The following is a 276,217-nucleotide window of genomic DNA, read 5'->3' on the forward strand; positions in this document are numbered from 1 at the left end:
AAAGGAAGCTTAGGGGGAATCTTTTTGCTCTCTACAACGGCCTGAGAGGAGTGTGCAGCCAGGTGGGTGTCAAGCTCTGCTAAGGAACAAGCAACAGGACAATAGGAAACAGCCTCAAGTGGCACCAGGGGAAGTTTAGTTTGGATACTAGGGGAAATTTCTTCATGTTAAGGGCTGTCAAGCACTGGAGCAGGCTGCCCAGGGCCGTGGTGGCATAACCATTCCTGGAGCTATTTAAAGACCTGTACTTGCGGCACTCGGGGACATGGTTTAGTGTGGACTTGGCAGTGGGTTAACGGTTGGACTCGATCTTATTTTCCAGCCTAAATGATTCCATGTTTCTAGGAGAACCAGATAATCCAGCCTTCTAAAACACCCTCTAAAACGTTAAAACTAATTTCCATTAAGCACTTTGTCACCTCTGAAACATGACTGTGTCTCACAAAATGTACAGATTGGAGCAGTCTTTACAGATCATTGTATCCCAACTCTGCTCCTGGAAGTGGTGAATGACTTTTTTTTATTCCTATATTTGCAGTTCTACTTCAAAGCTATTAAATCAATAGGATGGCCACTATTTACATGAAGGTTTATCTCCCATTTTAACTGACACCCCCATCAGTATTTCTTACTTCAATATTGCTTTTTCCCAACTATCTCTTTACCAAGACTAGTTCTGAAAAAAACCCCAGCAAAATATTAAAAGGCTGATAAAAACAAAAATATTTAAGTACTACAGAAGGCCTTATTATAGATGCATAGGTAAAAATCTTGCATACAGTCAGGTGCTTGGAGCTGTAGCTATTCTGGATATCCTCCAATTTTTCTTCACAAAAATTCGAATATGTTTGCCACAATTAACCTTAAAACTTTAAATCAGTGTGATAAAGCAGAAACATATGAATTTGCATTAAATACATTCTTCTTTCCATTCTCTCTCACCCACTTAGCTTAAAAGGTTGTTCCACCACTTGATATTCCAGTGCACAATGCCATTCTCTCTCCCCTCCTGCTTTTATCCATTTGCACACTATAGTTCACACTATGAGGCTCTGTGCTACAACAGTCTTGGCCTGAAATAGACTTTAAAGGCATCCCAGTACCTACTGTTCTTTTTGAACATTTTTTGAGCTTCTGAAAAATCAGTTAATGTAAAGCATGACAGTGAAATCATGGTTTGCTCCACGTTCTCATGGTTCAGGCTGTCAATGCTGTTCTCAAAGTTCTTGCATATTTTAGCACTTGTGTCTCCTTCACCATCACAGAAAGAACAGCTCATGAAGAGCTTCAGCAGGCGAGAGTCCAGCAAAATGCCAAAATGGAATGGAGCAATAATCCTACCAGACATCATAGCTGGTATTTACACCATAATACATAAAGAGTCTTGAAAGTTTCTTAGTTATTTAAACCAAAATTAATACTACAGGAACTTAACAGACAAGTTTTCTTCTTTTTCAGACAGCTTCTCAGATCACAAAATTGTACCATCTACCTACTGACACTGTGTAGGGCTGCCCAGTATCATAGAAATACCAAAATATTTGCATTAAGGTCATAATCAATTGGAATAAAGGTTATTATTTTATTCTTTCAGCACTTTCATTTAAATTCCTCTAAGCTTGTGAGTATGAAAGTGTACACACACAGCCTCAAGCTCCTGCTTCCATCTTCACTGCAGCACAGCTGGATCACAGCATTTTGCTAAGACATCCCATCAGTCTCCTTAACCATGCAAAAAAAGACTCCACTGCTTCCTAGCAAGATTTGAGACCAGCACACCATCTTCTTCCATGTCTTTGCTTTGACACTGGAACCACATTTCCCGCTCTTGCAGCACTGCTCCTCTGAGCTTTCCCATTTATTTCTCCAGCCTTTCCCCTGCTATATTCTGGTGAATTCTTTCTGCTCTCCCACTCTCCGCAGAAATTAAAGCACTGTGCAAGGCTTTGCCCTCTCTGCGCTTTTTACTCCAGGCCAATTCTTTGATAGATGACACCAGGCATATGCAAGGTGAGAGAACTTATCTCCTAAAAAGGGATGGAATGTAGTCAGTTAATATCCTTACCTTCTCTTTTGCTTTCAAGACAAGACAACTGATTCTGGGTTTTCACCCCAAAACTGACAGTCTTCTTTCCCCAGTTCTTCTAATGTGACCTAGATAGCTTCTCTGTAGGTTTGCCTCAATGTCATTCTCTATCACAAAACTACTAAAGCTAACAGTAAGTTGAAGAAGATGCAAGACAGACTGGGTATTGAAACATTAGGGTAGTGTTCCCTTGCTCCTTCCAAGAAGGAAAGGAAGCTTTCCACATTCTGCAGACATGAAGACAGCTTGATCTTCTCCGTGGTTTTGTGACGGAATAGAAGAAAAAATAATTTCACTGTCAAAATCACTAGGGAAAAAAACCCACATAATCTGTCTGGAGGTTTTCAAGAACTTGGAAAGTTGGCATTAACTTCTGGCTAAAAGATGTACTGTGAGACAGAGAAAAAAAGAAATAAAAAACCAGTAATTGCAACATTACTGGGTTCTTAGAAGAATCTATCAGGCACATGTTTGTGCCATTCTTAGTGTTCAGTGTAATCACCCATCATGGAAACTGATGTCCCAACTAAGACTAAATCACAGAAAACCATTAACGCAAAAAGTCAATCTACAGAATCATGAATAAAACTGCACTTGCCAAATGCTCCAACAACGTGCGAAGATACATGCCCTTTTACTGTTCATTGTGAACCCTGACATTGCTCTAAAGCTATCAGCATTGTAATAAATCTACATTTTTCATTTTTAATCTACATTTTTCCTACAACAGTTTAACAACTTAGTTATATTTCTGTAATGTAGCTCCACTATAAAATTAGTCCTATTCAAAGCATTTTTTCTAGCTTTTACCAATTATATTCTCACTAAGGATGATTTTTTCCTATCTTATCTTTTTAGCACACAATTCTTTTAAGTTCAAGCTTAATAACTGGTTTCATCCAGACCACACCATAAAACTTCTAAAAAGCAATTATGCCGGATAATTTGCTTCTGATTCTTTGGTACCATTGAAACTTAGAAAAAACAAGTACGTTATCTGTTAACAATTCTTTGCTTAGCCTGTATTACAGGTAAAGTAGTATTTCCCATGTTATGAGAGCTCCAAGTGTGTGTGAGTTAAACAAACACCATGATCATGTCTGACCACACTGACAATGAAATCATCAAACAGATAAAATACCAACAAATTTTTTATGTCTAAACTCAGCCAGAGAGCCATCAACCACTCTCTTAGTGTAGCCATACAATTACAGCACAAAACAACATTAGAAACATGCACATAAAGTAAATGCACAGCCCTCATCCTGAAACAAAGGAACAAACCTAAGCATCTGTTTCATAGACACTCAGGACCCCAAATTTCAATTTGTTTCTAAATGTTCCTTGGTCTAAAGTATTTTTTCAATGTCCTCTCTCCTACACAGCAAATGAATCCACAACAATAGCTGTTTATAACACCCATTTTATTTTTCAGCCAGAAATACAATTTAATTGGGTATTTCAATAAACAGTGGTGTTTATTCCTTAAACAAAACCCCTATCTCTTTGGCATCTCACCTTATCTGTTTTTTAAACTAAAGACTATTATATAGGAAGACTTTACTTTCAAGATCATTGTTCAATACATTAAATTTACACTGGTGTAGTTACCTCTCAAAAATACACATTGGTTTTTCTGTAGTTTCTAATAAACCTAAAAAAAGATAACCAAACCACAAAATGCTCACTAGTGGCCTGCCTTCAGCACATGCACTAATTAGTGCCTTCTATTCATTCTGAGTGATAAACAAACAAGAAAATCTTAGCTCTATCAGAAACAACAGATCAAATAATTTATGTTTCAAAGCAATATGAGATTATTTTTAATTTCTGCAGAGGACGTCAGCCAAAATCAAGTTACACACTGCTTCATGAAAAGAATGCACTTCAAAAAAAAGGAATTATGAAAACTATTTTTCATTTTTAAACTGAAGTTACCAAAATGTTTTCAGTACATCCAGGAATACAGCTGACAAAACTGCACCTGATGTCATGTTTGCATAAAAATTTACTAAGTAACAAAGGTAAGCCAGTGTATTATTCTGCTAAAAAATCCAAGATCATCTCTTCAAAATGCTGATACAGAAATATTTCACTTGCACTCTTGTAAAAAAAAAATTTGCCCTCCAAGGGCTCAAGGGATCAATGCTTCAAGTCAACAGAATTTCCAAAGCTATGCTTAAGTTGACACCTTCTGCTACTATATATGAAATGGAAATAATAAATTAAAATCAAATACATTAGTGACATATCAGTGCAGACATTCCAGTTTCTGTCTTAAGTCAATGTAAAAATAAAATCTAACAAAAAAAAAAAAGGAAGTAATCTTTACTCCCTGAAAAATTTGTTTTAAATAACCCAAATACTTATTCTGAACATGTTTTATAGAATAGAAAGGACAAAGCAATTACTTCCATGCAGAAACTAAAAAAAATAATTTGATAGAATTCAAGTAGCAAAGGTTTCCTTTAAGAACAAATCTCACCCACATCACCAGGACAAGTGCAGTCTGAAAATGTATTAATTGGATTGTTTAAATAGCAAGTGATTTATCCAGTCAAGCTCACTTTCCAGTCCATGTTGTAAGAAAAACCCACACATTTTACAACTGCAACGGAAAGTAAATCCTAAAAACTTCCTTAACTTGAGTACTTATCCAAGAGCAGTTTCTAACATCAAGCCAAAATTAGCAACAACCAAGCGGACATCACCAATTTTTCAGTGTTAAATTACTGTAAATACTAGATCTAACTGTACAAAAAAAAATCCCAAAAATCGAAAGCTTTTTTTTTTGTTAGAATGTGTCCAAAGAAATATCCACTAGTTGCAGTCAAATATGCATCAGAAGCTCCTTGCTCAGGAAAGACTTCTCCCTCCAAGTATCTTTGATACACTGCATTGCCAAGACTCTATTCAAATAAACTACTTTCTGATAACACTGAGCTGATGCAACCACCTACAATGTGGACATTCATGAACACAGTACAACAGCGGGTTTTTGCAGCAACAGAGAAATATCAGAAATCATTTCTAAATTTGAGATTATAGCTCATGTGCTATTCCTTGCAAACATACGATCCCCTCTAAGAGTAAGGTGTTGGAGCTGGTATTGTAGCACTTCTGTGTCAGCAGGTTCCTTGATGCTCATTTTGTCTAAATTGAGGTAGTCAAGTGATTTTGAATGAGCCCTTTTACCTTTCAAAAGGCAGAGAGGCAGGGGACCATGAAGTGCCTTGTAAGGTTCATATGGTAAAGCTTTATTGCATTTATCCCCTGAGCTGGGCATCCGTCTCCTCCTCCTTCCATTTACTGCTGGGATCTCATATGGCTGGTAGTACCTACTTCTAGTCTTGTACAAACGCGAGGAACGCGGAAGTCCTGAATCAAGCTGTTTGGAGCGCAAGTTCGGACCAGATTCTCCTTTATTCTCTTCACCTCCCGCACACTTGTGGGCTAATTTTAGCAGCTCCTCTCCAGTTGTGAAGCCAACCAGGTAGTTAGAATCCATGTGAAGGATCTGATATCCCGCAACTGTCCGTCTCATTGGTGAGCAGGGGGTGCTGGAGCAGCGGGGCTTTTCTGCTTCCATCCTTCCTGCAGAACTCACCTCTGCGAGAGGCACAGGAAGGGTGGAGAGGGTGCTTCTGGACTCTCCATTCACGTCAACTTCCATTTTATACACAGTGCTTTGCTCCTAAAAATAAAACAAAGCTTGATCAGAAAACAGAGCCTTTATGCTGAGAGAGGACCACAGAAATGGGATTTTGTATCAACCAGAAATTTTGACCACTACTTCCCTATTCAGCCTTGTCTTAGCTCTGCAGAGTGTCCTGTAACAGAACTATCACCAACATCTGTCTTTCAAAATTATAATGAGTGGGTTTTTTTAATAAACGATCCCGTAAAGACAGTGGTATTCTTAATACGTAAAACATACTTAAATACTATCATACACAAAAATAGAGCATCTCTCCAGCTCATTTTTTCAGCCTCTAGGTCCATTTGATTCCTTTTAGTCCCTCACCTTTTGGAGCACGTATATCCATTAGCAGATCCATAGCAACTTCTCCAATATTTGCCTCCCAACTTTCTCGCATGTACTTTGTCTATTGACAATGATCTTACTAAACAAAACTTCCAAAAAACGCGCATAACAGCTACCACATCATTCAGGCACGACCATGGACCACACCTGATCTCCTGAGTGTACTGAAATGCTTCTATCTTCCCTATGGGTGGACAGCTTGCTTTAGGTTCAAGGAATGGTATCCTGGCTGTTCCACATCCGTCTGTATAGGTCATCAGCAATCCTCCCCCACTCTCCAAGAAAATTCACCTATCATCTTATTCAAAATCAACCAAACACACACTCTTTCATTCCAATAGGATTCTAATGTATTTCTACCAAAGTACACTGTGTTTAGTGAATATAGCATTAGATTTTATAAGCGTCTTAAGAATAAGTAATATTTATATGGTTTTTTCCTATTTCTCTTGGAAACAGACTATTTTACCCTTCCCTCACAGCTGTGGCAAATACATTGTTTGGTATTGTTTGGCCTTTACAGACACAAGTGCTCACCACAAGCTATTACCGTCTCTAACAGAGAAAGATATAGCCACCATCACAGCAAGGATACACCAGTACATGCCAGAACACCGGGAAACCACCTTTTCATTTCTATTTGCAGCATCATCTGAACCATTTCAGTGACACAGCTACTTCACAAAACAGAAAGGTCACATTTGTTTCCAAATCCATGCTTTCCTCATTATCAGACTCACCTTTGGTCTAAATTGTAGCTAGTGGCTCTCTAGTCAATATAGTTCACAAAAAAATTCAGCATAGCTATGTCATGTTTAAAAGGCAACAAGAGTTAACGAAGAAAGTTAGCATCTAAGTGATAAGCAGAAACAATTCTGAAATTCATTAAACATGACCATAAACTACATTCAAAAGCTCAGTAATATTTCACAAATAAGACTGACTTAAAACATGCTACCAAGAGCCATTTTGAGGCTTAGAAGGTCACAGGCCAAGTAGCAAAGACACAACAAACATGGAAATACTTTATTCCATTTTCTGCAATTAGATACCCCCCAAAATCCCATTAAGACCAATATACATTAATTTGTTTTACAATAAGAGAGGAAGCTGTGTGCAAATATCACTTGCAAAAGAAGATACTCCTTCACTCAGAATGTAACATCAAATGGGTTTAAGGGTTTCTATGCTCAATGGGCTAAGTCTATGTTGTGATAAATGTTTCACAGAGTACTAAATCATTTGACAAAGCTCCTTCATCTTCTATAGTTTACCAGTAAACTTTCATGTGATTTTTTACCTCTTGAGGGAATCTCGTTGGTATTTCTCCTTTGCATCTACCCAGAGCCAAAGAACCTTGGTTTAACCCTGGATTTAAGTGACTGGGGTGTGATGTTCCTATTTCTACTTCCTTGCTTCATCTCCAATAAACCTGCTGCTCCCTATGCTAGTTAACTAGGAGTAAACAGAATGCCCACAGTTCCGCTGAAGAGGATTTGCCATTAACTTCTACTATGGAGAGACTATTACTAATGTTCCTTTAGTCTTAAGCGGTCTCCTTTCATTCTCACAGTCGTGGTGTACTCAGGATCCTTCATTACCAGTTTTGTGTACCCTAACTTGTACAGATACACTTCATCCAGTGCGCTTTTAAGCACTTTGGAGTTGGACTAGATGGTCTGGAGTTGGACTAAATGATCTCCAGACATCCCTTCCAACCCTAACAATTCTGTGATTCTGTGAATCAAACAATAAAGCAGTTAAAGCTAAATAAAGAACTGAAATACTGAAGCAAACCAGCCATCAAAATTTTTCACTGCAGAAAGTCCACATAAAACTCAATAATGCTTCCCATTATATTTAATAGAATTCAACATAGATTTATGGAATCAATTACCACTTTTCGAATAGCAAAAGCAGTTGTTTCTTACTTTAAAACCATATCAAGCAGTGAAACAATAAATTTGATGAGGCTTCAGCTGCTGAGAAAAAAATATTAACGACAATTTCTTAATTTAGAACTATGCACCATCAGGAACTATGATTACTGGGGGCACAGGACACAAAAATTCTGCATTATAACTTTCAGCTACCCTGTGATTTTAGCCAAGAAACCTAAGTATTTATCTGTTCTTGCTCTTAATTCTCAAGTTTTACCCTGCACTTTGGAAATCTCTCCTAGAACCTTCCAGAAAGACTCAATTTGTTCTGTTACAAGAAACTGAAATGATGCTGGAAAATTAAATACACTACATGTACTGTAAGGTTGGAAATTCATCATATTACCTACTCACATATAAACAGCAAAACAAACAAACAAAAATCCAAAAACAAGCCGAAAACAAATCACTTGCCACAGCAGTATGTGCCCTGAAGAAAGGGAAGGAGGAAGAGTTTGTGTACCTGGAAGTAACACAAAGGTTCTTCTCAGAACACATTTACAAGTAATTTATTTCTGTTTGAAACATGGGTGTGTGCTCTGGTAACCAAAAACAACCAGCTTGGAAAAGTAACCAAGCAGAAGGGAAGGTGTCAGCAGTTCACTGCAGAATAATTACCCTCACTGTAAACCAGTACAGAGGAAAATCAGAGCAGAAAGCCTTCACACCAGCAAGCTCCAGCCTGGCACTTCAGCCTGAAACTGCAGAACTCCCATTCTGTGCTGCAATGTGAAGAACAGTATTAAAAAGAAGAAATCTGTCAGCTATTTGAAAGCAACAGCAGCATCAGAAGCTGGTGCCACAAACATCAAAAGCTCAAGGGAGCAGCACTGCTAGCTGGTGACAGGAATGACTGGCCAGCTCCACAGGCAAAGGTCCAAAACTCAGCATGTATGTGTTCAGCTGTTCTTTCCCAAGACTTTTAATGCCAGTTATCCAAGCTGCCATATGGCTTCAACATGATTTGTATCCTTATCTGAGAAAAAGCCCAAAAAAGACAGAAAGGCATTATTTAGAAGACTTCTGTCTTCTAAAAGAAAATATAAAAGAAAATAATTTGAGTGAGTGTAGGTACCATCACCTACAAATACGTACTTAAAACTTTTTGATGGTATTTTTAGGACATTTCTATGGTTATGAAGCATTTGAAAACTCCTATTATGTTCACTGCTGTTTAGTAGTATAAACTCATCAGTAATTCCCAGCATCAACTGTAATATTGGAAAAAGCAGTACTTCGGTTTAAAAAGATTATTTCTTCAGATCACAGCTGGCTTATCTTCTTGCCTCTCAAACAAAATGACAGAGTGATGCCAATTCAAGGCAATTTATAAATAAAGATTATTACTGAATCTAAGCAAGGAGACTAGGAACAAGATGCCATATCCTTTTCTGCTGGTAGACATAATTTAAAAATACAGAAAATAACTGGAAATAGCAGTTACCAAGAGAATTCATTTAACTACCAGAATGGCCTCCAGAATAGAATTAATTTCAATGAGATTTTACAAGATTTTATCAATTCTCTTTGTATATTTAAAGCAGGCTCTGCATACAAATTAACCTGACCCAATCCAGACAAATCCTGAGAAAATTGTCTAAAACACAGAGCAGAAGAATAACAAAGATAAATACTAGCTTAGCTACTAAAAATCACTGCATGACCTCAAAGAATACATTAATATGCTTGGGATAGCTCTTTGAGCGTAAAACCATCAAAATATCCACATTTTGCAAATACAAAGGCTTTCTGATAATTGAATCTTTCACGAAGTTGTCAGATTCCATTCATATCCTTCTTGTAACATGGGACAAAAGAAAAACAGATATGCATGACACACTAGTGCCTGATATCACAATACATGCACTGTACATCATTTATTGTTGGAATGACTTCTCACCATACGTCTCACTGCCCTCAAAATCTTGAGTTTGGGATTTTTTTCCCTGATCACATGTTATTTCTTCTGTTACATATATTAGTTGCTGTCTTTCTGAAGAGATAAATGTGAGTTACAAAATATGAAGTTTAATTAGTCAGTATTTAAAGACAAAGAATAATGAAGAAGGATTTTCCTTGATACTCCTACACTTTTTAGAAAGTCCATATTATTTAGGAACCACTGTAAGCTACTCTCAACAAATCAACTGGTTCTCTGTAATTTGGCATTTATATTGTTACTTATCTCCTCAGCTAGAATCTGAACTGATTTGACAACATTCCTTTTCTTTTTCTTTTATGTTAAGTATTATGTTTCTGCCCATCCAGTAAATGCTTTTTTTCTTAAGAACTGATTTTTCCCCTTAGATGCCAAGCCTGTAGGCAACACTATTAGTTAAGAATCACAAAGATATGTCTTCTCATTGATAAAATGATCATCATTGCAAGAAGGAAAGGCAGAATGGAGATGGCAATGGTGATCAGTAAGAGAGTCAAACACATTGAATACAGATATCAAACCAGTTTTGACACTTTCCCTTCTCTGTGCTGCCATTAGTTGATATACACAATGCACTTAAAAAGAGAAAAACGTATGTCTGTTAAACATCAGGAGTAAGTGAAATTGCACATTATGCATGAAGACAACACACTTTTAATTATTTCAACTGTCTCTTTGTGAAGGGGAAAAAGATAAGGTCTACATCTTTCCCCTTGCAGCCTGAAGGGAAAACAATTTTTTCTGTTCCTTAGAAGAAAATCCATACTACTCTAAACTAAAGAGAATGGAGGTAATATGAAATTGTTGCACCATGTAAAACAACATTCAGATGGAGTAGCACAGATTCACTTCCTCAAAATTACATGCAAGGAAATGAAATTATGCATACGACACACACTATAATCCTACAGCCCTTTCAGAAAACAGATGAATTGACATTACCGAATTAATAAAGCCAGTGCAGTAACTTCAGAATGTAAAGTAAAACAAAAGCCCTCAAAACAACTAGTACAGGGGGTGTGTAGTGGGGGGGTGTTCTTGTCAACAGGTAAAATATTAAGCCATTTGGCTATCTAGTATACCAGGCAATAAATACCACGTGGTTTACATAAAACTAGGATTTACAAAATGTTATTTTTAAAAAACATTATTATATCAATTTCTACCAATATGCTCCTACTCCAAATAGCAATAACCAGTTTTTAAATTATTTTTATTAATGCAGTTTTAAACAGAAAACTATTATAATCCAAGAAACTGCCTTTTAAAATTGAAGACAGTCACAAGTGCACTACTGAGGAACTACAACTGGCAACACAAGTGACTAGCCCAGACCAGATCAGCATGACAGAGCATACAATTTGCAAAGAAAAGAGACAGATGGAATGTCAAGAGTCTGACCAGACTAATGAATTTTGTATGAGCAGACTCAGCAAGCAGGAAAAGTGAAAGAAAATGGTGGGAAAGGCCATTTAATTCTAGCATCTCTCTGCCAAGCAATACTAGATAGAAGTGTTAAATAGATGATAACTTTTCTGAAATAGTTCGTCTTCCACATGGACAATGTGACTCCCTTGCTAGATGGAATCACAGATGAACACTTCCCCTTCACTCTCTCAGTAAAATGATGCTCCTGGACAGCATAAAGGTGGTTGTTTACTATCCTGACTCATCCAAATATGAAACAGTGATACACATGCAAAGAAGCTGGTGCATATTGTAAAACAAATGTTTTTTATTCTTTATTGGATTAGTGAGTAAAATAATGTTTCCCTTATAATTCCATTTTTACTTCTCTGTAACTTTGATCTTCTATCTTTTCACCACCTACCATTTTCAAAGTTCTCCTTATTTTCAGGCTAGCCCACTTGGGAAGACACCCAACAACCTGACTTGTCAACAAAAAACTAAACAACCTTTTTAAAATGATAGAAACAAACAAAAGTAGACTGCTTAAAGTATTACAGGCTTCACTGAATAAATACTGATTTATTTGATTAAAAAAAACAAAGTTCTAATTGGACTATGGGTCTCCATTGGTTTTTTGTTAGAGAAGAAATTCATGTTGGGTACTATTCTATACTGCCAAGTCTGTCAGTGCAGCTCTGGAGACATTATTTGGAAATTATCAGTCTAAACAATGTAGCATGTTGACTACGAACAGCTATTCTAAAAAAGATACTTTAAAACAGAGCTACTCAAACATATTGTGAAAAACATGTTTAATCAGTCCAATTTAGTTTTTTCACTTCTTTTTAATGGAAGTGAATTAATTTCACTTTTAATGCACAGGGAATTTAAGCGACTAGTTCTTTATCTTAACTTGCTACAATCTGCAGCAGATGTTTAGATATTCATTGGAAAGGTTTCACATTCACTTCTACCATCCACACTGCTAAAGGTCACTTCCTCAAGCTCACTAGTCATGTATGTGAAAGCTTTAAAGTTTTGTTGTCTGCCTACTTCTCAAATGCTCCTTCCCTTGCTTAAATGCTGCTTAAAAACACCTGCTTAAATATAACGCAAGTATGTAATAAAAACTAATAAAAGCCCAACAGCATATGTGGTTACAGTAAATTTCTATTAAACTTACAACTAGTGCCAACAGGAATCTTCCTCCGAGAGCACTCTGTTCCGACTCATCTGACTTTGCCATAATATACTACATTTGCATATGATTATACATGCCTAGTGGCCAAGCGACCAACGTAAGGCTGGTCAAAGAAGGGATTATGCAGAAAACTACACTATGATGTCAGTACTCTCACACGAGAGCTTAATTTCAGTGATTGCACTGCCACTGCCTCATTTCCCTCTGCTTCAAGGCCACTGTGAGAACCACCCTCTTCTATCTTCATTATCCTAACAAATGCTCTTCCTCAAGCAGGAAGAAAAAACAACTGAAGCAAGCACACATTCCAGTCAGACCGAATATGGTTCAAAATACACCAACAGCAGGAGGGTGGTGGGAGGAGCAGCTTTCTGACATTGATTCATTTCTGCATGCAGCTATGCAGGCACACATGTATGACATCCTGGCCCAATCCAGAGAACACACTTAGAAAGGCATGTTCATAGCAAACATCTGTTAATGTTCATCATTTAGTATTTTCTTTATAATAGATATATACATGCATTTAAGCTAGGTAAAATTCCTATATAAAACAGCATATAAATAACATATACAGAGAAATAAGATCTGAGATTATTTTCCTATATTCGGCAGACCACTCAAAGCAGCACTACAACTGCTCACTCTCCCAGTAAAAGTACAGAGACAGATTTGGCAAAACATACCTGCTGATGAAGCAAAGCAGATCAGCAAGTTTCACGTAAAGTAACACTTTAGTGCACCTTAGACAGCACAAGGACAGTCAGTGAGCACCACAGGCCACAGCATGAATATTTAAACAGAGCTCTGATATTCTTGTCTGCTCTTTACAAAGCAAAATCTATTACACAGAAGGCTGTGAACTAGTGCACTTTGTCACTGTCAGACTCAACAGTCAGATTATATTCAAGTTTATCACTTGCCGTAGAGTATGGGGGCTTTAAGTTGCAGTTGAGGGGATGGTTATGCCCACTAATACATATATACATTAACACTAGATACCGCTGCTACCAGGTAAATTCGGGCCTTTCCCACCGCTTACACCGTTACCCATCGTGGGGCAAGGGGAGCGCACTGGAGCAGCCTCAGCGCAGGCCTGAGGCCCTGCACGGCAACTCCCGGCTTGCCTGCACACGGGTATCGCCACCGGCGTCCTGCCCTCCTTCCAGGGCTGCCGGGCAGATCCTGCCGGGCTCCTCGCTGCCGGCTCAGCCCCGCCGCACTCGGGGCCGGGCTCCTGGGCCCGCGGGGCCGCAGCTCGCACCACGGGACCCGGTGCTGCCCGGGCACGGCACGCATGGCCCTCAGTGCGCGGGCCCCAGCGGCGCCACCACCCGCGGGAGGCCCGATCCACTCCGTGCGGATCCCCGGGCCTCCCCGCCAGGCCCTGCGGGCGGCCACACCGCCCAACACACCGCCCCCGCCCTACGGCCCCTCCCTGGGCCCACCCGCGCACCCCGCTCCGGGAGCCGAGGGCAGGGCCAGGCGCCACGGGCCGGCGCTCATGGCCGCCCGCTCCTACCTGCGGCCCGGCGCGGTGGGCCCGCGCGGCAGCGGCTGCCAGGGGCGGCGTGCGGGGCGCTCCGGTTCCCCGGGCTGAGGGCGGAGCGTGGTGCTGGCTCCGTGCGGTGCATCCCGGCCGTTCCCTCAGCTCCGCCTCCCTCCCCAGCCGGAGCCTCGGTGTCTCCGACCAGCCCCACCTGTCCTGAGCTTGGTTTAGTAAGCGTTAGTCCCGGATGCCATTTCCCGTCGTACGCAGCTGTACAAATGCATCAAGTAGCCATCTCTTGGCGACTTACTCCTCACTGGAATACCGCCCACCTCTGAGGTATTTCCACACAGCCTACAAAGTTTGAACGCTGACAAGATAACAAACCTTTAGTTAATGGGTTTTGCCAACCAGTGAGATCGTTTCCCTATTGCAGTTTGCTGCTGAAGCAAAGATGCTATTACTGCAGCGAACCTTGCAAACAATTGCTTAACTTGGCTTCTTCAAGTAAAATAAAAAGGGAAGGGGAAGAAAAAGTGTGATGTCATAGTCGTGTTTTCCCCCCTTAATAATAGGGGGTCTACCACACAGCTGTTAAGCTCCTAGGGGTGGACTTGAGCTAGGTTTTGTTTCTGAAACTGGCTTTTTAAAGACACATTCTTAAACACACAGCTAAAGTTTATTAACGTTATTGGGAAGGCATATTCTGTTTTCCCAGTAGTCCCAATGGTGCTGCCAAGGTTACAGGTGATCTGGTCTTGAATTGCACGGAAGGGTGTGGGCATTCCATGTGCGCCCAGACTAACCACTGTGCACCCAAATGCTCCTTGAATTTGGTTTTCTTGGAAATTCTCAGCTAGAACAAACAGCAGGGAAATAAACCCCAAAATTTTATAAGGAATTTTAATTGCAGATTCTGCAAGTCCTTAAGAGTCATTGGGTTTGCCAGATCACAAAAGTATTCTAAGAACTAAATTATAAATTTAGTACGGAGCATGGAGAATATATCTGGTCAGGCAGCAGTGTAAGAAAAGGAGCCTGGAAGGGCACTATGATGCCGTATGTTGTTTACAGTACAAAAACTCCTTTGGTTCATGTTGACACCTGCAATACTAGCCTGAGTGGGGAATCCCATCTTCCTGTGTTGTCCTGAGGTGTAACTGAGGCTGTAAGATCTTGTGGGTTAGTGTATCACAACTTTCTCCCCATGAACTTCCCCCAACAACTTCCTGTTCTTGCTGTCAACTGAATTTTCAGAGTCTGAAATGGAGTTCCAAGCGGGAGAGGGCAGGCTGCAGTGGTGATTGACTTCAGGGGACAACAGGTGCTTGAGGGTGATTATAATGTGTTCTGACTGTGTAACTGTTTAAAGGAACACAAGTTTTACAGATTAGAAGTCCTATCCCATCATGTGTTCCCCTCCTCTCTCCAGATATTTTAATATTTAATTAGCTGCGGTATTTAATAACATTTATCATACTGAGAGAATTTAGATGATGCAAAACTTTTAAATTCCCAAGTACCAAAAGAAAGGCAGACCCTGAAAACTCCTAAAAGTAGCATTCAAATTCCTCACCAAATAATTGAAAATAAACCTACAGTTTCCTAAATCCCCATAATTTTCAAAGTTCTGCATTTTCAATGCAATCAGCAATGTTATTAAGATTTCCCCAGGACTAACTACTGTATTTAATTTCTTTCTTGCAATGTTTAACAAGGCATCCAAGATTTTACATGGAAAACAAAGAAAGATGCTTTAGAGAACTTGGGCTTTGTTTCCCACATAAGATCTCACATAACACTTTTTAATGCTTCTGCAACACAGAGCAAGAGACCATTACAAGCCCTTTTCTCTGCATCATCCTGGCCAGAACATGAAGTACCAACATCTTAGAGTATCTGTGCTCATTACTAGCTTTCCACATCAGTGACAGTCAATTAGAATGACAATACAAGACAATTTAGAAAAGTAAACACAATATTAAAGGTAAAAGACAAAGAAAATGGCTCAATGTCTCCTCTTGAAGCTCTTCCTGATTTATTATCCTTAGATTGCTTTTATCAAAAGGCTTATTTCTCTTGTTATTCCTATTTTCGTTTGTACATTGGAAACTGCTATAGTGTTTTGAGCATTAGTGAAGTTATTAAACAGCTGAAAGCTGAGCAATTTAGAGAATATTTACTCTGTGTGTTTCTTTGGTTCTCTGTACATGCATTTAATTCCATAGCCTAATGAGACCCACATTTTTATTAAATACTTTCCCTTATGAAGGATTCTAGCCATTATTTTGAAAATCTGATTTTTGCTGGAAATCCATAACCCCATTCAGGATTAAAAAAAAGGTACTAATTTGCGAGGGGGCAGGGAAGAGAAAAACAGCTCTGAGGAGGGTATGGCTGATGAGGCAGAATAACATTATACTGGACAAAAAAAAGTGACTATTTTTACATTAAGGGAAATTTTATTAAAGAAATATTACCTATTGCCATATAACTTGCAACTTTTGCTGTATAAACTCAAAAGTTTAGTCATATCTTAAAGGACTATTTGGCTAAGTTAAAAAAATTACAGTGAAAATTTACTTAAAACCTAAACAAAATTTCTTAAGCACATCATTTAATATAATCTAATCTTAATTTTAAAAAAAGATTAAAAAATAATTTTACTAAGTGTGAAAATCATCCCTTGATTTACTTATTGGGCCAAATTCACTTTTTTCCTCCTAATTAAGCTGATTTCAGCCAGAATAATGGCTACTTAAGCAAGGCTGAATTTTGTCCAGTGGACACAAGCACAGGAAAGAATATGAAAAAAGTGGTGGGTTTAGAGTTTTGTGCATTTTGCACATCTTCAGTTAGTACCAGCTCTGATTCAGAGCAGCTGGAAGCAATAAACAGAACGATTCAACAAGAAGAGACACACTGTCCTACACCAGGAAATCTAAAAGTTACTGGGAAAGGGAAGTGAAATTTTGGACCAGTCTTTTAACAAAATCTGCACTTAATGTGCACAAGTTTAGGAAGAGGCTCAGAGAGTACTTGCCAATGTTGCTGTAGGTCTGTTAATTGAACCTAAGTAAGTTTATCAATGTCCAACTGTACATTGTTAAGGAGCAAGAGAAGTGATGAAGAAAAGCCCATGCCCCGGCTGCTTACAGAGTTGGTGCAGTCTCCATCCTTCAAGGCTCTCAAACCCAAACTGGATTAAGTGATCTCGTCTGGTCTCACAGATGACCCTGATTTAAGCAAGACATTGGACTACAGTCCTCCTGAGGCCCTTTCCAGCCTGAGTTACTATGTGTTCCTATGTATTCCTATGATCCTTGTTTATCCTTATTGCTTGTGGATTGAATGCACAGCCTATGTTGAGGTTAAAACACATGGCAATTAATAATGAAATAGAAATAGAAATGGAAATAGAAATAGAATAGTTCAGTTGGAGGTGACTTACAATGATCACCTAGTTTAACTGCCTGACCACTTCAGGGCTGCCCATTATAAAGGACATTATCCAGACGCCTGTTTTTAACTCACTGATAGGCGCAGGGTATCAACCACCCCTCTAGAAAGCCTGTGCCAGGGTTTGACCACCCTCTCAGAAAAGAAATGCTTCCTAATGTCCAGTCTGAACCTCCCCTGATGCAGCTTTCAACCATTCCCATGCACCCTGTTGCTGGATTGCAGGGAGAGGAGCCCAGCACCTCCTTTCCCACATTCCCTTCTCTGGGAGCTGTACCAGAGCGATGAGATGTTGCCTGCCTCTCAGCCTCCTTCTGTCCAAACTAATCAAACCCCCACTACCTCACAGGACAGACCTTCCAGCCCTTCAATCTGCTCAGTTTTCTTCCCCTGGATGCATTCAGGTGCCTTAGCATCATTCTTTGTGTGGCCCAGCACTGCACCACAGTTTTAGTCAGTACTTAATTATTCATAACTGGTATTGAAGTTAGAAAAGGCAGCAATGTCCAGGCTTTTGCTTTTTCCATTCTATTTCAAATACAATGTCATTTCAGCCTTCTGAATTCTTTTGGTTTGGTTTTCTCCTTTGTTTTCCTTTCTCTTTTTCAGTATTTGAAATTCTACATGTTCTGTGCAAGTGCTCTTTAAAAATGGCTACAGACTCTTAGTTAAGATTCATAAATAGTTCAAAGTATTTTCCAGAGTAGCCTTTTAAAATAATTTATGGAAGTTTTACATATAACATTTTAAGTCTAAATATATTCCCTGCCATCATCCAAAAGAGAAATGTAAAAGCTGTCAGGAATCTGAAGACATATTAGACAGGAAGTCTGAATGGACTTAGATTTTAAACGATTCACAAAACTTTTAGTATTTGTATTAGTATACAACAAATAATAATCTTATTAAATAAAGGAGCAGTTATTCCTTCTTCTGGAGAGATGAAACAGGACAGGAGATTTAGTAAGACAGGTGCAGCCAGACCAAATAAGCTTTGCTGGAAGCAAAGATACTGCCATTATATTAGAAGGATTCTGGATCTGGTGAAAAATGCATGCCACCCAGTTACCTTGTTTTCCCTTGTCAGTGAATTTTATGTCTTTGACTGAACAGGATGGTGATCTGTAAGTTCTAATTTTTAGAACTCTGGATTTGAAGTCTATTTCTGTATACTACTTTCATACATTGTGTGGCACAGTGACAACTTTTAAATTCAGTCTATTTTTATTTTTTTTTAGCAAGTCCACTTTAGAACTGTTTTGGTATCAATGCAGAACTTAAGCTTGCTGTTAAGGTCTTTTCCACACTAGCTTCTACCTTCTATGATATGGATATTCTCTGTATTTCGTGCATTCTCCTCCTCCTAGGCCCGCATTTTGATGTCATTCACACACTTATACATTCCCTTTATATATAGATAAAATATTGCCCTTTTTTTAAATTCAACATCTGTTTTTTACAGTAATACACTCTGGACTGCTTTGTGGTTACACCAGTTTCAATATTTCAGAGCACATGATGGTTGTTTTTAAGGGCTAAGTGAGGGATTAGTATTTGAAAATACTCAATGAAATTTGTCCTTTTACAAAAGCAAGCAAAATGGAAACCACTACTTAGAAAGAAAAATAAAAGAAACATGAACAACTACTACATAGTACACTTCTTTTCTTAAACTGCTTCTGCAGAATTGACTTTTTGAAAAAGTTTCTGCTATTTTCTCTCTAGCAAGTTACTTACAGGTCTGTCAAAAATATAATTGCTGTAAACTGATGAAGAAAAATTGCAGGAAAAATAAAGGAATATCATGCTTCCATCTGTGTTAGATGACAGAAAGTAGTGTTAAATTGCTACATTCTGCCACTTGTCTATTGCACTGAAACAGCTTTTAAAAATCTTTTGTTACATCTCTTCTGCTATCTTCCTTTGAGCTGTTTTTGGCGCTATTGTTCAATGTATGATCATTATTTTTGATATATTTTTATACAATAATATGTAAAATTATTTCTTGTATGCATACCTCCATAGGCTTATTTATATGGATTCCTACAAATTGAACTTTGGAAGCACACCTGCTTTCCCTTAACAACTTCTATGTGCTTGGGTAATTACATAACTGAAATTTATTTATTATAAAGAAAAATAAAACAAGATTTAAATTAATTTTAGGAGTTTTCACAAATATTTTGTGGTTTGGTCTCTTTGGTAATGATGCTTCATTTCTGAAGAAATGCTAAACTAAAGTATTTAAACTACATTGCAGGGTGATAATATTTTGGGAGTTACAGTCATATTCAAGCAATGATTTTCTGTAACCATGTTCTTGGACCTCTGTCGAATCTGGCTGGAATAGGATGCACAGTTCAAAAAGTTTAATGTGAGAGACTGGTACTGTATAAAGAAACTGAATTAAAAATAGGTTCAAATCTGTAGAGTCCATGTTGTGCCCTATGGTCAAGGTCTCAATAGGAAGACAAAGAGCACTCACAGTTGTTCTGTATTTGACGTTACCATTCTGGAACATGATGAAGCACTGCAGAACATCTTTCTGAGGAGTGATTTCAGTATAAAATGATACTGTCATTTCTTATGCCATATCCTTTCCATCAAGAGAAATTCTGGCTAATTTGTAAATTAATGGCTTATATGTAAATTGTTTTCTATTGAGATTACTTTCTCACTATACTTCACAGTGCTTTAAAAAGAAAACAATAGAGAGAAGTTGCCAGCAAACTTGATTTTATTTAGAAGCACATAAAAAAAGTTATGCCACAGCTTTGGTTGACTGGAATGATACATATACCTAAATTTTTACAGGTTTGTTTGTTTTTAATGGTAAACAAGTGTACATTCAGTTGTGTGCAAGACCAACATTGTCAGTAACACAATTACACTACAGAAAATGAAATGCTTGAAGTATATAGCTGTGAAACCCTTCATATTTTTGGTATTTAACCAGCATTGTTAGAAATAGTCTGCTGAAGCCATTTCATGTATGGTAAACACTGAAAAGAGACCCTGTGGCAAAGTGAATGTAATCATAGTTGCACTGGCTCTGGAGACAAATAAGAGCCCTACTTAAAACATTCTACTCATAAGCTATGTCTTCTACAGCTTAAACATGAAAGGAATTACCTAACTTGTAGTTATGAAGTCCATTCTTACTACTCAGCCACTTGAACTTAAAGAAGTAGTCAATATTTTCATACATTCAGGATAATTATAATCCAGTAATTTTTCATGCCACAGAAAAAAATTACAAGAATTGCTTAGACTGGATGATTATTCTATATAACCCCATAACTCCATGTTCCACTGATTTACAAATGCTTCTTACATATAGTATAAAAGGCTTAATTTTTTTTTTTTTTTTTTTTTTTTGAGTTGCTGTTAACTACCTAGATTGGAAGGAGGGAGGTATGAAAATTCCCAGGCCATGATGAATCCTGAGTATTTTGCAACAGTACAGTTCTGGTAGTCCATAGTCTCTGTCTCTGTGCTGAAGGGATCACAATAAAGCATAGATGGGATATTTACAATTTTTAGAATAAACCTACTAGCAGACCAGCTGTAACCATTTCTCTTTCTACAAAACCTGCTTTTTAATATCACCTTTTTGTAGAAACATATGGCAAGGAAAAATAAAACTGCCTTTTTTAGTAAACAAAAGAAGGTTTTGATAAAAACATATAAAAGACAGTTTTATTTGCTGGATGATATACAGGTACCCGTATACAAGCATGTATACTGAACAATAAGAGAAGGTAGATTTGAATGTTACAGGTCTGATGTAAATACAGAAAAAAAAAAAAAAAAAAAAAGAGTAGTCAAAAGTGCTGATACATTAACTCACTCCATCATGCCTAATTATTGCAGCATATATGATATAAAATAATTAAAATGCAGAAAATATCTGCTTATCTCCAAACCAGGCAAAAGAGATCTCTTTGGAAATGTAATTAAATTTAAAAAAAAAGTCAAAGATGCATTTTACATTTCACCACACAGAAGAAATTCATAGGGAGATTGTAAACTCCTGAAAATAGAAGTTTATGATGACAACAAAAGATGCCTTCATTACAGTGACATCAACAGAGCCACCGTAACACATACCATTTTCTTTTTGTACAGGTTTACAGTAGATATTTGAAGACACAGAAAAGGTTCATGTGCAGCTTTTCCATTAGAAGGTGTGCAGTTAATCAAACTGATAAGTATATTTCCTGAAATGTTTTAGAAAATGAGAAAAAAACATTTGACCTAAATACTGTAAATACTGGTTAACCACATATAAACTAAAGTCTTAAATGCACTATGAACTGCAGACATGAATGGCTTTTGAAAGCTCAGTAATTTGCTTGAATGCACACTAAAGAACTGTATAAGAAGTTGTTTCCAGTTTTGTCCGATCATTTTGTCTCAGAAGGAGTTTTACCACCAAGTTCTGCCTCTAGTGAGGCCTCTTCAAGAGATGGTTTAATATTAGATTCATTAACAGGAGATCCAGGGGTAGCTGTACAGGTAGAGAGAAAAAAAGTATTACATTTTACACTTAAGAATATCCATGCTAAAAAGCATCAAAGGCAAGAAAAATACATGTTACCTACCACAGAAACAAGTAAGCTACACTATCCAATGAAATCAGAAATCCAAGTGAAATTTGTTCTCTAAACAGCACACCCACCCAAAAGCAGACAGTGTAGCTGGTCAACAGTTCAGACTGAGCACACTAATGACTGACTGCATCATCTTGTTATTAGCAGCTTTAGTCAGAACCTGGTCACAGAGCTCCAGGTGTTCAGAAAACATCTTAGAAATTCTGCCATTTAAATGAATAAATTTACTTTGTCTTCCTTGGAGATAGCTGTCATACTTCAACGCAAAATCTCATGAACTTCACACCACAGAAAAATGAAACAATTCAGAGGATAAGTAACTATTAACACAGTTTTACTGCTAAAGCTATTTATGCAATGCTGTTGAGTTCTTGCTGACACACTAAATGATTCCACTTATGTAGGGAATGTTAAGAAATAGCTGCCCTATAAAGTAATGTAATATGTAAGGAAGAATTATAGTGCTGGAAATAATCAAGTTACTCTGCCTCTGACAGAATTTACTTACATAAGGCTGGTTTCTCTACTGCTAGCCTTTCAGGCAAAGTTTCAAGTGGAGTTGGTTGAATTTTTGCAGGGGTGTACGTATTTAAAGAAATTTTTCTTCCTGGAAGAGGCATCGTGTAAGTTGGAGAAGCTGAAATGGTAGGGGAAAAAAATTAATAATAAAAATTCTCTCACCTGAGCCAAACATCAGAAACAGTAGCCACAGGACTGTGTATACATCCAGCAAAATACCACATTTATACAGCTGGCTGCACAGCTACCAATTTTTGACTTACAACATGAAAAAATCTCTTTTTTACCTCAGAAAGGAACACAATAAGTTCATGCTGTTAAGGTAGAATTTCAGTAATAGCTGCCTTGCCAGAAGACTGAAAAAAGCATTAGTGCTACTTCTCACAGGTTATGAAGATTGTACCTGAATAGGCCTTGGGTCCAACACATGTTTAAAAAGTGCACACAATGCATTAATCTCTAGAAAACCTTCAAACAGTACAGGAAAGCAGAAGAGCCAAACATCTACAACTTTAATTGTATCAGGTCTCATTTCCAACCACTCCTTGGTAGAAAAGTGATAACTATATGCTAGGAGTATGACAGGCTTTTTTTTTTTTTCAGTATTTCTTAATCTTGTGTACTCTCAATTCTGAACTGATTTTGAAGACACACGAACTCCCTAAACAGTATAAAAAGGAATTTTAAGTAGCTGACAATTTTCATATACTTGTAAGCCTCCTTGCGCTCTTTTTCAGTAACATCCATTTTCTTAAACTGCTTGTATTCCTTCTCAAATATAGATATTGAGATATCTGTATTTATCAAATTAGCTGCTGATTAAAATCTAAACTGTATAAGATAATGGGGGAATAAAGGAGAAATCCTGTAAGAGAAACCAGGCAAAAATCTTAACAGGTAGGTAACTGTTGTATGAGTACTTACAAGTTTTCTTATCAAGCACGAGTCTTTAGACACTTCCTTAAGAAGAATTATTTTCAATCACCTGACACATTATTTATAAGCATCCTACTATATGGTAAATCTGACCTAACTGAAACCATTTCCAAAGACACAGCAATAGAATCACAAAGGGAAATCATTTTCCCAGACACACGCACATGGATAGAGCTCAGCTGTATTTCCTTTTAACATCACCTAAACTTTAAACATGCAGCACAAACTGCTAAAAAGCTAAGTAACCACAAAGCATTCTACAGGTGAAACCACAAGTAATACTGAAAGTCAAGTGTAAATACAATACTATTCTGCCAAGGTTACTGCCAGTAGAACAGTATAGTATAATGATGGGAATACTGCATGCTCCCTGAAGAGCATTACCTGTAATTCAGCTGACAGTGTGGACAGTACAGAGAAGTCAAAATAAAGGAAATAAACCAATTATGATTTCATTAAATCCTTAGTTTACTACTCCAGCCAACAGAGGCATTACTTCAATGAATTAGAAGTGTCTATACCCACAACAAGATAGTGCAAAATGTAAAATCATGGTTTATGTATGTTTTCATTTTTTTAAAAAGCAGTATCTTAAGTTTACTTGTTAGCTGCAAAACACTGCAAAGATTAGCTAGACAATAGTTAAGAATTTAAAATTAACATAATTACAAACTAAAACCAGTACATGTCTCCTGTAGATTTTCCCTTGATGGAGCAGCAACAGAAGCAAGAAATTCATCCACCTGCTTCAGAGACAAGGAATTGTGTAGGGTTTCCAAAGGGCAAATAGAAGGCACCATGGAATACAGTTCAAAACCTAAAAGAAAAAATAATAAAGAGATTTTCAAACATAAGATAGGATTTAAACTTTTGCATTAATGCATGATAAAAAGTGCTTATTTTACATTAGCACGTGCAGGCATAGGACTCTTGAAATCAAGCAAATTAAGTATTATAGGAGTTGGAACAAGATGGGCCAATTTCCAGCACATACTAAGCTAAAGATACTATGTAACATACCACAGGATACAAATCCCATGTACACAAGAAGTACATGTGCACATATAATTATTCAAACATTAAAACTGTGCTCTACTCCCAAATCAGCTCATGAAAGATAATTTCCCTTTAGGACAAGCTTAGCAGATCACTAAAAAAAGTAATTTAAAAAGTTAGGAAAAGGTAGTATTTCTCCTATTCATTCTCATACCTGGCACAAGACTAAATAGATAACTCATTCATGCAAGAAAATAGGATAGCTATTTTGTTAGCAGACAAGAGCTAAAAATGCTATATCTTCCAAGAAATAAATTTGCAGAATTCATGTTCTATCATCTTCAGTTTTCTGTGAAAACAAACTGTTGCCTTTAATATCAAAGGAAAACCACTGTTAGCATTTTTATACCTTGAGGTTACATGGCTCTACTTTCTAAGACAGATATACACCTACCTTTATGCATTTAAAAACAGTATTAAAAGACTAGAAAATTCATATAATAGGTAAGTAAAGCGACCAAAAATCTAAAAATTTATTGGACTTTGCTTTTATGTGTTAGTATTGATCATACACTAACCATGCATATCCATATTACTAACAGACTAAAAAGCATTCCAACATCTTGGCCAAAAAAAGATTACAGTTCTCTAAAGTGATGCAAGTTTGATAACTCAATAAACAGCTTTTTATCCAATTGCACTTCAAAAGAGGAAAATATGTCCATTAGTGTCTTCAACACAGAGTGGTAACATTAAAACTTTGCAATTCAATACTGTAAATGTCTTCTAAGACAATTAAATGAAGAAGCAATAGTGAATGAAATAATGCTTAGAATTTCAGTTCAAGGTACATTTATTAGAGATATTAGCATTATGAGTGTGAACTGTTCTTTCCCATAAAATAATAAGCAACAATATTCCTGTGATATCCAATGTTGCCCATTCCCCATTAATACTTTGCATAAAGAAGAAATTCAACAAGATTCAACCCCCAAATATCTGTAGTTATTCTTAGATCCACCTTGGCCATACTCAAATTTCAGGGACCATTGCAACAAATAAACAACCAACTGAAGTGTACTTATGTCAGCTTAGATTATAAACAAAATGTTGCATTTCACGGAAACTTAGGGTTTGTGTACAAAAGAAACACCATGATATAGTTAATTTCTGTTCTATAAAGTCAGTAGCTAAGCTTCAGTGTAAGCACTAAGATGCTTGGCATACATATTAATATCCTAAATAACTATATGCATGCATGTAAAGCGCAAACCCTTTCGTTGCATTACAGTAAAATGTAAGATTTCTCTTTACCCTGACAGAAAAGTCACTATCACTTGAATGACAATTGATTTTTCTAATTTTGCAACTAATGAAGTGGGACAATGTCAGGTTAACTTTTTAGTAGCTATTATTGTTATAGTGCATGTGACAGAGAACCAGAAAGAAATTCCAAAATGCACCCATGCCCTTAAAAAAAAATTAAAAAAAGCAGGAAGAGAGGAGAAATAAAATTTTCTTGTCTTAGGAATTCCCCTCTAAATGTTTTTGTTAAGTTTTGACAATTCTGCTGTCAACTAGTCACATCCCAGCAGGGATGTGACTACAGGTCGCTGTAGTAACTTTACATCTAAGGCATATGGCTTAAAACATTACCTGGAAATCTATGTGTAGTGTTTTATTTGCGTATTTTACAACAAATATAGTATGATATGAGAAATAAATTTAAAATTTTATGAAGAAGCCCGACAGTATCCCTTTAAGAAGGCAATTTCTGTACACTAACAGCCTTTGATCTTTGTATTTACTCTTAAAGCATCAAAAGGCAAGACAATGAAAGGGTTAACGCAGCATCTCAAAAAGCCACCCTGCTTAGATTCAAAAGCTGTAGAGACATACCACTGGAGCCTAGAAATTCCACAGAGGAAATGGACCAGCACCTAAAGAGGTGTGGGTGTTCTGCAGGGGCCCAGAAAATAAGGTAAAGCTTTCAGAAGATACTTGTTTCACCATGTTCCTTGAACTAAAGATGGGGGGGTAGTCTGAAATGAGTTAAGAGGGTGTGGTAACAACATAAAAGTAAGAAAAAAACAGCGTGAAAGGGACAAGGATAATCAAAATGATAGTCCAGAGGACGGACGAAACAACACCAATATGAAGTTATGTTAGTAGAGAACCCTTGGAAACCTGCAATATACTTAGGGCTCGTAAGAGCTCATACTGCATGCATTAATCTTGTCAAAGATATGTGGTAAAACTGCTGCATTAAATGAATCAGAACAATCAATGTGATCAATAAAAGCTACTTAGAATTTTTTTTTTTTAAAGAATGCAGTCACAAAAAAGTAATGCTAAATGGAACAGAAAGTAATCATATTGTTAGCCACAGATTCTCAAATGCAGTTATTACTTTCTGACCTTGTGTGTTTTGGAAATACTGTTTAGTCTGAGTCTGAAGATAAAAAATGGACTCCTCACTTTTCTATTTGAAATGGGACATTAGAATTGGTCTTTTAGATCAAACACCGTCTTACTGGTATAAATTCAGCCTTAGTATAGTTTTCCTTCAAGAAGCACTACAGTGCAAAAAAGTCATTACAGGTTCAAAATGAAGATAACAAAAGACAATTATGGTTCTAAGCAAAACCAAACAAAACCTCAGTCTTTTTATTTTAAACTTTGTTTCTAAGCAAATATATTTTAAATCTAACATGAAAACACTGATGATTTCCACTGCAATTTCACTATCACTGTCACTGAACTCAGCCAGAAGTCATGTACATTTTTAAACTGCAGTTAAGAAATCTGGAAAAGCTATGTTAAGGTCCGGTGGGAACTGAAGACTGGGTCCACTTTTCATGAACTGGCTGTGACTGGGGCCTATTTAATCATGTAGAAAAGGAGGCACAAAATATTTTGCTGAGGAAGAAAAAGACATACCTCTGTCCTGTGTGTTAAACGAGAATTTTTGCAAACTGAAGACAGTTAACTCTCACTCTTGAAGCTCAAGAGATCAATGCTGCTCAAGAAGTCACAGCTCTCTTGCTGTGATTTTAAGTGCAATATTTAAGTAATTTGCACATCTGATGAACAGAGAAGTATGATAAGGTAAGTAAATTTTTGTCCCATGAAAAATACAGCAATTTAGCAGGAACAGAACCAAAGCTTCTGCTTCAGTTTTGTAATTTAGCTTCACTTCAAGAAGACAGTCATAAACTCCAGCTCTCAATTCTGTGATTTATTTTAGAATGTGCAGGCTCAGAGAATCAGCTCAGCAGGAGAAAGACAAAGAAGAAGCAGCAGGTGTCAAGAAGTGTGTGTCTAGTAAGATCAGATTTCTTTGTCTATCTTGCACCATACAGTGTGATCACACAAGAACTTGTGGAGAATAATTTATTAGAGAGATCAGGATTAACAGCAGCACTTAATTTTTTTTTCATGGATTTTTCTAAGGAATGAATTTTCATGTTGTATTTACACTAATGAATGGTAAAGAAAAGATTTAAGATATCTAATGACTACAAATATATTTGGAATTGTGCTTGAAATTAGGAACGACAGACAGCTGGATGATACTGTACACCCCGTATTTGAAATAAAAATAAAAGGGATGAAGCAAGGAACCTTTTGTTTTTGATTTTGTTTTTAAAATAAAAGCAAAACATACCATTGGTTGGGTGTCGAGCAAATGAGATAGAAAACCTTTTAACAGCAGAACCGCGTGTGGTGTCTGAGAAAGAGAAAAACAGGTACCTGAAATTTGTAACAGCTACCAAAAGAGGGAGATTTTAAAATAGGAAAGGAAGAAGAAAGGAAAAAAGAAAAGATGAGACGGTATTAGAAGTGAGTGGCATGCAGAAGGGACCAAGGAAACGGGCTAAAATCTAAATAGATGTTAAAAAGAAGAAAATTTGGATTGTTGATAACTACAAGATGTGTAATGAAGTCTATGAAAACAAGCAGAATGAGCTGGTGATTCTGGCATACAACGTTATTCAGGTTAGATTTGAACACTGAGTAGTGAAGTGGGGGGAGAAAACAGCGTGAATACTGTTTCACCTCAGAGTTATAAAAAGTGTGTTTTGGCATTTTTACATTCTGAAATCTAGTGAGAGAGTTTCTTCTCTATCCCAGATTATTCAAAACTGAAAATCTCCTGCTCCTTTGTAATCCAAACCCCATAAAAAAAAAAGATCAGGAATCCTAAAATTTTCACCATCAGTATTTAACTTATTAGTTTGTAATTTCTTTCATTCCTTGTATATGCTCCAAATAATTTATTTATTTAGCAATTAGCAGTGATAAAAAACAGAATTTAAAATGATTAAAGAATTTAAAAACAAAATTTCCAGTTTGCTTATAAAATGCACTTGCTAGAATCTCCTAGCACACATTACAAATCTGTGAGCTGATGTTCAATTCAAGACAAACAAGAATTAACTATGCTATTACGTTAAACACAAGCAAGCTATGGGCAATAAAGAAGCAATAGAAACTCATAAAATTAATACTAAGGCCAAAGATTCTAGGATTCCATTAAAATCTTTAGAAGTTCAATGTGGCACATGGGTTGTGCGTGCATGTGCGAGAGTGTGCACATACCATCTATGAAGCCAGAAGAAGTCAGCTTTTTACGATGCGTACGAGCATAATCCTGTAGGTTAGGTGCACTTGAAGAACCCCCGAGCACTGAGGTGCTAAACAGGCCCGCACAGTGAGACCCTGATGGGAGTTAGAGAAAATACATACAACAACCAGGTGTTCGTCCATTCACATTGGGGATGCATGCAGCATGCAAGCACATGGCTCTTACCACACAAAAGGCAGCTTTTGGCAGTGCCTTGGACAGGTTCACAATATGCTTGTAATGTCAGAGTGGGACTTGTAGGCTGAAACTATCATAATTTATTGTGCTTCTACTCATGAAACAGCACACTCTGCTATATGTGCAAAGAGAGGATTGGCTTTAACAAACTGAGTTCTTGTCCTGTTTTCATTTTTGGTAAAAAAAAGTTACCAGTTAGCATCAATGTAAACATAAACAAAACAACAAAACAAAATGAACATCATGATGATGATGACGATAATGATTGACGATGATGATGATGATGTGAAAGTTGTGTGTTTTAAAACCTGTATTCCTGAAACAAATATAAACTGGAAAAATACTGCTCATTGCTTTCATCCAAATCAACCTTTGAGATGACAGGCTGCAATGACATACTCATGCATTTCCACTGACTTAGCATGGGAATATTTCTCTTCTAAACCCAAAAAATTTCACCCAAATTGGAAATAACTCTGTTCATATTTCAGCTACCATTACTGACAATGTTACAAATTGAATTTACCTACAAGTTTCATCAAGTTTAACTTGACTTCCTTTCCTGAGAAGACTTTTGCACAGCTCCATGCAAGTGACAGTTCTTTGTTACAACTCATACATTCCTGCCACTAGAATGGGTGTTTAAACACATCACTGAAAGCCACAGACAAAAATACAAAAATAACTTTTGTAATCACCAACCATAAATGAAACTTACATACAACAATGAACAAAATGGAAAAAAGTTGCAATTTTTTCATTTTATTGGTTGAAAGGAGAAGTGGTTTTTCACTTGGAACTTATCTTTTACATTTTAGATAAGTAGCAGCAGATTTTTTTTTAAACCAGCAATACTTCCTTTCATTACTTGTAACGATCCAGTGAGAGGAAACATTACTAGCACATGTGACCAATCACAGCCAAAATAAATTGGTGCCTGGTCTGTGGCAAAAGCCTTTCACACCAAATATAATGCCTTAATCTACACACAAAAATACATCAACTTCCACAAGCCATATTGTGTCACACAAAAAGAAAATTCATTTAAATTTAGCAAGCATGTAATAAAAACCAGGACTTCAATAAACAAGAGCACCTGATGTATGCATTTTACTAAGGGAAAAAATAATAGGAAGAAAAGTATCACAGAAAGATTAGACATACAAAAAGTACGTATCTTTGCAAATAAAGGAAAAGCTACTTCTAAGTTTATGCATATACGTTATGCATTTTTTACACTTAATTTTTCCCAGGAAAAGACATATAGAAAAAAGAAAGCAATATTGATTTACAGTAGTGCATGATTTCATTTTTTGCATGTAAGTCATATGTATGCCTGTTTTAATAAAGCAACAGAAAAGCACCACTTGAATTAAGAGAATTTGAAAGAAGTCTTTGAATTATAGTATGATACATTCTAATGCTGAAAAGAAGAAATTAATTTTAGGAGAGGGAATATGTGCAAAACCCCTGACACTATCAAGAAACTTGGAAGTTTGTTCCCCATCCCCCTCCCCTGAGTAAAACATCTTCATTTTCATCAATTGCCCACAGTGGGAAACAGAAATTTTCAAGAACTGTTTCCATAGAAGGCCGTTTTAATCCAAAAGATTCTTGCAAAATCCAAAAGCTCAATCAGAAACTTCAGTATCTTAAAAATCTACTTTATGTTAAGAACAATCCTGTGTACCTATTGTGAGCAGTACAGAATCAGTAGTATGAACAGTCTCAAACAATTTGCTCTTTTCAGTTATAATTTATTTTAAGATTTTGCTGTAAAAAAATTGTCCAGTCCATGGGCAGACACTCAGCATATGTTATTAATACCAAGTACTATTGGGTCCTGTTAACAAAAAAAGCTATTCAAACAATATAGAACTATAGAGAACAGCAGGCAGATGAAAAGCTGGTAACATCAAACAAAATTTCAACAGTAGGCACATACCTAGACCACTCTGCTTTTGCTCCAGAATAGTTCTTGGTGTTCGTAAGTTACTATTGCTTTCTGATAGGACCTGGATATAAGAAACAGAAAAATAAGGGAAAGTAGAACAGCAGCATGAAAGATCCATCTAACTTGATACAGCAGCCTGTTTCAGACAGACACATGTTAATAAGCTGTATGATAAGTGTTAGTAAAAATATGTAAAGGAAACATGAAAGATCATGCAATATCCCCTTCTGAAGGGAGTCCATTTCACATATGAGTTCCTTGCAATGAAGTGGTGCAAAGCAAGCATTCAGAATGAGAAAGGACACACACCAAGACTGATATGAGAACAAACATTTGAGACATTTTATTTCATTTTACCAAATGCACTTTCCTAAACTGCGCCTGTATTGAAAAAAGGAGGGGAGGGAAGGAAAGACAGACAAGCTATTGAGGACACCATACGATCACTGACCATGCACAGGCTCAATCAGTATAATCTTCAGATGCTCGCAGCCTTTGCTGATATAAACTTTTCCAATGTAAATAGTTCTAGAATTTTCCATAATAAATTAAGAAAATTTTCAAAGAAAAAGGATATGGTTACAGAACACCATCCATTGTCCTACATGTACATAATATCTTGACATTCTGAACAGCTTTAGATCTCCACTGGTACTTCCAAAACATGTACTGTTTTTTTTCTCCCTGCCTTCCCCTCACCCCCCCCATCACGAGGAACAATCTTCAAAATATTGTACTAGTCAATGGATGATGTACTGTGTTGGGAGTTTCAGATATCTCTGGATACAGATGGCAAGAATTATTAGTGCTAGAGTTTTTTCCCTGCAATAGTTAATACCAGGCCACTGAAAATATGATATATTATGCAAAACAAGTTTTGAATAGCAACATGAAGTACCAAATAAATTATTTTAAATGGTATTGGTTGCAATTATTAATTTTTTTTTCAATTTACCTACCACCAAATTAAGCAATGCTGGTTTTAAAGTCTGAAAGGACAACTAAACCAAAGCATAATTCTCTTTCATTAGGCTGTAAACTAAGTATTTTTTACTGTGGTAACATTTGCAATTCCTATGAAGAAACCAAATTTTTATGAAAGTATGTAACACATTCAGTGGAAAAACATGCACTTGCTCTTTTTCCCCCGAACATTCTTGGCAAGTAAGTTCAAGAAGTAGAAGATATTGCTTGAAATACAATCCGTAACAAGGGATTAGATGTCCTTAAAGACAGTTGTTGCTTGGAATGCATAAAATGTTTAATGAAGTAAAGTTTAAAAACCTGTTGCCATGAGCCAAAAATACTGGATGTGAAAGCCAGTGATTTAGGGGAGACAGGGGAAGAAGTGATTTGTTCCCCTGATCTGCGTCTTCGACGCCCAGTACCCACACCACTGGTGTAATGCAGCCAGGTACCAATACACTCTGGGCTAGACACACTCAGGGGGCTCTCTTCCTGGAAGTGAGAAAGGGGGCAAAAAACAGCAAAGCATGCAAAGTTAGATTCAACAGAGCCAAATGAACAGAAAAGAAAAAAAACCCAATCTGCTTGCACCCTTTTATATACTACTTTTGAAACTATTAAACAGTGAATAGAGAATAATAATAATAATAATACAATATTAGAAAGTTATCAGTTTCAGTTTCATCTTTTTATTCAACTATATCTTTTACTACAACACTTCAATCAAATTTCTGGCAGACTAATTATTAGATATGAGAGAAAATTATTTGTTATCAATAATTGATTCATAACTTTAGGAATTTTCTAGAAGTTGGAAACAGAACTTCTGCTACCTTTGACATACTGTTTAATAGTTTTTCCCCTCTTAAGTACATTAAACTTTCCTATTTATTACTGAATAGTTTCTACTTCTAGTCTATAAGCTTATCTGAAAGCTTCTCATTTTTAAAATTGCCTTTGAGACTTTACAGCTGACTCACTAGTAACAGCACCAACCTGACTGGTAGTAGTTTTCCAGACTTAAAAATGTCCTAAAAATTATCTGATGCTGGACACCTTATTAGGACTTCACGGGAGGACAGTGTCAGGCTAAGCACCCCCCATGTCTACATCATTATGTATCATTAGCAATTAAATTTTTTTGTAATACAGAGTTTGCCTTCCAATGTCAATGAGTAAAACATTCTTGTTTTACTATTATAACTCAGTTTTTTTTTCTTTTTATGACTCAATCACAGTTGCATTCCTTCTGTAAATATTGCTGACTATAACCCAGATTAAAACTTCCATATAATCTCACACCTGACAGTGTCCTTTCAAATTAACGGACATAGGTGAAGAGAGAATTGCCTTACAGGAGGAAAAAAAAGAAAAAAAAAGAAATTAAAAAAAAAGGGGAAAAAAAGGGAAAAAGAAAAAAAAAAAGAAAAAAGTTCAAGGCAGTTGCAGTTTAAGTTGCAGTGACTTTTTTTTAAATGCTCCAAAATACTGTTTAAATATTCCAAATACTGGTTTTGCAGATTTCAGTAGGCCAGATGAAACTTCCAATTTTACTTTTAAGAAAAAATGTTTTACAGTATGTATTTTCTCGAAATTGGCTACTTCCTTCCAGCAAATAAGCAAACTCTGAATGCTGAAACACATTCCATCTCAACATATATTATCTGCACAGTAAAAATTTGGCAATTTGTGCTACTGACATCTTGTGAAAATTACTTCAATATAAATTATGAAAATGGTTGAAAGTCTGAAGTAATAGACTATTAAGTTGTGCACAGGTGAACTCATACTAGGAGGGGAATTTGCATGATCATAGCGAAAACACCTTTTAAAAAAAAAATTGATGTGAGCATTTGTTTATGAAAAAACTTGGAAATAGAATAGAAAATGTAAGACATTAACATTTATTATGTCTGTTAATTTATGGAAGTCATGTGAAGTTATACAGATATCCTTACAGAAGGGAATCATGCATCTTTTTCTCTCCATACTGCCAATAATCACGTGATTTGCAAATCTATAATACTTTTATTGCATACAGACAACTCATTCCCAACACAAACATGAAAGGAAAAGCTTTTGGTGTGAATCTTCATTTCTGATGGTTTTAAGCAACTGAAAATGAGGCAGTAAGAAGCTGTTAGTCTGCTTCTAGCATGAATATCACAGAAGTGCCACTATGCACCATCTGAAATTTGCCACTCAATGATCCCAATGGTATCAGTGATACAGCTGTGCATCTCCCCACCTCTGTGACATTAAGCCATATCTGTGAAGCACACCTAGATGTCATGACGTTCAAGACAGCAAACTAGATTGTTCAAGATCTTACCTAAAGAATTCATGAAAAACAAACCCCAGCCACTTAAAAAAAAAAAGCTTCTACTTTTATCATCTTACCTTCAAAAGCTTGACAAGTGGAGTCATGTGAAAGCAAATACAGCAGAAGATGTCTCAACTCCTGTACCTCCCCTACCACCCCAATCCCTCTGTTCCCCTTCAGCATGATCACCCTGAAAGTTTATTCAATTCCTAGTAGTAGCTGTCTTGTAAGGATGAATACAAAAGCAATGTATATTAGTTTGGAGATGCAGGTTTGGACCGAAAGAGTCTTCATTTTCAAATATCAACTTTTCTAAAATAGCTTTAAAAAATTAAGTAAGTCTTATCACAGAATAGTAATTAATTAAAAAAAATTCCTTCAGACAAATCATTGCCATGGAGGATTTCCCACTGAGTAAGGGCGAACCTTCTGTGAGCCATATCATACTGGTTCTGTGTAATCAAAAGCAGAATTCCATTTGGTTTTGTTTTCTTAAAAGTATGCAAAAGCTAGTATCTTCGACAGAAATTATTTGGAACACAAACACTTACTTCAACAGAACCAATCTTCCTGGATCTTGGAAGGGGTGACTTTCTGTGTATGTGAATTGGGTCTGATACCATTGGCTTGAACATCAGTACTGATCGATCAGTTTCATCTCTTTTAGGAGCATGTGCCTCCTCATCACTATCATTTCTATGAGAGGTTTTCTTCGAGCCTTCATTCTATAGAAAATAAATTCATGTTCAATAGATCTGCACACCTTCAAACATGGAGACAGAAGTGGCTCTTGAATACATATTCTAAGTAAAGATAAAACAAGCTGATTTTAAAAATACATATTACTGAACAAATTACTCTAGACTTTAATAATCTAGATGTGTTCCTTCCTTCTTTTTCTATTTATAAGAATTCCAGCCAAGCTTTGTTTCCACTCCTTTCCCAAAAAGCAGTGGTAACTCCATGGACCTGACCATACACATCTTTGAAAATATAAATCCTTCCTCAACAATCTGTATTCATAAACATGCCAAATTACTTTCTTAAATATGTCTTCCAGTTGCCAGTTGCCATGTGACACTATGATGTTGCTATCACTTTTCATAGAGTGAGTATTTTGCACTTGTAAAAAAATTTTAGCAAAGACTTAGAACATCCAAATTATCTGTGTCCTTTAATTACCTCAGTGCCCATTCAAAATGGAAAATATTTGGACTGCTTATACATTACTTTTCTAAAAATAAAAAAAAAAAAAAAAAATCACACTTGTATTTATGTCCACTTGCTTATGTCCATATTAAAAAAAACCCTACATTTTGCTTTAAAGAAAGGCATAATTATTACCTCTCTGGAAGCAGGTCTGTATCCATATCCAGCTGGTAAATTTTTATCTTCCTCACAGCCTTTAGCTCCTGGACTAAAGTGCAGCTCTACATGAAAACGTTCTTCTGAAGAAAGTTCCTAAATGAAAATATTGAAATAGGTTTATACTTTATTACATAGCTCAGCACTACTCATTTCTGAAGATATTTATGCATTTCAAATACCTTGTTTGGATCCTCATAAAGCATGATAACAATCTGTGTCATGTAATTGAGTTCATTGACCACATTTAAGTAATCCATAGCTCGTTTCCATTGTTCATCTTTTGATTCCTTATGGAAAAAAAAAATCAACAAGTAAAACCCAGCTATTTTCTTTATAAAGACTGATAATTTCACCTTTTCCCTATTTACACATATTTAAATTCACAGCAGAAGTGCAAAGCTTATCATGGCTAAGGAAAATGTAGAGGTACAACCAAAAAAACCATTATAAACCTCCATGAGTGACTTAAAATTGGTCATCAAATGACTGAAAAGTGAAGATTAGACCCTTTCATTTTTATTTCAGTGTGTCGTTCACATTTTTTCACCAATGATGATATGTAGACAGAGGCCTTGTTTTCAATTCTCCTGATGTGAACTGCTAATTTTGCAATAAATTCATGTCAGCTAGTATATTGAGAAAAATGTTTTTAGATATCACACTAACAGAAAGATCAGTCAAACAGTAAATGAAGCTTTCCAATATATAGAGGAGATACAACCATCACATCCCAAACTACTTAAATGAATAGTCATCTTTTTCGTGCTGTAGGATAGAAACCATTTAGTAATCCACCTTAAAGAAAAATTAAAAGTTTATCAGACTAAAACTCGGGAATATACTTGTTGTAGAGTGTCACAGAGATTTAAAAATGCTTTTGCCATCACTGAGTTTAGTCATCCTTTACCAGATACAAGTATGTCAATACAACACTTTAAAAAGTAGTATACTAGTCAAGCTCTATCTTACAAGGAGATAGCTAGGGTTCGTGGTGCTGCATTTATGTTCTCAAAGAGCTCAGTTTAAGTAATTTCTGAATCTGCAGACCACTGCAGTCTTTTTCAGTGTCAAAGACAATCAGATGGAGAATAATGCACCACATTTTTAGTATTCTACAATTAGTATTCTTAGGAAATTAAGACAAATCACTGTACAGGAGGAACTCTGCACTACATGAACAGTCTTGAAATTATGTAGGGACATCTTGGCAATATGTCAATGGTTAAAAATAATGTCAGTCCAGAAAATTCAAGAGAAGCCTGAATGATAACTTGAAGGTAAAAGAGTTGGAAGAATTATTGGTGACAACGGAAGACAAAAAAAAAGTATCTGCCCTTTCCACATCTATTTCTGATTCTAACACATACAGCCAATGGAATACAGCACTACTTTGAGGGAAATCATCATGCCCTTTAATTTGAATTATGTGCAATTTGAAATATGTTTCTGCATAAGTAATAGGATATCACATGTTTGAAAAAAAAAAGAAAAATTTCAAAGTCACTTAAGCTTTCAGTTGATAAAATCATAGGAAGACTGAGGTTCCTCTCAAAATATCAGAGCTTCAACAGGGAAACTTACATCACATAAGGCACCATAACGAAGGGTGGATAACAGGGAGTGGACATGACTCTCACTGGTGAAATACAGCCGGGTACGAACATGGCGCTCTGGGGACATAACACCCCTGGAGTAGCTTAGAAGAAAGAAAAATGTCATTAGACCTGATGTATCCCTCTTTTCAAAATAGCAGTTAAAAAATCAGTAAATTATACTTTCTAATTTCTATGAGCTAAAAAGATACTTCAAGTATGAAAACTACAGAATACTTCTAATTTTTATGGGAATTAGTGTAACCATGTAAGAAAGTAACTGTCTTACAGAGGGTGAAGCTTATTTACAGTGTCATCATCTTGAGTTCTCTGAAGGTCAGAACGAATTTTTCTGACTAGGGGAGTGCAGTAACCTTTCGCAATCTCCAATTTCTCAGCTTTAGAAATACCATATTCCTGTGTAAAGATAAATTAACTTTTAAAATTCAGTTAAAGATTAAAATGCTTTCTAATTCAAAGCTTCTATATTAAAGCAAATGAGTAATCTATTAGTTTTTCCTGGCTGCAAAGCATTTTGTTTAACATTTTTACTACATATGATAACTGACGTAGCTTCAACTAACAAGCAGTTTGCCTTTTTGCTGTTTGATACAGAGAAACAGTTTGTCATCCACTAGTTAAACCATAAAAGTGGATTTACCTTCTGGTGTGATAAAGGTCTTTTTCTTCACCAAAAATTCCAGGGAGTCATTCCTCCTTCCTATCACCATCTCCACCTCCTATCTTGCCCCCGACAAAGCTTTTTATTTTTTTTTTTTTTTACAATCAATAAAGAGACATATTTAATATGTCTGTCTTAGTTTGGGGTAAACTAACCCAGAGAAGATCTTCTGTTTACCTCAAAGAATAACACAAATGGTATTTATGTACAACTAGGAAATGCTATATATTATAGTATCATCAATATTTAAAAACATGTTCTTTCAGAAGCTTCATTCTGTGCTGCCCATGCTATGAAAGTGCTCTCCCAGTTAGAATGAGTCTTCTTGCTACCTTAGAGAACAACATAAGCATTCTTCCTTTCCATTATGTAGGCTATCAAGTTTTCTTTGCTTTTCTTCCTTCAGTATGTGTTCTCAGTTTTACCTGCTCTTCTCTAACTTTCTGTTCAAAATTTCGGCTTAACAGACCCACAAAACACAATGCATACTAAGTATCTTTACTATTTTTGTCCTTCTTCTCAAGGAGTTTGAGAGCCATGGAGAGGAAGAACTTCCCTCACGCACTGCACACAATATGGGTAAATACCTCTCTGTTACTACAGTGCTCTCTAAGTGCAGGGACACTTAGGGAAAACTTTAGTCTGTTCTGTCCTGTTATCACAAATCAATTTCATGTCCTGCCACCTACAAGATTTTAGAGCTAATCCAAGTTTAAAAGCCTGCAGAGAATGTAAGTTTAACTTGTCCCCTTCTGGCCTGAAATTCTATGGAATTTAATGTCTACATTCATATAATGGAGTGTTAGCATTTTGAAAAAGCAGCAAGGTCTTTTTTAATTAAAATTGTTTAAAATTAGGTAAATGACATAGATTAGGATTTACAGTGTCATTTACAAAGAGCCCAAAAATGAAATTTCTTGAAGCAGGAGAAATTTAAAGCAATTTCAGAATACAGTGTTATTCACAAAGGCTGCACTTAAATCCATGACGAATCGTAGGGACAAACTGCTTTATTTTAATACACTGCTCTAAAGGAAGGAGGTATGCTCACACCTTAAATTTCTAAGAAAAGTTCACTGTGAACACAACTTAATTAATTATGAATTGAACTTTTCTTAAAAAATGCCAGGCAGTTTGCTACTGGAAATAAGACAATGTTAAAGGCTTCTATTTCTGCAAAATGGAGGAGCTTCAATGGAAAATACAGAGTAGACATTTGCACAAAAAGTCTGACAAAACATTTATTCTACACTTTTTTTAATAACTGAAAATGCTTACCTGGGGAATAACAATGTCAGCTAAAGCCTTTGAAAGCCTGTATAATTCCATTGTGTTTTCTAATTTTAAGGAGCCATTGTGCTGTACATCATATTTTATACAGTCATAAATATCAGGAATTTTGCTAATATCATATCTTCCATTTTTTGTTTTGAAGTCTTTTTCCAACTTGGCCCACCTGCGCAACATCAGTTCTAGTGTTTCACTGTGGTACAGCTGAATATCTGGATAGACATATATCTCTTTTAAGTAATTAAGGTCATTCAAGTAACAAAAGGGCATTTCCATTACATGGTAGCAACAACTGAATTACCAAAAGATTGAATAAGAAAACTGCATTATTATTTAAGAAGAAGAACAGCTGGACATAAGGTTAACTTTAGTGCTGAAAGCATCACAGCTTCATAGCTACACTATGACAGTAAAAAACATTGCTGCAGAAATGCACCACTGGCGCTTAAATATAAGATGTACCTATATAACTTAGCCTTAGTACCATCTACTTTTCCTATTACTTCTGTGGAATGCCAAGTTTCAAACAACTAAGACAAGAATTTCTGCAAACAGAAATGGAGGCCTGAATTTCTGAACACCAGAGAGCCCTCATCTGCAATATGACCACGTTCCTCCTGCTTTTTACTTTAAGACTAGGCATATGAAATCAGACTGTGAAAATCCTTAATCCATTATTGGCTGACTAATGTTCTGCTAAAAGTGAGGTAAGTGAAGAAAAGTTATGTTACAATTCTCTTTCACATATGTTAACTAGAGAAATAAAATACAAGTACAAAAATGTTTCAGTACCTGCAGACTTTGGGTCTTCCATTCTCTGCCTGATCTGAGAAGTCAAGCTCTGGATTAAGTAATAGACCTTGTCACATGTCTTTACAGGATTTTTAATAACCTGCATTGATTTTATCAGTGAGATGCTTCCAGATGGAGTAAGCTGAAATTTGAGATAAACACAAAATTAACTGAATAGACTAGATTTGAAAGATCTGGTGAGATAAGATGGAACATGTCAAAGATTCCAAGGATTGGAGAGAAAGCACTCAAGCAGGTTGCTATAAATTTTTAAAATAATTTCTCAATATCTATTCCCTTTGAGGCATTAAGAAAATACATCAGAAGATAGTACCATTTACTAGAGATTCAAAGGTACTTAGAAATTCACAGGGCAACTAATTCTATACAGGAAATGTGAGTTACTACAATTCATAAAACCACTTCTTTTATTCCAAGACAGGAAAATCAGAAAGACGTTTAAAACTCTGTATATACTTAGCAAGCTTCCATAACTTCCTTTCAAGTAACTTCCGTATTCAAAAGCTTACAAAAATTGTTAGAAATGTTGCCATTAAGCTACGTCTCACAAAATATTTTTTGCTCTATAGAACAACTAGATTTGCCATAATAACTGACACCTTAAAAACAGTTTGCCTACTCCTGTCTTAGGTTTTTGTTTCTAGAGGACTGCACGACATTAACACAAAAAGAAACCCTTTAAATGCACACATATCAAGAACATATAAGATGTTCTTCAGAACTGAATTAATTATAGAAATGGTAAAAGCTCCAAACTACTAACATCAAGTTGAGTGTCACTAAAATAACAGTCAATGTATGTGTGAGGCTTAGCCTCATTTTTTCTGAAAAGTCTGCAGAATCCAAAGTGACCAATGATATTAAATAGTAATTTATATACAAAACACACACTTACTTGCACTTTTCTCAGTTTCCTGAAATGGACAGACTAATTTGGATATGAAAAACTTTTGCCCTCTACCTAAGAATAAGGAGCTCCTATATCCCTATTATGACAAAGTAGATCAGAAAATTGATTTATTTGTACATAATAGGGAGGGAGGCAAAGGAATAAACCCCATACAGTTTTCCCAAATCACAAGTAAATTTTAAAAATTGCACAAATAAATGAACCCCTCAAAAGGTTTTATTGCTTTATAATCCCAAAGGTTAATTACTTTCAGTGATTGAAGAGTACTCTATTAGTTCCAGCCACATTTCAAATCTGTGTGGCTATATCAAATATATATATCAAACATCAATAAATCTTTGCATTTTCCAATTACTGATGAATCCACTGCTAGCAGTGGTTTCCATGATCCTTTATTTGTTTAAATGAATCCAGACGGAGTATATACATGCAGGGTATATTATTCTTCATTAATTTGCTCTCAATACTTTTTCAAAAATAGCAGTTTAAACTTAAACTTCATTTGAGGACTTGTATTTAGTTGTTATAAAAGACAGAGTAAGGGCAATTGAAAGAGAAAGAAGTTTTTTACTATAACAAACAATACATTTAAAACCAGGAGCAATGACATGTTCTGTACTAAGTTGACATAAACTGTATTACTACGCACTAATTTAGCATGTTAATGAGATATTACATTTCACTGATTAGAAAATATTCTACTTGTTTTCAGTATCTTAGTACCCTATGTCAGGAAAAAAAAACCCAAAGAGACCTTGGGGCACATTAAATATTGAAACAACTCCAGTAGGTAGGCAAACATTTTGTTACACCACATATTGTCAAAGTAAAGATTACAAAAATTGTAAACAATATAACTTCACTTCTTGAATAATTAAAATATTTTTAATGGAACAGTGTAAAAGGTTTACAAATGAGATCCGCTGCTACTCCTTCTTCAAAGTTTGTAGCTATTCCAATTACCCAAATCACAGGGCAAAATACCTACAGCCACAATTGGTATAGCCATCTTTGCAATTCAAACTATTTGCAAGTACCCAAATAATTTTCCACAACGGATACATAGTATCACTGCTCATTACTTTTACCCAGGAATTTTCATGACTATTTACTTTATTTCACAGGAAACTAATCATATGCTAACCTTATCATAGTCATCAGCAGTAAATTCTCTGTCTCTCTGGAGAATTTCATGGAGTCTTGCTTTAACACGATGTTGACAGCTGCTTAAAGAATCACTGTCACTGTCCAAAAGACCATTCATATTAGCACTTTTTACCATCTGGACAAGAATAGGAGTCAGCTCTCCCTCCAAGGCCAGCAGTCCCTGAAACAAACAATGCAATTATTCAGGCAAACAGTTAAAGATGGGTATATGAGTATCTTTAAAAAACTACCCAAAACACGAGTTTAAATTCAAGATGGTATCACTTGGCTATGGCTTAGATAAACAGGGACACAATGCATGTATTTACAGAGAAATGGCCCCCTCGACACTGCTAGTGGGCAGGACTGATGCAGATGGCGCAACAGTGATAACATGTCACAGAAAATGCTCCCCAGCACCAGCTGTTCAGGTCTTGGACTTTAGGGAGCACAAGTGCCTCCTCCCTGAGGCTGGAAACAACAACTGCCTGACTTGTGGGTGACCGTGCTTTTGCTCAAGGATTTGAGTTACTGGAGAGGAGCTATGGGATGAGTTAGCAAACAAAACAGCATCTGGCAGGACAAACAGGAGATAGGTAGAGTCTTACAGAGTCTCTACAGAGGCAAAATCCCAAGCCACATGAGTCACAACATAATCAAAGGCCTTGAACAAGAGGTGAATGGACAATTCCAAAATGAAGGGGGATGGAAACTTTTGTAGCTTTTCTGGCAATGGAAGGGCTCTGAAATAAGGAAGGTAAGGGTATGGTGTCTCTTCAAGCCTGCTGACCAAGAAGAAAGCAGGTCAGCTGGCTAAAATATTACTGTACAAACACATGCAGCATGGGAACAAACAGGAGCAACAGGAAGTCTGAAGACTTGTAGAGCTTTAGGTTAATTCAGAGATATGGCAGAATAATTCACACAAATGGATTTTTGCTGTAACTAGATATAGGACCTCATGGATGTCAGGTAGACAAGGACATATCATGGTAGGCCTCAGCTACAGACCACACAAATTAGCACGGGAAATGGATGAAACCTTCTTAACACAAAGGAAGAAAGCCTCCTTACTGTAGGCCCTGTTTCCAGGGGTGCTCTTGGCCCTGGATACCTCCAAAGCAATATTGCAGGGCACATGCAATCAAGAATTCTGGAAAACATCCAGGACAACTCCTCAATACTGGTTACTGGTGAACTATTGAGCGTATGTATTGGCCTGGAACTGTTACTCAGAAGTGTCAGGAACGTAAAGGTCTTGGTAATTGAAATCTGATGTTGTAACTGATCCATGGAGCAGTGAACAAGACAAATCCTTGCATTAGAGCCCAGGGCTTCAAATGAGCAGACTTCAGCTTGTTTGTGGAATTCTGTGGAGGAGAGCCTTGCAGGACAAAGGTGCCTCGGACAGGGCTGTTTAATTAAAACCTGTCTTCATCTGCTCAAAGAACTTCACATGCTTGGCACATTAACTGCATACATTTTCACACTAAACTACTCTTTGAAAACACCTTTTTCTAATAAACTGTAAATCTCTCCCAGTCTTCGAAAGAAAAAACAAACTTGACAACATCATCATTCTAAAACTGAAAATACCATTCCACATCGTACCTTTGCAAAAGCTGCTGCAGTCATCTGAACTCGTCCCTCATCAGAAGCGTAGATTTTGAGATCATGTCGGTAAGTGCTATGTAATCTCAGTAAACCACATCCAGGAAATCCAGCATAATCTCCTACCAAACACATGTTTTGCTCAAGCTCTCATTTTGAACTTGATTATCTTCGAAAGTTATTTATGACACTCAAATGACTGTTTTGAAAATGATTATTATGATTTTCTTTTTACCTTGTCCACCTGGATACATACACCTGAAAGCTCTTCCAAGCTCCTCTGCTTGAACCCTGCCTGCAGGGGTCAATTCTCCTCCCCATTTTAAAACCAGAAGCAGGGATGGCTCATTTCTTCTATTATCTAATTGTACACAGAGAGAGGAGTTTAGTAGTGAAGTATATTGTATATTTTTTTTCCAAAATGAAGAAAAAATATTTGGTCTATGAAAAGATCATTATGGACTGTGAATAGCATTCTAACATTAAGGAAATATTAATCTGGAGAACCAAATGGGCATTTTAAACAGAGAAAACTGAAGCAAGTAAACTATGAAGAGAATATAAGTGAAAAATATTTAGCATGAATCTGAAGCAAAATGTAAACCAAGACAGAAAAATTAAAATAAATCGAATGCTAAACACCCTACAGTTTATAAACATTTTAAATATAGTAATTGTTGAGTCAGATTTTCTTATACTGGCTCAAAAAAACACTTTGGTGAATCACTGAAGTTTCATTAAATGTTCCTTTTCAGTTGCAAAAGAGCAAGGTTAGAATTTTTAGTAGAATTCACTTGAGAGTTTTTACATGTACAATTCAGCAGATTAAGAGACTGTATCTGCTAACAATATCAACATTATTTCAAAACAAAATATTCCTTCTTCTTAACATTAAGACATGCTACACCACTAGTCCATGACTACTTGTATACACATGATATTAAATGATTAGGTACAAAAGTAATACAGTACCTTCTTCTTCACTAGAAGTCTTAGGGCAGCCATGAGGAAGATATGTTAACTGAACTTTGCGATTTATGCCTGAAAAATGCCCATACCTGAAGTAGGAACAGGGAAAAGTGAGAGAGAAAGAGGGAGAGAAACATCTTAAATATTTTCCTCCAAAACTGCTAAGATCCTGTAGCAGGTGTAAGAAATCTCTGCTGGTCAATGATTTGTTCATTTGACCACCATTTATTGAAGCAGTGCTTAGAATAAACATTAACTCAACAAGCACAGAGTTAGCAGAAATAACAACTATGCTATAATGAAACATCATAAAATACTATCTAATTCAATTTTTTTACAACACTGGAGAAAAGTTTTTTTTGCATAAAACTGGAAAAAAACCCAGAACAACAACAAGCAGTATATGCAGATGGCACAAGTAATTAATCTATTCAGATCCAAAACTACAGTGGCTATCAGTATCCAGAAACTGGCCTGACAGTCTAGATGGCTAATGTTTTTAAGCCTATTAAGTTCTCAAGCAAAATTCTGTATTCAAAACTGTTATCAGAGTTTCAATAATAATTGTATGTTCCCCAATATTTTTTTAATTAAGAACACCTATTACCATTGCACATTCTAAGATCCCAGATCTTTAACAAACCTTGAAGACTTATTTTTTTTCTCTTGTTCTGCTTGTTTGGGGTTTCAAAGGTTTTTTTTTAATTACTAATTATTTCAGGTTTAGTTTGCAAAGACTTTTTTATTTTCAATCCTTGAAGTTTCCTTTGAGTAGACAAGTACACATGGTGACTTGCTGGCTCCACCAGACTTCATTATGTCTCAGTGTAAGAAGTAAACCCAGCATACAAATGCTTTCATTTTAAAAACATGCAAGAAGACAAAATTTGATATCAACAAAAGTAATTTTCTCATGTTGAAAGTATACTGAGACCCTAGATACAGCAATAAGTTAAATTAAAAAGTCAAGGAGGAAAAAACAAAGTGATGGCCCATTTCAAACACAACATCTTTCTCTTCAAAAACTTTGTGTTTGAATTATTGTATTATTACATATTTGATAAGATTGCAATCCAAGCAGTAACTGGTGAAATAGGTCAAAACAGAAGATACAACTTCATTGCCATGAAGCCTGAAAGTTAGACACTCACATTTCTAGCACAGTCTTTAGCTGTTCAAGCTTTGCTTTACTTTCTTCAATTTCAGAATCATTGTTTTGCCCAAGTTCTACAAGGAGCTGCCTTGCTATATCAAGCACTTCCTAAAGAAAGGAAACAGGATTTACTTAAATAAATAGATTTCTACTTACAAAGTGTTATAGCAAAAAAATAAAGACAAACTTGCCTGCAACTGCTTTGGTTTTTTCAGTTTCAGTTTTCCAGATTTATATCCATCACATTTTTCAAAGAGATCAAAAAACCTTTAAGAGAAAGATTTGTGATTAACAAATTAAATTAATAAATTAAATTACTAATACCTGAACAGGTGGCTCTTAAAGTGATCTAAAATTGGTACCTTTACACTATTTGAAAGTCAGGTTAAAACCTGCACTAGAGAGGTCAAACCAAGTTTTATTCAAATCCAATCTCCCCAGAAAGTCTTCAATGCATTAGAGAAATAAGAGCACTGAAAATGCCCTCTTACTGACTTGATAAGTTTAAAAAAAAAATAGGGGATATTCTATATATTTGAATGATACAATATTTTAATATGCAGTTATGTCAGTTCTTAATCTTCAAGAATGATCCTGAACAGAAGTAGGGATCAAAAATACCAAGTGAGCAGTCCTACACTTCTTCAGCACATTCTGAATGCAAGAATCTAGTCCCAATGAAATGAAATCCCTCTACTGAAATGGCACCTAATTCCAGGTCACTTATGTGAGTAATTCTGTGAATGCTAACATAAAGATGGCATCTACCAGAAATTCAGAGTCGATAAACTTTGACAAAAATAAATAACAAAAGTCATACAACATGTCTTGCATACAAGAATAAAAAGCAAAAAACAGAAGTCACGGTCTAATGGAGAACCACAAATATTCTCTGCTGCATTATTGTTCATAAAGATATTTATAGATACAAACGCATTTTGAATGAGATTAAACAGGACTGTTGACAAGGCACAGCCTATGTTGAAAGAAATCTGCAAAAGTAAGTTGACAGTCCTGCTAGAAAAGCAGTACATACTTGTTAATTAACTGCAGTATCAGTTAGATTTAGAAGAAAACAAAACAAAAAGCAACTTGCAATTGCGCAATTGGTCAATTCATTGCTTGTTTAGCCTCAAAAATCCTAAACTCTAAAATAGGGAAAATAATTTTTACCAAGATTCTACTTACCTCTGATGTTTTACTTCCATTTTCATTTTTTGCTTTGGTGTTCGATCCCCATGACGTATTACAGCTATAACACATCTAAGCTCCATCCTGAAATTCCAAGAATTGTATTTCACAAGTCTGCACATGAGGGTCTTTTATTTAATGTTAAACCAACCACAATCAAGACAACTGACAAAATTGTAGTCATCTGACATAACTACAGAAGTGATGGAAGCATATGCAAGAGTACAAGGTTAACTGAAAATGATGTAAGGTATAAAATATAAATACTGAGTTTAAGCCTTAGGTAACTACAGAATAACTATTTTAAGTAGTTTTTAAAACAACGATTTTGAGGATCATTAAATGAGAGAGCATGTTTATTAGAAGCGCATATTAAGTCGGTGCTGGAACAATGATTAGCAGTGGAAGCTATGCATAAAAGATGCTACACTTGAAAATCTGCTGTTCTATACTCAGCTTGACTAAGGGTGAGAAACTCTGACTGCTGGCATAGCAATTGTGATTCCTTCCTTGTTTTCAGCACACAAAACATGTATTCATAGGCCAAAGTGGGTACACCTTGTAAAGAGGAAAAAAAGATTCACACAAAAGTTACATTGGGAGTTTGCACAATTCAGGTGTAGCTGCTATATTCTTACATTGTTCCAGAGGTGGTTGGCACAATAGGAATGTCTTCAGCTTCCAAAGGAATTGACCATGGTATTTGAAACTGCGGAGCAAGTTCTCTCATTATGATATTTCTAAAACAGAGGTTAAAAAGAAGAAAAAAAATCAAGTTAGTTTAAAGTCTCGCATATACAGCACATGCAAACTCCAAACCAAACACATTATATCCATACGTATTTATTAATGCAGTTCTGGAGTACCAGCAGCCATGAATGTCTAGATATATATTTTTCTTTTAATTGCATAATAAAGACCACTTAACGATTTAAAGCTATTACAACTGCTACAGAGACATTAGACTAGCAGCTCTGTATTTGTAACAAACTTCAGCTTTTCAGCTTCAGTTCCTGAAAGAATTCCTTGGATATTATTTAGTCTTGTTCATTTCTACATGCAGACAATTGGCTTCATTGCTTAACTAAAAGTGCCTGAGAATTGCCAAGCCATTCTCATCAAAGATTAACTGCTGTCTTTTACCAGTAGCTTCTCAAACATTTCTGCGATAAAGCTAGAAAAATAGGTACAATCTCTGGTCATAACTAAAAATTGACAACACAGTCTCCACCTGAAGAAGGCTGGTACATCTATGTTCTCTTTCACAAACATTTCATCAAAATACATTGAATTTCAGATTAATACCTACATAGGCAGCAGTAACATGGAGGAAAAAAATTGTCCATCTTAAAGTAGAATAAGCCAAAATATAATTGCTAAAAAACTTGAAAAATCCTTCACGTAATAAGATTCCAGACCATCAGATGATGCAAATAGTCATGCTGTATCTCATTAGTGCTGTAATCTTACTGCAAAGCCTGTCAAAATGGGCTCAGCCTACTTTGATGGTAACGCTTCCTTGGCATAGAATTCTGTACCCAATTCTACATGATCCCTTATTGTACCTTTTTTGCCTCTGGTGGCAGAGACAAGATGCTATGACAGAAGACACCTTTCTTCTATTTCAGTTTGGTTTTACAAGTACGAAATCCAAAAATATACAAGTATACACCAGCTTCAGATCAAGAGCAATGTACAGTAATTTGGACATAATTAACAGCAGCAATCAAAACCATCCAGTGGTGCTTCACTACTTGAAAAAAATCTCAACTACCTTTAACAACTTAACCTTGCTTTCAAAATACTTATTCAGTTGGCTTTAGGCACTTTTAAACACTCAGATGTTTGGGATGATTTCAGGAATAAGGAATTTAGTTAGAATTTATTTATCGACTTAAATTCTCTTTAATAATTTTTATTGTTTACTTCAATGACTTTCAATGTGACACTTAATTTTTAATAAATATTTAATTAATAATTAATATGAATAAGAAATCTGTAGTACATAAACGACAGTGCTATACAATGAAGTTAATAAGCAAATCTCATTAAATAAATCAGAAAACTCTTACCCCAGTATCTTAGCACAGTCATCATAGTATTTCATGGAGTTTTTCACAAAACTGAAGCCATTCACATCACAGACATAGGACTGTCCATTAGCACGTAGCAAATCAAAGCCACAGACTGTTTGCTGGTTTTAAGAATAAAAGTTCAAGAGACTTAGGATGTTTTAACAGAGTATTCATCCAAAAACATGGCAAAAACATGACACATTTTACCCTTAAGTACATTTTGTCAGTTCCACATTAAGTTCACCCACATCACGCAAACATCTTCCTATTTTTAACTTTTTATCCCCAACTTGATTTTATCCTTCCTGGGTATCCCTAGCAGTGTTAGTATTGAAGGTCAAGTTCACCTGAGCACAAACTTCAAGATTTATGGAAATGATGGGCCTACGAAGTCTGCTTTCTGCCAGTGGTTTCCCACTATGTATGGTTTTTAAGTATGGCAGGCAAGAAATTAGAAAAAAAAACCCTGAAAAACCATTTTTGTTGAAATTTTACAAGAGAGTTTTGACAGTGACATACTACTGACATCATTAGTAGGGGATACTAGAAACTATTTCAGCAGATTACTTTTTAAGATCTCAAAGCCCACTTTGCTGATAGAGGCTCACACCATACAGGCTCCAGAACGCCATCACAGTCACACACAGGTAAGCAGGTAGACTGAAAGCCTTTTATAAAACAGGTGAAAGGAGGGTAAGAGACTGAATGAAGTTCTGAACAAAGGAATCTTTATAACAACACAACAAATCTTAAAATTATACAAAAATGGAAACTATCAAACATTTCAAGTAAGTACCTAATTACATCACTACCAAATTAACAATTAATTTGTACCTGATGAAAGTACTAGGTAATACAAGTTACAAAAATTTTACTGAAACTGTGTTTTGCTAACATAGAAACCACTACCAAAATGTGTGAAAATATTGTACATAGAACAGACACACTGTGAGCTAGCAAAGTACAATAATAACATGCAAATTCAGGAAACTAATGCAACACAAGGAACTTATCCAGAATTTTTCAATATATTAAAGGAAGAATCCTTCTTGATTAAAAATGATGTGGATATGGAAGCTGAACTTTTCACCTTCCTTTCTACAGCAATTACCACTGCTGGCTCTATGCATTAAAACACTAGGGAAGTTTCATGTAACAAACAATTAATTAACACTAAATGTTTGATCAGATAGGAAAGCAATCAGCTTACCTTAAAGGCAAGGCATACTTTCCAAGCAATTAGCTTCTCTCTTGCATTCAGGATGACTGGGTATCTCACTTCTTTTCCTTCGCTATCTCGTTCTACTTTGCCATCCAGAGCTGGAGACTTCCGGGCCTCAGCATGAGCATAGTCTGGACCTACTGTGTACACCTGTATTGAAAAACAGCAGCTCTTGACTCGTGTAATTAAATTATGTTATATAAATTTGCAAAATGTATACATGTAACTCAAATGTGATAACAACATCAAAAGATATTAGCTGTTTTCAGCATTGAAAAGGTCACATTGAAGTATCTTCGTCAGTGGCGTTCTCTGCCTTCAGAGAACACACATCATTTATTAACAGCCTAGGATAAAACAAGAAAAACAGTAATTATAAAACTCAATGAATAAAAATTAATTTCTCAGTTATGATGGTACAGAGATGTAAATGTTTTCTTCTCCAAAACCTCTGCAGAACCTGGAAAACAGGTTAATTTGAGGATTATTTCAGTTTACTTACTATGGAAATCTTGCTGCAGGACTAAGTGATTCTCTTAATTAAAAAAATATTTTTACATTTTGTACAGGACTAAACAAAGCAAAGATCTGCCCAGCTTTAAGATGACAAGGCAAGAGCTTGAGAGAACAATTGTGTTATCTCTCTACTGCAGTTTTGATGCTCACTGGAAAGTTTGGGGCATATGCTAGAAGTGACTTGTCAGCAGCTCTCAAAAATAGTTTCTTTAACTAAAAAACAAGCTCCAAGCATTGATAAAAAAAGTATTCAACTAAAGCAGATGACTGCCAATACTGCCAATTTAGTGAATTCAGGTAAGATGATGAGTTTAGTGAAACTGCCTAATATAAAGCTAATAGTCTTGTTAAGAAAATCCATTATTTATTTGGGGTGTTAAAAGCCCACTGCTGCTTGATGACTACACTACAACTAGTCAAAAAAGTCACTACCCTTCAAGCCACATGCATCTCTTCATGTTGCAAGAAAATTTTTGGAAAGTTTGCAAAGCTCTTACACAAACACCTGTAAACACAAATTAACCTGCTGCACAGTGTTACATAGAATAACCTACAGAAGACAAAACCAGGGCATTTGTCTGAGAACATGAACACAGTATTCCCGGTGTACTACCAAGTGATACCAAGAAGTGGACTGCAATTATTAAAAGGGCTTTTTGGATTAGACCTCACACTCTCTATACTGGCACTTTTTTGTCTAAATATGGTGATCTCTTATGCATATAGTAAAACATTGGTTTCACATGTTTTGAAATGTGCTTAAAATAGCCAGAATGAACACAAAGGGTAAGAAAGTAATCTTCATGCATGGCTGGCTTAGCAACCTCTTTGCTATTGCTCTGTTTTAGCGCTCTCTTATGGTACCTAATCTTTACCTCAATTAAGAAATTAAATGAATGAAAGACTGACAATTATTACAGACATGGGCAATGAAGGTTATTTTCTTTGACTCCATAAAATTTTAGCAAATTACTTTTATTTATTAATTAACATACTAAGACCTATTTAAATTAGATTTCTTTGTAACCTTTAACCTTCAGATCTAGGCAGCATCTGTTAGCACGGGAAAGTAGATGGTGCTCTGGCACTAATACAATACAAAAAAAGAAAAACAGTATGTTGGGTAACAAGCCTCCAGCACTTGATTCTAACAATGCAAGCACAGCTGCTCTACATTACAAGTACTATGTTTAGCTAGAATCAGAATTACATTCTTTACTTATGAACTGTATTAAAATTTAATTAAAGTTGATCCTTGACAAAGATATTCTATTCTTTTTAAAACTCAAAAGCTCTTTGAGCACTTGATTAGTCTAAACACAAATAAGAATGCACAGCTGTCATACCTTCACGTCAGTTCCATCTGTAGGCATAAACTCCTCATAAATATAGGAGCCTGTTTTTCTCACACTGCTTTCAGGAGAATAAACACTGCTTCTGCTGCCAATCTGAAAGACATATCTTTCTATTAAAAAACTCATAGGCTACTTGCTTGAGAAACTTTAAAACTACCTGAATTAGTACACTTTTACTGAGAAAACACTTCCTGTACCAAATGAAGTAAACTTTTGACCACTGCTTAAAGAGTTTTTAAGATTCTAAAAGTGCATTGATAGTGTATACTAAGAATCTGCAGTAGCCGACAGCTTTCTACTGCAAGAAACATAGATCTTCATTCAATCTGCATGTTCTCCTCAAATTAATTTTTATGATCAGCCACTTTTCCTAGGCAAGCAGGATTTGACAGAACTATTCTGCAATCCTGTTAAGACACCTACAGCTTTTCAGTAGCTTTAATACCATAATCTCACCTTCCGAAAGAGCCTCTGGCTTCCACCCCCAGCAGATGTTGGATAATAAATGTAAACATTGTGATCCTCAGCACTAACTGGCTTTTCTACAAAGGGCTTCTGGAAAATTTCTCCATTCACTTCCACGTGATCTTCTCCTTCAATCAAGTTGCATTCTGAAGAAACAGTGGAAGGAATAGAGCTGTAATGGTATACTAATGGAATGCAACTATTAAGAGATCTGCATTAATTTTTCATGTTGAAATAGTAGTATTAATAATATTATTAATAAGATGTATTACATGTTTGTTTCTCCGATTTATTACTGACTGCACAAAGAACTGATGATCACATGCAGTGTATGTTTGCTGTACCATGTCTATTTTATGTTATTTTAATACTGTGTTCCAGAATTTCTGTTGATTCCCTTGGTGTCAGACAGGAAATTGTCTCCTGCAGGTGTACAAGCTGCATAAGGTGGTATATTTTGGAAATGTTTTGAAGAGAGGGTAGTGCTGTTTGTCTTTTTTTTTCAGTGCCTTTCTCTGAAATATCAGGGAGCTGGCAGTGGACATGGTGTGGTGCCAGATGCCACAGCACGTTCTGCAGGGTTAGAACTGTCTCACACTGTGTGATGCATGCACCCTGCACAGAACATTAGGTCCTCTGGTTCCAGCAATCAGGAATCTGGTATTCAATACTGGTTAACTGCAAGCAGCAGCTTTTATTTCACTTTTGAAGCATAAATGTGTCATTTTTTCCCTAGACCACACGGACACTTTAATGCAAAGTTCTCTTGACCAGTCATTGCAATCTCGTACTGCTGCCTGAAGTCTTCATTTTAGTAGAAAAAGCTCAGTTTGTTCCCAGGCACACAAAAAGTTAATTCCAATTTATATTCAGAGTGCATCATTTGCAGATACATCTAGATTAGATTTCCAATACATGGCTCCTTATATTCAGAAGGGGAAGTATACAATAGCCTAACTTGTTTCTGTCAGTATTACTTTCCTAAGGAAAATTATTAATAAATGTGGTTAATATAACATCCTGAATGCTGCTCTTGGTGACATAGCAGAATCTCAGTTTGAGTAAGGAGGCCTTTTTGTGCGAACTGACAGCTGGCCTGCCTCAGCTCACAAACACCAACCGTGCCACAAACAACTCATACCCGTGAGAATCTTAGTGCGGACAACTCGTACCCACGAAAATCTTAGCACGGACAGAAGCAAGAGGCAAAACAATGAGCAAAACAACAAGAAGGAATCTAGACCTGTAAGAGGGAGGCTGTTTTCTGCCACAGATGTGTGCTAGGAATAACTGGCCAATAGTGTTCTAAAACAACAGGCTGGGAGCCAACAGCCACATGGTGCAAATGTTAGAAAATAGTACAAAAGTGACTTCGTAGCAATAAACTTCCCTTCTACCTTCCTTTCTGCTTGGCCTAGAACTGTGTCTTTGCATGTGGTGCCCGTCTCAACAGCGACACCTTTATATTCTAGTTGTTCTATGATGTCTGTAAGATGTATGGTGTCAGAATCACACTTCTCAGTTGTATCCTTATACTGTCTTGGGTGGGATGAAGTTCATTTTCTTCACAGCAGCTGGTATGGTGCTATGTTTTGAACTTGTGACAAAAATGTCTCCATGTTTTTGTTAATGTTGAACAAAACAGTCTCAACCCCTTTTCTTTTTCACACACTGCTCCCCACAGCCAGTAGGGGTCAATCAACAAATTTACTTTGAATGCTGGTGAAGAAATCAAACTGCATAAGTTAATTGTCTAGCCAGTGAAATTTAGTTTTCCACTATATACATATTGTTCGCCAGTGGAAACAAAGAGATGCTAATGGTTGATAGTTTATCTCTGTTCTTTTTACCTTGGGGATTGTTTGGATCACGGTTCAGAACTGCATAGCGAGGAAGTAAAATGCCTTCAGCTTTAAGAATACCATAGACTTCTCTTCTAGAAGAACAAATATTGCACAGTGAGCCAGCAAATCCTGCTAATATTTGCATTTTACAGTCCATGAGTAAAGGAGGAGAAAAAAAACCACAATTTTTTTTTCAAATCACACAGGGTAAGGTTACATATAAAACACTCTACTTACTACTATAACACTTTAAAGCTCACTGACACAGCTGCACCTTTGCAGTGATCTCTTCAACATCAATAAAAATGCACTTTGCAATGCCAGCCCTTTCCTCTCTGGCAGAGCAACAGACATTTGTACAGAACAACTGTCTTCTTAAAGGGGATTTTCAACCATTTATGTTAAATTTCATACAGAGCAGTAACTGAAGGCATCCAAAATAGTAAGCCTGCTCAATATTCAGCCTGTTCAGAAGGCTCCAGTGTTTATATGTTTTGCTCACTGTTGTTTTATTAATGTTTGCTATGCATGACCTCAGGTCTGAAAAAATTCACTTTCAATAACCACATGACCTTTGAGTATGAACAACTTCTGTTAAGTATCATCTTTACAGAAAAAAATACTGTAAATCACATGAATTCTACAATTATAGGAGTTAGTACAGCTGCTACATATACCTATCTTATAGGTATTTTAAGAGTTTAAACTTTTTTATTTGCTAAGCTTTAGAAAAATGCATCACGAAATTTCTAACTTGGTAAATCTTCAGACATGTCAATATAAAAGCAGCAAAAGAAAAAAAACACACCTGAAGACACATCCCAGAAAACCATGCATACATTAATAAAGTGTAACATTCACTGTAATTTTATTTAAACTACTGTACCATCATGGAATCACAGGATGGCTGGAATTTGAAGAGATGTTAAAAGTCATCTAGTTCCAAACCCTCTGCCATGGGCAGGGACAACACACTGGAACTGCTGCTATGCAATAACAAGTTTTCATAGTCTCTGACAAAAATGGCTTGTTTTAAAGTTGTTAATGTTATTTACCTGTCTTGTATGTGATACTGCATATTCAAGTCATTGATTATGAATGGATTCCTGAGTTTTGCATAGGCTACTGCTTTGTCCAGTGGAAACCCTAAAATGTTTATTAAGACAAACAAATTAAAATTACATGACACATTACCAGTAAACAGTTTGGAACCTTTGTATTAGATCACTATTTCCGCTGACTTCAAAAGTATTTACCAGTAGAACAGCTCTTTTTAAACCACTTGCATTTTAAAAGTCAGTTTTATTATATTAAAGAAGACAAATTAATCACTTCCTAGGAAAATCCAATAAAACTGCAAGACCAAAAACCTAAAAGGACCTTGAAAGAATTTAAATAATTTTGATATCACAAGTACTTACGGTATTATTAGAACATTTACCTTTAGAGTGAAAAGAAATGAGACAGTCACATAAAGGCCAGTTTTCTACAGGCTCATTCAAAATAACATCCTCTTCAAATATCACCACAGTTATATATTTGAACATGGAGAGGCGTTCAAGAATTTCTTTCATTGGTTTGGACTTTGATTTCTTAGCCATTGAACAAATCCCAACTGCAATTTGTCTTTCTGGTGGCTGGAAAGGAAGCAGGGGGGAAGGGAAAAGTAATTATTATGTTTTCTCAAGACACAACAGGGTTTTAGCAGCACAACAGTACAGCAGGTATTTTCTCTTAAAATACACATGCCAGCTTTAATTTAGTTTTAAATCAGGTAAATTGCTAGTAGATGACAAAATGAAGCATAACAGCACATCACACTGCATACTCACAAAAAATGCCTCCTGAGTGAAACAGTTTAATAACTTTACATTACTTTTTTTGAGTATCATTACCAAAAACAAACAGACAGCACCAAAATCTAAGTCAGGAGTGTAGGAAGAATCTGAACAAAATCATACTTATGGCTTACCCTGAAATTAACTAGTAATTGATTTTTCAATTACGTGATTTTTTTATGTCTAATTAATAGTCACAAGACTTCTCATCACCTAGTATCACACGTGAATTATGAAAAAGAAAACTAGAAAACCAGAAACTACTATTCTAGACTTCTGAACTATTCAGTTCATAAACAGTTTTGCTTTTTTTGTATACTATATATATACTTTCATGTTAAGCCTTCAATAACTTCTTTGTGTCAGTGGTATTTCCAAAGGGAACAGTCAACCTACTCTACTCTTTAAAGGAGACAAACAAAAAACCTACAGAGCAATCCTTTAATTCAACTTCTTGCTTCTTGAAAACATAGCCAAATACCTTCCCTTGCTAAAAGAGACTCACTGAATTGAGCTACCTGGGCTGCTAATTTTGCACTGCTACTCACATTTCCAAGTTACTTTTAATCACGCAAAGTGCTTTAGCAACACTGTCTTGCATTTAAATTTTTTAGACATATTTACAATTAGTGAAAATTTAATATATTCCATAACACAAAATGTTGCAAAAAGAACAACAAACAGTTAAAAAAACTAGATGATAACTCATGCATAATAAAATTAAGAGTTTGTCTTAAACAAACTAAAAATCAGTAAGCACAGTGCTGAAATACAATTCAGAACGCTCTATAAAGGTAATAAACTAAGGTGTAATTTAATATTAACTTAGTATGCACTTTCAATATAACCAGACAAGGAAGGAAAAAAAAAATCAAAAGTTAACTGTGAAGCAGTTGACAACACACAAAAGAAAAATTCCCAGTTTTTTGCTTCCAGCTCTCCAAATGAAAAAACAGAGGCCTATGCCATCATCAAGCTCATTCCTAGAATCCAAACCAAGTCTGCAAAGCAGGCATATCAACCTCAGTTGCCCTGAAACTCCCTAAAATCAAGCACATCTACTTCAAAGTTCAAGGTATACTTAATTTTCAGGTGTCCTTTTCCAAAGATTATTGACTGATCATTATCTGAATATGAACAATTTCTCAATTTAGAACACCATTTCAGTACTAGAATTGTGTGAGCTAATCCCATTTTTGAAAAATAATAAAATATTGAAAAACATTTTGAAAAACATTTTTTGAAAACAATTTTTTGAAAAACAAATTGGAAAATAAGGAAAAATAATGCTAGAGGACAAAGAATAGTAAACAAGAGTCCCTACAGGACTTACAGAGTCATACTCTTCCTCCTCTTCTTCCCCATGGTCATAGAAGTGTTCATAATCTGTAGATCTGGCTGAATCCAGTAATCCTTCTCCATCTTCTCCACCCACGAAGAATCTGGGGGGATCATTCTCTGTTGCATTAACAGACATGGTTACAAGAGCTATAGAAATCTACGTAAAAATTGGAGGCACTCTGGCAGCTGAGATCCTGGGCATGTTTCCCACTGACTCGGGAACACCAAAGTCCCCTGCTCTTTGATGTTGCTTGTGCAGTGTTGCCACTGTGATTGCGTTGTTTACCAGGCACTGTTCAACTGGTATCATCTGCTCATTACTGGTAAGAGTTGTTGCTCCAAGAAACCCACGACACTGCTGCTTCCCTGAGATGGTATGACTTTTTAATCTGCAAGAAATAGACAAACAAAAGAAAAGACACACTTGATAAGGGGAGATAGAAATAAACCCTTCTCATCTAAAAAAAGGGTTTGGAAATCTACATACCTCTGAGCAAAGCATCAGAAATAAAACAGTGCGCACCACACACAGTCGACACTTTTAGAGGTATGTTTAGAGCAGGGGGAACAGTTTCAAAAATTTTATCAAAGTACTGATGCAGAAATTTTAGAAACAGACAGCATAACTCACAGCAGTAAAAGCTGGCAAATGCATTTGTTCCTAATTTAAAAAGGCTAAAGTGGAGAGTATATATTTTACATGAAAAATAAAACAACAAAAATATTCGCCAATATTTTCAATATTTAACTATCCATGTTATCAGCAGTTTTTTTCCACAGAAGTTTTGTGATCAAATGGCAATGGCAAACTAACAGAAGTACTAATGAAAAACATAAAACTACCATTAGAACCGTGAAAAAAAACCTGAGAGTTAAAACCTGACTGAATCTTTTCTATGAAAGCAGAATGTATGTGACAGCTTGCAACAAAGCATTGCTTTATTTTTCACACTGAACAACTAAAAATTATGGAGATGTACACTAGCTCTGCCTTCTGACAAAAGTACTCCTAACCACTAAAGTATCAGTGAACACATACTGTAGCCTTTTAACCTGTCACATGAAAATAAAAAATTTGCAAAATAGCTTGTACACAGAAACAGACTCACAGATCAGGCATCTGTTGTTTTAACTAGGTAACTGACGCTGTGAGGTGTACCTGGTTTTATAAGATTAATTATAATGCATCACTACCACTTAGAAAGTTAACAAGCAGCTACTTGTTTAGAAGCTCATCTGATCCAACGGGTCAGGTTAAGTTGTTTATTTGTCAGGTCATTACGCAAATACCGTTCAACAATGATGTCTCAGCAGAACTGAATTTGTTTTTAAATATCAGTCAAAATTACTTTGGCTGTCCTATGAACTAAGTGAAGCAATAGTAAATTCCCATTGGTGGTCAACCATTCAGCTGCCTTTGATGGGGGATTGTAAACAAAGCAAAAGTTGCCCAGAAAGAATCTGTCCTAATTCAGAGGCCAGGTGTGGGTCAACAATACAGATGTTTCAGACCCAAAAGCTGAAACTGAGGTCTGAGCATAAGAATCCTGGGCTGACAGAAGAGGATTAAAAAGATTTACTTCTTAAACCTATCTGCTGTGTATCTGTTCTCCTTCAATTCTGCTAACAAAAAATTACTTTCCCTTAGACGGTGAAACTGTAGCTGTTTGCCCTTCAAGCAAAAGCCTTACTCATCTGGCTACCACAAGAGTTAGAAATTGGGTGTTGACATAAATCAATCCTTTTTATAACATGGTAAAGAAAGAGAGCTTTCCAAATCCTATTTCTAGCAAGCTTCAGAAAGGCAGAGAATATTTCTGATATGTACTGGCAGCTAACCCAGAATTTTGTAAAGGTATTAAAACCAAAGAAGACCCTCCAAAAAACCTCTGATAAAGCCTAAAAATGAAGTTCCTCTTGTATCACCTTCCCTCCCACTACCCAAAATCTGTACATTGAAACCAGTCTAAATAGCTTTTTAAAACCTATGATTTTCTCATAAAGAAGGAAGAACAATGACTTGAAACAAATAAATGGAAGGTCTTAAAATACAATTTTTATGCCTTCTTTCCTCAACCTATTCCTGTAGTACCCTTTGTGAGAGCAGAAGTTATGAAGTTTGTGTACAATTGATGACTGGTTATTTCATGGGGATCTCTGGCACTAACCAAGTCTCTCTAGCCCAAAAGGATTGCTTTTCAAAGTAAAACCCACACAAATAGACTGAAGGGAAAGAGCAATGTATTTGTCTACAAATGACACAAAGATATAATCTGACATACTTAATTCCCCAACAGACCTATCTGAAAACTCCACGTTCTGCTACTTTCTGCATTCAACAATCTGGAGACTGTTGGTGTTATGAGTGGCAAGTACACTTGCAGTGGAGCTTCACTTGTGGAAAACAGACTTTGAGCAGCCACATAGTTTGCTTGGAATTACCAGATTATTTTCTTCAAGATTAATGCTGTTCACTCCATTGCAGGCAAATGAATAACTAGATTGCCACTCCATGCTTCTGCCACTAGGCTCCAGAGCTTTCATACGGTTAGTAAATGTAACACCAAAGGCAATGGATCAAGAAAGGATACTGAGTTTTTTCAGGCTTATGAACTACTGCATGAACTCACTGATTTACATTTAAACTGGCATTCTGACTGCTAATGGTTGTCAGCTTATCTCCCTGGCAGCAGATGCTGTAAGCTACTGTCATTCCCATAAATTTGTGTCAGGATATATTTAATAAATTATCTATTTTTTAGAATCAGTGCTTTCAGAGATGGGAATTAAAATTCTTTCCCTCCAAATATTACAATAAAAATTGAGATATGATTCTTTCTTGTGGTGTGTGAAATAAAAATAAACAAAAAAATGGGACAAGCAAAGAGAAATATCAAGTGACTGCCAACTACAGTGAACAACTTACACAAGTCTCCCAAAAACCTTCTACAGTTATCCAACACCAAAAATGCAGTAAGACCACACTTCAGTAAACATATGGTTCTCTAGCTGTACTTCAAAGAGAAATAATAAATGGCAGAGCACAAAGATGGAGCTGTCTTCCTGCTCCAGAAGTACTATCAGTGCTGACGGGAGAAAATTCTTGTACACGATGCCCTATGCAGAATTCCATCTTACTTGCCCCTTGAGCATGGAAGAGTTTTCCCAGCACCATTTTTCTGTACTAAGAAGAGAGCAGCAGCAGAAATGTAAGGGGCAGAGAAACTTATGTTAGATCTTCTTGCACTTGGCGCATGAGCATAAGCCTCATTAGACAGTGCGAGAAGCAAGTTAATGGAATTTGGCTTTAGCATGGTGTTACATGGTTTGATATTCAATATTACAATGTTGGTTTTGAAAAATGTTAGAAGATAGTACATGTTATAGAATGGTTAATGTTGTTGCAATAGCCCAGTTGTAAAGTTGGCTTTGACCAAAAATTGTGGTTCTGTTGTAATGTGGGTTTTATGAGTTTGCATTGGACGAACTGCTGCTGGCCAAAACTCTCAAGGCGCAACCATGCAAGATGTAGGATTTAATCCAATGAGGACCCCAATACCACAGTGACGAAACTGCGCCAGCACCAAAAGGAGTGGTTCAGGGCAGGACTATGTAAAACCAAAAATAAATATGCATAAAGCTGATGCCACCCCAAGGGTATAAAAGGTGGGGCCACCATATTTTCGGCGTGCCTCTAGCATTTGGTTATGCACTCAGCGCGGTCCCTTTTGCTTTGTGAAATTTTTTTTTGTTCTCAATTAAATTTTTATACCTCATTCCCACTTGGGGTCTGGCTCCTTTATAACAACAGTGAATATTAGAAAATTATGTACTCATCTCAACCATGAACCACTGCACTGTAAGCAAGACAAACCCCAAAGTTTTGCGTAGGAATATACACTGACCTATTTCCAAAGAGACAGAACATCCACACAACCATCTCCTACCACGCAGTGACCTTTCCAGGTAAAATTAACTAGACTATGTTCTGTTTAAACCTCACATGTTACGCAAGGCTTCTCTTTCACACAACTAAATGTGTGGCCTGTCTACAACATGACATGTCTTGGCCAAAAGTGCAAACATCCCCCCCTGCCCTGCCAAAAGGATAAAACAACATTCCAAAAATATAAAATCAGAGATTTTGGTAGCCTGCACCCTGCACACCAGGTTCGATTTATACTTCCTGGTGCACTACTTCTAATAGAACATTTCCCACTTTTCTCCACATTTTCACAAGGATATTCTAAAGGAATTCCAAAGTATATTCTGAAAAAATAAGCCAAAACCTAGTCCTCACTGTGTTAAAAGATTTACAGTTTTTCTGTCCCCATTCTACGTGTTTCAGCAGCTCAGGAATCCAGCCCCAGTGTTTCCTATATTTAGTTGGACCATAAAGATTAGTATTCCAGTAACTGTTAGCAACAAATCAGCTCAACACAGCAGTAGTGGTCTGAGCAATCATAAAAAAGGAGTTCAAAGTTTTAACATTTTGAATGCTAATAAGAACATATACAACTCCTGTACAAACAGAAGGATTTCACCACATTTTCTTCTGTCTCTGCAGCCATCAGGAAAATATACACTTTCTATACTGCACTAATGGAAACTAATGGAACAAAACTATAGGAAAACTGCTTCTTATGTGTTATCTCAAGAAAAAAGACAACACATCATCATTAAATAGTTATCACACATTTCTAAATTAACAACCACCCAGGAAAACAACTTCTCAAAATGCTATTACATCAAAACAGTGACTTTACATTGTGGAATTTATCAAACAAATAACAAAGAATTGTAAGTCGTGCTCATCTGTCACATGATTCTGTATATATATATACACATAATAGTAACAAAACAGACCACTCCACGGCACTCTACCCCCAGTGCTCCTTTTAAAGTTTCAGTTTTTACTGCTGCTGGCATATTCCAACTGCATCCCTCATCAGCTTTCATCAATTTAAATTATGTCCTTAAAACTCAAATAATGTTTACAGCAATTTTTCAGGTAGTCTCAAGTGAGTTGATGAAAGGTTTTCAACACCTTCCTGCTAGAACCACTATAGCTAATATTTTCATTAAGAGTAGCAAAAATGTTTGCCTGACTCCTGCTGAGGTATTTCACCTGTTTTAAAATTCAAATTCTTCAATGTGATTTATGGTGTAAAACACTGCCAAAGACAGCCAGTTTGTTGGGCTGCTGCTGATGCAGAAGTATGAGGAGGGAACTAGGTAGGAGCAGAGGACAGACAGGAAGAATACAGGACCAGTGGAGGCCAGGAGCTGACAGTACCGAGCACTGCAATCCCAAGACCTCTCCATGCATATGTGACACCTTTCTACAGCTGATTCCAAAAAAGTCATCAATACTTCATAATTAAATGTGAGACATTAGAACTACTAACAAGCCCATATTCAAGAATAGCATTTCTTCAGGTCTGACAAATGACCAGGAAGAGAGAAGAGACAGGACAGACAATAGGCAGAAAGGAGAAGGGATGTCAAACACAGAAGCTGCTGAAGACATCAGTAAACCATATGTGACTTGTTTATTGCTGTACCTTACACAGCAAGAGATATATATTCTCTACAATTTAGAACTGGACAGAATTTAAACACAACATTTATACTGTGTCATGTAATCAATAACAACAAAAAAAACCATTTACATACAGATGTTGTTCTGTTCTACCACACATCCTGTGAGATGCTGAGCAGTAGCTGTCAGCTCATTACCAATATGGACTAAACCTAAAAAAAATGTGTTGAGCAGCTCTATCCCAGTATCTCGCAGCCACGAAGAATGTTATAGTTACTGCCTGGTAACACTTTTACACATTAACAAAACCCCAAACCCAAACTACCTAAACAAACAAACCAACCAAATCCCAACAAAAAAAACCCCACAAAGAAACAAATCAAACAATAATTACAGAAAATACAAAGGAATATAAGGGTTTCAAACAAGTACTGGAATTTATAAGGTCCAAGTATACTACATGAAAACAAGAAAAGCCTTCGATTCTCTTCATCATATACGAACTTCAACAGCCTTAAGAAGCTCATCATCACATTCAGTAACTCAGCTGTGCTCAGTAACATTAAGCAAGAAACTCCACTGATGTGCAACAGAACAGACAAGAAATAGGCTAAAGAAGGGTAACAAGAAAGATTATTATAAAGACTACCTCACACAGCTTTACAAGAACTTAATCACCTGCTACGCTCTTGCATCAAACAAACACCAGGCTCTAGATTTCACAATATGCTAACAACTTCCCTAATCATGACAATAATCTCCCAGAACAGAAGATGAAAAGTAGCCTTTATTTGTTGCTTTTAGCCAGACACCTGATTCTGCCTACAAGTCAAGAACAGCTCTCAGACTGCCACATGAAAAGCCATAACCTATGCAAATGACAACTGTGAACATGTTAAGTTCTTTCTGTCTGTGGGAATACTGCAAGCATTTTTTACAATGTTCCAGAGATATTACTATGTAGTAGTTTATGTATTACTCCACTAGAAAAATTACAGAAGCTCCCATTCCAAAACAGAGTACCCACCTTTCAGTTTGACTGTACTGAAACATGCTAAAACCATCTTTAGAATGGAGTCTTCCTTGCCAGCTAAGTGCCTGCATTGGGGGTACCTGGTAAGGCTTTGGCAGTGAGTGGGCTGCATGGGTGGCTTCTGTGAGAGACAGCAGAAGCTGCCCCCCATGTCAGACAGAGCCAGTTCCAGTCAGCTCCAAGAGGGACCTGCTGCTGCCCAAAGCTGAGATCCTCAGCCACGCTGGTGGTGCCTCTGCTGTAAGGTATTTAGGAAACGGTAAAGAACACTGCACAGCAGCTGAGAGGGCTAAGAATAACTGAAACAACTCTGCAGATCCCGAAGTCATTGAGAAAGGACATGTAGTAAGTGCTTCAGACACCAGAGATTCCTCTATAGGCCACTGTAAAGCAGGCTGTGCCCCTGTAGGCCCATAGAGGTCCACAGTGGAGCAGAGATTCACCTGCAGCCCAGGGGGAACTCCACACTGGAGCAGGTGGATGTACCCCTAAGGAAGATGTAGCCCACAGAGAGTCTGTGCTGGAACACCTGGCAAGAGCTGGGGCCCATGGAGAGGACACATGGACAAGAATGCTGTTCCAGGCTGGAGCCCTGCTTTACACAGGGGATCATATTCAGTGCTCAAGTGTTTTTTTTATAGACAAATAAATTCATATATTAGGAAAGTTAGGTAAAAAATGTGTCACTGTATAACAAAGAATCACAGAACGGTTTGGGTTGCAAGTGACCTCAAAGATCATCTGGTTCCAACTCCTCTGCCATGGGCAGGGAACTTTCCACTAGACCAGGTTGCTCCAAGCATGATCCAACCTGGCCTTGAAGATGTCCAGGGAGGGGTCATTCACTTCTCTGGACAACCTGTGCCAGTGCCTCACCACCCTCTCAGTAAAGGATTTCTGCCTAATATCTAATCCAAATCTATCCTTCTTAATTTTAAAGTCATTCCTCTGGTCTTATCACTACAGGCTTTGTAAATAGTCCCTCTCCACTTTCTTGTAGTCAGTGTCCCTTTAGTTACTGGAAGGTGCTCATGGAAGACCACTAAATTTGTCAAATTTGCCTTAGTGAAGTCACACTGGCTGTCATACATCACCACCCTATCTTCCAAGTGGCCCAGGAGGATTCGCTCCAGGAGTTTGCTTAGTAAGCACCCTGGTGATCAATGAATGTGTTCTCTAGGAAAAAAATACTGCACTGTTACTCACACTCCATCTTCCAGTAACATATAAACACAGATGCTTTTACCTGCGCACTTTTCAGCTTGGTGGTTAGGCCATGCTTCTGATAAACAGAAAACAGGGAGTTGAAACCTCTGAGACAGGAGAGAACAGAGACAGCTGTTGTCCTGTTCCATTCAACTGTTCTCACCACTAGGCTACCAGAATCCAACTTCACTTTCCCCATCCACTACTCTGTAGGCTTTTGTTGGGGTTTTTTTTGGTTTTTTAAGGTGGCCTCTAGATTGCTTTTCACAGGCGACGGTTTGCTGATCAGCATTCCAAGCAAAAGACAGCTCCTCGGTCTGCCAAATCTTACCAGTCAGACACTTCCAAGCACCCACTCTCAAGCATGACGAATCCAGAAATACCATCTTACTGGCATTTCCTACTGGAAACAACTCTGTGCAATGCTATTTATAGGGCACCTGACATTCCTCAAAATTCTGTACAGCTAGGCTAGCTGACAAGCTGCAGTTGCCTGAATCTTCTTCTGGAGACCCGTATTATTTTCCAAGAGTAATGGATGTTTGCACCAAAGTACTGTTTGTACCAAAAGTAATATTCAGTCTGACCCTCTGTATTTACATATCTCAGAGGACAGAAAACTGAGCAGAGTTGTGTCATGCCACATGAGCCAGCAGTCTGTTAAGAGGCCAGCTTTGCAACAAGGAAATACATGCCTTCTAGGTTGTTAATGAGTAAGATTTTCAGTCTTAAAGCATAACTGTTACAGTTTTGAAACAGTAATTACTTGGTTTATTTCCCTCTGTCTGCTTTCTCTCCCAGTAATTATATAGTTAGGTGAAGTATTTCCAGTAATTTAGAATTACGAAACCTAAAGTGAAATAACTTTTCAATGGGTCTTTTCCTGACCAAGTTCTTAGCTTGCAGAACTTATTTCCCATTAACAGTTCATCAGCAGGAGAGTGACTTCAGCACATGCAAAACTCCTTGAGTTTTATCTCCAAGCACTGCAGGACCACACGGCATACTTCAGCTCTCTGGCTAAAACTGCAAAATAAACCATTATTATCCTTTAACAGAAGTGTTAAAACAGCCTCAGAAGTCTAGAAAAACCCGTCTGGTAAATATAATTCTCTTACCTTCCCAATATAAAGGCAGCATTATTTTAAACTGGCAAACTAACTGACATCTGGCATGTGATTTAAGTGTCCCCTGCACAGCCACTGAACAGATAATCTTCACATTCATTAACCTCCAAGTTCCTTTCTAAACCAAACCCTGTCAAAGACATCTCATAAAATCATTTATATTTGTGACAAGTTCGAATGTTTCAGGAAAGGCTGGCTTCCAAAATTTTAAACATCCCACTCACAGATGTCAAAACAGCTTCTCCAGATTCTCACAAAATACTTTACTTCAACTTGTCGAGATGAGAGGTTTTGAAAAAATATCTGCATCCAAGTTGATTTGAATCAGCCTCTGGAGGCCCGATCTGTTCTAACCACAACTGCCAGAAGGCTGAAACTTTCTCCCACAGAAAGAATCAGACAACCAAGACAAGCTAACCAGTAAAAAAAAATCGAATTTCTCACATATTGAACTGTAAGAGGCATATTACATGACCACATACAACAAAAAAGTTTTACATAGCAAGAATAGTTTTGTCACTTATAGTATCAAAACTTGTTCACCAAGACAAAGATGGATTCAGTAAGAATTTTGATACTCCAAGGAAAAATCATCAACAAGCAGGTACCAAGACGATACAAAAGGGATGCAGAAAAGATGGAAGGATAGCAAGTTAAACAGATAGAGGGAAACAGTGTTGAAAAAGACACACACAACAATGCAGAAACACTGTTACAAACATCTGTAAAGGTACACCAGATAGAACTAGTCTGTACCAGAAAAAAACCACTTATTTCCTTGTGGTTATGATGCTGATCAACCCCAATCTTCTTGTTTGTGGCTAACTATAGCCAACTACTACATGGAAACAACAGAAGTACCAAACCCCCAGCATTTTCAAAGCTAACCAATACACTGTGAAGTTCCCACTTTCTGGAAAACACCAAGAAAACAAAGATAAATGTTACACAGACACTCACTCTATAAATCTCCCTCATCTCTGTTCCCGACATGTAATCAATTCTCAGCTTTGCGGCTGCTGTTGCTTTTTTTAAATGCTGGCTGTAATCAAGAAAGAGAAATCTCCCTTGCCCCAGATTATTTTATAATGAATTTATCATCGGTTTTGGGATGTTAACAGAGTGTTCCAAGTGCAGAGTTTCAGGAGATGCTCTATCAATCACCTTCTTCGCCATCCCCGTGGAGGCACACACCGCCCTTCACCCTGAGCCCCTCTGTGCCAAAACGCTTCACCTGACACTGACAGCACTGAGCGCACACTGCAACCCCACACACGCGGTGCGCGGCACTGCCGGTACTCCAGACAAACCCTGTCCAAGAGCAGAACGACACAGAGACAAAGCGCTGGCCGCGCACATGTGCCGTGCCCGCCGCAGCTCCCGCAGCAGCCTTGGGCGTGCCCGAGGGACAGGCGGGGGAGCCCGCGGGGCCATGCCCACCCCGCCTCCGGGGCCGCTGCCCGCCGCACCGCCTGCCCGCCCCATCGCGGCTTCTCACGGGAACTCCCACTCGCCTCAGCCACCGTGCTGCCTACCCGCGTCCCGGTCGAGCCGGACGCTGCGCGTTCCCAGGAATGGGAAGGAGGAAAAGGCAGAAAACGCAAGAAGCAGCCGCCGCCTCACCTGCCCGCGGCGGCCCCGCGGTCCCCTCAGGAGGCGGTGCCGGCGCTGCCCCGCCCCTCCCCTCCCTCCCGCCACTTCCGGGGGCGCCACAAAAGTCTCGGGGCGCCGCCGGGGCCGTCGCTGTGGCTGGCCCGGCCGGGAAGTGGCGGCCCCCGCGACAGGCCGTGCCGGTACCTCTGCCGGAGCAGGTGCGTGCCCGCGGCTCGGCGGCTGTGCGCAGCTGTGCCCGCCGAGCCGAGAGGGCGGCGGGGGGCGGTGGCGGCGGGCAGCAAAAACGTCGCGTCGGCGTCGCTTCGCGCATGCGCGGGGCTCGGCTGTCCGGGCACCGGGAGATGGCCGCCTGAGGCGGGCGCTCCCGGCATGCCGTGCGTGGGCGCGGTGCCTGCTGGGGTGTGTAGTGCCGGGGCGGCAGGCAGGATGTGGGGCGAGGCGAAGCGTTGGCGCCTTCCCGGGCGGAATCGGTGCTGGGAGCTCCGCAGGGCTGCTGCGGCCCGCGGCTTCGCCTGCCCACCCACTCGGCCCTATTGACACCTGCCCCAGCCCACTGTCGTGCTTGAAAATACAGGGAGGGATGTAGGCGAGTCTGTCAGTCTGATGCACACGTTTTTGGAAGCACCTTGCTTGGAAAAGCGATGTTTTGAAGCTGTGTACTGGAGGGAGCCTACAAGAGAGCTGGAGAGGGACTTCGTACGAGCGCATGTACTTGTAGGACAGAGGGTAATGGATTCAAAGGAACAGGGCTAGTTTAGATCAGACATTAGGAAGAAATTCGCTAGTGAGAGGATGATGAGGTCCTTGCACAGGTTGCCCAGAGAAGCTGCGGCTGTCCCATCCCTGAAAGCGTTCGAGCCCAAGTGGATTTGGGGCTCTGAGCAACCTGGTCTAGTGGAAAGTGTCCCTGACCATGGCAGGGGGTTTGGGAGTTGATGATCTTTAAAGTCTCCCAACCCAAACCATTCTGACTCTGTGATTCAGGGCTCCATGGGCTATTCCTGTTTCTTGTAGGAATTGCAGCCAGAGGTCGGGGAATTGGTCAAATTCCCCTATTCAAAAGAACAGTGTTACAGTCAGGATTGTGTTTGTGTGTGGGAAAAAATGAGCATAAAATGATGAAATGGGTAAGTTTTAGCAGGTGTGACTGTTTTGCTTGAGACACTTAAGCCGAAGGACCTCTGGTTGTATGGAAGTTTCATTCCCTTTACCAAAATACTTCCTAGCAAATACATTTCCAGCTTCAAAGGTACTACAAAATGTGTAACTGATTTTATATCTTTGATTTTTAGACTTTCAGATGCATTTTGGGTATTGACATAGTGTATTTCTTATCTGAATAGATAAGAAAACCAGAAGATTTTATAAATTGCTCTTTTCAGGGCTGCTTTGTTTTACTTTTTTTTAGGACTAGGCCAAACAAAGTAAGTCATGTAGTGGGGAAAAAGATTAGTAGGGATACAAGAAACTAAATATCCAGGAAGGAAACTTCTATTAGGCAGCAATCCAGCAGACTGTTGAAGCACATAACAGTTTGCTGGGTCAGGATCCTACTAAATTAGTGTATGTGGGTGTTACATAGCACATTCTTTCTTCACTGGCTTACCTAAGCTCTTCAAAATTCTTATAACAGAAACTGCTATTGCAGGAATGTCGATAGGGTGTCTCCTCAGCTGAAGTGTGTGCTGTGGTCCTGCCAAGAAGTATCTTGTTGCTGTGCTACTTAATTTTATTAAAATTGGCAGTTTTGGGCTCCATGGAGAATATTTACTGTTTCAGGCAAGTTTCAAAAGTACTGGAAGAATAAAGATTGTTCTGTAACGTCTTCTCTTCCCATGTGTGAAAGTCTGTGTCACACCAAAACAGTCCATCATCTGTGTGGTTAAGTGAAAGGTTTTACCTGGCTGGTTTTGACTTCAGGTAACTTAAGTGCATGGCTGGCCTTCAGGAAACCCCTGAGTGAAACTTGAATGTGTGCTCGTGGCAGATGGGATATTTTAATTGCCCTTCACCAGTGGTCTTTTATTGTCAGAAATACCAGTTAATTTCTTTTAGACAACAGAAACATAAATTTATTTCATGGTAGCCTCACCTATCTTACTGCCTTTAGTTATCCAATTTACCAACTCAGTGGGTTGGTTTAGCATGTGCTGTCAGATTTACAGGAAAATTTACAGGAAACTGCTGTGTCAGAACAGTCCTGCGTTGTGGCTCCTCTCCTTCCCAGTTCTGAAACACCCTCTTTCTTCACAGGCAGGATCATAGTGTTGAAAAGTGCATCTGTGCTAGTTCTCTCAGGTATGAAATTTTTTTAAAACACTAACACTGTATGACAAGAGGCTTGGCTGGTTTTGAAAACCAGCTCTAGGTTGTACAAAATTAAGTATTCGGTGAGGCAAAAGTCTTGTCACATTTTGAATGGGAAGTTCCTGGCATCATTTGCCATTGATAACAGAGCAGTGCTTAGCTCAGGGTTCAGGTTCCATAAATAACGTATGGCATTTTATTTTCTGGGAGGAAAGGAGGAGATAAGAGCAGGCATGATCACTTTTAAGAACTCTTTATCTCTTATCCACCACCAGCATAATAAAGGTGGGTGAGAATTTATAAATTGAAAAACAGACGTCTTACACATTTTGTTTTCAAATTGCAGCACCATATAATGACATGACATGCATTCCATAGTGACTGGATACTGTCACTTCCCCATAATTATATGCCACTTAGCACATATGGCAGACAAAGTAGTTACTCTTTTTAGCAAGCTATGTGTTGTCGCAGTCTGGCATTAGAACAGTGGCAGGATAAGGAAATATTTACTTACTGCTGTGGATAACCAGCATTCATTATGAAATTGTGACATTTGAGACCCCAAGCTTGATCCTGCTCCTGTAGACATAAATGAGAGCAGGCTCAAACTGCTGTTTCATCTACATCTTCATTGCTGGTGGCACAGATTTGGAAAAAAAACCACTCAAATCATGTAGAGCTTACATCAATAATCCTGTCTGTGAATATTTTTGATTTTCATTATTACTTAATTGTTTTGATGCTATTCCTGCTAAAACCAAACATATTCTGTATCAGTGGCCCATTTTACTAATGACATTTTTGCTTATTAATGTGATCAGGGAAGTCAGCCCATGTCAAGGAATGAATTGTTCCCTCGCATGCAGAGTCTGGTTTGGAACTTGAGAATCTAATTGTCAGATTAATTAGTGAACAAAATACATTTCCATCTATTTCTCTCTGGGAAGTTGTTTTTTTCCTATTTGTCTATGTGAGTTTTTTCAACTAAGGTGGATTTTTGGACATATCAAATCTCCAGCACACCTGAATTTGAGAAGAATGAGAAGAGCAGTTTCTTTCTCTCTGATTGCACTTCCTTCTCCTGTCCAATGAGTATAGTAGAAGTCCCCATTGTGTGAAAATTTTTAAATATAGTTTGACGAAACCAATTCTGCTTACAGCAAAATTAGTGTTTCAAGCAGTTTCCTTGTTCCTAAAATTGATGGTGGATTATACAGTGGATGGCATAAGCTCTTCTTAGAGGCTACATTACCAGGATGCATGTGAGCTACAAAGAAGTCAGTAAAAGCTTGAAAATGTTCTTCTCGGACAATTTATCTAAAATTCTTTGTGTTTTATTCAGATTGGCAATGGTTCGTAGTGGAAAAAGTGGTGGGCTCCACCTGAAGCAGATTGCATTCTACAAGCAAACAGGGGAATATCATCCCACAACCTTATCAAGTGAAAGAAGTGGAATCAGGAGAGCAGCCAAAAATTTTGTTTTCAAAGGTAAAAATTTTCTCTCAAATTACTCTGAAAATAGATATTAAGGTGAAGATTTGCTAATACGAAAAAACAGGATCTTGCTCTGCAGCATTCTGTGATTTTAATAGACATGCTTGATGAGACAAATGCTCTGCAAATTCCTGGTTAATATATAACAAGATGTTTGTAGAAATAGAAGCTTGATCTGCTTTAGTCCATTCAGAACAGGTTTATTTAGCTATATAGAAGCCAAACCTTGTTTTATGTACTGCAGAAATATGTAGTCATATAATTGAAAGGGTTACAGAAAGGGAAATGCAGCTATATACAAGGAATGATCCATCCTGTCTTGGGGGATGACTGGGCAGGAGTGCAAGGACAACTTTGCCATCAGTCACCTGAGAGCCTGCTTCCCTATGTCTTTGCAACCCTGGGAGATGTTATGAGCCTTTATGAACCTCTATAGTCTGCTGTGCTGTCTCAATCCCATCAAAACTGCCAATTTTGTGTAGAGAGAAGGCAGGGAGGAGCTAAAGCTATGACTCTCAGTGTCAGGTTGCTGGCAGGTACCCAAAAACTTCACAAACAACAGTCTCAACACTCCTGCCTCCTGTTTCCAACCCCAGTGTTAGTTTCAGGCTTCCTGTGGGAATGCTGTTTGCATTCTGACTTGCCCTTGTAACTCCTCCCATCCAGATTAATAAACATGGCTGAACTAATGGCTCTTTGGAGGACATAACTGAAATGTTTGTAAACCAAAAGCTATCTTTACACCAAAGTAAACTTATTGTAATAAATTCTGTTCTGAGTCATGCTCAGTAGTTTAGTAAACTAAACAGAAGAAAAAGCACTTGCTTATAATTTTCTGATACTTTTCTTCTTTCAGAAAACAAGTTGTTCTATGTTGGAAAAGACAGAAAACAAATGCGCCTGGTAATTGTTTCAGATGAAGAGAAGAAAAAGGTCCTTGAGAAATGCCACAAAAATGCTGCTGGCTCTCATCATGGAATATCAAGGACACTGACTTTAGTGGAGTCTAATTACTACTGGACTTCTGTAACAAATGATGTCAAGCAGTGGGTATGGCATCCTAGCTACAGGATACTTTTTTATGTAGTCTGTTACAAATGTTTGGTAATCCTATGAACTTTGGTACAAGTACCTCGGCTGTTTCATGAGGAGGAAACATGCGCTTGCAATCAGACTGCAACTGGTCATCTTGGCAATGCATGGTGTTTCTTTTTACTTTTTTACTACTTTTTACTGTTTCACTACTGACTTTCACACTGCTGTACCCTATGCAGCAGAGGAAAGCCATATTCTCTTTTAGTGGGCAGGGCACATCTAGCCCTTGAGAGCAATTCCTTGTGCAAGGACTCTCACATATCTTTGTGAGGATACAATGCACCATCACAAGGGTATGTGGCCAGAGTAGCTGCCTGCAGATAAAAATATGAAAATGGTGTCTCTGCATTACAATTAGGTGTGTTCAGGAAATAGTTAAAAAATCACTGCGTGGGCAAGTTCCTCGTCCATCACCCAAAGATACAGGGGCAGGAGCTCCTAGCAGAATTTGATTCTTCAGGAAAATCTATGTAAATGTTCTTTAAGGCCAAATTACTGTTGCTGACAGCTTGCTGCATCACCTGAATACTTTGAGGTCATGTGCAACTGTAACATGAACTGAAAATTAGCCTTTGCATTCAGATTGGACAAAGGGGCTCTCTCCCACAGATTAGGCTGTTATTCATAGAAGATTATGTATACTTCCAGTGTTTTTCAGCCACAGCATACATAGATGAGCCAAAAGGGGAATGATTAGGATTCCCTTTCATTCCCAGCTGCTTCATATGTCTTTTAGTATTTACAGATAGTAATGAATTTTAAAATTTATACTGTGGACTTGAAACAGCACAGTTCTTGTAGAATGGAGAGAATTCAGCTATAGTTCTTTTATATGTCCCTTTCCTGGCTTTCAGTATTGTTTGGTTTTATTTTGGTTTTATGCTGGGTCTGAAAAATCTAAGGGTGAAAAATAGTAAGAAAGGTGATGAAATGAATTCATTTTGCATTACCTGGTCTGACCTGATATACAGAGAAATAGTGGAGATCTATGATTCTGATGGTTGTCTTAAACCTCACCATTGCTTTTTATTGATAACATCTTCCCTGATGTCTTCTCTAGGTGTATGCTTGCCAGCACTGCCAGGCAGTGAAGAGCACAACCACCACAGTGCCCAAAGCACACCCTGTCAAAGCAGAGGACCCATGGACAGCAGTCACTATAGAGCTAATGGGACCTTTCAGTATTACCAAGAGAAGTCACAAATACATCATAATTATGACAGATTTGTTTACAAGATGGACTGTTATCTTGCCATTGCATGACACTTCAGCAGCTGAAATTGCTAAGGCAATCATAAATGTGTTTTTCTTATATGGGCCACCTCAAAAAATGCCTATTGCTCAAGGGAAGGAGCTTGTTTATCAGGTAAGTATTTACATGGCCGGTTAATCTCCTTTTTTTGTGGTGGGTTTTTTTGTTTGTTGTTGTTTTTGTGTGGTTTTGGTGTGGGTATTTTTTTTTTGTTTGTTTTGGGGTTTTTTGGGGGGGGTTGTTTGTTTCTTTTTTGGTTTTTTGGGGTTTTTTTCCCCAGGAAAAAATACGTTCTTCCCTTACGTTAGATTTGAATTTTGGACCATTTTTGAGAAAGGCTTTAGTATTTTTTTTCCTTCAACTGAAAAAGTAAAGCACATACAAAAAATGTCAAACCTATTATTTGCAATTTTAATGTTATGCAATGTTTTCTAGGGCTTTGTTGTGTGTAAAAAGAACAAAGTAAAGTTATTTCCTGGCAGTCATAGTGCAGGTTTTGTCACTCACTTGAACTGGCATGAATTTTCACACTGCAGTCTGCTGTATTTCATTCATCCATATTGCCTAGTATAGCAATAGCTAAGGGTACTTTTGATGTTGGCTTCTAGTGATTATGAAGGACTTATCCCACTTTGTTCTTCTCAGAGATGATGAAATCATCAGACTGTGATATGGAGGTAATGACAGATCAAGTTAAGTGGCAGAAATGTGATAAGAAACAGTCAATTACTGGCTCCTAAGCCGTACCTACTCCTTTAGCTCTCACTCACAGTCCTGGTCTGTTTTGTGCCAATATATATGCAAGACTTTTCCTAGTCACCATTGTATCAGCAAAAGGGGTGGAAAACTGAGGTTTTTTTACTTGAAACGGGATACAGAACAGGGGAAATGCTCACTAATTGTGTTCTTCTTTTGAAGATAAATGAAGAACTGTTTGCACTGTTCGGAATGAAACAAATTGTACTGTCTTATCCTCAGACAGATGATGTAAATGAGAGAATGTCCAAGACAATCAAAACTTTCCTTAACAAATACTGCATCGACCATCCAAATGATTGGGATGAACATTTGTCTGCTATTGCCTATGCTTTTAATTTGACAAATTTGGTATGTGAAGCTTCTCCCTCTTTTGACTGAAGTTCCCTAAACGGTTGCCAAAGCTGTATGCTAAATTTGCTTGCTTTTGGTCCCCATTTAAATAGGAGCCAGATCAAAACACCCCATATTTCCAAATGTTTAACCGTAATCCACATGTTGTTGAGCCCATGAATATATGTGTGGAAGGAGAATACAGTATTTTTGCCAAAATATTTGAAGCAACTAAAAGAGTCAGTCAAGCACTGGAAGAAGAGAAAACATCTGATTGCCAGGTAAATGTTACATATTTGAATTTTGCGAGTAAAAATACTGAGGATAAAGATGGAAAGGTCTGAGGCATAAAGTATAACTCACCTTTTAGAATAATGTGGGTGTTTGTGTTACAGTTTTTAGTTTGTTTCCCTTTGCCTGTGATCCCTTCATTTCAGTGTAACACATCTCATATGCATTTGGAGAGAGTAACTTCAAGAAACCTATAGTCAAAAGTTTACTGCATCTGACTTAGAGGGCAGAAAATAGAAGTTGAAAACCATTGCTTATGGACTGTTTATTTACAAAGATTAAATCAATTTCTTCATCACTCTTCAGTCCCACATAATTATGAACTACACACATCCAAAGCCATTCAATGTCATACTTAAGCACTGTTAACCAATGTTAACAGTGGTATGAACCACTGTTCAATGTACATAACCAATGGTATGAAAATGCATGGTTAGTTTTTGAAAATAAATGTAATTTATATGTATCTTTCTGCAGGCAGATAAAAAATCTTCAGATGAACAAAAAATCAGAAGCAAAATCACAGTCAAAAAGAAGCCAAAACAGTTAAATACCCTTCGACTTAAAGTTGGTCATGAAGTCCTCAGGCAAAGAAGAAATTGGTGGAAAGATGGTCGTTTCCAGTCAGAATGGGTTGGTCCTTGTATTATAGATTACATCACTGATAATGGCTGTGCAATATTAAGAGACTCCACAGGATCCAGGCTGAAAAGACCCATCAAGATGTCTCACCTCAAGCCATACATAAGAGGGTCCAGTGAAAAAGGTGTATATAATTTTTTCTAAATTTGTATTTTTATATATGTAAAAAAGGTTAGGGTTTTTGTTTTTAACTTCTCTGTGAGGTTAGGTTATTAGAAGAAACAATTATTCATTCACCAGTGGGAGTTATGTTAGCACACACAATAATGTAATAGCTGTAGTTTTCAGTAAGGAGAACAGTAAGTGTGAGTGACTATAGTCAAACTATGCAGAGCATGGAACAGAGCTCATGAATCATGTTTAAAGTCTTTTTAAAAATAGCCTCTATTAAAGTCGCTTCTAATCAGTTCTATTTGTACTGGCTGATAGATGTATAAGAAGATGACAGAAGTACAAGCAGGTTGAACTGTGTTCAAGGAGTATTTTCTGATTGTGTTGCTGTTTTGGTGTAGGGAGGATTCACATTACTTTTGTTCATGCAATGGAAACTTTTTTTTTAAACAACATCAGTGTGTCCTCTAAAGCCTTAAAATAGGAAGAGTACATCAGAGAACTGATTTTGGAATAGTTTATTTTAAATTGTCCTATTGAAGACGACAATGTTTCTCTTACCAGAGCAAATAAAATTGTCATGCTCTGTGGTAGGATGGCTAGAAATTACCAAAGATTTGGGTAACCAAATTCTGCCCTTGGTCTTATATATTCAGCATGTCCTTTTGCAAATCAAACAGTGGCAGCTGTTTCTTTTCCGCTCATGCTGTATTTGAGTTACCATAGGCATTTTGAGGAAAATTAAATACTTGGTGTTCAAAAGACTTCTGTCACAGAGCAAGCTGCTTTTTACTTCAGAGTTCTTGAAGAGCAGAATAATTCCCACCCTGTTGCCATGTGTGGTCAAGCTTTGGTTCTTGGAAGTATATAAACTACATTGAGATGGTAATTTCTTTCATCACTTCTTAAAGCTGAGACCTTTTCAAAGCTGAAACTGATTCTGAAATTTCATGTAAGAAGCTGAAATATTTATGTCAGTTGTCAGTGTGGGGTTTCCAGAACCAAGATGCTGATTTCATGTCATGTCTCAAGGCCATGACTTTTTTTGGACAATCACTGTGTACCTTCCAGTTCCTCATTAAATTGCTCATGCATAAGGAGGAAGTCACATGCATATCAAGCATGTAGATAATGTACAGGAATTACAACAATTTTGGCAAATTGTGTCGCTGTATAAAAAGTTGAAAGTAATTGTCTTTGTATCGGAGCCTAATATGTTTACCACTGAATACTGCAGAAGGAGTGCATAAACATTGAATTAATTCCCTTTTTCAGGAAGTGACTGTCTTGGTATTGTCTGGGATAGAGTTTGGTTTATTTCTTTCGTTTTTGTTTGGTTTTTTTTTTACTTAGCTACTTCACTTGCTTTTTAAACATTTTACGGTTTAAAAAAGTCTGTTGTGTGTGGGATTAAGATTTCCCAGTTAGAGCTTGAAGAAACCACATTTCTCTGTGTGCCTCTGTGCACAAAATGAAAGAATCTGCATGAATCTGTTTATTCAAGATGTTAGTTCAGAAGGTGACTGCCAGACATCAAGCTAGTCATTGACTTAGCTAAGAAAAGCTCTAAATGTGGATCATTGCAAGGATTATTTTGTGGATGCAACGAGATGGCAAACATTTGATGCTCAGTGAAATTGGGAAATTCACAATTATCAATCTGCTGTCACTCAAACATTCTTGTCCTCTTTTGGAAATTGTTTTGAAAAGTAAGTAAGCACCTAACTAACATTTTAAGAATGGCTTCAGGGATCTGAACTAATGGCTACTTTCTTTTACAGACAACCACTACTTTCTACAAGGTGCAGTAGTTGTTGACCATGACTATATTGGTTTCTCTGAAAGATCTAATAATTCAAGCCAACCAGACTCTGTTGCTGAACGGGAAATAAATGCCTACAAAAGAGATGTCACGTCTGCTGTACAGATTCTACCTGCAGCCTGCAAAGAACAAGAAGCAACAGATGGCAAACATGAGTCTGAGCTGAGGGAAGATCATTGCTTTGAACCAAACACTGCAAAGCCAGAGCAATGGCCTTCATCTTGTTGGACCCTTCAGACCAAGGTGGAGGATACTTAAGCATAGTCTTCTGTCACATTTCATTGCCAAGCATTTTGGAACTACTGTGGCAGACTGAAAAAAATGTAATGGCTCCAACTTCCTTAGCCCAGTTCACTTTATTACTTTACGATACTGCAGGTATCTATTGGTTAATTTGTCTGAGTGTTAAGGAAAAGCACTAGTAAAAGCACATATTTTGATCATGCATTTAAATTTTAGATTTTTTTTGTAGAATGGCAGTGTGGCCATGCCTTACTGTTATCCTCTCAGGACACGATGCATCATTTCACTGTAATGACTTTTTCCATTTAATCCTGAGATGACCCATGCACACTGTGAGACAAATTTAACCTAAGCAACTTCGTGAAATTTTTCCCTCCACTACAGAGAAGCTCATGTCTTCCTTTTCCTTTTATATAACAGTTTTATATTCTTTCTGGGAAACTGCAACCTCTGGCTTTAACAACTTTTAATTTCTAGTCTAATCCATTTAGAATCTCACAAAACAATAAAACTGTCAAAATCAAATATCAAAATCAAATACATGTAGTGTTCTGTGCATGAAACAATGAAGGCTTCAGCTGTTCCCTGCTCATCAAACATTTGCTAGGGCAGACAATTTTAATATTTCCGGCATGTGAAAAAATCTTGAGAGCATGCAATATTCATTTGTGGTTTTTCCACAAACATCTGGTTCTCCATTAAAGTTTTATCTTCACTGAGCCTGTACGCATTGGGAGATTTCCATGGACAGTGGGCTATGAAAGGTGAAGCACTCCTATTAACTTACCCTCTGATTTCCTTGAGTGAGTTGTTGCTGATCTCTGGACTGCCTGCTGAGAAGACTGTATCTCAAAGTCAGCTGCACAGGAACTTTTTCATGTGGAAAACTGATGAGTGCAAGTCGGTTCTTTTTTTTTTTTAATGGGGGATTGACATGAAGAAATGTAGCAGAAAACTGAATTGAGAAATTCAGCAACTTCTGGTTGATGCTGAGGAAGATTTGCTTATCTTGCTCTCTGAATATGTGTGTTCCCTCTCCTCTCTGCTCCTGAATGTCATGTGACTTGTAACACAGGTGGAGGAAAGTACTATTTATTGAGTACTTTCAGTTAATTCAGTTAATTTCAGGCAATAAGATGTGGTTGTCGAGGTTTATTATATAACTACCTCATACAGACATTCACACATTCAGTACAGTCTGTCTTTGATATCATGAAATGCATCTGTGTGAGAAAAGAGCTCAGCACAACGAGAGAATCCTGTCTCAACCTTCAAATGGAAAAGAATTAATACTCAACTGTTTTGTGACTTTTGAAAATGCAGTCCTACAGATACAGTTTTTCCCCACCAAGACTGTTTCAAAAAGAGGGTACTGGGAAGCAGTACCCTCTTTCTGGATACATTGTGTGTGTGCACACATGGAATAAATATATATTTTTATGTATCATGCTTTTGAAAAAAATATTAGTGTCAGGCATAAAACTGGAGAATAAGGCAGTTGTTTTTAAGACTCATTTCTTCTTTGGCAGGTGCAAAAGAGAACCACCCTCTTTATTTGTCTTCAAGTGGTCAGTTCCTGAATTTTGCACAGTACAGCGGAGTTTTTTTTCTGGGAAGCTCTGGTGTAATGCAAGTACTGTGGAGTTGCTAGAGCTATACTGAAGAGAGAGCAAATGCTGCAGTGAGAGGGCAGCAGGCAAAACAAAAACCATTTAATATACTGCTGATGGTTTAGGCTTCCTGGTAATTTTCATCTACTGTATTAGATCAATGCCTAGGTTATTATGCCTGTAAGCTGCCACTGGTGACTTATCAGTGCACTGAAGTGTGGCCTTATCTGCCTGGGGAGGTTCATTGAAATAAAATACAGGGTTTTCAAACTACTGACATGAAGACCAGTCCCTGGAAACTGGAAACCACCCCCCCTGCCCCCCCCGGAAATGTAAGACACTGCAGCACCACATGGTGCTTGCAGAAGTTCTCACCCCAGCCCCAGTAGTGTGTTTGTGACCACAGTGAGTTGTGACCTGCCCACTTCTGGTTTTTTATCCAGTTAGATAAATATACAAATGTCCTTTGTACTCTTGCTTACTAGCACACAGGTTTTATTTATGCTAGGACAATAGCAAAAGGCTATTTAAAAACAGAACTCTCAGAAATTCTGCTTTCTAATAGAGTTTTTGCTGCCTTGTGGTTTAGAGGGGAGTAACAGAAGGGAAAACAACATGAGAAAGTGCAGATTTCCTCATACTTCCCAGCACAGACCTGTGATCATTTTTCCTTTGTAAAACTAATACCATTACTTACTAGCTCAGAGCTTGATGGAAAACACTATAAAAACAGCTTCTAGTGAAAAGACTGTACTAACACTCAAGACTGTTTTACTGTGGAATGAAAAGCTTTCTTGTCTCTTGTTGGAATACCTTCTGAACTTTTGTGTACCATTTGCCCATTCTGTATTAAGGTGTTCCTGCATTCCAGGTACAGATGTTTTAAAATTGTTTCCTTTTTTTTCCTGAATGTTCCCTGCAGGAGAGTACCAATGAATCATGCTTTTCAGAGCAAGGAGTTACCAAATTTGAGAATACCACATTTGAAAACCAAATAAATGTCTTTTATTCGTTTGCCCATTTGCTTCTGAGTGACATCCCTATCAATGATGTTCTGCAGCAGCCATCTCTAATGATGCTAATGACCTAGCATCAAAATTGTTGCATAGTAGCCTTCTTGGTGTTTTCAGATGGAATTTTTGGGGGACTGCAGGGGAGTGTATACATCCAGTTAACTGAATTGGTTACCTAAAAATAAAACGTGTGAGCTGTAGATTCTCACTAGGTGGTGAACACTCAGCAAGTGTCATTGTGGGCCTAAGAGTATGGCCACGCCCCTGTCAATTCAACAGAAGGAAATGCCATGTTAGGAGTCCCCAGGACCAGACACTGCTTTAGATTAGAAGGCTAAGACTGATGCAAGTAAGCAAGATTTAGCAGTGTCTTCAAGAAATGGGTACTATACTCTTTTGCACCTATTAGAAGAATGCTGACCTGCTGTTTATATCTTGGTAATTAAATGACGTAGAAATTTGCAATGAAAAATAGTGCACAAAAAGCTTTAATTTGAATAGGAAGGCTCTTCCAGACAGAAGTAAACAGACTGTAAACTGAATTTTAAAACACTTGATTCAGGAGCAGTTAATCCTGAGAGGTTCATTCGCCAGTCAGTTCTCCTTTCATCTTGCACATAGATGGAGGGATCTGCAGCAACCTTGCTCCACTGGTAGCAGAAGCAGGTATGCCAATAAGTAAGAAATGTTGTAGGAAATACAGCATTTCCCCTCTGCTAGGCAGTGCTACAGATTGGTAGTGCAGTGACTAGCAGATAACTTGGATACAACCTCCTGTAATTCTGTATTTCCGTGTACAAGTCATTACTCACATGGGTTGAGTCCTTCTCTGGGAGCTTGAGAAGCAGCTCAAAACTCATCAGTGGAGATGGAGCATTCAGAGCTGCAGCTGGTGGCAAGAAGTGATGCCTTGAATATGTAAAGTGATATCTAAATAAGTGGGTTAAAAGGGAAGAAATAAGATTTCACAAATTCAGTACTTAAAATTAGTTTATTATTTTGGGCAACTGATGCCTTTAATCTTCTTATGCCTGGCTTTCCACTTGTATAGAGTGAGTAGCACCATGTCAGATTCCAAACTGCAAAAAATACTCATTACTCCTCCCAAAGCAGGCAGACATAGTGATGAAAGCCCCAATAGAAAAGCCCTTAAGAAAATGAGTTCTGTATTTTATGCAGAGCTCCAGCGATATGCAGTAAATAATACATGTGCTTCCCCGCCAGATTGATTCTGAGTGTTTACCTAGTCAGAGACACGCTCCATCATTCCCACAGATTAAAGAGCAAGAAGGAAGAAAACAGAGCGCATAGTTACGGTGTCACACCGGCAAACATTGGTTTTTTCCCCCCAGTCTTAGCTGTGGTGTGTCGATGTGCAGAGGGAGACGGCCGGGGTTTGATGGGCGCGCCGGCCGCACGGCGGCAGCCTGGAGCCGCGGGACGCGGGGCTCGCCGGAGCTGCTGCCCGGCCCGCCCTCCCGAGGGTTTATGTCCGAAACTGCGCTCGCAGCAGCATTGTCGGCAATTTTTACACAGAATTATCGATAATTACGGGAGCATGAATAGATTTCCAAGAGCCGCGTGACCCGCATCGTGTGAAGGCTGGGTGACTGACCCGTCATGTGAGCCTGAGAACGGAAATACTCTGCTTGTGCATTAGGTGGTTTTATGCCACAGCTTGCAACTGTGGCAAGCTTTCAGTACAGCTTCACACGTTCCAAAGCACTGGGCACCTCTCAGTACTCGATACATCTTGGTTGCTGCGAGCAGGATCTCGCAGGCAAGCGCCTGGAAAAAGGCCATGCCTCCAGTTCTACTTCAGGTCAGTGTGACCTGAAAGCCGACCCAGGGAAACATGGCAGAATTGTGGGATTCAGTCCTTTTTCCTGCAAGTAATCGTCTCCTGAGCAGCAGTTTTGGGATGTGCCATGGCTGAAGGAAGCAGTAACAAACAGAAGGGAGAGGGTATTCAGAGCACTGCCGATTGCAGGAGCCAGGGCAGGGTTCTGCCCTAAAACCCTCACTAATAAGTCACACCTACTTTAGCCGCTTATGGCTGTTGCTATTCTCCATTCTGAAAAAATTCTTCAATTCTAATTAGAAACAGCAGAAAATTTGCGTTTCTCGTATGTCTCAGAAAAATAAAAGTGGTCTGTAGTTAATAATTTCCCTAGTTTGCTGAATTGTTCTGACTATTTTCTAGGAAAAAATTACTCCACTGCATCTTTAAATCAGTACTTTGGCACACTGCCCTAGAAGAAGACTGCCCATACATCATCTGTATACTTTCTAAAAAGCCATACAATTAAATCAGACAGATCTTCACTCACAGGACGTCATGCTTCACATGCATCTTGTTAATAAGAAACATGAGTGGAATGGAGATAATGAAAGAGTAAAATAAAGTGCCTTCATGACCTGTAGTATTTAGAAAAATCTAGTGCTGCTTCCAGATTGACTGCTATGCAGTACCTCTCCAAATACATGTCTAACAAAGCCAGCTGGATGTTCTTTTAGGTTTTTCAGCCACGTCCAGGCACAGCAAGAAGTTTGCAGATTTTGCTTGGATAAGTAGCTATCACTGTAGATTTTAAATCCTCTACACTGTCAGCTCCCACTTTTCTTCTCCCACTTTTCTTCTTCTTCTTCTTAGCTATAACAGATGAAGCTAATTTTTTCACCATTACTGGAAAAGAGTTTAAAGAGTGGTTACAGTGTAAATTTTACTAATAAATTTGATAATTCACATCAGAGAAAAAATATTTTCACATTTAAGAATTAAAAAAACCCCAACAGGTAAAGGCAAATCATAATACTAAAACTTTAGGGTTCACTAGCATCTGTTTTATATAGAAAATACAGTGGCCTATTTTCAGCTCTTAATTTTAATTTACTTGAAAATTTGGTTCTGGTTTTGGGTTTTTTTTTTATTGGTACACTACATGAATTCAAACTATTAACTGTATGATGACATAGTCTTTAAAATTTTAAAGTATGTTCTAATATGCAATTAAATAATGAAATAATGAAGTTGCTTTTGAATTGCTCAGCAGTGATCTGTTCCCCAGTTTGTACTGTTAATACAAACATAGTCTTTCAAACAAGTTTCCATGTGTATTTAAATGGCAAGCTAATAATCACCAAAGCCCTTTTCTCTGTGGCAAAACACATGCTTAAGCCTAATCCATGGTGGCATCACAGACATTACTGACTTAAAGACTCTGATAAAATATAAATAAATCTAGTTTTGGCAAAGAATAAGCTTTTGCAATTTACCATGTTGATCTATAAGTCCTCATTAACTCTAAAGTGCACTGCTTGATTAGAAAACTACTTGATCAAGATGCTTCTGAGGAATCAATTTACACTTAATGATACTTGGTGGCAAGGACAGCTGCTTAATTTGGATTGTAATTTCAGTTAATTGGGACACCTTCAGGTGACGTGAGCAGCAACCTGTGCATTACAGGTCAGTGCATCCTCCTCATGGCACCTTGCAGGTGCCCCAGTCTGTTCTCACTTACAGCAGGTTGACAGCAAGGTGCCAAAAATTACCTGACACCACTTTCCAGTGGATCGCAGCCACCTTCCATCACTCTGAAGGACTTCCCATGGGTCAGACTATTTAAAACAGGGAAGTGCTTAATACAGTACAACCACAGTGGTTAGCTACTTGGTCAGCCTAATTTTAATGAAAATATTCAGCCCCTATGATAGCCAAGATTCTTTCTTCTTAAAAAAGGCTTATAAAAAGATTAATCAACAACACATGGAAGGTAGTACTGTGTCTTTTACATCTTAAAATGTGCAATAACATGTTGTTCATTGAAGCATAGTCTTATCTGGAACAACTGCTGAAACTAATTTAAACACATGCTCTCCAAATCCACTAGCTTAGACTGAATAACCAGTATTCAGCATTTAGTACAATAAATAATATTAGCACATAGAACATGTTAGGATGGAGGATGGTCTGCTGGCTTATTAAAACTAGAACTGTGATTCAGAAAGCTTATGTGTTCCTTTTTACATGAAATTTCTATTGCAGCATGAAGTCCTCTGGAACATTGTTTTTATAAGATGAAGCTTTAATAAGAGATAAAGAACGTTCAGTGCCTTTAAGCAGGTTCAGATGTTCCAGTTCTGCCATTGTACCTGTACAGAATTAGAGCATGAATCTTGAGGTGCTGAAATTTGATTGCTGTTGGAAAATAGTTGGTTGCCTGTCCATGCAGAATGGCTTGGGTTGAAAGTGACCCTAAAGATCCCCTAATCCAGCCCCTCTGCCATGGGAATGGATACTTTCCACTAGACCAGAGGTCAGAGCTCCATCCAACCTGGCCTTGAACACTTCCAGGGATGTGGCATCTACAGATTCTTTGGGTAACCTGTGCCAGGGCCTCATCACCCTCAGAGTAAAGAGTTTCTCCCTAATATCCAATCTAAAGCTCCCTCTTTCAGTTTAAAACCACTGCCCCCTTGTCATGTCACCGCAGTCCTTGGTAAATGTTTCTGTCTTTCTAATAAACACAATTTACGTATTGAGAAAGGCCAAAATGAGATCTTCAGAGAGCCTGAGCAACTCCAACTGTCTCACTCTGTCTTGACAAGAGAGGTACTTCAGCCTCTGATCATCTTTGTGGCCTCCTCTGAACCCACTTCAATAGGTCCACATCCTTCTTATTTTGGGGACCCCAGAGCTGGAAGCAGCACTGCAGATGGGGTCTCACCAGAGCAGAGTAGAGGGGCAGAATCACCTCCCTCATCCTACTTCTCTTTAGGCAGCCCAGGATTATTGTAGAGACCAACCTCTGAACTCCACGGAGCTGAGATTATGACTAATGCACAATTAACTGGTTTTAGCCTGTACTTGCAATTAAACTGTATTTGGCTGATTCCCCCACAGCAAAGCATTGTTTAGAATTGGAGATACAGCTCAAATAAATGAAAGGAGGAAGAGGGAAGCTGCATATTACTTTCACTGAGCTAATACCATGAAAGCAGAGAACACTTAACATCATTTGGACATGAGGTGAGCTAACCAAATGTTAGAAAAATATACCCTTATTGTTTTTGAGAAAAGCCTGTGATCTTTTAGAACTGATGGCATATACACCACCTACGATAGCAGTGCCACCACAGCTTTCTTAATTGCTGTCACTGGAAACTTTGTTGACTAGTGACTTAGCATCTTTGCAGACAGCTTCAGCGGATTCTTCTCAACTAACTGATTTGGTTTTATTCATGTACAAGAGGATCAAGGCCACAGCCAAAAATAATGCTGCCTTGCTTTCAAAAGTGAAAATGAAACAGTCTGTTTTCCTTGTAACAAACATAAAGAAAACAAAAATTTCCAGGAAAGGAAGCAACTCAAGAGCATGCACTAATCAATTTCACATGAAACTGTGCCTGTACTCCAGCATTTCAGAAGGCTACCTTGGAGATTTTGCTACATGTGAGAAAGAAAACCAGCTTATCAAGGATTTTAATTTTGGGTAGTTTTTTATTTTTTCCCCCAGAAAAAGAAGATTTATAAATCTTGCTGGGGGGAGAAATCTTACCTTTTGCTCCACTATCATTACCCTTATGCCCCCATAAAGCAGCTTGCAAAACCACCACAAGGAGCCTAAAGCCTATTTCCCAACCTCAATGCCAGCAGTAGCCTATTACAACACCTGCAATGACGATAATGAAAACAGTTTCATAAAACCCTGCGGCAATTACAGCTGTGTACACTCTGCTCATAATAGCGGTTTTGAAAGGACATTAATTATGCTCTGATCATCAAACTGGACTGATTAGTCATGATGATGTTATACAATGATTCACACTCCAGATGACTCATGCAGAGAGGGTAATTATCCAGCAGGACTTCAGTAAGTCTGCTCTTCAGTGAGAGAGCTCATTACAGGACCAAGAGTTCCTGTTATGAATGAAAAAGGAAGTGAGGAGAAAAAAAGAAAATCAGTATTTCCAATCAGGTAGTATTAGATGCCTACCCTGACTAAGCTGCATATTTAATTTGAGACACAGTTTTCCTCTTAGCTGTGACCATGTGTTTTATTAAGGAAATACCTTGCAGTTTTATCATACAAGTAAAACTCCTCTTTAGATGTTTAAAGTTGACTTTGTACATGTATGCAGGTTATTGGTCTTAAAAAGAAACCAAACCAAACACCCTTGTGACATAGCAAAAATTTTTCCAGCTTCCATACAAAATAGCATTTTTTTTTCTCTGCTGGTAGAACATATTAAAATTTTTACTGTATTATGTGGCCCGTGTAACTTTTACAAAAGTTGTATACAAAAAAATGCAAGCAAAAATTCCAAAGTACACTCCCGACAGCCAATGCTCTGCGAATACTTTATTACACAAATTACATTCAGCTTCTGAAAATAGTGTTCTAACAGTGATACGATCTAAAAATAAGACATTCCAGAAACACATCAAGTTAGGAAGAAGAAAAAAATTAAATAGAGACTTTTTTCTTTCCTTCAATGCAATATAATGTTAGTGATTTAAAAAAATAGAAGACTTAGCAGCTTCATTTTCTTGTGGCACTGTATATTCTCTGTACTGCAACAGGTTAAGGACATTGAAGAGGAAAGGCACAAAACAGAAATTGGCAACTGAATAATTATGGAAAAAATATTTTGATGAAGCAGATAGTAAGACTTATTTACAAGATCCCCATATTTGATGATAAAATACTACTGCTTTAAATCAGTCCTGCAATTAGAAGACTTTGCTTTATTAAGATGTTCACATAAAAACCAACGGCACTGATATGGAATTTCCATACACTCCTCCACTTAAAAAACATAACTAAAACCAAACAAAAATTAAAGGAACCAGTGTACAGCCCCACACAGACTAGAACAGTTTACAATTAAATACACAAAATCTTAAACGTGCTTAAGGGAAAAGGAATCTGACATTCTGGGTTGAACCTTATAATGGAGAACTCAAAGGTTGGTTTCAGGATGACGAAGGTGCTGGTGGGAGTGGAGATGTTGAACACTCTTCCTCGGAATCTGTGCCATCATCTTCATCTTTTTCTTGATCACTTCCTTCAGTGCTGAGTCGGTCAAACCCTTTTCGACTGTAGCCTTTGTGACTTGCAAAGAAGTTCCCAAGGTTAATTCCACCACCACCTTTCCCTGTGGAAAGGAAAGGATTTTCACAAGGTTTGCTTTAACTGTAAGGGAGGAATAGAAATCTACTAATTAAACAGAATAGTGGTGATTACTTTAAGTGTCCTTCCAGAAACTGTTTGTAAAGATTCAGCACATGAGCCACAAAAGCTAAGTGTATATATTATGAAAGAAGAAGGAAATTGATCTTTGAAGTAAAAGTTTCTAACTATGTTTTTTCAGCATCCATCGTTTCATTAAGTCTGCCCAGGCTACTGGTGCTCCTACCCATTTGCCCTTAGTGTCAAAGTGCTTCATTTCATCCACCAGATCCACGATAACTCATTACAGCTGCTGCTCTCCCACTGGTAGTGACTCATCCTCTTTAGCGGGCAGATAATGACAGATGAAAGTTGTAAAACACATTTTCAAAAACTCCTGATCTTTGCCCCTAGTCCTCCCCCTGGGAAAGTTCCATCAAATCTGTTATTCAACATTGTGTTGGTTTTGCTTAGCCCACAACATCAGCAAGGTATCTTTAGCATCTAAGAGAAATTTAACCCCCTCAAAAACTGTTGTGGTAGGACTGAAGAAGTGTCTGAAAGGTTGGGACAAAATGCATCGCTGTGTTCATGTGTTGGTTTTGCTTAGGCCAGTTTTTTGCTAGTGAGTGGGGAGTGGCACAAAGATGGCTCCTGTGTGTTCTGTGTGAAGGTTCTGGAAGTTTTTCATCATGTCCAGTAGAGCCAATCCCTGATGGCTCTGAATTGATGGATGGACATGCTGCTGGCCAAGGCTGGGCCAATTAGAGGTGCTAGTTACACCTCTGTGAAAATATATTTAAGAAAAAATCAAAACAATGTGAGCATGCACTTCTTTTTAGCCATAACAGGTGAGAATACGTGAGTGGAAAACAACATGAAGACACCAAGGTCAGTGGAGAAGGTGGGGGAGGAGGTGCTCCAGGCACCAGAGCTGAAAACCCTCTGCCAGCTGTGGTGAAGACCATGGGGGGAGCAGGTTGTCCCCCTGCAGCCCATGGAGTGCACAGGGGTGCAGAGATCCACCCACAGCCCGTGGGGAGGTGCCCACGCCAGAGGAGCAGGTGGATGCCTGGAGGAAGCTGTGATCCAGTGGGAGTCCCAGTAAAGAGTTAAAGTTGCAAAGGCCTTGCAAGAGAGAGAGAGAGAGGCCTTGCCTTGCTCTGGAGTGGAACAGCCTGGCCTCGGCTCAGAAGTCTGCACCCTGTGGACAAGGACTTGTGTTGCAGCAGATTCAGGTGGGTGTTGCTCGTGAGATTGGACCCACACCAAAGAAATCTGCAGAGGATTGTCTCTGGTCGGAGAGACCCCATGGCTAAGTAGAGGATTCCTCTCCCTGATGGATTTGACCAGAGAAAAAAACCCTTACCCTGCCCTGGCTGTGCTGTTGGTTTGGAAGGAGGGAGGAGGGTGAGCGGAGAAACAGTGTCTTAAGAGGGAGGGGGCTGAGTGAAGAAATGGTATCTTAAGAGCTTATTTTTACTTCTCATTTATTCTCCCACTTCTGTCAGGTTAATAAATCACTTTGCAACTTTAAGTTTTTCAGTCTGTCCTGCCCTTTTTCAGTGTGTCCTCCCACCAGTGTCTTATCTCAACTCATGAGTATGGTGCGTGTGTGTCAGTTTTTTCCTCTCTTCTGCACAACTGTGGCTGGGGAAAGCAGAGAGAGCAGATGTTGCAGGTGCCTGGCATTTGGCCAGGGCCAAACCCCAACAAACATGAATACAGAAAAAACCCCTCCAGTTATGGTTTTTAAAAACATCTTCAGTGACTATACTTACCTCTCAGTCTGCCTAAAATTCTGCCTGAACTAGAACCAAGTTTGTGTTCCCCATCAGCTGAAAAATAAAGTAAATTTCAAAAATAAGCTAAACCCCGTAATGTCCTATGATCAAATAATTACCTGTATTTTCTGATAAAAAGAACAGCCATTCAACAAACCAATCAGCAACTCTAAGAAGCCATTAATGGCAGTACTGCAATAGTCTAGAGTGCTAGCATATTTGATATACCATCTAGCACATTGTGTACACTAACACTTTTGAATACGAAGAGTCAGGAAGCTGCATGCTGAAATCTTCAAATAAAATACATCCAATTCAGTTGCAGAGCCATATTAGATTGCTGAATGGCCTACTCTGACACAGTAGGTCCTGACCAGTGGCAGAACTGTCTGATTTGTCTTCTCCATGTACATTTTCTTATCTGGATGAAAGTATCTTGATAAAACAGTTTTGTGATATAAAATAACAAGTCTTCTGATAAAACATCTATTACCGTCTGCCAATTTGTGAAAAATGTTACTATACAGTACGAATTTAGAACAAATTTACATAACCTGTAGATATCAATTAAAACCTCCAGAGCAATGGATGAAGGTGCATTATGGAAGCATGTCTAACTCACAAACTTGACTAGGTAGAAGAGAACAATAATACATAATCTCTTGTAAGGTTATCTGCTTTCATTTTGCTTATGTCTCTATAATATCCATGGAGTCTTTTGTTCTCAGCAATTTAAAGATCCCATACTAGAAAATCAGAGTATGCTTGGAGTATTAAAATTTCTGAATTCTAGACAATACAACATGAGTATATTCTAGTTGTTTCTGAGACACCAATTTTTGCCTTGACACAAAGTTTTTGATACATGTTCTGAGGAGGTGCTGCCTTGAGATGCAATATTACAGGACAGGTGGCTGTAGATGCTGTGTCCCTGCTGACCCTTAGTTTGCATGCAGCATCACTGCAACTGTTCAGGAGGGCAAAGGCACAGGGAGCTGCTCTCTTCATACCCTCACCCCTCAGTGTTCAGTGATATTTGGAACTGGAATAATAAAAGTCTCTTCTCTAGAACAGTTACTCACAGTTATCTCCATAGACAGTTGTCTTCCTCCACCGAATAAATACTAAAATTGCCAGCAGGACAACAACAGGGATAATAAGAAGAGTTGTAATAAGAACAAAGGAAACTCCAGTGCTGTTGGCCTGTTGGACCAAGTGTTGTTTATCCGTATTCTTTAGAGGGTCTGTCGATTCTGGCTTGTTTTTCAATCTGGCTTCTATAATTGTCTCTGATTCTTTAAAAAGAAAACAATTTCCATATGTAATCCATATTCATCAAGCAACACAGAACAAGGCATTACAGAAAGCAAGAAGCTAGGATATCTTAAGTGCTGAGTAACAAGGAAACAAAAGACAAACTGTTATGGAGACATTTTTGGCTCTTGCTGATGTTATCCCAAATGTAAGGCAGAGAAAGTCTGAATGATACCACTCACTAGCAAAACTCCCTCCACTTTTCTCAAATGGGGAAAGGAGATGTGTCAAACAGAGTTTTGTCCTAAAAAGTACCAACTATTTATAATATAGGAAATTCCCTCAATGATCTATTTTTGAAAATAAGTGTGTGCTGCAATATCAATTAAATATCTCCTGTTGATAAAAATACTTCCACAAGAAATATAGAAAGCCTGCATATGCCACATTATCCTAAACAAAAAGGATGAGTTTAAAGTTCTTTCTAATAAAACTGTGACAAAGGGTTAGATTTTACAGAACTGTTACCTCCCATGAAAGAATTTTGGTTCTATAAATCTGGAGAGCTTTTGAAAACTGCATCCAGTCATTCCTGACTAATTTTTTAACTCTATACCTACAAGGAGAAAAACCATTTCAGGGAAAAACCTTATGATGTTGCACATGTTTTGTGATAACTTTTAATGAGTAAAACTGTGTAGCTGTATGTTCCGAAGTTGAACAGCATGTTATAACAGCTGCATCACAAACACACTCTGAATCAACTCTGGTTTGATTCTGTATCAAAATTAAAATGATGATCTATTCTGAAAGAATAGCAAATGGTTCTGTTTATACTCAACACTAATACAATAATAACAAAATCATTGTTTTCACAAGTACAAGGATAACAATGACACAATGAATACATACTGTCTGTTCAAGTAGCAGTTATAGCTATGGAAAGTTTTCCTACACCATCTTTCCCACTTCTGAGCAAAGCTACAGTTCTGTATATATTTTCCACCACGTCACAGCACTAAAAGTACTAGTAACAGTCTGTCACCAGGAGGCTGTGAGAGCGCAGGCCACTCCTGGCTATGAAAACAGAGTCAGCTGGCTCTTTTGTCCTAGTGGAGTTGAAAGATGTTAATTTCAGTCTACCTACTCTAACCAGTTTTAGACGTTGTTACCTAAAACCTTTTTCTTACCCTGGTGTTACTATTCTCTTTGACATTAGAAGTGCCAGGTAAAGAAAGCCAAAATGCATTTGCAATATCCCTAGATACACAGCAAATGGTAATGTCAACAATTCCCATTTGAGTGCTTCAGGCAGGCTGAGGTACCAACAGACATAAAATAAAAGGGTAACAGTTCTGGCCGTAAGGATTTCACTGTTTCATAATGTTAGCCTTCCTTATTGTACTTTATTCTATATGCTTTCAATTGGCAGTTGGGATATTTTTTCCTTTTTTCCTTTTCCTTTTCCTTTTCCTTTTTTCCTTTTCTCTGCCTGCATATACATGGCTGAAGCAAATACATAAGCTCTGAATTTAACCGAAGAAAACCACTTAAGAACATTTGATAATTTTAAATGTCTATATAAACACTACCATAACCTAGTACTGTTTTTCTGAAAGGGAAACGAGCTACATAACAGAATGCAAATGGTTAAAATTACTTTTGATAAACCTTAATTGCTATTTTACCCCTTTCAATCTCCTCTATGTGTACGATCTCCTTATATTGTCCCTACATGTATTCATTTCCTTTTTTCCTTTTTTTTTAAATTTTCATGAAATCAATTAAATATTAAGTGTAGTAAATCTATGGGAAGAAATGTAAATAGAAAAAATGGTTATTTCTTGCCATATGGTGTGACTGACAAGGCTGTGTACTGAAAGACTAAACAGGAAGATAAACCAATTGCCATTTCAAATAACCCTTTTTTGGTGGTGGAGGGTTGTGGAGTGAGGGGAGGGTGCTGGGGAGTAACTATCACAGTTTTATTTCAGAGCTATTTCTGCATCTAAGGGAGATGCCACAGATACCAATCTGGACCATACCAGATGGTAGCATGGAATTAACCTACTAGTTAAATTTTTATCTTAGCTTCTGTGAAGCGCTTGTCATCACTGAAAATGAAATGTTTAGGTTGGCTGTGAAATAGCATCTACCAGTGTTACAAGCTTCTTTCTAGTGCTTCCTGTATCAACTCACAAAAAACAAAACAGTCAAACTAGTCACCATTTTTCCCTTCAGCTTGGCATAAGCAGCCCTAGTCTATGTGAACATATTGATCCCTTTGTTTTCATTATGAATCAGACTAACCTTTTGTTTCCTGTACCTCAATACCAGCCTTTTTAACTGACCGATGTTCCATTTCTGTAAAACAAAATCATTCTTCAGGACAACTGGTATTTCAGAAAGGCACCCAGTGACATTTCTGGCTAGCTTTCTCAAATGTACAATACAATCCTACAGTAAACATTCCCATCAACACCTGAACTTCACCATGGAGAGTCAATGTAAATCATTCAATAGCTCACAAGGCCATTAAAAAATAAAAAAAGAAAGAGCCTGATTCATGAAAGGAGCTTCCAATAATTGACTTTTATGCCACAGAAAGATTTTATGGGTATGCCTAATGGTTCATGGATTCCTAAAAAAACAAAACTGTTTATTATAGTCAAAATCAAAGTGAATTAAAGGCTGGTTGAATCAGGGTTTCTTAGGTACTACTCTTTTATACTTCAGCAAAAACTAGAAAGAAAATTATATACAAGGACTTCTCTAATCTAACCTGTAATAATTCCATTTTTTTAAATTCTCATGTTTCTTAGAATAGAAGCTGAGCATTGCTCATGCTCAGTTTACTAGATGCAAACTAGACAAAAACATATCCAATAAGAATTACAAATTATCTAGTCCAGTCTCCTGTTACTAAGAGCAGCTGATATCAAATGCCTCAAAGGACAATCCATAAATTACAAACAGACAAATAAGGAATAACTAGCAGTCATTTATAGCAGCAGACTCTTACTGGATGACTAACATCCTGAAGCCTAAGGCTTTATCTCTGTCATACTTTTTTTCATCCCATATAATGGAGCAGTGGATTATATTTTTATTCCTGTAAAACATGGAACCTCTCTCTGAATCCTACTAAATTGATGTCTGACTAATCAGGTCCCTCTCCCTGAAGTCAGGCTTCTTGCCTTGGGGGTTACTAGATAAAAACTGGCAAGTGTTTCCTCTGTATGGAAACAGGACTTCAAATTATACTGGATTAATTTTCTAAAGATAAATACTCCCAATGCTATAAATATAAGTTTTAAGTTGACCTGTGTTTTTACTTCATCCCCTGGGAGTTTTCTGTGATAACCTCACAGAAAGCAGTTGAGTTCTCAGCAAAATAATAAACTGAAATTACTAGAGTAACACTTTTGTTTACACACAGGTACTGACAAGGGATGCATGAGGCAAATACATTTTGATTCCTTCTGTGACAAACTCATATGCTCAAGACTCTTCTTTGACAGAGCACACAGCAATCGTGAAAGATGGTCTTTTAACAAAAACTGAGCAGCAGCACACAACTGCTGCAGGTGAAGCTTGCAGTGCCCTTAAATCACTGTCGTTTTGCCACCAGGCTCTTGTCCGGGGGTACCAGAGGAATGGTACCGACCTGAAGATACAAAACGTGAAGTTATGACATTAAGAACATAAAGAACATACTTTCTGCAGATGCAAACTTCCACACTGCTCTGGCATGAACATCTCCAACAAATACCGTTCTGTCTTCTGAAGCAACAATATCATGTGGCATCTCAAAGCTCTGTGAAGATAAGCAGTCACAGATTACCCTTAAGTGTCTATGCCTTCATGAGGCCTCCTTAACACCTAACTTGAGCCTGGTCATATTCAATCCTTCTTAAGACTGGAAAATGCAGCAGGTAGTGGTATGAAAGCCTAATGTGTGAAAGGAGAGGATTCCATTTCTGCTGAATGTTTGCCTTCTCCAGGGATAACAACATAGAGATTATTCCATGTATTATTGCTAAAAAAATTATATGAACAATATTTCTATTCATATTATTGCTTTCCATTTTATCCTGTGAAATACATATTTTCAAAAATAAAGAATCTTGGTTTGAAGCCCACACATTTAGTTTTTCTTAAAGTTCATATGCAACACTGCTACATTCAGAAAAAATAACTCTCACTTAATATAATTTAAAATTGGATTGCAAATAAAGAGTGTGTGTGTTACCGAGAATTGGGAATATTAACATTCACTCTTTAGCCTAAGACAATATATGGAAACTGTTGGAAAAAAAAGCTACAAAAAAGTATATAAATACTGCATGAAGGACATTTAGTCTTAACTTTCACACTAGTATTCTGTAAAGAGGGATGTAACCGTACAGTTGCATATTATTTCTGCTTAGAAATAAGCTCTATTTTTTGACAAACAACAAATGACTAGCATCTAAATATCTATGAATACTTCAATTATTCTCTGACTTCATTATTCTCTTAACTTAGCTTTTAAGAACTGTACTGACAGCAATAAAGAAAGCTTATCCTGGCGGAAGATATTATGTGTAGGCATCATCTTCAGGGTAGTATAATTTTCAAATATGTACCACAGGTAGAAGCTAAGACCCAAAATTCTAGTGTTTTTATTAAGTTAGTACTATAAACAATTCCTGTTAAATACCTTACATTATAAAACATCTTATTTCCTCCAACAGCCTGATCAAAGTTGGAAAAGTAGAATGTTACCAATGTTTTCATATACATTATTATATGCACCAGGCACCCTGTGCAATACTCCACCTTTCTAAGTGGAATGAAAGTATCAATTATTTCTCCAGTAGAGAAGTTCATCACAAATCCTTGCACTGGTTCTGCTTCTCCAGGATAAGGCATTCCATTAACTGCAAAGAGGAGACCACCTGCAACAACATTAGATTTGCCTTAAGAACCCATACACAGCAAACTGCAGTGAAGATGAACTGTAATAGTTTAGATGAAAAAAGGCTGTCTGAGAGACAGAGAGACAGAAAGGTAAGTCTACAGGAAACTAAACTACAAGAGGAAAGCTAATGAGGTGTAACAGTTAAAACCTTAGCATTCAAGAGATGCACACTTAGTCCAAATGGGAACCAACAAGGCAGTATTTTACAGATTGTTTCAATGTAAAAGAAATGCAAAGGGGAATTTATCAAAAAGGAATTTATTTTAAAAATAATCTGAAGAATGCTTTGCAAAGAATGGTTGACCTGATAGCAGAAAGTTTTTTCAATGCATCAAAAGCAGAAAGTCAGCTGGGGAATAAGTGAGACCACAAAAGGAAAAGGTGTGTAAGGGGGACTCAAGGATTAGGGGCCTACGGCAAAGAAACTGGTTTTGTCAGTTTTTTCTGCTTAGTATGTTGGCAAGATTCTGACACTCAAATTTTTTTTTTTGGTGTAGTAAAGAGGTCAGAGGAGACAGCTCAACTGGAAGCACAAGGTGTAAGACCAGTTGGCAGTTAAAAATTTATGAGGCTTAGATAGCATTCACTTAAATTCAGAAGGAAGCCAAATGTGAAATTTCCTCAGGCCCAGTTAAGTAACAGAAGAAGACAAGCAGAATGCTGAAGCAGTGCCCACCTGCAGGAAGGACTCAAAAGGGTGCCTGCAAACACTTGTTATCAATTCTGGCCTCCATCTCCAGTAAGATGGCAGAACCCATAATGAAGAGTAAGACATGGGTAAGTGTGGCCTGTCAGAACAAGTATGGCTTCTCTAAGGGTTGTGCCTCAGCTCTGAACAGGGAGAAAGAGCACATAGATAAAGCAGATTCTATAGACATACTTGCACTTTCAGAAAACCCTTGAGAAGGTAGCGCATCAGAGGTTATTGAATGTGCATTATCACAGGGATGAATGAAAGATCCATTAATAAATAGGAAGCCAAGACCAGAGCTTATGGGCAGAGCTTACAATTCCTCAGGATAGAGAAGTCTAAATAGTGTGATCTTGAAGTGATCAGTCAGAAATTTTATTCAATAGTTCTCATTAGTGACTGAAAAATGGGGTGAACAATGCCATCTAGCAGTCTGAGGAAGATAACTGAGCTCTGTGGAGAAGTCAAAATCTTGATGATACTGAGGAAGTCCGGAAAGACTTTTTCTAAGAAAAAGTGAGTTGTCACTTATTCAACAGATGGCAGAAGAGCTCCTGCAAAGACAAAGGTGAAGTGATGCTTCTCAAAAATAATCTAGATCATGCCTATGTGATGTTTGAACTTGGAATTGGCAGCTACAGCTCAGAAGACGATCTCCAAGCCATCACTGAAAGATTCCTGGTTCCATGTATAACCAGAAATCTCTGGCTCCATGTACAGTGTCAGGCAAAATTTCAATAGAATGCTTCAGGATGAGAAGGAGAAGTAGGAGTGGAGGGGAGAGTTTTGCCACTATGCAAAAACTTAGGATGCTCACATCTTGAGTACTGAGTGTTCTTCTCTCTGCATCTCAAAAAGGTTCCAATGAGGCTAAAGATGCTGGAAGAGAACGGCAAATGCAATACGCAAGGGGCTAAAGCAATTAAATGGCTTATGGGGACAGACTAAGGTGGCCAGGGCTCTTTGGTTTGAAGAGGATAAACCAAGATGACGAGGCACCAGATTTGGGGAGTGTGGAGCTGTTATTCAGCTCCTGAAATACTGGGATTAAGAGACACTCAATGAAACTAGGTCACTTTTTATATTAAAAAAAAATAAAAATTAAGTGGATAATGAACTTCTGGAGCCTGCAGGAGGCCAATGAAGTAGACAATACAAGTCAGTTCAAAACAGGGTTAGGAAAACTCATGGGCAGTAGGTCTATACAAAGATCCTATGAGCAAGAGGTCAGAGGCTTTCTCATAACACTGCTAAATAAAGGGTTTGTGGATGCATTGTGAGTAGGAGAGGAATGACTACAAAATGCATCCAGGCTTACACACACCCTCAGAATGCCTCTTTTGCTGCCACTTTAAGAACTATAGGTATCAAGTATCTCATCCAGTACAGCATTTTTTTACATTCTTGGCAGATGCAAAAGAGAGAAACCTAATATTAAATTTGGTATTAAGGAGTCAGGAGCCTGATTTTCGAAATTCCTCATCCAGTTCTTAACATTTACATTACCTTCAGTATCAATATTAAAAATCTAATCCCAAAACTTAATACAGTATAACTGTTAACCAGATCAAGATACTAAAAACCGCATCATTTTAAAGCTGTTTGCTTTCAGTGCTTTTGTTTTACTAAACCAAAAACCTTTCTTGATCATTTGGTCTTAATTTTGCTGCCTTCAATGGAGTTTAAACTGAATACTTAGAACTGTTTTTATTAATAATAACTAATTAATTGATTAACTGTGCAGTCACCAGGAAGCAGCAAGATTATCGACTTGCTGACATCACATTTAGGGAATCTAATCAGTCATTTCTTAGAAGCAGAGATTAGATGCAAACTTCCCTCATCTGCAAGCAGGAAAACAAGTAGTTCTCAAATTTTCCATTGCATCAGGACTACTCTGAAAGACAGTTAATATCTGTCCTAAGATAACATGATAGCACTCCTCATGAAATAATACTGTATACTCTGACATCCTGGCACAAAGAACTACTTGAAGTCTGAAGAACAGGAAAAAAGATTACCTGGAACATATGAAACTGCAAACAACTCTCTTCCAAATGCTTTGTGTTTGATCTCTCTTGTGAACTCGCCAGTCTCTAACCTGAAGCATTGAATTCGACCGTTTTCTCTGTCTGCAACGCACAGCTCTCTTAAATCAGGGATCAGGGCTAAGCTGTGAGGGATATGAAACTGTCCAGGCCTGGTTCTGCCTAGAGAAGTCTCTGCAATAAAAAAACTCCACGTTTGTGTTAAAGTACACATTGAAATGGTCAGTTTTACTCAGAATCAGCAATATGCCACATAATGCAATGTAACACTGGGAAATGACTAAGGTCAGCTTGCTTTCTCCTAGCATTTAGGTAAATTACTCATGGTAGCCTATTGCATTTTCTTTATAAATCCCAAATCTATGAATTTGCAATTTCCTGAGACTATTCAGTGTAGTTTAACACATGATACATAAATCTCAGTCAGGCAGAAATGTAATTATTCATAAAACTTAAACCAGATGAAATCATGGCATAGATCTTGCAAAAATGATTACCTTCTTAAACGTTTAAGGAAAAAATTTGGCTTTATGGAAGTCAGAACACTTTCTTGATAAAATAGGACATGCCCATACTTATACTGAAAGCAAGATAACAAAACCTCACTTTTTATTTTTAGTAAATATGTAACCACTACAAGTAGCTGTATAAAGAGCCGAGAGACAATCTGGATGCAATGACAAGGCCGAAATTCATTTAGGGCCTGGAAGGTATTTCAGTAATAGAAATTCATTACAAAAAAATAATAGTAACATCAGCAATTTTATGGTTCATGATGAGTTCATCATAACAGCAGAATGGGTAAAGTACCAAGAGGGCTGACTGTACCTTCTCCCCACTGCATCACGTACAGTCCTTTCGGAGAGAACTGAATAATCCGACTGTTGCAGTAGCCATCAGAGACATAAACGCTGCCAGTGATTGGGTCCACGGCCACATCAGTTGGTTGACAGAAATGATTTTTGTCACTGCCTGGTTGCAAAGCCACTCCTAAGGTCAGTAATGGTTCTTTGTCATTGGCTCCCAGTTTGAAAACCTTTTTTTCAGCCAAAAGGAAAAATAAAGAGGCTTCAGTTATGGAAAGTGAAACCAAAAACTTAGATGGCCTAGGGAAAAACTCCTATCACTGTGTATAAAATAAATGTATGCACCAAACATAGTCTTAATATATTGACCATAATATCTAATACTAGTTTTTCAATAGTGCTGATTCTAGGAAATTTCTGCCTAAACCACAAATTTCCTGTCATTACAAATCGATTTTGTTTCACTTTCTGGACTTATGTGTATCAATAAGCAAAAGACATAGTAGAAAATTCCGGAGGGATCTTGAGAGGCTGGAGAGAGGGCCTCCATGAGAACCTTGTGAAATTCAGCAAGGCCAAGCAGCAATACCAAGCACAAGTACAGGCTGGGAGGAGAAGGGATTGAGAGCAGCCCTGAGGAGGTGTTGTTTGGTGAGAAGCTCAACAAGAGCTGGCAGTGTGTACTCACAGCCAGAGGAACAACCATGTCCTTGGCTGCATCCAAAGCCCTGTGGGCAGCAGGGCAGGGAGGTGATTCTGCCCCTCTGCCCCACTCTGGTGAGACCCAACCTGCCTCCACCTATAGGGTCTCAGCTCAGGAAGGACATGGAGCTGCTGGAGAGAGCCCAGAGGAGGGACACCAAGATGATCAGAAGGATGGAGCACCTCTGCTCAGAGGAAAGGCTGAGAGAATTGGGACTGCTCAGCCTGGAAAAGGCTTCAGGATGACCTAAATACAGCCTTCCAGTACCCTGAAGGAAGCCCACAAGAAAGATGGCGAGGGATTTTTTACAAGAGTATGTAGTGACAGGACAAGGGAGAATGGCATCAAACTGAGAGCAGGTTTAGATCAGACCTTAGGAGGAAGTTCTTTACCATGAGGGTGGGGTGATGCATCTGATGAGGCTGCCCAGAGAAGCCATGGCTGCCCCATCTCTGGAAGTATCCAAGGCCAGACTGGCTGGTGCTCTAAGTAACCTGGCCTAGTGGAAGGTATCCCTGCCCATGGCAGGGCAGTTGGAATTTGAGCTTTTTAATGTCCCTTCCAACTCAGACCATCCTATGATTCTATTATTTCCACATGCTATGTTCATATAGCAAATTATTCAACACAACTATATTCCATGAAGTACACAGGGGTCAATTTCTGTTACCGTATTCTTAATGTTGCTCTTAACAGGCCTAGATAAACAATTTATGCCAAATCTCTAGGTAAATAAAATAATTTTTAGCAAAATATTAAGGTCCTGGTACTAAAGCTTCGGAAACATACCTGATGAAGAGCTACATCAGTGACCCAGTAGTTACCATTTATATCTACACTCAAACCATGTGGTAAGTAAAATCTGCAAGCACAAATATAGAAGAATGAAGTTAAAAACATTTTTCTGGGAAAATGATATAGATGTGAAGATTTCATTTTCTACCTACAAATCAAAACCAAATGCTGTACAACCTAACCACATGTAGCATTTAATAAAAAATACAGCTTTAAAGGTTAGAATTTTCTTGACAAGAGCGTCTCAGTTCTGAAATTCAGTTGATCTCGGGCATCTCACTCAGGCTATCTTGGCATCTGTAAGGACAACGTACAATATTTGTGAGCTCTGCATTTCTGTTAATCTGGCTGGTAGATGCAATTGTATGAAATGATAGAAAGCAGAGCTGATAAAGATGGAAAACTAATATTATTATTTGTTGATTTTGTATTTATTTACTCATTTGCTTTAAGATACTCAGAGGCTATAATCACATAATTGTATATAAGTGTACAAATGTAATGTAAAACACATGAAAATGGTTTAGGGACTCTTTGGCATAAAATACACAGAATTATTACTTCAATTAATAAAAGCAAAAAAACCCCAACTTACAGACTTTTGCCTGTGGAATGAAGCAGTTTTGCATTACTTGGATTCATGACAAGAATTGTGTTCTGTTCAATTGGCCCAAGCCCTCTTTGCTGATAAACAAACTTGCTGTCAAAAGCACTACAAAGAAAGAGTGGAATAGAAAGCCAGCATTAGAAGGGTCTACTGATGAACAATATATTCACACTTAAAAGCAAATTTTGTAGTTCAATTCTGGTGTGGGTTTATTGGGTTCTTTTTTTCTTTAAATATAAACCTTATTACATCACTGTATTATTGTAAGAGTTAGTAGTGTTGTATTTCCTACTGAGGTTATGACTTCCAAACTAAAGGAGCACCAGATCAACACAGCAACAATTAAGACAGTCCTATACCAAGTAAGTAAAAAAGCCTTTTCAAAATATTTTAATTTTTTTAAAATTCTTTGCTATGGCAACCCAGAAATGAGAAATTCAACAATTTTATTTTTCTTTTTAATTCTTTGCCATGGCAACCCAGAAGTGAGAAATTCAAAAGGTAGTTCAACAAAAACTATAGCTAATCACCACGGCATACCTGTCAGTAAGAGGAGGTATACTTTGTAGGATCTAAGGCAGTCTGTGCATATTTGTGTGTCTTCTGCTTTTTCTTTTTTTTTTATAGACATTTCAATATTTTGCTACAGCTTACTACTGTAAGATTCAGGTCTTATGGTTCTTATCCTTTTCAGAGTGTGCTTACAGAAGACTATACGATATTACATGATCCTTCTACTCCTACAACATTGTACACAATTTTCAGGGTACATGGAATATATTAATAAAAACATTTGAACATGTCAATATTTCAGACATTAAGAACCAGGATAAACTTTTCAGAAGACATTTACTAGGCATGATATTATCATATGCTTAAAAAAAAAAATCGTTGTCTGTATTCTTACAGAGAAGTTGGCTTTTACTCTAACCTGTTAAAATAAATGTTCCTTTGTTTTAACTGAATAATGAGAACACAAACAATGCTCACTACTTCTTTGTGTGGGACCAAACCCACACAAACAGAACAACTAAACACAGTAGTCGTATTACTCTAAAACACGATTTTCTGATAGGTTCTGCACTTTGATACTGAAGGACAAGTAAAATCCACTGCATATCTTGCTACTTCTATTTTCAAACTCCAATATGATTCCACAGTTACATTTCTACTTCTCATCTGGCCACTTCACACTAATGCAAACAATTTATTGCTGAATCTAATATCCTTCTGATGGGCTTCATATTAAATTTAGATAGACTACCTGATCTCCTAACCCCTGAAAGCACAACCCTCAGGTCTATTCTTGATCAATATCCATCGCCACTGTGGTACTGTGCTCAGCCTGCCTACCTTGTTAAGAATGCAGTAAAAAGAATGTAACTTATATTCTTTAATAAGTTCCTTATAAATTGGATGAATAGTATACATTTTTAATCACAAAATGCAAGATAACTTCCAACTGATTCACTGCATAGCCAGCTGAATAGTTCTGATTTTTTTCATTCACAGAATGCATGCTGCATGTAGCAACGACTGCTCTGAAACTGAAGAGACAATGTTGTAGAAGAACCGTACTTATTTAAGACGATTTTTTTAAAATCATGTGCTGAAGGAATGCTACAGCCACTGCAAACTGCTACTGTATTACAGGGCTTGTCACTGCATAAGTGCGTTTGTGTTCTAAAGCAGACTAAAGTTACCTTGTGCAGCAGCATAGATCATTCAATCAGCTCTATTTAGCTGAATGAGGATCCAACTTTTGTGGCATATGTTAATAATGCATTGGAAACATTTGTGCATAGCCTAACAGCACAGGTAATTTTTGTTGAATTTGCTTCTATACTAAGCTGGTGAAGCATTGAAACAGAAAATGAGTTTTGGGGTTTCAGGCTATTGATTTATCATGTTTACAATTTTGTAAGGAATATTATACTCATATTCTCAGTTGTATTTTCAGCTAATGATAAATGTTAACTTAAAAGTCTGATAACTTCTTATGCCTCCCCCATACAACTGTCATGATAAACCCCTTTCAAATACCATTTTTTTTCTTGAAAAATGAGAACACCCATTACACCTTCCTTTTGCATCACAGCCCACGAAAGGAACCCCAAACCCTTTCATATGCCCATGTATGTACCCAAAGATAAAAAGGGAAGGCTGACTGAGTGAGCACATTTCTGTGTGCCTCTGCTCCATGCTACAAGATAGGGAACAACAGCTTTACCACAGGCATGTTTTCAAAATACACTTTTTGAAATATAAAGGCCTACAGAGGTTCCAGTCCCCCTGACCTAAGGATCCCTACCAACACTAGCTTTCCTACACATTGATTAACTATGTTGCACAACAAGAAGAAAAAAGAAGTAGTAATTGTTAACAAAACCCCTCAATAATTAGGATTTATTGTGCAGTTTACTTTATGGAAGGCCATGTGTAGTGTACCAAGCACAGCTGGTACATACACAAATTTCCAGACTACATATCACAACTCCAATCTTCTTCTGCAGCCACACCATAATGAAGTTGAAGTTCTATCTGTCCCTCAACATGGTTGATTCATCAATTCATCAAGCTCACTTGAAGTCTGAGGGAGTGTTAATTTTTTGGTGTTTGGTTTGTTTTTTGTTTTTTTTTTTTTTAATTTGTAGGCTTTCCCAATTTTGCTGGATGTCAAACTCATGTTTTGTGCTCTGGATTGTTGATTGTTGGTACACCTCAATTGCCAGGCACTCAAAAATAAGTATTTCAGAAGGACCAGCCTATTTTCAAATATTTTTATAATTATTCAACAGCACAACAGCACTTATGTTCATGAATAGGAGGATAAAAAAAATTCAATTCAGTATCAGCTTTTACAGAATACTTGAAGTCTTAGTAATACAAGTTGCATAATGCACCATTCTTTCAAATGTTATAGCCTATACATACACACTTGAGCTGGAGAGATCACTGACGTATGAGAACACCATATGAGAAATGAACAATTGCCTTATCTGCTGCTTTATGTTATTTAGCTTAAAACCTAAATAACTTACTTTCTTTCACAAAACACTATTCTAAGCATAATTTGTTCTAAACTGTCCTATTTTTCAGACACTATGTTATCTTAAAATGAATTCATCAGGATTTGAAAACAGCCTTACGCTTTAGTCCTACAGCTATATATATGAAGAACAGATGCTTAGAAAGAAGATTAAAAAAGGGGGAGAAGGGAGAATTTTAAAAAAGGGTGTATTTAAAAACAGTACCATATAATATGTTACAGGCTTGTACTATTTCCTCCCAGTATTCTGTATAATTTTAGAACTATCCATGTAAACACATACACAGTTTTAAAGATCAAAGAACCCTGTAAAAACAAAGACAGTACTCTTTATTTGAATATTCTATTCTTAAAATAACATAACTTTGAATATATTACTTTAAAAACACTAGAAAAACTACCATTTTAAAGTCTGAACATTTTTTGGTTTGAGTGATATTTAATGTAGTAAATTTCATCAAATGAGTAGAGCAAAATCTGTTTTGAGAGAGTACCTTTTAACGATCTCATTTTGTTCTGTGTACATAGACACAAATGAAGACACACCAGAGATAGCTTTGCATGTCTTAAACCCAACCACTAATTGTAGTATACCATATGAAAACATTATTCACCCAGGCTAATTATTCCTGCTAAGAGACATGGAGAGGTAGGGATAATAAATCTCAGTGAATATCACACTAACATGGTCATACAGTTTAAGGACCTAATGTACTATGTTCTCTTCCTTGAGAGACACATTCTTACTGTTAAAGACCAAGTAACTCATCATCTTGAATTGTAAGTCACCATTTCTATTCTGAGTCTCTGAAAGACATTTTCAGCCAAAGAATTGTACTTTTAAATGGAAAAAGAACTTCCATCTCCCTTTTCCTGAGAAGATATATAAACAGCACACAGGAATTTGACCTTCTAATTCACCATTTGGCAAGAGTCTGTACTTACTTCTCATCCCAAACACGATCACCTCTGTGGAAGACAACTAGGTTATTTTCAGGGTCCAGAGCCAACCCAGAAACTTGGCCTAGTTTGAGGTCTAACCCAGGCCATTCCACAGTCTCTTCTATGTGGAAATCTGACCAAAGAAATAAATAAACAAAAAAACAGATAATCATGTAGCACATTTATAAAAAAGATCTGAACACGGTTAACCAGCATTTGGTACAGACTATTGGGAATTACATGGACATTTTCTTACATGCAATATTTCCATTTAATGCATTGCAATTCAATTCCAAGCACAGTTTTAACACAGTAAAGCATGCACAAGCACTGGTATCCTGCTGCATACAGATGACAGGAATGCCAAAACTGCTTTTGATTCCATTCTTTTCTCCATCTTGTAAGGATAAGTGTACACAGACTCTAGAAGTTTTAGGAGCTCTGTAAATACTTTCTACACTGAAGGATTATGAAAATATACAACTACAATTCAAATCAGCAGGTAAATTTAAATATTAACTATCAGTGTTTTATGAAAAAATGCATTAAAAATACCATGAATCACTAAAGGAAGTATGTGGCAGATGAATGATTCGTGGGGTTTTTTTCTATAAAGCTTTTAACACTAAAAAAAATACTTCTTGTACTTATCTTGAAGAGAGAGAAATTTAGTTTCAATGTAAAGAGTAACATTAAAAGGAAAAAATACAGTCTGTCCAATCTCTCTTTCATGTAAAAGCAGGCTGAGAAGGATAAAAGGCACGAACTGTTCAATATTTGAAAAGTTGCAGAGAGTTGACTGCAAGGATTAATTTCTCACAGATCACCTGCTTAAAAACTACTTGGAAGATGTTGCTTTTGTGTGGCTCTGGCAGTATATCAAGAGACAAATGAACTAGATTATCAAAACAAAAAAAATGTAATGGCAAAAAACCCCTCATTCTGGTAAAAAAAAATTAGAAACATTCTTTCTACACATTAGGCAATCCCCCACTGCTTCTTTTCAGAAATTGATTTGTTAAGCATAATTCAGGTATTTCTATAATACAGAGTTTGCATATAGGCACATACAGCCAAACTGATGGTGAATAAGAAACTTCAAATTTCTTTGAAGTTATGTGAAACTGGAGCCACTTTGCTAATATTCAGTGTGTTTGACACCATCATGCTTTACTTTGCAACTTTCAGTTCATGCGAAGTTTGTGAGCTCTGCTGTGATCCTAAAGATCAATCACTGAGGTACCATCTAGGCAGGTGCAACACATATCCAAACTCAGAAAGTGCCAGGGCAGCCTGCTTTGAAACAAGGTAGATCAAAGACCCAAGGAATCTGAGAGGGTTCACCTGGAAGTGATAAGGAAAAATTAAATGGGAAATAATGTATAAAATCTTTAAGCCACCTATGCAACCCATCAGTCTTGATAATACACTTCCCTGACAATTCACTTGGAAGAGATGTAGTCTGAGGGATGCAGTGGAGGGAAAATAATTTTCTACACCCTGCACAAGGGAAATACAAAACCAGTGCTGAAAGCCTACTGCAGCCTAGGAGATGTTTTAACTGTTTAGATTTAGGTATCGTAGCTAGAATAGGTGACAAAACTAAAAGAAACCTAAAGCCATCATCAACTGCAGTGAATCCAGCACAGTAATCAGAAACTTCTAAAACAAGAAATCCTGCTCTGTAGAAATTTTAGCTGAATAAAAGCGCTGAGCTAAAGGAAAAGCTTTTTAAAAAAAATTTATACATATTCATAGTTCTGTACAGTTCAGTTGATCACAGCAGGTTCAGTGGCAGGTATATTCATGGATGTTTGGATTTTGACAGGAATAAAAGGATGGAAATTCAGTGTCTGCTTCCTCACTTGCTCCTCCCATATCACTTTAGGTTAAATTCCAGAAAACTTGTCTACGTTCCAGGTTACAAAGTTCCTTGGCCTCTGAGCCTTTTCAAAAAAAGCTAGACAAAATAAAAGGCTGAACATAGGAACACTAAATTTTGGCCTCTATTTAGTCTCTCAAAAGGCACATACTATAAAATACAAAATGTTTATACTTAAAGGAATAAAAGGTTTCTGATAGATCAAAAAAAATAAAATGAATATACAGGGAATACAATCTAATCACAAGAGCTCCAATCTCAATACAATCTTTAGATTTTATCCCATTTTTCCAAAATTGGTTAGTGTTATATTCTCTTTTTCCTTTGCAAGTCTCTTTCTGAAAGTCCTTTATGCAGGTTTATCTCAAGGCAACCAACTACGTATTAACAAAAACTCACTAAATTTAGAGTTAATTTGGCTAAAACTTACTACTATTTCCCTACAAGAATAAAGTGGTCTATGGAATGCTTGCATATGAGATTAATGAAAATTACTTTCCTCACTGAAGTAATTTATAATTACTTAGAAAAAACAAGATCACCAGTTTTGTTGCAAATGAGATCTCTAAACTAAGTACCAGATCTTCTAACATACAATGTTCCTTTCATTAAAGAAAATAAAAAGGAATTACATGATTTAAAACATGCAATTAAGTCTCTAATCAAGTGAAAGATTAAAGCCTTATATTTATTGACACAATTACAATTTACTGTCCAGAATTCCCTGGAAAATCATTCTAGCATTTAACATTACAAACTTTAAAGTCATGTTGCATTTACTCCCTGCCATCAGAGTACTCATTTAAACCCTGACAAATTTAACCAAGCATTGCACAAAGGATTTTATTTTAAATTGGAAAATTACACTCTCAGCCTTATTTAGGAGGTATAATTTTACTAGTTGCAGTGATGCTAAAAAACCTGACTGAATAGTGACCAGTTTAGGGCAACAAGCCGCCAACAGTGCAGGAAGAGCAGTGGAATTAAGTTTTAACATTTATAATGACTTTACTTACTGTATTAGCCACTTGCTATTTCAGGCCAGTTACATGTTAAAAATTGGAATATCTGCAAGACTAAATATATTGAACTCTTTTAATTCAGGTGATTTTTAAACATTTAAATGAAATTAATTTAACAGCACAGTCTTGTCCTAAGAAAATTGAGAATTTTTTCAATTCAATACAGTAAACGTTTTTAGAAATGGTGCAAATTTTTCATTAAACCAACACAACTGTACTGCTTCCCCCGAAGAGGAAAATCTTGTTATGGAAGATTTAGTTCTTAAATATGTAAATATTCCCCTAAACAGAAACTAAATATATGCTTAGAGATTTTATTGCTCCAAAAGTTCTTCTGCCAAAAGATGGTAGACAGCTTCTGTAGGTCAGGAATTCTGTAGTTAGAAATATTACAAACAAGAAGAAACATCCCCAAAACAATGCTAATTAAGAAAATGCCAGTTTTTTTTTTTCCTGCACCTCAAAGTTGCGTCATTTGAAAGTTCATTTATTATTTAGTCCTCCACCAACAAATTTTCCCCAAATGAATATATGGCTACTCACATATCCGAGCAAATGCTTTCTACAGTTAGAATTCATGTTAAAAGGCATATCAAATGAAGCCATTTATTCAGCTCACTGATATTCCCTCCTCTGGATCAGTGAAAACAGAAAGGAATTTTCCCCTTTGCCTTGTACACACCACATGTTATTAGTCTAAACTGAAAAAACTACTTTTGCGGAAATGCTATCCACATTACTTTCTGGAGCATTTGATACCAGTGAAGTTTATGGAAGTATTTATGATTTACACATGTGTCAGGCACATTGTAACATTCCACCTGTTTTTTTGCCCCTATGCCAATAATTTGACAGGCTCTTATTTAACTGGATAGCACAAAAGTCTTCATCTTTGGTTTTATTTTAAGCACAAATCCAGGATTTTGCTCAGCTTGAACACTGCAACAGAACCTCACATAAGCAGAGACAATACATGTTAACATTATGAACAGAAAAGAAAATCAAATGGATGATGGATGATACATATCTGTGTACAAAAGTACTTGGAAACATCAGTCTGGGTGGTTTCAACATAAAAGCAGGCATGTGTGGCTACAGCTTATGCATACAGATGGCTTTCATGCATACATATCAGCTTCTTTTATGAGATACTCATCACATGCTGCATTATCTGGCTTTCCACATTAGCAAGTAAGGCTAAGCACAGTCAATATCACAGAGACCAAAATGCAAGTAAAACAAACACAGAAGTTCCATGGTTTCTGCTGTCATAGAAACCTGAAGGGAATAAATTGTAGTTCTAGCATAATAAAACAGCCTGTACAAGAATATTTGGAAAGTCAAGCCCAATTTGAAATCAATATGAAGAAAATTCTACTTCTGAAGAATTTTTCAGGATTAACTACCACTCTTTCTGAATGAGAGAAAAAAATATGTGATAGACTTAGAGCAATGAATTTTATAAAAGTGTGTATCTGGTGGGTCAAGGTAATCAGCAAACTCATAAAATGTATTGATTATTCCAGTGACCATTTTATAGTAGTTACTTGTATTAAATTCTTCACTTCCTGTGACTACTATATCCTGTGTTTACCTTGTTTGAGTGTAACTGATATATAGTCATTAAGTAAAAGCCTTAAGAGTAGGAAAAAAAACCACTCTGCTGTTCAGAAAGTAGTGGTGTTGTGCCATCAGCACACATTCTTTATTCACACATAGAGGGGGAAAGAACCCAGTGAAACACCTCTAAATTAGAGAATGAACATTTCCATAATTAGGAAAGTGTCATGGAAAATACTTCCAAGCCTCAGTTGATATTCCCTTCAGATTTTGCGAATGTGGATCACATTGAATTTCATGGTATAAAATTAACCCCTAACCCACCTCCTTTATGTTCTTTTTCCCGGCTTCCCTCACCATATTTAGACTGTTGTAAAGAGAAATGTCTGCTCTCTGGTGGCCTGAAGGTAGACTCTAGTCTGTGAAATTTGTGAATTCTGTCTCGGACAAGAATAGTGTTGTCCCTTTCATCAAGATTTGCGATCTCTCTGGCAAGATCCTTCTTTTGGACTACATTAGCAATCTCTGCTACAAGATCTGATTCTGCCTTTTCTGTAGGCTTATGCTTATGCATATGCACAACATCTTCCCTTTCTCCTAGCAGCTTAGAAAGGAGCGAATAGAAATCACCTGTACAGAAAAAAGATAAGAGGAAAGGAGGGGGAAAAACCATTATAACAGATCAAGTAGTTTTAAAAGGCTTCAGCAAAGTATAATGTAACAAAGTTATTCAAACAGTTATTGGCAAAAGTAGCTAAGAGGAATTGTTTTAGCCTCAGGAACTGAAGGAGTCACGTTGCCAGTGTGTAAAGATAAAGTCAAATTGTTACTGACTTCAGTTTACAAACAGATGCCCACTTTTACCTGACACTCCAGCATCAAAAAATCACCACCTCTGGACAGACGTTCTTGGGAACAAGGACCAAGAGAAAAAAGGAAAAGGTAAAAGTGAAAGGGACAGTGAAAGGAAAACATATGCACATTTCAGTAAAAGAATATTTATGATGGAATTACCTGGATTTGCCAGGCTACTGCAGAGTTATCAGAGGGGAAAAAAATCTATAGTTTTATCAAATTTTTAACTTACAAATACAATAATAGACAATCATGATACTTTTCAAAACATGTTTCTTTGCAATTACTCTGTAATTACTTTGAAATTGTCATTGTATAAGAAGCTTAAGCTGTAAGAAAACAGAATTTCCTATTTGCAAACAGATTCCATAGCGGCCACTGCAGAGAAAAGACAATGCAGTAAAACTGAATGATCCATTAAATTTGCTTTTATTTATTCAATCTGGGTTGTATCTTTTCTTTTATTCCAAAGAGTAAGACTCCTTAGTGACGACATCATCTGGCAATGAAGGGAACACTGTCTTCTCGAGGTGCATGCTAACAATGCAACTTTCTTAGGCATCAACAAAAATTTCAATACATTCCAGAACAGAAGGTCAAAACAAACAAAAAAAGAAAACAGAACTTATTAACCAAGTGTCTTGGCTGCCTGAAATTATTATAATTTGTGTTAAATACCACTACATCATTTGAACAAAAAGAGACATTCAATGTGCTTTAAGAGTTACTGCAAGCAGGTATACTTCTATTTTAAACACAAATTACTTGTAATTAAAAAACTGCATTATTTTATGACAAGCTATATAGGACATTTTTTAAAAAAGTAAAACTATAAATAACAAGGCTATGACACAAACCAAAGAAATAAACAAGCAAACAAATAAGCCCCCTCCCCCCCAACCAAAAAAAAAAAAAATCAAAACCCAAAAACCCCCTGACTCAGAACCAGAAATCATCACTTGCAACCTGGGAGAGAGGAAATTAAGTCTTTTGAAAATTATCGTAAGAGGATCTGTCACATTACTAAACAATCCCAGTTCAAAGATTTTGAGTAGGATTCCACTCCTTGCCCTTGGAATGGAAACATCCCAGATGACATAATGACATATTCTGTCAGAAAAAAATTACTGAAGTAACAGGGCCAATTTCAATGAAATTAACAAAGCAAATTAGAGAAGAGAGAAAATCATTAAACTATATAACAAATATGCATTATTTGCTTTAATTACAATTGGTGAAGCTAGAGCACTCCATTATCTTAATAGTGTCATTCAATGAGTCCAAGTACCAATTCAATAGAAATCCAAATATTTTAGAAGTACATCACAGAAGTTTTGGATATAAACCATTCCTATTCTGAGAAAAGTTTTTAATTAAATTAATCAGGTTCAATAGTCTCTAATTAAAGCAACCAACAACTGGTGCTGAAGCAGAAACACAGCTGAAATTTCCTTTACTTAGGAAATATTTGGTATTAAAGTACTCTACATTGGCCTTTTTCTTCCTCAGCATTTTAGAAATTAAATGAATGTCATACAAAGCAAATGTTTTGGTTTTATCTATGGCTTGAGACCCACAGATGAAAATTACCAACTAACTCCTCTATATGCAATCATTTCCAGTGAGAGATCTGAGTGGTAAAAGCAGTGTTATCCCTAATGTAACTCTGAGAAGTCTCCCTAAACAAATAAGCCTGATGTTATTTTAAACTACAGGCCTTTTAAAGCAAGTTTAGTGATCCTTGCACAGTTCTCTCTCTCCTAGTTCTGTACCAACTGTCTAATCAACTCACTTGTAATTATTGGCTGTAAAAGGACAACTACATACTACAGTTTGTACGAAGGCTTCAGAATTCTCAACGCTTATATACTCACTCTACTTGAGTGACGAAATTTGACAGCTTCATGCTCCAGCCAAAGCACTGCATTCTATCTCTGGTATGCAAGTGTTGTCACAGTATAATTAACACAGCCTCTAAAATAGATACTGTTTGTTGATTCAAAAATTACAAAAAAAAAAAAAAGACAAAAAATTGTTTCGTTTACCTGTCTGATATTAGCTTCTTCAAAAGAAACCGTTACAAGATAGAGCAGAATAGAGGACAAGAAGAAAAGAGAGCAGGGGAATTTCATTAAAAACAAGGAAAGCCCAGGGAATAATTTTCAAGAAAGGATGCTTTCACAGAAAACTCCAGTGGTCTTTATGGAAACTATTAATCAGGGTTCAAGTCTAAGTAGGTTGATCAGTTTTGGTTTTCTCCTAGAACTGAGCTGACTGTAAGATATATGAGGAACCTTCAAACAGCGGAGTATAGAGTACGCCAGTTTGAGTACTACAGTCATTGTCAGTGGGTATAGATGTTTTCCAAGCTGAGTTTCTCCTGTTAGTGCTTTCATTGAGCAGGGGTTTTGTAACCACAGCAGTTATGAATACTTAGGAACTGTATGAATGTATGGAAAAGGGCATGCATCAGAGAATGGAAATGGTCAGAAGTGTAGCTGCCCTAAAACTGTGATCCTTTCCTTATGTATGTTTGAAAAAATGAGTATGGAATCACCACACCCAAAGACCAAAAATCATCCACGAAGTCTACAAATCTGACCAATATCTCCATACTTTTGGCACAAACACTAGGCTGAACTCTCCTGTCAATGTCTTGGCATCTCGACAAAACTCATTACAAGGCATGGAAGATGTGGAAGTGAAGGATTTAAGTCTTTTGATTACCCAATGTATGCAACTGTACCCTAAATTCCACACACTGAATGCACATCAAACTTTTATAAGCTTTGATTGTGATCTCCAGGCAGATTCCAATAATTTGTAAGAGATAATTTTAAGACGTAGTTCAGAATTCACTAGAGGTAATTACTAAAGAGCAGAGTAATGTTGATTCTGAGTAAAAGCTGTTCTGTGCAAAGCAATATCCAGCAAACATCAAAGCACAGTCTTGTGTTGCTGCTTTAGAGCTGACTTGTACCAGCTGGAACAGCTGAAGGATGTTGCTTGCCTGAAGTTACTCAGTGGGAAAGGAACATTTCTTGGTCTTGTTTGTGATGAGATAGCCTGGCCTTTAGAATGCCTGAGTATGACTGGATGAAGACATAGGTGAATCAACAACTTAGTGAAAAAGCTGATCTTAGTGAAACAGCTGAAGCCTAGCAGTGCAGTGTCTAGGGATGTACCTGATTTGGCCACTTTTGGAGAGGATACTTGTATCTCTTATGTGCAAGCTAACAGCACACTTCCCTCCACAAGAAAGATGACTGGCTACAAACACCTACAGTTTATTCTTTCTGGAAGAAGTGACAGCAGTCAAGACCAACATCTCCAGAATCAAACAATGCATAAGCATATTCCCATAAGTTTAAACTTCCTACGGTGGTTCTACACTATCAAAACTCTTCTACAGAACAATGTTTTGGTATACAGTCATACAAACAAATAAAATCATAACATTGGCAACTTCATTGCAAAACATGAGTTGAACCTCATATGATTTAATAAAAGGTCAGATTAAGGTTGGTAAAGCAGTTTATATATGTAATGTTTTTAGTCATATGGTTTAGTTTTAGGTAGTCCTCTGAGGACCAGGGAGTTGGTCTTAATGACCCTTATGGGTTTCATCTAACTCGAGATATTCCATGATTCTATGTCTAAAACCAGCCCTTTTTTTCCCAGCACTAGAGCCGAAGTTCCCCAATTTGAAGGGAGCAGTTGCTGTCCGTGGTCCTACACCAGCACACCATGGTGTTGTGGGAAGCACTAATTTGCAGTTTAGTTGAAGTATCTAGCCATGGTGCTGCAGGATCAAGCTAGACAGATCTCAAGTCCAGCCACAGTAAGCCTGTCCAGAGAGCCTGAATATGTACCTGTTAAGATACATAGGTGAAAACTCATTCTACTGCATTTTAGAAAAAAGGCAAGGCAGCATGGTGGTGTTGCAGAATTCTAATGTCCAGAATCTTTATTTTTGTCGTAATGCCTGTACAGTTTCACTGTGATGGTTCAGAGAGGCTCTCCAGTTGTCGCTGGCATTCCAGACTTCACATTCTTCCTTCCAAACTCATGTCTTGGTCTTATCATAACAGGACCAAGAAACAAGTTTCCACAGTCGACTTCGGGCTTCTCAAGAATTTCTGAATAAAAACAGCTGTATTCTGAGACTGCATTTTTCTGTCTTAGCAGGATGTGCTTCTATTTAGTGGGTTCATCTGACAGAAGTGGTCAGGGGTTCTGTCCCTTCCTAAGTACTGAAGGAAAGGTCAAATGCTATGGGTCCAACTATGACTCACTTCAGCCAAACTACTGCTCCTGATAAAGATATGGAAGTATCTGCAAGTATCACTTGCAAGACTGTGCAAATGTGAGTAAATCCCTCCCAAATACAGTGTTTTAAAATTCAAAGTTTTATTTCTTTTGGCTTCTAGATGAAGCTAGTAAGGTTTTATAAGACACATACATAAGATCACAGTGATGGTAGAAAAAAATGGGAGAAAGGCATGCAATGACATTAGATAAGTGAAAAAAATCTAATGCCCATTTCAAGTGATGTTTAGCACAGTTTGACACAATAGGCCAAACTTTCAAAATTTCTTCAAGTCTGTTATTATTTTTCATGCAAGTTGTGATTTAATCTGTTGCTTTGATGAAAGCATTGGAACAGTTCCTGAGCAGAGAAAAGTATTAAGGCTGTTTTCCTTTTGAAAGGATTTGAGGGGCTCGGAGGCATAGATATGAAGAAAGAAAAAGAGTTAAACTGCTCTACATCATCCTGGCCATCCTCACTGCCCTAAAGTGAAGTGCACTAACAGCATTGCCAAACTGACAAATTTGAACAACCAGGAATTGCATCTGCTCTCAAGGCATTTCTAAGCAGCTTACAGAGCTAAAAAAAGGACTGAAGGTAAAAAAAAAAAAAATTTGCTTTTTTCTTCTATGTCTCCATAACCCTCAGAAGGGCTTTTACTATTACCACAATGTAAATGCATTTTCTTTGTTTTTCATTCATCCTTTTTTTCCCTGCCAAAATACTTTAATGTAGAAATGTTTTGAGAACCCAAGCGTATCTTTTTTAAAATCACTAGGTTACAGGAGTTTGTAAATGAGAAAATGTAAAAGCTAATTGGAAGTATGAAGGAAGATGAAGAATCTTCACTGAATATTACATTTTGTTTTAGACATGTTCTCCATCAAAAAATCAAAACCTGATACCCAAACCCAAGGCTGCTTGCAGCTACCCAACTGCCCTGTTCTTTCCTTCTTACCAGTAAAAAGTTCCTGACAAGCACCAATGATTTTGTTACAATAAAATATATTTATTAGCTACTTCTAGATGAGTAGCAATAAACACGATAGTTTACTATAAAGCACTTCACTGTGCTCATTTGGATATAACACAGACATTTGAATCCCAGCACAGAATGCACCAGTTCCACCTCAAATTCCTGTTTCATGCTGTATATAGTTTGAAATACATTTAGTCTCATCAAATGATATGAGAATGTTTATTACAGAGGAGTTCTGCTACCTTCAATTTCTTTTTTTAAGCATAATTATGCTTTAAAAAAGAGCAAAATTATAAAAAAGGCAAACATTTTGCCAACAATATTAATATTAATATTAATATTAATATTAATATTTATATTTATATTTATATTTGTATTTATATTAGCTTGGTTTAGGTTTGTGATATGACTTAATAATTTCTCTGAACTTTTCACGTACCAATACACTTTCCATTTCTTCAGACATGTTAATAAGCACTTTTATATGTAAATTGGTAAGTAGCCTTTTAGAAAACACCCAGGAAATGTCCCCCTATAATTTTAAGAGGCAGACCATAAACCAAGGGTCAGACAGCGAAGACTGAAACATTCAATTTAAAATGGCTTCCTTCTATGCTTGTTATATTCTGTTCCTGCTTAGATATGCAACTTATACCAACTGCCTTTTTTTTTTTTTTCCCCTTTAATCTAATGCTCCTTTCTTTACTGGGCTGATGATGCTTTTGTAAAGATTATAAATAACGTCATCCTAATTAAATCAAAGGTTCATCTTTTATTTACGACTTTGAGCAGGATCACTGAGTGCTGAGAGAGCAAGCAAATCCTCTGTGATTCTGAATCTCCCTAATTATAATTCTCTGGTGGCATATATCACTCAGTATCTTCTAGTAGCATTTTCTTCCAAGGTTTAATTCAGTCACTTTTATCTTAGTTTTGTTTATCTTAGTCCCTATTTAAGGGACCTCATACAATCTCTGAGCAGTAAACATGCATCTGAAGCCTGACAACATCTAAAGATTTTCTTGTATGTCTGGCCTTAATCTAAAAATGTCTCAAACACTTCATTCTATGCATCCCACATTAATACTGGAACATGAATTTGTCTTCTGTTTCAAGCCTCTCCTAAGAATTTTTAACCACCTACCAAATCGAACTCCTCTCTTTTCTTACAGCCATACACAAACTAGCAAGGGTAAATTACTACAAATTTATTTTAGAAAGAAATGTAACCCATGCTGGCACAAAAATACATCAAGTCTTATTGGTTGATACTGCTTCCACAGCTTTGCCATGTAATATCACAAAAACACACTATTGAAAAACCAAAGACCTGCCTGCATGATGATTCATCATTCCTCTTCCTTTCAACACCTGTGACACAAGATATTGCAGGCCTCTCTTCACATTTCCCCCTCCCTTTTTTTTTTTTTTCCATTCTCTTATGGAAACAAAAGAGAGATGGGCAGAAAGTGCAGGGGTTGCATCTCCTTCTTTCACTTAAATCAATCAGAGATTTCTATCCTAGATGCAAAAACACCCTCATTCAACACATTTTTATTGTAACAGGCTTTTCTCAGAAATGCAGAACTTAACAGAAAATACACAACTCAGCACAGACGTTTCAGTTTCCTAACTCACAGATTCAGCTACCACCTAGCAAAATATTTACAACTGTCTAATGAATACCTTGTGCAAAATACTTATCTCCATGTGTCTGTGTGTGTGCAGTCATATGCAAACATACTATCCAACTGGAAATAATTAAAAGATGGGGTAGGCATCCAAAAGGTAACAAATAGCAGATTTATTTGTAACCTTTATTTGGACCCCATTTTGTACAGATTATGATGTTAAATTTTCTTGCAAAGAAACTTCCTCCTACAATCAATGGGTCTTCACAATATATGTATATTTAACTTTATTCAAAAATTCCCTCTCCAAGAACTCTTGAGCAAGTGTTTTAACTGAACAGAAAGACTTCTAACATTTTTATCCCACCATCTCTGTTTATGAAACACATACTTGCATTAAATTACTTCAGCCTGTCCTGTGAAATTAAGGTCCACAATTACTGTTACTTTGTTAGACATTACAGTCAGAATGGTCATTTAGCATCCATTCATTTTGGGCATACACGTAGAAACGTCTCAGAGTGTGAATTTACAGGGCACTTTGTACCACATTCCACCCCTTACATTCAAGGCACTTTTCCAGTCAGTATCAGCAGGAGCTGTGTATATGAAGACTTAGTTTCAGCTGTTTGCTTTGTATACCCTCAAAGACTGGGAAAACAGATCAGGACATCAGACTACCCAGATACCTGGAACCACTCTGCAACTCTGGTAATGGCCTAGAGAAAAACACACTGTAATCAGAGGGCATCAAATTGCCTTAGACTATGGAGCAACATTATTTTCTATATGTTTTTTACGATTTCTCTCAGTATGGACATTCCAATCTCTGAAACAGCAAGGTAGAAATGCAGTGAGGAATTTTCTATGCAACCTATCTCACCACTAGGACAGCAATTCTAATGACTGCAGGCATGAAGCTCACCTTTGTAAAAGCTAACATCTAAATGCTTGATTAAAACTGTAATATTATTTTAAATGTAGGGATAATGGTTTAATAATGTAGGTTTAATGGGATTTCAGTTAACACATTCAGCTGTGAAAAAGGGACCTCACATGAATTTATCTGGAACATTCCAAAGGAAAAATCTTAATTTCATTTATATTGAACTTTCCCATTTGAACTCCTGGAATAACTTAGTCTCATAGCAATCATGAAATAATGAGGGATAAGGGAAAAAAACCCCACTGTATTGGCTCTACCAAAACCACTGCTGGGAACAACTGCAACTTTGACTCACTTCAGATTCCACTACGAGAAGCAAAATTTCAGTATGACCTCCTATGTGCCCTAAGCCAGACAGAAGTAAAATTGTACCTTTTTAAGTGTCGTGGCAAACATAATACCAGAAGTACAGTGAAAATCTCAACTCTTTTCTCTCCCACATATGTGTGACATATAAATGTGTACACATACGCCCTTCTAGAAAAAACCCAAAATCTAGATTTTGGTTTATAAACTGCTAGTGATTTTTTGGCTCAAGCCAACCTTGAATCTAGCTTTACACCATTTAAACATAATTACCCATAATTATGTTTAATATATGTAATATATATTATAATAATATAAATATAATCAAATAATTGTATTATTTAATAGCAAAAATTTTTCCCCTTCTGCTTCTAAAAGTTTGTGATTATACCTAATATACACAAAGTGAGATATCAAATCATGAGCCAGTCAAAACATGAAATCCTGGACATCTGATTAACCATCACCCATCCTAGTCTTCCCTTGTTTTTAAGAAACTACTCCTGCAATTGTTAATATGCATGAGTTTCTAAAACTTTCAGGTACACCATCAGCAAACTTTCTCAGTAGTAAAGGCTGCTTCACTGCTTGCACACCAAAACAAACTTGAACTATACTACACTGTTGTATGCCACAGCAAAGCGATGAACAAGCAGAACAAAACACATTTAGGCCTTTTTTCAACAGGCAAAGACATATGGCAGAGATGGTAAATGCTAACAAACACATGTTTTTTGGTCTATTGTATCTATTGTGTACAATTTAATCAAACTTTGATTGATGAACAAAAATTAGGTGCACTTAATATTTTACCAGGGATTTGATGCTTCAGCAGGGACAAGAAACTTTCCAATACACCATATGTCTAAATCAATTGCATTTCTTACAATAATTCACTTCCTATGAACAGTTTATCTTTACCAAACAGTGACACTGCTGTTTCAGAATCAATATAATGAGGTCAGTCGATTAAGACAAGTTCAGTTAAATTTTAACACAGCCGAGATTTGGCTTTGTGCTGTTGCAGAATGCTGGTTCACTTTGTGATGGCCGTTGCTTATTTCAATATATTTGCACTGTTTATTAATGTGCCTCTGATGAGTAAAGATGATGAAATTGAAAATTTATTGTAAAAGCAATGATAACTCCTGGGGGTACCAATATAATAAACACCCTGTGTGAGACAGGAGGTACATCTATGCTCAGGCAAACATGTGATACACAGGTTATTTGTAGGCAGATACTTTCACCTGGCAGACTTTTTTGATTTACCTCTTTTGAGGCAAGTGCTTCAATCCAAGAGTACTGACATAAAAATAATCTCTTTGACAATGCCCCTAACATCCAGATTAGTAAGCTCCTCCACAGCAGCACAACAATTTAACAACTATTTCAGTTTCAGTGAAGTAATGGTGGTTATTTCAGTTGCCTGAAATGAAGAAGGGGAAAAGCAGCTGCTAAAATGCAATAAATCACAGAGTAAGAAACCCATACAAGGTAAAACACAGAATTATTGGAAAATTGTTGAAATGCTTTCTGCAGAGCAAATCAAAGGCTGAATTTACCAAGCAAGAGCTCAGCATGAACAGAAACAATCAAAGACTCAGTTTTGGTATATCTGTGTTTTGTAGATAAGGTTATCATACAGAGAATGCATGCCAGACCATAAAGGGAAAGACTTATATCCTTTACCTTCACGAAAATATGTACTTATATAATGACCTTAACCTCAGTGGATGTATGCATGTGCTTCTGTGTAGCTCAGAAGCCCACTGCCTCCTCCCCCTAAACTGCAGAATTTTCCTTCCATTAAGGTCTTGTTCAAATTTGGTTGATAATGACTAACACACTAGAGTTACTTGGGAAGATGGATGAACTGTCAACACCATTGCTTAAAACTGATTTGGCCCATAAAACTGGATCACAATTTCTATGTAATTTTCACAGGCACATTTTAGTAGACCATTTTCAGCCCCTGGTTTTACCAGTTTATCTTATCAGATGCTCATCTACTTGAAGAACCAAAATCCACTTTTGAAACCAGCCACTTAACTTTCCTTCTTTGGAGACAAAAATAAAACCAAACCTGATCTGCTTTTGCCTGTTGCTTTTTTTGCTTACTCAGACATAATTCAACTGAAATTAGAGCTGTATCAGTATAAAATTGAATACAGACTCCAGTGAATGATGGGAGAATTTATCTTAAGCTAACAGTTAACAGCACAAAAGGAAATTCACAGCAACGACTATGTTTTGGTATTTCACATCATGAACCCAAATAATTTCAAATGGACCACACAATTCTGTTTGTTTCCGTAGAAACACATTAGCTGGGGATGTATACTAAGTAGTGGTCTCAGCAAACCAGACTGCATTGCAGAGCTGTCTTCAAAATACATTTCAAAGACAAATGAAAAAGTCTTTAACAGCAGGACTTTTTTCAACAGTTTTTTCCAAACACTAATGAATTCAATAAAATACACACATAACAAGGACCTTGACCAAATGCTAATGCACTTATTGGTTACATAAGGGTAAAGCAGATTGTCAGCATAAATTTTGATGTAACTTTGTAAGCAGATATAGCTTATTCTGCTCTAAAACAAGCTTAAAAATTTGAATTGTTTTTCTTTCTTAAAAATACATCTTTAATTGACTAAGATAAATATCAGATATGACATTGTAAATATTGCATCTAATAGTTCAAGGTTCTTTCATTTGAGATGGTTTCACACTCTAGAAGCTAGTTTTTATGTAACTAAAACTTAATAATTTGAGTTAACTCTAAAATTGGCAGAGTACATACAAAAGCTAACTCCTTAGGGAGATGTTATAAAAAATTCTAAACACTGGCCAAATCTCTGCTCTTCTTAAAAGCAAAAGGAAATTTGCTTTAATTTAGTCCTTGAACCTCAATATCGTTCAATGAAAACTAGATGAAATTGTAGGTGATAAGGTCTTCCCCTTAGTCTCAAGGAAAATCTTGACACTGAGGCAATATATATCCTACAGTATATGACTCACAAGAACTTCTAAGTAGAGTCTTAAGATATCTCTTAAACATAAATAATATTCTGAGTATATCTAAAAGCTTTATAGCAGTCATGGATTTTTTCCCTCCAGCTAAGTACTGCATACATTTTTGTGTGAGTTGTAATACACAGATGCACGTATACTCAAATATAGTGAAAAATAACACAGTATTACACAGCTGCACTCAACCTGCTGCATGTACAGAAAATATTGGAGCACAAGAACATTATTCCTTAATACACACATAGTAATACAAACTGAGAAATCAATGAAGTAACAGAAGAGTTAATAGCAAACAGTTACATATAGAATACATGCATGTACAAATAAATCACAACCTTCGTTAGCAAATTAAATAAAGAATAGGAAAACCTAATGAGATTAAAATGCACTAATAACTAAATGTTACCAACAAGGCTAGAGATCAGTGGTAAAGTAATTATTTTTATTATTTCTTATATAGCATGCAACCCTATTAGCTTTACAGAACATTGCAAATTGCATCAAATAAACAGATTAAAAACTTTGTAATTCATTAAAAAGCAGGATATAATTTATCAATATTTTACATTAGTGAGTCCTTTACTTGACACAGAAATAAACAAGTACCTACCCTGATCCAAAATCTCTGCCTCTTCTTTTTTGGCCTGCTGCAGCAAGTAACTTGTATCACTATCCTTGGTTTCTGAAAAACAGATTTAGGATATGATGTTAACCTTTGAATGTGAATGGAACTGAGTATCTCCTTACTGTGGAAAAATGCTCTACGGAAAAGAACATCTGGCATTCTTATATATAAATAGTCGTTGTATCAAACAACACAGCAGTAAAACGACTGGAATTAAAAAAATGTATTTTGAAGATGGAAGTAGAAATAAACAAAGAAATAAAATATGTACATAGAAATAAGCAAGTGCATACCCTGATCCAAAATCTCTTCCTCCTCTTTTTTGGCCTGCTGCAGCATAGAACTTGTATCACTATCCTTGGTTTCTGAAAAATGGGTTTAGGGTACGACATTAATGTCTGCATGTGAAAGGAACTACCTCCCTCACCAGTAAAAAGTGCCCTTCTGAAAGGAATACTTGTTATTTTTATCATAGTAGTCATACCACACAATCCAACAGTAAAAAAGCAGAATAAAATACTAAGACTTGTACTTGCTATACAGACATACTGTCAGATCACTTCTGGATAATACTGTTGCTGCAACTTATATGCCTACTACTGTTCAATGCATATATTTGACTCCTTCCATAATGAGGCGGTGGGATCTGGAAAACTATGGCAATGTTATGATTCAATTTTGTAGGAAATAGACAGAAGATAAAGTAAACATTAAACTGTTAACATAAAGTTCAGCATAGAAAAAGAGGCCAATCTTTAGGCTTTAGGGCACACAGGTCACATAGCTGTAAAAATTTGTTGGAAACTGGAAGACAACATTAGAAAGAAACAGACAAAAGACTATGGCAGACATTTCCACCAAAACCAACAGTAGAATCCCATGATGGTTTATTAATTACCGATTTGAATTTTATGCAGAACTGCACTGCCACTATATGAAAATTTTGCATATCACAACAACATACAGAAATACATCAGAGGGCATCAGATGACTTGAATAAAATGGATTACAAGTATTTTTCACCTCCATGATGTCCATGCATCATCTTCAGCACATCAGACTTGACTGGAATAGGAATATTTGCCTCCGGTGGAATATTTCTGAACATTTCAGGGTTTGCATTCTGTGTGCAGGTCATGTAAGAGACAGCATGCTTGGCTTCCATATAGTACATAATGTAGAAGTTACACATTTCATCATTGGCAGTACCCCTACACAACAAAGAAAAGATGTGGCACTTAGGAAAAAAATTAGCTGAATAGCTGTTATTTAATTCATCCTACTTGTTTAATAGGACACTAAAATATTGCAATCAAATGTTTAGATGTCCTAAACTGAAACATGCAATATCTTAATTGCAGTGACTATCAGAAGTTTCTTTTGGTTTTTACTGGAGAAAATCAGTTTGCACAAAATCCCCCTGTACCTCAGAAATTCCTAACAATTTGGCTTTTATTTTACAGAAAATTGCATCACCTATTTAAACTGCTCTTTCTTTTCATTTTTCCAGGACACTACACCCAGTTTCCACTGTGTTATCAACTGTTCACATGCTCTGATGAAATATTACAGAGCTGTATAATTCATTTTGTTACTATTTACTTACTTCCCTACAAATCTTGGACAAATGTAATTTGAAATTGTTGTAAATAACATAAATGTTCCAGTCACTATTTGTTATGACAAACATTCCCTCTTCTACCATTCAAGTGCATTCATTTATTGTCCAATCACACTGGTTACAATACAGCAAAACTTACTTTCATTACATATTAAGACAGCGTAAGTATCTCTTAAATAGCAGCACTGTCTTAAATAGTAGCACTGTCATTTTGAGAATAACTTGTGTAAGCTTCTGTAAAAAAATCATGAGCGCAAGAGAAATGATTAAACACTAGGAAAATTCAGCTCTTTGATAAATGTTGTGCATGTACTTGAAACAGAAGTGGCTCTTCTGTACTGCCACATAATCCCATCTTCAATAGAAAAACCAGCTATTTTTTTCTGAAAAATATTACTTTATGAAGCAGAGTATATATGACTTCTTTACAACCATAGCGTGTTTCTTTCTCTATAAGTTATATAGGTTATAAGCCATATAGGTTAGTATATTTTGTTTAGAGCTGCAATCCTGACAATGAATAAGCTAGGACTTTTCTCTAGAAGTTCACAAAATACAAGGGTTTACATCAAGATTTTTTAATTAGCTTCCACAATTTAACAGTGAGCCTACACTAATAAAAAAAATACAGAAGCGGTCTATCAGCTGTTTGCTTAAGACATCAGTGCTGACTTTTCCAGCAGCATCCTGCAGCATTCTTTTATTCACCATAGCAACAATAACGACACAAGCCAGAGAGGAGAGAGGGAAACATGGGAGAAGAGACTGTTTCAAAAGGGAATTGGTTGTTTGTCCATGCGTTGAAAGTTTAGCATCCCTTGTAGACCACAAAAATGAGACTCTGACTGGGCAAGCTCTGCTTAAGCTTTTAGAAAGCATTAACTTCACTGTTGGACCTCCAATGTCCATCACTGTAATTGTTAACTCTTTAAAACTCCAATAGAAAACGGGATGTGGAAACCACACACACTGTGGTTGACCTGACATGCTACTGTGTCTAAGTATTTGTTGTGGTTTCATTTCAGCTGGCAGTTCAGCGCTGCCACTCACTGATGGCACTCCTGCCCTCCCCACAGTGCAACAAAGCAAAACTTGTGGTAAAATATTATAATACTAAATAGTAATAAATAAATAATAGTAATACTAAGAATAATTATGAGAATATTAATAAACAATATGGCATGATTTATACAATACACATTATATTATAGTGTAAATAAATTACAATAAAATAATAAAATAAATAAAATAATAATAGTAATTACTGTAATGAAAAAGACAGAGAGTTTCCCCACTGAAAGCATACTAGTAAATTGAAAGACAATACCATAATTGTCCTGACACTTTGTAAGGATTATTCAACAAACAGGAACTACTTTGGGTAAAATTACAAAAATGTGACAAACATTTTGAACTTATGCATAAAGGTCAGCAGTTAAGGTTTTAGATATATGTTTTTAGTGTCATGACATCTGTTAAAACCTCTTCTCAATTCATTTTTTTTCAGCTGTTACTCATCACTATTTTAACTACCCACTGAAAGGAGAGAAATCCATGTTGAATCCTTAATCCTCCACTGAGATGCAATCTTAGGGTGCTCAGCGCACTAAAGATCTCTTTCCTTGGAATGCTGCAACACACACTCTCAGAATGAAAAGATTTCCACAGATTATCTTTGTATCTCTACATATGTGTTAAATTACAGTTCAAAGAACCAGAGCCACCTAAGATAATATTAATATTGTATCTATTTTTACAGCTGTGTTCGTCCACTTGATTTTACGTGGCTGAATCTGTCAGCTGCCGCTGAATAGCATCAGTGACTAACACAGTTCAGATTTTCCTATTTATTATTATTAGTAATTTCTGGTTTGATTGTTTTTCATAAAAGCCTGTACATTTTTATACTGGAAAAAGTTAACTGCTGTATTAGTCCGGATTTTTTAAGGCTAGATTTTCCAATAGGTCAAAATATCAGGATTCGATAAGCTTTTATAAATTTTCTTTCTGAAAGAATGTAGAGAATTGTGAAGATTTATTATTTCACTATAAATAGCCAATAATGTCACCAGATTAAAAAATACATGTTCTAGAATTGATATTCCGAATCCTTCTCTAAGTGCAGATCAGCCCAACATCTCAGTAAGTTGTTTTGCAGCACAGCTTCACTTCAGAAGTGTTCTGAACACTTCAGCAAAATGAATATTCACATAAGTAACGGCAATGAATGTTATGTAGAGTTTAATCTTATGTAGAGCAGACAGCATATCAAAACATTCTGGCAGAAATTATTTCTTAGAATTACCTTGGAAGAATACATGAAACAAAACCATTTTTACATTTAACCAATACCCTGGAAAAAAACAGTTAGGAAATGGAGCAAATTTACCCTATACGTGTCTCTGTAGTTCTGCCTTCCCCACTGAACACACATCTGGCTGCTAGGATATCATCATAGCTAATGTCTACCGGATATTCCACAGGATAAAATGCCTGAAAGAGAGGATGATTCACCACAATCAGTGAAAGTGATTCATATTCTCTGTGTCAATAGACGCTGATGAGGATGCTGATACATATCTGAAATTACTTTTGCATCATAATCCAATTGTAATAACACTTGGCAGCATTCACTTCCAGGAGCAAAACCAGCACACAGCCAGTGAAAACACCATGACACAAATCTGTGGACTCGTGATTTCCCATTCAGCATCTCAGTTTGAAACAAAGATAATTAAAAGTTACATTTTGAACTAAAAGAACCCAACCAACCTGTGGTAGTTGCGGACTCTGTCTACCAATCAATGTCCATTGACCATTTCTCACTCTGTATCCACTCACTACTTTACCTACAAGATATCAATATGCATGAGAATTGAGACATACTTTAAAAATATGTTACATTTTTCTGTTGGGTATTTGACATGTCTATGTTATTCTTACCTAGTCTGTGTGTATGAACTCTGTAGGCAAAAAGGTGCATCGGAAACCTTTTGTAATGGCAGGCAATGTCTGCATCAACCACTGTGAAAATATGACAGCAATAAACAATGACAAACAGATCATTTATCAGAGGAAAGTTAAATTACTGTACTTCATTCAGTGTGGTTTACAGAAAGTATACCTACACAAGACAACAGATGATTTCAAAAGAAAATAGATTGTATCTTGTATTTCTGCAGTGTCTATCTTAAAACATCTGCAAAGAAAAACTAATAAAATATAGTATGGGTCACTTAAAAATTACTGACTCTGCTGATGTACATATAAAATCTTCCTGGCTAAAAGCTGAAAGTACTTTTTCCAGTGTACAGTACAGCTATTTAACAAAATTAAGTAATACACTTGCTTACAGACTATGTTGAGGGATGCTTAAAATAAACATAGCCATAGTAAATGGTCTACTCAGCAGAAAATTAAAATAAATTGATATAATTCTAAGCTGATACAATTTACAATGAAGTCTTGATTACAAAGGCCCAGACCTAATTTAGGGTTAGACAGAGATTCTGTCAGAGAAGTGCTGTACAGTATTTACAGGGTAGTACTTGTGTTAGGTGCTGTAACAGTACCTAAGGACAAGCCTACAGAAAAATCCTGATGCCTTTCTGATAGATACCTCCACGTTTCCTGTTTTAACAAATTTCATGCTCCACTTAAGAGCTATAAATTTGATTGAATATGAGAAGGCAGTTATCAGCAGCCACAGAACTGTTTGTTTGCCCTTTTCCTTCATCCTTCCAGTTGAAAAATTAAATTCCTACCTTGATCAAATATTTTTTGGGGTAGTGGGAGATTAATTTGGTATGTTCTCATATTGGAGAGAAAAATATTTTTAGTTTCAATTCGCATTTAAAAATATTTCAAGTTTCTGAATTCACTTAACAGTTGCAGTCAGCTGAGCATTTGATCACCTCATCCTATTTAGGCAGCTAACTGTGAATGGGACAAATGGTGCTCTTGGTTATATACTTTATACTTTAAAATTCTGGTACAGCAGACTAACACCAGTGTCCAACTTCCTTAAAACAGAACATTTCAAGCTAGTCAGAAGAAAGGATAGGGCAGTTTCTAAGCTGAGTTTCAGATAAAATTCAGGATTCTGAATAGAAACTGTTTTGAAACTTTATATTACAATGTGATTTTTTAGCATTTTGACCTTTTAACTAACTAGGAACATAGGAATACAATTCTTAAATAGCAGTTTCTTACCGGTAGAAATGAATTTATTAAAACTGAAGTCTCAATAGAATCACAAATATCATAAATGACAAATGCAGATGGAGAAGAGTCCAAAACAATTTATGGCTTTTTAGAGGGGAGAGGAGGAATTAGAAAATAGGTAAGGCATTTTTTGTAAAATATTAAGATGAAAATAAATCAAAGAAATACACATTATTATTTGTATAATATTGTGTTTCTACAGCATTGATTGCCTTTACTGATGTAGTCATAGGGAAATATGATACAATCTTAAACACAACTATCTCTTTCATCATTTGTTCGATCAAATAATTAATTTGTCCATCTACATATCAGCAAGCCTCTGCCAATTTTTTTCCACAATAAACAATAAAAACAGATGAGATGCTGAAATTATATAATCACTTTGTAGAATGATGACTCACCTTTCTCACCCGGTGGTATGACCGTGTTCACAGACATCATAAGATACATTCCAGCAATCAAAGGCTGCCTGCAAAGCAAAATCCAAGCTCTGGTAAAGAATTCCTCTGTAAAACTCAACTGCAAGCAACATGATATGCAATACCATTTGACACCACTGATTTCTGAACATTGGATTACACCTGAAACAGCTCTATTGAGAAAGAAGCAGTTTCACAGCAGTTCCCCTCTCCCTCCTGTTTTTGCTATATTTTCTAAAGCATTTTCTGCAAAGTACTGAAATAGGACAGAGTGATCATCTGCATAATTGCTGTTCTCATCCCAGATTTCTAAATACGAAGCTCTTAAACTGGATTAACTCAGTACTCATAGCGCTGCTGTGTCAAGTTTCTTGGCAGAAAATTTTTGCCAACACATGACATGACTTCAAAATTCTGAATATTGTGAACTATATATTATTTTTATTTCACATGTTTTCAAAGGAATCCATGCCTTCTGTTCCAATGCTAAAAAACAGGTAAGCATTTTTATAGATACTCACTTCTGATGTGTCAGATGTAAAGTTACACCAGAGCAGTCCTTGTGTTTATCTGTACAAATTGTGAAAGAATTTAATTATTAGCAACTGAACTCCTGCAAATTATTACATATTAATAAGATTTTTCTGCTGTGTAAAAAATACCGGAAGACAGAACAAGTTTTAATCTTACTGTGTGCAGTAAAAATATTATACTCTGGAAATACTACTCAAATTTGCAAAACCTGAGCATCTCAGTACTGTATTTGTAGCAATCCTAATCCAGAGAAAAACTTAGGTGTATGAAAACTATTGTACTGGGAAATCTTTATGAACTAGCACCTGGGAAATAAAACAGCATCATGTTTACACTAGCAGAAAAAGTTGTTTTGCTTCAAACAAAGTTGATAGTTACTCAATTATAGTTGGTGATCTGTGAGTTCAATACTTGTTCGTTTTTAAGAAAATCTCTTTTTTGTATATGTTTACACCAATAATAGCTGTAGTTAGAAAACTGATCTAACTCCAAAGCATGTAAACAGAACATTCTTAAAAAATATCCTCCAACAGTTTATGCTTCAGGTAAGAAAGAGCAGAAAGAGTAGCTACGGATCTGGTGACAAGTGGCAACTTCTGAGAGTTTTTCCTCCCATCAATAGCCAGATTCCAAACTGAAAAAGTAGTGCATTTGAACAGAATAAAGGACAATGTCTAGAGTGGGACAACACAGAGACACTTGACAGATTAAAAAGTATCAGTTAAATTTTTCAAACATTAGCTATTTCAGTCACATCACATCTTGCTGTTAAGGGATAATAATCAGTTTGCTTTTCACCATCACTGATAGTAGAATTTACTAGAATTTATTTTCAGCATGTTCAGAAAATGTAGATATGTGAATTAACATATGTTAATATAATTCTTTAAGTGAGACAGTTTCTAACACAATGTCACTGAGTTCTCATAATGCTCATGACCATGGCAACTGCAAATTCTTAGTTACTCCAGCTCTGTGCATCCCAATAAACATTTTTGGATTTAAAAATCTGAATCAGTGTACCACAGTTCTACCTTTACAAATAGCAACAAAAAAGGAAAGTCTTCACTGCACACAGGAAAGAAAGAACAGCAGCTCTTTCATCAAGACTACCTACGAATGCTGTTGCATTAAGTTCCATTCCAGAACACACACTAGTTTTCAATCACAGACAAAAAATGTTTTTTTCCAAATGGCCAAATCAAGAATCCAAAAGCATCAAAAACGCTAAGCTATTTGGACAAAAGAAGGGGAACAGTAGGAAAACATTCAAGAAAAGAGAAATTAAATGGTTTGTCAATGGTTTTAGAAAAAGTTCAAGATATGCTTATACTGCTCATCCTCTTCCCTGCAGGAAGCTTCACTTACAATCTCAGTACCTCAGAGTTTGCTACAAAGATCTTTGTAATGTCTCTTTTGCCCCATCCTCCTAATTGCAAACTAAATTTTTGTTATTTATATAACACAGGAGATGCTGCAGAACTCAGTTTTTGTAAGTTACATCAATGGAAACTGGAAAATGCTTGCTTCCTCTCAGAACATTATTACTTAGAGTAATAAAATTGAAAAACTTAAAATGCGATCAGTCATTTTGTGTCTCTCAGTTTTGGAATTTAGTTGAAAACACCACCATTCTGTCTTTTGAACACTGCTGCAAAATTATCCCCAAATTATCAAGCCAATTTCATATTTGAAAAATTTAACTCTTACTATATTATAGTGTCTTTTTTAAAAGTAGCACCATAGGAGGACAGAAAAAAACTCCAATACATTTAAGTTTGGCAATATTAAAGTATTTTGACATGATTTGAATTTTCAGAACATATAAAATATTTTATTCAGCATTTTCACCTAAATATTAGAGCAATTTGAAAATGAACTGAAGATAGTTAGAAAGGTATAATTGCTCCTAGATAAGGCCACCATCTAAATCAGTATCAGGAGAAGCACAGGTGAACTTCTGGCACAAGTATCTGACCTGCAGTGCTGTGTTAAGAGTAAAATAATGATGTATACATTAGTGTAGAACTTTCAGGAATTCCTACAGTGCTTTATAATTCTGTTTGTAGTTATATTTAGCAATAAGTGAGCTAAATGTTTTTTCTAAAAACTGCAGAGATGCTGGAAATGATGTTTCCCTGCTTGTCCTTCCTTCAGTTCACCTCCCTGAAACACTCAAAACTCTGAACCCTTCACCCACGAGTGCTGACTGCAGTGAGGTCATACTACTTCCCTGTGCAAATGCTTTTCAAGCTTCACTGTCTGACCTAAGCCTGTCCAGCTTATCGAACTGCTTTGATTTCCTTGTTCCAGCTATTCAGTAAATATGCCCTGCTCTGGGACAAAGAAGCTACTAGTTACTATTTGCCATATGACAAAGACCTGAAAATGCATTTTTATATGCTTCAGAAAAAGGTTCAAATGAAAGCAAATTGTCTATGCAGAGTTTCCAATTGAAATTAATCCAGAAGTTGTGCTTGTGACTGCCTTTTGTGTTGTGTGCAAACACAACACAATCATATTAAATATTCCCTGCTTTTATTTACCCATGTCAAGCAAAGCCAACAGTGCATGTCAAACTGGCTTCAGATTTTAAGTATATAATTTTTTTTTAAATTGTGCATGTCAACACTGAAATGGTCATTCCAAGTTTAACTGCCAAGAAATGTTTAAACTAGTCAAAAAGAATCAACCTACACTATCCCTGTTTATAACATTTTCTAGGAGAAATATCTCAAATACTAGAAAATACTCAACAGGTTTTCAAATGAAATACTCACACCTGAAGTGAAGGCAAATTACCCTGAAGAGAAACACACTCCTCCTGGTAAGCTGATTTTGCTGATTTCTGATGCGAGTCTGACAGGCTTTCTGCTTAATCTGTCTATCCAGATCTACAATACTGAACTCTTTAATTACGTGTATGATAATCTGCCACAGACATTGAGACTTCCAGGACTTCCTAGATGCTTAAAAACATAAAGTTTTTTACACATAAAACCAAACATTCTTCAAAACCTATTTTCTTTGCACTCTGAGTACGCAGATGATAAATTATTGAGCACTCTGCTCAAACTATTTATTCAGCTTCTTCATTGCTCTATTTCTAGTATTTCATAGGAACAGTATAGCACTCATACATGGTGACTAGAATACATATAAGCTTTCACTGTAACAGAGTGATACTTTATATGAAGCTTCAAACTCCTTGTTATTTCAAAGTCAGCTCTTGATTTGTACCGGAATCTCCAGATACAGTTTTGGAATTGGCTTTGCCTCATTAAGGACAAAAAATAGCCTCAAAGGTGAGCAAAGCCTCTGAGCAAGGCAATTCAGAAGCTAATGCCCATGGGGAAGTAACTTGGTACAACTTATATTTAAAAAGCAAACACATGCAGCACAAAAATGAACTTGAAGCCCTGGTAAAGAATGAGACAAATTCAGTACACTGCACTCAATATTGGTATCTAATATTTGACATGAAAACTAGCTCAATTTCCTTCTTTCATGTAAGTGAAGATGCTTGCACTTGCTCATCTGTTCACTCATCCAACATCAATTCAGTAAAATTCTTTTTAAAAGTCTAGTACGAAATCTGGAATGAACCTCTACCTTTTTCCAATTTGTGAAAAACAAAATGCAAATACAGACTCCCCAATGACATTTTCACACCTTTACTTTCCAAATAGAAAGGAGACAAACAATAGTTGATCCTGGTTCAAAATCATTTTTTTAACAGATGAAGATCTCATAAAGGTCCCAGATGACTGATTTGCTAAAAGGATATAATAATATATCATAGCCATGAATCTCAGTGAATAACTTTATTCAAGATGCTAGCATATTCAAGAGACAATAAAAGAGAAGCACACTGAATCTAATGTTCAAAATAAGGCTAGAGCTCAAATGACAATGTACAACTCACCTTCTTAGGAGGCAACAGGTATTTTTAAGCTAGCTTGGTGGCCAAAACTAACTCCTCTCCCCGCTAAATAAAAAACCAAGACATAAGTCAACAACTAGGAACCCTACATCCCACCCAGAAATGCAGGTATACCTATGTTATTCTATGCAACGTGGGTAACATAATTCTTGCAGGGAATGATAGCAGGGAGAAATAAATCTATTCTCAGTGAGAAGTTGGGGGTTAAAAGAAGAAGCTGAGAATGCTGTATTATTCATTGTGCAAGAAAACTGAGAGAACAAGAAAGAGAATGAAAAAAAAGCCAAAGCTGAATAGAGATCCAAGAATTCCCTTAAGTTTGCTCCAAACATACTGACAAGAAATTACAAATTGCTTCAAACAATGCAACAGTGGCACACATAGAAATGACAGAATTTGAATACCCTCCATAAAGAACAGCTGAAAGATATTATCATTGATAACATCTAATGACTTTGATTCTTGGAGATAATAATTACATTCTCACATGTGCTGGAAAAGGCTAAGATAATAGTATGGCAAATTAGAAACACCAGTCTTTGTTACATGAAGGGAAGGAAAAACAAAACATTCTAAGGATAAAAAAAAACCCCACATTTTTTAAAATTCAGATTCAAAGGTGCTTCCACAGAAGAATAAATCAAGAACAAGGTGACAACTGCATTGTACATCCCTACAGCCCAAAGATGATTGGGTTCCTTTACAGACCTAAAGACGGCTAGATTTACTTTAATTTGAATCTGAACTCCAAACACTTATGAATAGGTAACAAGGCAGACAAATTTCTGACAACTTTTTACTTGTTACAGAACTGTACCTACTATTAGCCGTAACTCCAAAATAATTTTTGCTTTTGCAACATATAAAGCAAAGAAAGTAAAACAGAGAAATTCAGATTTTTCTGAGATGGCTCTTTACAGATTTTTTGTAGAATGTATTTTTAGTTCTCCAGCTCATTTTTAACATGTTTATTTTAGACAAGGTACAGCAAGTTTTATTTTGTTATCTGAGCATAAAGTGCATACCTAAATATGAATTCTTAGCTCAGGATTAGAGGTAAGAAGGGATGGAAACCAGAACTAATTTAATACCTGGTTAATGAAATGAAAAAATATTCTTTTTAGAAAGAACTGAAAACTTTTTAGAAAGAACTATGGCATTTTTCCCCACAAAACTGATACGTACTAGAATTGGGTGCTAATACAGTAATAATTACTACACCAGGTCAAATATTTTGTATTTGTAATTACTTGTAAGTCAGAATAGTAAACTCTGAACAACGCTTTGGAATCTTTTGATGTACTACTGAAAGCATAACAAGTTAACTGAGCACATTTCATTCATCCTCTGTTCTGAGTTGCAGCAAGTGCATATGCTCACATACGAACTTCGGTGACTGTAATCGTATGCTTTGATGAGCTGGTTTGATGGCTATCAACAGACATCTCATTACAAGAAAAATCCCTTCTGGTTATTCCTGAAATTTAAAAATACTTGTGAAACTAGTTGATGATTATGCACTGAATATCTTTGAACACTACTAACAAGGTTTAGGACATTTTATTAACTTTAAATTATACTTTACTGAAATTTTTACAGGTAGGCGACACTAAAAATATTTTTTCACGCAAATGGTAGAAAAGGTAGATTATTTTTTACTTCAGAAATATGATCACAGACTATCAAGTAAAAGGCACTGAAAAATGGAGGACATTCTGTCACACCATATAACTGCTGAAACAGTACACGACACTAGTATTATCTCCTACATTATAATCCTATGAGTCCACACTTCCTAAACTTCTGTCATTTTTGTAGTCTCACATCTATGGCATTTCTAAGTCCTGCACAGCTATTCTAGGCAAAAAATAAGGAAGTCTACTGCAGAAAATGTACTGGGGTTATAAAAATTACATTTTAATTTCAGGTGATAATTTCTTTCACTGCAGTTTCTGTAGACATGTAAGTGGGTTTTTTGCGTAGAAGCTTTGGCTAACAAGTCAAATTACTAATAAAAATTTCCAAACACATTCTCAACTGATGTGCAATGAAGGTTACTGATCTCATTTGTTTTCTTTTTTTAATAACTACGTAGATTCATATACTATACATAAGAGTGAAAATGAACAGTGAGAACTCTCACTGTCCCCAAGCAATAATGAAGATCAGGCTGTCAATGAATATGCTCTCTTTAGAGGTTTGCAACTTTAATTATTCAGGATTTTAGCAGCCAAAGAATCCCATGGGTTGTAAGGGTCCATCTGAACTCTCAAGAAAATCAATTCTTTCCGCTTCAGCAGTGCACATTTGCAAATATGCTCCATTCAAACAGTGTTGTTATACTCAATTTATTCCTTCCCCCTCCTCCTCTACCAATATTGCCATTAAGTTACATCATATATTCATGTCCTGATAGAAACCATACCTTCAGTGTCAGACAGTGCTGTTTAGATTTCTAGCTAAGTATTGCCCAATCCTTGCCCGAGATGTATAGAGAAGAGGCTGCATGGCACTGGGAAGCTGCGTCTACCTGATAACTTCTCTGGTCAAAACCAAGTACAGTCTATGGATCATTTATCATACCACAGAAGGAAAGAGAGGCCACAGACATAGTTCAATCTGTTGTTGTAATGCATATTCCTCTCTTAATTTTTTTGTTCTTATTCAGCTTTCTCTTCATTCAAGTCTGACGTTTTCATTATCACTTAGCCCACAAGGATTTTCACATTCTTGTTTAAATCCTACAGAAGTTATGTATCACAGATGAGTTCCATGGGAATGACAACCCACAGGTTTTTTGCTCTTGATGACCACAGAGGCCATAGCCCAAAAACCCTACACAGGATGTGATTTACAGAGTAAAAGCAAGAATACTAGCACTTCAAAGGTGTCTGAACAAGGCATTTCAGGATTAAAGAACACAACACAAAATATAAACAAACAAATAAATAAATAAATAAAATAATGCCCAAAAATCACAGATCACCAATATGTCAATGCGCATTAATGAAATTCAAATTTTGCAAATCCCAGCTCATAACATTCGGCCTGAATGAGCAGTGAGGTGGATTGAACAATGGCTGAATGGGCGTCTAGTTGAAGGATGGCAACTAGTGATATAGCCCAGGAACTGATATTGGCTCCAGTCCTGTTCAACATCTTCATTAATGACCTGAATGATGGGCCAGGTGCACCCTCAGCAAGTTTGCAGATGATACTGAACTGGGAGAAGTGACTGATCCAGCAGACAGTTGTGCTGCCATGCACAGGGACCTGGACAGGCTGAATAGAGGGGGCTGGCAGGAACCTCATGAAGAACAAGGGGAAGTGCCAAGTTCTGCATATGGGGAGGCACAACCCCAGGCACCAACAGTCTGGGACATAGTGTGGCTGCAAAAGACCTGGGTGTCCTCATGGACTGCAGGCTGAGCATGAGCCAGCCATGTGCCCTGGCTGCAAAAAAGGCAAAAAGTATTCTGGGCTGCATCAGCCAAAGCAAGGCCAGGAGGTCAGTAAAGGGGATCCCTCCCCTCTGCTCAGCACTGGTGAGGCCGCAGCTGGAGTGCTGTGTCCACTGCTGAGCTCCCCAGTGTGAGAAAGTCATGAAGAGTGTCCAGCAAAGGGCCACAAAGATTATGAAGGGACTGGAGCATCTCTCCAATGAGGAAAGGCTGAGAGATCTGGAACGGTTCAGCCTGAAGGATCTGGAGGGAAGGTGCAAAGAAGAGGGAGCTGGGCTCTTCTCAGTGGTGCCCAGTGACCAGACCAGAGGTGACAGGCACACAGTGAAACACAGCAGGCTCCTGCTGAACATCAGGAAACACTTTTACACTGTGTGGGTGATGGAGCACTGGCACAGGTTGCCCTGTGGTGTTTCTGCCCTTGAAGACACCTGGACATGGGCCTGGGCAACAGGTTGTAGATGGTCCTACTTGGGCAGGGAGGGCATGGACCCAACGACCAGTGGTTTGTTTCAACCTCAACCATTACATGATTCTGTGAAACACTCAATGACAAGAATAAGCATATAGCTATGCTTGAAATGACTGTTTCATCTAAAAAAAACACCCAAAAAACCAAATCACACAAATAAACAAAAGACAGTCTCCATGAGTTATATTTTTTCCTAATACTAATACTATGACTGTCCAGTGAATACAATCTGTTCACAATCTATTCAAGTAAAATGAGAGGTTAAGGATGTCCACAGCTATTTCCTCCAACTTTATTAAAGACAACACTGAATTTTATATGGAAAACCCAAATTTATCCCTGAATTTAAAATTATTAATCTGCTTCTTGATTACTTCAAGTCACTTGCTCTACATTTTTTAAAGAAAAAAACTGTGCTCACCTCTCAAATATTTACAGAGATAACTCAAGTTTATAAAGTCAAGTTAATATACAAACTGTATTAGAAATAGGCCCATTGATCTTTCCGAACGGCATTAACAGAAGAATTATTCTCTACGAGTATGTATTTTTGATACTGTAGCTGATAAAACTTACAGAACAAATTTCCAAAATGCATACCTCTAAATGCACTAATATCTCCATAGTGTACCTGGAGAACAAAGTATCTGCTACCCGTTTCTCCTCCAACTCTGAATCCAACACCTAAGAGAGGGAAAAGGTATTGTTTTCAGAAACAAAATATCAGATTAGTCACCATCACTATTCATATTAAAAATACAAATCACCTTAATGGCTAAGAGTGAAGGGGTAGAAAATTTCAGAAATCACTAAAGGAAAAGTTTGTTCTGAAATCCAGGAAAACCACCAGGACATGATCCTAAATAGACTAAGAAGCTAGGGCCATAACTTAATTATTATTCAATAGATATCTGCATTATGCAGACTCAAAGAACATTAATTCAGATTTTAAAATAATTTAAAGTGAAAATGAAGTTTTGTCATCCATGTAGGATTTAGCAGAACTTTTCTTTCTCAAAGAACCTCTGCATGATACAAACTGATTAACACTAACTTACCATGAAGACATTGAGAATGTCAAGAGAAAAAGATCTGGAATAAAATATCTTTAGGTTTAAATTAATACTATATGCAGAAAAAATATCTTGAGGAAATTATGCTTCTATGTTACTTGATGAGAGAAGGAAGCACAGGTACAAAACACAATAAAGAACTCTGAAATAATTTGAAATCATGAAATTGCAAATTATCACCATCACCGAAAGGTATTTCTCTAAACCCATTCTACAATGAACACTCTGCAAAAGATGTAGAGAAAGCAATTTCTTTGTATTTGGTCAGAGAATCTTATAGTAACAGGCAAAGCCAACTTATAAATGGGACTGCAGCCTCTCTGTGTGCAAATGAGGCACCATTACGAATACTCCCTACAAACACTGTATTTTTGCACAGCTTACCAACAAGAAAAGTGTTACTAGCTGGAGTTTAACAGCAAAGCTTCCACGCAATTCTCCAAGTACAAGACTTCTATAGAATCCTCCATGTAATAATTTTTTTAATTTGACATTCTGATAACCAATTTAAGTAACATTCACGTTGATAAGTGTGCAAAATGGACTATTAAAATAAATATTTTCATGATACTGTGCACTGCTCCTGGCTGTGAAAATGGGCAGTAAAACATGAAACAAAAAATACTTAGAAATCAAGGTGTTTTCAGATTGAGGCTATCCAGATGGTGGATATTGCTATGACCCTTAATGGTTATTACAAAGAAGAACTTCTCCCAGTTTTCCAGACATAGCACTCCAAGTAGCTTAAAACATTTTGATTTAGTTCAGCAGAGTTTTCTATCATACAAGAAAATGGGTATACAAGCACATTGCTCAACTGTATCAAAGTAGTAAAAAATGAAAAATACATTAAATTGTCAATGTATACTTTATATAGAAAAAATTCAATGTTTAGATTGAACTTCTTAGTGCTTTCCCAAAGAAACAAAAATATTTTAATGTAGTTTGTGTGCTACTGAAAGATACATAAATAGCAATCTTCTAGTAACATATAGCAGGAAATGCAAGACTAATGCTGTATAAAAATAAACATTATATTATGATAGTTATCTCTCCCTCAGCCTTTTTTTCTCCTACAGAAACCAAAAACGTTCTAGGAAACAGAATGACAAAACCCCACAATTTGCATTAGCTATCATATTACCATATTGGTATCAGCTACCATAATACATTTCATAGTCAATGAGGTTGATGTTTGTACCATTTCTATCAATTACACCTAATGTAAATATTATAGGATGTTCACAGATATGCCAGGTGCTCACTTCCATGCCCTCTTTTTCCCCCTGCCCCTGTACACAAGAAATCCATATTAAAGGCACAATACCTTTGGGCAGCCTTGTGGGTGGAGCATTTCTTGCCCAAGCATACAAAATGTTAGATTTATCTTTGCATGTTCCTTCATCACAGTCCCTAAAAATACGCAGAAAGAAAAGGGAATATTACTTCTAAAATGTTGAAATCAGAAAATAGCAGGTGAATTACATGCCAAACTACTAATTTTAAGATATATGAAGATGTTTTTGAATATATGTTGATTTAACACAGTTCTTCTAACGCAGATTGCTTTCACAGATATTGGTCAATGTTCTGCCTTCTTTTATTTCCCTCCCTTTGCTTTAAGACAGTGCTAGACACTTCTGATGGGCTCTGACAGCCAGTGATGGAAAAAAATGAAGGAACCTTTCATGGTAATGAACTGCATGAAAATCTGTAACATTATTAATTCAAGTGATACAAAATGACAGTGGCTGCCACATTTATACAGAGGGACAGCAATCATGCATAAAGCAGAGAAAAAACCCCACAAGACATCAAAGCTTTAATGTAAAATTGGTTATTTAAAACTCATTTAAAAACCATTGTCAAAAGAAGTGACAGGAAGCTATATAGCAACCCACAGATAGGAGGCACTCATGCTCTTCCCTGTACTTAATACAAGCTCACTATTTCAAGTTGATTTTTATTCTACTGTGCAATTCCTTATTTTTCATAAATAGAAAAAAAAAGCAAAACAAAAACCCAAGGGAAAACTAAGAAAAAAGAAGAGTTTGCCAAGTAACAGGCCACAAAAAGGTCACAAATATTTACAGTAACCGAGAGGTTGAGTTGTCCCTAGCCTCTGCAGCTAGCACATTGCAGGTGACACTGAGGGTAGAGAATGAAAGAGTCCCAAAGACTGATAAATTCTAGATACCTTAAACCTGCAAGAACTGGTAAACCTGAGGCAGTGACACCACCAATGCTCTAAAAGGCCAGACACAGTTGTACATACAGCACAGCGGACATAGACCACACCCAAGAAGGCCCTGACTGCCATGCATGGGTGCAGGCTGTATGATGATATTTATGGATAATCCAACGAGGGACCCTAAGGAGCTTTCCAAACACCCACCTAGAATACACTTCTCCCTCTTGATCCTTTACTTGGGAAAACGTTTATTTACAGGGTGCATATGTACCTTTTTCAAGAGCAGAGCATCCATAGCCCTGAGCACAGAGTGTAGAAGTCATTCCACAGGTGCAGCATACGCAGGCATGACTTTTAGAAAGCCTCACCCTGAAACTATTCAGACTGCATTGACTGACCCAAGCCAAATGTGATGAAGGCTGGCACCCATGCCAACATTTCGTGCTAAACCAAAATAGGACTGCCCCTGCTCTGTTTATCACTGCTTGTGAAATGAGGCCTGGGAAAAACATTTGTACAGGTAAGGCATGGCTACAGTCACCTGAAATTCTGGGGAAAACAGAGTGCCCCGCAGCGTGAGGAAGAGTATAAAAGCCCAAAAGACCAGGACATCTAGCAGAGACAGGCTCAATCATGTTTCTGTTGAGGACAGCTGAGCCATATGTGCAAATGACAATGATGCTTTCCAGGCATCTCTCAGATAACCAGCTTTTCTGGCGTATATACCAAACCATCTCTACAGGACATTATACATTTCTTTGATCCCAGTGAGCCTTATTGCAATCTAGCTACTGTATTTATTTCTGACTGAAAACTCTGCCATAATCATGAGAGTATCAAGAGAAAAGAGAACATACCACTTGTTTTTCAGGTAGCTATGCTCACAAAATATATTTCTAGACCTTCATAACTAACAGTTTGGTCACCTTCCCTTTCAAACATGGCCCAAAGGACAAACAACATTTATTTCAGGATAAGTGAAAAGTTTTGATGGATGAAGCTGCAGCTGAAAACTATGCAGCTACTCACTGCTACAGTACAAAAAATCCAAGAGACGTCAGGGATCTAACTAGGTATTGAGCTGCCCAATTTGGAAATGCGTTGAAGAGATTGTTTAGGAGGAATGCCAGAAGGAACTACAAGCACAGTCACAGCTTTACCACCACACTCAGGGCCAGACAGCCTTTGTTTATACCACAGTACTTTTAAGAACACATTAACTAGGAAAAAAACCTGTGCAGCCTGTTTCAAAATTTCTTCCTGTGACATAATCAGATGGAGGGGGAAGACTGCAGGACAAAGATGAAATACAGACACTGCTCTTCCATTTTGTTTAAAAAATGCAATGATAATAACCCTCTCATTTGGCCATCAATGATAATCTTGAAACATCAATTTCTCAGAAAAAAAACAAACCTAGAGGCGTTTGCAAAGATAAGGTCATATGATAAACAGATTGAAAAGCAGGGAACTAGTAAAAAGTATAAATTTAACAAACAAAAAAATCACTGAAATTCATAACTTCTTTACATACAAAAAATGAGATTCAAAACAGAATTAGTAACACAGAACACCTTAAAAAGGGACTATAGCTGCATATTATATGGCATTGTTCTAAAAACTGATTTTGACTCAAAATTTGGGATTGAGGGGGTAGGGGAGCACTTACTGACTGCTTATTGGATCTTTGCATTTTCTGCAAACTCTCCTGGACTTCCCAAAGGCATTCTCCCCAATCTTGGGTAAGCTCAGGAGATGTTTTTATGAATGACACTGGGGTTTTGACTGATTACCTAGACTGAAAGTAAAATACTTCACTGTGTCAGCAAGACCAGTTTTTGGCTATCCCTTCAGCAAATTTGCACTGGTTACAGTAATAAAAAACTTATTTAATTTCTTTCTTTATTATACTCTACTCCTTGACTCTAACTAAGACTTTTTATAAAGGGTAATTGAGGTGATTGAATAAGACAAAGGTTAATTTTTAGCTCTTGTATGTTGAAGAACATTCTGGGGCAGTGCCAAGGGTAAGAAACTACACCCAAAAATACAATTCTTTCTACTGTCCCCACTCTACCCCATGCAGTGAAATAAAAGTACTTCACTGAACCAGTTGTGACATCTTTTGCAATCACTACTGAACTATTGATGTCAAAGCCTTCCAAACCCATCCTTTCCTGCCAACAGAAACAGCTAGTCTGACAGAGGAATTACTGGGTGGTGATCTGTGACCTGGACTTATATATTTGTCTGCATTAGATAACTATTTAAAGTTAGATAACTATTTAAATTGGAAATAGCAGAATTAAATACAACACTAATGTATTGGGTCTGGCAGAAATGGAGTTAATTTTCCCCAAAGTAATCCTCATGGTGCTGGGCTTTGCATGGGTAACTAGAAAGGTGTTGATAAAGCACCACTGTTTGGGAAAGATTTTAGTAGAGGCTGCAGCCAGGCCAGCTGACCCTAACTGACCAAAGGGATATTCCATACCCTATGATAGCTGCTCAACAATAAAAGGTAGGAGGAAGGAGAAGAAAGGGGATGAGGACACACACACACACACAAACACACACACACACACACGTTTGTTATTCATTACTTTTGTCTTCTAGAGCAACCATTATTTGTGCTGAAGTCCTATTTCCTGGGAAGTGGCTTGGTGATGAAAAGTAGAGAATAAAATATTTTGTTTTCCTCTGCTTCTGCACAACCTTTGCTTTTGCTTTATTAAAGTGCCTTTATTTTGACTCATGAGTTTTTTTCCAACCTGATGAGGAAGTGCAGGGATAGAGTAGCTTGGTGGGAACCTGATGTCCAGCCAAGATCAATCCGTCACAACTAAATCAGTATTTCATCATTTCACAGGTAGGTGTTAACTACAGCAATCAAGAACAAAAGCAACATTAACTGCCACACTGCACAGACTGCCACTGGTGAGTCTTCTGCTGGGAAGAGTGAAGGTACAGCCAGGGAGGTCAAACTACCTGAACCCTAGACTCAAAACAGGGATATGAGTCTGATTCAGTCTGGAGGAGCTTTGCTTTTTGGCTTTGGGTCCACCTTTTCTACAACCTCAGAACATCAGTTAGATGTGACTTAGGCATTTTCTCATAACTTCATCTCAACACAAGCTCTTGATCAATCTGTAACAACATAAATCTATCATGTACAAGTAATTCCAAGGCTCTAATAAAACTACTTCCAGAAATATGAAAACAGCACAAGCTCCAAGTACAATCTACTCAGTTTTAAATAGGACACTCACCTGTTTTTAAAAGGCCAGAATGGAAAAGTTTTATGTTAGTGTATTTCTGACATTAAAGTATACAAATATATTCTGTCATATAAGATACAATACAAAGACCACAAAGAAAAAGCTATCTGCTGGGAAAAGAAATTACCAGAAATTTTCTGCTTTCAGTTTTATTTTGGTCTGAACTTCTTAAACATCTGCTTTTTTTGCACGACTGTGCAAGATTACAACATTTTCAGTATTAGAAGTGTTGGTTGATAAACAAATGGTAGGTAAGACCTCTGAGGAAAATTTGTTGTGTATGTTTAAAATATTAATCAAATCATGTCCCCAAAACAGTCATTCAAAACGGTTTGGGATACTTTTCTTGGAAATATATTATACTATACTTTTAGTTCTAAATTCCAGCTCTAGTGACCTTTTTGGTAAATACTTAAAAGATAAATCATGATTACACAACTCTATCAGAACAGCTATATTAAAATTGTTCTACAGTTCAGAATAATTCATATAACCTTTGTAGCATCAGCAAAAATACCTCATCTGCATTTTAGTAGCATTGGGAGTTTCCCTCTGCTCACACTGCTCAGGCATTTTGAAGGGCAAATCAACTAACAAACCACTTGATAAAGAGACTCTTCTTCAGCTTATGCTTTGCTCAGTTTCATTCTGAACACCTGCTACACAACTTCATACACAGAAAAGCAGCCAGCTATAGGTGAAGCCTAGATTTCTTGGTATTCAGTGACACTCTACTCAGTCCTACCTCCTCCCTGAAGACAGTCAATTGGTCATGAAGAATCAGAAAACAGGTATTTTTTCCACTGTATGGAGGAGTTTGTTTAAAAAAACAAAACCAAAACACTTTAAATGTGGAAAGACTAGATTGTTACACATTTCTTCTTCATTCCAAATATTTCTGCTTTTCCAGGAAATTGTGACACTGGAAGAGGTTTATATGGAAGCAATTAACACCAGAAAAGAGCTGGGTAATAACAAAAGCAAGATGCACCTCTTACCAGTAACTTTCAGTAGAAGAGGGTTCATTACATCCAAAGAGTAACATGTGATGGACTGTGTCCATGCTGGCATGAGGCTTAAAGTCAACTGAAAAACAACACAGCAAAACAAGTAAGATATCCATGATCTCACCATAAGTTACATAACCAAGATCACCTTGTCCCATTTTTGCCCTGTAATACTACAAATAGGGCAAGTATGTCCCCACCCATTTATTTGCCTTCTTCATTCCACTTACACACTTCCCTTAAAATTTTCATTCAACAACCTGCCTTCCAAGCTCAAACTCTGCACCTCAGTTATTCACTAAGAAAAAGTTCCCAATCAAAACCACTGTATTTCCCCCCAAAATTAAGTATGATACTTAGTTAATATATAAATGGGTCCCAAACCACAAAGTTTTACTGTCACCAGTTTAATTGCAATCTACCTTTGAAATTTACACTTGTGATTTAATAATACTCTTCCACTTATTCTGTACTTCATAAAAAATACAAACAGGCAGTAAGTTACAGTTAAGAGCAACTAAATGTTACTACTAAATGTATTAGTAGTATCTTCCTCCAGTATTCTACCTGGCTTACATTTTTCCTGCATCTTTCTTAGGACAACAGTTCCAAGAAGGGATTATGGTTGATTGTCACTAATACGTCAAACCCTTTGGAATGGAAAACAAGATTTGTTTAAAGTCAACATGATCTCATCGCCCAAATACTTCTCATTGTTAGAAACTTAGACATGAATATTCACTTCTCAAATGTGTGCTCTTTATCCTATGCCACAGATCAATTGGTTTGGTTTCTCAAGCACCTGTGATCCTATTTAGCATAGTAAAAAGTTTACCAACATCATGGGAGTAATACTGACCATGAACATACAATGATGGCATTTCTAAAAAGAAAGCAAGCTACATTGCTTTATTACTACTGAAAAAAATATGTCAGATGCAAGGAATGCAATGAAATTTTTCATCTAAGGCAGAGAAGAACATTGGAGGGTTTTTAACCTTATACTACAGCAGAAATTCCGAAGACAAGTTACTCCTGCTCTTACATGTACACAGATAGAGAGGAGCCTCCAAGCAAATGTCTTTTAGCCACTAACATGGGGAGATGGTGAAGCTGCAAACCAGTGAAACACTATTCTGCTCCTGACATTTATGGCATTTTCTGCACTCAGAAGTCAGTATTTTAACACAGTGGCAGGGTTCCTGAAATGAATGATGATGTGGGATTATTGTCACAGTTTCATGAGGGAAAAAATCTTTTTTAACAGTTTCTAACCTAATTTCTGGAACTGAGATCTGTTATGGAAAGTAAGGAAAACCAGCAAAAGTTAAGGCATGCAAGTCAAGTTTTAGCTTGAAGATATAAGGCATGTGGTCAGACTGTAGGGAAATTAGCATGCCACAGCTGAAGCTTGGTTTGGGAAGTAAGAGATGTACCCACATGCACTGGGAGGGTACTTTGAGTGCCATGCATGGATTCAGAAGTACATAAGTTGCCAGGATGAATGAAGTCTAGAGACCACCTAGTATCTTTATTTTCCTACGAGCAAATTCTACTCATTTCATAGATAAAAACATAATCTGTGCTCCAGAAAGATTTTTTGTTTTGACGTTTTTATTAGTAACCATTAGTAGTGAAATAATGGTTTACTCTCACATGGCAGAGGCAACATGTCATTTTATGTGGACTTCCCATATCGGTTTTCAGGTGTTTTGGTGTTTTAAGCTGCTGTTATCAATCTCTCAAGTGAGGGATTAAATTTTTAAAGGGTTTTATAAGCAGTTCCCACCTATGAAACTTCATTAACTTTATTGTCAAAATTAATACCTGTACAAAATGTACTGTAAGTACAACCTATAAAGACAGCCTTCAATAAAGGTATAATTGAAGGTTAGGCCTGTTAGCTGCTAAAACCACCACCTGTCGTGCTGCTTAATTCTATCTAGCTGTTTCTTTTTATTTCCTACCACTCTCCCATTGCAAGTATTTATTCTGATGAGTGTTTCAGGAAGTCTTTTATTCCCTCCCCACAGTGCCTATTACAATGATATTCTAGTGCATGGACAGGACCTTTAAGCACTATTACAAAACTTATTAGAAATACCTTATTCAATGCTATTCTTACTAAGAGAAAATAATGCACCAGAGCTAACAAAGCAAAATCAGATTTCTGGCATACACTATTTTAGCTGATGTACCTCATCATTGCTTAAGGAAGCACTGGAAAACCTCTCAGTCAGCCTATGAGCTTAAGAGAGCTTTGTACAGATGGTTACAGTATGGCTCCTGTACAGCTATTTTCTTAGCAGCACATCCAAGCATGTAAACTTCCAAATAGAGGGTTAAAAGAAACAAACTAAAAATCCATCTAAAAATAAATCCTATGTTGAAAAAATCATACAGATTAATGTGAGATTCAAGCCAAATGCCGTACCTCTCACAGAACAAGAAAGTGGCCAGGGCTTGAAGGGACCTTAAAGATCATCTTGTTTCAATCCCCACTGTCATGGCAGGGACACCTTCCTCTAGTTCAGGTTTCTAAGAGCTCCATCCAATCTGGCGTTGAACAATTCCAGGGATGAGGCATCCACAGCTTCTCTGGGCAACCTATGCCAGGACCTCATCACCCTCACAGGAAAGAATTTCCTCCTAATAGCTAATCTGAACCTACTCTTTCCATTCCCCCTTCTGTCACTCCATGCTCTTGTAAAAAGTCCCTCTCCATCTTTCTCGTGAGCTCCACTCAGAGACTGGAAGGCCACATTTAGGTCACCCAGAAGCCTTCTCCAGGCTAAACAATCCCAGTTCTCTGAGCCTTTCCTCACAGCAAAGGTGCTCCATTCGTCCAGTCATCTTGGTGTCTCCTCTGGACTCTCTACAACAGCTCCATGTCCTTCCTGTGCTGGGAATTGTCACTACCAAAAGCATGAGAAATATCAAAGGAAAGTCTTATTTTCCTAGTTGACAGCCTCCACATTTTACAGTAATGAACAGAAGATTACTCAAGAGCATTGAGTAATTTAGTCGGGGTTTTTTTTGATGCATGGAGGAGTGACACAAATGATTACTAAAATAGCAGTAGAAGTTTTGGTATACATACTAAAGTGAAGTCTCACTTAATTTCTTGATCAAGTGCTACTTAGAACTACAAACTCCAGGAGAAACAGCAGTGAACAGTACATGACATAAGTTTAGTCTTAACAGTATGTACTTAAGCTATGTATTTAAAAACTAATTTCTAAGAAGTTAATCTTTACAAATAACAATTCAATTGAATAAAGTTGATAGATTTTTTAAAATATTGCTGTCTTCTCTATCACAGTATTAAATACAAAGAAATTTATCAAGAATTCAGTGTCCAGAGTTTGGCAAATTAGGAAGACAATCAGAGGCCTCCAATATAGTGAAGACATCATTGCTTGCCAATAGGGAAGTTTATACATGCCATAATAAGAGTAACAAACCTAGAGCTTCTCAGAGCCCTTTATGCATGCAAAGTAATAAACCATATAATTACTTCAATTTGTGTTGCTGAACATAGAAGGCTCAATTTCATTTCTACAGCACAATCTGACAAATGGGGACGTACCATGAGTCAGTAAGAAAAAGGATATTTATTTACTGGTCAGCCATGTGAATGAATGTAAGCAGGTGAAGATGACAGTCAAGTTTTTTGGCTGAGTGGCCTGCTGTCAGACTTAATTTTTATGAGTGTCTGTAAAGCACCCTTTAGCTACCTCTACAGCTTAGTAATGAAAAACTGATTTTTACCAATACCTCCTGCACTGTTAAAGACTCAACTGAGTTTCAGGTTTGGCTAGTTACTAATAAACATTAATCAAACATGATGCGGAAGAAGAAAACTGCAACAATACGTTTCAAAAACATAACTGAAGGGATACTTTCTAGAAAAATTACTTAATAATCTCACTCACTAATAACGCCTTTACATATTAATCTGACAGCCATTTCACTTCATAGGAGCAAAAGGTATGTTCCTAACATAAACCTAAACATACACCATCCCACCTCACAAAAAAACATTCTCCATACCCCGATTTGTGAGTATTTACAGCCCTTAGGGACAGAGAAACAACAACTGGTTCAAACAGAAATCTCAGCGTTGACAGTCTGACCCTCCACTAAAGAACACATTACAGAATACAGCATCTGCAAAAATATACAGATGCATGCCTGAAAAACACCTACAGGGCAAAACCTGCTCTAATTCTCCTTTTAGCTGCTGACATTTCATTAAGTAGCTTGACTGACTCCTTCCCTGGATAATACCTCAGAACTGACTCTGAACAAGTTGGTGAATTCTGGTACAGTATCCCTGCAGTTCTGCAGTACTAAGTTATACCCACTGTTCCTGTGCAAGCATGAATGTTTACTGGTTTCCTTTAGGAGAACAGCAAAGTTCAACTCTCAGTTTGAAGCCCTTAAATACAAATTTAATAAAAATACTGAAAAAATGTTACAGAAAAAAATTTCTACTTATTAACAAATGTAGTACTGCCCACATACAACACTAATATAGAAGCTCTCTCTTCCAAGGCCTTTATATTTTACCAATAGGCAACACAAATATCTTGCTGCAGGTTCCATAATGGAGCCTCTTCTTCCACAGAGGAGGATGGAAGAAACAAGGGTAAAAACAGGAAAGCGAAATAAAAAAAAAAAAGGAACAAATTAGGGAGTGGTGGTGAAACTAAACACACTTGGTCATAAAAATATCCTTTTAAACTGCAAATGGAAAAAAACCCACACAAAAGGCATTTACTTAGCAAATAAATTGAACTGAAGGAGCTTTACCATCAAACTGTCTCAGGAACTCAGTTATGTGTATTCACACATCCTTATGTTGAAGCACTTCAGAATACACGCTGTCTTCTCAATGCATCACTAAACAGCAACCCAGTGACAGTTCATATGCTAGCCTTCTGATGTTTTTGTCACAAAGCAAAACAGTATGTTTTAAGGAAAGTTAATTACACTATTTATTGGCAATGCAATGAACGCAGATTCTACTTAAAATGTAAAAATATAGACTCTATCCTTTCAAAAAGAATAAACATTCTCTGTGTGCCAATCTTCTATGCTTATTTAAGCAACAAAAAATAAATGTATGCAAGTTAATACCTTCACAACACTTAACAGTATTCAAGAGTAGTTAAGCAAAAAACTCACTGAGCAGCTATTTTCTTAGATGATGATGTCTATTTTAAAAACCTCTTTCCTGAAAATATTTAGTTTTCCATCCAGATGTTTTATAAGATAGATCATTCTGCATTCTTTCTACTGTCTGCAACTGGACATGGTTGAGTATACTCTTTCTAATGATGAGGTAACTTGTGTTGATTATAAGGACTCAACTTTTCCACAAGGAACACTTTCCAGTGATTTTACTGAAGCAAGATGGTATGCTCACATGTTTCACACTGACCATATGCCTATTCATTTTGGGTGGAAGTGACTGAAGAGGAAAAAATCCAAACATTTTCTTTTACTTTTAAAGCATACAAAAACATGAGTTTGTGAGGAATGTTATCATGGGAACACCTTACGTTCACACAACAAACTGGGCTTTCCTACAAATTGCTCAACCAGTTCCTCTTGCTCTTCAAAGCTCTACATGACACCTAGAATGGTTTCTCTGTCCAGACCTTATTCTGCTTTGTAATGACAGGTACTCAAGAACAGTGATCACTGGAAAAGGGACCAAATCCTGTTAAAATCAGGTGAAGAACACAAACTTTTAGGTCTTCAGAAATAAGTAAAATTGATTGCATTGCGTTTACATTGAGACTTTGCATCACTTTTAAGCAAATTCTTTCAGTAGGTCCTTTTAAGCCGTACTCACCAACAAAAGAAATTTATGTTCCTTTAACACAAACAACAGAACTAGGTGTGCAGTAACCTAATAATGAATTAAACTATAGACATTTTCAGCTCAGTGAAACACTAACTAAAAGCTGCCTAAGCAGGAAGTTAGTAGTATTTCCTTTCTAAAAGCACAAGAGTCTGTTGCACACACAGCACAGCAAGCATAGTTTATCCAAGAGTGAACACTCACTCCCTTCTATGCTCATTTTTCCTTCTGGGGTCATATTCAGAACCAAAATGTGACGTCAGATTCTCATCTCTTTACAGAACAGATATATAGAGAAAGCACTGGAAAAAATTACTTATTTTTTTAGTTACTGTAATACAACATGAAAATCAAAACACAATATTCTGTCTCTGAGGGATTTCCACAAGGAAATCCACACATAACAACAGTCTCATAATACATTACATCAAAAACTACATGGGATTCCCACCATACTTTTATTAAGTGCAGATATCCTAAATTGCAACAAAACTTCAATGGAAGAAAAAAAATTTTTCCTTTTACACAGCTTATAGCACGTTCTGACAGCAAAAGTATCTAAGCCTTCTCTCTATCTGAACAACTGTATGTTCATGGCAAGGCACAATAAAATTTAAGTACCTCAAAGCCCTTCTGACAGCATTTGTAAGGTATGACAGTATTTCCTTCTACTTGTCTACATCATATTCATGCCACGCCATTAAATTTTAAAAAAAAAAAGGAAAAAGGAGAGAAGGTTTCGTTTCTCCTCCAAGAAAAATCTTTCTGCAGCCAACACTGACTCTAAGTGCAAAGGATTTACAGCCTGTACCAGCAGGTAAATAAACAGTCTGCTCAGCAGTGCAGAATTAAGTGTCTAACCAGAAACAGAAAGCCAATACTTTACAAATGGGACTGCTAGGTGCTGACTGCCAGAGGCATCTGCATGCAGCTCCTTAACTGCTATTATTCATTAATCTCTTCAGATACAGTTTGTTATATTGACTCTAAGCAGCTCCCTCTAGTTTGTTTCTGCATTAGCCATGACAAATTCACTTTGGAATATCTGATGTCCAAAGATTAAGTCAACATGAGTCAAAGCGAAAAAAGAAAATGTTGAGGTTCTTCAAAAGGGCTTGCTTAAGTACTTTCAGTTAACCAATACTCACCTACATAGGCTTCATCATCCACTGGCAGGGGTACTGACATGCAGAGGTAAGTATCAGACTGTTAAAAGAAAAGAGAACAGATATTACCTTTAAATTGGGAAAATTTAGAATTTAAAAAGTAGAAACAAAGCATCAAAATTCCCTATACTTTCTGAAGATGGATGTGGGAATACTGAACAAATGTAAAATCTAACTGGACTTTCACTTTTATAAGGACATCTAAACAGATGAAGATAAAATTCCTGCTATGAATAACTTCAAACCTAATTTAAAAGAAGACATCATGAATAAGTGTAAACAATTAAATGCAACTGAGAAGGAAGGACAGGTACAATGGTGATAACAATATGTGATTACACAGAGTGGTGATGTGCAGAGATAAGAAAACATTTTTGGTGTTTTTGCTAGAAGATGGGAAGGATGAACAGAGGTTAACTGATACAACTGATGTAAATGTCTTTGTGAACTTTCATTACGTGCATTTACACAACAAACATATTAAAGCCCTCTAGCAATAAAAAAGGAAATATTCTGTGTTTTCTATTTAACCTGGGTTCTGAAGTAGATTTTTTTTTAAAAAAGCACAACCTAATTTAGAACCTTATACCCAAACTTTGAAAGCCAATGGCAGTGATGCTTCACACTGCAAAAACGGCTTCCAATGAATGCTTATGTGTGGTACCTATGCCAAAAGAACGCACAACTCAGGTATAGGTAGAGCACTCCTAAGTCATGTAACGGGTTGGTTGCCATTCATGCACCCATAGAGCAACTGCAGTTCTGAAATAGAAGGCAAATCTTGGCCTTCCCACCCCTCCAACAAGCCCAGTAAGTCTTTTAAAAAATGCAGGATATTTGGCAACCTTGACAACACAACATACAAATGGAATTTTTTTTCTAATAGGAATCTGAACGGACTGATCTCTGCATATGTGCTTCCTAACTGTTCAACTGATGACTCCTCCAGTAAAATCAATAAAACATAACTATAAATATGCACTTGGATGAACTGAGAGTACTTTTCAGTCTTTCTGACGGAGAAGTTTAATATTTTGCTGCAGACAAAGATCTAGTAGAAACTGTATTTCTGTTCTGCACTTGCTGAAATAACACCTCATTCTCTAAATTATGTGTTCCAGAGGGGTTCTTCCCAATAACTCAAAAACCTCATTTTCCCTTCACTACTTTTGAAAGTACTATCTGCAACAATGAGTCATCAACTACTGCAGCACAATATACTGCTCTTTTCAAGCATCTGCAGGGCTCTAAAAGAGATGTAGAACTCTTAATGATATATATAATTCCCTGCAATGGCTCTCTGCAAAGAGAAAACAAAGTAATTCTTTATCTTGCTTAATGAAATTACATGTGAAAATGACAGTGGAATCTCAAGACTTTTATGTGAATCTTAAAAATGCTAAATATAAAAATCTTAATTGTCTTCACTTTTACTCACTTGGCTCAGCAGAATATAACCAACTTCATGTCTGAAAAAGCCTACCATTGTAACTTGTTTATAGTAGCTTTCATGGAGTATTTTGAGAGTTGAAAATACTGGGTCAGAAGTATTACCTCTTTTAAAATGCTTTTAGGCTGTTTTCTCACAGCTGGACAAAGTTGCGGCAACAGTTTAATGTAACTACATTCACCAATCCATCATCTGACGTTTGGTGTAAATTGCAACTCCATGTCTTACTAGCACAGCTAGAAATATTTCACATTATAAAACTTCAACAATTCAGTTTATGAAACCAAAATTTGACAAATAAAATTAATAAAATGAAAATATTTTTCCCTCATTTTGGATTACTTTTTTGTTACCCACTTTTCTCTGAACATAGATATGTATCTATGAAAGTTACCCTGACATTTTTGTTCATTGTATTTGAGTGATATTGTAGGGAAGGTTTTGTCCTCCTAGCTTATTAAAAGAACAGTAAGTGGCAAAAACTGCAATTCTCTCACCTGCTTAGGTGTCACCCCAGGCATGCGAATATCCAGTGCAAAATCTGACAGACCAAGTGAAATCACTGGCTGGTCACTTCCAAGGCATTCACTGGAAAGAGATCTGGTAGTATCTTTGTATCTTAAAAAACAGGAAGAAAGATTTTTTTTAAAGTAGTGATTTTTGTTATGTCTTTCTATAAAGAACGGTCTACAGAAATAGTAAAGAAGTTTGACAATGCTTAGTACTTCCAGGAGTGATCTGAAAATTTCAATCCTTCATGAGCTCAGGAAAACATTTTAGTTATCCAACACTTCCTGAAGTAGTTCCTGATCTGAGAAATCAGCCAACTAGTGTGCAAAATGTTAGCTGAAAAAATAACCTATTACCTCATCCTAATAATTATCTGAGGCACATGGATGTATAGATCGAGAATTAGGTCACTACAATATATCAAGTACTGCTAATAATTTACAACAGTTTTGGAGGTTTTCTTTGAGACTATGTGCCTGATTTATAGTTCTGTGCAGATTAAATTTAAATTACACCAAAGGGGAAACTTTTAATTTAAATGCTATGACCTTTATCGCAACTTCTATGCTACTACAAGTAGCCAAGTAAAACAGTAAACTCTGCAACTTCACATGAATATCAAATTCTGTATTGAATGCAAAATAGAAGCAAATTGTAAGAAAAATATTGATCACTGTAAAGAACTGAATGGTAAAACATGATGCAACACTGATGTAAGTTTTGACTATGTATATTCATGTATACAGAAGTGACATGGTAAATACAGTACTCAACCTCAGTAACAGTAAAATCCATTTGTCAGGAGCTAAGACGTTATTTCTCTTGTCCACACAACATTAAAGTCCACCTATGCAATTTACCATTCAAACCACCCCAAAATTTCCCAGGATTGTTCAGCTTAGTTGATGTTTTCTTGTTAAAATATCATCTTACCCTGCAAGCTAAGTTGAGCATCTGAAATATATTTACTCCCTATGTATAAGCTGTAGTGTTGTCTAAAAGTTTTATTAATTGCTGTTTTATCATTCTAAACTGACCTTTAATGAGCAACCTATGGATAAAACATGAGTTTCTGTGTTCAATATGACAAGAGTGCCATTTCAAAAGTGCAAGAAGAAAATTCAGAGCAATGATCAAAACCGAAAAAATACCATAATGCTTTTTTATCTAGGACATGCTTTCTCATACTTTTTTAATATTGTAACTGCATGCATTCAACATGTAATATTTTCCTGCATAACCCACCTCTTGAAGACTAAAAGTGGGCTTCTGAAACCCAAGCAGATGTTTTGAAACAGAAGCAGCAGTATTAGCAGGTTGTTAAGGAGGCCAGCCATGTCCACCCTGCTGTTTCTGGCCTGATTAAGCGAGCAGAAAAAGGGCAGTGCAGCTCTATCAGCTGTGATCCTGACAATTAGGTGGCGGCAGCAGCAGCAGTATCATTTCACTACTTCATTATTATGTGCTCTGCAGGCATCCTCCAGCTTCTGACAGACCATCTGTCTTGGAAGGTGATGCACTGTAAATCAGGAAGGCAGATGATACTATGTTGTCTTTATTATTAGCTGTAAAACGCTGTTGAAGAATCTTCCCTTGCAGATAGATGACACTGAACTTCTGTCCACTTAAGGACCCGAAAAAAAGTAGCACTCCTGATGCTTTCTGCCCAGCCTGTGCAGTTAAATCTGCACGTTACTTAACAATCCACAGTGCCAGAGACTTCAAGTGGCATCACAGAAATCAGAACCAGTCATCCTTCAGAACCTGTAAAAATAGGAGATAAGGATGATTAACACATAAGAGCATTATTTCTCAGCAAATCCTGTTGAGGCATTTTAATGCATTAGTAAGTTCTTTCACAAGCTTTAGACCAACCCAGTAAAGATTGCATTGGTTCTGGTGATTATTCCTTTTCCTTCCCTCCGCTGCATATAGACACATTTCATTCTCATACGCAAAATGTACCCTCAAACATGTTTTACATTATGGGAAGAAATATAAAAACATCCTGAATACGTAAAACACAAAGTATGGAGTATTTCACATAGGAAAAGACTAGAATAACATGTTTTACAAGCAGAAAAAATGAAAAAAGGGGAAAAAAAGCCAATACTGACGTAGCAAGAATCAAGGTTCACAAATTTAATTATCTATCACCAAATGTTTCTGCACATACTGCAGGCTGGCAGAATATTTTAATTCAACCTGTAATAAACCACTACATCATTAAAGTATCTGTTTCTTACGTACTTTAGCACTTTTTATATCCATTTCAGAAAACAGATACTTTAAAATTATTTTTGGAAATACAGTGACAAGAACTGCTGACATTAGACTGATTTACATTAGTTGAGTAGTTTTCTGTCCTTTCATACACCGAGGGTATGTCAGCGTAAATCACTAGTCTCCCTCCTGTTCAACTTCAACTCTTCTTACTTCCTCATGTTAGTTGACAGAATATTTAATTCCAAAATTTTAGCATTCTTTAATAACTATGCTAGAAAAATCACACCGTGTTTTACTGAAGACATATACATTAGTGTTTTTTCATTTTTTGAGAATTCCAGCTTTAGCAGAAGGAAAGTTTCCAGTCAGAAACCAAAATCTTTAAAATTTATTATGAAGTAACTCTTCCAAATTAGTATAAATAGAATATTCTAAATAGCGTATTCTAAATTAGTATAACTACTAATACGAAAAAACCCACCCAAATCCAAATATCTCCCATCCGCTTGCAAGACACAATCAAAATACTTTTAAAAGGACGAAACAGAAAATAAGTATTCTGGCATGATACCTATGAAAATCCATGTTTTTCATAAAAAAAAATCACTCCCATCTCAGGGCACATGTACCAAAAAGGCTTCTTCCAAATTAAAAGTGCTTAAGCATAAACTAAGAAGCCATACTGGCTAAACTGCCACTGCCTGTTGTTAAACCGCTGCACTAGATTTGCATTGCACTATTTGCAAGATTTAAAAATCTGATTACGTTAATCAACACTAAACTTGCAAATTTTATTCAATAAAGGATAAGATTTGTGACAAGATTCAGTCACAAACAAATAAAAATATACATATATTAGTTTTCAGCTTGTCAAAATATGCCAAGACTTCCAAAACCATTCACACAAGCAATGATACAATCTCAATGCCTTTTTAAATGTAAATTTTCATGTCTCCACTTCTGTGATCTAAGTAATTTTTACTAGTGAACTACACAAATCTGCAACATATATAAAGGACTGTGCTATGACAAAGACCAAAAATCATCGAAAAACAAACAAACAAAGACAAGTGTGACATGCTGAGATGCTTCACATAAGACAACTATAATAAAATAGGGCTTCACTACTTTTACTATTTAAGGAATAACTACACAACAGCGCCTGTTCAGTATCTTTGTAAACTACTGGATCAGAAGTTCTGTTACCTTTCTTTAGTTGTATTACCCAAGAAACTGTCTTTTTTCCCAGACCATACTACCAATACATTTGACAAGCAAGAAATCTGAAGAACCGAGGCAGGAAGAATATGATGAGTTGTAACACACACAGAACTACAACATTCTAATCTTTTATGAAAACATATTTTCCAGTAACTAGAAATTGTCACAAATGCTTAGCTTATGCCAGCTTCAGTATGTCTGAGATTTGTCACATCAAGTCTGTTACAGACATCTATGTGGTATACAGTTGAATAGAAGAAATTTATATAATATAAAAGAAAAAAAGGACAGGAACTGACAAACCAGATTAACAGCCTCTCCTCATCTGAAATTCAAGGGCTTCTTTATAGCAGCTTTCAATTTGCACTACAAGTTAAACATGGTAATAACAAAAATCAGCAGAACACATCTTAATGTTTAGAGTGAATATGTGACAATTCATGGCTTTTAGAATGCTGACCAGAGGAGGTGGGGGTAAAACAATGATCTGGAACTGCTCCCAAAAGCAAATAAATAAAAGCTGTAGTGAGATAAACACACATCTGTATATTATACTTAAAAATGGTCCAGTTTCATCCCCAAGTGCTTTTTAAGGTTTATCAGGTGGATGAATATGAAATGGAGGAAAGTTTACTGTACCTCATACTTCGGATTAGATCCCTCCACAACAAAATTTTACATTTGGAAGGAAAGAAAGAAATTAAAGGTAGCACTATTCTGAAGTTATTTCAATGTAATCTTAGGTAGGATGCAATACAGAAAAATATGAGATGAGGGGAAAAAAGTGAGGATGAGAGATTGAATAGTAAGATCACGTAACTACTTAGGTTCATTATATGGACATCTAGATACCACTGTTACACTTTCAATTTGGAGTAAGAGATCCCAAGAGAACAGAAGTAGTAAAGTGAAAAGAAATAACTAATGACAAAGACTAGAGTGAAAGCAGAGAAAGGGAGATAAGAATTAGATTGGGCAAAGCGAGAATGTTATTTTGTCCCATATGCCCCAACCAAACAGCAAAAAACAAAGGAGTAAAGAAAAAAAAAAGCAGCCAAAAGCAACTAGCACAAAGACTGACTGGGGCAGGGGAGGAGAGGCAAGGAGGGCGGGCAAGAAGTTGGAATTCAAAATAGAATGCAAAATAGAGTAACAATATATCAATGTGACATTACACAAATTAGAAGTGTATCTTTTAAAAGAATAGTAATTAATTTCCAAAAATCAGCTGCATAAAAATAAAGCTCTGTACTAACAAGTTTGTAAAGCACATTATAGTAATTTCTTATTTTCCATTTAGCCACTAGAACATTTTATATATAGTACCAAGAGAACAAGTCAGAAGCAGAAACCACACCTTCAACCACCACTACCTTCAAAGAAAAGAGAAATTAGCAGATGATCAAAATTCATGGAGATTAATATCCAAGCCTATCATACACTGTAATTTCTCATAGTTGAATCTCTTTTTTTGTTTCTTATGCATTGAAGTAATGGAAATGGGCAAGGATTCCTTGCGTTCCATCTTCAGCTAGAGCCAAGCCCACATTTTGTCTTAGGCAAATCTTTAAGTTTAGCCAAAAAGTGGGTACACAAACAACAGCCATTTCAGCAAATGAACTACAGCTAGGCCTCCAAGTTGGAACACTATACTTCTACTTATACAGGATAATCAATGTGTTATGGGGTCAGCTTAGGGATTAATGAATGCACTACATGTAGCCACTTAGGACACAGATTCACAGAAAAACACATTTGGCAAGAAGCCGTCTAATTAGACAACCTCTTGACCCTCACTACCAATAAAAAACATCTCACAAAACAGATACCTAGGGGTTGGAGGAGATGTGCAATGTGGATGATACTGAACTGGGAGAAGTGACTGACACACCAGAGGGTCATGCTGCTATCCAGAAGGACCTCGACAGGCAGGACGAATGTCCTTATCTTGACCCACAAGCCTCTCATTATATATTCTCTCCTCTGTCCAGCTCAGGAAGGGAGTGACTGAGTGGTTTGGGTGGGTGCCTGGCATTTAGACAAGTCCAACCCACCTGAAGGACTAATGGTACCTTTGGCTGCATGAGTCAAAGCACGATCAGGAGGTCACAGAGGGGATCCTTGCCCTCCATGCTCATGAGGCCACACCTGGAGTGCTGTGTCCAGTGCTGGGCTCCCCCAGGTGAGAGACATGTACACTCTGTAGAGAGTCCAAGCAAGTACCATGAAGATGCTGAAGACACTGGAGTATCTCTCCTACCAGGATAAGCTGACAGAGCTGGGACTGTTCAGCCCTGAGAAGTCTCAGGGAGATCCATCACGGTATGGAAATACACAAACAGAGGGTGCAAAGAAGATGAAGCCAGGTGCAAACTTGCTAAACATCTGTATCAGTGTTCTGGGCCTGGGGATCGAATGCACCCTAAGTCAGTTCAGAGGTGACACCAAGCTGGGTGGGAGTGTTGATCCGGAGGACAGGAAGGCTCTGGACAGGCTGAATCAATGGGCTGAGGACAGTTGCATGAGGTTCAACAAGGCCAGGTGCTGGGTCCTGCCCTTGGTTCACAAAAAACCCCTGCAGGGCAAAACTGCCCCCTAGAAAAGAAGCTCCTATCACCCATTGTAGTTGTTGCCTGCCATGTATTCTCCTCCTCTGCTTGCTCTGCATTTGTTAATGAGGATGCTGCTCTCCCCCCTGCCCACCTCAGCAGTGTATTAATTTTCCATCAGATCAACTAGTCAATGTGCCAGCAGGCAACTGCTGGCCTTTTATCACAACAGAAGAGGTGTGAGGGTACAGCTGGGGCTGTGAAGGATCCCCTTGCTTGCGCAGCAGCCCATAATGGATTTGGTGTGGTATTAAATATACTTTTTAAAAAATGAAAATGGCAGCTTTTCAAATATAGCTTGCCTCTTCATTTAATTTATATTGTGTAAATTCCTACATTCTGTTACCAAAAAAAAAGAAAAATCAGGTATGAATACTGAAGGAATAATAAAAAAGAGAAATATGATTGCTCTTACTGTTGTTTTTATGAACCTTCTCAAAAAATTGTTCTACTGAGAGTATGATGTCTATTTCTAAATGAAATATTTCATGAAGGAACCTATTGCCCACTCCATGATAGGAAGAACACTATTAATACATTAAATAAAGGACTGTGATTTGAATTTTCTTGTATGTATTACAGTGAAACTGGATTAATTCTAACAGGATTTACTATTTGGATGCTTTCCACATATACTGAATTTAGATAATATCTATTTCTTTTCTGTTTGATTATAAGTATAAAATTATAATTAATCGTAAGCTCTGCATAAAATGATTGTTTATAAGGGCAACACAATACATGAAAAAAAGTTAAATACCTGAATCTAAGCTTATTTTGAGAGACTCTGATGACCCATGAAGCACTTTTATGGATTTCCTATTGGGAAAGTAAGTTCCGCTTACTATCTTAAGAGAGACTACCTGTACCAAGAAAAATCAATAAAGCAAAATCCTTCCAGTGCTCTGTCAATAAGTCAATAAGTATGGTGAGTTTTATCTACTAGACACACTTTTTTTTAAATTAATTGAAGTTTTATACAGCAAAGAAATGGAGGAAGAACTGTCATTTACACTCAGCCTTTCCCTTTTGGAGACCAACATGTTCACCATACAACTTGCACTTTCCTAACTGCTATAAGGAGAGAAAATCATAAACCCTATGGTGCCAAGCCAAAAGCAAACCCTTCATTAAACAATAAAGGAAGCATTAAATTGTATTTATTAGACAACTCATACAGCAATAGTAGTCATGGAAATCACAAACAAAAGGATGCAAGGAAACATATATGTTTATGCAAAGAAAAAACAAGGACATGATTTCTAGGGTGATAGGGCAAAAATGTGTAGACTATACAGAAACTAAAATCAGCCTCAGATTTTCTTTGTGAGCCTTGGGAAATGCATGAGAAAACACACAAAACCAAGGGAAGCAAAAAGCCCCCAGCTCAAGGGGTCAGAATTGCTGTCACCAACCTCTGCACATAGCTGCCATCCTCAGCACCTCCGAGATGACTGAAAGCGACAAATTTAAAAGTTTAGGCAGACTTGATTTTGTCAGATTAACTTCTAGAATTGTTGATTTTCTAACACTGTGTGAGAACTCAGTGGAAACAGACGAAAATGTTTAAAACAAAAAGGGTGCAGCAAAGGTTTAACTGCTACTTCACAATGTGATCTTACTGAGCAGCCTTTGTTTAAGACTTGGTTATTTGCCAACTAGTAAAGCTGTCTTAGGACTAGCTTCTCATTTTCCTCATCTCCTAAAATAAACATGACAAATGCCACTCCTCAACACAATGCACACTGAGGTGTGAGACAAAGAAATACCTGAAAAAGAAGGAAAATTCATACCACAAAATCTAGAGACACATGCCAGTGTTTTTCAGACCAAAGTAAAATTAATGTTCTTGGAAATTCTGGAAACTTACATCAATTTCTGAATTCTAAGCTAATATTTTTAAAACATGGTATATAATTCAAGGTAAGATTTTTTACTCATTTTCTTCATCACCATACTGTAAACTATTTGGTATAAACCTGTTTAAGAATGAGGAATTGTACTTTTTTTGACAAAATAGAAATATATAAGCCAACCACCAAAAAAATTTCTTTCCTGTTCATATTAACACAATTGTGCTTGCATTAGTAAAACATGAGGAGACTTCAAGCAGAAATTCACTTTTACAATCTGAAACTGCTTGAAACACTCCCTATCTTTTCTTGGGAGTCACAGACATTTTTCAGAAGTCTGAAGCCAAGACAGCATGTGTTGGTTCTTCAACTCTGCATTTTAATAGCATTTGAAAAGCACTTTATTCACAATAAATCACCTTCTAATGCTTTTGCTTTGACGAGGTATCAAAACAGGCAAAATTCTCTTGTCAAGGACGATCAACACTTTTCATATAAAGACAGTATCTTAGTAAACTAGTAATTTCATATAATGAAAAAATGAACAAGCTTGATGGTGCTTGCTTAAAAGCAAAAACACACAAGAAGCCCCTGCGTTCATTTAACATCCAGATCACTATCAGTAGCACAAAGTAATAAGAATTCACTGAAGTGCCCTTTGTTTTTCCTTTTTTTTATGCAATAGTAGAAAATATTAAAGGGAGAATGTTTTATGGAGTTAGGACTAGCCTCCAAGCATAAATCAGATGAGCGATCATTTCAAATACTTAAGTTCAATTATGCATTACATATGAACTATTAATTAAATTAATTGCATGTTCCTTTGCTAAGAAGGACATCAGATTGGGGTGGGCTCAGCTGCAGGGCTCTATGAGAGACAGCAGAAGCTGCCCCCCATGTCAGACGGAGCCAGTTCCAGTCAGCTCCAAGATGGACCTGCTGCTGCCCAAAGCTGAGATCCTCAGCCACGCTGGTGGTGCCTCTGCTGTAAGGTATTTAGGAAACGGTAAAGAACACTGCACAGCAGCTGAGAGGGCTGAGAATAACTGAAACAACTCTGCAGACCCCAAAGCCATTGAGGAAGGAAGGGAAGGAGGTGTTCCAGGTACCAAAGATCCTCCTGCAGGCCACAGAGGAACCCACACCTGAGCAGGCAAACACTGAAAGAAGCTGCAGTTCCCCAAAAGTCCATAATGGAGCAGCCTCTTGGCAGGAGCTGCAGGCCATAGGGGATCCAGACTGGAGCAGTCTGTTCCCAAAGAACTGAACCGATGAAGAGGACCCATGCTGGAACAGCTCATGGAGGGCTGACTCCCACAGGAGAGACCCCACTCTGGAGCAGGAACAAAGTATTACGAACTGACTGCAACCCCCATTCCCCTGCACAGCTCAGGGGGAAGAGACAGAAGAGTTGAGAATGAAGTTGAGTCTGTGGGAAGCTGGGCGCAAATAGTCTTTATTTCTTGTTATCCTACTCTGTTTAATTAAGAATAAATAAAAAAATAGAATACTCTCAGCTGGAAAGTAACCCGCAAGGATCACCAAGTCCACCTCCTGACCCTGCACAGCACAGCTCTAAGAATCCCACGCAAATGGCCTGAGAGCATTTTCCAAAGGCTTCTTGAACTTACCACTGCAGGGACAGGCTAGTTTTTTTTGTCAGATTACTGAGCTGGAGCAGTTCTCAAAGGTACTAGATGAAGCTAAGCACTGGGAGAAAAAGAAAGAAACAGCAATGTGTAGCTAGGAGTCACAACAGCAGCTAGGGCAGGAGCACTGCTAAGGGTAGCGGGCTTCTAGTTCTCCTTGGCCATGCAGCTGTAAAACACCTATACGCCCGCTGTTCTGCAAATGGTGATCCCTGCTTCAGTACAACACTCATGAGGATGCTGGACTGACTACTTTCGCAGTTTCTATTTGCTCAGTATGATGCTGACAGCAATGACCTGTCAATTCAAACACTATTCAAAGCAACAGCTCCAGACATACACTCCCCCCGCAAAAACCCACCTCAATCAGCTTTATTAAATAACAAACATATGGTTACTAGAAAGAAAAGTATGAAGAATAAGAACTTTTTTTTAATCCATTGAGTTTTATGGTTCTTACAAGTAATTCCAGGTAAAAATCTGGAACACCTTCCTACATATCCAGTCTCAGTCATGTAGTTAAATTGAGATTTTCAGCATTGTAGCTTCATAAAAGTCATTAGCAGCTTCAATTAATGAAGATAAGTCAACAGAAGTTTGTCAGAGTTCATCACAAAAATAATGTTGTAGTCTTTCCTTGCTCCAAATGGCACAGATAACAACACCTCTTAATTAAGGAAAAAGATAATGAGCAGAGTGGCAGATGAAAACCAAGTCAATGAATCCAATTCCATTTAGTGTTCGTTAACAACTGAGCATCGTAAGATCCATTCTAAAAGTAGGTAAGTGAATCCTTAACTATTATATGCTTTTTTATTACAAACATTTTTCTAGTTAAATGCATTGTTTTCAAAACTAGTATCCAAGAAAGTAAAAGGAAGAATTCTTCTCAAAATAATGCTAGAAATGTAGCACCTCTAGAGATACAGACTTTCAATACCACAAAATATAGTAAAGCTAATACTGTGGTAACTCAACACAATAGAACAGTATTTCAGCAGAGTGAGTCTTAACATTATGTAGAATTAAAAAAAACTATAAAGGTAAGTACAACACAATTGCCTGTAATTATACTGGCACTAAGTTTTTCTATTAAATGCATTAATATAGGTGGAGTACAGTAACAGTATATACTAGGACCTAAATGGATAATCAAGAAGGCCAAGTTTCTTTGCTAGAAGGCACCATTACCCATGGGAAGACAAGAGTTCACAGGAGAAAACAGAAGAAAAACTAAGCACACTGGGAAAGGAAGAATAAGGGCTAGAAACCAAAAATAAAAACTGATGCAAGAAAGAAATGCTGAGAACATTCCGTGCCCCATTACTATGTACAAAACCTCCAACCCCATGGCAGAAGTCAGGAGAAAGGACTCCACACTGGAGGGGGTGAATGTGCTCTAAAGGAAGCTTCAGCCTATGGAAACCCCACAATAAGCTGGCTCCTCGTAGGTACTGTAGCCTGTAGACAGGTAACCATTGTGACCATTGTGACAGATGCACATGTCCCCTTAGCCAAAGGGTATACAGATTCCAGAGGAGATAAAGATCTGAGCCATTAACAGGCTAAGAACTCCAATTTTATCTGTTCTCTGAAAACCCACAAAGGAGCAGAGTGACCCAGTGAGCATCCATGCTCCTAAGCTTGGAATACCAATCATGCAATTAAAAAATGAATAGCCAGTGGCTTGTCCAAGGATCATTTGTCAAGGAACAAAGGAAGTTATGGGCACAACGAGTCTCATGTATACTTTTCCCATTGTATAAAATTTGACTATGAGCAAACCACATTATTCCATATATATGACAGCCTAAGTGAGCCTTATTTGAGCTATTTGAGTTGGATTTGGTGCCCAGTAACTGCCCACAACACACCACCTCTCTGTCCTTACTGAGCACCAGAAAGAGATGGAGCCCCGAGTCATGGACTGAATGAAGTCAGTGAACATTTGTGAGCATTTTACAGGGGTGGTCCACACATGAAGGATTTGTGTACACATCAAAAGACATGAGGTGGTGTGTGGGTGGTAAGGATGCTGAGGATGTATTGGATAACATGGGTCCTGAGCATGATATGAACAATATGGAATTGGGGACAGAGTGTGGGTGTGTGTGGGTAGCTTATACTGGTTTTGGCTTGGATAGAGTTCATTTTCTTCTAAGTAGCTTATATGGACTTATGCTTTGGATTTGTGACCAAAACAGCATTGAAAACACGTGGATGTTTTAGCTATTGCTGAGCAGTGGTTAAACAGAGCCAAGGCCCTCCCTGCTTATCACACCACTGTACCACCAAGAAGGCTGGGCAGGACACAGTCAGGACAGCTGACCCTAACTGACCAAAGGGATATCACATATAAAGGAGGACTGTGGGGACATTTGGAGTGATGGCATTTGTCTTCCCAAGAAACCACTACATGTGAGGGAACCCTCCTTGCAGGTGACTGAATACCTGCTGCTGGGAAGGAGGAAATTAATTGCTTATGTTGGTTTGCTTGTGCATGCAGCTTTTGATGTCCTTACTAAAACTGTCTTTATCTCAACCCATGAGTTTTCTCGTTTTCTTGTGACTGTCTTGTCCAACCCACTGGGGGCTGCTGAGAGAGGATCTATGTGGTGCTGAGATGGCCATCAGCCTTACACCACAACTAGTTTTATTTGCTATCTCCGTAACACAAAACAAGCCGAAAGAGAAATAAGCATGAAGAGAAAAACAAATAATCAGCATTAGTATCTAAACTGCTGTGGACATGTTCCCTGCTCTCTACAACCTTCAGCCCAGCCTCCTGATAAGATTTCCTTGTAGAAAAGTATTTTGCCCCAGTTCCTGGAATATGAAGGAGGATTCTCAAGCTTGTCCATTTCTAGAGTAAAGTGAATCAAGTGTTCTTCCCTGGAAAATGCTATTCAGCTATACGCCACTAATAGGATATCCATCCCAACATCTAAATTTTACACTCAATCCCCCCCAAAATTGTTGTTACTGTGAAAAATATAATACTTGTAGGAGAAAAGTATATGAAATTGGAACTACAAAGGTTGGGCAAGACAGTTTAGTCCTTCTGGATACTGGAATTAAGAAAGTTTTAAATTGTATTTATATAGAAATACTTCTTTTCAAAACATAGGTGATTTAAATGATGTTTAACCCCCTTTTCAATAAACTGCGGAGGCAGAAAAATCTTTAAATCCAAGACTTTCCAGTAACTCTATAGTCTATTTTGTCTCATGCAACATAAATGTTTGATTTATGCAAAAAAACATCTTTACTTCACATTTCTTTTACTTCCTTTAATTGCTCAGTCAAAAGTATGTATGAGATACAGGAAAAGTATGTAAAATCTGCTGTACCTTCTTCCTCAGCACAACAGAATTATTAACATGATAAAAATTTTTAAGCAATTAGTTTTCACACGCTTGTGAGATCAACGGCAAGTGCAATTTCAGAAGCTTACTGACATACTGGTTACTCCTGTTTCTCAGTAACACTGGGTTTTATTCATTCTTGTCTGGCATTTAAAAAAAAAAGTCAACTGCCATGAGTCATACATATTTTCTCTCTCCCAGAGCCATGAGTCATATACATTTTTTCCCTCTCCGAGCATGTTCACTAATTTCAAAGATTTCGAGTTATCTTAATTTTAGATTGCCTTAGCTAAAGGAAATACATTACTGTCAGCATTACTCACAGCACCGTTTAAAAGCAGACCTATCCTTGAACTAAATGAAGATAAATCAGATACCTTTGAACGCAAAAGAAAGAGAGGCTACTACAGAAGTAAATCTTTCATGCTATAAGAGGAGGTCCTTACCAGTGCCAAAAATTAAAGCTATACTTTGCCTTTTAAAGATCTGACACCTATTATACAGAAAAACTGTGAAAGTTGTCTACAAGAAAGTACTCCAAACTTTGAAACTGTAATAGTTTCCTTACAGCAAAAACAAAGAAAATAATTTAATGACAAATCTGTTGATAGACATACATTCATTCATTTAAATTATGAACCATAAAAAATATAACTAATTTCAGATCTTAATGGATAAATGTTGAGAAACAAGATCTTGTTTTGTGACAGACAACTGCACACCTTTGAGAGTAAAGAACTGCAGCAAGTGGGAAGAACAAAAGTACATTACACACACACAGAGCTGCACTGTGCATTCCTGTTCAACACCGCTAAAAACTGACTAGACTTCACATATACTTACAATTCAGTTTTTATATATAGATACACACAAGTTCATTCCACCAATAAAAGCAATGTAACAACAAGTAAGTTTCAAGAAAGTTGTTAGAGGTTTTGCTATACACAGAAGTTCCTCAGAACTGGGCAGAATTAGATTCCATGTTAGCTTGATTCAGTTTTGGTGTTCAAAAGATCATTTAAAGCTACATAAAAACCATGCATCTTGTATGGGGCTGCCAGATCAGGTCAGAAAGATTTGCAAGATCATCTGTTCTCATCCTTAGCAGACCAGTACACTTCACCCACATCTTTTCAGGCAGCTATCTCCTACATCTTAGTTGGGATATAACATATATGTATATGTTATATACACATACACATACACATACACAGTTATAGATATATATATACACACACATATATGTATACATAAATATATACACATATGTATCTATGTATACATATATACATATGTATATGTTATAGACAGCTTATTTGCATTTTTTTGCAATTATTTGTGTCTGGTAAGGGTCTTTTTGGGTTTTAAATGAAATCTTGAATCATAATACAGGAAGCAATGCCTTTGCTTGACACTGATTTATTGCTGTTTTCCACAAAACTCTGGCAGATGTGGGTATAAAATTAGTCATCATATGGCTCCCTTCCTATACCACTCCACAAAATCCTCAAGCTTTATGTTTTCTGACTCTTGCATGATGGCCATGATTTCAGGTTGAGGAAGAATGTTAGGACTTAGCTTGTCCTTAGCTAATTTGCTGAAATTAATTCAGCTGAAAAACATTTCTGGAAAACATAGTTTGAACAGAACCTAAGAAGTCTAGTTTAATGATTTCTGAGCCTGTATATCAGGAAGCAAAAAATTTAAGCTCTGCATTTTATTACAGATCTTGCTGAGATCTGCAGACACCTGGCAAGAGAAAGTGAAACATCCTAGAATTCAACCTGGATTTTTTCACTTCCAAAGTTTAACCAGTGGTTACTGAAAATAAAATAAGAGATGAACCAGAAACCTCCATTAGGAAACAGAAAAAAAATTGTTTACTTTTCCCAACCTGCATACATGTGAATCCTACTGATCTCTGGACTCTTGAATTCCACTACAGGGAAGAAAATGGAAGATAATCCAAGAGCTGTAATGAAATATCTTCAATTTTGTTGTGATTTTATCCCACTGGACAAAGGACTCAGTTTTTTGATGCAGTATTTGTCTTATTGCTTATGCCCACTCTTACAGACTCTATATTGGTGTTTCACATGAGTTTACCTCCACCCTCAATACAATAATAGTAAATACATAGGCAGATTTTTTAAATGCCGTGTTTAATAATTTTTCATTTGGAAAATAAAGAAACTACCAAATAATTATTTTATGTATTTTGCCTTTTGCTTCAGAATGCAATCTCTCTCCTGTGCTATTCCATCTGTCAAGTGACTATTTTGATTAACTGAAAAGGCAGCAACTAAAAAGGCTGTTTTCCTTGGTGACTTGTCTGTCATTAAGCAACTTGTGCATGCCAGCCTGCCAGTAGACTGTTCTACGAAGTATTTGAAGAGTAACACCCCCTGTCAAAGAACAAAGTGAGCCAGGAAGGACTTGGAACCACAGAATTTATTGGGAATAAATCCACTGTTGGAGGAGGGGTTGCACAGTTTCACAGAGCACAGCAACAAACTGAACATCACAGGTAGAAACCTTTCAAAGACCATTTCAACTACAGGCCAGATCAAAAACCCTACCACTTTTCCGCTGCTATCATTCTACTTAGAGATTACATTTTATGGAACAGAGCTAAAAGCAACCCAAACAATGTAGCTTACAGGCTGCAGTGAATTTTTGTGATGTACCCTCATTTGTCTATTCCACCTTTCTCCAAAACAGCCCAATCTTTTAACTGGATATATTAGTGACTGTTCTTTGTCACTAAGCAAACACAGAATACAAGTAGCAAAGACAATAACCTATACTTATAGGACCTTTCACCAATTTTTCTGTTAGTTTGCTTAACAGTATTCAACTACTTGACAATAACAACTTAATACAAACAAATAAACCACAAATGGACATCTCGGGGAAAAACAGAAAGAGGTATTTCTTCAAAGATTGGTCTTTGCTGGAACAGGTCATAAAGGGGAACTCTCAGAACTCGGCACAGTGCTCTCAGCCAGCTGGGTGGGGCAGGGCGGGTCCAGGGGCATTGCAGGGAGCACCTGCAGGGGACTGCACTAGCCCCGGAGAGCAAGGACCAGGACTGGCAAACCAGGACCAGGTTTGTCCAGTCTTGAGAAAAGAATGTTTGCAGCAGATCTTATCACTGGTGGCTACAAAGAAGGAGGCTCCCCTTTCACAAGTAATCACAAGGAAAAGACAAGGGGTACTGGGTATAAATTACTCCCAGGAAGATTCCAGTTGGACAACAAAAAGGAACATTTTTCATTATAAGAACAATCAGCCCTTGAAATAATCACCCCTGGGATGTGGTGGATTTCCCAGTGTTGGACTCTTTTAAAATCCATCTGGATGAGGTTCTGGCAATCTTGACAGGACCATGCTTTTGCCAAGAAAGGCTGAACCAGATGGTCCTTAAGGTCCCCCTCCAAGCTGATATTTTATGGCTCTTGCAAGAATATCAATGATTATAAAAAACCCAAAAAACCCCATCTTGAGTTCCAGATTTTGAAAACTGTTTATTGTACCCAGTATCTCATTATTTTGCTACTCCAACAAATTCTCTAAGTAGTAAGCTTGTTAGTACTTAGCCAGTACATTAATTCCTATCCAAAACAGAACACAGGTAACAAAAGAAGCACTTCTTCTACAGAAGCAATGAGATCCACCATGTTTCTGGGCATGTCAAAAGAGGACAGGAACAAGTCTTATCAAGATTAAGGGCAATTGAGTCCCGTTTAAAAAAAAACAAACAAAAAACCAAACCCACTATCACAATCTATGGAAGGATATCATAGCCACTTCAAGCCCATTGACTCATCCCTTTAACATACAAAAAACATGTGATGCATGACACAAAACATTTATTATTCATAGATAAGATGCAGTTTTGGAGCAAGATTTTCAATTATCCAAGAAAGGAAAAGTGTAAAACCAACAGTCAGCTATTCAAACTAAATAGCATGCAGAAGGAAATCCAAGCTGTCTGCAAAACATCAGCAAGCCAAGTTTCAGAAAGGATCACAATTCTTTTATGCTAGATTCTCCAACGCGATCACCATACTGAATAATGAATACTCTTAAAAATACAGCCTATCACCACAGACAGGATTTGTTCATATGAGTGCAAGTCTAATTTCGTGAACTCAGTTGCAACATTCGTAAGAAGACCCATGAGCATATGCATTGGAAACCTGGTCATGAGTCAAGCTACAAGCTACATAATCACCAACTCATAAGCATACAAGTATGCTTGCAAGAAAATGTGGCAAAGGTTTTTATTTGTAGTATAACATACACTCTTTTGCTTGTTTTTATTTCAACAATCAAGTTCCCATAACAAAAGACTATTCTGACACTAGTTCAATTACAAGCTAAGAAAAATACTTTTCAAAAATTTGTACAAAATTGTAATTATTAATTAATATTAAGAATACATTTTAATGTTTCTCCTTAATGCAGCAGCATGAAACATCTACAAACTAGAGATAAGAGACTATCCTTCCAGAATCAGATTTGTGAAGAAACTCATTTAAATGTCTGTATTCTGTCTAGTTCAATTACCCATTGGTAAACTTTACAAACCTGTAAAAGAAACATTTTTTCATTAACACACTTATGCTTATTAGGGGCATACCAACGAATTTTTTGATTATGTAAGAACAGTTGACCATATAATCTAATAATTTCTTATGTATTACAGTACTTATTAGAAGTTTTCCAACTACAACACCCCCTCATCTACTTGCATGCAATAACTTGTCAAAGTAGTATTTTAACTCCTCTTAGACAAAGTCATCTGTTTCTTTAGCAAGAAGTCCCAAATTCTCCATTTCCAGTTCCCCACTCATCAAGACTGATTTTTCTGACATAAGGTGAAAGCTACAAGGATGTGAGGGGTGTGGGTTGAGGAAAGAAAATACAAAAGCCATCCACATGCTATATAGAAATAGCAGAAGACAATATTTTGAATAGGATTTCTGAACAGAATACTTTATAGTTTGTAGAATTTTTTACAAGTCTACTACTTTGTCAATGATAATTGCATTATTTTGTTTTCCTACATTTTCTTCTTTCTGGGACAAGAGCATGCATTTTTGCAGGAAAAGGAAAAAGACCGGTATAAATTTTCCCAAATGCTCAATTTGAAGTGCTATGCAAAACATTAAACAGACTTTTAGCTTAAGTTACTTCCTGTTTCAGACACATTTTTACTCATAAGCAAATTACTCAAGCTGAGTCCCAAACATTGAATCCCAACTGATTTCAGAGATGTAGTAGTTGAAAGTAATCAGGAAGACATCTACGACTAAAGTAAAAAAAGACAACAACAAGCAAATAAAAATCCAAGATAAATACTTTTTCAGGTCAGCATTAAAAATCATTCACATAGATGTTTCATTGTCACCTTATAAGTCCTCCTTTAACCACTGATAAAATACAGCAATAAAGCAGACTTTTAAATGTGTTTTGGTATAAAATATAACAAGAATTTTGTACAACAAAATTTGTCCAGTTTACAGTAACGACGTAACAGGTCAGCTGTCAGCAGACTGAACACACTACCAGAAAGTCTACTTCAAAAGTAGACTTTCGAGGAAAGTACTAACTAGTAGCAGGTACTAGGAAAGTACCTACTTCAGTTGTTGAGAACAGTTAAAGGTTTTTAACTCTATTACTATTTTAAGTAGGGAAACACTTGTTTCTTTAAACGATTACATTGACAGTTTAGTATGAGACAAGTTATTTCACTAGCTAACAATACAAATCAGCGTAAAATGAAAATAAGATAGTATTACAATAAAGGGGTTCTAAAAAATCAAACCATGATGGAAAGAGTTTTATGCATTAATTCCACTTCTGATACTCTAAGTGTGTATGGCAGCACTAGGGTATGATCCCTTGGCAGGAAGGATAATACATACTCCAAACTCACCTTGAAGCACAGTGCTTATCTGCCCTAACTCTTTCAAATTAAGTATGTAAGTTCCACAAATACACCATAAATTCATAGTTTCCACCTTCCAGTAACACAGGCTTGAAATCTAGGTACTAAAGAGCAAGGCACAGTGAGGTGAAGATCAAGGTTCAAAGTGAAAGATTGAAGCCAGGTGACCAAATGACAAAGAAGAACAGTAATTCTGTATTAAACAGTGTAATTGGCACAGCATTTTTCAGCGGCAATAAAGAAATTTTAAGCGTTAGAACAATGGTAAAACTTACATAATATGGTATAACTTAGCAGACCTCCCACAGCAAGAAGCAATTTGTCTTTTTCTCAGGTTCAAATCACATCCCGTGCTTCCCTTCCCTTTTTTTCTTCAAGGGGTACTTTAAAACTCTTCTGCAAGATAGGGTTATAGGTCTGGCGATGTGCAGCCCTTTTCCAAACATGACTGTTTGCTCTTATCAAAGGTGGCAGCTTCAGCAACTCAAATGCTTTAACTTTGGATTTCTGTCTTCCTTTATCCTTCAGACGTAGACTTCTAACTTTTGAATCAGACTTTAGCAACACGAAGGAATAGTATCAATGTCTGTTACTCAGCACACTTTTGGCAGGGTTTTGTTAGCCTCTGTAAAGCTGTTGTGTTTTATAAATTGCATCATAAGCAGAATTATCTCTTCTAGTTTTTAAGCAAAACCCATAAAAACTTACCATCACAAATATCCAGATGACAAACCTGGCTTTCAGACTGCCTTTGAAATTATTTGCTCAGAAACAATTTTTGTAACATTAGGGACATCTGTCTTTGTATCAAGATGCAATTTGGTATGGTAATCCATAGAAGTGTCAGTGCTTGTTGGCAAAATGCCTGCTTAAGACAGTGGCAGCCACAGCAATGTGAGGATTGAGGGTCAGCATTCTTGGCTAAATAAAGGACTCACTGATGCCACAGCAAACTTAAATTTGGATCTTTTAAAGTAAGGAAAAGAAAGTTGGAATTGCTCTCATATGATGAAATAGAAATACATGCCAGAGACACTAGAGGGGAGGTTGGAAACTCTGATAGCGGAAATTTCACCACTGAAACTCCATGGTCTAAATTGTATTTTGTATCCAGTGGTTAGGACATTGCAAACTATCAGCCTACCATTTGTTAAAATACTCTAAAAATAAGAGCACTGATTTCAGATATACATGTTCTTCTGAAAATTAGGCTTGAAAACTCCACGTCAATTTTCTCTCCACAAAGCTGAATTACCCTAAAAGCTACTCATGCCACCCTAGTAAACACCTCCAGATTCCTTCTGATAACACATTTTTACAATCACCTTTGTATGGCTATGTAATGATTTACTTTAAGTCACAATGTTTGTGAGAAAAACAGAGAATACAGTGAATAAATGCTGTTTCTAGCTAAAGCCTTCAAGGAAGAAATGGTGTGGGCATTTCACGGGTAAAGATGCCACATCAACCACTTGATACAGAAATTAACAACACATTTCATTAGATCATTTCCTCCTGTCCTATCGCTCATTACCTGGGAGAAAAGCCTGACTCCCACCTGACTACAACCTTTGTTCAGGTAGTCATAGAGAGCCATCATAGCACACCTGGAAGTTAAACTTCGAGCTTAGGGCTGTATGCACTACTTGCCTCCTCTACATAAGCAAACTGAAGCAACAGGAGTGGAAGTTTTTTGTGCAGCTGCACAGCAGCATGCACACAAATTCCCCAAGCACCACAAGACCAGCTGTGTCAGGCTGCCGGGAGCCTGAGCTGCACAGTTGCACTGTAGTTGCATGGCATTTCAGTCATAGATAAAGGCTTTATATATTAGCACTGTAACTGTACAAAACACATCAACAAAATCCCACTATGTGACTCATAGCTTTTGTTCCCTACAGGCAACCTGATGAAGGATAGCAACCTATCTGGAACAAGTAGAAAGAAACAATTTTGAAGCAGCAGCCATCAGTGTCACTGTTACGAGATGGTTCAGAGATGCCACAGACTCCTTTATTCTTCACTCTGGCTCCATGGTCCTTTTAAAGGCAGTTAAGTAAGGAGACAGCTCCATACACAAGTTAACGTTACAGAAGTGAAGGAGAATGGCTGTTCAAAGGAAGAGCATGGAGGCAGAAAAAAGGTGATACAGAAAAACAAACCTAATGCTGTTCAGTTGCATGAACTCTTCACGTGCTTTTAGCATAACTGATAGATGGAAGGGGATCTTCATTTCCCTGCCAGACGCTCACCATGCAAGAACTTTTCCCAAATCTCATGACCAGCAGCTGAGCCATCTCAAATTTGTTGTCAAACAGTTTTAACAGAATTGAATACTTTCTATAAAGTTGCCATTAAGGTTTTTAAAGGGTAAGACAGGAACAGAGGATGGAAACAAGCATTTTCTAGAATTTATTCTAACACAATTTCTTGCTTTTCCCATATGTTCAATTTTTCCCATTCTTTCCTTTCTCAAAACAGGCAATTCTACATAATCTCTAATTACTTACCCTGTACTTTCACAGGTGTTTGGTATCAGATGACAAAACAGCTCCATCATTTATCAGTCTAGGCACTGTACTTTGGCTAAAGAGAATTAAGTCTGATTCAGCCTTAAACTGCAAAGAAAAACATTTTCACTCTCTTTAAGTTATTTAGAAATCAGAGAGGGCTGATTGAATTTGATGATCATTGTGCTGCTTTTGGAGAAGGACAAAAAATGATGAGCACCACCAAAAAACAGAGTAGTGTTAATACAAGCAGTATTTAGCACTACATGAACAAAACCCAGTAGTGGTCTCCATCACAATACTGACAGTACATATAGAATGCCTGACAGCTTTCCAGGGGGCTTTAGCAGCTACTGCTGATGCACTGCAGAAAACAGATTGACACTGAAGCCTATTTGCACTATGTGCTTTCCTACCATCCAGTTTGACACAGTTAAGCAAAAGGACATCAATTACAACTGCCCTTTCAAGATGCTGCTTTGAAAACAGATGCAGCATGGATTTGAAGCTTGCTTTCCTGCTAAGCACTTGATGGTTTTAAACAAAGTACTCCTAAAAACCCATTATCAAATACAGTGGGAAACCAGGTATTCAGTGGCAGCCCTATCTCCAGTTTTGTCAGCCATAATGTTGCACAAATGAAGAATCAGAACATAAATAATAGTGCCCATAAAAGAATTAAATTAAAATCTGACAACTTGCTTTTGAAAAAAATGTAGGTTTATTATGCAAATCTGCCAGTTAAACACAAAAGTTTATCTATTTATACAAGAGATGCAAAACCCACTATTAAAATATAATCAAGAAAGGTCAAGTTGTTTTCTTGTTCAAAACAATCATGCTAGAACATTCTCAAAAATGTATTTCACTGATAGCCATAACTATTCCTATTAAAAGTGAGAGATCACTTTTTTTTTCCCCACACCCTGTTGTATATCACCTACAACAAATGAAATGCTTGTCTGTGTATGGCACCTCCAAGACAAACATACCTTCATCTTTCTAGCATCTTTCTAGCTGAATCCACTGAAGAGGTTTTTTAGTTGGTTGGTTGGTTGGTTGGTCCTAGTAAGTAGCTCATGCTCAGCACCAAGTAACAATGACTGCCACTCAGATATGCTTCACCTACAAGCTTCATCTGTGTTTTAATTACTATAGCAAAACCATCCACTATATCTCCAACGGCTTCACAACTATATAACATTAAAAGACAAACATTATGTATGTATGTAACACTAAAAGATAAAAACCATTTTAACTAAAGGTTACCCATGAGTAGTCACAGTACATGGCTTGCAGACAAAATGGTTAAAATATTGATAAAGCTTAACAGCTTCCTGAAAAAAACAGTTTTCTGTAAAAGTGGATATTGAAAATGCCTTCTTAAATTCTCATTCACTCATAAAATAAAAATACAAGCTTATAGTTTACACTCAAGTACCAAAAATAGTATTATGGTTGGGTATTTATCTTCCTTTTTGAAGCACTCTTCTCTAAAATTCACCAATAAAGCTCTTAAGGCTGCATTAACAATGAAGAATCTCATTCTCTGTTGTCCCACATAAACATGACAGAACAGTGAAAGATAAAAGATGTCACCAACATCTGTTAAACATAAAGAACTGCACAATATTCAGTCCCACTTGAAGAGTAAAGCACACATATTATGGAGCTCTGGAACATATATAAAGCTAAGAAAAAACTGATACTAGAAAATCATCCCTAAAAAACACCGAGGATGAAGAGTATGAAACACTTACAAAACGCAAGTCTTTATGTACTTCTCTATGAATGAGGGTATCATGTGTACCCTATATATAATTTAGACACTTAATAAGAGACTAATTCACAAGTGCTTCCATGGAATTATATTCCTAGTGCTTCCACGATACGAGGAAGTTGCTAATACAGTACACAAATTGGGAATCAAAGCACAGCTTTATTCAAGGCCCCCCATAACCAAGAGCTAAAATCAAGCCAAACCATACCAGAGCACTGCTTGCAACAAATCATCACACCACTTCTTGCAAAGTCATGCTGCCCTCAAAAAGCTCACCAGAGAATGTACACATCACAATTACATGAGAAACTTCAAAAATCTTACATTGGAGTTGACTGTCAGGTAGAGCACTATTGTCACATCTCATTTAAGCTACAGACAAACAGAAACACAATGCTTACCACCACTTGTAGTTTTTACATGGTAACTTCTACTACTGGTGAGTTACTATAACCAACAAGTAAAATAAAACACACACTTACTTATAGCTAAATGAAACAGAATACATTTATAATGCCTCATTAGCTCTCAAGAACAGAACTGCTTTATGATTTCTTTTCTATTTTTAGCCTGATTAATTGAAAAAAAATGGCATTAAAACAAACTCAAGTTTTTCCTAAACAAAAGAAATTGCTAAGTATCACCTTCTTAGGATGAAAGAAACATGTTCCAATTCTTTCACTGCCCCAGGCATGATGGCCTTGTAGCTCTCATCTCCCTGCATACATAATTAGCTTTTTGTGTCATACATGAAACCAGACAGCTGTCTTTCCAAGATTTCCTGAAATCAAAAGTTAGGGACCAAGTATCTTTCCCCCTTTTGTGTCTTTAATAGAACTGATGTCATGCTTAGCTGTTTGGGTTCCTCCATTTTTCTTTGTGGATGGCAGATGATGTTCACACAAAATGAACTGAATCAGCCTTTTATCTCCCCTGTAAAACCATTGTTCCTTAAGAAACTGGTCAGGTTAGAAGAGGAAACAGCTACTATTTTCAGCAGTTTTGCAAATCTGTACTGATCCATACTCAGATAAACGGATTAATTTTTCCAGGATTATTTTGTAAATTCAGCTGCATGGCAGGGGATGGGGGAAAAGCCTAAGAAAAGGCACTCCACATTAGTTAAATGAACAGTTACCACATCCAAAAAGTGTTCAGCAGCAATTACTAGAGCTGGCAGTGAGGCCTAACTAAGAGCTGTCAGCCAGGGAACCCTCTGAGGCATTCTCATTTCCAGGTAGGCTTCTTCCAAGAAGGAAAGGGATGGATGGCATACTACTAAATGGACTACTTCAAAACGCTTCAGATTTAATCTAGATTTTCTACTAGGGTACTCCAGGAAAACCTCAAGGAAATTTGTACTGTGACATTCCTTCTGATAGACTATATAGACAGACTACTTTAAACACCAGGATGCAGCAACACTGCAGCTCTACAGTATTTTTCTGAAGAACTTGCTCGTTTCTTCCGTTCAAATACACATACCACTTCTCTAAAGGGATTTCTCTAAGAAAGCACTATGGAATAAACTACAACATTCAAGTTGTTGTAATTTTTTAGTTGAAGAAAAGGCAGGCAAACAAACAAATAAACAAAAAAACCCATCCTAGAAGGAGCACAGTGGTTTTAGTTTTCTTGTAGCAGTCTGACCCTTTTCCACAAGTGACTGATCCACTGTGCTTCTCATGCACTAAAGCTTCTTTCAGGTGCATTGTAAGGACACAAGTTGGTAAGAGAGTCCTTACATATTATCAAGTAGCAAGATTAATCAGCACAGTTCTACCACTCAACTCTAAAACAGGAAGAACCCTCTACATTGTCTCAGAAAAAAATGGAAGTCAGTCATGGAAACCTTGCAGAAAGGTCCAAGACATTCATTCCTGTAGAAACCCAGATGGACTGGCTAGTTCTAGACTTAACGCTCCACTTTGACTCCCACTGCTTCCCACCATAAAGAACTTACAGATCAACATTCAGAAAACTGAAAATCAGATTCACTCCTAGTATAATGTGCAGCTTTCACTGAAGTAAATACAATTTGTTTTCAGCCAAGATTTCAGCAGCACCTCCAACTGAAATCTTTACTTTGACACTGGTTCTAGTCCACATAAAATAATATAAAAATAGCACTTTTTAAAAACCCAAATCAACAAGACAACCCTCAGCTACAACCTGTCTGAGGTAACACATGATGTAACTCAGGAACAACACTACTTCAATGAATCATAAATTACTGCCTCTTCTAGATGTAAAACACTGCTTCTATTCTTAGGTTAAACAGTTAAAAGATTGAAAACAAGAAAGCAAAACAATCATGGGGCTTCAAAATTTTGACCTTTATTCAGGGAAAAAAAATAACAATACTACAACTCGGAGTGTATGGAACAGGGGGATTGAAAAACAGAACACAAACTATACGTGCTTGCATGTACAAATGAAGAAGCCCAAAATAACATTTTCTCTAAGAAAAAAAGTATCAGTGAAATCCTATTTCCCCCTATGCTGAGCACACTGAATACTGTCAAGGGATTATCTTGTTTTTTAAAAAATTCTCCAGAATTAGGTGTTGTACATAAACATGGCAGACACAAAGCATCATATTCAGAATAATACAAGCTCTAGAGCATGCTAAAATGTTTTTCTTAGCATAGTATTATTTCTGTTGTATATTTATAGTTTTTTCCTCTTAAAGATCATCTAGGCCACCTGTCACTGCAAAATTATCTTATTCACAGGATATGAGAATATTTCCAATACGAGATGGCAGTATTTATAGAACAGGAAAATATAATTTTGCAAATCAATACACTAGCTACCCGTCAATATGGAATGGAAGTATTTATAAAAATCCTGAACTTTAGAAATCCAGTCAGGTGAATGCCAGTTCTTCCAAACTACCAGTTTTGCCTGTTTTGTTATTATTTTATTATACAGATTGAGACAAACATGTGCAAATGGTTCCAGAAAGACACTTAGGAAAAAAAGTTAGAAAAATTTATGCAGATTGTTCTTCATTTTTCTACAACTACAGAGGGGAAATTCTGTCTCTCAGGGGCACAGCTGAAGTATGATTTCTGGAACAATGCAGGAAAAAAAAAGGAAAAAAAAAAGACACAGCTGTTGCATAGTCGCTTCTGGATTTTTCTACATTTTTAACACTCCTGATTAAATTATCCAATCTTACAGAAATACACAAATCTACAAGTAATTACATTTTGAAAGAATAAAAATATTAGGTATTTCTCTGTAGGCAAATCCTAGCAAGACTGGGGCACATTTTTTCTCCTATTGACTGAAATGCAAACCACAGAGCCTGCACTGCCCCATTCCACATGCATATGTACAAATAATGTCAGAAGAGATAGGGTGCAATTGAGTAAACTTGATTGATTCTGAAAGACTATGCATTTTCTCCATTATAATTAACTTTGATGCAAACAAAGACAAGCTCCATGCTTCAAAGATATAACTAAGCAAAACTACTTAAAGCTTTGTGGTGGGAGAAAATCTGGCCAGATTATGCAGACCAAAAAGGCAAGGTGGTCTCAGCTCCAGGTCCCCACATCCAGCCGTGGTGAGGTTAAGCATATATCCCCACCATGCACACAAAACACATGTATAATTGTACACATGACCAGCCATGGGGCAAGGAGGGAGGAGGAAGGAAAGTGAGTCATAATTTAAAACCAGAACATTCCTAGTATCAGGTCTGGAACTCAATTTCCTTGTTTAAACAAAGTCAAAAATTTATCTATAATTTCTATCTGAAAAGTAACTTCCCTAAATACTAAGGAAAATATTCAGAAATTGTCTACAAAATCTCATGTGCCAACCAGCTCAGTTGTATTTGAACAGAGAGATTTTAAAATCCATGAAAACCCACTACAATTTCAGGGTACAGCTGCACTTATGGCTAAGTTGATACAGCAGAATATGCTCAGAGGTAATGCTCTGCAGGACAATTTATCCAGTCTTCTCTACTGTGATGGACTTTGTGAGTCCACAGACTCCATCTTGCTAACTGGTGGAAAAGATCTTTGCTTTGTTACAGACTAGGTTTATATTGCATCAACCCACTCAACAAACTCACCCCATCACTGCTCTAGGGGGAAAAGAGCACCAGGAGAGCAAGACTACACTTTTCAGCATTGAATTGACTTAACATCCTCAAAAATTGCCAGCAATACCTTAAATAATCTCCTAATCTGTTCTCTTGTTAGATAATATAAACTGATATAATTCCCAATCTACCCTGTTCAAGTCTTTCTTTTTTTTTCCTTCAGGAAGTTCTCCTTTAGCTCATAATCTAGGTAATTATCTCTCTCCCTCTTCATCTTCAACATCTTTTTGAAAGAACATCCCTCTAATTCTGTGATGTCCTTCTGTAGGTCAGTATTACAGTATTATTTGAAGAAAGCAGGTTTCTTTCTTTAAAGTAGTCTTTACGCTTTCCCTCCTGTAATCCTGATTGTTTTCTGCTCAGAATGGAGAAAACATACCAATGATTAATGACACCATGGTAATTGAAGATCTCAAGAGTGCACCCAAACGTGCACCCCTATAAATGATCTAACAGGATTACAGTGAAAAAGAGACAGAAACCCTATTTTTGTAATGAACTGTTTGAATGTGAAATCTGAACATACAGTCAAAAGACCTGGCTAAAGGAAAAACAAATCAAACCCATTGATAAACATGAAAAAGAAGCTCCCAACTCCAAGCTACTACTATGTCATTAGACAAACACTCATTAAAGAAACACGTATTGCATACTGGCTGGTTGTGTCTAACTTGCCAAACTGAAAACCAACCAAACAAAAAATAATGAGCAAAAAAGCAACCAAATAAAAAAGAGTGATTAAAAAACCCCTAGTCTAATCTCCTAGTCTAAAACAGAAAAGATGCGCAATTCCTAAAGCCATAAGGAGGACACTGTAACAAATTCAAAATTGCATTAAATACATACACAGACTTTATTTTTTAAGTGTCAAATATGAAAGTTAATAGATATCAGAACTGGGAATTGGTTTCTTCAGTTTATCTAAAATATTATTCATTTCCATATTAATATCCAAACTAATAGCTAGGCAGGCAAGAGAAAGAAAAAAGAACACATATCTTTGTACTAGAAAGCAAAAAATCCTCAGTCTACAAGGAATTAATGATACCCAAAGGGCACAATATTGCCACTAGACTGTCTTTCCTATTCTTCTAATGCACCACATCTATTGCAATAATAGCATTAAAAACTAAGTGTCTCATTAGGAAGTGCATACTAAGCATTTTGCTGAAGAAATTTCAATAGAGGACCCTTTTCCCAAAAAAAAAAAAAAATTAAGTGTATAAATAAGCCAAAGGATGCTATGAACAAAAAGCAGAAAACAGGCAAAGGTTAAGAAAAGTTATTTGCATACTGTATTTGCATGGTGGGGAGAAAGAGAGGCACATTGGTGGGCTGGTACAATACCTACCACCTTAATGTACAATTTCCTGCAACACCAAAGCCCTTTTTTAATATGAGATGGAGATTAATTGTTAAGTTTTTAATAATAATTTTAAAATACCTTGAAAATTTTTATCTCAGGTAATGACCCCATTACACAATTTGTATGATTTTCTTATGATTAAAAATAAAGCTCTGCAAATTTTAATTAGAAAAAACCCTCTAACTATTCAATAAGTCAGATTTTTTACTTCAGGGGTATTTTGTTTGCTTCTTTTTCTTTTTTTAATATTTACGAAAATTACCTAGAATTTGTCATTACATTTGAATTGCACTAAGCTGTGCAATTGGTTCATCTAAAACATCCTTTATGTATTTAGTGAACAGTGCAACAGAGGATAAAAAAAGCAACACTGAAACTTTGGTGTGAGGATACATAAAAATTATTCAATTTAAAGCAAAAGTCACTTACCTTCCAGTCTCATGAATTCCTAAAATAACACTAGATAACAGAATGTGCAGAGAGATGCTTATGATCTTTAGTGAGGGCTGAATCATCTTCATGTAGATGCTGCAAACAGCTCCTGCATGCATACTGACATCATCAGTAAAGACTTGGAGGCAAAGGATACTATGGTAACCATGCAATGTGCTGAGAGAGAAGCCTTTAATTGCTTTAACAACTTCCTGAGGCTCGTGCTACTAGGTTTCCATTCGCTCAGAAAGAAATGAAGGTTGTCACAGAGGCAGCGGGTGTGCTACAGCGCAGAAAAAAACTCACACTGAATCCTGATGCTATTAATTGTGATCTGACTTTTTAAATGACAGGTGTCATGGCCTGAATCCATTACTGAAGTCTTCTGACATCTGCAAGATCTGTCAGGAGTCACAGGACAAAAAGCAATACTGTAAGGTAGCAATTTTATAAGCATTTCCAATTTATCTATTTGCATGTGTTGATACCATCACACTCAGATATTATCTTCTTCAAGTCACAGCAGATTTTGTTCTTCTGCACCCTCTTTTGCAGAGGGTCAAACAGTGCTCACAACAAAACCTGAAGTCCAGCTAATACTAAAGCTCAGGTATAATATAAACTGACATGCTGTGAAACTAGGTATTTATCCTAGTATCATGTCTCTTTCAACTTCAATGACTATCAAGCCAATAGATCACTTATGAAGGACAAAACTCAAGGAAATATTACCAGCAGTGACATGACAGGGCCCAGAGATAGCTGCATAAGATGGTTTTGGCTGTTTTCCAGAAAACTGGACTACTGTCTATTCATTTTGCATACAAATAGCTCAGCTGGTATTTGTTTTTTCAAAACTGAAAAATGACCACGTGACTAACAATCCAATCAGAATTACACAGAATCAAAATGGAACTGTGGGGAACATAGGCAAAAAAGGACAAAAACCTCCAAATCACATCAGCGTTATTTTTTTATATCTAACAAGTTTGCTGTTCTTAATGGCATGTGGGAAAGAAAAGTGCTGTCTGTAGGTCTGGTTTAACTATGATAAGGTTATTCTGAAACCACTTTCACTGCTTTAATGCAAATATTATACAAACTAGAGAACAACAATGCAAACACTCCAAATTTTGAATACCCTAGGCACTCAAGTTCCCTTTATTGGTAATTTCCACAGCTAATGATTTTGTCTGAGCAGTATAATCATTTAACAGTTCATTTGGATATGTACTACTTCCCCCGCAAAAAAGACAGAATCAGTCATTTTATCTATCAGGTTTGCCTCAATGCTACAAATTAGAATCCTGAAACTAACTTTATTTTTCCCTTAAAGAAGAGCAATCTTTAACAGTTTCTATTTCAATCTCATCCTAAGATCCCCCTACCCTCAACTGTTCGATATTAAAAAAAAATAAAAAATAAAAATCCAAAACCCTACCAAAATCTATTGTGGTGGTTGTCAATGCATCAATATATCACATTTTGAATGAGTAATGCTACAGCGCTCTTACTAATTACTAAGATACTTATAAGTCTAAAAACATCATCATAAAACTCACTCCAAATTAAAAAAAACAGTACATACAATGATTCTTTACCAAGTTCTTTAACATCAAAGCTGAGACAGGCAGTTCATACTCTGTATCTGCAGGAAAAGAACTTAGCACACTGAACTGTATGGCCAAAAACCTGATCTCCTTATGAGCCACGATTACTCAATATTGAGCACAAAGGGCTGATTAAAATGTGCACAGTTCTGTTTAGACTGCAGCCTGACAAGACAAAAATATCAATTTCTTTCCAAGGAAATCAGCATCTCCTATGCAAGAGAGGCTGATGTCTGCTTCTTACCAACATGCAAGGATTCCTGACACACAGTTAGTTAGGATTTCCCCAGTTTGGAGCACCTAGAAGGTCTGCCGTAAACAGGTTGTTTAATCAATGTCATTGTTTCAGTATCATTGGTCAATCAAACCCCGGTGAAGAAGTTACACTTTTCACAGCTAGGCTGAAAGTTCTGATCATGAAATGCATAGGTTAAGGACATTACTGGGCCAACCACTTTCACAGTCACACATCATTCAACATGAAAGGTCTTGCAGACCAAATTTTGCACTCTTATTTTAAAAAGGCATGTTTCATGGCCCCCTTTCCAAACACAAGAGCAAATTCCCTCAGATGTTTCACACATGCTGCTTTTAATGGGAAATTTCCTGCACACACAGATGGTTTCAAAACCATTGATCTAAGGAACAAAGCCTACTGCTCTCCACCCCAGTATCTTTATATATATAATGCCATGCACACTTCAGGAAAAAGGTAGAGAAAAGAAGTAAAAAACAGCTGGAGACTTGCCTTTATCACTAAGTTACAACTTAGTTAAGGTCCCACTAACTGCAGAAACGCAGAAAGCCGTAAGAGGCTTTTTTTGTTGATCCTCTGTTGGGACCAGTATTATGTCTCCAACGGACATTAACGGCACTCAGGCATAAATACAGAGAAAAAACAGCATCTAAAAACAGTAGCTCAAAAAAAGCAGAAGACTGTGCCCCCTCTGCTCCCTCCAACTCCACCTTTTGAGACTAATGTTACAAGCAAGGTAGCTGCTGCTAGGAAGCCCGAACGTCAAAGGAGAGACACCCGTACGAACCGTCAAACTTCTCCTACATCCAAGGCATAAGAGATGTAAAGGTGCTTACCATCTCAAATTAATCCCCAAGTTACTGGCATTAAAAAAAAAAAGAAAAAGAAAGAAAAAAGAGAACAGCCTGAAGCCAAATGTAAAGCTTGTTTTAAAACTGAAGCACTAAACTTCTGAATACAACGTTGAAAATTTAGTTACAAAAGGATGAAAATGAAAACATACACAGTTTTCAATTGCTAGATAACACATTGAGCTTTTAAAGTGACATTTATCCAACATATCTTTCCCACAATATCCTTCCTGCTTTGGGGAGGACCAGACAGTACCTGCAGATCTAGTAAATTACATCCACCCTTTCAGAGGATGTAATAATAAATTCAATAAATACAACACCTCAGTTGTCTTGATTTAGTAGCTAAATGACTATCTCAGCTTTTTCCAAATTTCATGTAAAAATATTTCTCTGGGCCAATTCCACAACTTCATCTTTAGTTAACTCACTTGACTGTTTTAAAAACCAGATAAAAGACTACATTTTCCAATTGTTGTACACTAACATAATTTAGTATGGAACGCTAATACTGTCAGGGTATGTATACACAACATCCTTCTTGCAATTGCTACAGGAAAACAACCAATTTAGGCTAGATATCAAGCACGGAGATGGGTATTGGGGACGGATTTAAAAATACCAAATGACAGCTTTTCATTGTTCTTGGTATTTCTTTGAGGTGAATAAAATGTGGTTTCAAGAGGGCAAACAAGAAGAAACTACAATAAGCAGTCACATTATTTTTATATGTCTGTAAACAGGCACAAGCTTTGGATGTTAGCATATTATAGGACTGCAAACAACGATGCAACGGTATGTAGAAGAACCATCTTGACATAATTTTTGAGGCCACATGTAATGGTTTCCTCTTATGCCTAAACTTCTAGGTCTATTATACTAACACTTCACAATCGTTCAAGAGTCTCATTTCTACAGCAATAGAAAAACTCAAAAGAGCAGCTCAAGCAATCACAACAGCATACTCTGAAGTCCTGCTTTTATTAAGAGAAATTTCAATCTATTTCCTGGCACTCTACCACAAATGTCTTCCTCCACACAAGAAGATAATCTGAGGGCTGGAGCATTTCTCCTCTAAAGCCAGGCTTAGAGAGTTCAGTCTGGAGCAGGGAAGGCTACAGGGAGATCTTACAGCACCTTCCTGTACCAAAAAGGGGTTTACAAAAAACCTGGAAAGGGATTTTTTAGAAGGACGTGCACTGTTAGCACAAGGGGAAAAGGCTTTGAATTGAAACAGCATATGTTTAGATGACATATGAGGAAGAATGTTTAGATAAGATATGAGGCTAGTGAAGCACTGGCACAGTTGTCCAGAGAAGGTGTGGATGCCCAGTCCCTGGAAGTGTTCCAGACCAGGCTGGATGAGGCTTTGAGCAACTTGGCCTAGTAGCATGTGGCCCTGCCCATTGCACAGGAGTTCTAACAAGGTGATTCTTAAAGTCCCTTCCAACCCAAACCATTAAATAATTCGATGAGTACCTATAAAATTTCCCCTCCATACTGAAATCTGGGCATATGCCCCTTAAGTCATTAAATGTTTACCAGCTAAATAGGTAGCTATATGACAAGCTACAAGAGGTACCAGCTTACACAGAGATGAGCACTTACCACATGGCTAGAATATTCCTGAAAATAACAATAATAATAATATCAGATAATTATTTGTCAAAGCAGGAAATACTAAATTGGTGTTACACATAAAAACCCCATACTATTAGTATGATGGAATGTAAAGGATAACAAATACCAAGTGAAATTAGAAAATGTTTTGAATTAGGAGATTCATTGTGCTTTATTTCACACATGTATACCTGCAACTAAAGCAGAGATTTCTCTAACTTTCTGCAGTGATATGCTGCCAAAACAGAGCTACAGTTCTTATCACAACCAACAGTGGAAGTGCAGGGTGTTGGCTATGAAGGTTGCAGCTGTGGAAGTGTTTTGTTATCAGTTAATGTGGGACAATTAAGAGAAGTTAACCTGAATAGTCCCGGGCAGGGGCAGGAGACTGATTGAGGCAAAATTATGTGATAGGTGATTAGCAGGGGTGATTGGGAATGATGAAGACTATCATCTCTGACATTAAGACCAAGTTCTTGTAACAGCTAAATTTATGCTTTGTAACTGTATAAAACCACGATGTTTCTGTTCAATATACAGAACTTTGCATGAACCAGGCTGAGTCCCCAAATACGACACTGACAACCAACATCAGCAGCAAAGAGCAGGCGAAGTATTCTCCAGCTCCTTCCTCTCTAGCATTGATTCTGGAACTCGGTCATAGCATGGAGCAAACACACATAAATAATACAGAGATGTGTATTACACAGAAATATACATAAATTGTCTATAGGAAAGTATTTAAATTACTTCATACGGTTCTACTATCAAAACTCTGCAAATCTGGCTCTTAGCACCAGTCCACTTCAAACTAGATTTGGTAGTCCTAGAAGGCTTTCACAGAAACAGCATTAATAGCAGAATGCTAACACAACTTCCTTTTAAAAGACATCGTCTACTCCTACACATATCTTCACAATAAACATGTTTTCTGATGTTGCAATGCTGGAGGAGGGGACCACTGTGCAGCAACTTCTGGAATGACCACCATCAATCTCTTCAATAAAAGGCAGGGGGTGGGGAGGAAAGCAGCAGCACAATTGTGTTCTCAACAGGCCACTCTGTCTCACCACACAAACCCTTTCCCCTTAGAGGCCTGGAATATATCCTGTTTTTCTAAGTGTATGCATCCCTTTAATTCACCATCTTGAAAGAACATCTCCTGCCTTGGCAAATTTGCTTTACGTAAAACAGAGGGATAAACTGCAGAAACGAACATCAGAAAGAGACAAGATTTTACATCTAAAATAGATACAGTGTAATGTATTTACAAATTGTACCTAGGCGCCTGTAGTGATATGTTCATGTTTGGAAAAATATAAGTGCTGTGTAGGTCTTTTCTACAGTTTACAAATAGCTCTGGAGGTTAAGGTCTACCCATAGCAACAAATCCCGACACCCACAATCAATCCTTGTAACATGGATCCCTGAAACACACAAGCAGGGTTTTTTTTTTGTAGAAAACAAGACTTCTCGTAACTCTGGTACATTTCTTTAAAAGGAACCTCAGTGCACATAAGAGGCTTTTATAAGTGCAAGTAAAAATGCCCCCTTATATTTGCAGGGGTGGAGCGGTACACGTCACCATCTGAGACCCAAAAAGGAGGCACTTGGCAAGACAGGTGTGTCTACTTTTCAAATCTCATTTCATTTTACATTACTGTATTTCAAGCAAGAATTTCAAAGTAAATCCCAACGTTCCATCATCTAAAAATTTTAGCCATGCTCTGTACATCACAGAGACTGAAAATAAACCTTCTTCCACCCCCTTAACTTTATATATGCATGCTCAATGACCAAATGCCTCCTGCACCCCTGCCAATTGAATAATAGAGCTTTTTATAAAAATCTGACAGGAACAGTTCATGCTTTGCCCTAAAATAGGGTTGGCCTTCAGTCATTAACTGCCACCATTTCTTTCCTGCTCTGCTGGTACATCTAAAAGTGCACCAAAGGTCAGCTAAATGCTTCAGAGAACCAAATACCCATCCTTCAAAATTTCTCATTCCACTCCACTGTCCTGCAGCAACTTTAACACTTCCATTCCAAAGGGTATGCTCAGTTTGCACTGCCCCCAAATATCAAAGAGGTCTCAGTGACATGTCCATTCCTAACTAATTCTTGAGTTAAAAATTTATCTGAAGTAGGGCTTTTTCACAATCACCCCATTTTCAGATGCCTCTAGCTTCTTTTTACAGCAAAATGAGTCATGAAAATACCTCAGCCTGCTTATAGCACAAATTACTTGCCATTCATGTTCCCAGCCTCAAACTCTACCACTGAAGTTTGGGACAGTGGCCTTTTGCAAGTGGGTTACTTTTCCAGACAAGCAACTCCTAAATGAACAGAAAAATGAGAAAAACTGACAAGTGGCTACAATCCCTCCCCTGTAACCACAAAATGTCTGACAGAGGCGCATGTAAAAAGGATTAGAATACTGGACTTAGTTTTCCTTCTAAAGTGATTTACTGTTTCACAACTAGAACATCTCCACAGTGGGTGTTTTACAGATGCAGTATGCTATTTCTATGTCTTCCAGAAGCTCTTGTAACAGAAATATAAAAGGTCAATTTTGATCAAGGAACCATTAATATTTAATTAGAACAAGTGAATGCCTTGCAGAACAGCTGGTAGGCAAGCTGAGCAAGGCAAGACACACTAATTTAGCTCAGCTGAGACAGACTTCACAGTGAAATGAGCAACTTACACTCCTGGTTGTCATTATATTCTGGTGTTACAGGTGAACAAATACAGTTTATGGTTTATTTTTACTTGAAGATGACTCAAAATGGCCAAATTTATTACAAGACAACAGACACACTTGCCTTAGTCAATTAAAAAAAGAGTATTTGTGCCATGGATAGTGAACTGAAAGTTACGGTGATGATCTCTGCAAAACAATCAAGAGCAATATATAAAGCTGTAGTATTTTCCCACATAAGGTTTCACATATAAACAAGAAAAACACAGATAAAAAAGAGAACCAGTGCCACTGCATGATGTTTTTGTTACTGATTTATTTCTCTGCCCTATGCATAATAAACCTATACAGGTATAAAGAAAGAAAATTGATAAATTCTTGCCAGAGTATAAAAAACATAAAGAAAATTGGTTTTGATGAGGATTCATTATTTAAATGGAACTTGCTTTGTCAGTGTACAGAAGACAAAAAGTAAACAGAAGCACAGAAGATATTTTCTTTATATCACGTTGGACAGAAAGACCTAGATGGTAAGAGAAGCGGGACTTTAACTGACCTTCAAACAAATCACCTTTGTGCTTATCTGCATGTAAATCTATTAAAAGATCTCTCCAGTGCATTAGCTGTCATTTAAATATAACAACACAACCCACATGAAGTTATAATCCTTGGCTGAAATATCACACTTTCATTGAAAGCATATTCTTTGCTTATGTATCAACACTAAACTGACACATAGAAAAGAGTGCTTCAAGTCAGACTGCTGACTGCAGCTGTTCTCTCTCACGTACTAGACAAAAGCTTACCCCGAGCAGAACCTGAAACTGTCAACAGCAGCAATGACCACCATTGAAATAAACCAACTCCACTGAATTACTGCATAAAATATGCACGTAGAGGCATACAATGAATCTCACTTCAACCAATCTCTTGGTCTCCTTATATGGTAGAAAATCAGAGGAAATGTCATACTAAATGTCACGACATTATCACATCCCAGGGGAAGTCTAGAGCAAGGAAGACATATCCTTCATCATGTCAAGGAATACTTAAGCCAGCTGCACATACTTAAGTCCATATGTACTGATGGGATGCACCCATGAGCACCACTCTTCATAGTCTTTGATCAATCATAGTGACTGGGAGAGGTGCGCAAGGACTGAGGGAATCATCTGTGAGGGTGAATAAGAACCCAGTGAGGAGGTGGAGAGCATAACTTAGGAGATTTTCAAGCTCCATCTAGACATGGTCCTTGACAACCTGCTTCAGGTGGTCCTGCTTGAGTAGGTTGGGCATACACAGTGAGCTCCAGAGGTCCCTGCTAACCCTGACTGTTCTGTGATTCTGTAAAGAAAACTAATAGTTATTTTACCTATCACTATTTTGAACTGGAAGAGATGTATCTGCAAACACAATGAGAAAACATCAAACAATTTACCTAGTTATATATATAACTCATCCCAAAGGACTATACACGTGCAACAAGAGTGCCCAGAGTTACCCCTACTATCTTAAACATCAAGTTTTGATTTGTCATGTATAGTTTTCTTGGGTTTACATGCCCAGGTACTAGTGACATGCCTACAGGGTGGTTTCTGTGAGGAGAGCCAGGGGCTGCCATGTGCCAAAAACACATGGTTCCATGTGACAACAGCAGGGCATGACTAGCCCCTCAGCCAGGAGGGTGTTACTTCTGGAAAAGTACACTTACGAAATGTGAAAATGTTGCAGAGCAGAGCATGAAAGTGACAACTGAAGGATAACCTGGCAGTCACGAAGGACAGTGAAGAGAGCAGGATGTGCTTCAGGCAGCAGGGCCTGCAGCCCCTGAAAAGCCCCACATTGAAGAAGATACCAAACCTGCAAGACATGAAAGACCCCCTAGCAAAACAGCTGGAGATGCCCTGAAGAGAGCTACAGCCCACTGCGAGTCAAATCTACTGTATTTTCAATTAGCAATAAACCAAACTAATTTTTACCAAGTCAATCTTTTTGCTCATTATGGTAATTAATGAGTGATCTCCCAGTCTCTACCTTGAGATGTTCCATCTCTATTTTTTACACTCATCCTGCTGAGGAGGGAGAGTGAGAGAGCAGCTGGGTGAGGATCTGGTGAGTCCAGCCAAGGCCAACCCACAACATAGTCCACAAGGATTTTAAAATAAACAGGTCATACTAAGAGTAAGTGATTGACACAATTATTCTGATTCTGATTTCACCAACATAGTAACGCAGCTGTAAAACAAGGAGAGTCACTTTTAGATGTGACTATGCCAATCTCACCTCAACTGAAATTTCAACTTGCAGCGAAGAACATGGTCAGCGAATGAAAATTTCTGCCCTTGACAACTAGTATCCATTCAATAAAAAATAAACACAAAAAATCAACACCCACAACTTCAAATAAAAATAATAAACAGATATAATGCTTGACAAAAATTTTACCTCAAAAGGCACCTGATCTAAGTATCAGTTCATTACTAATAACTGAATATATGCTATTATACTTGAGATTATATATGCAAATAATGTATACACATATACAATGTAACTCAGAAACTCATCCTAAGCAATCTCCTGCGGCTTGTATGTTGGTCAAGGTGTCTTGACAGGGATGAAAAGGTGAAATAAGACACAGATGCAGATTTTCATTATTTGAACATCATCCAAAGAAAGGATTTAGTGCTTAACAATAACCACAATAACTACAAGAAGACTGAGCCCTATTGTGAACATACAGGTCCTTAGCACTGACCAACAGAATGAATATCACATACTATTAGAAAACACATTCCATTCTTTGGAAATATTTGCTCCTGAAAAAATCTAGTAACACAAATTCAGAAGTTCAGGTGCAGTTTTCAACAGTGGCCTTCTGAATTTAATGAAACAGTAACTCCATATGGATTTCCCCAACTCATTTCTCAAGAAAAAAAATACCACATGACTTTATTTACATGAAGTAAATAAAATTTAATAGGAAGGAACAAAACTAATGAACTATTAAAAACAGACATACAAAACCCCAAAGCCTACAGAAAACCAGACCAATTCAGAAAGCCATTAACAGGTAAACAAATATTTTTGAACAAATATTTTGAAGAGATAACTAAGGAAGCTGAGAGTTACTTTAAAACCTCCAGAAAATGAAAGGAAAAAAAAACAAAAAGGAAGAAACCAAAATGGTCTCAGAAATGTGCGAAACACATAGGATTATCCTCCCATAATATTTTTTGTTATAAACGTGACTGATGGAAGAAATAAAAGGAACCAAGAAGACTACAAGCATCAAATATAACATCTCTAACATTCTAATACTTGTGGGCAGTATTGTCAAAATAGAACTCCTTCCCCTCACAGACATAAAAGGTTTTGACAAGACAAGGTCAGACAGGTTATAGATCCAGTTATCTGAAATAAAAGCAGTATAGAATAAAGTTATCTTTCCTTTAGTTTCCTCCCTCCCCCAGCTTCTTTGCTATTGTAGAGAAGAAATGCACAGATTTCAAGTTGGAGACTGCCTGACTAGAGGAAAGGAGAGAGAAATTAATGGGAACAACTTTGAGAAGAATATATTGAAAGTCGAAAAATTCACTGAAAGTCAGTTGGTCTAAGAAATAAAAAAACTGATACTGGATAATGGAGAGAACAAACAAGAGTAAAAGCCTAAAAGTCAGCCCGAGCAAAAGCCCAGAGGGAAGATGGAGATTTGGAACCATCGGGACAGTAAATAACAATGACAAAGGTGGCTTTAATCCACAGCTACCCCTTTTTCTGGCACACATATTTGTTTGTCAAGACTACCAACAAACCGTAGTAACTACAGTTGTATCTTATAACCGAAACTGCCAACATGCTAAGAAACATGAACCCTGAGAAATTTTCGTATTGTATTTTAGTGAATACAAATTCTTCAAAAAGCACTTACGGCTAAGAAGATTATAATTTACAGTCTATTTTGTACAAACATCCACTAAATAGGTAGTTAGAACAGAATCTCAATAAAAGAGGTCAAGAGTAACTAAGTATTGAGAGCACTATTTATAGCAGCAAAACCTGTAAATTGCTCAAAGAAGACAGGAAACTGCACTTATGCAAATGAATATAGTAGGGTTTGACATTAATTAAATCATTAATCCTTTTTGTTTGCAAGTTAAGGCTCTAGGTGTTGGGTCTCCCAAAACCAGAGACATCAAGGGAACATGCTTGGCCAAGGCCAGCTGCTCCTGATTCATTGTTAGGCTCTAACAGTGGATTCTACAGAACTCTGGAAGCCTACCTTGTGGTACTACCCTCATGCAATCACTCCTCTCTGTGGGGGTGTGATGTGGAAACTGGAAAAGCCCCGGTGCAGTTTTTCTAGTCCAAGCAACAATATTGGCTTGACAGCACTTTGTAACTATTGTTACACTATGCTCAGGTTTAATTCCACTTTATCTAAGAGCTCTAAGACCAGTGTTGCTATTCTCACATTGGTAACGTACTTTTTTCCAAGTTTCATTTTATGCAATTCAAGTTTCAGAGATGGCAATAAAGGAAGTACTTGCAATGAAAATTGACTTCCCTAAACAGAAGAGCGATATTATTCCACGCCTGTTAGATCCATTTCCTCCCTAGTCAAATTTCAGAATCTAGAGAAAGACCATTTGAATAACAAATCAAGCCAAGAAGTGAGTGGGACAGGAAAACATGTGACAAAGACAACAGCAAAACTAGCTAGTGATGGAAATTATTCACAAATAAGAAAAAGGTAGCAAACAAAACCCTAAAACTTTGTGTAGAATATGAAGGCTTAACTACTGTAGCAAAATACATTTTAAACAGAACTTACAGAATGAGCAACAGTTCTCACACAATATGCTTCATTTAAAGCCCAGATACTTATTTAAATCCTATGTTAACTTACACAAAGTTCACACAATCTTGATGACATACCTGCCCGTAACATGCCACCAGATCTCCCAACTACACTGCATTCCAACTCTACAATTATGTGCTCATTTTGGAAGTGTTTACAGCTCACAAGTTTTATATCGACAGCAGTACAAAGAAACTGTCTTTAAAAGTATGAGGCTGTAACCAAAGATTAGTTACACAGGAAAATTTATTTATTTTGAGACACTTAAGGGAAGTAACAAAAAAAAGTTAATGTTTTAGTCATCTCCCTGAAGCTCAAGGCTGCAAAACAGAATAAAACATGCACACAATGAATCCATTGAGAATACTAGCATGTTTTCTACTTCTTTATTATGTAAAAAGTGAAAGAACTTGTGCTGGAAGCTAAATATTTACTCCTAAGAAGCAGAAACAGGATAGGGACAAACCTCAGTAAAAGCCACAGTACAGCCTTGGGAAGACCCAAGAACCGATCCACAGATCAGAGATCCTCTGCCATGGTAAAGCAATGGGGTGAGACTAAGCACAGATACTTGAGAGAAACTATGCCTGTTCAAAGCAAGTTTTCCAAAACAAATTGCTTCATACTTACAATTGATTTCTGATCCAGCAGCTACTGCAAGAAATAGTCACAAGTAATCAACTGAACAAACAACTTCTTGCTACATTAGCTAACTGTGAAATACATTTTCCAGCAGGCAAACGATGGTAAAGAACACAACAGTATCCAAACAAATTATTAATACAGTGCACACACAAGACCCACAAAGCTACTGCAATAGAAGTATGTCAAACAAATTGGTAAGATTTTTGTAGGTGGCCAAAAAAACATACCAATTCTCTAACACATTGCTAGCTTTTTATTTTATTTTTTGAAAGGCATCAAAGACTAAGTATGTAATTTTGTTTCCAGTCTGATTAGATTCCAAAGCCAGCTAAGTAAGGCAAGTGGAAGGACTGAACTAATCACCAATTCACTACACATGCCACAATTTCCACTGATATCATGACAGAAACAAAAACACATAAATTGGTCTAGTAATATAAATAATGCAGGATTGAATTATCTACTGCATCATCCTCACACATTGTTAGAAACAAAAGGCCAAGCATCAGACACAGAATAACGTTAGATGACCAACCTCCAAATTAGAGATGTCTTTTGAAGACCACATAGAAACAGAAATGGATGTCTAAAGGCAGGTCTATTTTTTTCCCTTCACCACAAGAAAAGCAGACGATTTGATAGCTACTTTGTCCAATTAAACTTCTTCCAAAGATGAAACAGATCACATAGGATAAAAGCAGTTAAAAAGAAGCAATGTGTGCTCCGTACCCCATGGGTGGAAAAAATCAGATATCAAATTTCTCAGTACAGGCCACTGCTGCAAAACTACCTGCCAGTATGCCCCATACCAACTTGTGCTGCATCCAGATAGGTCTCATGAAAGATACATCCCTGCTTCTTGTCAGAGGAAGATATACTGCGCACACTCTGCAGATTTATCCTCTGCAACAGAAAACAGTTACACAAAAGGACATGTTTTTAGTTTTACTCCAGTCTGGAATCTCAAAATACAAAACTAACAGGAAACCATCGTTTATTTACGAGAAAAATAAAAACAAGGAAAAGATAAAAACAGACCACAAAAATAAATCAGGACAGTGGATAGACTGAGTATTCTTTCTGCTTTCCTATTCAGTGGGAAAAGGGCACTCCTGCTATACCAAGACCATTCTTTACCCCAATTTGGTTGCTCACATACAGACCCTGTATCAATTAACCAGATCTGGGTCTTCCCCAAAGTGCAATGGGTGGCTGAGATCTCACAGAAAGTTAACAAACCTTATATTGTGTTGGCAGTACACTGGAGCATTCACAACTGTCAGTGGGTGATGGTTCTGATGGTTATAGGCCTGAGGACACTGTATATGACAGGGTCCCACCCCTATACCTGAGAAATAAACTAATCAAAATTAATCATTTGGAGAGACAGGGAGGGGGAGAAGGTAGAAGCCTGTTAAACCTCTTTGCTTTTACACCTAGGTTCCTACTTGTCTTTTCTGATGAAAGTGCAGGCAGCTAGAGTACTTGAATACATTACTGGGTATGACTTGATGGCAGGAGAAGCTTTCAAGACAACAGGGGGGCAAATATTCTTCTGGGGTTCATGCTATCACTGTGGGAGAAGAGGTTACCGTTCCTGCTCATTTGGAAACTCCCTCCAAATGGGTTGCATTAAAATGGTACAGCCTGCCCAGAGACTACCTAAAGATCATCCAGATCATTACAGCTGTCAGAGGCTGGAGTAATTCATAAACCCTGTTCCCCACTTGAGTGGCCCCATCTGGACAGTGAGGATGCCTAACTGCTCCCAGAGAATTACAGCTGGTTACTGACTGCTAAACAAGGCTGCCCCACACAGAGCTGAAGTGCCCAATTGCTGTCACTCCGATCCACCGAGCTGTATCCGAAGTTGTGGCATGGGATGCAGTGAAGGCTTTCTTTGAAATTCTAGCTACTAATGAGCCAGAGCAGCAACCTACACACTCGACTTTAGCAACAGACCCCCACAGTACTGCTGCAGAGGTATCTGCACGGACCCACAATTTGCCATGGGCTGGTAGCCCAATATTTGGAAGTCTTTAATACTTCCCCATGCTACAAATCACTCAGCTAGGTGGATGATGTTATCCATGCCACTGAACAAGAAGTGGGAGAAGCACTGAGCAATGCCACTGCAGCAATGCAAAATCATGGCTGTGAAATGACCCCCAAGAAAATCCAGAGAACTGCCATAGGAGTAAAATTTGGAAGGATAATTTGGCAGGGACTTTACAGAATGATAAGCTCAAAATCAGCTGAGCAAATCATACTTTATGGCAGAAATGCAAAAACAGAAACACAGAAAATTGTTGGTCTATGAGGGTTTCAGAGGCAATTTATACCATATTTGGACCAGATAGGAAGATCATCATAAATTATAATAATAACAAAAAAAAGGTCAAGTGGAAATGGTGCATTTTTACACTTACATCTCCCAGCCCAAACAAAGTAAATGCCTTACAAGAGAAAACAGGACAAATTGTCCTGGGTAATGACAGTGTGCCTCCACACTGGGTACAGCCGTTCCCATTGTATGAACAACTAACCAAAGAGGAGAATGAATGTTTCACCGATATGACATCAAGAAGTGTGAAAAACTGCAGTGGAAAGCAACATCCTTTAAAATGGCTGGGCAAACCTTCCTAACTTATCGAGGAAAGGGTGAAGCAGTCACTATGTTAAATTAATGGCTGTCTCTATGGTGCTGGAAGAACGATCAGCTTCAGAAGTCTTTTTACTGACGCTTGGGCAGAAACAAAGGTTTCACACTGTGGTCTAGGAAATGACAAGCAGATGGCTGGATGATACATGGCAAATCTCTCCAGTGACAGGGTTTGGTGAATAAAAGCATTGCTTACCTAGCAGCGAGAGACATGTAGATGCTCATACTGCAAATCATGGTGAGCCAGTGCAGGGACACAACGCTGTTGCTGACCAGTTAGTTACCTAAGATAGGTATGTCTGCAATAATCCCCAGTGAAGATGTGTTAGCTGAAGTGGACTCTTATAAGAAGTCAAGTCATTCAGGGATTTATTGCTATCTACAAATAAGGACAAAATAAGAGGCAATCTTTGCTCCAGAGGGACCATTCAAAATGTCTTGAGAATACCTGCAAATAGCAGAAGCAAGAAAAACTGCCACAACAGTCCTAGGGAAAGGTAGAGAACGAGGTGGTCACAGGCCACACCTGACAGACATTACATTGGGCCAATTCCAAAAGGCCGGGGTTTGCAATAAATACTGCTGATGATATATATACGTACATCACCTGACTGTATTACCTACCTCCCATGCCAACCAGAAGGTCATTATGAAAGGCCTTCACGTTTTAAGCCAATGGTTAGGTATTCCCGTTGCTTTAAATCAAATAAGGATTGTCATTTCCAGGAGAAATGGTCCAGTTGTGGGATGGTGAAAACCAGGTAACATGAGTTTATCATATATCCCCATCAACCCTGCGAAGCCAGTTTAGTAGAGCATAATAAAAGGCTTACCAAAATCAATCGTGAATTCTTCCACCCACCTGCTCTTTGGTGGATTTGGCCGACAGTGCTGGCATGAGCATTAATAATTCTGAATAGGAGGACATGAGTCCAAGGTTACAGCACTTACAAACTATTGTCAGGCCATCACCACACAGCAACAGCCACCAGCTTCCTGTCTGAGACAGGAACCGGGGGTGCATCTTGGTACTGGAAAGACAATCTTATTTACAGCGAGCCTTGCCAAGATACTGGGGCACAGGTGCCAGAAACTACATCCCTAATTTCAGAACACTTGGCCAGTACTCCTTAATGTGTTCTGCAACATGTATTTCGCAAAAAGTTATGCTTCTCATCCCTTCAACAGAGAGCAGATGTGGGCATTCCCCCTGGGAATTTTCAGTTACACTAAACCCGCAGCGACATCTGTTGGCAACCTGGGAGTGACAGTGATGCCCAAAGTCACACCTGCCCGGCACAGTTTTGGGCATAAAGGACATTCCAGTGGGAACTAAAAGGCCAATTTTTAGAGCTGATCAACATGCAAGGATGGATGTTGATCCAAAGGGAACCTTGAAAATGGGTGCGTGGGGCAAGATCTCCATGCTTTGATTACCCTTGAAAAGCCTGCTTTACTTTGCCCTTGCTACGTACTACTGACCTCTAACAGAGCAAAATAATTTTCATCAGTGAGAGCTACTTTCTTCCCACACAAACTACAGTGTAGAAACATCTTTAGTATGCTACAGTTATTAAGATTAACTCCATTCCACAAAAGAAAGTCTATAATAACTGACTGCCACTACCAAGCTGCGAAGCCTGTGACTTATGGAAAATACGAAATGTAATTGTCCTTCCTGAGAAAATCATATAGACAAGTTCTTATGGGAATTATGAGGTAATTTCACATAAACCACTCATCTTACTTCATCTTATTAACAAACAATTTAAGCCTACTTTAGATTTTGAGATCACATCCTAAAGAAACACATTTCAGGTGTGCAAAGCTGTCAGCAAAAACAACCTCAAGCCATTTCCAGAGCTAAACCCTTACCATGTAGCAGCAGGTGGACACAGCACTCAGGTGGAGTCCAACCCAGTGTAAGAGAGACACGGACATACAGTGCAAGACCAAACACAGGATGCAAAGACAATTGAGAGACTACAGCATCTGTCATATGAGGAGAAGTGAGACTACTCACAGCCTGAAGAGATGGCCTGCTTGAGATGGGGTGAAACCTAATCAATACGTGTAAATAAAAGGTTGATCAGCATGGAATGAAAGCATGTCAGACTTCTCTCAGCAGTGTCCACTGACTAGGAAAGAGTCAGCAGGGATAAACTGAATCAGAAGAAATTCTACATGCACAAAAGAATATGCTTGCTTATTGTAAGAGTGGTCAAACACAGGAAAAGGCTGCCAAGGAAAGCTGTGGAGTCTCCATCCATGGAAATACTCAAAACCTGAGTGAACACAGCCATCATTTAATTAGCATTATCATAACAATCATGTGTAATAAAAACTATGTTATATAGGAATGGCCTTTTTAAGAACAGCTAGGTTCACTCAAACTAGGTACTACAGCAAGTTCTTCTGAAAGGACTACAATAAATTAACATACTTAAAATTATGATTAAAATACATTAATACTGTCTCAATACAGAAAACAGTAAACAAGCAGAAAGAAAAAAGTATTTCAAGTCAGGATAAAAAGGATTCTTTAAAATCCAGCATAAATCCTTAATCTCTTCCATAATGAGATTGGGATTCTCAGTACCATAAAATCCATCTCCTTAATTTGAGGTCAGAGTACAACATGCTTGCAAAAGGAATTAAAACCAACTGAATTTAACCAACCTGACTATAAATAATCCATGGAAAACTAAAGAATATAGCATAGAAGTCTGCAACAGAGCTGAGATTTAAAACAAACAGTAGCTTTCCGAACCTCCACCCTCCCCACCCCACCCCCTTGTTAAATGGACTGCCACATGCAGGCAAGGCTAACTTGATCAGTTTTCAAATTCTTTTTCTTCACTCCTGCTTCAGGGCCCATGAACAAGGTTCAGGGAGAATTCTGTTAAAGGAAGTTGACTTGTAAAACAAAAATAATCACTGTCACTCCAGAACAATGGTACTCCAGTCCCAAAGCAATAAGCACTGTTGTTGTTATTGACAAAACAGTGGACTACAACCACATTCAGTACCTGAACAGATGTAAAGGTGCAGTGTCACAAAGGGTTAACTTAACTGAGAAGGAGTACAGGGAGGAATCATAAATCACAGATGGGTATGTGCTTCTAAAAGAAAAAGCTGTGGCTTCCTGCAAAGATGAGGATGAAGAAGGCAAGCATAACTGTATACCAGTTATGCTGGATTATGAATGCATGTTAATGAATCTCACAGAACCATTCAACTATTCACACAGAATTCAACTATTCTCAATAATAATTAATATAATTTTTAAATATCTGTTAAAGACATGAGAAGTCATATACTTACTGTGATATAGGTTAGTTGTACGACCCATTCTACTCAGTCTGTCTTTCTCTCTTCTGCCTGACTTCACATTAGCCTGATTTTCAACCTTACACTCCTTCACTTCAGTTGTTTCAGTCACTAGTTCATACAAGCCCACCTCCTATTCCAGTTTTCTTCCCTTGACCCAGATCCTTGTCAGCCCATCACCAGAGTTCACAGAATTTCTTCCTCTCCTGGTTGCTCATCCCTACCAGGTCATGGTCCTAATAGTATCTATGGACACATTTCTCTGCACACTGGCTTGCTTCAGCAGAATGAACTGCAACTCAACTCTTCCTCTCCTCCCCATTTCACCTACTTCCCCTTACATTCTCTTCTAGTCTCAGTTTGCACTCCTCTTACGCCCTTCACAGCAAAGCAACACCTCAACCTTCAACTGGAAGTCATCCCCACCAACATTCAGTAACTTGTCAATGTTACAGTCTGTAGACCACAGAAACTTACTGTTGGAAGAATCAGACAGCATTCTACGCCTTCAAAGCTGACCATCATCCTGTAGTTTAGAAACGTAACTTGGACATACTGCTACTTACGAGTATATTAATTCACTTTAGTTTTACTGAAGGTGTCTTATTAAAACTGAATCCAACAGAAAAGGAAATGGAATAGATTCTGAAGTTAAAAAATAGTAAGAAACAGAGAGAAATTAGAAACAGAGTGGCAGGAAAAATGAAATATGAATTTACTTACATTACCTTAGCAAATTATACCATCTTTCTTTGATGAAACAAAGGATCATTCTCCCAGACAAAAGAAAATGCAGCAGTGTTGATCAGGGGTGGGGGGAATTAACTATTTTTTCATCCCTACTAGAACACGGGGGATTATTAAATGTGAGGAAAGTGGGTTAGAAGACGCGGGAAAAAAAACAACTCAATATGAATGGTTAAATAAAGATAATTGAAACAAGATTACAAGGGGTAATTTCATTAACTGTTTCATAAATACAGCCTAATATCTGCGTATCTGAAGCTCGTCTGATTCAGCTTCATTCCCCTTCCTTGTGTCCTATCACTGCTCCTACAGAGAGCAGATCTGCACCACCCCCTCCCCTGCCTCCCTTGAGGAAGCTGTAGCTTGCAACGGGGTCACAGCCTCCTCTTTTCCAAGATGAAGCCAATAAGCTCCTAGCGTTCCCAGTATGTAATGAAACAAAGACAACCTGGACTGTTCAGCCCTAAAACATGAAGTCTAAAAGTAAACATGACTGTCCTCTATAAAAAAACAGAAGTATATACAGAGAAAGAACTAAGAATTAAGCTGCTGAATAATACTAAACAAGAACAATGAGTATTTATGAAGGCTGTGAATAATTTGGATTGGAAATCAGACCGACATTTTTGAAACAAGTCAGAAAGCGTATGCTGTGGATCCTAGTTTTTTAAGACAAGTAATTACTTTATCATATGGATCAAAGGACATTATTTGCACGTCTGCAATAGAAAGCAAATGTACAGCTAACAAAAAACCCTCCATTTTGTATGTGGGTGGAAGACTTAAAAGCAAAAGAAACCTTCCATAGTTTTGTAGTAGTCCTCTAGGGTTAATCTAGTCCTGTGCTTTAAAAAAAAAGGCAAGAAATTTCACAAACCTTAAGGTCAATGTAAACATTTCCTCATAATCCCCTTTTGTTCCCCAGTACGAAAAACTAATAATCCCTTTTTTGTTCAAGTATGAAGACCTGAGGTATATTCAACACAGAAGGTTCTGAAAGTAAGTAGGCCACTTGCAATATATAATGGGATTGTCAGAAAAAGACTTTTATTGCTTATTTAAATCTTGATTAACCATACACACTGTGACTCTGACACAGAGACAGCTGATTTTACAACAGATAAAACTTTTGAGATACCCTTCTTTTTTTGCAGGATTTCTACAGTAAATATTGTAATAGTACACTAGGATCATGAATGTACAACAGCACAAACTAAAACACTAGAACAGGACTAAAGAGACCAAGTGGAGCCATAACACCCAAGAAAGTATATTAATAACAGAATGGAACTGGCAGGATGTGGCGGAGTATGAAACCATACCACATTCACCGATCACCAAATATGGCATGACTCAACATCACCTTCAGCATTCTTTGTCCAAAGGGAAGATAAATGCAGCAAAGATCACACAACATCATTACCAGTCAAGAATGAACCAAAAGACACAGTGAGGACTTGGTAGCCAGCACCCCTTTCTCCCTCGTCAACCCAAGTCCACATACTGATGAGAGACCCATCTGTCCTGGTCCTCACAAATGCAGGACTGCAAAAGCAAGTGTATGAAAATATGAAAAAAATTCTATTAGATTTCAAATACAAGTTCATGAAAATTACTTTGTTCGAAATAGGAGTCATGTTCCCATCTATCCTGTGATCAATTGCGAGCTGCTGCACTTTAAATGCTCATCTCATACAGTCACACACCCTGTTTGGCTATTGCAAAACCTTGGTATCTTAAACCAGAGCACTTGCCAAGTGACATCTGTTGCATAAAATGCAGGAACTTCACCACTGCAGCAGGAACAGACTAGGTTGTCACTTATTGCCTTTCAGTTTCAGCAAAACACACTTTTTTCTTAGCATAAAATGTTGGGTTCTACTGAGTATTTTCATTGCCAATCACACGCTACATTGATGGGTGGGGGGAAAGCAAGAAAACCCCTTCCTGCAAAATGCACAGCAAGTCCTCACCAGGCTTGGAGTGCTGCTACAACAGAGCTCTTCCAACTTATGGCTGCTAAGTATCTTCCTTAGAAACACACTGCCTGACCTCGATCTATTAAACAAATTGGAAAAGCTTGCTTTCTTCTGGCATCTCTTCACATACAATCTGTGTGTATCCTCCTAAAGGCTAGCATTCAATTTCATTCATATTCTCATATAGATATGAAAGAGAATCTCTACCCAACTTATGTTTCTCAACAGTCATAATAATAAATCCAAAAATTTTAGATGTATACCTGAAAAAGTGTTTTAAAAAAACCACTAACCACGAATTTTGCTCCCCATATATACTACACAATTTTTGTTAGTATTTGCTCTCACATGGTCCCAAGTTATATATCTCAAAATCCTACTTGATAATACTTCATGATTCCAGAATCTTATCATAACAAAAGCACTGCACACTTCCATTCCCATATAATTTTAATATAAATTCACACTGAAATATTTGTTTAACATAAATTACAAAGTAAGCCATAAAATTTGAGATCTATTGAATCAAAATATTTTTCAAGTAAAACTTTTACATCTTTCTGCAGGAAAATGCTTTCAGTTGATTCAATTCATCCCTGAACAACATAACTAACACCCTCTTCTTACCTTGGCCTACTGGTAGAAACTGAATTTGAGTACAGGTAAGATTGACAAGAAAAGAAATAGAGTCATTCACTTATCACAGAGAAATGAACGGGGTTATTCATTAAGGAGTATGTAATAAATCCTCACTGTCCTTCCACTGCTGTATGCATTTCAATTTTTTATTCTGGCTGCCTTACAATGGAGATAAAAACAAAAATGAGAAAAAAAGATGAGGGGGAGAAAGGAAAAAAGAGAGAGAGAAAAAGAGAAAGAAAAAAAGGACAAAAATACTTAGTTGTGCCTTGAAAAACACCCTGCATTCATTTGATTGACCTATATTCTGTAGAATGAAGAAAACATTTCTCACTAGTTAGAGAATGTCCAGTGTTTCTTTCTGCCACTTTAACGTTAGACTGAACTTGGATGCCTTAAGTAGAGACCTTTTTAAAATTATTCAGAATATTTTGACTATACAGATTGTCATTCTAGACCACACTGGTAAACCTCTCTAGCAACAATTTGCTCATATCAGCTAGTACTAGATCTTGTCCTGAAGACACAAGACAACTAATATGGTATAGCATATCAGTACCATACAGAATAGGGTAGATACTACCCTACTCTTTTATGTATTTAATCCTAATTTTTAACAATTGTTTTAAAGTATAAACCAGAAATACATTTTCTAGTTTGTTTGGCTTCATTTGTGCTACGTTTCAAATCTCTGTTTGTACTAGTAGTTGTAACTTTGGATAGTACCATTATAGGTATCCCAGGAGATTTACTCATCTTGAATACCACAAGCAATGGTCAGATCTAGTTAAGGATTAAATGGAAACTCAGCAAGTTATGAAATTCTTTTTAAGAATAGTCTTAATTTCATTCTGCATGCCATCATTTTTGAGTATGCAACATGAAAACTTCTGTAAATCTAGAAAATGAGAACTGCAGAACAAATGTGAACCTCTTGACTCCTTTTGAGCTATTACTACATGTAAAATGGAAGGAACACGCTAATAAATTTGTCTTCAATACGTATGCATTTTATAACGCAGTTCCTTTGGATTCACCCCTAAGGAATCCAGAAAAAATATCCTCTCTGACCATTTTGTGCTATCAGCCACATGCAGGGAAATAACCTCCAAACCAGCAGAATCCATCCTACCTTGTACTATTTGACACTCAGCAACTCTAAGATTCTCTCACTGGACAAGGATGCAGACAAAGCATCAAAATGGTGGGTTTGTACTTTGGATTGGATCTCTGAGGTTATTTTGAGCCTGCTTGCACATACACTTGCACAGACCTCTGCCTCAATATGTCAAAAGAAGTATCTGGTTTTGGATACTGGCTAGCCCTTACCTCCTATATCTCTCATTTTCACCTGTCCCAATGGTGAGATCACCACATCAAAGAAACTAGCTGAGTACCTAAGGACTGAATTCAACCCACTTTGCATTTTTCCTGTGTGCACCAGTCTGCAAACATGCTTCAGTCTTCCAATGAAGTTATTTCTGAAAACTAGCTCCTGACTTCAGATCTACAGTACAAGACAGACTCATGATTTCAGATCTACAGCACAAAACAGAAATATAAATAAGAATCCCACAGATTAGTACTGCAAAAAATTCAGTTAAAATTTTGGTATTAAACTGTGCTTTTCTGAAAGCTATATATTTATTACCGATGTTTTTAATGTGAGAACCCCTGCAAAGACAGAGAATGAATACCCCAAATCAAAAAGGAAACAAAACACATGACTCATACCAAGTGACATATCATGAAAGAACTTGTGATATTAAAAATACCTTTTGTCTTGAAAGACTTCCATTTCCACGCTAAACACTTTTTCTTTAACAAGTAGCTTAAAATTTATAATTAATGCCAGTGATTTAACTTTTTTTTTAAACTCAAATTTACAAGAACACTCATCAGCAAGCCTACAGCAGGCAATGTGAAAACAGTCTATGGTAAAACCTACCAACCTGTCTGTGACGGCAACTCCGTGTTTGCAGCCCACAAGTCAGTCTGAGAACTGACCGTGGCTGTACCATTGCTGAAGAGCTTTGGGACCCACCCCTTCACACAGCCGCTCTCACAGCACAGCCAGGCTCTGGCAAGTGGATAGTTATCTGGCAAGTTTAAAAACGTGTGCGAATCAAAGTTGTAAGAGACTGATATACAAAACATACATATTTTGAAAGTAATGCCTGAGATCTAATACATGAGTTTTAAAGGAACAGAATGAGAAGTGAAGGCTTACCAAAATAAAACCCCAAAACAAACCAAAAACCCAAACAAAAAAAAAAAAACCACACCCAGCGACTATTGGGAGCCATACCCGGCTAGAAACAGGGGGAAGTCGAAACTAACAATATGTCAACACATGACCGCTTCCCATGGCTGGACACAAGAGGTGAAGAAATGACAGCGCCAGCGGGGCAGTGCCAAAGTCCGGAGGGGCTCTGCCTCTCCGCGTTCAGCCATCTTCCCACGGCCGGCAAGCCGCCCGGCCCCTTCAGCCGGACCCCATGACGGGCGGGAGGCACCGGCCCCAGGACGGCCCCGCTCGCTGCCCGCCGGGGCTCGGGCTGCCGGCGCCGCAGGAAACTTTGGCGGACGGGGAGCGAGCCTTGCCCCAGCCGTCCCGGGGAAGCTCGTCCCTCCCGTCGCCCTCTCACGGGACACAAAGCCCTGGCGGGAGGAGCGGAGTCTCCACCGCATCCACCCTTCGGGCGGCGGCGACAACAACGCTCAGCCGGGGACGGGGCGAGCGGGATGGGGCTTCCCCCGCCCCCCCAGCGCCGCAGCCGCCGCAGTCCGCAGCCCGCAGGGTAGGAGCTCGTCCCGGCAGCCGCACGGCCGCGGCCCCCGGCGGTGCTGAGCGGCCTCCGGGCGTCCGGGAACCCGCCCCGAGGCACCCGCGGGAGGCGCCGCGCCTCGGGCAGCGCGCATGGGAGCGGCTCCGCCGCCGCACGTGTGCTCGGGCAGGGGCAGCGCCGAGCGCGCCAGGGCGAGCGTCCGGCCGGGGCGTGGGACCGGCACCGGCACCGCCGCGGGGCTCGAAGGAATCACCGCAACTCAAGGTAGCCCCTGCTCCCGCTCCTCCCCTCCCCGCAGCCCCCGTGCCCGGGCGAACGCGGCGCAGGTGGAACTCACGGGAGGAAGGTGCGCCGCACCGCCGACTCCCGGCCGACCTGCCCTCGCGCAGCCGGCGGTGACACCGACACCGGGGTCTGTCGCCACGACCCCCCCTTCCTGCGCCGCCCCGGGACCGCCCCCCCCGCTCCCCGCCCCGCCCCGCCCCGCCCCGCCCGGCGCGAGGGACGCGGCGGCGCTCACGTCGGCCCGGGCGCCGTCCTGGGCCGCGCCGCCGGGGGGCGCTGTGCCTGCCCGCGCTGCGCCTGGCCGGGCAGAGAGCGGGGCCCGGCGGAGCGGCTGGCGCAGGGAGCGGGCTGCGGTCCGCGGGGGAGAGCCTGGAGGGATTTCCTCAGGGAAGGGGTTCGGCAGTGAAGGGGCTGGGACACCGCAGGGAAGGGGCTGGGGTTTGCAGGAAAGGACTGGAGTCCGCAGGGAACGGGCTCGGGGTCCGCCTGGGGGGGTCCGAGCCGTGCGAGCCCCGCGCGGAGGGAACAAAGCGTCCCGTGCCCCTCTGGCTCCCCTCAGGCAGGAGCGGGTGGGTCCCTGTGCCGTCAGGCCCGGGGGGAGAAGCCCTGCGTGCCGGCAGGGGAAAGGCTGAGTTTGCAGGCTCGCAAGCGGTGGTCAGCGAATTGAGGGAAAGGCTCTGCAGACCCCTGTGCGGGGCGGGAGGGGTGAGACTGGCTCCGGACAGTGGGGAGGCAGCGCACGGTATCCTCCGAGGAACGGGTGCCTGGGATGGCACAAGGCAGATCCTGGCAGCGAAGGAGCCAAGGCGAACGTGCCGATTGTGGTTGCAAGCTTGTCGAGAGCTCCAGCGTACTTGAATGAGATTATGTTTTCAGTGTAATTCCTAATATAGAATAGCGAGCTAAAGCTTCGGCATGTTTTACAATGAGCTGTATCTCAACCACACATACCCAGCGCATGCGAACCCTGCTCAGCACCTCTTGCTGAACGGGTTTGTGCAGGGGACCTTCAAGAAATGTGTCTGCATAGGTAAAATGGAAGAATTGGAAACCCAAATCTGCATTGTTTTTCAGGGGCATTGCGGTGAAATATTCATTTATGAAACAGGATTGTCTTAATGGTCCTTAAAAATATAAAGAATATGTATGATAAAACATAATTCTGCTACCTCCACATTAAAATAATACCTTTTCTTCTGAGTTCATCTACTTACTTCTTTAAGACAAGAAATCTTGGTAATTGGGTCTGTGATGGATGTTTCAGTATTTTTACAAAGACTAGATGTATTATCAACATGAAGCATTTTCCTCATTAATATAAAATGGAAAATGCAACACAAATTATTTCTTTGAAAGCTTATTAACATTTCTGAAAGTAAAGCACATCAGTGGAGCTTTGGCTTGGTCTCAATTGCTTGCTCCTTTTTCTTTAGGAGGTGAAAATTGCCTTTATGGGGGTAGAGGACATAGCAAGCAATTAGTGATTAATGTGTCCCAAAAGATGCTTTCATTCTTTGATGACAAGAAATATTATGCTTTTTGAACAGAAACGTTGACTTAGTGGCTCCAACTGATTTGCAGTATCACACCAGCATTTCTTTGTAGAGCTCGTTGTTGAACCAAGGCATCATCTGAGTTAATGCCAGACTTCCCTTATTGGTCTGGCTCATGAAAATGAACACTGTAAGTGCAAAGGCCTGATCTAAGGATTCGAGACCTTGCCCTAAACAAAGCCATTCCATGGTGTTTTTGTGAAATAACAAACTGATAAATACCTGTAGCCGAGGCAGGAGCAACCCAAAGACTTGCTGCCACCTTGAGCCCTATGTGGCATTACAGAAGGGTGCAGCTTCACAGTCTCTCACAGGGGGCTACATCCTATTCTAGAAGTGTTTCCCATGCTACCTTCTCTTATGCAAATTCTTTGATTGGTGTAGATTAATATAGTCTCAAAGCAGTCTTTGCAAAGGAAAGCATGGATAAGAATTTGGAGGACATCAAAATAGTCTTTAGCATGTGAAGGTTCCCTGAATTAGAAGGTCTTATTTTGTGACAATTTTGCGACCTGCAAATTCAGTTCTTTTGCTAGGACTGCACAGAACATCTCTCTTACAGGTAGTAATAAAAAGAATCAAAGCATTTGGGAAAAAAAAAAACCCAAAACAACCAAACCAGACCAAAAACAACCAAACAAAAAAAAAAAAAAAAAAAAAGAGGAAAGCATTGAAAGGATCTATTTTCAACTCTTTGAAAAGAAACTGGGAAAGAGACTGAACTTGGGGCCTACTAAGAAGATATTCTTTGAAGTTTCCTTTCTGAATTTTAGAGGTTTTTCTTCAAAATTAGAGAAAATTAATCAAATCTCAGCTTTTCGTGACTACCTTTGTAACAAAGTCATTAATTGGAGTAGAACCTGTGAAATCTTCTGGTTTTCTTTATGGCTCACATAAGGCCATCTACCTTAGACTTCATGTTTAATGATTCTCTATATAATTCTACTGAATTTTCCTCAATTTGCTCATACTGCTTTCATTAGAGTGCTGTTTTCATATTGCTTCACAAAGGCAATAAAAATGAATACATTAAAATATGATGTTTAATTTTTGCCTCCTTCTGAAATCTGAGACTAGACTTACAGTGTCCTGTCCTTTCAATTTGAAAATTCCTAACGTAGAGAAACAAAATAACTTTTAAACTTTATTCTGTGACTTATCCTGTTACCTCCTAGTGTGAAGTACTGAAAAATAACCAAAGCAAACCCCAGATCCTGTAAAGTACAAGACTTCCTGTAAGACTGCACTGAGTTGAAAAATTATTTCTCATCTTGCGTGACTTGATATCTACTTTTACTTTAATGACTTCCTGATTAAAACTAAAGTATTCTGAATGTTTTTCATTTAAAAAAAACACTTATTGTAGCTTTTCATAATAAAATAAAATAAATAACACTAGGGGGAAGTAAAACTAGGGGGTTTTCTTTAGCTTGCTAACTTTTTCATCTGCATTAGGTCCAAATTCAAGGACTGAGGTCCAAAAGCAAGAGCTTGAAGAACTTTGAGATTAGGTACCTGGTAAAACAACTAATTTTAGACCTTTGATATGAACGTTCTGTAAAAAGGTATCTTTGGTCTGTGGTTGTAATATCATCAGAAATTACTTGGGCTTCCTTTTATACAGGAATAAATTTAAATTAAATTACTGTCCTGAGCTCTTGCATTGTGGTGAGCGTATCTTGGAATGTTTCATTATCCATTGCTGAACCATGCTAAAGCATCACTACCTGCCATTTATAGGTATGTGAGAAAGTATTATTTTAATGTGTGCAAAAACCTTTTGAGTCTTTTGCAGTCTTTTTGCTTATACTTCCATAACACAATAATATTGTTACTGGCAACAAACGATAATAAATATTAAACCATAAAGGTCAGTATCATATATCTTGATGAAGTATTTTAGGTAGGTAAATTGATGCCAGGCTCTGAGCTCTTTGCTTTGAGCACAATTTACTCTATTTTTGCCACAGACACTTAATTTTCTTTTACCTTGGTTTTTTGTTTTTTGGGTTTTGGGGATTTTTTGGTTGTTTTTTATTTAGGAAAAACAAGATATAAACCTTGTCTTTATTCTCTTGCGTATATAAAAGCACAGACTGCACGATACACTAGAGAGCTGTATTTTACTTCGGAGATTTTACTTTGCAAATGGAGCAGCATGCTGGCAGCAAAAACGATGAAAGCCTTTGAAGAGCTCTTTTGTGGATAGAAATCAGCCCATGATCTCCTTCAGGCTGCAATTTTATTCATCACTGTTTCTGAGATTTTTTTCTAACTCTCACCAAGATAAATTTCAATTTTAAAAAAGAGTCCCAGTGAGAAGGAAGTATATTATAAAGATACGTAACACAGCTGTAGTTAATGTGTTTTGTATACCTTGGTATAATATAAAAATATACAAAACAAATACCTTCATATTGGAAGCTTAATTTTATCCAGATGAATGGAAATATGTAACAAATCTGGTTATGTAAGCTAGCATCCTTAGCAAAACTTCAACTCTCGTATGCAGTAAATGGTCTCTGCGGACTACAGATAAGGTAAGCTTTTGGGCCACTGTTGTTCATATAATGCCTTTCGCATGTGTGAAGGATGCAAAAGGCATTATATAAACATGCTACCTTTGGCAGGACAATACTTAATGAATAAAATAATAATTCATGTCAATATTTTGAAGACAAATTATTAATAACAATGTATTACCTAGAGTGACGCCATATTTTACATACCACTGAGAATGGTTTGTAATGGTTTCAGAACAGAAAATGTTTATTGTTGTATCTATCTATCTCAGCTATTTGTATGCTGCTATCCTACATATACACTGTCCTTTGAATCTTCAAGTGTAAGAGAAATCTGACATAGCTGAGCAAATGTATGGATGATCACTGGTGCCCCAGTACAGGTTGTCATTAATTTGAATGTGACAACTCAACTGTCCTTGGCAAATTATATACATTTCTTTTATGGCTTTTTCTGTGTCTTTAAATAATCTTACTCTTGCCGTTCTGCCTCTGGGATATCTATACAAATGTTTCTGAAAGGCTGGGATTTTTTCTGTACTTGCGTTTTGTTTATTTGCTTGTTTGTTCTGAGAAAAAAAAAAAGATATCTGTGGTAACAACAAAAGCCTTGCAAAAAAAGGTAACCTGATTTGAATTAGAATTTCTACTCCATCCTTAAATTGTTTCCTAAGAATTTGGTGTAGAAAAAGAGTGGATTGGCATTCATTGTTTGTACTTAATTGTATTAAGCAGTGACTGAGAGCAGATCCCAGCTCACTTCTAAATTCTGACATGTTTTGCTGAAAGACCTGATGACTAAGCTGCAGATATGTTATCTAGTGAGATATATCACTCCAAAAGATTAATATCTCTTAGTGCAAAAGTACTTTTTTACAGAAACAGAGGTAACAGTAAATGACAATGTTTTGAGAAGGTTTATCAGTAGTCCTTCTAGCTCTGGAGGGTTGTGCTGATGCTACACTATATGCGTTTAAGAAGTACTTCCACTACCTTTTCATGATTAAGCTACACAATAGTCACAGATTTTAGAAATCTAACCACAGGCACACTGAAAAGAAGGGAAATCAGGTCATTTTTTTGTTACAAAACCTTGAAAGAAGAATAGCCATAATAGGAGATGTAAGAAGATAAATTGAAAAGAGTAGTGATGTCCAATTGTCCTTTGCATATATGTTCCTAACTGACTATACATATAACTGATTGTTTGCCTAGAACAGGAAAAATCTGCTAACAAAATCTACTGAACAAACAACAGTTGTTCAACTTTTAGAATCCATTCGTTCTATGCTAACATTGGTTTTTAAAGGTAACTGCATTCAGAATCACATGAACAGAGGTAATTCTTCAAGCCAGAGGGAATCGTGCAGTGGCAGCTGTATATAAATAAGCAGATTTATATTTTAAAGTGTGGAAAACAAACACTGAAAAATAAGCCCTTGAAAAACTGTCAACATTTAGCTGTGATTTATCTAGGGTAAACTTGCCAATGTTGTGCCAGGCTTAAAGCACTTTTTATGGGTTGAGTCATGCATCCACACCTTTTTTAAATCCAGGTAGCTCAATTTGTCATGGTATAACTCATAGTAGGCTCCTTACAAGCTAATTACTAGACACAGTCAGTGTACAATATTACAAAATTTAATATTCTGGACAAGAATATAGCCTCAAAATGAACATTGAGGGAGATTATTCAGGCAAAAATATATAACATGACCAAGACTCTGTGTGCTACATCAAGCAGTGGTGGGATGTGCTATGGAAGCCAGCTCTCACCTTGCTTCACGCAGTAAAATCAATCACCCAATCAAAATTAATGAAAAACTATGACATTATAACACTGGTAAGACAGGCAGTGAAAGGAACGGAATGAATCTATTTAATATTTACTTACTATTTTAGGTTTATTGCTGAGTATTTAAATACTAACTAGTTTTGCAAAAGCAGTGTAAAGAAGATAAAACAAATTTTACCTGCATTTTCTACCATGTTCTGCAGAATCTGGTAGTCTTCATTTCTCTAAAAATATAGATACACTGTTGTGGATATAGAACTAACTTAATAATCTGCCAAACTCACCATACCATTGCATTTTTATTGAATTATCAGTCAATAAGACCCTGAATTTTAGGAGAGCAAGGTTTCAGTAGTTCGTGGAATAAGTGGAAGAGACACCCTGTGAAATTGCACTCAGGGATACAGGAGTATACAGAGATGGCAACTAATGTTTTTATTGAAACTGAAGTCCTTTGAGTTCCCATGTGTAAGAAATGAGGTGACCAAGACAGAATAGCAGCATTACTGAGTGAGGACTTCCTAGGCAAAATAAAATGTAAGAAGGAAATGCACAGGCAGTGGATCCAGGTACAGGTGTCCTGTGAAGAGGACACCTTTAAGTTCTCCTTTTCCTCATTTTTTACTGCCTGTCATTCTTCCTACATTTCTCAAGTTTCTGAACCTCAGGACAAGTTCTGGATGAGCAAAGTCTCTCCCATCTTAAGAGAAGGTCAAGTTAGAGACCACTTAAGGATCCTGAATATATACAAGTCTATAAGAAGAGATATGTTGCATCCCAGGGTCCTGAGGAAACTGGAAGGTATAATTTCTAAGCAACTCTCCATTGTATTTGAAAAGTCAAGGCAGAGAGGTGAAGCACCCAGTAACTGAAGAAAAGGGAATTGTGCTCCCATTTCTAAAAATGGTAAAAGGAAGGAATACTGGGCAATACTGACCAGTCATCCCCACCTCATTGCCATGGAAGATAAGGAACAGATCCTCCTGTAACTGATGTTGAAGGGAGGTGATTAGAGGTGATCATCATGGCTTCACCAAGAGCAAAATGTGCTGGACTTCTCCAATGGCCTTTAATGATGGAGGAACTACATAAGTGGACAAGAGATAATGGTATGTCTGCCTGAGCTACTCAAAGTCATTTGATATGACTCTTCACAATATTTTCTGTATCAGAGAGACAAAGAAAGGCCTTTCTACAAAGACCCGTAGTAGCAGGACAAGGGACAATTGTTTTAAACTATGAGAGAATAGATATAGATTGGACATAAGGTAGAACTGTAAAGATGATGAGACACTGGAACAAGCTGCCCAGAGAGGCTGTGAATGCCCCATCCGTGGAAGGGTTCAAGGCCAGGGTGGATGGGTCTCTAAGCAAACTGGTCTAGTGGAAGATGTCCCTGACTATGGTGAAGGAATTGGAACTAGATGGTGTTAAAATGTTCTGTCCAACTCAAACCACGCTGTGATTTAGTTAACATATTTTCATTATTCCTCATTAACCTAGGATTTACTTGTCCCTTAGAAAGCAAAAGAGAAGCTAGAAATTATGCCAGAAAGGAGAGGTCACAAACTCTCTCTTCCAAAATGAAGGAGACGGGAACCTACCAACATGGAATGTTTGAAAATTATGTGCAAATTGCCCTATCTTGAAAAGAGAGCAGTTGGTTCAGACATGCACTTTCACTCTGATGTCTAGCAAAGGAGTTCATACATTGCTTGTGGTCTCTGAAGAAAGATATCCAACCATTTTTTTCAGACAGGTTTAATTCATCCTCCTAAGCAAAGCCTTAGAAATGCATTTAAATCTTAAAGCAGCAACACATCTTTCTCTTTGTTGTCATCTATTTACTCTTTTTCCTGTTTAATTCCTTTCTATCTTATTGATATTTACATGCCAGAAGATTCCTTCTGGAATTACCTCCAACCAGGTTAAGAAAACAGCAGGAGGAAGTGCTGAGATCTGGCAGATATCCTTCAGGTTTATGTTTAGATTTTTTTTTTTGCAGAGGTCATTGTCTCTTAAGTGAACAATGATCACCTATGGAGAAGGACAGCAAGCCACTGAGCGCATTTGGAATATGTCAGGGATATGAAGTCCAAGAGCATGGCACCAAAACTAATTTCTTCTGGCTTACATGAAGAAAGCTGAGCAAAGTATGTGAGTCTATGTGAGATTCTCTTGTGCATGATATGCTTATTTCTGTAGTCAGTGAACCCAGGTTTCCAGAAATGTAATCCATTCTTTTGATCCCACAAAAGGGCTTTTGCCTTGGTACATTGTTCTTCTGAAATAATTGAACGTAGGATTGCTAAAAACAACTAGGTTATTTTTCATCCAATTTCTAACATCATGGCAGATGCAGTCATTCATACTGTGTATCTGGATTCCTCTAATATATAAACAAAAAGGCTTAACACCTCCTGCAATCCTTTTTTTATCTCTAATGTAAACTTAAACCTGATTATAAACTGTCTATTTTCATGTGGAAACACTGGACTAAATATTAGCAAAAACGCAATTAGTTATTTTAATGCTTGTCATGGTCAAAAATGCAGGAAATGTTTTCCAAAACTTCAGGTTTTGCATTTTTGTTGTTTGTTGTGGGTGTTTTTATTTTAATGAAATGAAAACAAGATATCTGTCTCTTGTGAGATACCTGTCCTCGTCTTGTAGATTTCAATAATTGCCCCCTTGGTTTTTTTTTCTAGTCCTCTTGAAAATAGCAAGGCTTCTTTTTCTGTAAGATTTTCTGCAAACCTACCATCTGATAGCTAATAAATCAAAAATTATATCCAATTCATTCATTGGCTGATGAAATATCTGCTGTATTCTATGAGAATATTCACATGGCAATGAAGACTTGGAACATCTCTCCAAATGTAGTTACCATTTGAAGTACCACGTCACTCCAATTACTTGAATTACCTTTGGCATTTGTTGCAAATTCCTGAAAGTGAATGAATGATGCAGATGTCAGAATGTTTCAGCAGTGCTTTTATAGGAAAATATTCTGTGCATTCATAGCAGATGCTAGAATAAATACTTGGACTAAATTCCTCAGTCTGTGTGAAAATGATATTTGCTTTCATTCAGATGAAAACACGTCTCCAGGCTATTTTATGCAGGAGAGCTTTGGAGACTTCCATCATGGCAGCTGCTTATTATGGGCATAAAGTTCAATCAGGAATCACAATTGTGCAAATACAGGTATACTTCTGATGGCACACTGTAATTGCCTGAACCATCAGGACAACAGCAATTCTTGTAACTTTGTCCTTTTTTTTTCCAAAAGTTTATGAGCAATATTGATGCAGTCTTATTAAATCACTTCCATGTCATGAGCTGTTTTAGAAGAAACCTAGATGCAGCCAGGTCAATCCTCTTTTGCAGATTATACAGTGTTTCTATTGATGTATTGGAAAGTGTGATCAGGGATGAGATCACACTTGTGTGAGAGGATTCTGGATTGCTCTGGATGCAGGTACAGTGATATTTGTTCAGACTCCTCACAGAAAACAGTAGAGGAGACAGAACAAAGGCATTAGCCTTGAGTGCTAAGTTAGAAAAATGGCACAAGTTGATCAGTAGAAAAAATATGTGTATTTAAGCAGATCTTTTGGATCTTATGGAAGCAAGTAACGGGGAGAGGAAAATGCATGTGGTTAAATACTGCTACTATACAATTTTTCTTATATTCAGATGGTAAAGTAGAGGTTCAGTAAAACACTTAGGTAACATCAATGTCTGTCTTTTCATCAAAGTATTGTTTGAAAGTTCTCTGATGCTGTAGTGATTATATTCCAGTAGGAGGTCACTTGGAAAGATGTTTTGCACTGACTATGGCAATCTATAGCAGGTATCTTCACTACAGAAAATTTTGTCATGATCTCTTAATTAAAGAAAAGAAGGAAAGGAAGAAAAAGAAAGAAAAGAAAGAAAACGAAAGAAAACGAAAGAAAGAAAAGAAGAAAAGGAAGAAAGGGAGAGAGAAAGAGAAAAAGAAGGAGAGAAAGAGAAAAAGAGAAAAAGAGAGAGAGAGAGAGTGAGAAAGAAAGAAAGAAAGAAAGAAAGAAAGAAAGAAAGAAAGAAAGAAAGAAAGAAAAGAAAGAAAGAAAGAGAGAGGGAGAGAGAGAGAAAGAGAGAGAGAAACAGAAAGAAAAGAAAAGAAAAGAAAAGAAAAGAAAAGAAAAGAAAAGAAAAGAAAAGAAAAGAAAAGAAAAGAAAAGAAAAGAAAAGAAGAGAAGAGAAGAGAAGAGAAGAGAAGAGAAGAGAAGAGAAGAGAAGAGAAGAGAAAGAAAAGAAAAGAAAAGAAAAGAAAAGAGAAAAGAAAAGAAAAGAAAAGAAAAGAAAAGAAAAGAAAAGAAAAGAAAGGAAAAGAAAAGAAAAGAAAAGAAAAGAAAAGAAAAGAAAAGAAAAGAAAAGAAAAGAAAAGAAAAGAAAAGAAAAGAGAAAGGAAAGGAAGATGCCAGTCTCTGTGTCTTTAAATGTGTATATATCTTTTCACCCTATTTCTAGCACATCAGCCTTGGAAGAGTTCAAGATGTCTGTCTTTCTTTCCTCCTTTCCTTGAGCTATAGTGTTTCCTATTGCTCAAATTTAGTGAATTTCACGTTTAGCATGAAGATGTTCCCGCTCACTCTTTCACTGTAGATTTTTTAGGACATCTAGTTCTTTTCCCACATGGAGGCCAGGAGGCTAAACCTGATCTTCAGTTTGTAATTCCTTTAAGTGTAGTGCTGCACTTAACTGATAGATCTTGTTCTAAAGGTGTGAAATATTGCCTTTGTACAAGTTATAGTTATCCAGTGTTCCTTTACTTGAACTTTCCTTCACACCACAGATATAATCACAGTTTTGGGAAAGAAGAAATTAGTTCTATTAAACCACAACTTCAAGTAGTGGGCCGTTTGTTTGGGGTGGCAGATAGAACACTAACACAATCTGTCTTTTTGTGGACTCTATACTGTATCATAAATATATATCATAAAAGAGAGTGGCTACATTTTCATTAAAACCCATAAAAAAGTAGGGGTGGGGTTGCATAATTCACACAACCTACCGTTAAACTTTTTGTTTAAAGCATAGTGGAGAGGTCAGTGGGAAATAACAGTGTAGAAGGTTATTCTATTAATAAAAGTGAATTAGTGTGACTATTTACTATAGCCTTCATGTAAAAAATAAAAGAGAAGTACTGCAAGAAAAGTGTTGCCCTTATTGCCCTTACAATGTTCAGGCTTCACTAGATAAGAAGGCAAATACTAATTTTTTGAAGCAGCATTCCTGTTGACAAAATTGCTAAATGATTTCTAAAAAAAAAAAAACCAAACCAAAAACCACAACAAACAAGCCAAAGACAGATGAAAAACTATGAGAACTGAGAAATCCTTTAACATTTCCTCAATTACTCTGAAAGCATAGTCTCACTCCCTGAAAACCCACAAACATTTCACATGCCATGCTGGAAATCAGATTTTTTTCTGCCCACAAGCTTGCCATGGTAAAGACTCCTAAAACAGAGAAAGAGTTTTAGAAAACATAACTGCTTACAACACCATGAATGCAAATTAATAAAGATAATTTTGCAGATAACTGTCTAGTTATGTGTCTCTGTCTTCTGTGTCTTTTACTCCCAAAATGTACTAATGCTGACAGTACTAGCTTCTATTTATTTTTGAAAAAATTTTGTTGTATTTGCTTTTATTAAATTAAAATTGTCATAAATATGTCTTATTTCAATGACATTGCTGCTCCATGGAAGTTACTTCTGTAGAGTTGTAAGCCTTCTCTTGTTAAAGAGTGTCAGAGACTGAAATAGTTCATGCCTCAAACATTGATATAAAGTTTTGCTCATTTTAACAAAAAGTGTATAAAGAAGCTACAATCAAAGAAGCCTCCCTGAAGATACCTGACTGGGACTTTGGACTGAGAGTCAAACTGCTGAGATTAGATAAAGGGAAACCCTATTGCTCAGTCATCTCAGGCTGAGGGAAAGGTGTGCATACATGAAGGCCAAAGCCACCAGCTGCAATGAGAATCATCCCTGGCTGAGTTTGGGCTCACAGAAGCCAGGTTTACACAGACTGGCCCAGCAGTGGAACCCCGAACCCCACAGGCCACATCCACGGGACTTTCACGTGAGAGGAAGCTGAGGGGGAGTCACAATCCATCACAGACCCTCCAAAGCTCTAGGCCTGGCACCACAGGAGTGCATGTGATGCAAGCAGAGTGTGCTGCTAGAGACTGTCCCCTCCCCTGGGGGGACATGCCTGGACATTGCTTCTGGCCTGAGTGTGTATTAACCCATGGGATTCTGTGCTTTTTGGGGGGACTATCACCACCAAGAAGACCAGCTGGAGAGGATCAATGCAACATTGTTGGGATCCACAGATGGTGATATTTTCTTTCTCCTTCTTTCTGTCCCCCCCCACCTCTGTTCCTACTTCTCTTTTCCTCTCTTTTCCTCCCTCTTTCTCTCATATTTACTATCAAGTAAAACCTATAGTGCTGACTGGCATATGGTCTCGTTTGCACCTTAATTCGGGCAGAGGTATTTCCAAAGAACCTTAATATTTGGATCATAACAAAGAGAAGTGGAATATCTGATATTTGTTCATGTCCCATTGCAAGGTCCATTCATAACGTAATTTGAAAACTCTTTTACTTAACCAATTACATTGTGATGTTATGGATGCCCCATCCCTGGAAGTGTTCAAGCCCAGGCTGAGTGGGGATTTGAGTCACCTCGTACAGTGAAAGTAGTCCTTGCCCTTGGCAGGGGGATTGGAACTAATGGACGGTATTTAAAGTCCTTCCCAACACAAACATTCCATGATCCTATTATTCTATTATAAATAGCATTATTAGACTAGTAAGGCAGAAGGAGTGGAAGTGGGACTGAGGCCAGCTCTGACTGCTGTGAGTGCCCACAAGCTGTGCTACACTCAGCTAAAATAAACTGCCCTGACAGCACATATTTCTGAGGCAAGGGGACTCGGTGCTACAGGCCTTGGATCCAGCTTGTGAGGTTAAATACATGTGCCTATCTTCACCCAGCTTTTGCTATGTCTCCATAACTATAACCCACAATGGAGAATTTAATTCCACAATCTTACTTAAAAATTATATGTGAATCTATGTGGTTATATTGCTGTTCTATCTTGATTTTAAGTTATAATTTTTAACTTCTCTGGAAAGCAGGTGGGCAGATTTCATCAAGCATACCTCTGTTATCATGAGATGGTCAAAGTCAACATAAAGAAAATCCATCAGGTTCCAGGTGTCTTTTAAACTGTGTTCTTTTCTTATTTTTTTGTATTTTTAATTGAAGTCTTGAGCAGATAATTCTGATGTTATACATATCCTATGGAGACAATTGTTGCACATTCAGCACACACAGCTGTCATTACAGCCTATTTGACACAAGCAAGTATAAAGATAACAAATTCATTAGCAGTAACAGTAACTTCTCAGTAAAATCTTGATGTCTTGGTTATTAAAACTTTAGCCATGTAGAATCATGAAGTGAAACAGAGACCAGAAAGCCACCTGTTTCATTACACTGCCACAGAGTGGGGGTCACAATATTTAAAATGAATACTCTTCAATTTAAATACTTCTGAAGATTATAAGTAATATAATTTCATAAATAAATAGTGTTCTAATATTGTGCTTTAATGCTCTGAAGTTCACAAACCCCTAAAACCAATAAAGAAAACTGTGGTGATTTAGGATAATTCTCACCAGATAAAAGCTGGCATAGGTCCACTGATCTTAAAAGATGTGCATCACAATCTATCAGAAGATGCTCTGATCTGTCATAGACAAGGCAAGGAAAACAAATATGGAATCTGAATGCTTGCAAGCAGCAGCAGACACCCAGACAAAAGAAAATATAATTTTCTTTTAATTGCATTGGATTCTTTTCCCTGAAGGGGTAACAAAGAAATAGCAAGCTATTCCTTGAATGAATATTCACACCCAGAATGGTGCAGAGCAGAAGTGTCCAGATGAACTTCTGTGGAGCCTTGTGGTGCATCCAAAGGCTCCCCTGTAATCACCTAGCCTGGAGACCTGTCTGCAGTGCCACAGTCTCCAGTGGTGGATATTCTTAAATCAAGACAAGCATAATCTGGAAAGTGGAGTGTGGAAAGTTGCGCATGCAGCTAAGCACCTAGATCAAACATCAGAGGGCAATTCCAGATTGTTTAGTGTGTGTATTATTGTAGAAACATACAGCAAAGAAAAGGTAGGATTAGATAAAAGATTTAGTTATGTGATGAAATCCCTAGAAAAAATGTAATGAAAGGTGATAAATCTCAAAATCATATGACTATTCAAGAGAAAAAAAGAGCATTCTTCCAGTGTAGGAATTCAGAGCCTCTACAACCCGAAAAGATGAAAAACTGAAATAATTTCTAAGTTGCAGTACTGACAGGGACAGAAACGGACGGGAGCTTTTCTCAGGGGAAAGAGATGAGCTACAGCAAATCTGCATCTCCCTTTTAACTTAGCTAGAGCTTGTTCTAAAGGCTCTAAAGTTTGTATCTATTGGCTAAAGTATGAAAGCAACATCAGTGATAAATACCACTGCACAAAGAAAAACTTCAATTTCAAATTTAGTTTGCAGGGCTAGAAATTATTAAATTGTTATCTAATAGCCTTGGGTTTTTTTGGTGAGGGGAATGGGGTGAAGAAAGAGGAAGGGGAGGGCCAGTTTACTAGGAAAGAGTGGAGTTCAAAAGAAGACCAAAGCAGAGAAATGAACATGGCCAAAAGTTTCTTTGACTGATTAGACTCACTGGACATTTGAGAAAATGACTGTGCCTTGATTAAAGCAATATATTCAATGTGCAAGACTAGAATTCCAACTAGTTAGGAATATGAACTGTGTGACTTGAGACCCATGAATGTTTCTGCATTTGGGGCTCTGCCAGTTTCAGAGAAATAAACAGCTCTGTTAGCCAAGAAATTAACTCATCCTCTGCAGGCCTTTATTGGAAGAACAACTGTACAAAAGCTTTTGCAGTTCTTTAGTGATTTTCATCTTGCTGTACTTGTGCTGGAATGTGTGTATCTATTAGGGACCTTGGACATTTGTTTTTGAAAGGCATATATTTATCTTCCATTACCTACATCTCTTAATGATCAGAATATAAGACTGTCTTCCTTCAAAGTAAGTGATTTTGAAGAAATGACTTTTTGGTAAATTACCATGGCTGTAATACCAATTAACTCATTATTAACTTTTTTTGCTTGAGAGTAGACCAACAGCCAATATTAAAGTGTGTTCCATTTATTTCAATTTTATTTTTTAAAAAATCTCAGGGGGTGGAAGTATACTGATCTATCGTATATTGGGATAGAACTGCAGCATGGGAGCCTAAACTTCATATGTATCACTAGATGTATGCTTGCCTTTTTTTTTCAGTTGTAAGAGATAGCAAATGACGCACTTAAAGACAGCCTTTTTACACTTTTTTTACCTCAGCTAGGACATAGTGAAAATGACATTCTGTGTTTCTAAAAGTAGGCTTTCTGAATTTGTTTAACAACAATACAGGAGACAGGCATCCTATGTTTACCTCTGATGCCTGATTGAGTGGGTTCACCTGCTCTGGATCCAGGTGGAAGGGTTAGTGTTACATGTGGCCTCCACTACAGCAAAGGGATTTTAGCTGAAATTGATGCATGCTAATTGTGCAATCAACAGTAGTGATTTTCCCTTAATAAAAAATCTTTTTAGAAATACAGTTCTACTGGAAATACAGTACTCTGTCATATTCAAAAACATGGAATGGTGTCCTTCCTTCATAAACGGATGCAGAACAGTGGGATGTGTTTGAAGTTATATACAAGAATATAATGGAACATGTGTCTGTCCACTGTACTTGATATACATCTGCTCTCTGTGAACTTTATAAACAATTGCAGGCACCCCCTTGTAGTGGTCTTACTGATGTCTACAGATGAAGAAGAAGAAAACACAGCCTGAGAAAATACTTTCTTCTTAACTTAGTTTTCATCACATTTCATGCTAAAGTACCTCATAAATTTTTGAAAAATATTTCGACACATCTGAAAAATTCTGGGATTTTAGTATTCCCAAAGACACCCAATGCTTATACTTGTACCACTACAATGCTTGCACAAATCCTGGTTTTTCTTTCTCAGTTAAAACTGAAGGATGAGTGTTACCTGATTTACAGTGTGCCAGGTTTTCCAGGGAAAGCTGTTCCTACCTCTGTGAGTGCTTGTAGCTTGTTTCAAGGTGTGGTTAGGCATGCTGCATCAAATCAACAGAATTTTTCAATAGCTACTTACAGCAGTGATGTATTTTATAGCTTAGATATTTTAATAGCATGCAATTACCATATCAGGAGACTTTGGCAGGTCAGGAGCAACAGGAGTATCACTGGTCTGTGTTGTTGATGTGTGTGCTGTGGGCTTCCTGTTGATGTGAGGCAGAAGAGAACATGAGAATGTCTTTAAAATTGACACTAGCATAGTAATGTCGTTCTTGATGCTTTGGAAATTTATAGTGCAACTAACAAACACTCTGTTAACTGCAGTTTAAAGGGCAATGTATTCTCAAATTTAGTGTTACAATCATAAGGTTATTTGCCTTGGAGTATATAAATACCTAGTAGTTTTACTCATGTAGGATTTTGGTTCATTTAACAGATTAGGCAGTAGTTCGGTAATTAGATTACATAATTTACTACATGGGACTACTAGTTATGTAAAAATTTAATTCAGTTTTATTTCCTACTTGTCTAAGAGACTTTTGTAGTGGGAACATGACTTTAATAATCTAGAGAAGTGTCTTCTGTTGCAAACAGCCTAGGTAATTATGTCTCTGTTACATTGATGGCATACTTATGAAAACCAAATGCACATCAGACCCTCTTTATCTCTGTGATTGTGACCTAAATTCAACCTTGTCATTGAAACTACCCTGTGAAGTTGATACTGAAGAGCAAATTAATTGTTCAAATAGACCTTCTCTTGGAGAAACATAGACCACAATGGCAACCAAGTCAGAGTTTGTGGCCAAAATGAGAAAGCTTGCCCTCAAGAGCATTGCAAATATCTCCCCACTGAGTAATCAGGCATCTTTCTTCCTTTTTGGAAACTGTCAGTGAGACTCATACTGGTATATTGCTTCCAGGGATCAGGCTTAACCACATGCTGTTAGGAACAAAGCACAGATCACTCAAAAGGGAAGAAAGGAGGGGAAGTAAAGGACGGGAAACAGAGAATGGAAGTGAAGTTTTGATAAAAGAAATGGGAAATATGGGGACACAAGCCACAAAAGACAAGTGAAGTTTTGATAAAAAGAATGAGAAATAGATAGGAGTGCTAAGAGGACAGAGATGAAATGGAGAAAGCAGTGTCAGCTGTCAGGCATGTAATGAATTTATTCGCAAGGTTGTGAAGTTGGTGCTGTTTTTTTTTTACTCCAACCTGTGCACATAAATGTATAACACTGTAGTGCAGTGTCTCTGATGTTGCTGATGTGGCAGTGCAGAGCTGTGTCACCCTAGGAGGAGGCTGAGGAAAAGGTGGTGTCACTGACACCCTTGGGAGATGTGGCCAGGGTGCTTAGCCTGCCTAGTAAGGGGGGACCGGGGCAAGGCAGGGCACTGCAAACCTGGATCATACCCTGGGAATTCTGACTTGCAGTACTGCTTCCAGGAGAGCAGAAAAATATTGTAGGGAGATCACACTCATGTCTTCATGTGTTTCTTTCCCTCTTCCCTTCATCTCAACCTATGACAAAATAAATTACCTAAGATAAGAAAGCATCCTAAGAGCCATTCTTTTAAGTGCAATGGATGTGTGAAAGCTAATTTTTCATTGTTTAGATCCTGGATGGGATGATGTTGGCATTTTGAGAATCTTCCAGGAGAACAATTATTTCCTCTGTTATGTATTTATAATGCATATTTGCCTAGCCAATAGTGCAATCATGTATTGCTGAGGATTTTTGTTTTACAAGTCACCCATCCAAGCTGTTTAGAGCAGAGGAATTTTTTGCCATTACAAAAGAGAAAAGGAAGAGGATTTGCTTTGAATTTGGGGAGAGCCATAGTAAAAACATTATTTGACGTCTTTACTCCTTTGCAGTCCTTGGAGTCATCTTTGAGCTTTTTTTTCTTTTAGTTGCAGTTCATGATGTGTTAGAGAACTAACTGCTCAGTGCTCATAGAGTATCAGGAATCTACTACTTTAAATAGAGGAGGAGAAACAAAATCTCATGCAGAAAGAGGCTGAAAACTAGGGAAATGCAAGGTCAAATGGCTTTCCAAAGGTCATGCAGCTTCTAATACTACTGCATCAATATTAGCATCAAGATTTCTTGTGTCTTTTAAATATCACAATGGTGTCATAGTCCCACAGCCAATCTTACTTGCTGTTTTGGGGTTTTTTTTGAGATTTGTTATTTGTCTATAGAATTCCATGTCAGGCAATTCTAGCATCTTCATTTTTTAACCTTGTATTCAGTGCTGTCCTGTCCAAACTGATTCAGCCATCGCTTGAAATTACAGCTGTGGATGAAACTGATAAATTAAGCTTACAGTTACCCCTTCATTTTAATAATAATAATAATAATAATGGAAAAATATTGCTTTCTTTGAAAAATTGAAGTAAATTAAACATTCCACAGCTAGGAGCAAATTAGATAATCAGCTACTACTTGTGGAAAAGACTTAAGGAGAGTACAGTTGGACATGTTGCTGGTTATAGATACAATGTGTTTTCATCAAAAATAAAGTGCTGTAACAGCAAAAATAAGACTGATTTTTCCTTTTTATGATGTAGAATATTTTTAATTGTCCACTTACAGGACAGGATTTGGCTAAGGCTCCAGCTACTTTCTCTTTCCCTGAAATGATGTAAACACTGTATCTATTCCCATATCCATATTTAAAACAAATAATTTTCTGAGAAAGTTAGATGAACTATTACAGAAGAAGCAGAAAGCCCATGCCACCACAACAGAGCAAAAATATTTTAGCAGAAGGTCAGCTCTACAAAAGAAAGTCTCCCCAGAAGTCCTTGCTTTATTCACAGCTAGAATGACCTAAAAATAACATATTACTGCATAGAATCACAGCTATATTATTCCCCTTGCAGTGTTTACAACATTTCAAGCTAAATTTAAGAAGCTTTTCTAAATTTAATTTTCTGAAGCTCATCTTTCCGTCTTCTTTGACTTCTGCTTTATAAACTTCTCTTATTTTTTTCTGTTTAATTTAGGAAATACTACTTTATTCTCCACATATCTGTCTTGATAATGACATATACTTGTAAAGGCATTCTTTGATACACACCCTCTCCTGTAGTTCTCTTTCCAGAAATTCACAAGATTTTTCTAGGATCCAGATAGAAGCTCAGTACTTTCCTAATTTCTGAGCAGTAGCTGAGAGAGTAGCATTGGGGTTAATTATAGCATAAACTAGGATTTTCTGACTGGATATATTTTCTTCTCTTTTGATTTATAGGATTCACTTACTTAAAAGAACACAGCATGGTACATCCCTTTGTTAAAGGTCAAAATTATTTCATAGTAAATTAATGTCACAAAGATTTTTGTGCTAGGCAATTGTTTTTAGCACTTTATTTACATCTACAATGCAAATGGTAGGTAAAAAGAAGGATGTATATGTTAATTAATATTCACTGGATTTTTGTCTTTGCAATGTAGCTTCATGTTTCAAATTTGCATTGTATAATGCTCATCAGTCAGTTTCAAGAACCTTATGCATATCGGCAGCATCTTCTGAAACATCGGTGGCAATGTTCTGTTGCTGTACAGTGTATAGGATTTAATTCTGTGGGATTTGGTTATGATGATGGAATCGAAACAAGAGATCTCTAAAGTCTGGTTTTTAGAGCATGGGGTTTTATTGTGAAAGAGCGTGGATGTAAGAGACCTGCTAGAGCTGCAAGACGCAGCTCAAAGCAGGTCAGAGACACAAGAGAGAGAGAGAGAGAGCCAAGAGAGAGATTTTCCGTTTACAATACAATAAATAATCTTCTGTGTTGAATATTCTAATTCTCATTAACCAATCTAGGACAAGCTACAACTCCTACAACATTTATATACAACCTATAAGAATCATCGCATTACCATATGGGGTTATATTTTAAACTCTAAAAACTGCTTTTTGGACTCTCTGCCAAGCAGGCAGGGTCTGCTCTGACCCTTGGACCTGCCTGCAGGTAGAGGGCATTGTTCCATCAAGAAGGGGGATTACCTTCAGTGGCCATACCATTGTTTTCTAGTTATTCTTCAACTCAAAGCTTGTCTTCATCTCAATCTCGCTTATACTTTCCATATTCTCAGCATCTTTTGCCAGGTAATCATATTTATAAGGCCTTGCTATTTCATCTTCCCCAACACAGCGTATGTGGAATAGCCATCCTCTGCTAGGAAATGATAAAACTGTATCATTTGGTTGGAAATGCATGCTCAAGCTCATGCTAAGGTTTTGGATTTAAAGGGTGCTTGTCAACACATGTAACTAATGATTTTTGTTGGGTGTTTTTCAGGAGACAAGAGTTGAGAAGCAATAAGTAAGAGCTCAAGTCTCTGCAGGACACATAACTTTGCAGCAGTCTCTGTGCATGTCCATTAATTCCTCTACAAAATGTTTGTAAGAGCTTGAACAAGACTCTGAAGAAGAAGGGTATCAACATTTCCTCAAGACAGCAAAAACCCCTCATCATTTTCTGTCAAAATGCAAACCATGCTTCTACAGAAGAAACAGATACAGGTTTGGGCAAGACTGGTGGAGAAAGTGTAGAACTTTTTCAAGTCTCTGCAGAGTAATCTCTGAACAAGTTGCCAAAAATAAGAAAATGCTCAGACTTGGAGGATATGATGCAGCTATGGCTGCTTGGGTATTATGGACATTGTCAAAGTACCATGGACTGCATCAACTACCCTTTGTTCAAATTACTTCCATTCCTATTCCCAGTGCTCCAAAGTGTTTCTGTTTGGATAGGGGAAGGAAACATCATGACACTGCCCCCCAAAATCAGCTCTGCTTCTTGCACCAGGGTGAGGCATCTATTACCTGAAAATAAAAAAAACCTCACTCTGCAACAACTAATAATGTTGATATGTTGATATTTAAATAATGATCTCTAAGCATGTACATTAATTCTTCGTGGACATAAATGAAGTACATTGCCCCATTTCCTGCTACTGTTTCACATTCATTCCTTATTTGGTCTTATTTCCAATCCAAATTGCGGAAATTTGTGGGGAGAGAGGGGGAGGAGAGGATGAAGATGAGACTGGAGCAGTAATTTCTTACAAAATGTATGTCTAGCATGTATTAACTGTATCAAAATACAGGCTATTACAACATGAGCTGAGACCCTGTATGTCTGAGATGCCATTAAGCTTGACATTTCTAGGACTGCCTGGAGTTGGGATTAATTTCTACTTGACACTCTTGTGGGTTAAAGGAGAGGAAAAGCAGTCAAAAAGAAAAGGAAGAGGGGTTTTGCACTCAGTTACAGCACATCAAACTGACTAGCTATTTCTTCAAGTGCTTTTCCTAGAAGCAGCTCATTGCGCTGGTGTATGTGGAAATGAGGGTAATATTACATGAGTTTTCAGAGGCAGACTTGAAGTCTTGTGAAATTATTTCTAACAACTCCACTCTAGTTTACATTAATCCATTACTCTCTGTTATGACCCCAGACAGAGCAGTAGTTTTAAATTGTTGAAATCGGGATCCACTATCACTTTCATCATACCCCTACTATTTATTTAACTTATTGCACTTCCAGTGTTTCCATAGCTTGCTGGGCAATGAAAAAGGATTTTTGGGCCTTGGGGTGATTGGCTGGAGGATCAGGATGCCTTTCAGCAGCAGTAAAGAATATTGAAAGGAATGGGCAAGTATCACTGGCATTATTTTGTGTTCTTTTGATCATGGGATGGTATATACAATGGCCTACTGATACCTGGTGGGATGCATCCTTCTCAGAGAGGGAAAAGGGTTTTCACACAGGAGTTAGAAGAACTAAGTTAAATTTAATAGAACTTTATAATAGACTGGAAGGGGGAAAGGAGAAAGACCAGACTTGCTGCTAACTAATAATGAGGTGGGACACAAAAGTTTGAGGGACTATGGGTTAGTGAAATCCTCCAGTCTTCTCCATGGGTGCTGGCTGCAATGAGATGCAAGTGAAATGTTTTTACACCAACAGATACAGCATGAGTCCCTCAGACACCTCGCTGGCATCCCTGGTGGCATGGTGTCCTGTGACTGAAGTGCCTTGTTGGAAGGTTATAGGCTCCTCAGGAGGGATAGGCAGGGCAGGAGAGGCAGTGGAGGTGATGGTGGTAGAGTGGCATTGTGTGTAATGGAGGTGCTGGCATGTGTGGAGCTCACATTTGGCAGTGGCCCAGTTAAGAGCCTCTGGATAAGGATTAGGGGACACAGAAATAATGCAGATGTCATCATAGGAGTCTGCTATGGACCACCATGCCAGAATGACAGCACTAATGAATTATTTTTAAGGAACTAAAAAACATCTAATTCAGCCACCCTTGCCCTTATGTGACAATCCAACTGGCCAGATATTAACTGTGAATAACACACAGGTGGTACAAGCAGGTCTAGAGAATCCCTAAAACACCCAAATTGTAACTTAACTGGAAGGACATAGACCAGTTAAAATGAGTCCAGAGGACAGTCATGAAGATGATTATAGGGATGGGGCACCTTTCCTTCCTACAAGAAAAGTCTTAGATGGTTTGCATTGCTCAGTCTGGAGAAGAGAGGACTCCAGGTCTTCCAGTACCCAATGGGGGCCTACAAGAAAGCTGGTAGAGGGATTTTTGCATGGACATGTAGTGATAGGATGACTTTTAAACTGAAACATGATTGGTTTATATTAGATATTAGGAAGAAATTCTTTACTGTGAGGGTGGTGAAGCACTGTCACAGGTTGGCCAAAGGAGCTGTGGAGGTATAATCCAAAGAAGTTGTCAAGGCCAGGCTGGCTGGGTCTTCAAGCCACCTGATGAAGTGGAAGGTGTCCCTGCCCTTGGCAGGGGGATTGGAATGAGATGATCTTTAAGGTCTCTTCCAATCCTAATCATTGTGTGATTATATGATTCATGTACATGTACCAAAGGAGCTGACTATGTAAGGTGCCCTTCTTGGTTTGTTGCTTGTTAACAGAGAGGGTCTAATGAGTGAGATGGTGACTGGTGGCCTCAGTAACACTGAAGCAATCAAGTTTAAAATCCCTAGTGGCAGGAGGAAATGTGCCAGAAAAATGTCAACCGTGGACATCAGGAGAGCAGACTGCTCAGGGAACTAGTTAGTGAGGTCCCTGAGAAAATGCTTTAGAAGGTGCTGGGGTCCATCAGAGCTGGTCACTTTTTAAGCACCACTTCCCAAGAGCACAGGAACAGGCAATTCCAAAATGTTGAAAGTCAAGCAGGTGAGGCAAAAGGCCAGCTTGGCTGAGCAGGCACTTTCTTCCAGAGCTAAGGTGAAAAAAAGAAAGTGTATGGCTAGTGGAGGAAAGATCATGTGACATTGGAGGTGTACACAGATACTTGTCACCACTGTAGGGAGAAAATTTTTGTGGCTGAAAGTCTGCTGGAGGTGAAGTGGACCAGGACTGTGGGGGACAGTAAAAAGTGCTTTTTAAAAGTGTTAATAGCAAAATAGCAATAGCCAGAAATAACGTTGGCTCAAAGACCTGCCTGATGTCATTGTGAATCTTTTCTTATTGATTTTTGGCAGATCTTGGGAATCTGGAAAGGTCCTAGTCAGCTGGAAACTTCCAAATTTCTAGCTTCCAGCTCAGGTCATTTTATGATTCATGATTCACTTCCAGGATCCTCCATGCAGGTTCAGAGTTTTCTCGACCTGAGTGTTATGTAGAATGTGGGTAGATACAAAATTTTTTACAATTCTCAAATATTCAAATATCTGTCCTAAACATGTGACTTTTGGACTGCTTTACCAGGAAAGACATTTTCTTTCAAAAAGGCTGATGACTAGAAAGATAATCTGAATCCTTAAAAGCTGATTTTCTTACACTACTCTCACTGTTGCTGTATTTTAGTGTGTTATAATCATGCACAGAACCTGGAGGACATTGCAGAAATTTGATGCAAGCTGTGAATCATACGAATCTCATTGTAGATGCTAGTAAAATACATTTCAGTAAAGTCACACAGAGGGCTGTAAGACTGTATTAAATACTGCCCATTTTACTAAACTGTAATGCGATTAATTTTCTGTATTTTGACACATGATTTATAGAGGAACATGCTACATGGTAGAGAAATAAATATTAGAACTCAGCTTAATAATATGTGAAAAAAAATCATGCATATATTAGAAATAATATGTCAAAAATCAGAAAACGCAGCAGATATTCGGAAGTGCCACATGAAATTAGTCATTTGCAAAGTGAAAAGAAAATGTATTTCTAAGACGACTCAACACAATGCCACTTGCAAAACATAAAGCTGATGGCCAATAAGAAATTGGACAGGATGTGTTTGATAATGTCATTCTGCCTTAGGAAGAAATATTGTAACAGAGATATTCCAGTTTTAGCTTCCCAGTGGTAGACAATCCCAGAAACCTCTGACACTGAAGTCCCTATAGGCACAAAATGGCTGATGAAGAAGAAAAGAAAACATGTAGTTTTTAAGAACCATCACAAAAGTATGCTATATACCAACTGGAATTAAACTCAAGCAATTTTTGAAGTTGAATCATAGCTGTGTTCAGGGAGAGGACTTTGAGATTTGGAGACTTTTCAGCAGATATTTTTTTAATTGAAAGCTCATACATACTCACTTTACTTCAAAAGAATCTTCGAAACAGAGAAGAGAAAAATTTGTTCCATTTTGCTCCATTTTAAATGTGGTGACTGAAGAAAATAAGCCTCTTTCACAAGCATGTGAGTCAGTGAAAATGCTGTGTCTAAAGAAACTTGTTCTTCTTGTTCACTCAGTGTGTGTTCCCCTGTTCATGGTATTTATAAATTAACTTTTTCAGATCTTGGTGTTTGGTTTGTCATTTAAACTCGTGTTATTTTGCTAACAAATTCATGTTATTTTGCTAACAAAAGCATTAAAAAATTAGGTACTCTGAATTTTGTGATTGCCTCTTAAGATGTGTCAATTCTTATCTATAGTGATAAGATCTGGTAGATCCTTGCTTTGTTCTTTCAAAGCTCTGTTTACAATCACTGTGAATTTTCTTGGACAACCAAGACATCTGCAGGTCCAACAGCATAAAACAAAGTCCTAAGAAAAACACAGACATCAGTCTGAATCTCTTCTCTCTGTCATGTATATTATCAAGAGGGATTTAAGAACAAGCAGAAATATATTTTCCCAAGGTACTGATAATGCTTTTTTTTCCTGCCCTGCCTCCTCATGCAATATGTGTACCTGATTATGTGTCAGCAGAGTAGCTGTGTGGCCCCTGTCATTTGTGTAAGAGAATTCTGTATAACAAAGTACATAATGTGTTGTTGTATCTTGTTTAAATTTTAACTTTGATATCTGATATGATTTATTTAAAAAAAAATCCTTGATTCATGCATACAACTAAAGGAATAGTTTTTAGTAAGCAAAAATTTTTAGAAAGGGGTGTTGCCTGTTGCAACTCTCACGTGTTGTCAGAATATTTCAAAACGGTTGTCTGAGACTTGTACAGCAGTAAAACCAATGTACAGGAGAAGAGCAATCAATTCCTTCTGTGGAACAAAATATTTTCCATGCATCTTCTTGTTCGTGAGGCTGCCTGCTTTTCATGTTTGGTTGGAGTGAGAACAGTGAGTTCACAGCTCATGTACCTGTGCATTAATGACATCACCTTTGCTAACTATTGAAATGTTATCCTGGAAACACTTAATCAAAGGATTACAGAAACCACTGGGCCACTTCAAATTGATACTGGACTGTTTATAAGGAGGAAATAGTGTAACACTGGCAACATTGTTAAACACTTACTTAGCATCTCTCCTTACACAGAAACGCAGAGGAGATGAGTTCAAGCCTGAGATCAGTTTACAAGTAATGACAGATAGTGAAAGAGATATGTACAGATTAGAGAATTGCTTCTTAAAAGCTTAAATCCACTTAATGCAGGCAAAGCATGATGCCTTGATGAAAAGTATCTGTTAGTCTTAGAGGTTGCAATTGAGAAAATAAGCAAAGGAGTAGCTGTCTTTTTCTCTTGCTTTGGGATTTGATTAAGGAGATTTGAAACTAGAGAAACAAGTATCATTATTTTGTTGGAAATAAAAGCAAAACATAACAGCATGAACTAACTTAAGAGTAATTTTTTTCATTTTGGAGGACCTTAAGAAAAAAAGAAGGGAAGAAAGGGAAAAAAATATCAAAAATAATGGAGAAAATTTTAACTTAAAAACCTTCTATGCTACTTTGAATGTGATAAATTACTTGTAAAGTATCTGAATATCTATGAGTATGATTAACTGCAGATCAAAAAAAGCACATCTGAATTTTCAGAGTTCCTAGTTGCTCTGTATAAGTAGTTATCCACTATCCACAGAGAATCAGGTTGAGTTCATCACTTGATGTGCCAGTCCCTGGCCCTTTAATGAGTGGTCATCCTGGTACTCATCATATGAGTTTAAATGTTTATGACATTATGGAGGCAGTGATGGAGAGGATGATTTTGAGGGCAGAATATTCACACAATGAAAAATTAGGAGTTTTAGTGCCAACTTTGCATCAGAAAGGAGCAGATGTTTATATTCATGGGTGAAGAGGTCTGCTGCAGGCGTAGGCTACATCTCTCTGCAGTCACAGCAGATTTGCCCCTGGTCTGACAGTCCTGCTGGAGGTGTGTGCAGAGCAGAGAGCTAACCAGCCCATCCCTTTTAAAGGCATTTGAAGGCACAGGTGAATGAGTCATGAGGGAAAGCACATTTCCCACTAAATGGCCACATTTTGCATGAGTGCATTCATACTTGCTATTATTATGTTCTCATTTTAATGTTATTGTCACAATTGTGTTCTCAGTGTTTTGTTGTGATGTCTTGATGTTCTACTGAAATTGAAGGGAAAATGACTTGGGAATGCTAAGTTGGTCTGTTTCTACCCAGTACTTGATTCACTTCCAGGTTGTTCTGTTCAGATTCAGAACAGCAGGGAAAAAACAATGCTAAAATTATTAATTTTTGAAGACCTGCAACTTACACAGCATAGATAGTCTTCTTCTGAAACTATATTATTACCAGGGGAAATTATAAGAGAGATAGTAAATTGTTCTGCATACACAAAAAGCAAACAAATTTAAAAGCAAATAGATTTCACTGAAGTGACAAAAGTATGCAGGAGTATGAAGAATTGAGTAATGGGTTTAAACACACTCTAGTTAATGTGAGTTTTGCCCATCTCCAGAATTTCTTTGTTTTAGACTATCCAGGAAAGTATCTAAAGGCCGTATCTTTGGTCACAAATATGAAAAACCACTCAAGATGGATGCTGAAGGAGAAACATATTTTATATTTCTATCACAGTCCTGGATTGGCTCTGTGTGGAGGCCCCTCACATAGACACACAAAGATAAACCAACACACTGGGCCAAATACAGCAACACCAGTTTTTGCATTAGCTTTCAGCCTTGCTTGCTTCTCTCACACTGTTTCTCTCTCCTCATCCTTCCACACTTACATCTACTCTGTCCTTGCTATGCTGTGCCAGTCGTGAGTAGAATGGGTTCACACTTTCCGCTGACTGCATGGCTCTTGTTATGGCTCAGTACAAAGGATAAACCCCTTTATTTGGCAGGGAGCTACTTGTTTATTCTGCACTTTCTATGTTATTACTAACTTGGGAAACATTCTCTTCCATTGGTTCTCCATTTTTGTAGCTCTTTGTCAAATATATAGGAGTTTGTTGTCCCTGAGGGCCTACATCATGTGAGACTGTTTTTTCCTCTCTTTTCTGAGAGCGGGAGGCTGACAGCTGACTACTCATGTTTAGGCACAGTTTAACTTTGGACACTAACGTGATAAGGTCACGACACCAGGTCTTACAAACGAGACAATAACAAAAATTCTGTTGGTAAAGTTTTTACAGTGTGTGAATCTTAAATGTGAAATCTAGGTTATGCCACAAGTAGAAAACACTACAGTGTAGTAGAAACACTACAGAAAACTACAGAAAATGTATGGAAATATATTTTCCAGTATACTGGAAAAGCTTAGGCAATGTGATGTTGATACCTACAGTCCATAACTTATATAACAATCAGAAAAATAAAAAAGTCAGATGTACTGTTACACAATTCACTCAGCTGCACTTTCTATCTGAGCAAGTAATATGACAGCTGGCTAGAGCAGTTTGCCTTGGTAGAATAAGTGGAAAACTAAAATTGCATTCGCAGGGGAAAAGGCGTGAGGGCAAGCAAACGTGTAAGTGCGTACATGGACAGATACACATGCACACACGTACTACCAGATGTGTTACATTATTATCTGAAGGAATGAGACAAAATTGCGAAGCTGTCTTGCAGAGCAGAATCTAACTGGGTTAAGACATTTGATCTGGCTTTTCTGTCTTTATCATGAGGTGACACGGATAATGACCTGTTAAGCCACTGACTCCTGGTTTAATGAGATCTGTGCTCTAGGAGAAAGCCCAAAACACCATCTGGCTGGCTCTCAGCAGTGTAGAAATGTCAACCACTCTACCAGAGGAAACAGAGGATTGAATTTAAAGAGCTGAGACAGAAGAAAAAGGAGGAAAAGACAATGAAAATTGCAAATAAAATTGCTGTCAGTGTCCTGCTGATATATTCAAGTATTCTACACAGTGCTTTCAAAGAAAGAAGGAAAAATTAAATAATAATACTGCATCGGGAAGACACCATTGTCATATTTCTATTTAAATGAAATGAATATTTTAAAAGAAATCATTGAAAACAACCCTCAGCAGCTCAACTGGTCTGGAAACAACTGCTTTTGTTTGCTATTCCTGGCAGCCTCTGGCAGGTCAGTGCAGACAATGCTGAGTTCTGGCTGCCCTCCACAGAACCTTGTTTTCCAGTACACATTCTGCTGATAAATGCATCCATGTTGAAGTGAAAGTCCTTGCATGGAAGTTAAGACCTCACTGGTGGCTTATCATCACAGCTTTCCTTCTGCCCAGGAAAAGTGATTATAGAGTTTCAATATTTGTGTAATAAAACCCAGAACTGCTGTTAGTTAAACTAGATAAAGTAAAATAAAAAATATTGCTGTACACAGTGGTGAAGATAAGAGAGAAGCATGGGGATCTGTAGAATAACTGTGTGCTTTTTCGGTTTTGTGGGGCTTGGAACAAATGCTGCTGCAAGGCTGTGTCAATCTTCAACGGTCCCCAAACCAGCTGCAGTAGCCCAGCACTCCTAAGAGATATAAGAGCCCCAGGCTCACCAGGAGTCACATCCCTACACCACAGTGCCCTAACAAACCAACAGCCCAAGCTTGCTCAGACAATGGTGTGAGTGGGTTAGTGTCTTTTTAGAAGAGAAGCCACAAGAAAGAGCCATGCTGGAAGACAGAATTCATGAAAATGTTTGGAATCTGATGGTATTCTTGCTACTGTAGAAGTTAAACTTTCACAATCACTGAAATACTTTTTTCTTGGTGACAAATGCAGCAATAATGTGGTACACTTAGCCAATACGTCTAAGGAGGGAAATATTTTGTGGTAAAGGCACTTGACTAACTTGCCATTTCTAGCTCTATTAGAAAATGTCTGTGTGACCATGAGAAGGAATTTTGCTCCTCCAGCAAGCCTTGTCCTGCATCTTCCAGGTATATAATTCATTTGGAATAGCAGAGGCAGAGCTTTGTGAATGGCACTGTCAATGCACAGGTCAGTAATTTTTATCAATTCAGAATATTAGGTGGTTGATTTCATGGAAAACCAAAACAAACCCCCAAAAAGCCAAACAAACCTCCCCCCCCACCCTCCCCCCTAAAAAAAAAAATTAAAGAAAACCAAACAACTCCCCTTCCCCGCCAAACTCCCAAAATAACTGCCCAAAACCAAAACAACCAACCAAAAAAACCCCACCAAAACAAAATGGGTTGGAGGGAGGAAAAAAATACTATTTTTCGTAGTATTTGAAATATTATTTGAAATGAGGAAACTTTTGACAAGAGCTTCTCTCCAAAGTCACAGAATTGTTTCTTTCTCTTCCATTTGCTTCCTTTTTTTCCCCCCCTTGTTCCCTAAGAGAAGCTGCTTTCTCCCACTCAACAAATCTGTCTAGTTTAGTTCCTACAATCACCTTAATAGTAAGAGGTGGAGAAAAAGAGCTGTTTTTCCTTTCAGTTCAATGGAAATATCAAACTGCTGCTGTGTGTAACCAGTTGTTACCCCAGCTACTGCTTCCTGTTTGAACTCATTGAGCCATATGAAGCAAATTTTTAAAATGCCAAATCTGTACTGCAGGACTGTCCCTGGAGACAGAGGGAGTGACATTTGTGCTGCCATGCTAGTGTTGTCTGCCTGGGAAGAGGAATGTATCTAGCATCACATTTAGACTGATAAATATGATGATAAGAGGATTAAGAATTCCTTAAGCACTGATAGCATGTATTTACTCCTCCAATCCTATCATGGCTGTCATGTCAAATAAAGGATGCAGAGACACAATAGTTACAGGGAATAGACTATGTAAGAAGATTAGACAAATGAAAGACTGGCATCCAGCTATGTCCTTCAGGAGCACAGATTTTCTTGTTACACATGGGATTCTTCTCTCCCTTCTAAATATGTTCTGTAACACCTATAACTACTCTAAAATCCCCCTGTATTGGAAGATAAATCACAGCAGTCCCAGCAGCAGTGGACCTGCAGTCTGCAGCACTAATCACAGTGGATTTCTTGAGGTAAATCTGCAAATAAAAGAGTGCTGTGCTCTAGTTTCCTCTTCCTAACATTTACAAAAACCTAAAGCACAAATATGAACATCTAATATTTGAAACAGAAAATCACTCAGCTGGTGGAGGGATCAGGAACTAATGAAGCAGGAAAACTACTAAGTGCAACTTAGTAGAGCTTCAGTGACATTAGATTGATAATTTCACCCAACAGAGGTTATTGCAAAGATACCTTGTAAGAGATCTCTTAGGGGGGCAAATTTTCCTTTTTCCACTGCATCTTTCAGGGCTCAGCAGTTTCAGGAAGAGATTTGGTTTTGACATTTTCAGTTTACGAGAGCATTTTTGTTGTTTGGAAGTTAAAAAATACATAAGATCAGCATTTTTGACAACATCTGGCTCAAAACCCAAGCAATCAAGCTTGGTTCAAATCCTGTGCAGGTCTTCATAGCATTAAGCACTTTGCTGATAATTTATTCTGTCCAAATTATGGATATATTTCACAAAGATTGAGAGCAACATTCCCCAAATCTGATCTGAAGGTAAATAATCGGGTAGCCAGCCAGTTGGGAACACAGATATTTTCAAAGAAGGTGAATTGGTACACTTTCGTTGCACATTTTTTTGTGCTTGGGTATTCAATCTCTAGTCAGGATGAGATGAGATGATGTATGAGGCATACAGGGTGGTTAATTGATGTTCACATATGTTTGTCTAGTGGTGATCAAAGGTGTGATGTACAAGCTTGGTTAAAATATTCTTTTTTGTTTGTTTAGTGGTGTTTTTCTGTTTTGGTTTTCCTGAATGGCAGAGTATCCTGGGTAAAGAAAAGTTGAGGGATTTGGCATTTTTCCCCCCGCCCCATAACTGACAATTCATCTGCATTGTGATTTGTAGCAGCAGATTTACAGTTTTCTCAGTCAGCTCCATTGAACATTTTAGAGAGCTGAAGCTGTGGCTGGGCAGTTTACTTCTCTTGTCTTGAGCTGAAATGTGTTGTCTAGCAACAGACAGCTCTCTTTGCCACCCTAAAAGAAATATGATGCTTATCTCACCTGTTGTCTGTTCTCCATTTTTCTACTTGCCAGAAGAAAAAAAAAATGGTTAGGTGTAGGAAAGTTTAGTGGACAGTGCTTTATGGACTGAGTCACAGACACTGATGCAAGTATTTTTCCTGTGTTGAGGCTACACACTCATGCAGTAACAATGTAGGTCAATCTGAATGAAACGCTTTCTTACCAGAGGATGAAATCTTAGAAGGGAATTGTTTATGACATAATTGAAAAAATTTTCCCCCTATAATTTGGATTTCTATTCAGAAGTGATAGAAGTTTTGGTGGTAGTTATCCAGTGCAAAAACATACAGACCAGGCTGCTGTACAAGGAAAGCCTGGAAAGCCTTGTGATGGCAGCAGAAATACATCAGAAATACAGCCCCCAAACTCTCACGCTTCAAAACACCCCGACGCCCTCCAGATTTTAAAGCTATCAAAATATTTTAAGGCCATTTCTGTTTTGAGAAACTCAAGTTTATACACTATGACTAAGGAGATGTCTTTTACAATATGGTTATAAATTATTATACTTGGGAACAGTTTCTTTGTGGTTGAAAAAATTATTACATTGTACCCACACCTGCCAAAAAAAATAAAAAAGGGGCTTGTTATATTACTAAGTAGAACTGTGATGAGAAGTCTGCCCTCTGACACAGTGGTTACTGCAACCACAATTCTATTCTTCCTCAGGCCAGCAAGTGAAATAAATGAGCATTTAAATGTAATACCTAATGGATACTTGTCAGGAGATGAAAACCACTATGCAGGGTAGCACAACTGCTAATCCTTTCCAAGCCTAGGGCATCAGTGAGCATAAATCACCCATAAGATGCTTTGGTACATGTTTGCAAGACAACTGGAAGATCATGTGTAATATCAGCTTCGGCTAACATCATTGCCTTCTCCCCTTAATGCACTACAAAATGAAAATTATAACATTTAGAGTAAAATCACTTCTTAAGATTTAAATTAGAAATGGGCAAAACCCATTGATTTCAAAATTTGTTTTACAAATTAAAACAATATTCTTCCTATATTTATAACTCAATGAAGATCTTTTTAGACCCCTATACAGCAAACTGGTTGTTACATGGAATTTTAAGGCAAGTTCCATACTTAAGTGGTTTTGCAGGACTAAATACTAAGAATTTATTATTTTAATTAAATTTGCAAGGTCATTATATCAGACACTTGAATTTGAGTACTATGCATATATAGTACACTTAATGAATTTTTGGCATCCATATCTTTTTTTAGCACAGCAGATCTCCTTCATAAACTGTGTATGTTGTATCAGATGCCTAATCTGATAAGAGTTTAATTACCTAGATAAGGAAAACTCTGTCCTTGCTTACGACTGTGTAACTCCAAAGTGGTTTTGTGTATTTTTAGAGTCATTAAATGCTAATTTCAAAATCTTTTTCCTGAGCATGGCAGCTGACTCAAAAAATACAGTAACATGGGTAGTCTATGTATAAAGACTTTCATAGTGATAGAGTTTGCTCTATTACAAATGTTAAGAAGGGCTGATCATGGTTTTCAAACATCAGTTCTGGACTCAATTTGATGAATTTTTTTTTAAATAGATGGTGTCCGAAATGTAGTATATTAAATAGAAAAATCTCCCAAGTGTAATGGTAGGTAGAATGCATAAATGAATCCCTTCTACACTCTCCTAGCTTCCATCAGAAATGCATGCCAGAAGCATGCCAAGCTATTTTAAAAGGGTGTATTCATGTGAGTGCTCTTCCAGCTCTGGCTGCTCTGAGTCTTGCCCTGGGTAGCATTTTCTTTTGATAGAATAAATTAAACTTTAAATAATGCAGACCTATGCTTAAACCGAATATTTGAAATATCTTTGTCCCTATGCCTTGCTCAAGAGATCCAGGTCAGTCTGCAGAAGTTACTTATTTTCTTAATGTGTCACATGCCTGAAGCTTAATAAAAGGGTAACTAAAGGTAGGATAGATGTAAAGGTAGGATAGGATAAAGGTAAAAGTAGCACATGCTACTTTACCCAGAACTAAAAACTAAAATGTTGACTGTATTTTCCTTTGAACTTCTTTCTATTCATGATGTTTATGTGAGGTTTCTCGCTGTGGGAAAAGCGGCGAGCCCCGAAACCCCAGGAAGGAAGGCTGCCGCTGCGAGCCTCCCACGCGTGTCGGGCCGGGCGCCGCCGGGGTGCCGCGGGAGCGGATGGTTTCCGAGACGGAGGCAGGCAGGAGACACGGCGATTAGAGAGATGTAGTCTCGGTGTTCTCGGAATCCAGGGTTTATTGAGGAGCGGCGGGACGGCGAGGGTGCGTGGGGTCGGGAAGGATCAGAGGGGACGGAGGAATCCGGATTCTCGAGCGCGCAGAGCGCAGAGTGGAACCGAGCACGGGGTTAAGAAAGGGAGCAGGGTAGAAGGAACAGAGTAGAACATTCTAGCTATTAACTCCATATAGGATAAAGAGGAGGAGAAATCCAAAAACCAATACTCTTGTTCCCTGATGCATACTAAGGAAGTCAGCTGCAAGGTGTCTTGGGGGAACATCTTTTTGTCACCCGGAGCTAAAGGTCTCTTCAGACCCAGCGCCCTTCCTCAGTTTTATCTGCCTCCAAGCTCATCTGAGTAAAGGTCACTGCAATATTTATGCTTTAACACAATGGAGTGGTGAGGAGAAAGACAACATCTACACTCAGTAAGAGAAGGCAAATGTGTAGCATCCTTCCACAGTGAGTGGCAAAGTGCCAACTGACATAACATTCAGTTTGCACAGCTGACTGTATCACAGACAGCAAATAAGAAACATATGAATTGTCATGAAGTCCCTGGCTGAAACTTCATCCAGAAGAGCAAGCCTTAAAATAAATAGACAAAGACAAACTAAACAGAGGAAAAAATATGTTTCTTTGGCACAAAACCAAATTAATGTAAAAGCCAAGAACAGCTTGAGAGCCAATTTCATGCTAATAAGCAAATACTAATGAAGTATGATGTTTTGGAAAATATTTTCAGAGAGGTACTTTCATCTACCTCAATGGATTTGGAAGATAAGTATTATTTATCCCCATTTCACAGACAATGTGAATGAAGGTCATTAAACTACTTGTCCCAGGACATTTTTGGTTAAAATAGTGATCTAAACCGTTCTTTTCAGGACTGCCGTATGCTACCCCTCTGTATGCTCTAGCTTGCAAAATTCTGGTCAGAATGAAGATATTTTGTCTCCTGAACATTACTCAAAATTTGATAAGTTTCTGTACTGAACTCCCTACTTTTTATTAAAGGCAGTTCATGTCAGGAGTCTATTACCATGCCAGCTACTGTAGGCAGCTGTAAACCGTCCATCTGGCATATGAGAATAATGATCCTGATACATATTCAGTGCATTTCACTGAGTACCCTTGGAAATTAGATGCACTTCAGGAGTAAATTAGCAGGCAAGAGCAATCTGGGAACAAAGCTATCTGAGGCAGTAACCCGCCTTAAGTCTCCCCAGGAGCACTGGAGCTTGAAGGAGATGATGAAATAATCACTAGTAAATTCAGCATGTCCTTTCCCTCCTTTGGCCAGATCTACTCCTGAGAAACAATGCAATTTGGCTTCTGTTTTACTCAAGGTGGGTATATTTGAAAGTCTGGTTATTTCATGAAGGAATGGTTGAAAAGTTTCTGGCAGTTGCAACACCTAAACTCATTATTCCTGCCCTTTCCCCATCAATTCTAGTGTAAAAGAGGAAGTACTTCTTCATGTGCTCTTTTGTCTTTTCTACTGGTCTGAATGTTGGGTTCCTGTGAAGACATAACTGCCACATTCCTCTTTTGCAAAGCAAACAGAAGAAGAGTTACACAACTAGAAGCTCTCTGGAAAAATGCTGAGGGTATTGTGATGTAAGATCTAACATTCTGAAGCCACAGAATGAATTGCACATGAAAATCCTGTGAAAAATAATTTAGTCTCATTCAGTTCTTGATTAATAGCAGTCTAGCCTGCTGTTGCAGTAGTGATGTCCTCAAGGGCTCTTGACTTAGAAATACAGCAGATGGCAAGAAGATGCCCGCCTGCTCTGTAAAATCAATTAGAAACGTAACATGTTTCTTCTATAAGGTCTCATTTTCAGAGATAAATAATTTGTAGCAATTTGTCAATCCTTTCTGGGTTCCTGCTTTTATATCTTTTAGCAGCTGCAAATTGTTGCCACACAAATTATTTCCTTCTCTTTTTGTACTAAGATTGCAACAGGCAAGGTGATCAAAGAACAGGAATACTACTGGGCCAATGTCATAGCTTCAGAATGGGCATTTGATTCTTAAACCTTCTTTTATGTGTTTCACAGAGACATCCATCATAATTGCTATAGTTGTTTGCCAGGAAAGCATTTTGAAGTTCATAATAAACTTCTTTGCAGGCAATTAAAACTGGTCCTAGGAGATAGTTAATGGTATATTTTTTCCCTCAAATATATGAATGTTGTGCTTTAATCCCAAGTGACAACTAAGCCCCAGGCACTCTGCCACAAGTAGAACTGGGGCAAGAATCAGAAGAATAAAAGTGAAAAAATTCATAGGTTGAGATACAGACAGTTTAAGAGGTAAAGCAAAAGCCACACACATAAATAAAGGAAAGCAATAAATTCATTCACCCCTTCCCAGAGGCAGGCACGTGTTCAGCTATCCCAGAGAAAGCAGGGCTCCATCATGGGTCACAGTGACTTTAGAAGACAAATGCCATCACTCCAAATGCTCCCCCTTGACTTCTTCCTCCAGCTTTATGTACTGAGCATTACTCCATCTGGTCTGGGATGTCCTTGTGGTCAGTGTCAACTGTCCTGGCTGTTTTCCTCCCAATTCCTTGTGCACATGCAGCCTGCTCACTGGTGGGGTGGGCCAAGAAGCAGAAACGTTCTTTACACTGTGCAAGTGTGGCTCAGCAATAACAAAAACATCTCTATATTATCAGCACTCTTTTCAGCACAAATCGAAAATGGCCCCACACTAGGCACTATGAATAAAATAACCTCTACTCCACACAATATCTAAAATGTTAATACCTATTATACAAAAGACCTCTACACCACATCCAATATAGAAAAAGATGGTTCATTTAGCAGGAATGAGCTTTCACTAGAATCCCTGAAACTGTAGGAAATACTACAATTAAGGTTTTCTTGTATATTCACTGTGATATTGTCTTCATTGGCATGACCATTTCTACTTGTGCACATGGAAAAATGTTAGAAATGTTTTCTTTGAAGAGTAGAATGGTTCTTAGAATCATAAATAACAGAATAACCTGAGTTGGAAGGGACTTGGGAGGAGCATGGAACTCCTGACTTCACAGAGAGCAAACTAAAATTTAAACTGCTGTCTACAGGTGCCTGGAACTCTTGTCTTGGGGTCATGACTGCTTTCCTGGGAATCTTGTTCAACTGCTTGATAAATCTCTCAGTAAAGAACCTTATCCTAATCCTCAATCTGAACTTTCCCTGCAGCAGTTTTAAGCCATTGCCACTGGTTCTTTCACTGGATGCCAGAGAAGAGATCAGCATCTCCCCATTCATGAGGAAGGTATAAATAGCAATGAGGTCACCCCTCAGACTCCCCTAAGCAGAAGAAACCTAATATCCTGAGCTGGTTCTCATAAGCCATGTCTGTAGTCCTTTCATCACTTTTGTTGCCCTCCTTTGGACATATTATGGTATTTTCTATCTCATTCTTACAGTGGGGAGCTGAAAAGTCCACACAGTGTTTGAGGTGAGGACACATCAACAGTGGCTGTAGCGGGACAGTGAGTTTTGACTGGGCAGCTATACTGTGCTTAATGTACCCCAGGGTGGAGCAGGTCTTTTTGTAGAAATACTGGTTTTGTCTCTTATCTCCATTCACCACAGGAATTGCTGCTTCTCTTTGGGGAATAAAACAAAAATATTACAACATACCACAGCAGAACATACCACAACAGTTGTACTCCACTTCTGCTCCTGCAGGCATTGTCTTTCACATATATTCATAAGTTATTCAGAAAATATCTTACCATTCATTTACAAATCAGATCCACAGTGCTCCAGGCCAAGTTTTTTAATGTCCAGTGACAAAGAAGTACAAAACTGCCAGGAACCTGTCTCAGTGATTCTGTGATCAGTGTCATCCTTCAGGATAGATCCAACCTTTGCAAGAGCCCAGAGACTGCTGTAAATGCATGAGCAATATGTTGCTCCCAAGGGAACATTTGTTACCTGAGAAGTAACAAAATGCAGAATTTGAAGAAATTACCCACTTACATCCTAGACCATGTGACTTAGCTGAACATGTTAAATTTAGCTAGCTGGAAGACTATCAGATAATCCAAGAAATATCCTGCTCTCTCTTTGGCAAGGAATTAGGGGGAGGGATTTTTGGAGCCAGAAATCTGACTCTGTTTGTGGCAGTTCCTAATAAAATTTTCCTGGCTGTTTGTGAAGGTTGTTTCCCCTCTACCTCTACATATTATCAGCATCTCTCACCTCAAAACTGTTGATTTCAGAATGCAAGGCAGAGAAATGGATGCTTATCAGCAGGTCCTTTTCTGTTTCTGGTGAGGGGGAGATTGGGGTTGAGAAGGTCAAGCACAATATTTTTCTCTCACAGTACTAATAGCAGGACTGACTGAGATCTACTTTAAGCAGTGGAAATTCTCTTGGATGCTGTTTTAGTTAGAATAATGCAAGGAAAACCATAATTTTACTTCTAGTAGTCTAGAAAAAGGTAGCTAAAATCTCCAGGCAGTGATGAAAATCTCTGGGATAAGACTTGTATGAAAAATTATCTTCACATTATGAAGAAATATTTCTATCTGACCAGTTTGATCACCAGCCTTTCCACAGCTGGGACTGTATTGTGCTATTTAGTGACAAAAAAGTGGAATTTACAAGCACCTTTCAGTAGTACAGGATTAAATTCTATATATATAGGGCTCACTTTCTTCTACTGTTTTAGGAACATAATTAATTCTGTGGTGGAGTGTGGGCTGATATGTCAAATGCTGCCAATGCAACAGTTTTTAAAGTAATTTTTTAGTTTATGAAACACAGGATAATAATTAATATACTAAACCTACTGATTAATTTAAAATTATGGTAAGTAATTTCTCACTTTATTTGCTGAGAATTTATTGTGGTTTATACATATGCTTATATATTTAGTTCCATTATTAAAATAATGAAATCTGCATATCAGCATGTTTGGGCTACTTGGGTTCAGTAGAAAAGGTCACTCTGTACTGACAAAATATAGTCTGTTCTTACAGATCTGCCTGCAAGTGCTCCAAAACAGGAATGTTTTTGGTTTTGGAATATACAGTCCAAAACTTCTGAGTCTCTGGGTGCTTACCATTTAAAAACTCATTACTTTTCCCTAGTGATTTGTATTTTCCAAACATTTCTGCAGCCCTTCAAAAGCCTTCTAGTTGTCTCTATGTTGTTCTGTGCAATAAACATGACCTGGTCCTATTGGTTTTCTTCATTCACATCTTAAAATTAGCCCTGCTAGCTTAGTGGAGGTTAATCTTACTGAGATGAATTTATCTGCCTGTTTTTCTCTAGGAGTTAATTTATTCATTAGAAATGCAAGGCATCCACTGAAGAAAGTGGGAGTTGTTGCAAAAGTAATGTTGCATTATAGCTTGGATACCTTAATAAAAGTCAGTTAAATGATTTGCTAGATATAAAATATTGGAATAACATTGTTTCAAAGTTGAAATAGCCTCAGTGATCTTGTGGGCCAAAGTAAGGTGTTTATATATTAGATACAGAATAAAGCTTATTTCTGCAAATAGAGTGATGAAAAGAAAATCCTTCTAAAATTAAACAATCAAAGAAGATAGGTGAAGTGTGACTTTATGTAGCAAACAGTGACTGAGGAAAGAAGAGAAAACAGCAGGACTCTGCATGAAGCAAATGAATTCATGCTTGAGTTTCATGCTTCTGGAGAAATTAAATTGCCCACTTCCTAACCAGCACAGCTCCCTGCCATGTAAATTCTTTACTTTGTATTTAATCTTCCGTTTTTAGTATAATTTGCTCCATATGGAAGTCCAAATTTAAACCTCCATGTATTTTAAATATTTTTGTTTTTTCAGTTATTCTACAAGAGCATTTTTCTTTGTATTACTTTGAGGAGAGTACCATGCAGCTATCATAATTCCTTTTTCTTGCTGTTGAAAATATGATTTACTCTTGTCCCCTGACTGCTTTATTTATTTTTTTATTTCTATTTACTTTCCATAGAAGTGAGGTTTGAAACTATGCCATGACTGCATCTATGAAACACAATAATGTTTATCCATTCTGTGGGTTAAACATAAGAATATTGTATACTACTTGAAGAGCAAATCAAGACCACTAGCTTTTAAACAATGTATAAAACCAAAATCCAGTCAAGGACAAATCTGCAAGACTAAAGACACAAAGAGATAATGAGCTAATTTAAACATTATTTCTAACATACTTTGTTTTTTGAGAAAGTCTGGAACTGAAAAATGTGTTCCAGATCTTAAACTGGCATTACCACATATAATTAATACACTAAGGTTCTGCCTAGAGCCATGGACTATTATTTTCCCTCATCTGGCTGAGTCTTTAAATCTGACAGCATGAGTACCATCCTTTCTTGTGAAATGGTAGCAGCAACTGCAGAGAAAATGTAAATACCCATTATATGCTGTAAAGGAAGTCTGGGATAAACAAAAGCATTTTGGAAATGACATCAGTAATTATACTACAAGCTAAAATACAGGCTTTCTACTGTATACATATCTTTCAGGTTTTTTGTTTCAAGGTTTTCTTAAGCATATTATACATGCAGTTGATATCATGGCATAAATTTTTATGATAATTATTTGCAATTCATAATCTAAAACCTCTGTAAAACAAGGCAATATTTTGGCTGACTGAGAGGTAGAAAGCGAATGAGCCGGTTTTGGCAGAATCTCATTTCCAGAATCAGGCCATGGCTGAGAAGTATGTTCTTGGTGTGTTTTGCTAAGCTGGAGCCAAAGTTCTGTCCATGAGCTTTAATCTCTGTGCTGTTCTGAGTTTAAGAATACAATGTAGCAGAACTTGCAGATATCATAAGATTTCCACTATTTCAAATGGATGACATTTTTAGTTGATTCTTTCTGAGAAGTGCTGATCAGATTTATGTCTCTGAATACGAACCAAAAAAATGTGGCCTTGAGCCCAGACATTAAGTTTCAGCTTAAAACCTTATTCACATCTAACTCTGAGCACCTCAGCTCCTTGTTGAAAATAAAGCATGGAAAGTGAATTACCTTGTAGCCTGGAGAGGTGGTTCATCCATACACGGATGATATACATTGTGGGGTAGCACTGGAATGTCCAATATGGAAAAAAGGGAAATTGGTCAAAGGGATTTCTATGCCTGTATCTATCTTTACCACATTTCTTTTAGCATTTTAAGACTCAGCATTTTCCTTGTGACATGTATCTGAAAAGATCTGAAACTACCAGTGGAATTTTGACTCTAATGTCTAGTTGTAGCTGAAGCTTCTAGACATTTATCCAAATTATTATTAATATGTATGACTTGCTAAAGTCTGCCAAGGTGTTTGCAGCTTGTTTTCAAATTAATCACTGCAAGCCTCCTTTCCACGTAAGCTATTTAAAAATTTTTCCCTTAGCTAGGAGAATTGCCTTCACCATTTTTTTCCCTTTCTGTGTGAGAATAAATGAAAACTTGGCATTCTAGACCTTGTTTTCTACTTAATTCTTCTTTTGGCAAGCTAACACGTGGACAGATCCAAACTGCTGCATTCCCATTACTCATGACATGCTGAGGGTAACTTCAGATGTTGTCTCCTTCCCATTCTGACTAGTAAAAATCCAGATGAGATGATAAAGTTGGTATTTAATAGTATCACAATAAATTGAAAGGGATTATGGACACTTTATAGTCTCAGTTCTGTTTAATTCTCTCACTGTTGCACATGCAAAAGTTGTATATTTCGTATCTCATGTACAAAATTCTTGATTATATCTTTAAAACACAGACCCTGCCTACTCTGTAAGAAAGACCTTAAGCCTTTTGTGGTACTATCTCATATTAGCTCAAATGGTAGAAACCTTGATACCTTTTAAATATGCTTGTGATGTCCCTGCCATCAAAAGACATTTTTGGCTCTATTAAGAATACTTATCTATTGTATACTATACTTCTCTGGTGTATCAGCGCCAACTCTTCCCTCTGGAACTCATTAACTCTATTTAAACTAATTTAAATTGCCAAACTTGTTATGCCAGTGAAATTTATAACGGTAAGACCCTGCAGCAGAGAACTTCGAGATCTGTACCTGAAACGTTGCCACTCTCTGAAAAAGTAATAGATGTTGGTTTAGCTTACTTTTTTTGACACTATTTTTCTATCCGCTCTGTTGTACATACATGCATACCCAAGCAGAGGAACACAGTGGATGAATGTGCATTGTCAGATGCATATTGGACAAGTCACAAATTTTATGAGGTTTGACTAGCACTGTTTACATGCTTAATTTAATATCTGGTGATCTGTTCATGCTGTTTATTTCAGGCTTAGCACCTGTCACTCTCCACTTATAAGCAGATGCGTGATGGTTCGTACCAGTTATGATCTCAGAGTGCAAAAAGCAAAGCAAAATAATTCAACAAGTCAAGTGAGTTAAATTTCAATCCAAAGAGGAACTTCATTAATTTAGTCCATAAAGCGGCCTGTGATAGAAAGAGAGAGAGAGAGAACTTGGGAAAGATTGGGAGGAAAGGGAAGAAAAGGGGTTTATAGCTATCACCATGGGTCCACAGACGTCCGGTGTCTCTGGAGGTCCTGTCCAGATGGTGTTCCTATGCCTCTGTGTCGATTGATGTGATCTCGGGGTGGGGAAGATCTTCAGAATTCAGCTGTTTCAGAGCTACCTTTTATGCCAGTCCATACCCCTGGTCCCTCCTTGTGACCCGCCTTTGTTCCCCCTTAATTCTTGTGAAGATACACCAAACTCCATTTGGCAGGCCACACATGCCAAGAGAGGAGTGTCCGAGGCAGGGTTGGCTTTGGAGGCATGTTTTCTCGCAACAGTGGATAGCAGAGAGTCTATGGGTTTGTGGTCCCGTTTTGCTTCATGGATTTTTCACAATGGTGGGTGGCAGGGTGACAGATGCAAAGCCCTCCTCACATACCAGCTTTGGCAGGCACGAGGCCTTTGTTCTGTACCAGCTTAGGCAGGTACAAAGCACCCATTCTGTACCAGCTTTGGGCAGGTGCAAAGCATTCACTCTGTACCAGCTTAGGCAGGTGCTAAGCACTCATTCTATACCAGCTTTGGGTAGTTACAGAGCATTTGCTCCATACCAGCTTTGGGAGGTACAAAACATTCTCTGTGTAAGTCCTATACCCGTGGTTGCTGGTAAGAAATGCTGAGATAGAACTTGATTCTTTGATCGACCCTTACAGCACCCCATCGAAATTTATGGAAGAAGAGAAATACACTTTACAAAATCTAATGACTCCCAAATTTTCACAAGAAGTCAAGCTTACAAGATGACAAGAACATGTTACAAAGTTCTTGTAACATGTTTTTGTCATTTTGTAAGCTTAGATCATCAGTATGAGTGTTAAGTTCTGCATGGTTCCTTGTAATAAATGCTCATTTCAGCAATGACATTCATGCTTCGTCTTAGTGATACAAAAATTCAATTAACTTTGTAATGCCATCAGTCTCTGCGCTTAGACATCAGCATCTTGATATCCAACAAACACTGCTCCGATGTACTTTGAATTATTCTGTAACAACAGTCTATGACACTAGCTGGTTTTAACATTATCCTAGGAAAATAAATGTGCCAGCTGCAGGCCCTGGGAGTGCATGAGATGCAGTGGATAAAGCCTTAGGAAAAATGGGGAAGGGAGTATCATTCTTGGGTTAATTGCAAACTTTCTGGCTGATTAAGAAATGTTATTATCTTAAGGCATTTGCTCTTAGTCATGGGTCAAAGTGCAGCGCTGTATATAGTGTATAGACTACAAAGGAAGTCTTGGCTGATGAGGTATTTTAGGATAAGGATGACAAGACTTGACAGTGAATTTTTGATGCCACCTTCTATATCTTAATAAAATAATTTCTGAATTCTGTCTTGGATGCTTCTATAGATTTCTGCAGTATTGCCAGCATAGCATCAGGCAAAACTGTAAAATAAAGAAATATAATGATCTTTAGTTTTTTTTCAAAAATTGAATTATTTCTCCAAAATCTGCATTACTGTAGCATATATTTGATTTTGAGAAAATATATCACCTTACTTTCAGAAAAACAAGCCATCTATTAAAAAACAATTTAAAAGATTATGAAAATATCTTCAGGTATTCTAATTCTATTGCAATCTTTTTCACTATTTGCTTTTCATTCCACTGAAAGTGCTTTTACTTCTCAAAAAATTTCAAGAGACATTTCAATTACAGGTATGTCCCTGAAGTGGCTGCATTTCCGTAGAGAAGAAGCAATTCATAAATAATGCACATTACTTTCAGTCATAGGAAAGGGAAAAAATAGTCAGCGCTATTATTACTTGATGCAGACCTGCCTTGAGTGGTATGCTTTCATTTCTGTGAAGTAGATCTCCAAATCTGTACTGAGTGAATACGTTTTTTTATGATGTTTGTACATGCTCATTCTTGAGCTAGGATGAATCACCAAAGCTGTTTCATCTCTTAGTCATCCCCTGGATGGTTTTCTTTGTTATACAGCAGAAAATATGAAACTTTTTTTGAATGTCAGAGAAAAAGTGCATTCCATTTAAAAGCAACAGAGCGAATTTTATAATGACTTGAACTCATGTGTTTGTGTTGATTTATGCTGAAGAATCTTAAGTATCTAACTCCACCACCACCCCTCCTCCCCATTGTATCAATGTAAACTTTGTGGTTTATTCAGCAGTTCTAGAAGAATTGGAACAGGAAGTAGTCCAAATGTTTGGTGATTAAAAGGGCCAGAAGAGTCCCAAAATCTCTTGAAGCCTTAAAAGTTAATGAAATTACTGTAAGAGAAGATTTATTTATCTTACTGTTCCTAAATAATCCTTGAAAACTTATAGCAAGACTAGCTGATGGATATTTGGTTTCTGAGATGCAATTTTTATGATGACATTACTCAACACATCTCTTAATTAAAAGTCATCCCTGCTGTTCTTTGTGTGCTATCTAATGTTATTGTAAGATATTTCATGTCATAAATTATACTTGTGGCAAAAAGCAGTCTTGTTCATAATCTGAAAGTAAAGGAAGAATTTCTATGCTAATTTATTGAATTAACAAATATTTTTTCAAGACATAGAGAAGAGTGAGATTGCTAGAGAAAATTGAATCCACTACACTTTTAAGAGAGTTATATAACAATATTTGTAGTGTAATTAAAAAATAGCATTGGCAGACTAGATTTTTGACATGGTACACCCTGAAAGAAATTTCAGTCATGACCTATATGAAAACAAACCTTCATATTTGTCAGCTGTTGTACCTCTAGAGAAGGAGTAGCAGGACATTTTTTTGCTGAGGACATCATTATTTGAATGACAAAAATTTTCTTCAATAATATTTGCAATGGTAACAAAAACCAATTGTATTTAAATATAAGCAAAAATTGATGTAAAATTCATTGAACAACTTCGCTTTTCCTTGCAAGAGGGTAACAGCAATGTTTAGCAGCTGCACATTTTCCTCTGGAATGGCAGGCTGTGGGAGTCACTTATGTCAAGGACGCTGAAAGCCCTGCTGTCCCTGCCTGGCCTCCCTGAGGCTCTCCTCCCATGTCTTCAGCCCAGGACCCCATTTGAGTCTCAGGACTGACAGCCTCTGCCCCAGCAATGCCACAGTGAGGACTTTGTCCAGCTCCCCACAGCCCTGCTCTGCTGGTCCTTGGGCCCCACTGAGCTGGGCCCCATCACCGGTGTCCCCAGGCCTGGGGCTGACCATGGTGCCCTTTGCTCTTAGCTAGGGCTATGGGACAGCTCAGGGTACTCAACCCCCACAGGGCCACCCATCCATGCCCTGACTCAGCAAAACAGATATATTGACAGTTTGTACTCTTTAGTCTTCCATTTCAGTGAGAAGCAGGGGAGTTGTTAGGTAAGATTAAGCTGGAACATTCTGTGCTATCCATTTCCTCTCTGCAGCATGTTAGAGGGGATGAAGACAGGTCCTTATCTTCTGGAGGCTTCTCAGTGGTGCCAAAGACAGCATTTCAGTCCTGGAAGTGGGTCAGAGTGGACAGACGTCATCTGCAGTTGTCATAGAAGGAAGACAGAAACCAAAGGAGAAGGAACTGGTGAATAGAATGGTGGAAAATGGAATTTATTTTCACTCCTGTTCCTAGTCTATTTCCTAGAACACAATTAGAGCATCTGTTTCTGAGAAAGGACACTCTGCTTTTCCTCTCAAATCCTCAGGGGTACTCAACCAGTCTTGACCTCCCCTTCAGTAGGAGCACTGAAGCATGCCAGAGGTTTTCCTACTCCAGGCAATTTGCTGCCTTACTTTTGGCTTCTGCCCAGAGATGCCCTGTTTTGCTGGCAAAATGTTCCCATTTTCTCATCTTTTCAATGCATTCCCAAAAGGTCACCACAAACACATAATGCTTCCCCGTGTGAGAAGCTCTCAACAGGCTCTGTCTACTGAAAGCCCTGAAAAGAGGAAATCAGTTGCTCAGTCATCCTTGAGTCATAAGTAGGGACTGATTATTGAAAACCCCCACCATATTGTATCAACAGTAGCATGGTAAGGTAACAGAGAAGGCCTTTCCTCAAAAATGTTGTCCAGAGAAGAAGGCAAACAAAAATTTGACTGATCAGTGAAAGAAGTTGCAAGCTCCAAATGTCCATTACAGCTGAGAAGGCAGACTATTCTGTGTTTGTCATTGCAGGGAAACACTGCTGCTGTGCTGTGACTGGGCACAGCACCTGGAGTCCTTCATGGGCATTAGGAAGGCACTTGGGCTAAGCATGTTCTGGCATGTGCATGATGCAGCTGGATAACTGGATCGAGTAACTGTGCCAACTGGGTTTTTTATGCTGCTATGGAATCCTATGTAAATAAACAATAGTGTTTCCTGCTTTAAACAAGGCAAGAAACTTTCACGGTAAAAGCTCAGATCACCAATTCAGCAAGGGTGATATGACGAAGGACCAGGAGTGTGCTGCTGGCGCTGGGGGTCTCAGCAGAGCAGTCAGGAAGACAGGAAGCAGCCTCACAGTACTGGGGACAGGGGACAGCGGGGAGCAGTGACAGCAGCCAGGGACGGCCAGCCGGACTTCCACGCAAGGATAATGTGGATAAGCCAGCAGGTCCGGGGGGGTCACAGCTGGGTGCAGGGACATGCATGAGCAGGCACAAGAGCACAGGCACTCCTGCAGGGTAGCTCAAGCCAGAGACTTTATCCAGAGCATGACACAGCTCCCAGGAGAAGCAGGGACAGTGTCCCCTGGGGCTTCTGCATCTCCTGCTCCACAAATCTGCTCCCAGCAACTTGGGAGACAACTGTGCTGTGCCGGAGACGGCACAAATGGACAAACCTTGAGGAGAGGGGATGGATGGGTGGAAGGAGCTTGCAGCGCTTGGTAGTGCTCTGGAGGCCAACAGTGAAAGACAGCGTTTATCCAGATGTTGTGCTTCAACAATGACCAAGGTGATATGCAAGGGATGCATTTGTGTCTTAACAAGCTGATATTGAGAAAGATAATATCATTATTTTTGTAAAAGTTTGGAATTCTCCAGGATGGATTTTTCAGTGGTCTGAACCTCCAATGCAGTCTCAGAGATGGTAGAAGACTGGGAGTGTCAGGAACTGAAGAGTGCAATTTGAGGAATACTAAAAAGGAAATTAAAAGTGGACATAAATCTTGCTAATATTTTCATGTCATTAATGTATAAATTAAATACACCATGTAGTAGGAATAGTTAATTAAATCCTCTCAGGTTGGAAATATTGCCCATTAGTTCTTTTTAAAAACCTGACACAGCTTTGTCAGAATGACCTGCAAAATGTGATTCTTTTAAAGGACAGCCACTTAAAGGTGTGTTATTGTGGGTGGAATTCTGCCTACCAGATCTAAAGCAGAGTCTTCTACTCCACATAGTGTCAAGGGGTGATTTTTCAGAGTATAAATCATGGTGGTGGCTTCGCTTCATGTCTTCAATAAAAGGATACATGTCTTTCAAGGGTCCCTCTTAATTGGCTACTTGGTCTTTTTACTCACTGGTCTTCAGGTGGCTATTTAAATCTTAGAGAAATTTAAAATTAAATAATAAACTTAGTGTCTGCATAGTTATATTCTTTAAAAGCTATAATCAAGCTGTCTGCTTAATATAAATAGGTTGCATGTAGATCTGTTTAATATTTCACTAGTATATAATTTTAATGCAGACTAGTTTCTTTACAGGGAATTCAGCCTGTCACTGGATGTTTAAATTTTCAGTGTCTGTTGTCATGGCAACATGAATTGACTATGGTACCCACTGTGCTCAACATAAATTAATTTAAAGTCATAGTATCTTTCTTTTTATTAGATTTATTGTGGTAAAAATAGCTATACTTGAAAGAGAATTAAAAATGCAATAATTCTCAGCTAATTATTAGTTTTACTTGCAGCATTCAATAAATTGATCTTAATAAATAATGTATGTATGGAAAAATTTTTCCTCCATTTCTTGTGGAACCATACTTTTCAAACATAATAACTGACACATTTTAACCATTTTTTACATTTAAATTCTCATGTTTTCAGTTATAGTTCCAGGGCTTTCAAATCTGCATGTTGAACTGACAAGTGAATTGTGAGTCTTTAAGATTTCCTCTAATTTCCTTATTCTTTTTGCAGCACTGTCATGCTTCCACAAAAACTGCTAACTAATGTTTGATGTTTTATTTTATCCCAAAATGTTTTATGAGAAAAACCTGTAAAATACAGCTATGTATATCTTAAAAAGAAACTGAGAGAGTCATATGTTGATCTCTTGGGATTCTCATGGTTCTACAGAGGATTAAGAAGAGATGTTAAATGCATGTGGTAAGAGATGGAATATTGTTCCAGCAGGCATAAAAAAATTATTTTTTCCTCTTGATATCTGTGAAGTCAGTCACAGCTAATCTATCCTCTAGATTGAAAAAAAAATAGCCCTTGATGTACAGCATCGTGTAGAGTTCCTCAGCTCAAGAGATTGTCAATGACTCTGTTTTGCATAGCACTGACATTTTAAGAAAAGTCTGTGGTTTATCCTTCCTGATGAAGGTAGGTGTTACATATTTAATTCCTTATATTTTCTACAGTACAGTACACTTCTCAGAGGACAAATGCTAAAACAGTTCTTTGAAAGAGTTGTGTTTCAGTTTTATGTTGAAAATATTATTTCATGATTTTATAAATTGTGTGAACAAAATGCCATCATTTCTGAAAATGCAGGCATCCCCCAAAAAATTCAGTTTGAGTAAAGTGAGTGTTTTGTAGGTAATCAAAACCTAATTTTTTACTGTTTATCCTAGAGATACTAAAAGAAGGACATGGTTCTGTTTGAACAATCAAATTATAGACACTGAGTTTTACATAATGAAACATTTTCCACTGCAATAAACATGTTGTTCAGATGATATTTAATTTCTATGTGGAGAACACTGATTAACATTTAAGGCTTTAAAAATTACTACTGAAATTCAGACGTTAATATCTGGCTGTGTCTCTATGTGCCTAGCAGCTGTAACCTTGCCATATTGACACACACTGTAATGAGACATTAAAGAAAACAGAAATGTGCTGCAGCTCTGCATGACTCATTTGCACCAGCCTCACACATTCCTTAATAACCCAGCAGAGAGAGCAAATCTCAGTCTAAGGTTCCTGTGGGGATTTGGTCGCTGCATTTTTTACAAAAATGTTAATGGGTGCAAACTCTTCTCATTTGGATTAAATCTTCCAAACACCTCTGTTTCTTAATGAGTGTGCTGTCATTCACTGCGTTAAATCTTCTGTAATGAGCTTGAAAGGAGAAAGACTCAGATCGCTGCTCTCATCTGTTACTGATGGGACAATTACAGTCTTATAAATGACTTTGTTTTGTAGTCTGCTTGATTCAAACTGGAAGTGAAATACAATCTTCTCATTCCTGAATTACTGAGGGGGATTTTCTTTCCAGTTCAGTGAGCAATAAGTATCACAGGTTTCACAATAAAGATGTAGAATTACAAGGGTGTGTTCTTACACAAATGTGGATTTATTTTCACCTCACTAATTGTATTGCATGGCACAGAGCCTTATTTTCAAGTTCACCACGGACACCTGGTTGTCAGCTGATGAATTCAGTTTGTCTGGCCTCTCTTTTCCTTGGTGAGGTAACCACTTTAGTATCAGCCAGGTCTTGCAGTAGGGATTTACAAGCTCCCTCAAAACACCATATAATCCAATATCTTTTCCTTATGTTGCATTACTTTTAAAAATATCTGTCTGATCAGGGATCTTTCAGCTGATTAAGCTGATATTTTCCTTTAAACTGCTTGTTAACCTTAAATTTTTATTCTTTGTTACAAGTGGAGGTACAGGTGGTGCTCCTGTAAAGTAGGCAGATTGTAATACTGAAACACTCCTTTTATTCCAAACCTCATTTTTCTAAATTACTATTTTCATACAGCCAAATTTCCTTTTCAAGAGCAAGGATGATTTATGTAACTCCTGGCAAACAGTGTGGAGCTTATTACATACTTAATTTAACCAAGGAGGTGGTAAAAATAAATTAGTAATAAAATTTGTTGCCTGTTAGAAAATGCATACCATATGCCTTCAGAAGAATTCTTGCTATGATTTCTTTTGACAAGTAGAAAGCAGAGTCCAAGGCTTTTCCAGGAATACAGAATACTATTGCTAGGAATAGATGGTAGGTTTACTTTATTAAATGGTTAGTTAAATTTCCAAAATAAACAATGCTGAATATTTTTGTTATTACCCTAGATAAACCTTCCCCCAACCACATCTATATTTGAATGTATGCAGCTAAATCACATAGAAATCAAACTTCCACTAGTAATTTCCCTTATCTGAAAAGCCAAGCTTTGCCAAACTGGAGTTCAGTGAGGTTTTTTTGTCTGTTTCCAGGGACTTTATAGAAGTTGATGCTATATTTTCATGCTCTTACAAAAGAAAAAACACAAACAAACCAAATAAAATCAAGCACGGTAATAAATACTGATGATTTTGCCTTAGGTCTAGATTACTGAGTTTTGTAGTTTTCCTAGTTTCTCCAACAGTCATTCATAATGTTTTAGTTTTAATTACAGCCTAATATTTCTTCCTTCTGATATTTGAAGCATATCAGCTAAAGTGAAAAGGTCAGTTCAAAGTCAGATGTAAGACAGCCAATTTATTTGTAGCAAATAAAGTAGTTTGCCTGACTGTAACAGTTTCTGAAGAAATTATTGAAATTTGTGTTTATTTTTTTACTGATCTTTCTTGGACACTTGCTGATTAATCTTTAGTCTATTGGCAAAATTCATGATACATTCTTCTTAATCCTAAGCTGTATTTTTGCCCCTAAAATCAGTGAACACACAGAGAAATAATAACACTTGCTGCTTGCTTTGTGGTCTGACTTTTCATGGAAAAAATGTAGTGTCATCTTGAATTTACTATGAATTTCCTTGGTTAGTTTGTCTGGTATGGTTACAATTTTGTGAGCAATGCAGTCAGGAATGCATTTAATGCTTCAATGAGTTGAATACTCTTAGGATGGTAGTCCAACTTCTTTCAGATGTGATTCATAACAAGATTTTGATCTTCTATAAAATGTAAAAATCACCATATAAAGTATGGAACAAAAAGGAAAAAAAAGTCTGTAGCTGTAAAATCAATAGTGGCAGGCAGGAGGCAGGGGACTCCTTGACTATTTTAGAGTAGCATGTGTTGCAGCAATATCTTTCCTGTGTTCATGTTTGACTTCCATGCATTGAGATTCAGGGTCTCATTTGAACTTTCTCTCCACTGTGTAATTAGCATTTATTTCAGGAAAACGTGTTTCACTTTCTTCACTACAGGGTTAATTTTCCTCAGCTTTCTTTGTACTCAGTGAACCTGATTTTCATTTACATCAAGAATCTTTTGTGCCACTGTGTTATTTCCATTTTAAAGGGCTTTTGTACTGTCAGTGTGACGCAAAAAGTATGAGTGCAAGGGAAAAGTCAAGGCTAGTGAGGTTTCTGGAAATCTTGTTTGTGTCTTTCAAATTGATCATCAAAAGGAAGGGAAAAACATTACCTACAGTTATTTGGTTTTTCCTTCCAAATACTGAAACTTTCTCAATTTATAAGACTTCCAGAAGAAGAAGGCTGAAAAATTATTTTGAAAGTTATTAGAAACACTTTCAGTACTTTCAAATTGAAAAACATTAATTAAAAACGATAGTTTATTTGAAGTAAGAATTTCAAAATGAAGCTTTATTTATGTTACTCATGGAGTTTTGGCAGTAGGGACAGTTTATACGGTGAAAATAGGTAAGAAAAGGAAAGTCCCATTTTCAGTTTATAAAATCTACTTTCTACCCTTACAATTGTGATTGATAAGTCTTGTATACTAAAGATGTGAATCTGGGCCGTCTACAGAATGTGCAGAACTCACACTGAATTCATAACGAAAAAAGAAGCATTTTTCCCAAAAAGCTAGTTTCACATAGCTATTTTTATCAGAGATCAGTTCAGTTTAATTGGCAGCATGTAAGGTAAATAATGCAACATCATTTCCACAGGAAGATTGTTCCACAGTCTTGTAAACCCTCTGGTCAGGAAATTTTTCCCAGTAAGACAGCCTATATTTCCCTTACACCCATGTTCAAGTTTTTCTGTTTCAGTTCTTTTAAAGGATTGCTTAATGTCAGGCTTTTGTCACTGACTTTTACAGAAAATATGAAGACTCTGAGATTTTTGTAGAAAGCCTAACAGGTAGATACCCATGTTTTATTCATATACCTTAGAAGAAAAATTTAATTGGTAGAAATGGATCAGCAGACCAAACTACTTCTGGCTTGTTTGTCCCCGTTCTTTGTATACCTATGAACAGCTTTTTTTTTGTCTTCACTATTAAAACAATATATTTATGGCAGTTGTAAAAATTTATTATTCAGACAAGCTAATTTACTTTTATAATCTATAACTAATACCCAGATTCTTTAATACCAGGCTTATCTATGAATGAAATGAACACGTTTCAGTAGAGATATTGCAATACAAACAGCTGTAAATCATATGGAAACACAAAAATATTTAGCAAATTGTTATATTCCATAGAGAACAGCCTCTGGAATCTTACTAGGATGTACCTGTAACACAACTTGGTCCATATTTATGTTGGATCCTCTTAAGCATTAGACCTCCATAAATAATAAAGCAGATCCATGCGAGTAATTTGAGATAGTTAAAGCAGATGGGGAGAAACTGTATGCATCTATGCTGCAAAGCTGTAGATCAGAGCTGAAAATAACACTAGGAAAATGACAAAAATCTTTGGCAAAGAAAGGCAGCATGCAGGATACCCTCAGGTCAAGGGTCAGAACCTTTTACTTGTATTTTAAATAGAGAAGCCCCTCTCTGCAACAAATGGTATATGGATGAACTTCCTTCCTGTAGGCATAGTCTGGTTAACAGTAAACAATTGTGATGTACCCTATTCAATGATTTATTTCATTTTTTAACCACCTGCTCCAACAGAAGCAGTTGAAATGAAATTATACCCCAAGTACAAATGTCCAGTCTTTGGAAACATTTGCATCTCAGTGTTTATGTTCATTAACTGTCTGGATTTTTTGGCTTTCCTCCAGCAGAAGAAGACTGTTATCCTGGGACAGAATTGTATGATAATTACATTATCCCTCAATTAAAATATTGCATGGACATGAAAGGTAAATGTTGTGTCTGTCCTATTTTCAAGCTGAACTGGATGTGTGACCCTGTAATTCAAAGCAGCAGCCTCTGCAATTCAAAACTATAATCTGTGTCACACGTCACTATCATGGTGGTTCCAATCCCTGTTTTGCCCAAAGCATTAGAAATACTTCTGCCAACTTCACAAGGACAAGAACAAAATCCAACTAAGAGGAACTGAATTTGCTGTCCAGATAGAGTGACTTGTATTTTGTATTTGTTTTTAATTTTCATTTTCATATTGCTTTAGATAGTATATATTTTGCCAGAATAGCAATCTCTCAGTCTCACTCACCTATACAGAACAAAAGCATTGCACTCTGCCAAGTACCTGATTAAAAGACATACAATTAGCTTTTCTGTTTCCACTGGGACTAAAACTGACAGTTATGTCCTTGTCATGTTAAACAAACCAGATAACATAATATTTATTACAGTTTTGGTGAGATGGGAGATCACATGATCTAAGTAACTTAATCATTTGCTCTGACCCACTAGTCAAAAATGGTCTTTATTTGTAATATAAATTATCCTACTTTTTCTACATCTAATGCCAGGTATAAAACGTGTTACCATTCAAGATCAAGGAAAAATACTTCCAAACAGAAAAATAATTTAAACAATCTTTAACACTGATTAATTTCAGAATAGATGAACAGCTGAAGGAGGTATTTTCTTTTCAAAAATTAAGTATAAATGTCTGTTGTGGTTTAAGCCCAGCTGGCAGCTAAGCACCACACAGTGGAATGAAGAGGAAAATAAAAAGGAAAACTTGTAGGTTGAGATAAGAAGGGTTTAAAAATTGAAACAAAATAAAATATAATAATAATGATAAGAAGATACCCCAAGCAATGCACAATACAATTGTAAATCAGCCACTGACTGATGTCCAGCCCATCCCTGAATCTCCATCACTGTGCTATGAATGGATTAATGAAAGATGCCTCTACCTGAATTAAGGGGCAAATGAGACCATGTGCTGAAGTCAATAATACAGATTTAATTAACAATAAATGTGAGATAGAGAAAAAATGGGAAAAAGCAGGGCAGGCAGAGAGAGCTACCAAGCAAAAGATGGTCACCACCCATGGATCCAGCTGTGTCCTGTTGGTCCCTCTTCACCCCAGCCTTCTTGGTGTTGGGGCTCCCAGAGTTGTTCTGGGGGTACCACCTTTATACAGTCCAAGTTCTGGGCATCCATGGAGGTATATGTTGTTCCCATAAGTTGGGGTGATATACATATATATACATGAGCAGTTGCTTCCTTTCCCACAGCTTGCCACTGTGGGAATTTTTGTCTGGATGCATTAACCATGTGCTAACCAGACCTCATCTCTGCCAGGCCTGGAATTAGCACATTTCTCTTGCAAATTCCTTATCTCAAGTTCCTGCTGTGGTGGCTTATATTACAGAAAGTTCCTTTTGTGGCCTTGACAGTATTTTGAGACAGGCAGCAGTGCTCTTTGACCCCTCTTCTGGGTACCTCCCCCTGTTTGTACCTGGAGTTGTACTGGGCATGACATTCTTTGATTGGAATATCCCTTTGGCCAGCTTGGGTCACCTGCCCTGGCCATCTTCCCTGCTGGCTTCATGTGCAGCTCTTCACTTGCAGAGAAAGAGACACTGACATGTCCTTAACTCATGGTTAGGACTACCTAGTAACAGCCAAACAGCAGTGTATAATTAGCATTATTGTCATGCTAAATCCAAAACACAGCTACTAAAACCAGTTAGTAGGAATAAATTACCTGTCTCCCAGATGAATGCAGGACATCATCACACATCAATTTCCATCTCTTGTTATGTCTTTGTGTCTCACTTAGAATCCCTTGTTACTTGCTGAGAGAAACATAAATTCCAGGGGTGAAATACTGTAGTAATATGTTTGCAAAGATATAAACAATTTTATGAGCTACATTTGCTTATTCATGAAGAGATACTTGTAAGAGTCTGAATACTCAGTAAATAAATGTAATTCTGTGCCATCATTTAGTACATAAGGTTGTCTAAATATTGAAGATATGTCCATTAGTTCAACCAAAAATGAAAGAGTTATGCTGGTCACTGGCGTCAGAAGCATTCGTAATCTCCTGTCAATCTACTCCTAGGTTTTGTTCTTCTGTCCTTCTTCTCATGCTGAGTCTTTTTTTCCTCAGTAGATACCCAAAGAATCAGCCACAAATATTCCCTTTTTGCAACTATTTTATCCTCTTTTCCACGATACCAATTTTGAGGGCTTCTACTGAGATACTGTGCAGCAGTTAGATCTGTTGTTTGAAGTCTCTTCCATGTTTATCTGTAATATCCAGTGCAAGGGGTGGTGCTGAATTTCAGAACTACAGGCTTCTCAAACTACAGCTGTTTGCAGTCATTAATGCTGTCTAAGGTTTAACCTCAGATTAAACAAAGGTATTTATAATTTTAACAATGATTAAAATAATAACCACAACAATTACAACAACTACAATGATGTTAATGACGATAATAAAGATTAAAAATTATACCTATAAACTGTGAAAACATCTAAAAGGCATGGTGCAATTCTTGGTGATTCCTCATTTTGTCTAAGAAGGTACAAGACAATTAAGAGCTCTTAATAACTGTTGAAAGTCTAAGTCTCCTTTCACTTCTATACCACCAAAGAAATACTGGCTATTGTATGAGATATGTTCAGTTTTAATTAATGTATTTGACAGGACAAAAAGTTCAGAGTCATTGCCCCACACAGATAAGGAGAAGAGAAGCAGAGCATCCCAATATTATGTCATTGTAAAAGCTCTAGCAATTGTAAAGGATACTAAAGGAGATGGCATAGACTGCTATGAAACAGGCATCATATTTCTGTTTTCAGGTACCTGATTTATGAGCAAAAATAATCCTTCCTGTCCCTCAAAAATCTGCTCTTTAAAATTTATAAAGATATTTCTAAAGGACTTCCCTAATTATTATCTTTTAGAATGTGAGTAATGATTCTGCATCTTATTTCTCAATTACAGATTAAAGTTTCTCCATTCCTTTTATATCTTTGTAGGCTGAGTAAAGACCTGCCATGGATGGTCAGTCCCTGCTAACATTTTGGAACGCTTTGGATAGTACAATTTGAGTGTTATGAGGGGGAAATTCCAAGTCCCGAGGCTTGGATAGACTGCAATTTCAATACAGTTATTTAAATCAACTGAAATAGTTTCTGTTGCTCCAAGACTCTTTTCACTTCTCCTTTCTTTGTTTGCATTTCCTTCCTTCTTCCTCAACTTTTAACAGTTTTCTTGCTATTTCTTAGATGCTTACTGCAAGATTTCTGCTTTCCTAATGTACCCTTCAGAGAAATGACTTTTGTGACAAATGTTACTCTCAAAAGCTTTCCTTTCTATCTATTGCTCCTGGTCTTTTAGAGCCCAAGAAAGACCCATTGAAAAAAATTGTAAAGGAAAAGTACAGTGAACATAAAACAGAGTCTTTTTTTTTTTTTTTTTTTTTTAAACATGTAAAATTCAGAATACAAATATATAGCTTTAGAAAATCCAGAACCAAATTCAAACTCCTTAGTTGAAGCAACTTTTTGAAAATTGTGATGAACTTTCTGTGGAGCAGGATGGTATGTTATGACAAAACCTTCTGATGCACAGTTTCCTTTGAATATTTAGCCACATCCAGTAACTTATCTGTTAGGGCAGTACTTATTATTGAAGTAGTATAAGTTTGATAAATTTCAACATCATGTTTCTCTGCTCACATATTTTGGAAACAGTTCACATACAGATGTTTTTAGCTAACAATTTTCTTCATATTACATTGCTAAATATACAATTTATTTTGAAAGCTTTTGCATTTTATTAGGAAAAACCTGCACAATCTTTTTAATGCTTTTCCCAAACTTGTGGACTACAAAAGTAATTCTTTAGCTGAGAGTCTCTGGCCATTAGAAACTAATTGATGCCATCTTGTGGCACCTAAAGGAAATGCAAAAACAAGCAACCCACGTTCTTTGTCATATCTTGCGTAATTGTGCACCAAATGTTTTTTGTGCACCAAATGTTTTTTGTGCACCTTCTTTTCTTGCTTTTTCTCCACCACTATATGCATGCAATTTTGTTACAGCTCAAAGTCTAACTCAGTTCTAGAGTTGAAAAATTTTGCTTTAAAACTACAATTTAAGAAATCTTCCAAAAAAGAACAACCTGTAATACATATTATTATCAAATTAAACCAGAAAATATAAAGAAAACAGTTAATTTTATGAAACTAAGTTTAATCTTTGATAATTTTAAGTTAAAAGAAAAATTATGGAAAGGCTCTGCTTGATGTCGGCATCACTGTGATAACACAAAGCTTGAAGAGACATAGGTTTGATATTCAGTGGAACTACTTGTCTTTGATGTTAAGCGGAGTTTCTAGTGGTCTCTGACTTCCAATTTCATATCAGGCTGAAGTTGATAATTTTTTTCCTTAGCAAGTTTCATGTCAGATTGGCCATCTCATCTACAGCATGGTTGACAACTGCAATTTGCAGTGCTACATAATTGCCACAATGAAACTATTTGAAAGATTTTTTAGTATGTAATGAAACTTGCCTTCCATCTGTGATTCATAGATTTCCCAAAGTGGAACATAAGTTCCACTGTGTCATCACACTGTCAAAATTCCATGCTGATGCTTTTATTAGCTATCATTTTAGTTATGTTCCTGCAATAATAAGGTACCTAGCAAAAGAAGAAGGTAGTCAAATAATGTATATTTCCTTTAAGGAGTGTTTGAGAGCCTATGGGACTCAGGGATACCTTATCCTAGACTAGATTGGTTTTTTTTTCCATGCTGAATCTAGGGGAGAATATCATATGAAGGATTACTTATGGAATAGTTGCAAGAAGAGTACAGAAAGCCTGGACTTTCTGGGGACAGATTTGTGATATTCTTTGTCTATGTATTTCCATCTTTTTAATCTTGCATGTCCTCCTTTAATCCAGTTTTAATATCAAATCACCCCCTAGCTGTTTCCAGCTATTTTAAATCCCTTTTAAAAAGTGCCCTGCTATTCCAGAGTAGTAGTAGTAGAATGGACAAGCTCTGCATTATGCCCTTTTTTTACAAGCTCTTGATGGAATATTGTGAGATGGGGTGATACACAGTCCTTCTGAGCCCTATCAACATTTTGTTAATACCAGTGACTTCCCAAAGAGAATCAGTAGAAACATTAATTCAGCCAAGGGTACATGGCAGGGGCAAGGGGGGGGTGACATTTTCATATTCCCTCCAGTCAGAGCTTGATTTCCTGCCAAGACCAACAGTTTATGTCTCTTTCACAAGGCTCCAAATGGCATAAGACCTCTCCTTTCCATAAATCTGTGGATCACTCCATCTTTGTGAGAATCAGTGCTCCTCTTGGTTTTCATTCTCTGCAAAAATAAGCAGCACAGTGTGAACACAGGATCTGAAATTCCATGAAACACACAATAGCTAATTCAAAGAGTATTTCAGGTCTTTGTTTTCAGTGAACTGTGTAAATGCTTCCTACATAGACAGTTATGTATCATTATAATACGGAGAACGTCAATAGGCAATTTTCTAACCAGGTCCCTACACTTCAAAACATACTGTATTACCCTGTCTTGCTTCCAGGAATTTTCTGATAGACAGCAGGTTCTGATAGACCATTAGACTGCTGAAATGTGTCTGAACACGTAGTATTCCTTTCGTTCCTAGAATATGAATGCTACTCTAAATTTACATATTAGTGTCAATATCTAATTTGTGTAAATAGAAACTGAATAATGAAAATTTAATGGCTAGAGTATCTGCTTCATGGTATTACAGTTGCCATGAGGAAGGAAAGACACAACATATTTGTCAGTACTTTTTTTCAAATTCAGGATCAAAGATGCAGCCATATTGAATAGCTTTGTCTTCCTTTGTCTGTGCTGAAAAGAAAAATCCCATGCCTAAAAGGGTAGAAAATAGCCATGAAATGATAATCAGTGTAGGAAGCGGTTGAAGAAAAAAATAGGGATAATTATGAAGATGTGAGGATTATTTGTTCTGAAAGTCTCTTTGTAAAACCCTTCAATTTTTTGTTCCAAACAACATTTTTCATTACAAATTAGTCATCCTTTTACAGAACCGTAAAGCCTTGTATTCACCTTGAGTCACATGTCACCTGATCTGCACTCAAAGTCATGTTAATTATACTTTCAATATGTCTAACCAAGGTTTGTTTAATTTAGTCCTAAGGACCGCCAGTGATGGAAACATTACAGCAGTATCAAGAAATCTCTTCTGGTTCCTTACAGTTACAGGACCCATTTATCCCACTGTTTAACCCAAATCTTCCCTGCAGCAAATGTGCTATTCACCTAGGACATGTAGAACAGTTTTCCCACTTCCTTTTAATAAAAGCTTTTACAAATTTTATACCCCTTCATTTTTCTTTTCTTGCAGCTGCTCAAGCTTCCCCTGTAGATCATACTGTCTTGGCATTTGAACATCTCTGTCTCTCTCATCCTTATTGATCCATATGAACCCTGAAGTATGGTGCAAAAATATCCCATGAATGCACAATTACCTGGCTACTGCAGTACAGAAGGAAAACACCATTTATTGTTCTCAAATATTCTGCTTCTTTCTGTTGAACCCATGTTCTTTTTATTTTTATATTGCATGACTGACATGGTCAGCTTTGCAAACCGCTTTGAACTCACATGGCATTCTAGGAAACTCTTACCCACATGATTGGTGCACATTCTGCATTTGTGCAGCTGCCAATTTCAGCCTACACACAGGCCAGTAAATTTGGCACTACAGGACTTGTAGCTGCTTTGAAATGTCATCCCTTTTTTTTCTCCAAATCAATTTTTCTGGTATGTAAGATTAGTCCACATTCTCACACAGTTATCCTGTGTACTGGAAAGTCTAGGTTCTAGCTCTGTTACATATAATTAAAACCAAAGAGAGCACAGAGTATATCCAGAAAGTTATAATAAATCTGAAATAATTGTCTTTGAGAATGACCAATTTTTTTGCTAGTATTTTAGGTGCTGAGAATGGAACGCTCAATTCGGAGAGGAGTCTCCACATACGAATTTACAAAACTTGCTTCCTTTCCTACTCATAACTAAACCTGCTTGTTAGCTGGAGCAAACAGAGACTCTCTAAGCTCTGTTTGACTTCAGCAAACAAAGTCATCTTTGCACTGCCAGGCTTCACTCTAATGATGCTGAGAACCTCTGAATTTGTTCCCTATGAATTGAAAAGGAGATACTGTACTCTTTAAGGGATAGAGGGGGCAGGAAGTTTGCAGTGTGCCAGAAATGTGTTTGCAAGAGACCAATTTCACTATTTCCTTATGTTTGCTATGTCAGAGTTCAGGGTTACAAAACTGGAAAACCTCTGAAAAAATTCTTCTCATTGTGGGATACATCTTCAAATTTTACCAAAGAGTACTGGTATGTCAAGACCCATGATATCAGTCTTGTTTTAATGACATTGGTATTTAGAAGAGGTTGCATAGAGGAGAAATTAGATTTAAAATAGCAAATATTCTCTATGTACAAAAGCAATCTGAGGACACCCTGAAAACCTTTTAGAGGTTTTTAGATAATAGCAGAAATCCATTAAGTGTGATATATTTATAAATTAAGCATTAGGTAACAATAAAGGTATTGTTTAGTTTAATACAATACCTTTAGATGTGTGTTACCTAATGCTTAAGCATTAACCCAAAACAAAACAAAAATTCTTGAATAGTGCAGTAATTGGCTGACAAAAAGTCAGGAAACTGAATTTTGGATGATGCCAGAACAATAGCATTGTCCCCTGTAAGACAAAAGATTTCCCTCAGAAGAAGAGTGGATCACATTTGTTCTCCATCTGCAGACAATGAGATGTTATGTGGAAGAACAAGTCACTTCAATATCCTGGAAGTGCTAATCTGTTGGTATTCAATAGGAAAAGATCATTCCCTCCCATTTTACATCTGCGTTCCTTTTTGTCATTCTAACTTTGTAAACATGGTGTATACTCAATAAAGACTGTAGATAATGTACATTATTGATCCCCCTCATGTCCCGGTCCACACAGTACCTTGTGTGACAAAACCAGGCAATTAGAAGGTAAGAGGGTGGCTGACATGAACATTCTTCATAGACTATGCAGAATGTGATTATTACCATATGCTAAGATAGCGTTTCTGTGAGTATTATGAAATCTTATATAATATAGCCTATAGCATAAAATAAGCAATGACATATGAAATTGGCATGGATTATGCACTATCAGTGCAAAACAGAAACATTCCATTTAATGAAAACTTTCACTATTTACACTATGATTTTAAGCCATCTTTTAGTTTTCTACTTTAAAGCCTATGCATACCGAGACACTCCACATTAACAGTATGAAAAGAAAAAATTAATATAGTGAAAGCAATTCTGAAATGAAAGAAGTCCCCATTAAAATCATTGCTGAATTGACAACTAGCTATGTTTTTCAAACAAAACCCTTCTAACAGAAATATGAAGCTGTGATTATATTTTTCTGTTTTGTTTTAATAAATGCTCATTTTTCCTAAGATATCTTTAAACAAATTTTGTCCTAAAAAGTAGATTTCCATTAGGGATTTTTCCTTTTTTCTTCTGTAAAAGCTGAAAGAAATCTGGATTGAAACTAAAGCAAAGAGGAAAGACAAACTGCTGAAAGCAGTTCCAGAAATGTAATGTGACCTGTTCCGTTTAATTCACAAAAATCTTCCAAAATTTTTCTTGATGTGGTGGTTTAACCTCAGCCAGAAGACAGGCACACACACAGCTACTCACACATTCCTTCTCTTGTCTAGTGAGATAGGTAAGGGAATAGGAAGAACAAAAGCAAGAAAATTTGATGAATCAAGATAAAAATTATTTGACGGGTGAAGGGAAGAGAAAGATAAAAAAGGAGTGACAGAATGACAATCCCTCACCACCTCCCACAAGAGACAGATGCTCAGTACCACTCTTTGAGTGATGGACACCCCAGAAGCTGAAACTATCCTGTTCTTGCTTCTACCTCCAGTGTTCATTTCTGAGCCTGACATTAATGGAGTATTGAATATCCTTTTGGCCAGCTGGCATTAGCTATCCTGGCCATGTCTGCTCCCAGTCCCTTGCCCATTCTCTTGGCTCGAGTGAGGGGAGTGCAAAATGGAAAAAAGAGAAATCCTTGCCACTGTTAAAAAATGGCCAAAGCACTGGTTGTCACTAACTGTGTTTTAGTGATAAATCCAGAACAGCTGATGTGAATAATCATACGATGAAAGAAGAAAATTGTCCTTAATAACATATTGTAGAATGTTGAATGTATCATCTGGGTCTTTTGTTTTTACCTTAGATAATGATGATGTTGACAGCTTTAGCAAATTTCTTTCCTGAAGGCAAAAGAGCATATTTCTACACCATATATTCCTCTCTGTAGCAGCTATCCACAAATAATTTTGCTGTGTGACAAGACCCATATAAAAACATGAAAAACAACTTGTGTGTAGAGTTCTTCAGTAAAGAGGGTGCTGCTTCTGCTGGTGATTCAGCTCACCACTACCTATCTGGACTGATGTCTATAAGCACTACTCTTTGCTAGCCTGTGCTGAGGGGAAATAGCTGATATGTATTGATGTAGAGCTGAACAGTAACACCCAGGAGTATCAAAATATCTGTCCAAGTGGCTTTTAACAAATTAATGTGTCTATATTATAAGAACAACAAGATGGAGCCTCGTGGAATATCGAAGGTGTAACTGCCTATTAATATTCTTTGTCAGTGCTCTCAGAAAAGGAGGATATTCTCCCAGGATTAGCTAGAGCATTAAAATCTCATGAGTACAAAATAGCCAACACATGGATGTAAATGAGTGTGATATCAGTCTTCACCTTCTCACACAGATCAAAGCACCCAGGCAGGAAACTGGAGTAAATGTGAGACTAGAGATCTCTAGCCTGGCTTCATCACATTGTCATTAAAGGCATAAAGTGGAAGATTTCAAGTAGATAGGCAGGTGGGAAAGATGACTAGAGAAAGGAAGAGGTAGTTTTTCTGCTTGTGATGCCACCCTCTTATATGCTGACCTTTACAAGGCAGAAGATCAGTTCCTGAACTCTGCAGAAGGTCAAACTGCAATGTACATAGACCTTGCCAATATTATATTTGCATTGTCTGAATGTATGACTTAGAATCTATTCCTAGCATTGATGACTGTCTCTTTATAATGTAGTCACGTTCCAAAGGAATGAGTGATTCCTAGTGCTTCAGTTATTGAATTACTCCCTCTAAGAACTGGATTCCTACAACAAATAATCGTTGCTGCAGCTTCTTCAGTAATGTGCCCATCATTTTGTACTTGATGATTCGCTGCTCTCTCTAATTTTATCTTAAATCTTGAAAAATTGTTATTTAACTGTAAAAATGAAAATATTTATTTCTTTGGGAGTCATAAAGATTAAGTTAGCTTCTGTTAAAACAATACTGCAAGGAGTATATTCTTATATATTCACCTTACCATTATTTTAAAAATTACCCTGGTTTTGGTACATTCTAGTGGTATCTGTGGGACCCTTTTTTCTACTTCTGTTTGTAGGAGTTCATTCACATAAACGGAAGAGCAGAATTAACATGAATTAATATGTAAATATATGGGATCTTGTATTTCTCACTTCAATTCTAAAATAATCAAATTCGTGTTAACCATAGACACTCCTTTTTTCACCCAACAATTAGCATTCTTAGCAATTAAATTTTTGTTGTTTTCCAAGAATGAATATTGTAAATAAAACCCTAGTATTTATAATGTATTTTACTTGGTACATTCCTTGTTAGCTCACCAACATTCAAACGATGATATATTTTATCTTCTGAGATCTCAAATCTAGGTTTATGGAATGCAAGAAGAATTCTCTGTATCTCTTTAAGCAGACTATTCCAGCCTCTTTTTTTTTTTTTTTTCACTCTGGTTAGTGAATTCTACTACTTACTTAGCTGAGGACTGAGAAAAATGCATAGACTCTTTTTAGAACCTCCAGATATGATTACAAAATTTACTAATGCTCTGATTTTCTTAAGACAGAAGGAATATACACAATGTATCTACTTTAAAAATATTAATTATTTTGAAAAGAAATATTTTTTTCCATCTGGTGGGGAAGAGAAGATGAATCAAGTGTAGCTGTTCAAATAAAGATGACAATTTGACAGGCCAAAAAATGATCTTGTTAACAACAGTTCCTTATGCCGAGAGACAACAGACACATTAACGTAATGATAGAAAATGTATAAATGACCCTTTCCTCACAGTTTTCAATGAAAGTGAGAATGACAGCATAACTTGGAATGGGAGCAGAGAGGGTTTCAAAGAAAGGATAGGGAATTTGCTTTTGTCCATGCAGTGCAGACATACAGGAGAGTGGTGTTGGAGAAAAACAAAATGGAGTACAAGAATACAGTTGCCTAGTTCTGGACTGAAATACTGTTCAGAGTGCAAGCAATTTAGCAATACATCATTTGCAGTTTCCTTTTATCCAAAAAGTAACTTCTCTTCCGGTGAATTAAATGGTTTCTGTTCTAATCCTGCCAGCAACAAGAAGTAATTTATGATGGCAATAAAGGCTCCTCAATGATCTATTGCTTAACAAAACATTAATACTTATTTTGCTAAAAGATTGGTAAGAAAATCTAACAGCTGGGTGGGAGACGTTAGATTGTGAAATTTGGGAAACTTTTATAGCATCTAGTATTTATGTGTTTCATTTTCATACTTTTCCTCATTTGCTACCGAAATGATTGAGTGCAGAAATTCTGCTTGTGAACACTATTATACTCACAAAATTAATTTCCATTCAGGCAAATGCCAACATAAATAAGGTTTCCCTTGCCTCTATGTCACCTGAAATCAGATGTTTATATGTTTGCAAAGTATATGCTAATAGCAAAGTAACACCTGCCAATTAAAAGAATGACAATAATAGATTGTCATTCAAATTGCAAAATATCAAATAAAATAATGACAATAATAAATGTAAAATATTTGTTTTGCTGAAGAGTTTATAGCCAACTTCTGAACAAAACTTTCTACAAGTTTCATTTGCCATGGAGCAACAGAAAAGTGCTTTAATAAATATATTGCCTGGCTACTGAGGAGAAAAATATTGCTCCTCTCATTATAATGCCTGTCCTGGGAGCTTTCAAATTGAAGAGGAATCTTCCCCAAAGATGCTATTTCTATGGATAACCTTTCAATTCTGTTAAGTAAATATAATGCTTAAAGCACACTGGGAAACCCAAACATGAGCTCTAACTGATCTGCCTTAGAAGACAAAGGAGAAATTATTCCAGAAACTTATCCAAACTCAGACCTCCATGGCTGTTTGTTTAGAGCTTTATCTTTGCTAATGATGAATTCTTGGTAATACCAAAAAAGTCTCACTGTATTTTTTGGAATTCAGAGTATAAGTAACTTACACTCACTAACAAATGATGTAGTAACCAGTCCAGCAACACCAATTCTTTCTGAAATACTACACTAAATATGTAAATTAGACACCTGCACTAAGTTTCTCTTATCTTGAATTTGAGTCAGCTTATTATCTGTCTTGAAGATGCCATTAACCAGAGTGTCAAATGATATAAATAAGGATACTGACATTGGTATACTCCATTTATCCTAGCTTTATTATGGTTAACTGCCTTTAAACCGTACAGATTTTTTTTATCTGGTCACAAACATAATAACTTAGTTCTAAAACAGTGTTTCAAGCAGTGGCATTTATCTTTTCATATTTACATTCTCCACTTCTGGCATCTGCCCAAGGAACTCTTGTGAAATTGCATTGACTAATTTGGAACAAAACACAGTCTCACCTCCAGTTTCAAGCCAAGTGAAACCTGAAGAGATTTCTGACAGCAGACATGTGGTGTTGAAATAGGAGAAAATTACTTCCTCATGGCTAAAATATTTAGCTGACCCAATACTGGTGCAAAGGAAGAAATAAGGCTAAATGCAGAACTATTCATAATTTGGGAAATCTAAAGACACAGGCATGAATAGCATTTAAAAAACACTCTTGCAGACTTCACAGAAGTGTGTAATGAGTCTTTTTTAGTATTGGTGAAAAAATGTAATTTTTATTCAACTAACAACATAATGTGTATTTTCTACAATATTTTTCTGACTTTATTGCTTGTACACACTTAAAAAGAATCCAACAGAAGGAATACAATCAATATTTCTGTAAGTGTTAGCAAGTGTTAACAAGATCCAGCTCAAAACTTTCCTGATGCACAAATTGGAAGAGTACAAAGTCAGGGAACTGGCCGAGGAAAGATGAAAAGCCTTGAAGAGTCAGGCCAGTAGGCAGGTGTGGGCCATGTCTGCTGCTGATGGTCATGGTGCTCATGAAATAGTTGCCATGCCTGACATCTCAGCTTCCTTCTTGGCAGCAGAACCTGCACCCAGCCTGCCTTTTGGGGAGCTTGCTTTGAAAAAAGTAGTCACGGACAGTGTGCTGATTAACTCTTCCTGCATTTATACTTTTTTCAGCTGTTAAACAAAAGTTGGTTTGTTGTATTTTCAGATATAAAGATTCTGCCAAG

The 276,217-nt window shown here is 37.4% G+C and overlaps 4 protein-coding genes across 32 annotated transcripts; 1 reads left to right on the top strand and 3 right to left on the bottom strand.

The window, feature by feature from the left end:
- Positions 1-3,493: 3,493 nt before the first annotated feature.
- Positions 3,494-14,592, bottom strand: MACIR (macrophage immunometabolism regulator). Of its 6 annotated transcripts, none has more exons than XM_085042126.1 (2): positions 14,498-14,592; positions 3,494-5,780 (listed from the first exon to the last, which is right to left on the bottom strand). In XM_085042126.1, exon 2 carries the CDS (start codon positions 5,757-5,759, stop codon positions 5,136-5,138), a length of 624 nt encoding a protein of 207 aa, XP_084898252.1. In that variant the 5' UTR covers positions 5,760-5,780; positions 14,498-14,592; the 3' UTR covers positions 3,494-5,135. The 6 variants fall into 6 exon arrangements, with proteins under 6 accessions (XP_084898252.1, XP_084898249.1, XP_084898250.1 ...); XM_085042123.1 differs by having other exon boundaries at positions 14,421-14,588; XM_085042124.1 differs by lacking the exon at positions 14,498-14,592 and adding an exon at positions 14,322-14,416.
- A 5,696-nt stretch (positions 14,593-20,288) lies between these two features.
- PPIP5K2 (diphosphoinositol pentakisphosphate kinase 2) lies at positions 20,289-68,911 on the bottom strand. 14 transcript variants are annotated; one of them, XM_085043041.1, is made up of 32 exons: positions 68,526-68,688; positions 58,075-58,471; positions 56,345-56,540; positions 55,959-56,049; positions 54,910-54,995; positions 53,051-53,205; positions 52,586-52,687; positions 50,712-50,873; positions 49,499-49,620; positions 48,065-48,166; positions 47,424-47,510; positions 46,423-46,502; positions 46,234-46,339; positions 45,086-45,171; positions 44,349-44,474; positions 44,114-44,235; positions 42,501-42,683; positions 40,426-40,567; positions 39,622-39,845; positions 37,951-38,078; positions 37,651-37,765; positions 36,249-36,356; positions 36,046-36,162; positions 35,253-35,426; positions 32,697-32,870; positions 31,404-31,473; positions 29,236-29,355; positions 28,301-28,363; positions 26,533-26,592; positions 24,323-24,454; positions 22,691-22,819; positions 20,289-22,079 (listed from the first exon to the last, which is right to left on the bottom strand). In XM_085043041.1, exons 2-32 carry the CDS (start codon positions 58,216-58,218, stop codon positions 21,976-21,978), a joined length of 3,810 nt encoding a protein of 1,269 aa, XP_084899167.1. In that variant the 5' UTR covers positions 58,219-58,471; positions 68,526-68,688; the 3' UTR covers positions 20,289-21,975. The 14 variants fall into 14 exon arrangements, 13 of the variants coding, with proteins under 13 accessions (XP_084899167.1, XP_084899154.1, XP_084899155.1 ...); XM_085043028.1 differs by lacking the exons at positions 26,533-26,592; positions 68,526-68,688 and adding an exon at positions 68,788-68,911; XM_085043029.1 differs by lacking the exon at positions 26,533-26,592 and having other exon boundaries at positions 68,614-68,750.
- GIN1 (gypsy retrotransposon integrase 1) lies at positions 68,689-81,583 on the top strand. Of its 5 annotated transcripts, none has more exons than XM_085043043.1 (9): positions 68,706-68,801; positions 70,858-70,902; positions 72,257-72,402; positions 73,265-73,458; positions 74,564-74,869; positions 75,674-75,862; positions 75,958-76,125; positions 76,613-76,901; positions 78,670-81,583. In XM_085043043.1, the coding sequence occupies exons 3-9, from the start codon at positions 72,264-72,266 to the stop codon at positions 78,966-78,968; spliced, it is 1,584 nt and encodes a 527-aa protein (XP_084899169.1). In that variant the 5' UTR covers positions 68,706-68,801; positions 70,858-70,902; positions 72,257-72,263; the 3' UTR covers positions 78,969-81,583. The 5 variants fall into 5 exon arrangements, with proteins under 5 accessions (XP_084899168.1, XP_084899171.1, XP_084899172.1 ...); XM_085043044.1 differs by lacking the exon at positions 68,706-68,801 and adding an exon at positions 69,106-69,330; XM_085043042.1 differs by lacking the exon at positions 70,858-70,902 and having other exon boundaries at positions 68,689-68,801.
- A 6,343-nt stretch (positions 81,584-87,926) lies between these two features.
- On the bottom strand, positions 87,927-209,013 carry PAM (peptidylglycine alpha-amidating monooxygenase). Of its 7 annotated transcripts, XM_085043211.1 has the most exons (27): positions 208,880-209,013; positions 156,014-156,532; positions 154,756-154,876; positions 152,791-152,848; positions 145,762-145,849; positions 140,622-140,707; positions 138,822-138,905; positions 130,333-130,381; positions 129,794-129,861; positions 128,109-128,189; positions 127,938-128,014; positions 127,555-127,658; positions 124,568-124,755; positions 123,838-123,909; positions 123,530-123,601; positions 111,182-111,487; positions 106,397-106,526; positions 102,391-102,507; positions 101,790-101,862; positions 100,320-100,527; positions 99,465-99,665; positions 96,611-96,729; positions 95,507-95,606; positions 94,100-94,153; positions 91,618-91,830; positions 90,533-90,589; positions 87,927-88,737 (listed from the first exon to the last, which is right to left on the bottom strand). In XM_085043211.1, exons 2-27 carry the CDS (start codon positions 156,103-156,105, stop codon positions 88,556-88,558), a joined length of 3,000 nt encoding a protein of 999 aa, XP_084899337.1. In that variant the 5' UTR covers positions 156,106-156,532; positions 208,880-209,013; the 3' UTR covers positions 87,927-88,555. The 7 variants fall into 7 exon arrangements, with proteins under 7 accessions (XP_084899337.1, XP_084899340.1, XP_084899341.1 ...); XM_085043214.1 differs by lacking the exon at positions 123,838-123,909; XM_085043215.1 differs by lacking the exon at positions 111,182-111,487.
- Positions 209,014-276,217: the final 67,204 nt, after the last annotated feature.

This window comes from Lichenostomus cassidix, chromosome Z, assembly GCF_008360975.1.
Source record: "Lichenostomus cassidix isolate B80296 chromosome Z, HeHo_3.0, whole genome shotgun sequence".
Classification (NCBI taxonomy): Eukaryota; Metazoa; Chordata; class Aves; order Passeriformes; family Meliphagidae; genus Lichenostomus; species Lichenostomus cassidix.

Bases quoted from the DNA above. Each gene is read 5' to 3' on its own strand.
- MACIR (XM_085042126.1), bottom strand. From the start codon at position 5,759: ATGGAAGTTGACGTGAATGGAGAGTCCAGAAGCACCCTCTCCACCCTT.
- PPIP5K2 (XM_085043041.1), bottom strand. From the start codon at position 58,218: ATGTCTGTTAATGCAACAGAGAATGATCCCCCCAGATTCTTCGTGGGT. The intron at 35,427-36,045 runs GTAATAATTATG...TATTTTCTATAG, and splicing joins ACAGACCTGCTTCCAGAGAG to AATGAAGGCTCGAAGAAAAC. The intron at 28,364-29,235 runs GTATGTGCACAC...TCTCTTTCTCAG, and splicing joins TTCTTCTGGCTTCATAGATG to ACACCACACGCGGTTCTGCT.
- GIN1 (XM_085043042.1), top strand. From the start codon at position 72,264: ATGGTTCGTAGTGGAAAAAGTGGTGGGCTCCACCTGAAGCAGATTGCA. The intron at 73,459-74,563 runs GTATGGCATCCT...TGTCTTCTCTAG, and splicing joins CAAATGATGTCAAGCAGTGG to GTGTATGCTTGCCAGCACTG. The intron at 75,863-75,957 runs GTATGTGAAGCT...CCATTTAAATAG, and splicing joins CTTTTAATTTGACAAATTTG to GAGCCAGATCAAAACACCCC.
- PAM (XM_085043211.1), bottom strand. From the start codon at position 156,105: ATGGCTGGCCTCCTTAACAACCTGCTAATACTGCTGCTTCTGTTTCAA. The intron at 140,708-145,761 runs GTAAGAGGTGCA...GCGTATTTTTAG, and splicing joins TCTTCTACTGAAAGTTACTG to GGACTGTGATGAAGGAACAT. The intron at 123,602-123,837 runs GTATGCACTTGC...TCTGTTTTTCAG, and splicing joins GGAAGAGATTTTGGATCAGG to AAACCAAGGATAGTGATACA.